We start from the raw sequence: 202,825 nt of genomic DNA, 5'->3' as shown, positions 1-202,825 counted from the left end.
TTTAAATTAAGTTTTTTATTTATTTATTTATTATTTTCTTTGTTTTCTTTTCTGTTAAGTCTTTGTTTTTGTTTTGTTTTGTTTTTGTTTTTGTTTTGTTAAGTTAGTTTATTTATTTATTTACGTGGTATGGTTAGTTAGTTTATTTCTGAGTGTTAAAACACATTTTTATTTCAAACGCTGCATTAAAAACAAAAACAAAAAAATAAAAAACAAAAACAAAAACAAAAACAAAACAAAAAAAACAAAAAAACTTCTTCTTCTTCTTCTTCTTCTTCATCTTCATCATCATCATGGCTTGCCTCTATTTTCTCTTACTTGCAGAATCTGCAGCAGCTCGACATGGTCCTCATTTTTCCTCTGCAGTGCTTCCACGTGCAGATTGGCACAGTAGAGCCGCTTCTGCAAGTCCGCCACCATAGCCTTCAAGGAAGCTATTTCCTCGCTCATCGCGGCACACTCCCTTGTCCTCGCCAGTAATCGCATGCCCAAATTGGTAGCGGAGACCGCGTGGAGCACAGTTAAATTGTGGGACTCCTCTACCGCTGCCTTATCAGACCTCTGTGCCACATGCAGATGATCTGTTGGAGTGAGCTTGCTGCTAATCATGCCTCCTAGCAGCACTGCTCTGTTCGACAGTGCCTCAGAAAAGTTCGGTATTGCCTCAGCAAAGTTTGAGGCCGTGCCGTGATGATATGAAGAGTTTGGAAAGACAGTGTTTGGAGGAGCCCTTGTCTGGGCATTCGGTGGTGCAAGTGAGAGCTCAAGGTTGAGATCATCAAGGTGAGTGCATGAGGATGCCATTTGTTTTGCTTCTGAATTTTTTGATGTTTTTCCTTGAGTTTGCAGGAAGAAATGCTGGGTATCATCCGCTTGCAGAGGTGTGGTTTAAATAGACATACGCTGATGAGAGAAAGCCAACACCATTTCGGATTTCCCGGGCATGCTCGACCTAATCGCTTCAAGGGGGAGCACCTTTACTTTTACTTTACTTTTCTTTTTTCCATGTTTTCTGGTGTTTTATGTTTTTGCCCGTTACTTTCATTTTCTAGAGCTTTGTGTTTTTGCTTTTTCCTTTCGGCTGTCATCTTTATTTTATTTTAGTTAGGGAACTGTGCTTTCTTTTCCGTTTGTCGTCTTTATTTGATTTAAGTTTGGGAAGTGTGCTTTCTTTTCCGTTTTTTTTTTTTTTTTTTTTCTTCTGCAACTTTACTATTTTATTTTCAAAACAAAATAACGAAAATACAAAAACAACAAAATAAAATAAAAACAACAATAATGCAGTAGGAAATCATTTCTTCTCGGTGCTTGGTGTCTCGACCATTGGAGCTTTGAGTTTGGCCCTCTGGCTGTCCTCTTCCGGGGCTTCACGCACAGCTTCTTGGGGCTCATCACTTGAGCTCCCAAAGATCGCAATCTTAGCTTGAGCGTAACTACTCTCGCGATCTGCTTGTTTGCGTTTACCCGGTCTGTCTAGGTCTTCCAGCTGTTTTCGCATGTCGCGAGAGTACAACTCTACCATCTTTGATAGGTTTCTATTCTCGTCCCGCAATACTTCTAGCTGGTGTCGATTCACCTCCACTATCCTTGACCTCTCCCTTTTCAAGCTTTTTATAGCAGTCTGACACTCCTCAACCATACTTCGCTCTGCCGCCAACTGACCTTTCAGCACCTCTACCTCATGGGACTTCGCAAGTAGGCGATGACCCAAACTTGCGACTGTTGCCGTACTCTGCACGCTCAGTGCCAGGGCATCGCTCACGACCCGGTTGTCATCCCTTGTCCCCAGAACACGTATATCTTTAGGAGTCACCAGATTTCTAGCCACTCCAATGGCAACATCGTTGTCCAGGAGTATTGAGTCAGTTACTGTCACAGGCCCCCGTGCGGAAGCAAAGTAGGGCATCCATACTGGTGCCGCTGCTTGGCCTCGTGTCTGAGTCGGTGGAGCTAGGTTGAGATCCAACGAAAATGGGTAGTTAGAGGCCATTTGATTTCTCACTCTCTTTTCTTCTTTCTTTCTTTTCTCTTTTGTGTGTTTCTGAGTTTGCGTTTTTTTTCACCCTTTCTTATAGACTTAGTCTTTGACAAACCCTAGCCATTACAGCATCTGAGCATTTTCTGAATCTCCAGCATTCCTTGAGTCCCACAACCTTCTCGCCTTCCAACCATACCCAACTCATTTATCACGACGTGTCTTTTCTGAACGAACGCGTTCAGTAAAGTCTTCGCGCCTTTCCATGAGCCCGTAATTTTTGCTTGTGGAGTCTGCGGCGCCTCTATGTGTCGACACGTGTCTCACCCTGTCTGTTGGTCCCTTACACTGAACCGAGACATCATGACCCATGTTAAAATCCCGCTCTTTGTGTTGCTATTCATGGTTCGATAGTTTGTTTTTACAAAACTAAATAATAATAAAAAGCTGGAAATGAAAACAAATTGTGGGTCGGGTTTCACTTTAGTTTGGGTTTCAAAGTGGGTTAAATTCACCGTGGTTTGTGTTTCGAAATTGTGGGCTTTGGGCTTCAAAATTTTTTTGGGTTTCGGAATTGTGTGATTAGGGTTTACTGTTTCATTTTTTTTGTTTGTTTGTTTGTTTGTGTTGTAATTTTTATTTTATAATTATTTTGTTTTTGTTTTCTTTTGTGATTTTGTGATTTTTTATTTATTTGCTTTAATACCTTTCATTTGTTGTTATGACATTGTTTGTGGCTAATTTTTAAACATTGAGGACAATGCTCATTTCTAGGTTTGGGGGTATTGGAGTTTAGCAAGTAAACTTGGTTTTTCTTAAAAAAAAAAATTTTTAAAAATTTAAATTTCTTTCTTGTTTTGAATCTTGTTTTGTTTAGTCACTTTCTGAACACATTTGATGGGATTGTGATAAATGTTGCATGACTTAAATAAAAAATTGAATTTTATTTATTATTTATTTTTTTCCTTGTAAATTTTTATTGTAAAAAATAATAATTAATTAATTAATTAATTTGGCATCGTTCTAGCATGACATGTTCGAAACCTTCTTTGCACTTGCCATTTGTTTCATAATTTTCCAATTAAAGGATTTGCATGATCTAAAGAATTGTATCAAGCATAAATTAGACTTATATAACCATATAATGTGAGCTTTTGAGCCTTGTGCTTCATTTCATGAGTGTTATACACATACTCTTATTTTCTTGTCATCAAAGTTGTTGTTTGATCTCATTATTCATTGATTTGGTTGAACACTTAAAAGTCATTCATTCTTATGCAATTTGACTTCATGACATTTTAAGAAGTGATATTAAGGCCTTCTTTGGATCGTTTGTGCCTTTCAAGCTAACCTTATGCATGCTTAAGCATGATTTTCCATTGTTTACCATTTTGAGCCTACATGTAAACCTTTTCTTTCATTTTACCAATTATATTTCCTCGCCTTAGCCCGAAAAACAAATATTTACCTTTCTAAGGAATTCATGAGCTCTAATTCGGATGTGTTTTTCATGCTAAGTTTGGGAAGGGATATTACATAAAAAAATAAAAAAATAAAATAAAATTCACTCAATTGGTGAAAGAAAAGAAAAGAAAAGAGAAAAATTGTGATTAAGTGGTGGTTGAATGAAATTTCATTTTTGGGTTTCATTTTTGGGCCTTCTAAATAAATTGGTGTTTGTTCAATTCAAGGAAAGGAGTATGAATAATTGTAAATGAAGGTATAAGGAGTTTTGATCGTGTAAAAGAAAAAATCTAATCGTGATGATTCGAAGTCTTGCAAACAATTGTTTTATGCTCTTATATTTTGAGTTCCTTGGACTTTGTTTTATCCATACCTTTCATTTCTTACTCACCTTACACCCTTGGCCCCATTACAACCTATGTTAAAGACCTAAATTGATCTTAAATGTCATGTGGTTGAATTGCATTCATTTTTCTACTTTTAAGTGTTTGGCATCCTTCTTGAGATCATATTAATGCAAGTTCTTCATCTTTCTATTTCGAGTTAAGTCTTTATGGTTTAACTCTAATCTCATGTTTATAACTGAGTGTTGCATTATAGCCCTCTTCCGAGTGATTCATTTGTGAGAGGACAACTTTGGTGAGATTTGAAGTTGAACTTGTGCTTTGTATGATTTTTGAAATTGTGTGAAAACTAAGATTGGGGAATTTGTTGCATTTGGCTATCACACTACCACACTTTGAGCATATTATGTTTTGAACTTTGCCGCTTTGTGAATAATGTTTAAAATTGAGCTTTTATTGTTAAAACTTTTGAGTCATGTGCATGAGTCATTTCTCTTCAGAAAATGTTCGGAAAGATTGTTTTGAGTTCTTTTTATTTTTGTAATTTTTTTTGTTTTGTTTTGTTTTGTTTTTGTTAATGTAATTTTTTTTTTGTTTTTGTTTTTTATTTTGCTTAAGGACTAACAATCTTTTAAGTTTTCTAATTACCTTGTTTTACAGAGTCAGTAAAACGTTTGTGGGTATCGTATCTGTTAAACCCTCAGGAGACACAACTCCTCCTACTAGGGATGCCTAGAGGTTTAAAGGCTTGTTGCATTCGCTCAATGCAATCGAGTTACCTACGAAAGTGGTCTAGTTAACTTCTTGTTTTGTTTTGTGTTGTTTTGCTCGAGGACTAGCAAAATCTAGGTTTGGGGGTATTTGATCGGTTCATAATTGTATATCATTTTGTACCATTCTAGCTTATGATTTGGTTATGTTTTTGAGTTAAACTTGTGCTTTTAATCCTTTTTGTGTTTATCTTTCAGTTCATTGAGCTTTAGGTAATAATGATGGCTTTAGAGAGCATAATTCATGCAATTCAAGCATGTTAGGGCCTAATTTGGATGAATGGATGAAGAGCTTAAAGACAAACTCAATTTTGGCTACAGTCCCCTGCCAGCCCAGTTTCGTAGGTCATATTGCAAGCTTTGTTTCAGCAACCTACATAGCTCGGATGAGGCCACCTTCTTCATGAAAGTTGTTCCAATGGGTGTGTAATATAACATATCCAAAATTCAGCCCCATTGGATAAATATGGAGTCTGTTACCTAGCAAACACAGAGCCATGCTCAGGATGGATTTTATCAGCGCGCAAAATGAGTTAGAAATTTGTTTTGGCCTTAACTTCCTCCTCCGACCTTGGATTGGCCCAAATGATATATGGCTGGAAAGAAGACATTCTGAACTTCAAGTTTGAGTGCTTAAAGTCTTAATTTGCTTAAGGGAAGCCCAATTCGTAAGCCCTTGAAGTTGCTGGTCATGCTGACCTCAGGATGAGCTATTATTTCTGGTTGGAAGCTTGGTCATGGTGACATGAAGATGAGCTAGGGCTGCTGGTGGGATTTATTAGTGAAGTGCATCAACCATTTCAGATTTTATAATGGAAGTGTTGTATGCATTAGTGAAGTGCATCAACCATTTCAGATTTTATAAAACAAGTGTTGTATGCATTAGCCATACTTAATTCAGATTTTCAGCTTCCTTAGGCCTATATATAGTGAGGTTTCCCAAGCTTGTAAACACACCCCAAGGGGGGGAGCTCTCAAACACTTCTCTAGAGCTCCCTTCCCTTCTCTCCCTCAAATTCTCTTAGTTTCTCTTTCTAGTTTTCAATTGTTATAATGAGATCTTTGTGCTGAAATTCTCCTTAAGTTTTTCCAAGTTCTACTTAATTTTCATTGTTATGTAAATTCTTTTCTTTAGTTTCAAGTTTGATTAGTTTCCAAGTTTCAATTATGATTTTTGTTCTTATTCATTATGCTTATAAGTTAATATGCTAGTTTGAATGATTGATCACCATTTAGGCTTGCATGTTAGCTATCTTGGTTTGAATTAAGAGTAGACACCATGCTTTAATTCGAATTGAACTATGAATAGGAAGAGTATGTATGGACATTCGACAACAGGGATTAGATACATGCTTGGTTGTTTAAAATGTTCTTCTATGCTTAATGGGTTCCTAATGCTTAATTTTAGGTTAGACAACAAATGATCAAATTAGGGAATTAGGAACACAAGGTTATGACCAAACACCATGGCTTAATCATACATTAGCTAGAATCAATCCGTTAATCTAATTGAACTTGGGAACTTATCTACTTGAGTTAGTTATTTTCTTTCTTCCTTGTTTTATTTATTTCCTTTCTTTTTCATTTCTGTTTTGTATAGGGAAACTAAATTGGATCATTCAATCACCAATCCCTGTGGAATCGACCTCGCACTTACATACGCTAAACTACCAACGGTTCGTGCACTTGCGAGTATCACAAGTTGAGGATGCAGCTTAATCCATTTTGGTGCAGCTGTATCTACACAACAAGTTTTTGGCGCCGTTGCCGGGGATTGGCAACATAGTTTGGTTCTATTTCTTTTCCCTACTTGTTTTATTTTTATTTTTCATTTTCATGTTTTTCTAGATAATTTCAAGTTTTAAAGTTAATGACGTTAATGGACAAGTTGTGTTTGTAGTCCAACAGAAAAGGACAATTGCCCAACAAGCAAGAGAACTGGGTTTAAGTCCCAGCTTACACAACCCATTGGTGCTTGTTGCTTTGAAGCATGGAATTGGATGTGTGTTGATTTTCCTTTTCATTTTAGTTTTTATTTCCTAATTCTGTTTCAAGTTTTCTGTGTTTGTTTTAGCAATTTATGATAGCTTAATAAAAATGGAGAGAGATGGCAACTTCAAAGATAGGAAGTGTGGAGTAGTGGGAGAAGTCGCGACCTCCAAGTGCATCACGCTCGACCTAATCGCTTCAAGGGGGAGCATTTCAATCCTTTCTCTTCTTTGAATTCTGTTTATTTCCGTAGTTGTTTTTGCCTTTTGGTCCGCGTTGAGTTCTTTGTTTTTCTATGCTGAATCCAACCATATAAAGAACGTAAAATTTGGACTTACGGTTGGAAAGTTATAGCCTAAAAACTGAACATAGGTCGAAGCTGAAAAACATAGAAACGAATCTGTCCAAATGGTGATAAAAGGGTGATAGAAAGTACTGTTTGTTTTTCTTTTTTTCTTCTTTGGTTTCTTGGTTTGTTTCTTTTAGTACAACAATTTATGTTGTTTGTTTGAATTTGTTTACAGTACTTAGTTCATTTTTTATGGTTTGTTGTTTCATTTTATCTTAATTTGTTTTTATTTCTTATCTTAAAAATTTTAAAATTTTTTAAAAAAGATTTTTCATATGAGCTGACTTATGGTAACCCCAGTGAGCACTTCCGTTAATACAGTGTCTAGGAGTTCTTTAGGCGACACCTTCGGTGTCTAAGAAGTTTGGGTTTTAAGCGGGACCATTGTGACCCCTCCAACCTTCCCGGATCCCCTGGCTGTGTTTTCTGAGGCCCTTAACTGGTCATCCGTGAGTTGCTTATATATTCGTGTGTTTTTAAATTAAGTTTTTTATTTATTTATTTATTATTTTCTTTGTTTTCTTTTCTGTTAAGTCTTTGTTTTTGTTTTGTTTTGTTTTTGTTTTTGTTTTGTTAAGTTAGTTTATTTATTTATTTACGTGGTATGGTTAGTTAGTTTATTTCTGAGTGTTAAAACACATTTTTATTTCAAACGCTGCATTAAAAACAAAAACAAAAAAATAAAAAACAAAAACAAAAACAAAAACAAAAACAAAAACAAAACAAAAAAAACAAAAAAACTTCTTCTTCTTCTTCTTCTTCTTCATCTTCATCATCATCATGGCTTGCCTCTATTTTCTCTTACTTGCAGAATCTGCAGCAGCTCGACATGGTCCTCATTTTTCCTCTGCAGTGCTTCCACGTGCAGATTGGCACAGTAGAGCCGCTTCTGCAAGTCCGCCACCATAGCCTTCAAGGAAGCTATTTCCTCGCTCATCGCGGCACACTCCCTTGTCCTCGCCAGTAATCGCATGCCCAAATTGGTAGCGGAGACCGCGTGGAGCACAGTTAAATTGTGGGACTCCTCTACCGCTGCCTTATCAGACCTCTGTGCCACATGCAGATGATCTGTTGGAGTGAGCTTGCTGCTAATCATGCCTCCTAGCAGCACTGCTCTGTTCGACAGTGCCTCAGAAAAGTTCGGTATTGCCTCAGCAAAGTTTGAGGCCGTGCCGTGATGATATGAAGAGTTTGGAAAGACAGTGTTTGGAGGAGCCCTTGTCTGGGCATTCGGTGGTGCAAGTGAGAGCTCAAGGTTGAGATCATCAAGGTGAGTGCATGAGGATGCCATTTGTTTTGCTTCTGAATTTTTTGATGTTTTTCCTTGAGTTTGCAGGAAGAAATGCTGGGTATCATCCGCTTGCAGAGGTGTGGTTTAAATAGACATACGCTGATGAGAGAAAGCCAACACCATTTCGGATTTCCCGGGCATGCTCGACCTAATCGCTTCAAGGGGGAGCACCTTTACTTTTACTTTACTTTTCTTTTTTCCATGTTTTCTGGTGTTTTATGTTTTTGCCCGTTACTTTCATTTTCTAGAGCTTTGTGTTTTTGCTTTTTCCTTTCGGCTGTCATCTTTATTTTATTTTAGTTAGGGAACTGTGCTTTCTTTTCCGTTTGTCGTCTTTATTTGATTTAAGTTTGGGAAGTGTGCTTTCTTTTCCGTTTTTTTTTTTTTTTTTTTTCTTCTGCAACTTTACTATTTTATTTTCAAAACAAAATAACGAAAATACAAAAACAACAAAATAAAATAAAAACAACAATAATGCAGTAGGAAATCATTTCTTCTCGGTGCTTGGTGTCTCGACCATTGGAGCTTTGAGTTTGGCCCTCTGGCTGTCCTCTTCCGGGGCTTCACGCACAGCTTCTTGGGGCTCATCACTTGAGCTCCCAAAGATCGCAATCTTAGCTTGAGCGTAACTACTCTCGCGATCTGCTTGTTTGCGTTTACCCGGTCTGTCTAGGTCTTCCAGCTGTTTTCGCATGTCGCGAGAGTACAACTCTACCATCTTTGATAGGTTTCTATTCTCGTCCCGCAATACTTCTAGCTGGTGTCGATTCACCTCCACTATCCTTGACCTCTCCCTTTTCAAGCTTTTTATAGCAGTCTGACACTCCTCAACCATACTTCGCTCTGCCGCCAACTGACCTTTCAGCACCTCTACCTCATGGGACTTCGCAAGTAGGCGATGACCCAAACTTGCGACTGTTGCCGTACTCTGCACGCTCAGTGCCAGGGCATCGCTCACGACCCGGTTGTCATCCCTTGTCCCCAGAACACGTATATCTTTAGGAGTCACCAGATTTCTAGCCACTCCAATGGCAACATCGTTGTCCAGGAGTATTGAGTCAGTTACTGTCACAGGCCCCCGTGCGGAAGCAAAGTAGGGCATCCATACTGGTGCCGCTGCTTGGCCTCGTGTCTGAGTCGGTGGAGCTAGGTTGAGATCCAACGAAAATGGGTAGTTAGAGGCCATTTGATTTCTCACTCTCTTTTCTTCTTTCTTTCTTTTCTCTTTTGTGTGTTTCTGAGTTTGCGTTTTTTTTCACCCTTTCTTATAGACTTAGTCTTTGACAAACCCTAGCCATTACAGCATCTGAGCATTTTCTGAATCTCCAGCATTCCTTGAGTCCCACAACCTTCTCGCCTTCCAACCATACCCAACTCATTTATCACGACGTGTCTTTTCTGAACGAACGCGTTCAGTAAAGTCTTCGCGCCTTTCCATGAGCCCGTAATTTTTGCTTGTGGAGTCTGCGGCGCCTCTATGTGTCGACACGTGTCTCACCCTGTCTGTTGGTCCCTTACACTGAACCGAGACATCATGACCCATGTTAAAATCCCGCTCTTTGTGTTGCTATTCATGGTTCGATAGTTTGTTTTTACAAAACTAAATAATAATAAAAAGCTGGAAATGAAAACAAATTGTGGGTCGGGTTTCACTTTAGTTTGGGTTTCAAAGTGGGTTAAATTCACCGTGGTTTGTGTTTCGAAATTGTGGGCTTTGGGCTTCAAAATTTTTTTGGGTTTCGGAATTGTGTGATTAGGGTTTACTGTTTCATTTTTTTTGTTTGTTTGTTTGTTTGTGTTGTAATTTTTATTTTATAATTATTTTGTTTTTGTTTTCTTTTGTGATTTTGTGATTTTTTATTTATTTGCTTTAATACCTTTCATTTGTTGTTATGACATTGTTTGTGGCTAATTTTTAAACATTGAGGACAATGCTCATTTCTAGGTTTGGGGGTATTGGAGTTTAGCAAGTAAACTTGGTTTTTCTTAAAAAAAAAAATTTTTAAAAATTTAAATTTCTTTCTTGTTTTGAATCTTGTTTTGTTTAGTCACTTTCTGAACACATTTGATGGGATTGTGATAAATGTTGCATGACTTAAATAAAAAATTGAATTTTATTTATTATTTATTTTTTTCCTTGTAAATTTTTATTGTAAAAAATAATAATTAATTAATTAATTAATTTGGCATCGTTCTAGCATGACATGTTCGAAACCTTCTTTGCACTTGCCATTTGTTTCATAATTTTCCAATTAAAGGATTTGCATGATCTAAAGAATTGTATCAAGCATAAATTAGACTTATATAACCATATAATGTGAGCTTTTGAGCCTTGTGCTTCATTTCATGAGTGTTATACACATACTCTTATTTTCTTGTCATCAAAGTTGTTGTTTGATCTCATTATTCATTGATTTGGTTGAACACTTAAAAGTCATTCATTCTTATGCAATTTGACTTCATGACATTTTAAGAAGTGATATTAAGGCCTTCTTTGGATCGTTTGTGCCTTTCAAGCTAACCTTATGCATGCTTAAGCATGATTTTCCATTGTTTACCATTTTGAGCCTACATGTAAACCTTTTCTTTCATTTTACCAATTATATTTCCTCGCCTTAGCCCGAAAAACAAATATTTACCTTTCTAAGGAATTCATGAGCTCTAATTCGGATGTGTTTTTCATGCTAAGTTTGGGAAGGGATATTACATAAAAAAATAAAAAAATAAAATAAAATTCACTCAATTGGTGAAAGAAAAGAAAAGAAAAGAGAAAAATTGTGATTAAGTGGTGGTTGAATGAAATTTCATTTTTGGGTTTCATTTTTGGGCCTTCTAAATAAATTGGTGTTTGTTCAATTCAAGGAAAGGAGTATGAATAATTGTAAATGAAGGTATAAGGAGTTTTGATCGTGTAAAAGAAAAAATCTAATCGTGATGATTCGAAGTCTTGCAAACAATTGTTTTATGCTCTTATATTTTGAGTTCCTTGGACTTTGTTTTATCCATACCTTTCATTTCTTACTCACCTTACACCCTTGGCCCCATTACAACCTATGTTAAAGACCTAAATTGATCTTAAATGTCATGTGGTTGAATTGCATTCATTTTTCTACTTTTAAGTGTTTGGCATCCTTCTTGAGATCATATTAATGCAAGTTCTTCATCTTTCTATTTCGAGTTAAGTCTTTATGGTTTAACTCTAATCTCATGTTTATAACTGAGTGTTGCATTATAGCCCTCTTCCGAGTGATTCATTTGTGAGAGGACAACTTTGGTGAGATTTGAAGTTGAACTTGTGCTTTGTATGATTTTTGAAATTGTGTGAAAACTAAGATTGGGGAATTTGTTGCATTTGGCTATCACACTACCACACTTTGAGCATATTATGTTTTGAACTTTGCCGCTTTGTGAATAATGTTTAAAATTGAGCTTTTATTGTTAAAACTTTTGAGTCATGTGCATGAGTCATTTCTCTTCAGAAAATGTTCGGAAAGATTGTTTTGAGTTCTTTTTATTTTTGTAATTTTTTTTGTTTTGTTTTGTTTTGTTTTTGTTAATGTAATTTTTTTTTTGTTTTTGTTTTTTATTTTGCTTAAGGACTAACAATCTTTTAAGTTTTCTAATTACCTTGTTTTACAGAGTCAGTAAAACGTTTGTGGGTATCGTATCTGTTAAACCCTCAGGAGACACAACTCCTCCTACTAGGGATGCCTAGAGGTTTAAAGGCTTGTTGCATTCGCTCAATGCAATCGAGTTACCTACGAAAGTGGTCTAGTTAACTTCTTGTTTTGTTTTGTGTTGTTTTGCTCGAGGACTAGCAAAATCTAGGTTTGGGGGTATTTGATCGGTTCATAATTGTATATCATTTTGTACCATTCTAGCTTATGATTTGGTTATGTTTTTGAGTTAAACTTGTGCTTTTAATCCTTTTTGTGTTTATCTTTCAGTTCATTGAGCTTTAGGTAATAATGATGGCTTTAGAGAGCATAATTCATGCAATTCAAGCATGTTAGGGCCTAATTTGGATGAATGGATGAAGAGCTTAAAGACAAACTCAATTTTGGCTACAGTCCCCTGCCAGCCCAGTTTCGTAGGTCATATTGCAAGCTTTGTTTCAGCAACCTACATAGCTCGGATGAGGCCACCTTCTTCATGAAAGTTGTTCCAATGGGTGTGTAATATAACATATCCAAAATTCAGCCCCATTGGATAAATATGGAGTCTGTTACCTAGCAAACACAGAGCCATGCTCAGGATGGATTTTATCAGCGCGCAAAATGAGTTAGAAATTTGTTTTGGCCTTAACTTCCTCCTCCGACCTTGGATTGGCCCAAATGATATATGGCTGGAAAGAAGACATTCTGAACTTCAAGTTTGAGTGCTTAAAGTCTTAATTTGCTTAAGGGAAGCCCAATTCGTAAGCCCTTGAAGTTGCTGGTCATGCTGACCTCAGGATGAGCTATTATTTCTGGTTGGAAGCTTGGTCATGGTGACATGAAGATGAGCTAGGGCTGCTGGTGGGATTTATTAGTGAAGTGCATCAACCATTTCAGATTTTATAATGGAAGTGTTGTATGCATTAGTGAAGTGCATCAACCATTTCAGATTTTATAAAACAAGTGTTGTATGCATTAGCCATACTTAATTCAGATTTTCAGCTTCCTTAGGCCTATATATAGTGAGGTTTCCCAAGCTTGTAAACACACCCCAAGGGGGGGAGCTCTCAAACACTTCTCTAGAGCTCCCTTCCCTTCTCTCCCTCAAATTCTCTTAGTTTCTCTTTCTAGTTTTCAATTGTTATAATGAGATCTTTGTGCTGAAATTCTCCTTAAGTTTTTCCAAGTTCTACTTAATTTTCATTGTTATGTAAATTCTTTTCTTTAGTTTCAAGTTTGATTAGTTTCCAAGTTTCAATTATGATTTTTGTTCTTATTCATTATGCTTATAAGTTAATATGCTAGTTTGAATGATTGATCACCATTTAGGCTTGCATGTTAGCTATCTTGGTTTGAATTAAGAGTAGACACCATGCTTTAATTCGAATTGAACTATGAATAGGAAGAGTATGTATGGACATTCGACAACAGGGATTAGATACATGCTTGGTTGTTTAAAATGTTCTTCTATGCTTAATGGGTTCCTAATGCTTAATTTTAGGTTAGACAACAAATGATCAAATTAGGGAATTAGGAACACAAGGTTATGACCAAACACCATGGCTTAATCATACATTAGCTAGAATCAATCCGTTAATCTAATTGAACTTGGGAACTTATCTACTTGAGTTAGTTATTTTCTTTCTTCCTTGTTTTATTTATTTCCTTTCTTTTTCATTTCTGTTTTGTATAGGGAAACTAAATTGGATCATTCAATCACCAATCCCTGTGGAATCGACCTCGCACTTACATACGCTAAACTACCAACGGTTCGTGCACTTGCGAGTATCACAAGTTGAGGATGCAGCTTAATCCATTTTGGTGCAGCTGTATCTACACAACACTCCCCCCCCTTGGGGTTTGTTTACAAGCTTAGAGAACATCCCTATTTATAGGCCTAAGGGAAGTGAAAATCTGAATTCAATATGGCTAATGCATACAACACTTGTATTATAAAATCTTGAATTGGTTGATGCACTTGTATTAGAAAATCAGAATTGGTTGATGCACTTCACCAATAAATCCCACCAGCAGCCCTAGCTCATCTTCATGTCACCATGACCAAGCTTCCAACCAGAAACAATAGCTCATCCTGAGGTCAGCATGACCAGCAACTTCAAGGGCTTACAAATTGGGCTTCTCTTAAGCAAATGATGACTTTAAGCACTCCAAATTGAAGTTCAGAATGTGTCTGATCCAACCACACAAGTATTGGCCCAATCCAAGCTCGGATGAAGAAGTTAAGGCCAAAACAAATTGCTAACTCGTTTTTGCTCGCTGACAAAATCCATCCTGAGCATGGTTCTGTGTTTGCTAGGTAACAGACTCCATATTTATCCAATGGGGCTGAATTTTGGATATGTTATAGTATACACCCATTGGAACAACTTTCATGAAGAATGTTGCCTCATCCGAGCTATGTAGGTTGCTAAAACAAAGCTTGCAATATGACCTACGAAACTGGACTGGCAGGGGGCTGTAGCCAAAATGAGTTTGTCTTTAAGCTCTTCATCGATTCATCCAAATTAGGCCTTAACATGCTTGAATTGCATGAATTATGCTCTCTTGCTCTTTTTGCCTACAAAACACACAAAGAGAGACAAATAACATAGAAATCTAGGAAACTAAGCAAAAGAAGTAAGTAAATTTGGGCATGTATATGTATGAAATTATGAGCTTAACAGGCATTCAGCTTGCTACGCCAGTACCGCATGAAGTTGAACCCAAGTAAATGCACGTTTGGTGTATCGTCCGGCCGATTCTTGGGATACCTAGTCACGCAATGAGGTATCGAGGCACACCCACGACAAATCAAGGCCATTTTCGAGATGAAGTCACCTTCCACAATGAAGGAAATACAAAGTCTGACGGGCAGAGCAGCGGCCCTCAACCAATTCCTCTCGAGATCTACCGACAAGTGCAGACCATTTTTCAAAGCTTTGAAAAAAGGACAAAGAGACAAGTGGGATGAGGAGTGCGAAGTAGCTTTTCAGAACCTGAAGACTTACCTCACTTCACCTCCCCTGCTCTCAAAACCAATCCCAGGCGAGGACTTGTTCGTATACCTGGCAGTGTCCAACTCGGCCGTTAGCTCAGCTCTCATTCGAGAAGAACTAGGGGCCCAACATCCGGTATTCTACACGTCAAAAACTCTCCTCGATGCAGAGACTCGCTACTCGAAATTGGAAAAGCTTATTTTGGCCCTTGTAGTTTCCGCGAGAAAGTTACGACCCTACTATCAAGCTCACCGAGTCATCGTCATGACTGACTTTCCTTTGAGATCAATACTTCACAGCCCTGACGCTTCCCAGCGACTCATGAAATGGGCTATAGAACTAAGTCAGTATGACCGCCTCTACCGGCCAAAGACTGCAATAAAAGCCCAGGCTCTAGCAGACTTTGTGGCAGAATTCACCTCATCAGCCGAAGAAGAGAAGCTGGTCAACCATAAGAAGGAAAGTTCAAAAACAGATGGCACATCCGCTGAACTTGGCCAACCCACAGACATGTGGCAATTGCCCGTAGACGCGGCGTCGAACCAAAAAGGAGCGGGAGCAGGCGTCGTCATCATCACCCCAGATGGGACCCTATTGGAGCAGGCCATCAGGCTTGGTTCCCCAGCCTCAAACAACGAGGCAGAATACGAGGCATTGCTCGTTGGCCTGCGCTTAGCAAAGGAGCTAGCGATCAAGAAGCTAGCCATCTACTCAGATTCCCAGTTGATCACGAATCAAGCCTCAGGTGAATACATGGCAAAGCACCCAATGATGATCTTGTACCTTGACAAAGTCCAAGATCTATTAAAGGCATTTCCTACCTTCACCATCCAACAGGTGCCTCGGGCAGAGAACGCGCATGCAGATGCCCTGGCAAGCCTAGGAACCGCGCTGGATACCCAATTCAGGCACTCCATCCCGGTCGAGCACCTAGACCGACCAAGCATTGAAGAAATAGAGCCAATCGACCCAATGCAGATTGACGAGGACCCCAGCTGGCAAGGCCCCATCATCGACTACCTGATGAATGGAAATCTACCAACGGAAAAGTCCGAAGCTATAAAAGTCCAGCAGAAAGTCGCGAGATACTACATGCACGGCAACAAGCTCATCCGCAGATCATACTTCGGCCCTCATCTCACCTGCATAAAATACTCTCAAACACTTGAGGTTCTCTGGAAAATTCATAATGGTGAGTGTGACAACCACTCTGTGGGCATATCACTCACCTAGAAGGCTCTAAACATAGGCTACTTTTGGCTTACCATGCGCCACGACTCCATCGAATATGTCAAGAAATGTGATCGCTGCCAGTAATACAAGCCAATTCCTAACCTGCCTGCCGAAGTCTACCATTCGCAAAACAATCCATGACCATTCATGCAATGGGCCATTGACCTAGTGGGTCTCTTGCCACCGGCGCCCGCCAAGAAGGACATGATGATCGTTGCTACCGACTACTTTACTAAATGGATTAAGGCCGAAGCTCTATCCTCTACTAAAGAAGCCGATGTGGAACGATTCATCTGGAGAAACTGTTGCTTCCTAAAAGGACACAAATTAATGTGCAAACAACCAATTAAAAATACCCGCAAGTGCACGAATCTAATGAAGTATAGATTATGTAAGTACGGGGTCGATCCCACGAAGAACTTGTCGGCTTCCTATAAGTTCTAATTTGAGTACGTAAAGAACACTTATTTAACACACCACAAATGCACAAATGCAAATTGGAAACTAAAAATGAGTAAAGAAATGAAACAACACAAGAAACCAAAGAAAAACAGAAACAGCACTTTCTATCACCCTTTTATCACCATTTGGACAGATTCGTTTATCTATTTTTCCAGTTTCGACCTCTGTCCAGTGTTTGACCTATAACTTTCCAACCGTATGTCCAAAATTTACGTTCTTTATACGGTTGGATTCAGCACACAAAACTGAAGAACACACGCGAACCAAAAGTCCAAAACAGTTACGAAAATAAACAGAATTCAGTAAACAAGACACACAACGTATCAAACACACAACTCACACACACATTGGGGGGGAGGGGTTTTGGTTTGGTTCAAGTGACCTATTTCTATTGCATGAAAGTAAATGGACTTTGAATTTAAATGAGAAAGGCAGAGATGAATTATCAAAATGTGAAAGTACCAAGTAACAAACACTAGGGTTTCGGAATCCACCCTAAACAATTCTACCAAAGTTCATGAATACTCAAGTGATGAACTCTAAATGTGTTGATGAAAATGTTCACAATCAAGACCATGGGTCGTGGCTCAAGACGCATTGATTCTCTCTAATATACGTAAAGTGCATGGTTCGTGCTACAATACTTGTGCCCTCCCCATAACCGAACCTAGGTATGGTTCGTACTTCGATTCAATTACAAGGAGAACCCATTAAGTTCAAAGAGAATATGAACATCACAAGAATCCTAATAGCATGGTGTTTACATTAGGTATTCAAGAAACCAATTCACATGGATGATTCTTACTTCATCCATTTATTGCTTAGGATAACATGAAGATACACATAATCCCAACAATCTCAAGAAGCATGCTTTCAAAGATGGCCAACCAAGGAAAAACACACATCAAGGATAGATTAATTTGGTGAATTGGAATTCATCAACAATATCTAGAAATTCATACACTCAAGTATCAAAACAATAAGGTAATCATGTTTAGGGCTTCAACCTAAGCCCTAGCTATGAAGTTTAGTTGCTCATACTTATTCCAAATACAAACTCAAAATAAAATTAGAAAGAGTTTACAGATTTTGAGAAAATGATGAAAGCTTCAAGGTCATCAATGGTGGAAGCTTTCTTCTCCACTTTGCTTGGCTGCACCTTGGCTTTCTCCTAGCTCCAAACTCTCCAAAATCTGCTCTCAATGTGTAGAATGATAGAATGAATTGGCTACCCACGTTCAAAACCTCTCCAACTTCAGATTGCACTTCCCTTTGCTTTGCCCATCAATTTACAGCTCACACTTTGAATATAAAAGTCATTCTTTCCTCCAAAGCCTTCACCCATTGTCCCCTTGCCATGATGAAGCTTTGTCCTTGAAAATATGCTCTTTGCCTCAGAAAATATCTCTTTCACTAAGGTAAATTCTTGTTACCAAGTGTTATGGTAACAAGAAGAATCAAGTGACACATTGGAGGTAAAAGCTGGACTACTTCGGATTTCCAGAGCTGTGGTAACATGCTGGATTGGTTGGATAGGCAATACTTGTCCAATGGAGCTCAAATTTGGATATGTTGTAGTTAACATCCATTGGAACAAGTTTCATGAAGATCTTCACCTCATCCGAGCACCAGAGCATGTTGATCCCAGGCCAAGAAGTTGACCTACGAAAATGAACAAAAACAGAATTTATAACCAATAATGCACTTTTAGCTCATTTTCATTCTAACCAAGGTAAAATCTAAGAAAACACAAAAAGGAAGTAAAAAGCTATAAAATGTCAAGAACTAACTCAAAATAATAGGGGAATAACATGAAAAATCATGTGTAAAAATGAACCGAACAGAAACATCATCTGCCGATTTGGCTGCCTACAACCACCAGTTACCGATAATGGCTCACAATTCATCGACAAGCAGATGACTGAACCCTGCACATTTCTGAAGAAGAGAACCATCTACTGCAAATTCCAGAATGTACCACAACAAAAGACAGTTGCCCATAAGCAGCGTCCTAAGGGAGACGCAGGGCGACGACCAAAGCGTCCTTCAGGAGACGCAGCCCATAAGAGGCGTCCTAAGGGAGATGCAGGGTGCGCCAGGAATTTTCTAAGGGAGGTATCCAGGTTCCTATCCGTTTCCTAAGGGAGGCAGGATAGTCACACAGTTGCCCATAAGGAGCGTCCTTCGGGAGACACAGGGCGACGACCAAAGCGTCCTTCGGGAGACGCAGCCCATAAGAAGCGTCCTAAGGGAGACGCAGGGTGCGCCAGGAATTTCATAAGGGAGGTATCCAGGTTCCTATCCGTTTCCTAAGGGAGGCAGGATAGTCACACAGTTGCCCCTAAGGAGCGTCCTTCGGGAGACGCTGGGCGACGACCAAAGCGTCCTTTGGGAGACGCAGACCATAAGAAGCGTCCTAAGGGAGACGCAGGGCAACGACCAAAACATCCTACGGGATGCGTAGAACACGCCCGGAGTCCCTCAAGGGGGACCCTAGCCCTCGCCAATTTCTTAAGGGAAGAGCATCCTACGGGATACACAGAACACGCCCGGAGTCCCTCAAGGGGGACCCTGGCCCTCGCCTATTTCCTAAGGGAAAACATCCTACAGGATATGCAGAACATACCCGGAGTCCCTCAAGGGGGACCCTGGCACTTACCAAGTTCAACAAAAAGAAGATGGTCAGACAAGACCAATTATTCTAAACAAGAAAGCAGACTACAAGGTGAAAAGAAATAAAGAAGTCTTCATTTACTCTGAGACGCCAGCATGAGATCCTTGATCTACAGCCTCTTCGGCGTCCGCCTGATTAGCCACGTGCTCAGCAACTCCACCTGCTTGGTCCGCGACGTCTGCCACTACCTCATATGCTGCATCCTCCTCTGCTTCACCTGCTCTTCACCTACCGCTTCTTCGGCATCCTACTCTTCAACTCCTTCCATGTTCACAGCATTAACCTGCTCATTTTGCACATGGAGCAAGTCAGAACAGAGTATCTCGATATCTCCATCTCCAATGGCATAGAAGGGATCATTTCCATTTGAACAGTCTAAGTAGCCCAACTTGTACGCATTCATGATAGCTTAGAACCTGGACTTCTCAGCAGACTTATGATATGCGCCAAATCTAGCCAAAAGCTTGTCATGACTAAAGGAGACGTCAGCATTCTTGTGCTCAAGACGGAAGTAGGCATCTTTTCGACAAACCAAGTCAGCAGCAGAAGAGAGGGCAACAACAGACGAGTTTCGGATAGTTTCAGCAACAAAAACTACTCCTTTTTGAAGCATATGAAATGTTGCTTCATTTTGTTTTTCCAAGGAAAGACTCGAGAATGTGCCAAGATCGCTGGCCTGACGGATGTGATCGACCAACTCAGCACAGGAGGCCGAGTTTGATAGGAAGTTCTTCTTGAGCAGATCAGACATGCATGCATCCCATGCAAGGCTAGACTAGTTTGGCTTAGGATCAACCGCCGACGCTGAAGAAGAACCCTTCGCCTAGGCAGATGACTCTCTCATCTTCTTAGCCACCGCCAATCTCACCTCCAAAAGAGTCAATGATACTGAATCAACTCCACGCTTGACTGCCCGTGACTCAACAGCTAGATCATGAGCAGACCTCCCGCTCCGATCTCCATCTTTTGACAGATGCAGATGACTCGAACTTTGAGGAGGAATGTCTGCATCTATTTGACACTCGGCAGAACTAGATTGGGCACGAGCTGCTTCATGAAGCAGATCATGGTTTTCGAGCTTGTCAGCAGGAGGCTCGGGCAGAACACCCTGAACACCGCGCATGCCACCAACCTTCGTGCTATATGCGTCCATGAGATGTTTGGCCCTGGCAGATGATGACGGAGCAGACCCCATTGGAGTCTTCTCAGCATAAGGGAACCTTGGCTTCTTCCTCAATGGAGACACATTCTCTGCCTGCGAATGAGTAGCTTCATTTCTTGAAGACTTGGCAGCAGCCTTTCTCTTTGGGGGAGATTCAGCAGAACACTTCTCCTGCCCAGCTGGCAGATCATCAGAGTCTGGACCATTTAGCTTCCATCTCTCAACATCCTGGGCAGGGGGCAGACCACCGACTTTCTCCCAATACTTGCCCAACTGATGACGCCCGCAACGCATAGGCAGTGGCTGGTCCACATGCGCACCTGCTCCACCACAGCTGCTGCCCACTGCCAACCGTCGCTTGTCACGATGACATCTAGTCGGGCTTCCCCTAGCTGATCCTCGAAGCAAAAAAGCAGAAAAAGAAATACACGTGCTCGACTTACCTTGGGATGCACGGCTACTCCTCTCTTCGACAATCAGTACAAATTCTCCAAGATCTCTCTCAAGCTAGAAAGTAGAGAAGTTAAGTTTGCGATGTGAAGAAGAGTGAAGAGAAGCCCTGTATTTACACATGTTCGGCATCCTAGGTCAAGAAAGAATCGCAAGCCCATTTCTACTGGGAACCGAACTCCAAGTGCAAGTCATATACTTCCTCCACTCAGGAGCCCAAATCCAAGAAGGAAGTCCAGTTACAGCTGGACAGCCCAACAGATGATTTACATCTCCTACATGCCACCACGCACCATGCAGAAGCTGGGGGGCATTTGTGGGAACCGAATTAATTCGTAATCCTAGGTCAAATAATTCCTTCCATTTGGGAATTATTTGACCTAATTGGGAATTATTCAATTTAATTGGGGATTACCCAATTAAATAGAATGTTACCTAATTAGGTTGAGGATTGATTTGATTCCTACGAATATTCTCAATTAATGGAGGAGTTACCTAATTAAATTAGGTATTGATTTGATTGCTACCCTGATTAGGGATTTGATTTAAATCAAATAAATCAAATCCCTAATTAGTCAAATCTCGCCAAATTGGGGAGGAATAATTCCCTTCCATCTACGGAATTATTCCTCTGAAACCCTAGCTCCCGAGACCTCTATAAAAGGATGGCCACACACAAGGGTTGAGGTACGTCTAAACTCCTACTGAAACTCTGCAGAAATTATCTCTCAGAAACCCTAGCCACCTCCTTTCTCTCCCTCTTTTACATAAGGCTCCGGCCGCCCGGTTCATCCCAAAAACACATATAACTCCGTACCCTATTTTAGCTATCGTTTCTCTATAGATCGATTGAACTGACTTAGGCATCGGAGGGCCTTTGGCCAACACCCCCCGGGTGTGGTCCTCTTATTGCTATTCATTTTGCAGGGAGACAAAGAAGCGGAGAAGACGAAGGAATCTTTCAACCGAATATTCCCGTGGGAGGAAATTTGCTCCCACAATATTATTCTTGTATTTTCCCAATGATTCTCTAGTTTATTTTATTCGTTTGATATTGTATTATGTTGATATTAGTCTAACATATTATGTTGTTCGTAAGTTCAAATCAATGATCAAACATATCATTGTTCAAATCTAAATAGAGCGGTCATATATTTGAATTGAAACCAGATGTATTTGACTAGACATACTTGTCACAAGTGTTCTGTTACACAACACCTTCATTTGAATCCTAGTAGCTAATACCATGGAAGCTTAACAATTTATGCGTATTCATTTGGTCAATTCAGATTGCGATTTGATGACACAATGCCGTGCATAATTCTTGGAAAATGATGCCCACATAGGAATATTCAGATGCGAAAGCATATCTTAAGGATCCTTTTTAAGCAAATAAATAAATCCCTGGGGCCTAAGCAAAACAACAAATTAACAATCCATGGGGTCATGAACACAAATAAAATATGCAGTCCTTGATTTCTAGTGCAGCCGTTTGCTTCATTGCATTAAAGAAACCGCCTGTTTGCTGCTTCTGCTGGCTTACTTGTTAAGCACAAGTGAAGCAAACGTGTAAGTTTTCAATTCCATTTAATCTTATATCTAATGCATGGAGAGTTAAAGTTGTTTGAAATTCTTCCCTGTACAAAGAAACTTGTTTTGGGGCACTGCATGCCTGCCTTTCTTCATTAGAGCACCAAAATTCCTAATTTTACGAAAAGAAAATTTGTGTGAGGAGGGAAGTTAACATCAAAAATCCCATATTTAGATGTCTTTGAAATCAATTAACTGAAAGTGACAGACTTGGTTGGCATGCAAAAACTACATTTTAAGGGAAACTCTGTCTTGGTTTTTCTTTTCATGCTTGCTTCTCAGCAAACCTTTTGGTTCTGACTTAGTCTCATTTCTTGCTAATATTATAGGGGGTCTTACTTTGGCTTCTCAATCTTACTTCTTTTAAATTGAAACCCTTTCAAAAGTGTTTCAGATTTTCCATCAGTGTCTTCTTGGGTTTTGTTTCTGTGAATTCTCATTGTCTTCAATGGCTTCTTCGTCTATGGCCTCACCATTCTGTACATGGCTACTTGCTGCTTGCATATCTTCTCCATATGAGAAAGACCACCCTATGAGGTCCTCTATATTTCAGTCTCCGAAGAGACTGAGTCAGTGGGCGAGAAGAAAGAAGCTCATTTCGAAATGCAGCTCTGGTGGTGGGGAAGATTTTGCTCGCAATTTGAGTTCCTCACTCTCTGTATCTGGCATTCATAACCTGATGAGTTCTTTCCTGGCTTTTGAGCCCTGCTATGATTCTAAAGTGCTGTATGAATCTTTGGCTTTCTTTGGGTCAAAGAGGTCAAGGACTAGAAGGCAAAGGCAAATGAATGGTGCTGTTCACTCTGGTAAATGTTTCATTTCAGAAAGTGATTATTTTGCTCGACTGTTGTAGAATTCGTTCCAGTTCATAACATAGGTTCATAAGCAAATTTTCCTTCTTCTCAATTTCAATTATTCTAGACTTGTGAAGCTGACATTTACATAGTTCAACTTAGTCTTTGTTGACTGTCCAAAAAAAAAAAAATTGTTTGTGTTGTTTGTACAAGTACCCAAATGACTTGATAACTTGTTAGCAAAAAAACCAAATGGCTTGATGCCTAAGACACATGGAAGTTCAGTGTCTTTATGGTCTTAATCTACCAATTTAAAGCTTAACTGTTTTTTCTTTCCCATGGTGTTAGGCATAACTATGGCTGTGCCTGTGCAAAGAGCAGAACAAGGCACAACAAAGAAAAAACCTCTAACGAAACAAAGGAGGGTTGTTGTGACAGGCTTGGGTGTGGTAACCCCTCTTGGACATGATCCAGATGTCTTCTACAATAGTCTTCTTGAAGGTGTCAGTGGCATAAGTGAGATAGGGGCTTTTGACTCTACTCAATTTCCCACGGTAGATTTTCTTTGGCCCAGCCTCATTTTGTTGCATCTAAAGATATGCTGACTCTAGTATCCTTTCAAACAGAAAATTGCTGGAGAAATAAAGTCTTTCTCAACAGATGGATGGGTCTCGCCAAAGCTTTCTAGAAAGGCAGACAAATTTATGCTTTACTTGATCAGTGCAGGGAAAAAAGCATTGGCAGATGGTGGGATTACAGAAGAAGTTATGGACAATTTAGATAAAAGCAGATGCGGGGTCATAATTGGCTCCGCACTGGGAGGAATGAAAGTAAGTTAAGCTTTGCATATAAATTAGCTAGGGGGCAAAATGGCTATAAAATTTCAGTATTGAAATCCTGTTAATAATTCTATAAGCCACTGCTTAGGAGATCTGTTGTGGTTAAAGAGGGCATCATATAACCTATAATTGAATCTCACTTAAGGAACAAATAAGGACAGTGTAAATTTCGTGTCCAGTATCAGTTACTTCAAATTGTTAAAGAACCAAGTTATGTATTTACTTTCTTCTCCCTGTTTATCTACTTATGAAATTTTTTTATCAGGTTTTTAATGATGCAATAGAAGCATTGAGGATTTCGTACAAGAAGATGAACCCCTTCTGTATACCTTTCGCAACAACTAACATGGGTTCAGCTATACTAGCAATGGATTTGGTAAAGTTCAAAGGCAATGTTGGGATTGTAGGATAGGCTCAATGCCATATAGTAATGTTTTTCCAACCTTGTAGCCATTTCTAAGTTTCCAACTTTCAGGGTTGGATGGGCCCTAACTACTCAATATCTACAGCTTGTGCCACCAGCAACTTTTGTATACTGAATGCTGCATATCATATTATGAGAGGTGAAACTGTAAGTTAATTTTTACTTGGTCTTAGACAGACATGAGATCGATATAATTTCCACTTTGGATCAACGATATACAATATGTTGTGACCGTGATTAAATTTGCAGGACATGATGCTTTGTGGTGGATCTGAAGCAGCAATTATCCCCATAGGTTCAATTCCTGTCATTCTTACTCCATGTAATTCAAATTACAGTCTCTGCAACATATGAACTAATCAAGTTTCATGGTTGATGAACGTGCAGGCTTGGGAGGTTTTTCGGCATGCAAGGTTCTGTCGCAAAGGAATAGTGAACCAACTAAAGCTTCATGCCCTTGGGATATTGTACTGCTTTTCCTTAAACTAGTTTCATAGTTCACCTTCTTTTTATCTTTCATTCCTTTAATGTTTTAAGTCCTGACTTGAGATGTAATTTTCTGTCCAAAAGAATCGTGATGGTTTTGTTATTGGAGAAGGAGCTGGGGTTTTGCTCTTGGAAGAGCTAGAACATGCTAAGGTTTGCAGTTAATCAATTTCTGTAGTTTTCCCATTGATTGTTGAAGTTTCATACACCCACATATTTTTGGCTCAAACCCTCTTCCCCCCTCTCAACAATATCACAGAGAAGAGGTGCAAATATATATGCTGAGTTTCTAGGTGGAAGCTTCACTTGTGATGCATATCACATGACTGAGCCTCATCCTGATGGTATCTATCAAGTATTCTAACCACAGCTTCTCTTTCAAAGCTTAAAAGAGCTATTGTGTAAATGTCCATGTGATTGTTTGCTTATCAAACATCATTTATTTATGTCTAAAATCAGGAACAGGTGTTGCTCTTTGCATAGAGAAAGCCTTGGATCAATCTGGGGTCTGCAGAGAAGATGTGAATTACATAAACGCATATGCTGCATCGACACCGACAGGTGATCTGAAAGAATATCGAGCTATAATCCGCTGTTTTGGAAAGAATCCAGAGGTAAAGTGAGAGCTTATTATTAGTCACTAAGCTATCAAACTACTCTAGTGGTGCTCAGTTTTGTTTCTAACAATTGCAGCTAAGAGTGAACTCCACAAAATTCATGATTGGTCACCTTCTAGGAGCCTCAGGTGCTGTGGAAGCTGTTGCAACAATCAAGGTAAGTTAGCTTCTGCTTCCTTACTGCATCTTGGTGAAAGAAATTGTTTTTCAAAGAAGTTAGAGCCTTAATTTCTAGTTTTGATTTTATCAGACATCAATCAGAAGACAGAAGAAGTGGTTTGTTTTCTAAATGGATATTAATAGTATTTCACAACTTCACACTATGGCCTAGCTCTTAAGAACAGATATTGGTTTTTTTTTTTGGCTTACAAATAAGAATTACAAGTTGATGTATGGTTTCTTTTCAAATGTAGGCTATACAGACAGGATGCATCCATCCAAACATCAATCTTGAGAATCCAGATGAAAATGTGGTATGCATCTCTACTTGTTTATAATCAAATGTTATCATTTCGGTGTGAAAGACTGTCACCGAAATGACCACCAAAATTCGGGGGGCTTTATTCATTTTTTCTGTCACTCATGAGATGACCCTCGAAACTTGCTTATTATCTAGGTCCCTTATTCTTGAAAGTGTGCTATTTTGTTTCTAACACATCTGAATATGAGCAGGATATGAATGTGCTTGTTGGCCCCAATAAGGAAAAGTTGGACATAAAAGTTGCAATGTCTAACGCACTCGGATTTGGTGGACACAACTCTTCTATCTTATTTGCACCCTACAAATGAAATTAACAAATTTGTATAGATCTCAAACTTGGAAACTCCATCCCATGATTATACATCAAGATATTGATGAGTATAATAGACTAGTTGCATTTCCCAGTTCACCAAACTCCTTGTACTCCCATTTTTATTTATTTATTTATTAATTTTAGAATAATATTCTTGTACTTCCTTTGCTAAAAAGCTTGTTGGTTCTTATCAGAAGATTAAAAAAAATGCGAATGATGTTAAATTTGTATAGACCTCATATTTTAAGAAAATGAATCCATGCAGAAGAGCAAGCTGATAACATGTGTTTGATAGTTTATGCTATGCTCTTTGTGATTTGTTTACTGTTAGTATGACAATTTAGGCAAAATTCAATAACTTGGACCACATTAAACGTTCAACGGAAGTAGAAAAACGTTTCGAGTTGTCACTTAAGCACTTCGAATTTAACTGGACGCACATTTCACATGGCCTATCAGAAGACCAAAGTTCATAAACAGGATAAGGCAAAATCTACAGAGCAGGCTGCATAAAAACAAACAACAACAGGAATGAATGAAATTGAGAATGTATATATATAAATAGCAAAATCTATTCCCTTTAACTAGTAGTATGATAAGATCTGATTCCTCAAGCTGTCCTTGAGGGTCTCTCTTCCATAGGGTGGATATGTACCCATCAGCAGAGGTTCTTACAGATTAATTTTCTCAATCAAACTCGGTGACCAACAAAAGTAACCCCAAAACATCATTAAATCTTTCCTGAGGATAACCCAGCCAATCTGAAGTCATTATACCAGATGGAAGCAGTCCACCGCAACAAACAGATGCCCGTCAAAATCGTCACAGTTTCAGAACAAAGATGAAGTAGCTTTGATCATCGGAGCTTTATTACCCAGAAAAGGAGGAAAACAAGTCCTAGCACAATTGCAACAGGAGCCCACTTTCGGATCAGAGCCTACAATGAAAATGTGTGGGATGAGATGAGAAAGTAAATATCAGCTATATATACTACTCAGAATATAAAAGTTCAATTATGATCAAAATGCTTTGACAGAAACAGCTCAATCTAGAGAGCTCATGGCAGATTGGAAATTTTTCCTAATTGAAACAAATGCGGCTATAAAAGAAAACACCTATTTCATACCCCCAAAAAACAAAAAACAAAAAACCAAGGACCATGGTTCAGGTAGTAGGGAAAAAAAAATAAAAAATGAAAACAATTCAATCATGAGCATACAGCACCATCAGCCACAGTTAATTGAATTTTATAAGCACAGAGGCATGAATAACTAACAGCATTTGAACACGCATTCCACTAAATAAAGAAACGTTATCATGTAAATGCCTCATGCACAGTTGTATTCATGCTGATCATAAGATAATACTACTTGATTTGAACTTGTGACACACAAAATATGTCCAATCCAAGAGTATGGTAATGGAAACAATTGGACACTACATCATTCAGACGAGTATTAAGGACAAGGTGTTTGAAAACGCCATACATCTCTAAGTTAGATAGCATATATAATATTAGTTTAAACTTAGCCTATCGCTACTCATGAGATAAGAGACTAACCTGTCGATTCAAATCTCTTGCCTTATCAGCATATATGCGAGATTCTGATGTTAAACGGCTAGACATTTGACTGACCTCTGCAAAATTGAAATTCAAGAGGAAATTTATGACCTATATACACAAACAAAAACTTTCACGTAGAAGCAAATAGAAACTTACGGTCCAACTTTTCACCAACACCAAGAACTTCCTGAACATTGCGAGTCATTATTTGGTGGACTTCATAGAGCTCATCGTTCAACTTTGCAATATTCCGCTGAGTGCGAGTGTCCTGGTACAATTTCTTTGTTTTCTGTATGAATGTATCTTTTAAACATAGAAAGTAAAAGGAAATCAAACCCAGCAAACAGAGCACCAATATGTACACAATAAGTGCAGAATAATTCCACATAACATCTGGATCACTAATTTCTGGAAATAGACCTACCAAATTTAATGAACGCATAAGGTCTTGCAGCAGTTTCAATTTGGGTCCCATTAACACGCTCAAATTCATTTTTGAGATCTTCAAGGTATTGGAAGGCAAGTTTCTTTGGATAGGCACGGTCACACATTGTCAAGTAACAGACACGTCCTTCTATGATATAGCTAAGAACAAAGGTCAAGGCAATAACATTTGTATGCTCTTCCTCTAATGAGAAGAATCAATAATACAACACTAAGACACAACATCGATAAAACAAATTACTAAATGACTAAACATAAGTGAAAGGAAAAACAAACAAACAAACAAACTGCGTGCACAAAGACACACATGTCTAATTGATATACTAAAAAATCACAAACCTCAAACCAAACTTTGCCAGTGGAATGATGCATGCAATGACATATCCTCTAAGTTCAGAAAACCGAACATTACAGTGCCTCTCATATCTCGTGCACACTAAAGATGATCAACTTAACTTTTTATAACAGCAGCAGCTACATGGTACTAACATAGTATCTGCTACTATTAGATTAAGTCAAAAGACATGCACAAAACCGCACAGACGTATTCATCAACAAAGTTCCATAAACTATCATTTCTTCATATTGCACCTAAACCCTGCACTAGTAAATTGTATCAACTCCTATTAAAAAAACAAAAGTAAATTGTAAAAACTCAGTATATCATGAAGAAGAAATAAAAGATGACAACATGGAGGCATGTTAGGGGAGAGAAGTCAGAAGGATACTGGAAAACATAAGGTCCGGTTTCGACTGACATCCTTGAAGGCTCATTTTGCCCTCTTGACAAGTTCTTGAATAGGGCCTTGACTTGTTGTTTGTAGAATTCCGAGTCTTGTATATCACGGCCATCATCCAGTCCCTCTGCTAGTGGAAGACCATCAGTAACACGAGCGATCATTGTCAGCTTCACCATCTTCACTTCACAACTTCCCAGCAATGCGAAAATGACTGCGATATGTTAATCGTCAAATCACAGATCCAGGAGACGTTGGACAAACCAAACTACTCAGAAATGCAATGATAATATCCCCAAATTGCCAGATAGCCGTACAATTTCTATCCATCTGCATATGAAAAGATCTAATCCCGCAAAAAATAACTACTTTACGGTTGATCTAATCCATATCTAACATAGTTAATTCCCAAAACATACCCAATTTTGCTTTTTTATGATTAATTGGGGTTTGCATACAAAAATCATAAAAACCAACTTCTCAAATTCCAGTTGATCGATCACAAGGCATCAAAGATCAGACTCAACCCTTCAACCATCTAAAACCATTCGTCCCTAAAAAAACCCCAATACACCAATTTTACACAAGTTCTCTTAAATCATCACAAATGCCGAAAATTCCAAAAAAATTTCGATAAATCTGAGAAATTAGACGAGAAATCTGAACAATTGAACATTTGTACAGCACAGAACACGTACCTGCTTATAGCATTGACCTGAGGAACGGTGAGGACGATGGTGCAATCTGAGGCAGAAGAATTCGAAGCTGTGAAGAAGGGCTGGGAGAGGACCAAAAGGAGTAAGCCAGGGTTGGTCTTTGAGTTTAATCTGCGATCTCCTGCGTTATAGGTGTTGTACGTGAAGAGCAAAGCTCGAAATTTCCAAGGTACAACATCTGAATGCAGTCAGGCTCGTGAACGACAACGCGTCGGGCCGCCCATTTAAACAACGCTGTCGGTCAATAGTTCACTTCACGACGAACCGTTGAGTGCTTACAAAATAAATGGGCCGACCGTTTCATCCTATTCGACCCATAAATGAAGGACCGCAATTAACAGGCCTGACTCGCTGACCCAATTAATTTACAATAAACAAATAGTTAATTAAATAAAAAAGAAATGCATAATCAATAAAAACAAATAATTAAAGTATCAAGAATAGTTCTATGTTCTTCTTTACTAGGCTTTATAACTTTCTTAGGAATGAGTGTAGCGCGGTGTTTTTTTAAAGTGTCAATAATAGTTGTGTTGTTTTTTTTATTTATTAATTATTATATTTGAAATTAAATATTTTAGTATTTTCTAATATTTAATTCAAGGACTCATCTTGGCTTAAGCTTCTAGTATAGATGGTCGAGATTAACAATATGCAAAATTGTTTTTGTAATTGTCTTGTAAAAATATAGTAAAAAAAACTATAATATCATCCACTTCAATCGAAAAGAAAATTTATACAAATTTAATGAGTTTTTTATATAGGTGATATTAGGGGAATTCGAACAGCTTCTCACTGAAGAGACAACTACTTCTAATTACTTGAGCTATAAATTCTTTGTTAGAAATTCAATGACTTTTTCATATTGAAATTAGAAACTTTTGTGTGATATATAAATCATTGTATTTTTCACAAATATTTAAAATTTTAAATAATAAAAAAGAACAAAAAGGTATACTCCACCGAAGGTGAAAAGCCCAAAACAACGGTCGATATTTAATGGAGCTGGCAGCAAAAAAGTCTCACCTTTCCAATATTCCCTCCCTCCAAAAAAAAAAAGCCACAAATTCCAATATTCCATCGTCTTCTTCATAGATCAATAAACTTCCTTTTCATTTCCTCACTTCACTTCTCAGGCGTTTCCTTTCGTTTCTTCCAAAACCAATCGTAATTTTCCCGCCAAGTATATCAGCAAAGAGCCAGCTAGGTCTGAATAGACTCCATGGACAACCGTGGTCAAGCTCGAGGAAGCCCTCGAGGCGGAGGGTTCTCCGCTAATCGTGGTCAAGCTCGAGGAAGCCCTCGAGGCGGAGGATTCTCCACGAATTTTGGTCAAGCTCGAGGAAACCCTCGAGGCGGAGGGTTCTCCGCGAATCGTGGTCAAGCTAGAGGAAACCCCGGAGGTGGCCGACATTCTCCACGCACCGGCGGCCACCCTCCCCTTCGCAACGGCCCTGTAACTTTATCACCACCCCTTTTCTATATTTTCTTATATATTTACAATACCTGTTTTTTTGGTCTTCTTTCCATCTTTTCTTTTATATGGGAATTCTTTTACTCTGTCATTAAAGGCAAGTGAAAGACTCTTCTCTTACCTGCATCATATGCTTTGTAAACAGTGCATTCAATTTTTGGTTTTAGGGTTTTTGAAATAATATGGAATGTAACGCGTGCGCTGGTTGAAAAGTTTGGAACGTTTTGTTTATTTGCGCTTTGAAATGGTGTGGGTTTTGGGTTTTCTTTAGAATGTGTTGTAGAAATTGGGTGTGAGTAAGAGAAATTTCAAGCCTCTTATGGTCCATGACTTACAAGTGGATATTCGTGCTTCTCTATATAATCAATTGTGCTAATCAAATTTGGTGTCATTCTTGTTTTTTTTTATTTATTAAACGTATTAAATGACTCTTTGCAGCATGCATGGAAAAGTGATGAGAAGAAAGTTTCATGTTCATCGTTTACATTAATTATATTATTTTTATTATTTTATTGCATGTCTTAATTAATCTTGAACATGATTGTGGAGTTCAGTTGATTGACTGGTTTTTATTCACACTGATCACATAAACGGCAGGCCGGAGCTGGAACTCGTGGACCTTTTCCTAATGATTGTCCTGGTAGCAAGGAGTTATGGTCTAACAGTGAAATGGAAAGTCCCCAGAAAATGTCACCGAGTAGCTTCTCATATTATTCTGAGCATAAGTCTGCCTTCAGTAATTCACATCGGCAGGAATGGCATCTGTCTGGAAGAAAAGACACACTTCCCCATGTTAAGAGTTTGAAAGAGGGACATGAATCCACTGAGTCCACGAGCGTCAGACCAAAAGATTTAAAGTACTCAGTTGTTCCAGATTCAAACCATGAAGGAGATTTTCCTTTGGGGGTAGAGAGAATGCATTTGGGAGTAGATATTTCATTCCGCCTTTCTCTGAATCATTCTCGGAATTTACATTTTGGGGTAGAGAGAATGCATATAGGAGAAACCCTGAGCGATATGACAGGGTATGGTGAAACTTCTCTTGCCTCCAAATCTGAAGCCAGCAGTGGGGCTTTGCCTATTAACAGTTCTGTAAATACAACCGGCCATTGGAACCCAGAGCTTTCTGAACACTCGGCTTTTGATTTATGCCCAACTAAAGCTGGGAGTTGTGTTACCCTAAAGGCTTCTCTGCTAGTACAGAATAGAGAAAGGCGGAATGAAATCAAGCGCTCCATGGAAAAGCAAAATGGAAGTGTATTACAGTCTGGAATGGTTCTTTTAAAGGGTTATCTTTCCCTCAGTGACCAGGTGCTGCTTTGTGCTCTTTTACTAACTCTATTTGCTGTGATAACTGATTAGTTTTCATTGTTAATCATTCCCCCCTGATAACTACATTGACCTTGAACTCTCATTAGTAAAGTAATAAAGCTTTTTGGAGGAGCTTTCTTTCCCTCTGGATTTATCAGTACAACATAACTGTTACTTTCACTGTCTGAATAGCATGTGAAAACTGTAGAGTAAGTTGATTAATTGCTAGATTTTCTGTGTTTTATGTCTTCTAGATCAATATAGTGAAGCTATGCCGAGACTTGGGTTTGGGTCCTGGAGGTTTCTACCAACCTGGTTACCGTGATGGAGCGAAGTTGAATTTGAAGATGATGTGCCTTGGTAAGAATTGGGACCCTGAGACGAGTAGCTATGGAGATCACCGACCTTTTGATGGTGCTAAACCACCCAGTATTCCTGTTGAATTCTTTCAGTCGGTTAAAAGTGCAATCGAAGAATCCCATTCCCTTATAAGAAAAGATTCAAAAGCTAGCAATTCCGAAAGCATACTTCCATGGATGTCCCCAGACATTTGTCTAGGGAATTTTTACTCATCATCTGGGCGACTTGGTCTTCATCAGGTTTGTCATGAAAGAGCCTTAGCCAAATTATCTGAGTGGTTGAATGCTAAACAGTTATTTTTCTCAGCTATCTTTTCTTTTTTTTTTCTTCCGAAGTTAATATAATGAATGTTCCCCCCTCCCTCCTTCCCGCTTGATAGAACTTTATTAAGCATCACATCTCTGACTGTCAGCCTTTATTAAGCATGCCACTTCTATGCTGTATGATAGTAATGGCTTCCAACTTCCTTGGCTTCACAGTATTCTTCTACGCCTCCCTATATTTAATACTTTGAACTGCCTATATTTAATACTTTGAACTGCATTTCATTGATCAACAGCTGCAGCACCACTTCCAAATCCTCCATAAGCAAAATACAACTATTCTTAAACCTGTCACTCACGTACGGATTCTTTAGAAGACTCTAGAAAACTTTCCCATATAACCAAATTTGTCCCATATTATTTTGCGAGTCTTAAAAAACTTAATCACTTCTAGATTGTCTGCACCTCATTTTCCTGAATTTAAGCATGAGTGTTTTAACTTCGTGATAACATCTTATGACCATGCTTCCTACAGGATTGTGATGAAAGTGAACAAAGTCTCCAAAAAGGTTTACCAGTTGTCTCCTTTTCTATTGGAGATACTGCAGAATTCTTGTATGGCGATCAAAGGGACGTTGAGAGGGCAAATAAGGTTTTACTGGAATCTGGAGATGTTTTGATATTTGGTGGAAAATCAAGACATGTCTTTCATGGTGTAGCGTCTATACAGCCAAATACTGCTCCTAAGCCCCTACTGGAAAAAACAAATATCCGGCCTGGCCGTCTGAATCTTACTTTTAGACAGTATTGAAAACCCTGTGTTTGTGTATATGTCGTAGTCTTCTCAAGTTATGAGTAAACATGAAGTAACATGCTTGCTTCATAATGTAATGACAGTTTATGTTGATATCATGGAAAATGGTTTGTGTTGCAATTCAGCACTTTCATTTTGGAACTAGTTCAGTTTATTCAGACGGGGGGCGTAAGGGAAACTTTTTGGGAAACTGGGTGTGATGAATTAAAAAAAGGTGTAAATAGAGGCTCCCTTACCTATATTGTAACTAATTGGTTGCAGTAGTTTAGTTGGTATTCTTTGACCCCCAAAAAATAAAAAGAAGTTTAGTTGGTATTCAAACCACTCTAAATAAAAGCTCTGAAATTCAAGTCTCTGTTTTTCAATGAATGAAAGAAATATAAAAAGTAAAAATAAAAAACTATTTTTTCAGTCTTAGGGTTTTTCACTAGCCTTGCAGATATGGGCTTAGCCAAGTTGGCTAAAGCGGTGTGCTTCTTACTTTGCACCTGAGTTCGCATCCTCATAGTTTAGATTATTTTAATGTAGATTATTGCTTGTATGAAAATAAAAATAAAAATAAAAATAAGGGTTTTTCACTAGCCTTAATTATTGTCCATGGATTGTGCCTGGGCATGGTGGGTGGTCTGCCATAGCCCAGGGTCTACTTTAAGTTGGCACTTCGGTTGTACTAGATCCCATTTGTTTTTGGCAGCCAAACTTCACCGGTTACTCAAGCAAACTTGTGTTGGTCCAACTTTGGTTCAACATTCCTCTCTGGCTTCGCTTAAAGAACAATAAAATAAATGCTTATTTTAGAAGCAAAAGCCACAAGAGCAACAACCCTACCACCAACAAACTCTTTCTTACGTATAAAAATCCTTTATAAATCACTCACATGTGTATCCCATTATCACCATGCTTCTTATTCAGATTTTATTAACCGTGTTTTTATTCTTATAGCATGTGCTCTAATTCTTATAGCAACAAAAGTGCTCAAACAATCTTCTTCTCCATTCAGCCACCAGTATGCAGAGGTGGAGGATAGGGAGAATGATCCATGCTGGAGAAGCAGGGCACATGCTAGATACATCAGCTTCAATGTTCTGAGAATTTTGCATGTGCTCTAGCTCTCCAGCTTGGACTCTCTCCCTTTCAGGCACAAGATTGAGGGCAATGATAAAGGTCAGTTTCTTTGTAGCTCATATTGGTAACTCATTTAACCGAAGGTAATGTCGATCGAACTGATTCTACTTCTGCAATGCTGCTTCCCTAAGATCATCTAAGTGCTACACAGTCTTGCCACTTTTCATCGAACCAGATGATCATTCACTGATTGAGTACAAAATCTCATCAGTTTATTTTGATGCAGACCTTCAATTGCCTTATTATTTTTATACACAATCAACATCCATAAATAATTTCATCATCCACAAGTTAAATAACAATGCTTGGCTCAAATCACCTTAGTTGGAAATCAACACCACCTTAAATTAAATGTAATAAGTTATTCATATATACCAGAGGCCAATCAAAATTCTAAAATCACCCTTTTGACTGAATCAACCACGGTCAGATCTGTTTTCTAGAGCTGAAGCAGCAGACTCCACATGAACAAGTAAACAAGCATATACTTTTTGTTTTAACCTGTCAACATTCTCCACCAATTCAATGTTTTCCGAGCTTATATTGTTCTTCAGTTTATCCAACCACTCATTTGCTTTCTTAAGCTGTGATAATGTCACAGCAATATGATTGTCTGGCTCATTGCGTCGCCCGGCACTGTCCTTACCTTTCTTCTCTTGGGGTTTCAGATGAAAGCCAGTATCCAATGCTTCCTCCAAGAATTTCAAAAACCAAGATCTGGTTTCATTGATGAGAATTTCTTTCAGCTCTGCTATCTCTTTTGCACTATCTCCTTTAGCCCATTCTAGTTTTTCTGCTCCACTTAACTCAGCAGGGGCCTTTACAGACTTCAATGTACTTTTACCATGAATTAGACCTGTCCTTTTGCTTAACTTTTCAACATCTGGAGGCATTAATTGTTTTGTAGTTAAAGGAATTGAATTATCCTTCAATGGAGCTGCAATGTTTGGTTGGTCAATGAGCTGGTGGAGTATGAAAAACTTGTTGAGAGGAAGGTGGGGATTGTCCGGTGAGGCAGATGAACATAGATCGGCAAACATGCTGAAAGAAAAGATTTAAGAAATAAGTTTCACAGACTAACAATTTTAATGTGATTATAGATGTAAGATATTGACATGGATTCTTTTAATAGATATTATAGTTACCTGAGACATTTGACAAGACTTGCAGCTGTAGATGCTTCTTTTTGAGCTTCTGCTGCTACCAGAGAAGCTAAATTTCTCCTCCTGAGCATTCCCTTGTAAAATTTTAATGAAAAGGCCATTTAGTTTTTCTATTCAAGATATTGTTGCCTAGCTAACATCAATCTAATTCAATGAAAAGGCCATTTAGTTTTTATTGTTGCCTTCAATTGAATGCATGCTCAATTGGTCATGATCTGAGTATAAACTCAACAAAGTACTGATATCTGTTCAGAATTTAGCATTATCAAAATAATACAGTTGTTCAACAAAAATGCCAAACCTTTTTCTATATTGGCTGTTTGGACTGATGAAACAGTAGCCATAACTTCAGTTTCGGACATGTTAAACTGAAAAGGAAAGAAATGTGAAGGAAACAAGGAAAGGTACCTTTCCAAGCTTCAAGAAGTTAGCCGGCAGAGAAGCCCACAAAACAGCCTCTGGTGACTGACTTTTATCTTTTCGGCTTGACAAACAATTAGAGTTCATGTTTTCCTGTTTGCTTGAAGTTCGTTTTGTAGAAGTGCTTCTATAAGACACAGCAGTCTCCTTGGTGTTAGATACGACTGCGTCCGGCTTTGATGAAAGTGCACCAGGTCGATTGCGGGAAGGAGTTATTGAGCGTGCCTGTAACACTAGAACAAATGATCATGTTACAAAAATGGTCTTTGATTAGATAAAAGGGAACCATTTACTTATTTGTTTGTTTCAAATAAAAGGATTATATTCTCAGTTGCATCATTTGGTGTAGGGATCCAGGAAAAGGTTCTAAAGATCCAAGAAAAATTTGTGTACTGCACAATAACTTTGTTCCAATTTGTTGAATCTTGTTCTTGTTGTATGTTATGTGTTGCCTAACACTCCTATATGTGTAACACTGCCTGAATGCTTTAGGACTTGAAACAGAGAAAAAGCACCAATCTCATTTGCTTTTATTCTGTCATCACTATGGCATCTAATTTAAACAGATAATCCTACCTGTCTTAGAAATGGAAATTATGTTTAGCGCGAATCGTACCTGACCATTATGCTCTTGCTGCTTGCCTTTAAACATGGAAACCTTCTTAGCACCACTCTCATTGTCATGGTTCTTCCCACCACCATTAGAATCTGGCCCGCTAGCTTTTGAATTTGATGTCAAAACGCCTTGCATATACCTAGATGCAACAGCTGCCTTTTCCTCTTTAATAACAAACGTTTGTCTTGAGTTTTCATCTTTTGGGTCGATGGACTCCCTCAATTTCAAACTATTGCTGCCTTCCTGATCAGCTTGAACTGGACTCTCTGATGGCTCTAACATTTGCATCAAATCCTTCGGGTTCCCCACGAAAGGGTGTCGTCCTGGAACTGGTCTGACCCCAATAAGTATAGGAACTGGTGTTCCCGCCTCCATTCTATCAACATAGAAAAACTGGCCAAGCTGCAACTTGTTATTCAATATAATCTCATTGTCTTCCTTGGACAGTGAGACATAAGTGGAATGAGAAGAATCCGACACTTTTATGAAGAAGCCTTGGTTAGGCCACAGCTCCGAGCCACTTAAGGCGGGCACAATGCTGATCACTTGAAGCAGGACCGATCGATATTCTCCACGAACCTTTACATTGGAGTTAATGCTCTGAAGGAGCTTTAGTAGAACTCCTGGTGTAAGGGAGGCCATTGCTTTTTCTTCTTGTTTTGGTAAATCCAAATTTGAGAAAGTCTACCTGGCTGATGATGCACTGGAATTCATTTCATGGTACTATTCACTTCAGATACCATTTTGCTAAGCAAAAACCATATCCCATATGCAACAAGAATCAAAGACGGGCAACCTATAATAAAGTCCTGCAATTCTTCTTTTTTATTGGTTTTTGGCAACACAATGTCTTAACAAGAAAAGGCATTGAAAAGACACAAACTAATGAGCACTACCCATAAAAATTCAAACAAAAAGAATCAAGAAAACAAAAATTCTGAGGTAAATTTCATTGAAGAAAACTAAGCTAGCATCAGTCACAATATTATGAAATTCTTGCTTTTCTGAAGAAATTGTGTAAGCTGTATAAGCTGTATGCATCAAAATGATGGAAATTATGCAATAACATGAATGACTAGACATGCTAAGATTAGAGAGATGGTAAATACCTGGTGATATATGGAGCACAAAGACCCAAGAAGGTTGAACTAGAAAGATAGAACAAAGTGGGAAGGAATCTTGCAGAGAGATGAGGCATAGAATACAACTTGAGAACCAAACAGTGTTTGATAAGTGGCGGCATTTGGCTTGACCAAAAGAACATCTTTAAGCCTTAGCTTTGCATGAAAGGCACGTAACCATCAGCTTCTCTTGGCTTCAAAGCCAAGTGACAATGCATACATGTGAGAATTTTATGGCCATTTTTTGTGATGTGCAATGATTATAAAAGGGGCTACCCACCATTAATTGAGATTATTGTGATTGATCAACCTTTTTTCTTATAATTTGCTTGTTCATTAGGTCGTGGGTCTCTTTGTGGATACTTAAGGACCTTTCCAATGTTTTGATCAGAAATTGTACTTCAATCGAGCAGCCTCTAAAAGAAATTGACCAGAATTTGTACATGTGAATCATATTAAACGCAATACTCATTAGGCATACCTACTTCGGGGAAACATAAGTGGAATATCACATTCAACTTATCATTTGGTTCTACTTCGCTAGTATAGATTCTAGGAGTAAATCCCATACTTAAGTATTTGTGAAAATCAAAGGTTCAAGGCTAAGAAAAGAGAGTTACTGTGGGAGCAAATTTCCTCCCAGGGGAATATTCGGTTGACAGATTCCTTCGTCTTCTCCGCCTCTCTTTCTCCCTGCAAAATGAAAGAAATAAGAGGACCACACCCGGGGGTGTTGGCCAAAGGCCCTCCGATGCCTAAGTCAGTTCAATTGATTTATAGAGAAACGATAGCTAAAATAGGGTACGGAAATATGTATGTGTGGTGAAAATCGGGTGGCCGGAGCCTTATGTAAAAGGGAGAGAGAGAGTGGCGGCTAGGGTTTGTGAGAAATGATTTCTGCAGAGATTTGATAGTAATTTTAGACATACCTCAACCCTTGTGTGTGGCCATCCTTTTATAGAGGTCTCGGGATCCGTAGATGGAAGGAAATTATTCCTCCCCAATTTGGCGAGATTTGACTAATTAGGGATCCCAGGGTATCCCCCGCGCGACTGCGGAGACTAAATCCCTTGAGGTACGGTCAGGCGCAAAGTGGGGACCTCTCCCAACAGAGTCTGCTCTATTCGCAAGTGCCTGGGATCGAACCCAGGACCTCTTGTTTAAAGAATCCAAGCCCCTTCCACTTGGACCAACTCATGTTGGTTAGGTAACATTCTATTTAATTCGGTAATCCCCAATTAAATTGAATAATTCCCAATTATGTCAAATTATCCCCAAATGGAAGGAATTATTTGACCTAGAGTTATGAATTAATTCGGTTCCCACAGTTACCCTTATTGTGTAACTCAAAATACATCTCATTCGGCAAGAGACTTGTAGCTCAAGTGATTAAGAGCATTCACTCTTGCACTCAAGGTAATGTGATTGATTCCCCCCTCTTGTATAAAAATAATAATTTTGGCCAAAAAAAATATATACCTTTGTCATTTGGTTTACCAACTAGCCCAAACAAGCAAAGAATAAAATGCTTTGCAAAGTCAAAACTCACCATTTCGATGTATGTTGGTACATCAATTCCAATCTCTAATATCACAAAATAATGGAAGTGGACCAAACGATATTAAAATGGACTCTTCTCTATAACTACAAGCAACTGCTAATTGATTTCCCCATCGGAAAATCAAAGGGCAAGCCAACAATTTTCTTTACATACAATTTGAATCTAAGATCTAGCAACTTTATTTATATGATTAAAATGCATTGGCTTCAGTTTCTGCACGCACCAAGCTAGCATACACACCGTTAAGATGAGAAGCCATAAGTGCATCATGGCTCCCATATTCTGTGATGGCACCATTGCTCATAACTGCTATCATATCAGCCTCTCTGATCGTCGAAAGCCGGTGAGCCACTATGATGGTTGTAGCCCTTTTGGAAATCTTCCTAAGTGCATCTTGTATGTGTCTCTCTGATTCCAAATCCAATGCACTACTTGCTTCATCTAGCAGCAATACCTTTGATCTCTTCAGTATAGCCCTTGCTATCGCAATCCTTTGTTTCTGGCCCCCTGATAGCTGGGCTCCACTCTCACCAACCTATATATGATAGGAAAAATATTAGAAAAAGAAACAACAACAAAAAATGGTCAAATGAAGATGAACAACTTGGGTGATACATATGCATCATAGAACAATACCTGAGTTTCATAGCCTTGAGGGAGGCTACTGATGAAATTGTGAATATAAGCTTCCCTTGCAGCATCTTCAATTTCAGCCCATGAAGCATTTGGGTTACCAAAAGCAATGTTCTCTCTCATAGTGCCAGAAAACAATGTAGGCTCTTGACCCACTAGAGCCATCTGCTTTCTCAACCACTTCACGTTAATATCTCTCAAATCCACTCCTCCCATCATCACCTTCCCTTGAATTGGATCATAAAACCTTTGTATTAACCATATAACTGTTGATTTTCCTGACCCACTTCCACCCACCAATGCCACAGTGCTACCACCTTTGATCTTCAAGCAAAAGTCACTCAACACAGTCACATCTGGCCTAGATGGGTATGCAAATGTGACCATTTTGAACTGAATATCCAATAGTTTCGACCGGTCGAGTTTCTTATCTTTGTCTCTGGTGCTACTGCCAATTAATGGCCTACGTGAAATGATATCAAAAACTGCTGGAATTGCAGTTGCAGCCATGGATGTGTCTGGTGCAAGACCCGCTAATTGTCCAACAGAAAATGAACTCAAAACAAGAATGAGAAAAATTTTGTATACCTCACCAAAGTTTGCTTTGCCTTCTTTGATAAGGTAAGCACCAAACAACAGAGTTAAGGTGTATGCTCCATACATAACACCTTGAGAGAACCCCAGTGCTAGTCCCATGATTTGTGACCTTCTCACTGATTTGCTCTTTGGACCTGATAAAGCTTTTTCAAAGGACTTAACCAACTGCTCTTGAGCAGAAAATGTTATGACTGTCCTTATGTTTGAAACTGCACCAGAGGCGATATTGCTAGCTTTGGCATAAGCTTCATTGTCAAGTTTCGGTCCTAAATTTATAATCAAGCTTAAGTAACTTGCACCAAGAGTCAAAGGAGTGAGAGCAGCAGCCAAAATAGTTAGCCTCCACTCAAGGTAAACACATAGACCAAGTCCCACCATACCTGAACTCAAACCCATTAACATGACTGACAATCGATCAATGTGGACTGATCGAAAACTGACAGAATCAATTGAGAGCCGTGAGACCAGTACTGCTTTGGAGTTTTCTTCAGAATCAAACCAACCAGGTTCTTGTTTTAGTATGGAACGAAATAGGAGATTTCTCACTCTCATTGTGAGTTTTGTTCCAGCCCAGCCACACAAGCCTTGCTGTCCTGTCATAAAGACTATGTTCCCAAGGCCAAGTCCAACAAGTACTAAACAAAGGGGTTCAATGTTTCTTTTAATCTTTGATGGGTCTTTACCAAAATATATATCAAGGGCTACGCCGAGAATAAAAGGGAAAATAGACAAAATTGCACCTGCATGCATACCCAAGATTAATCCAAATACAAGCATTGGAAGCTCTGGTCTCAGTAACAACCATATATCTGAAAGTCGAACTTTTCTTGGTTTTGGTTTTTGGACCTCTATCTCCTCTATTTGGGTTTTCCCTTGGGTAGCGTTTGATCTTGACGCATAATGAATTGATTTATCAGGCACCAAAAGCTGAGTGCCTTCTTGAGTTTCATTTTGCTTTGACAAAGGTTTTGTTACTCCATCAGCGGCAAGCTCAACAAGGCTATAGTAGGCCCCAGCTTTTTCCATGAGCTGGCGGTGATTGCCAATCTCAGCGACAGAGCCAGAGTCAAGAACAACAATGGTATGAGAATTTCTTACTGTTGATAGCCTGTGAGCAATTACAATCGCCGTTCGGCCCGAGGAGATCTTGTCAATAGCCTGTTGGACTACAGACTCAGATTCAGGGTCTAAGGCACTGGTAGGTTCATCCAAGAGAAGGATTCTAGGGTCTTTGATCATAGCTCGAGCCAATGCGATTCTTTGTTTCTGACCTCCTGAAAGAAGTGCTCCTCTGTCTCCAACCTGCCAAATGACATTTGAAATGAATGAGCATTAGACCATGAGTACATAATCATTAATGTAAACATTTACATGTGTGTGTGCACGTGTGTAAACGTTCTCCTGCCAGACAAGCCGGTACATGTTTTTCCCTGTGTCAGTCTGGATCACTAATTAGGTGAATTCTTGTTTGAATGTATGGTCCAAATTCACAGTTTGGGAACATAGCATGCTAGATATCTCGCAAAAGAACATTGCCATGCATATTCTAAACACTATTCCCGTCAGTATACTAAGGATCTCCCCATCAAGAGAACAGTAAGAATGCTTTTGTAACTGAACCTGAGTTTCGTAGCCTTGTGGAAGGCCAGAGATGAAGCTGTGAGCATTGGCAGCAATGCAGGCAGAAATTGCTTCCTTCTTGGTGGCATTCTCCTTTCCCATCAATACATTTTCTAATATGCTTGTGGCAAAGAGCACTGGCTCCTGGCCAACCATACCTATCTGATCTCTTAGCCACTTGACCTGCAGCGTCCTTAAATCATGACCATCTAATGTAATTATACCTGCAAAACAAACATTTGAAAACAAAATTAGAGCAGGAATTAAAGTTATTCCAACTTATCATAAATTGCTTTTTTATGTTGTTAAACCATAAGCTTATGATACCTTGGTTAGGGTCATAGAACCTCTCTATAAGAGCAAAAATGGTGGACTTTCCACCTCCGCTAGCACCAACAAGTGCTAGTGTCCTTGAAGATGGAATAACCAGATTAAGAGAATGAAGAATTGGAGCATTAAGACGAGACGGGTATGAGAAAGAAATGCCTTTAAATTCAATCCTTCCTCGAGCCTTTGGCAGGGTCCTGCCTACTGAGCTGTAGGGATCTATCTCTGGAACTCTATCTATAATTTCAAAAACTCGGCCTGCTGCTACAGTGCCTTGTGAAAACTGAGCAAAGTATGACAGGGACAATGCCAAGCCCCTATGAAAATTTAGTCACATGTAAAATGCGTCAAGAAAATAGAAAAGGTCATGTACAATTAGTTTTATATATCTCTTTGCACAAAAATTTCTGATATTTCTTAACCACCACAAAGACAAGCTTATTACCTTCCCCCAACATTGACACCAAAGAAACAAGCAATGGCATCGCCTCCCTTTATCTCTCCCCTTGCAATCAAAACACCACCATACCAGAAAGCCAATGCCCACGTTGAATAAGTAACCAGATAGATAACTCCCACGCCTGCACCCTTAGCAAAGCCAATCCTTGCTCCAAAGGGCACCAAATCGGCCAATAAATTAGCGTATCTTTCAGCCAAATTATCCTCCATAACAAAGGAAAATACGGTTCTGATTGAAGTGATAGCTTGCTCAGCTACACTACCGGCCTTCCTGTAAGAAACCTTTGAAAAATGCACCAGAAAATAATAAAAAAGATGCTAATGTGTTGATGAAAATTAAGGTCAAGTTTATAATATGCTTGGTTATGTCATTCTCTATTTGCTTTTACCTCTTCTTTTGTAGTTAGGCCAACATAAACAGCCTTATATGCAATACCACAGAACATCATCAGTGGTACGACTGAGAAGACTACTAGAGATATTTTCCATGACCTTATAAATCCAACTGCGTATCCACATATGAAAGTGCATATGTGGTGAATGAAATGTGCCATCTGCAGTTATATAGAAAGTTCAAAATGTATCAATGCTAGCTGATTCTCAATATACAAGAACAGAACAATAATGACTATTTGTTACGTAATCGTAAAATTTTATTCAAGGCAAATTTATAAAAGAAAATAGTAGACCTTCTCTCCCATAACTTCTTGAATTTGAGCAACATCACTGGAAATTCCGTGCATAATATCACCGGCAGCGACTTCTGTATCGAAAAAGCTAATGTCTTGCCGTAGAACTGCTCTTAGATATTCTCTTCTCATTCTTTGAGCAGATCTCTCTCCCACCATTCTCCAGCAAGTGATCTCTGCAATTTAGTGATTAAAAAAATACTGTTGGTATGTATTCATATGGGCTTTGACAAAATTCCATATGTTACAAACATTTAGACACAAAGGAAAAACAAAAGAATTCAAAAGGAATGTTCATCATGATGTATGCCCATCTTACCCATGTATGCTCCAACTACCACCATTGCAGCTAGTCCAGCCATGTACAGGCATATCTGAAATTAAATTCAAAAGAAAATCAGCTTCCCTTATTAATCCAAAACCAAATATAACCTATAGTAAATATTCAAAAACAATGGTAAGAAAAAATTTACCAACAGTGAAGAAAATGTCTTAATCTAAACATAGAAAATAAAACATATGAGCATGATCTATCTTTTCTTGTGTAAAAATATCTGTACATAACATACCGTCTCTACATCCTTCATCATCGGAGTCTTGTCAGCGAATGTTGATTCTTTTGCAATCTTGTTCACAAACTGTCCAAAAAGAAGAGAGTACCAAGGAAGAGACCCTCCATTGATGAGAGCACCCACACAGCCCAAAAAAACAAGAACCAAATCCCATTTTGTTGAATACTTGAACAAGCTAAGCAACCCGACTTGCTTTGGTGGCACTGCATCCTCCTCATCCTCACCCTCCTCATCAAAAACAGAACCTTGATCACTGTCACCGTACCGGTCATCCCCATCGTTACGACTATTAGTAACCGTTGATTGCCATGCATGATCATCATAACCATGCTGATGATGATCATGCCCTGCATGTGACAACCCATGACCATAGCCACCATGTCCTATAATTTTTGATGTGCCATAAAAATGACCACCTGGGTCATGACCCAAATTATGTGACAACCCATGACCCAAAACTTCAGATTTATCATCATCATCATAATGACCAAGCACATCTCTTTTAGCCAAAGGACCACTATAATTCCCACTTCCCAGCTCCTTAATCTTCTCCAATTTTGGGGACTTTTTATAATTAGCATTGTAATTACTCTTCCCAAAAACCAAAGAACTCTCTCTGTTATTATAGTTATTATAGTTATTGCCATCTCTAGGAGGAGCAACATAGCTTTGAAGCTCAAGCCTGCCGTCACGGGTGGAATCGTAATTTGGGTTATTTTGGCTAGAGCTTCTGAACCCAGAGGTTCTTGAGAGGTAGTAGTAATTGGCTGAGCGGCGAACTATTTGGGCCTCCGTGGTGGTGCTGGTGGCGGCCCATGGGCTCAGAGCTGAGCCCAAGCTTCGAGTGTCACTCCACCCAGTGGGCTCAAACTGCCACGAAATCTCGCCCTGCCACGACACGTCGTTGTCCGCCCCAAACGGCGTCGTTGGGCGGGACCTCCGGCTGTTGGGTGTTCGGTTTTGGGTTGACCGGGAGTAGGAGCTGACGGGCGTGGGGTGACGTGGGTGGCTATGGCTGGAGGAGGACCGTTCAAATTCAAAGGAGGAGTCTATGCCAGCCATGATTGTGGGAGTGTTTGGTTGGAGGGAAAATTATGTGGGAAAGTGAGGGGGAAAGGAAGGAAAATGAAAAGAAGAGTTTTCTCCCAACTCTGTGGGTATGCCAGTTGGAGGAAATTTGTAAGTGGTGAGTAGGAGGGAGGCTTTAGCTATTTGTGCAAGGATGGTGGTTGTTGTCCAAATGTGTCTTGTTGGTTTTTATTAAGCAGTCAAAGACTTCGTTGAATCCGTCCGTTTTTAGTGAAATCAATATGCCATTTTTCATCTTATATGGACCAATATTTAAATTCTTGTAAAGATAGATCAGTGTTTTCCATTGTTTTCTATTTTGAAGGTTTAAAAATTTACAGCACATGTTAATGGTTTATTTATTAAAAATTTACTGCGCACGTTAATAGTTTATCTAGAGTTTAGTGACACACAGTTTTCTTTTGATTATTTTATTATAACTCCGAGTTCAACTCTTATGAACGAGGAAGTATTTTGATCAAATGTTAATTAACACATTGGCATAAATGAAATGTCATGTAGAAATCCTCTAATCTACTCTTCTTTTGTTGAGGAAAACATCATAGCTAGGTTGGAATGAACTACTCTCAGTAACATGAAATCAAAGTACAAAAATGCAAGTGCTGCCTTATCAAATTTTTTTGGAAGATTCACTATTATATCAAATATAGGAGCCCAAATTATGAAAAAATTCTATATGAAATAGACTTTAGAAACACACCCAAAACTCATTTACAATATAACAAAAAGACTTTTAACTTATTTTAAATTACAAAACTGCCATTGATTTCTTAAAACAAACTCAACCCCAAAACATCATAAAAAAACCCAAAACACTCAATAGGGCATCAAAGTAATTTAATAATCAAATTAAATTCAATAGAGTCAGCTATCATTTTTAAGGTTTGTTTATAGAAATTAAATTGTGTAAGATTTATTTATAATTTTAGTGCTAAGAATAGGTATATGACTAAATATCTCAATTTTTTTTTCCAGTTGATTTTCTTTTCTTTCTTTTAACCAATCATTTTGGATTTGATATTTGTCTTTTACATATATAACAAATTGTACGATTATAACTGGACAAGCACTTCGTTAGTATCTAGCTAAGAAAACATCATCTATTATGTCATGGAGCCTCATTTCGTACTTGATAACATCATGCAGGCCAAATCCGGCTGATATATTGAGGAGGTTGTTAAGCGACTAAAAATAGGGGGATTTATTTATTTATTGACTTTTAAAAATTAAAAATAGGAAAACCCTAATGACATGTATTGTCTGTTGTAATCTGACTGACGTTCTTGGTCGGTTGCTTTGTTGATGTTTTCTCAACTGCAAACAAAGCTACAAACCGAACAGTCTTTCTTTGGTTCCCTCTTTCATATGTCATCAATCACAACTTGTAACAAAGTTTCTCCTCCAACTGTCATTAGCTCATGATTTACAAATTGTTATTTCCATTGTTGGTCGGTTTCTGTATGAATCCCATCACTACCAGCTGAATAAAGTTTGACCGAGTAATTGGGTCCAGTTCGGTGAAAAAGAACCTTGACTTGCAAACTAGTGATCTCAAGTTCAATTCGAAACTTGGCACATTGGCAGTGTATGTAAGAAAATCTCTATTTTGACCGAGCAAACAAATGAACACATCATAATACATAATCCTACACACACAAAATTATTAAATAGAGAGGATTCGGACTTGGGGTCTCGGACTTAACAGCTAGAGCCACAATCTCCCACTAAATAATCTAAACCTTTGAACTACAAAAAAAATTTATAAACATAACTTGAGCAGCAATATCATCCAATATTTAGTTTCTTTTAGCAGATAATAATTGCATATAAGTTGCTAGCTTTCAAATCTGAGTTCATCCCATAATTAAAGTTCAAAGTTTATTTCAAAATTTTAAAGTTCAATGCGTTTGGATGAGGGAAATAAACTTGGGATTTTCTCATAATTAAAGTTCAAAGTTTATTTCAAAATTTTAAAGTTCAATGCGTTTGGATGAGGGAAATAAACTTGGGATTTTGACAAAAGTCGGAATTTCTAAATTGACATGAACTAATTCCCGTGTTTGGATAAAAAAACATAGAAATTTAGAAATTCCGCGTGGGAAAAAACATGGAATTTGGAGATCATAAATCCCAACTTTAAATTCCATCTAAAAGTCGTCAATTCTAAAATCCCAAGAGAAATTGAGTTTTTAAAAAGATAACTTTACAAATAAAGGTTAAATTCTGTGTTTTAAATCCGTCACCCAAACAAGAAACTTTACAAATTCTAGAACATTAATTTCCGTCATTTATGAAATCCTTTGTATTTTTAAATTTCCTCATCCAAACACACTGTAAGAGAAAACAGAAATGCCTTTAAAAAGGTAATTCAAATATCTATATTAGGCAGAATATGCTAGCTGGAGACGAGTAGAGTCTCCCTACAAAGGTAAAATGACAGTGGGGAGACGGCAACAACACAAAAATGGTCGTGTCTTACAAGCTATTATTCCGCATAATCACAACACTCTTCTTAAACACTGTCAACAATGGTGATTGTAACAAAGTTGAGATATACATCACCCAAAGGCCAACCACATGAACAAGAAAAAGAATGCCTCTGGAACTACCAAAATCACTATTACATTACGCCAATAACTGATCGACTCATTGTTACATAGAACATACACCATATTTCAACACTACTACGTATATAGCTAACTAAATGACAAAGCCTCGTGAATCCGACGTATACATAATCCCATCATAGATCTTATATAGATGGCTGCGTCGTGCCTACTCAATTGTTCGTATCTTATAAGGAAAATGCTAGAGGCACCAACTCTCTAATTGAGCGTGGGACCCGTTGTATTGGCGGGCTCCACCTCTATTAGAGAGTTGGTGCCCAAAGTTGGTGCCTCTAGCACCACCCATCTTATAATACGATCATTCTTTAAACCTACCTTGAAGAGATGATCCAAGCACTGCTATGTGGTATTCTCTAAGTGGTGATTATCTCAGCTTTGACTCACTCCCCTTACTTCGGACTGTAAGAAAGATTCTAAGCAAATTCCATAAACAGACATAAGCATTTCCTTCTTGCCATCCTAAAAGACTGTCACATGGCCAAAGAAAACTTGATAACCCATTCTGACTGGTGAACGAAGCTGTCCAGGATAAAATGGAATGTTTTTTTAGCTCTTCACGGCTTCAAGTTCATCAGCCAAAAAGTTGCTACCACACCAGAAATTTTGTTTCCTAGTGTTAAAGTATCAACCCCAGCTCAGCCCATTTTGAGGAGCAATCTCTACAATGTTCTAGAAGCACCAGAAGTGTAAACAACAAGGTGATAATACCACTAGAAATATATAGAATTTATAATATATATCAATCTAGGAGAAAACAAAAGTAATAGCTGAGGTATAAAAGCCCAAGTCAGTGGAGTGGCTAAGCAAGTTGGCAGATTGAAGCTTGGAGAATTATCTAGAGAACAAACAATATGTGGCTAGGAGAAGAAGTCCCAAGTCGGTGGAACTTGGCAAAGTCGGCTAGAAACAACTATAAATAGGCATGAAGCCATGCATTGTATAATCAACCAATCAAGAAGTGAAGAGTCTCAAGAAGCGAAGAGTGTCAATAAGCTATAGAGTTAAGTATTCCTTGTGAGAAGTGTGAGTAAAGTGAGAAAGAGTGCTTGTAAGAGTTTGTCCTTCCTTTGAGAGTTGTCTTGTTGTAATATTTTGTGAGTCTAATACAAGTAAATTGTTTACTTGTTTTCAACCAAGAAAAGTAAAAGAAATTACAAAACAAGAAAACGTTAATAGAGAATCACCTTTCAATGAGCTTCCTGACAAATGATCCTCCCTCAGTTTAAAGTTCATTGGAGGTGCTGGGATAGAGCTTCATTGTGGGAACCGAATTAAATCACCCTAGGTCAAATAATTCCTTCCATTTGGGGATTATTTGACCTAATTGGGAGTTACTCAATTTAATTGGGAGTTACCCAATTAAATTGGCAATTACCTAATTAAAATGGGGATTGATTTGATTCCTACCCTAATTAGGGATTTGATTTAAATCAGATAAATCAAATCCCTAATTAATCAAATCTCACCTAATCGGGGAGGAATAATTCCTTTCCATCTACAGAATTATTCCTCTGAAACCCTAGCCTCCGAGGCTCCTATAAATACCTAGCTACACACAAAGGTTAAGGTACGTCTAAATTCCTACTGAAACTCTGCAGAAATTATCCTTCACAAACCCTAGCCACCATCTTCTTTCTCTCTCTCTCACACAAAGCTCCGGCCTCCACACACGGCTCCGGCCACCCGGTTTACCTTGAAACACCCATCCTAACTTAGGCATCGGAGGGCCTTTGGCCAACACCCCCCGGGTGTGGTCCTTTTACACCGATCTGTTTTGCAGGGAGAGAGAGGTGCGGAGAAGACGAAGGAATCTTTAGGCGAATATTCCCGTGGGAGGAAATTTGCTCCCACAAATTGGTGCTTTCATTGAGAGCGCGAAATTATACTCAAAGTGTGCTCCAAATTCATTTTCCACAACTTTTTCCAATCAACCATGGTCGATACAAGACGTTAGAAGAGTAACACCACCACGACGGGCCCGTCTCATGGTTTCGTGGTGGAAGCCTCTCTGCAACCTCACGGAATCGTGGCTGCCAACGCCTTGCGTCCGCCTCCAAGTGCTTCGCAGCCACCTCCAACTGCCGGAATTGCAGAACAGCCGCCGCAGACAGCTGCTGGAATTGCAGAACAGCCACCACGTGGTCCTGTGACCTGCACAGCCTTGCAGCTGCAAGCGCCAGCGGCCGGAGCTGCCCTGCAGCGCCCTCCTACTGTCGGAACACAGCAGCAGCCACACCGCTCAACTGCCGGACTTGCCGCACAGCCCTACGGCTACTTTGACGCCTCCCCTGTCTTGGAACAGATCCATCCTCTCCCTCCTCTGCCACCACACTTGACGTATGCACCTGTGTACTCGTCTAATGGAGCCCTAGCCCACGTGCCATTGGGCCCAATGCACACCTCTGGTCAGGTGGACCTTAACTCACGGGTTGATCAACTTACACAAAGAGTCGACGATCAGAACAACCTGATTGGCCAGCTACTCAGGCAAATCAACTTGAACCAAGGCCCTAACCTTGGATCCCGTGACGAGGAGAGGAGGACGCACGAGCATGTCAGCGAGCAGTTCGAGAGGTCCCAAGCCGGTCAGGCAAACGGGCAGGGGAGAGAACGAGATCGTGCTGATGAGACGCAGACATTTGCAAGTCGTACTCTGAGCCGGTCGACGATCCGTTCGAGGTTAGGTCCAAGGACCAATGTACGCGAAAGGCTGGGCCCATAGTCCAATGTCCATGCCCGCTTGGGCCCACAGTCCAATGTCCACGCCCGCTTAGGCCCACAAGGAAGTAACCAATCCAGGCTGGGCTCACAAGGAGCTCGAGTTCGTGAACGATCGCGTGACGAGCGCAACAATCGACGCTCACCAGCCCGCTCGAGGACCAACACACGGCAACAAGCCGTAGAGGACTCCTCACAAGCTCAATCTCCTAATCTGCCCCACGGGCAGAACAACCAAGAGGATCGACCCTTGGGAACCGAGGAGGAAGTTAACCAGCGGCGCTCGAGACACCGAAGACATCGACTCGAACCACCAGCCCTGCGGGAAGAAGATGTTGAGAAGTTGGTGAATGACCGACTCCAAAGTCTCCAACTTAAAGGAAGCACGGATGAGGCCCTGCACAAGGAAATTGATCGAGTCGACTGCTCACCCTTTACCGAGGAAGTGGAACGAGCTCCACCGCCAAAGCGGTTCACAACGCCATCCATCACTCCGTTCAAGGGAGACTCCGACCCTGAGGGCCATTTGAGGCACTTTAAGAGTGCCATGATCCTGTACAAGGCAGACGACGCCCTGATGTGCAAAGTGTTCGCGATGACTTTGCGAGGAGCAGCTCAAGACTGGTTCCACACTCTACCGTCCGCGTCAATAGGCAACTTCAAGGAGTTCGCCCACATCTTCACGAAAGAGTACACCTCCTACAAGACGGTCAGAAAGCATGCAGACCACTTGTTCAACCTGCACAAGAAACCAAATGAGTCTCTTCGAGACTACCTCAGATGGTTCAAAGCTGAGAAGGCGAACATCATAGGATGCAATGACCAAGTTGCATCCTCAGCTTTCAAGAAGGGCTTGCCAACCGAACATGAGCTGTATCGTGAGCTGGCCATAACTCCAAGCCAAACCTTGGCAGAGGTCTTCGCGACGGCAGAGCGCTACGCACTTTGGGATGATGATCGTATTGCTACGAAGAAAGCCAGCAAGCAGGCTGATCACCCGCCCAAGCAGGCGAGCCAAAAGAGTAACAAGTTTGAGAACAAAGCCCGAGACAAGCGCAGATCGCGGCCCCAAGAGGGAGGCTCGGAAACAGGAACCTTCACTGAGTTCACTATCCCAATCCACCAGATCCTGGCACAAGTGAAGGACAAGTCGTGGGTGAGGAGACCGCCGCCCCTGAGGGGAGACCCGTCTAAGAGGGATGCCAGTAAGTACTGCGCATTCCATGGGGAGCATGGTCATTACACAAACAACTGCAACGCCTGGAAAAGGCACCTTTAGGAGCTGGTCAGAGACGGCTATTGCACAGAATTCGTTGCAAAGAAGGCCATCCAGCAGATCTAGGATCGTGATGCGGCTGCCAAGGAACCTCCCCAAAAGGTCATACGGATCAACACCATTTTAGCTGACTCCCAGGAGTCCGGGCTGACCACCAAGGAGCGCAAGAGGAAGATCGCACAGGCGACTTATGTCTCCCAAGTCACAACGGGCGTACCAGTCATTGCAGATACACCCATCATCGGCTTTCAGAAGAAGGACTTGATCGGGCTTGATCTGTCGCACAATGACGCCCTAGTAATCTGCATCCAAATTGAACAAGCTGTGATCGAGCGAGTTCACGTGGACAAGGGCAGCGCAGCCAATATCCTGCAACTATCTGTTATCCAACAGATGGGATTGGAGCCCAAGATCAGCAAACTTGCCAGATCACTCACCGGCTTCAATGGGGCCACGTCAATCACTGTTGGGACAATTGACCTAGACGTCCGCTCACCCCCAGTGGTCTGCTCGCAAACCTTCATGGTCATCGACGAGGTCTCTCCCTACAACGGGATTTTGGGCCGACCATGGATCAACAAGATCGAAGCCATCACATCTGCTCTACACCAGAAGATCCGCTTCCCCATCCCTGGAGGCGGTATCGGGCAGATCAACAGTGACCAAGCCATGGCAAGGAGATGCACAGCACAAGGGCTCAAGAAGAGCAAACATCTGCAGTTCACACCAGTAATGCAAGCTACTGACGAGGCAGGAAACACTCCCAGCAGACAAGCAAGCCCGAGCGGGAAGGGAGTTGCTACCTCAAAATAGCAATTAAGGAGCCAGGATCAAGGCGAGGGAATCCGCCCGGAAGACTCCCCTGAAAAGGGTTGGAAGCCTGAGGATGACGTTGAGTTAGTACCCCCTGATCCTGGCCCGCCAGACAAAGAAGCGCAGATCGGCTCGCGCCAAAATCCAGACAAGACGGATCGAGACAAGGGAATCCGCCCGGAAGGCTCCCTTGAACAAGGTTGGAAGCCTGAGGAAGACGTTGAGTTAGTACCCCTCGATCCTGACCAGCCAGACAAAAAAGCGCGGATCGGCTCGCGCCTAAGCCTAGACGAGAAGGTGGAGTTGACCACCTTCCTCCAAAAGAACAAAGACATGTTCGCATGGTCGCCATCTGACATGCCTGGCATCGACCCGAACATCATCTGCCACCGACTCCATGTCAACCCTGTCAGCAAACCCGTGGTGCAGAAGAGACGCAATTTCGTTCCCGAGCGAGTTGCGATCATCGAAGCCGAGATCGATAACCTTTTAGCTGCCGGCTTCATTGAAGAGGTCTCCTACTCAGAATGGCTGGCCAACGTTGTACTGGTGGCAAAGCAGGAAAAGGGCAAATGGAGAGTTTGTGTCGACTACACCGACCTCAACAAAGCTTGCCCAAAAGACAACTTCCCATTGCCAAGAATTGATCAGCTCGTGGATTCAACTTCCGGCAATCAGCTGCTCAGCTTCATGGACGCCTACTCCGGCTATAATCAAATCCTAATGTACGAAGATGACAAGGCGAAGACCTCTTTCATCATAGAAAGAGGGACCTACTGCTACAAGGTCATGCCTTTTGGGCTGAAGAACGCCGGAGCAACCTACCAAAGGCTCGTGAATAAAATTTTCAAGGAGCAAATCGGCAAGACCATGGAAGTCTACGTGGATGACATGCTGGTCAAAGCCCCTAAGCGAGCAGACCACATCAAGAACCTCACTGAGGCGTTCAGCCTGCTCCGCCAGTATCGCATGAAGTTGAATCCAAGTAAGTGCACGTTCGGTGTATCGTCCGGTTGATTCCTAGGATACCTAGTAACTCAACGAGGTATCGAGGCGCACCCACGCCAAATCAAGGCCATTCTCGAGATGAAGTCACCTTCAACAGTAAAGGAAATACAAAGTCTGACGGGCAGAGCAGCGGCCCTCAACCGATTCCTCTCGAGATCCACCGACAAGTGCAGACCATTCTTCAAGGCTTTAAAGAAGGGGCAAAGAGATAAATGGGACGAGGAGTGCGAAGAAGCTTTCCAGAATTTGAAGACTTACCTCACTTCACCTCCCCTGCTCTCGAAGCCAGTTCCTGGTGAAGACTTGTTCGTGTACCTGGCGGTGTCCAACTCAGCCGTCAGCTCAGCTCTCATCCGAGAAGAACTGGGGGCCCAACATCCGGTATTCTACACGTCAAAAGCCCTTCTCGATGCTGAGACTCGCTACCCAAAATTGGAGAAGCTCATTTTGGCCCTTGTAGTTTCCGCGAGAAAGCTGCGACCCTACTACCAAGCTCATCGAGTCATCGTCATGACCGACTTTCCTTTGAGGTCAATCCTGCACAGCCCTGACGCGTCTCAACGACTCATGAAGTGGGCTATAGAGATAAGCCAATACGACCTCCTCTACCGGCCGAAGACTGCAATAAAAGCCCAAGCTTTGGCAGACTTTGTCGCAGAATTCACGCCATCGGCTGAAGAAGAGAAGCTGGACAGCAAAAAGAAGGAAAGTTCGAGAGCAGACAAGACCTCCGATGAACCTGACCAACCCAGAGACATGTGGCAGTTGCGCGTAGATGGAGCGTCGAACCAAAAAGGAGCTGGGGCAGGTGTCGTCATCATCACTCCGGATGGAACCCTGTTGGAGCAAGTTATCACGCTTGGCTTCCCAGCCTCAAACAACGAGGCAGAATACGAGGCATTGCTCGCTGGCTTGCGCTTGGCAAAGGAGCTGTCAATCAAGAAGCTGGCCATTTACTCAGATTCCCAGCTGATCATAAATCAAGCCTCAGGAGAATACATGGCGAAGCACCCAAGGATGATCTTGTACCTTGACAAAGTCCAAGAGCTGTTGAAGGCTTTTCCTACCTTCACCATCCAACAAGTGCCTCGAGCAGAGAACGCGCACGCAGACGCACTGGCGAGCTTAGGATTAGCGCTTGATACCCAGTTCAGGCGCTCTATCCCGGTCGAGCACCTTGACCAGCCAAGCATAGAAGAGGCAGAACAGCCAAACTTGATGCAGATCGACGAGGATCCTAGCTGGCAAGACCCCATCATTGACTACCTGGTTAACGAAAACTTACCTAAGGATAAGTCCGAGGCTCGGAAAATCAAACAGAAGGCTGCGAGGTACTACATGAAAGGTGACATGCTTGTTCGCAGATCATACTCCGGCCCTCACCTTACTTGCATCAAGTACCCGCAGACGCTCGAGGTTCTTTGCAAAATACACGACGGCGAATGTGGAAATCACGCTGGGGGCAGATCGCTTGCCCAGAAAGCTCTCAGCATAGGCTACTTCTGGCCTACCATGCGCCAAGACTCCACAGAGTATGCTCAAAGATGTGATCGGTGCCAACGATATAAGCCGATCCCTGGCTTGCCAGCTGAGGAATACCATCCGCAGAACAGTCCATGGCCTTTCATGCAATGGGCCATCAACTTGGTGGGACCTATGCCGACATCACCTGCCAACAAGGAGATGATGATCGTTGCCACGGATTACTTCACCAAGTGGATCGAGGCCGAGGCTTTATCCTCTACCAAGGAAGCTAATGTCGAACGGTTTATTTGGAAGAACATCATCTACCAATTCGGATGCCCGCAGTCAATAGTCACCGACAATGGTACTCAGTTCATGGGCAGACAGATCACCACAGTCCTTGCGAAGTATGGCATCAAGCAGCACCTGTCAACTCCCAGATACCCCCAAAGAAATGGCCAAGTAGAGGCATCCAACAAGATCGTGTTTGACTGCCTGAAGAAAAGACTCGAAGGCGCATAAGGAAAATGGGTCGACGAGCTGCTAGGAGTTCTATGGGCTTATCACACAACCAAAAGGAGGTCAACCGGCGAGACACCATTTTCCCTAGCCTAGGGGACAGAAGCAATCATCCCCCCACACATCACAGTCCCTTCCATGAGCATTGAGGTGGGCAGTCTTGACCAAAACTGCAAGCAGATGAAAGTCAACCTTGATTTGCTCAAAGAAGAACGAGAATTGGCCATTGTTCGAGTTGCAACTTACCAACAGTAGCTCACATCTTACTACAACAAGAAGGCCATTGTTCGAGCTTCCCAATAGCAGTTGGCATCTTACTACAACAAGAAGGCCATTGTTCGAGTTGCAGCTGACCAGCTCGACTCCAAGCAGGCGACGAGCCTCCATTACCTCCACTGAAGGCAAGCTACTTCTCGAGTACAAACTTCATGGAGCCTTTTTTAAGCGCTATGTCCCCGACATACGCCCACAGGCGACAAGCCTTACCTCCACTGAAGGCAAGCTACTTCTCGAGTACAAACTTCATGGAGACCTTTTTTAGCGCTATGTCCCCGACATACGCTAGCAGGCGACAAGCCTCACCTCCACTGAAGGCAAGCTACTTCTCGAGTACAAACTTCATGGAGTCCTTTTTTAGCGCTATGTCCCCGACATACGCTAGCAGGCGACAAGCCTCACCTCCACTGAAGGCAAGCTACTTCTCGAGTACAAACTTCATGGAGACCTTTTTTAGCGCTATGTCCCCGACATACGCTAGCAGGCGACAAGCCTCACCTCCATTGAAGGCAAGCTACTTCTCGAGTATAAACTTCATGGAGACCTTTTTTAGCGCTATGTCCCCGACATACACTAGCAGGCGACAAGCCTCACCTCCACTGAAGGCAAGCTACTTCTCGAGTACAAACTTCATGGAGCCCCTTTTTCAAGTGCTATGTCCCCGACGTACGCCCACAGGCGACAAGCCTTACCTCCACTGAAGGCAAGCTACTTCTCGAGTACAAACTTCATGGAGCCTTTTTCAAGCGCTATGTCCCCGACATGCGCACACAGGCTACAAGCCTTACCTCCATTGCAGACAAGCTGCTCCTCGAAGCACGAACTCAATGGAGCATTTTTGGAGTATTATGTCCCCGACATATGCTCGCAGGCGACAAGCTCCACCTCCATTGCAGACAAGCTGCTCCTCGAAGCACGAACTCAATGGAGCATTTTTTGAGTGTTATGTCCCCGACATATGCTCGCAGGCGACAAGCCTCACCTCCATTGCAGACAAGCTGCTCCTCGAAGCACGAACTCAATGGAGCATTTTTTGAGTGTTATGTCCCCGACATACGCTCGCAGGCGACAAGCCCCACCTCCATTGCAGACAAGCTGCTCCTCGAAGCACGAACTCAATGGAACCTCCATTGCAGACAAGCTGCTCCTCGAAGCACGAACTTAATGGAGCATTTTTTGAGTATTATGTCCCCGACATATGCTCGCAGGCGACAAGCCCCACCTCCATTGCAGACAAGCTGCTCCTCGAAGCACGAACTCAATGGAGCACTTTTCGAGTGTTATGTCACCAACATACACTCGCAGGCGACAAGCCCCACCTCCATTGCAGACAAGCTGCTCCTCGAAGCACAAACTCAATGGAGCCTTTTTCAAGCGCTATGTCCCCGACATGCACACACAGGCTACAAGCCTTACCTCCATTGTAGGCAAGCTACTTCTCGAGTACAAATTCAATGGAGTCTCTTTCAAGCGCTATGCCTCCGGACATACACTTACGAGATACAATGAGAATTGAAGTTTGAAAGACAACTGAAAATTCTATTACAAAGCTGCCAACCAGTCAAGTTCAACAAGAAATGAACCTGATTCTACTCAACCGGCATCATCTGCTCAACAGCCCCAGCTGCCTCCTCCTCCGCATCTGCCCTAATCTCATCAGCCGGGCCACCTTTGGCTTCGTCTTCCTACATTGCAACTTCATCAGCTACCTGCTCTTCAACTGCTTCTACATCCACAGCATTGAGCTGCTCACTTTGAGCAGGGGGCAAGTCAAGATAGAGCTGCTCACCATCTTCATGTTCGAGAGGGCAACAAGGAGGAGCACCGTTCCTGCAGTCCAAGTATCCCAGCTTGTATGCATTAGCAGCAATTTTCATGCTTGGATGCCTCCGTGGCTTCAACATGAGTGTCAAACTTGACCAGCAGAGCTCTCACCGACTCCTGGATCGGTAGTTTGCGCAACTGATGGACTTTTTGCTCGAGCAGACGACTTTTTATCTCTCTTGGCTACAACTTGCAACATTGAGTCAGCTCCGCGCTTGACTGTTCGTGGCTTTGCAGACGAGTCGTGACTGCTGAACAGAGGCACAGTCTTCTCAGTTTGATCCCCGGATCAGTGCAGGCAACCCAAACCTTGCTTCTATGCAGCCTCTTTATAAGGCAGATCACTGGTTTTGGGCAGTTCAACCGGAGACTTGAGCAGAATATCCCGAACCTCCTGTATGCTATTGACAGGCTTACTATTCACGCTAACGAGGCGCTTGATCCTAGCAAACGAGGCAGGAGCAACTCCCATAAGGACATTCTCAGCAGACGAGACCCTCCTTGAGGAAGACTTGCTCGTGGCAGAAGAAGGTCTCGGCTGCTTTGGCTGTGGAGACATATTCCTTGATCGTGAGACTGCGACTTCATCGTGGGCAGATCTACAGCTAGACTGCCCAAGCCAAAGTCCAATTGGCAAGTCAAATACCTCCTCAACTCAGGAGCCCAAATCCAAGAAGGAAGCCCAGTTACAGCTGGACAGCCCAACAGATAATTCACATCTCCTACATGCCACCACGTGCCATGCAGAAGCTGGGGGGCATTTGTGGGAACCGAATTAAATCACCCTAGGTCAAATAATTCCTTCCATTTGGGGATTATTTGACCTAATTGGGAGTTACTCAATTTAATTGGGAGTTACCCAATTAAATTGGCAATTACCTAATTAAAATGGGGATTGATTTGATTCCTACCCTAATTAGGGATTTGATTTAAATCAGATAAATCAAATCCCTAATTAATCAAATCTCACCTAATCGGGGAGGAATAATTCCTTTCCATCTACAGAATTATTCCTCTGAAACCCTAGCCTCCGAGGCTCCTATAAATACCTAGCTACACACAAGGGTTAAGGTACGTCTAAATTCCTTCTGAAACTCTGCAGAAATTATCCTTCACAAACCCTAGCCACCATCTTCTTTCTCTCTCTCACACACAAAGCTCCGGCCTCCACACACGGCTCCGGCCACCCGGTTTTCCTTGAAACACCCATCCTAACTTAGGCATCGGAGGGCCTTTGGCCAACACCCCCTGGGTGTGGTCCTTTTACACCGATCTGTTTTGCAGGGAGAGAGAGGTGCGGAGAAGACGAAGGAATCTTTAGGCGAATATTCCCGTGGGAGGAAATTTGCTCCCACATTCATAATGCCTGAACTGCATAGGGTAGTCAATTTGAAAATTCAGCTTTACTTTTTTTTTTTTCCAATAGGATAAAAAGAAAACAATTCACCAAGTTCATAGCATATGTGCATATTTAATTGAAAAATATATATATCAAACAGGATAATTTGTTGAAGTATTGTGCTAAGATTTGCAAACTACCTGCTGTTTCGACAAGAATGCATAAGGTCAACATTTTGATGAAGGTAACTCATATGATTCTAAGGTAATTTAAATCCACACATTTTAAAACTGAAAGATAGATGGTTATTGGAAAACACAGTGGGCTTTCTGTTTAGCCAGTACAATCCAAAGAATGTGGTGTGTGTGTGTGTGTATGATATATATGCCAGCAGTATAGGAAGATATGAAATGGACGCATGGAAACTGTAGCTGGGAATGCAAAGTAGAGTTGGATTTCTAGAACCTAGAGCTCTTCAAGATTCATTAGGAAACCATGGCAGCTTTCGGCCACTTTGATTTTTTCACTCTAAGAATAAAACGGTTAGGACTCAAATATTTCCCCACATACAACAAACTCTAAGTCAAAGGAGTTACATGAAGAAAACCTTCAATTGGCAATATGCAGGCCTTATATAAGTAAGCACCAAACAACAGAGTTAAGGTGTATGCTCCATACATAACACCTTGAGAGAACCCCAGTGCTAGTCCCATGAGTTGTGACCTTCTCACCGATTTGCTCGTTGGACCTGATAAAGCTTTTTCAAAGGACTTAACCAACTGCTCTTGAGCAGAAAATGTTGTGACTGTCCTTGTGTTTGAAACTGCACCAGAGGCGATATTGCTAGCTTTGGCATAAGCTTCGTTGTCAAGTTTTGATCCTAAATTTATGATCAAGCTAAAGTAACTTGCACCAAGAGTCAAAGGAGTGAGAGCAGCAGCCAAAATAGTTAGCCTACACTCAAGGTAAAAACATAGACCAAGTCCCACCATACCTGAACTCAAACCCATTAACAAGACTGATAATTGATCAATGTGGACCGATCGAAAACTAACAGAATCAATTGAGAGCCGTGAGACCAGGACTGCTCTGGAGTTTTCTTCAGAATCAAACCAACCAGGTTCTTGTTTTAGCATGAAACGAAATAACAGATTTCTCACTCTCATTGTGATTTTTGTTCCAGCCAGCCACACAAGCCTTGCTGTCCTGTCATAAAGACTATGTTCCCAAAGCCAAGTCCAACAAGTACTAAACAAAGGGGTTCAACTTTTCTTTTAATCTTTGATGGGTCTACCAAAATATATTTCAAGGGCTACGCCGAGAATAAAAGGGAAAATAGACAAAATTGCACCTGCATGCATAACAAAGATTAATCCAAATAAAAGCATTGGAAGCTCTGGTCTCAGTAACAACCATATATCTGAAGGTAGAACTTTTCTTGGTTTTGGTTTTTGGACCTCTTTCTCCTCTATTTGGGTTTTCCCTTGGGTAGATTTTGATCTGGATTCATCATGAATTGATTTATCAGGCACCAAAAGCTGAGTGCCTTTTTTAGTTTCATTTTGTTTTGACAAAGGTTTTGTTACTCCATCAGCAGCAACCTCAACAAGGCTATAGTAGGCCCCAGATTTTTCCATGAGCTGGAGGTGATTGCCAATCTCAACAACAGAGCCAGAGTCAAGAACAACAATGGTATGAGAATTTCTTACTGTTGATAGCCTGTGAGCAATTACAATCGCTGTTCGGCCTGAGGAGATCTTGTCAATAGCCTGTTGGACTACAGACTCAGATTCAGGGTCTAAGGCAATGGTACGTTCATCCAAGAGAAGGATTCTGGGTTCTTTGATCATAGCTCGAGCCAATGCGATTCTTTGTTTCTGACCTCCTGAAAGAAGTGCTCCTCTGTCTCCAACCTGCAAAATGACATTGGAAATGAATAAGCATTAGACCGTGAGTACATAACCATTGATATAAACATTTACATGTGTGTAATTGAATGCACGTGTATAAACATTCTCCTGCCAGACAAACCCGGTACATGTTTTTCTCTCTGTCAGTCTGGATGATTGATTAGGTGAATTCTTGTTTGAATGTATGGTCCAAATTCACAGTTTGAAAACATAACATGCTAGATATCTCACAATAGAACGTTGCCATGCATATTCTAAACAATATTCCCGTCAGTATACTAAGGATCTCCCCATCAAGAGAACAGTGAGAATGTTTTTGTAACTGAACCTGAGTTTCATAGCCTTGTGGAAGGCCAGACATGAAGCTGTGAGCATTGGCAGCAATGCAGGCAGAAATTGCTTCCTTCTTGGTGGCATTCTCCTTTCCCATCAATACATTTTCTAATATGCTTGTGGCAAAGAGCACTGGCTCCTGGCCAACCATACCTATCTGATCTCTTAGCCACTTGACCTGCAGTGTCCTTAAATCATGACCATCTAATTTAATTATACCTGCAAAACAAACATTTGAAAACAAAATTAGAGCAGGAACTAAAGTTATTCCAACTTATCATAAATTGCTTTTTTATATTGTTAAACCATAAGCTTATGATACCTTGGTTAGGGTCATAGAACCTCTCTATAAGAGCAAAAATGGTGGACTTTCCACCTCCGCAAGAACCAACAAGTGCTAGTGTCTTTCAAGATGGAATAACCAGATTAAGAGAATGAAGAATTGGAGCATTAAGACGAGACGGGTATGAGAAAGAAATGCCTTTAAATTCAATCCTTCCTCGAGCCTTTGGCAGGTCCTGCCAACTGAGCTGTAGGGATCTATATCTGGAACTCTATCTGTAATTTCAAAAACCCGGCCTGCTGCTACCATGCCTTGTGAAAACTGAGCAAAGTATGACAGGGACAATGCCAAGCCCCTATGAAAATTTAGTCACATGTAAAATGTGTCAAGAAAATAGAAAAGGTCATGTACTATTAGTTTATATCTCTTTGCACAAAAGTTTCTGAAATTTGTTAACCACCACAAAGACCGCTTATTACCTTCCCCCAACATTGACACCAAAGAAACAAGAAATGGCAGCAACTCCAGTTATCTCTCCCCTTGCAACCAAAATGTTGGAAAAATGGCTCACATTAAGTATGCAAGTGAAGGAGGAAGCGACCGGTCGCTGGGTATTTGCGACCGGTCGTTTGAAGCAGATTCGAAGTCTGGAGGAGAAGCTGGAAGTCGCGAAAAGCGCTGTTTTCTTCCACGCGTTTTTCAAGAGGCCTTCACATGTATTGGTTCCCTACCTAATCCCTCGGGACTCTAAGGTGTGTTATGGGTTCTAGGAGGTCTAGCAAGGTGCTGGAAAAGCTGGAGCACCATTGAATGAGGATAGTTGACTTGTTTCAAAGAGTACCTACCCTATAGCTCTAGATAGGGTGGCTGAAGTTGCAGCTATCAATGCCTAGCCTTTGGTCTGCCCAAGTTGTGGTCCATGTTAGGTAACCAAGGGCAGAACGTGGGAGGAAAGAAGGAGTCTCTTCTGAAGTCCAAAGGCTTGTGTATTAAAGGGAAGAGGAAGCAAGACAGCAATTGTGTGGTTAATCTCAAAGTTGTCAAGTAGCTGGGAGCTATTGTGTTCAAAGGGAGGTTATCTCACCAAGGGAGGAAGAGAGAGAGGGCAATCAGTTCAAGAGAGAGCTGAGTTGAGTCTTGAGTAGTCTAGACACCAAAGGGGGGAAACACCAAGAGTTGTGAGAGTGTTCACAAGTGTATCAAAGTGTTGAGCAAGGGGTGAGAGAGAAAAGAGAGCTTGGGAGAGAATAGAGTTCTAAGGGGGTTTCTTTGTAAACCAAAGTTGTAACTTATTCTTTCATTAGTGAATTTCTCAAGGGGATCACCAAGAGGATGTAGGCAATTGCTGAACCTCTAAAATACTTGTGTCACTTTGTGCTTGGTTTGTTTCTCAAGTGTGTGTGTGTGTGATTCATCCATCCTTGTGTGTGTCACAAAGTCCATCAACAACAAGATCATTAGGGGAGTGAGTGAAAGTGTTTGTCCATTTTCACAACACAAAACACCACCATACCAGAAAGCCAATGCCCATGTTGAGTAAGTAACCAGATGGATAACTCCCACTCCTGCACCCTTAGCAAAGCCAATCCTTGCTCCGAAAGGCACCAAATCGGCCAATAGATCAGCGTATCTTTCAGCCAAATTATCCTCAGCAACAAAGGAAAATACTGTTCTGATTGAACTGATAGCTTGCTCAGCTACACTACCGGCCTTCCTATAAGAAACCTTTGAATAATGCACCAGAAAAGAATAAAAAAGATGATAATGTGTTGATAAAAATTAAGGTTGAGTTTGTAATATGCTTGGTTATGCCATTATCTATTGCTTTTACCTCTTCTTTTGTAGTTAGGCCAACATAAACAGCCTTGTAAACAAGACCACAGAACATCATCAGTGGTATGACTGAGAAGACGACTAGAGATATTTTCCATGACCTTAGAAATCCAACTGTGTATCCTCATAAGAAAATGCATATATGGTGAATGAAATGTGCTATCTGCAGTTATATAGAAAGTTCAAAATGTATCAATGGTAGCTGATTGTCAATACAAGAACAGAACAATAATGACTAATTTCTACGCAATCGTAAAAATTATTCAAGGCAAATTGATAAAAGCAAATAGTAGACCTTCTCTCCCATAACTTCTTGGATTTGAGCAACATCACTGGAAATTGCATAATATCACCGGCAGCAACTTATGTATCGAAAAAGCTAATGTCTTGCCATAGAACTGCTCTTAGATATTCTCTTCTCATTCTTTGAGCAGATTCTCTCTCCCACCATTCTCCAGCAAGTGATCTCTGCAATTTAGTGATAAAAAATACTGTTGGTATATATTCATATGGGCTTTGACAAAATTCCATATGTTACAAACACTTCAACACAATGGAAAAACAAAAGAATTGAAAAGGAAACAAAGGGGAAAAAGGTTCATGATGTATGCTCCAACTACCACTATTGCAGCTAGTCCAGTCATGTACATGAATATCTGAAATTAAATTCAAAAGAAATCAGCTTTCAGTATTAATCCAAAACCAAATATAACCTACAAAGTATTCAAAAACAGTGGTAAGAAATAAGTTACCAACAGTAAGGAAAATGCCTTAATGATCTTAACATAAAAAATAAAACATGTATACGAGTATGATCTATCTTTTCTTGTGTAAAATATCTGTACATACACGTCTCTACATCCTTCATCATCAGAGTCTTGTCAGCATATGTTGATTGATTCTATAGCAATCTTGTTCACAAACTCTCCAAAAAGATAAAGAGTACCAAGGAAGAGACCCTCCATTGATGAGAGCACCCACACAACCCATCTGAATGAAAATGTATCCAGATATTAAGAGCAAATTCCCTGGTCTTACTTCTACTATTTGGTTCAAGCAGAGATTTACTGAGGCAATGGTATTTGTGCTCAAACAAAAAAGGATGTAAATACCAAAGGGGTATAGATAATCAGATTCAAAACTATCCACAAAAGTCATCTGTACCTAGAAATTGAAGAGCAGATGCAGGTAGATTCATTATCACATGATCTACATGCTTCCAAGTCTTAACATCGGAGATCTCAGGGCCTCTCATTCTCTTAGTCTTGCTTCCTTTTCTCCTATCAGCTACAAAAGCACTAGTGCCATCAACACCTTCATTCTCTGCAAAGGGAAATGCAAGGGAAATAACTTAGCAATCCCAACCAAAATATATATCAATCAAAATGACATTGTACATGCAATTATTGTTGGAGAGGAAGGGAAATCAGGTATGCATCTAACACCAACAATAAGGATACTTAAACCTTATAAATAAACCAGGAAGCAGTAATGATTACATCAACTTCAGTGAACCAAACACATATTTGTGGTGACAATGATACCTGATTGACAACTATCTGAAGGTCTTTTAACTGGAGGTACTGATGAATCAGCATTCCTGCTGGAAGCTTGTAAAGCGTCCAGATTACTAATAACAGTATCTGGTACTTCTTTCACCCCAACTGTGAGAAACTGAAGATTAAGAAAGTTGCAAGTAACAGTTCACGCAAACTGAAAGATCGCAATATTTTCACATGTATATTACCAGGTAGCCCAATTTCAGATTTTGGTTCCTGATTGCCCTGAATGTCACATTGCTCGCCATTTTTCAGCATGGAGACATCAGAATCTGATTTTTCATCGCTGTTGGGCACTGCCATCAATTGAGAAATAAATTTTCTTGCATCAATATTGTACGCACGAACACGATTATCAACCTTGTTAGTTTCTGCATTGATCTTCAGATAACGGATGCTATCCTGATTTAAGTCATTTGCATACACTATGCATCCCTTCTGTGCTGCAGGGATAGCAAAAGGGCCAATACCAGCAAACATGTCACATATGATTTCCCCAGCTTGAAACTGAGAAACTAACCTTATATGTTCATGCTCCAATCTTGAATTCCAATAGACCAAGCTGTAATCAAGCTTGAAAGTCGCTCCATATTGTTTCACTTCTGTAACCATATCATCTTCCCCTGCTAAAACTTCAAACTTTGGCAAACGGAACTCATTTTCAATCGTTCCGACTTTATTAACAATTATCTTGATTCTTGGATACTTTTTCTGATAATAAAAAAAGGCCAAACAAGACATATATGTAGAAACATGGTACATTTTCTTATGATTGAGAAATTGCATATATAAAGAGAATGCAAGTGCCAACACTAAGCTTACAATGACAAAAATTTCCATAACAATAACCTTGTCAAAACAAGAAGGCCTTGCAAGAACAACGTAAAAGAGTAAAAGTCCAACTGTGAGAAACAAAACATTTTAACAGTATATATGTGGGAACACACTCCATGCAGATTGTGAGTTAAAAATGAAGCTAGGTCAATATTGAGGCCAGAAGCGAGTGAAACATACATCATAGATAACTTTTGCAATGACATCCTTGTAAGGAAGTAATTCGTCATGAATATTCAGATAGGCAACATGACCTGCATGAGCATGAAGCAATGTTAGTCCAGCAATCCTTGTATACTAAACTGATAATAAACACTAAACAAAGAGTTATCAAGTTTTGCACAGTAACTTGGGATTGTAAAACTATGTAGAAAATGTGCGCAAGATGTTGGTGAACTCTGAGTATGAAGACAAACACATAATGAGGAAAAAAAATAGAATCATGAAGAGAGTACTTAACTATAGTTTCAAAAGATGAAGGAACTTCCACTCCAGTTAGGCACTTAATATTACAATTGATATATCAGGCACGTTCTGCTTAGTTTTCTAAACTTGATAACTAATTGATTTGCTACAGTCAACAACACAAGACTAAAGAATACGGAGAGAGAGAGAGAGAGAGAGAGAGAGAGAGAGAGAGAGAGGAGGGTAATAACATACAGTTTGGTGATGTGGCAGGTAGTATTTTTGCCATAAGTACAGTCACAAGTGATGGCTGGATTATTCTCTGGCTTTTCAAACTCGCTTCCATTGATAGCAAATCCAATGCATTGCTCTCCTTCACTGATAGGTAGGGCTTGCATGTCCCATTGCTTGAATATTGAGATCAACGCCGTCACTGCATTCTCAATTCAATCATTGCGTACACATCACATAACGTATTTATGCTATACCTGAAAGATGGCTAGTACCTTCAGATGGATCGGTGTAGCATTTTGAGCCATGGACACATGAAACCAGAAGCAGCTGAGAAGGCATAGACTGCAAAAGAAGCCAAAGGACGCTGAAACAGGCCATTGTTGTTTCAGACTTTCAGTCAATCGCAGTGTTCGAAAAATCGGCCTAGGCAGGCGGCTAGGTGGCTGGGCGGTCGCTAGGCGGGCTCGAGGCGGCTAGGCGGTTGCTAGGAAGGCGCGAGGTTGCTAGGCGGTTGCTAGGCGAGCGCGAGGCGGCTAGGCGGTTGCTAGGAGGGCGCGAGGCGGCTAGGCGGTTGCTAGGAGGGCGCTAGGCGGCTAGGCGGTAGCTAGGCGGGCGCCTGGGCAGGTTGGGTCTTTTTTAGTTGCCGAACCCGGAGGACGAAGCAGCCGAAACCAAAGAAAACAAATCGAAGCTTGAGTTGATAGAGAAGCGAAATGGCTTGACTGCGAGTGCAAGTTTCGTACTCTGCGAGTGCAAGCTTCGTGTTCGTCTAGAATGTCTTTATAGAGTATAGCCGCGCGGCTATACTTTTAAAATATTCGAAAAGAAACAAGGCCTTATTGGATATTTTGGACGAAAAAATGTGAAATTGTCAAGGATAATTATCCTTCTTTTATTTGACACAAGTTTTCAACTATTAGTAGAGTACAATGAATGGCTAAAATTAAACAAACTAATTTTTTATATATTTATTTAATATAATGATATATTGTAATTAATTTTTTTTAATTGACTTTCCCATTCCATTTTCTCTCTCTATATTAATATTTGGCTAATTTTTTTATATACCCCTGAAAATGTATTTGAGTCTCACTTTGCCCCTGAATAAGAACGGATCCATGTACAAGCTAGGTTGAGCTCTAGTACGGTGTAAAATGTTTAAAATACTAAACTTAGTACAAACTTTATAAGCTAATCCTACTCCAAAAAATATTAGCCCATAATCTCTTTGTACCCTGGGCTGTGATTGCTTTTTGTTTAATATTAGCTCACCTCTTTTGACTAAAAAACACATTTATTACTGCTTTTGGAACAAATAACATGGTAGTAATAATAAATTATTATCAAAACAAACATGGGAAATATTTAATGTCTCCCAACATGAAAATTTAATAATTTCTTCGTTAAAAAAGTCTCGATGAAGTAAGGGGTTTATGCAAGATTGAAGTAGTTCCATATTCGTTGACACCTGGATACTCATATTGGGGTGCAGGTCGATTTGATGCTTTTTTGGTATCTTTTTCTTTCATTAATCTCTTTCTTTTGCATAACCTCATACACACACACACACACCCCTACTCTTGCATTGCACTCTTGCATTGCATACAGAGTTTCTAACTGATAAGGTCTTGTATTTGTTCAATGATTTTCAAATTTCTTACTGATTGTTATGATTTCAGACCATATATTGAAGCACATTCTACCTCCTGGATACTCAGAGTTCGCCAACGTCTTGCACATTTTCTACATAGTTTTACAATCCCAAGTTACTGTGCAAAACTTGATAACTCTTTGTTTAGTGTTTATTATCAGTTTAGTATACAAGGATTGCTGGACTAACATTGCTTCATGCTCATGCAGGTCATGTTGCCTATCTGAATATTCATGACGAATTACTTCCTTACAAGGATGTCATTGCAAAAGTTATCTATGATGTATGTTTCACTCGCTTCTGGCCTCAATATTGACCTAGCTTCATTTTTAACTCACAATCTGCATGGAGTGTGTTCCCACATATATACTGTTAAAATGTTTTGTTTCTCACAGTTGGACTTTTACTCTTTTACTTTGTTCTTGCAAGGCCTTCTTGTTTTGATGACAAGGGTCGTCGGTAATCGGTTTTATGCGGGGTTTATCAAGCAAATATCTGCAAATAAAATACCATCAAAATTATATAAACTTTTAGCATCCAATACATTGCATTGGCAGCCTATGTTGAATGGATACGGGTACGGGGACATAGAAACGCAACAGGATGACAAGGGAACTATGAAAAAACTAAGACACGGCAATTTAAAAAATAATTAATTTATTAAGTTTATATAAATTATTATTAAATTAACACATTATATTGGCCCATAGGAGAAACTTTTTAAATAATTTACCCATCAACCATTATCATGAAACCAGGCCTTAGCCCATTAAGTTGCTATTTGTTTTCAATTACAATACAAAATGATACCAAACGTGTTAGACCACCTCATTCCTTAACCATGTGGTTGGGGGTTCGATCCCCGCCCATGGGAATGGAGCGCATTTCGTGGCCAGCTGTTTACCTCCTTTGGAGAGCTCCCACGGCGAAAGGGATTAGTCACTACTGTCGGCGGTGGACACCCTTGGATCTCATCCAAAAAAAAAGACTTAAAAACCAAACGCGCGTTTCACCTAGACCTAGTGGGCTTTACCCACGTGACAATGGCATCATTCTTCCTTCTTCTGTTTTATGGGTCAGAACACGACGTCGTTCAATTTGTTTTGAGAAGACTAAAGGAAGTCAGATATCCTCTTCTTCTTCCTCGCGCTAACACAGCGCCTCTGTAACGAGGTAGCCGCCTACCGTCTGCAAATCAAGCAAGTAAGGCCTACCGTTTTAAAGAAAAAGAAGCAGCAACACACGCGTTGATTCCTACACACAAAGCCTCCTCTGCAACTCAGAAATTTTTTCAAGAATTTCCGAGTCATGTCTTGACCATAGTTTGACGCATGTTCGGGGAGTGTCTTGAACGTGTCCAATTCGTTGGTCGTCTTCAACGCGAGTCTGTGCTGCCGATACTCCGACCTTATTGGCAGTGTCCGTACAACATACTTGGCAGCTACACAGAGTATTCGAGTGGCGACCTTGCGAGGGATCCGAAGTGCCCACAGTTTCAAATGCACATCAAATTCACTTTCATCCAAGGTCTAAAATATCGGTGATATCGGAAATATCGGTAGTCCAAAAACATGGAAATTTCGATGGAAATATCGGGATATTATCGATATCAATAAAAATTGAATAAAAACTACGGAATTTGTAATAAAAACTTGGAAATTTTTATTGAAACTTTGCAGGATGTTTATTTAGTCTATTATCTATTAGTTTATCACAAAAAATTGGAAGGAAATGCATTGCATGATGGATTTAACTTATTTAAGTTGATTATATAGCGAGCTGGCAAACACTGTGAGTGTAGAAAATATGTAGTAATTAATGAAAGAATATTAAACACACCATAATCATTTATATATAATGAATTACTAAAATATTTTACACTTTATACATTACATGGTAAGATACATGAGTGTTGAAATTATCGCCTCTGATATTATCGCCAATGTTTTGAAAGGCGATGCGTTGATACGAGGCGTTTTAGTCACGTTATACAAGGCGTAAGCCTTGAAGCAGTGAGGCGTATGCATTTTAAACATTAATCTATTTATTAAAAAAAATTATAAATAATACAATATAATTAAATTCTACAACTAATTCTTATTTAACTATAACAATTTATATATATATAGGTCTATGTGTAGAAATTATTATTGTACGATATATAAAGGTCCATTTGTTGATATATTAACAAAAAAGGTAATTCTTATTGAATACACAACGGCCTGCTCCAACTAAAGGCAAGAAATTGAAGTAGAATCTCCCATTGATATATAGAATAGACAACGTGTATTAACTTAATATATTAATTAATTAGAAAAAACGCAATAAAAAAAACTGAACCTGCGTTTCAACTTTCATTTAAGTAACCTCAGTTTTAAGAAGGGCTGAAAGTGAAACGACGTCGTTTCAAACAACCCTAAAAAATATAGATTATTATAAATAAACCCAACCCTAGACATGTATTTATAAAAAAATCCACACACTATTTAAACATAGAAACACACCCAAAATCAACCCCAAAATCAACAATTGTATATTTTTTGGGTGTGTTTATAAATGGATTTTGAGTGTGTGTATTGATGGGTTTTGGGTGTGTTTATAAAGTGTTTTGGGTGTTGGGTTTTTTTATAATTTCAGCCCCCATTTTGGGTGTTTTAGTGAAACTCCCTAAAAAATATTCACACGAACTCTTCTTCTTCCTCGCAGACTCTTCTTCTTCCTCGCGCCGCTTGGAGAATACACAAGGTTTAGGGTTGAAACGCCTTGTCTGCCTGGCCACGCCTTGCAGCGCCTTGTCATGCCTTCCCACGCCTCACCGCGCTAAACGTGAAACTTGCGAAACAGCCAACCGCATCAGGCGATTTCTTGCCGCCTCGCTCCGACGCGCGTGAAGGTATGTCCTTGAAAACACTGATTATATCTCGATATATTGACGATAATAGCGTGGATTGGTGCGAAAATATCGCCCCCTCAAAAAAACGATATTATCGGCGAAATATCGCCGATAATATCGATTTTTCAGTCAACGCTTTCATCCAACATTTTCCTTTTTCTTTTTTTGTAATAAAAGCCCATTCAATTTTGATAGGGCCCAAAAGTGAATTAGATGGGCCGCTCACTTTCAAATTGGGCCCATTTAGTTTGAGTAGCAGCCCGTAAATCTCTTCGCGGCAACGACACCGTACTAGACGAGTTTTCCACCCGCCATTTGAACTGCTTAAACCCTAATCCCTCTCTCAGCCTACCGCAGTAGCCGATGGTCTAAGAAGCTCCGGCTTCCACTTTCCTTTTTTCTTTAGATACTAATTAGAGATTGTCTCTCGACGCTCACCGCCAAGAACAGTGACTCCACAGCCGTCTCTCTGCCCTAGCTTTTCAGGTACGCCCTTTCTCTGCTTCACATTTCCACTTACTAATGTATGTATTTCTTTTATCTCATTAGATTTCATTCAAACCTGTTGCGAGATTTCCAAAATTAGAAGAGTCCCTTTCTGTTGCTTAGATGATGCAGGAGCATCTATTAGGTTTTCAGATGTTAGTCTATAGAGTTTCTGTTGGGATTTTGCCCTATAACTCAATTATCTTCGTTCAAACTTCAATTCTATTGCTTTATCCTTCTATTCTCTGATTTTAGTGGCTGTATTGTTGCTGAGTGAACTAATCACTTGTATAAAATAGCAGATTAGATAATATGGATGACAGTCTGTACGACGAGTTCGGGAACTATATAGGGCCTGAAATTGAGTCTGACCAAGAAAGTGATAGAGAGGATGATGATGATGGAGAGCTTCCAGATAGGCAAGACGATGGGGCTGCATCTGATGGTGACGATGCAGCAGCGGCTTCCAATGGGTGGCTAGCTGCTACCTCCAATGATGTTGATATGGATAATCAGGTTGTTCTTGCTGAGGACAAAAAGTATTATCCTACCGCGGAAGAGGTTTATGGGGAAGATGTTGAGACTTTGGTCATGGACGAAGATGCTCAACCCCTAGAACAGCCCATTATCAAGCCTGTTAGGAATGTCAAGTTTGAGGTTGGCGTCAAGGATTCTTCCACCTACGTGTCTAACCAATTCCTTTTGGGTCTCATGTCAAACCCTTCTCTTGTTCGGAATGTTGCTCTTGTGGGGCACTTGCAGCATGGAAAGACAATATTCATGGATATGTTGGTGGAGCAGACCCACCATATGTCCACTTTCGATGCAAATAGTGATAAGCACATGAGGTACACGGATACAAGGATTGATGAGCAAGAGAGAAGGATATCTATTAAAGCAGTTCCTATGTCCCTTGTACTTGAGGATAGCAAGTCTAAATCGTACCTGTGCAACATCATGGATACACCTGGTCATGTCAATTTCTCTGATGAAATGACTGCTGCCCTCAGGCTTGCTGATGGTGCTGTCTTAATTGTGGATGCTGCTGAAGGAATGATGGTAAGCAACTCATCTGTAGTTTTCTATAGATTATGCGGACGAGAGTCCTTGATTATGGTATAGTTTTCTATTTTTTCAATTGAAGCTCTGTCATGAACATGATATAGCTGTCACATGTCACTGCCTCATTTGTGGAAGAACATCTGAACAGGTAGGATATACTGCTTATTTAAAAAAGTTTATGATTTTGATGAACAGGTAAATACCGAGAGGGCTATACGCCATGCAATCCAAGATCGCCTACCAATTGTGGTTGTAATCAACAAGGTATAATTTTTCCATATTCTAGAGCTGCTTTAGTTCTCAATTTTATTTCCATTTGGTCAGAATATGAAGTTGCGCACTTCCATTAACTGTACTGGTATTCTTACAAACATTAATTTTCATGTGAAAGGTTGACAGGTTGATAACAGAACTTAAATTGCCCCCAAGGGATGCTTACTTCAAGCTAAGGCATACTTTGGAAGTCATTAATAACCACATAACTGCTGCCTCTTCAACTGCTGGCAATGTGCAAATTATTGATCCTTTGGCAGGAAATGTTTGCTTTGCAAGTGCTACCGCAGGATGGTCATTCACGTTGCAATCATTTGCAAAGCTATATATTAAACTTCATGGTGTCAACCTTGATGCAGATAAGCTTGCTTCTCGTCTCTGGGGAGATATGTACTATCATAGGGGTGACAGGACTTTCAAGAGAAAACCCCCTGTTGATGGAGGAGAAAGATCATTTGTCGAGTTTGTGCTTGAACCCCTGTATAAAATTTATAGCCAGGTAATTGGAGAACATAAAAAGAGTGTGGAGGCAACTCTTGCAGAATTTGGTGTCACCCTTAGCAATGCAGCTTATAAATTGAATGTTAGACCTCTGCTGAGGTTGGCTTGTAGCTCAGTTTTCGGATCTGCCTCAGGCTTCACTGATATGCTGGTTCAGCATATTCCTTCCCCTAAAGATGCCGCAACTAGGAAAGTTGACCACATATATACTGGACCAAAAGACTCTTTGATTTACAAGGCCATGAAAAATTGTGAACCTGATGGTCCTTTAATGGTCAATGTAACCAAATTGTATCCCAAGTCCGACTGTAGTGTGTTTGATGCATTTGGTAGAGTTTATAGTGGCAAGATTCAGACAGGGCAGACTGTACGCGTATTGGGAGAAGGCTATTCACCAGAGGATGAGGAAGACATGACAGTCAAAGAGGTGACAAAATTATGGCTTTATCAAGCTCGAGATAGGATACCCATAGCTGAGGCTCCTCCTGGTACTTGGGTTCTTATTGAAGGTGTAGATGCTTCTATTATGAAAACTGCCACCCTCTGTAATGAGTATTATGATGAGGATGCTTACATATTCCGTCCTCTTCAGTTCAATACGCTGCCAGTTGTGAAGACGGCAACTGAGCCTCTAAATCCAAGTGAGTTGCCAAAAATGGTGGAGGGTCTTAGAAAGATCAGCAAGAGTTACCCACTTGCAATCACAAAAGTTGAGGAGTCTGGGGAGCACACAATCTTAGGTACAGGAGAACTGTATTTGGATTCAATAATGAAGGACCTTAGAGAGCTCTATTCTGAAGTAGAAGTTAAGGTATTTGTTGCTCACACTTCTCATATTTTCTTCACTTTTATTATGTACCTTTTCCACCTCTTAAAGATGTCAAAATTTTATTTTCTTCTTTTGTTAATGGATGTTCTTTTGTTTTGTATGTTTCACTTACAATGTAGGTTGCGGATCCTGTTGTTTCATTTTGTGAAACAGTGGTGGAGTCCTCATCAATGAAATGTTTTGCTGAAACACCCAACAAGAAGAATAAAATAACTATGGTAAGAAGCAACTTCATTTCCAGAACTTTAATGAGATACTTTTTCAAATTATGATCACCTAAAAGCCGTTGTCCATATGTAGATTGCAGAGCCGTTGGAGAGAGGACTTGCGGAGGACATTGAGAATGGTGTTGTAAGCATTGATTGGTCTCGGAAGGATATAGGCAATTTCTTCCAGACTAGATATGAGTGGGATGTTCTCGCTGCACGGTCCATATGGGCATTTGGCCCTGATAAGCAGGTAATTCACCTGTTAAGCAACGTGTAACATTATTATGTTTACAAAGTTTTTATGTCCTTTGTACCTTTTTAATCCTAACATAAACTTTATGTATCTTCTATACAAACTTTCCTTTATTCATTACCCTTTCTCCTTCCTTTCCTTGAATTCTAGTTATACATTCCATGCCTTGCATGCTTTTGTTTGACACAAGGGTATATGTGCAGGGACCTAACATTCTATTAGACGATACACTTTCAACTGAAGTTGACAAAAGCTTGCTGAATGCTGTGAAGGATTCAATTGTTCAAGGGTATTTGAAATGAATTCTTGTTCTTTTGCCCCATGTTATTGTTTCAGTTTATTGCTTACCATAATGTTATGGGGGACAGGTTTCAGTGGGGTGCTCGAGAAGGACCCCTTTGTGATGAACCCATCAGAAATGTGAAGTTCAAAATAGTGGATGCAAGGATTGCACAAGAGCCATTGCATCGTGGATCTGGTCAGATCATTCCCACATCTCGTCGTGTGGCCTATTCATCATTCTTAATGGCAACCCCACGGCTTATGGAGCCAGTATATTATGTGGAGGTAAATTCTTCCTTTTTGATTTATATCACAATGAGATTGATTTTCAAGGAAGGTTATATTCAGGTACTTATTTCTTTTGATGTAAATGAGGACCAACATGGTGGTTAAGGTGACAAGTGTGGACATTAAAGCTGAACAAGCTGCTCACTTTTAGTTGCTATAACCAGTTTAGAATCCCCCATCCTATTACACATTTTATCCTTTTGGAAGTCAAAATGTAATCTTTCAAAGTAAAAAAGTTAATGTGTAAATTTGCTGTTATGCTCTCTTATTTATTTATATTTTTGTGTTACCAAACATAGGTGAAACGAAACAAATTATTTCTCAAAGCTACAAAAATGATCTATTTATTTGATTTTCCTTTTAAATAGAGATCTTGATGAACTTAGATTGCTTAATATGAATATCCTGTCACTTCAATGAGGGGAGCTTTACTTTGATTTTCTGATTGATTTTTTATGCTGTTGTTTCAGATACAAACACCAATCGACTGTATTTCTGCTATCTACACTGTTCTATCTCGCAGGCGTGGACATGTTACGGCTGATGTTCCTCAACCTGGGACCCCTGCTTATATTGTTAAGGTTTGTTGGCTCAGCTTTGTTTATGTAGAGTTCCAATTTCATTCTGTTGGTTCTTCGTTTTGTCATGAGGGAGGAGACTCTTGCTGACAAGTGTTTCAATTGGATAAATTCAGGCATTTTTACCAGTTATCGAATCTTTCGGGTTTGAAACAGACTTGAGGTACCACACCCAAGGACAGGCTTTTTGCCTATCAGTCTTTGATCACTGGGCTATAGTTCCAGGGGATCCTCTTGACAAGAGTATCGTTCTGCGACCCCTGGAACCTGCCCCAATTCAACACCTAGCCCGTGAGTTCATGGTGAAAACCAGACGCAGGAAGGTAAAAGCATTCTGTCATCTCTCTCTCTCTCTCTCTCTCTCTCTCTCTCTCTCTCTCTCTCTCTCTCTCTCTCTCTCTCTCTTTTGGTATCTTTCTGGCAAAGTTCGAGGAATGCTAAAATTTTCCCATAGTTGTACTGTTGCTATTGGAAATTCACGAAATGCAGAAGAAAGCCATATCTAGGCATAAATTTGCTGATTTTCTTTATTTTGTTGCAAATGGCAGGGAATGAGTGAGGATGTGAGCATCAACAAATTTTTCGACGAGGCCATGATGGTGGAACTGGCTCAGCAAGCAGCGGATCTTCATCAGCAAATGATATGATGGCGGCGGCTTCATAGCATCCAAAGTTTAGGGAGGAGATTGTAGGCAAATTTAGTATGTGATGAAAACTGGTAGAAGTATTGTGATGTTGAGCTTAGAATTGGAATCCACGTGACAAAAACGAAATGGAAATGGGTGGATGCTAGAGTAAATTTTTTCTATTGTAACTTTCAGGTGTCCTATGACTGTGACTTGTATCCAAATAATTTTTGGTATCCTTCTTATAATTCCGTACAAAAACCAAAAAACCAGTAACATTACAGTGAGATTGTTCTTCAAAAAACCAGTAACATTACAGTGAGATTGTTCTTCTCTGTAATCCAAGAGGTTTTGATCACGCTGCTTGCTAATAATTTTTTTCACTTTAGAATTCAATTGAGAAATGTTTGGTTAATTTCAATGTGCCATGTTGACATCACAGATGGATGCTCCCGCTTGATCTTGCATTTCTTTCTGCCAATTCGATTGGAATGTACTTTGCAGGGCATGTCGGTGATCGGATTGATTTGAGGTTGTTTCTTGTGTTTGGGATGATGTCTAGTGGCATATTAACTATATTCTTTGTTTGATGTTGGTTTGATGTTCAATTGTTGGGGTACTTTATGGCTGTTCAAGTTCTTTGTGGGTTGGTTAGTCAATTGGGTTGGCCTTGTGTGGTAGCAGTGGTGGGAAACTGGTTTGAGAAAGAAAAGAGGGGGTTGATCATGGGGATCTGGAGTTCACATACCTCAGTTGGAAACATTATTGGTTCAGTTGTGGCGTCTGGGGTTATGGAATTTGGATGGGGCTGGGGTTTTGGTCATTTTGGTCGGCATTTTAGTGTTTTTGTTTCTCCCCGTGAATCCAGAAGACTTAGGATTTGAGTCTCGGGTAAAGGAGATTCAGATAATTGTGGAAGTTAATGGCATAGAGAATTTGGAGGGAAAAGTGGAATCAGAGGAAGCAGGTCTTCTTGGAACAGAGAATGTAGATGTCGATACCAGCGCAGATACTTTGGCTGCAATTGGCTTTTTGGAGGCATGGAGGTTACCGGGTGTGGCACCATTTGCTTTCTGCCTATTCTTTTCAAAGCTGGTGTCTTACACTTTCTTGTACTGGTTGCCCTTTTACATAAGGCACACAGGTACTTCCTCCAGTTAGATTTTTGTATGTGATTTTGAAATTGAATTGTTGTGATCGTCTTATGATATCCCAATATGGTTGAACTGCTTCTTTGGATTCCATGCATAATTTTTTTTGTTCAAATACACACCATCATGGATTGTCATTAAAATGGCTATCCTTGTCACAATTCACAAACAATCTGGAGCATTCAAAATCAGAAACTAATGGTTGAGATTTTCTCAATGCATATATATATATATATATATATATATATATGTATATATATTTTATTTTGTCTTTCTTTTCATACCAGAAAAGTAGATTTCATTCAGAGAAGGGGTATTGGTGGACTCATTTGTGTATGTTTGTATCTCATTGTTTTGTAGCTCATTCATTCCAGAAGCGAAATTAGCTGTTCCAGTGTTTGAAATTCAAGTTGCATGCTGCAGAGGTAGCCCATGAAGAAACAAATGTTTGATGCTTTTGAGCAGCCAAATAAAAAGCATTTGTTGCGTCGCTATTCAAAAACTAGTACGCTGATCAGAAAACTCCACAAAGGTCAACAATTCCGATCATCAAGGGCAAAGGAACGCACGCTCAGTTTTAGAGCGAAGTGAAGCTTAAACCTTTGACTTTGGATAACAATTATAAGTATTACAAGACATGGAAGGAGTTCTGACAAACAAATGCAAGTACACTACACATCTACATATACCTTGAAAAACAAAGGTACAATAACAGAACAGCCCCTTCACAAAGTCAGACCTGCCTGGCTACCTCAGTTATACAACACATTCCATTCCTCGAATAAGATTTTAACTCCATTGTCTGCCAAAAGGGTACAAGTAGTTGGTGATGATACAAATGTCTTCTTTATCGTTCCATCTTCTCTGGAACTGATTGGAGCACCAGATATAGAAGGATGAATATATATACACAAGCCGAACTCCCATCCATTTTCTAAGTAGTATTGTTACCGGTTCGAACCTTTGCCCATCAGGGGAACATCAACTAATAAACAAGTAATTCTATCCTTCTAAGAAGAATTTGAGATTCCGAAGTCCCTCAGCAGAATTGCTTCGTCTGACTCGACCTCTCTACCACCACATGCGGAGGTGGCTCCAAGTGGAAACTCACCATAACTAGTGTCAAATTATCGCTTGCTCCACGCTTTATTGCCTCCTCTATTATTTCCTGGCAGCACAATTTCACGTCATTGTGCTCTTGGAGTCTCCTTCGAGCAAAAGCAACAGCATTTTGGCTGGTGAAAGCATCCCATAATCCATCACTACCAATTATCAAAAACTCATCATCCTTGGTCAGTGTCATCAATTTAAGTTCTGGTTCAGAGCACTCAAGGGTCCTCCCCTTTCACCCACATCCTTCATTCCTTCTAGATGCCAATCACCTAATGCACGGGTGCCACCTAACTGCCCATTTAGATAACCATCATCAATATATCCACCCAAGGATTCAATCTGCATTCTTTCTTTTGTGCAGCAGGGCCTATGATCTTTTGACATTTCTACAGCCGCTCCACATCGTGACAATACAGCCCGGCAATCTCCGGCATTTGCCACAAGCAAAGACCTGTCCAAAAGGATAATTATAAGCTGAACCAGACTAGTTGTCACAGAAAAGGTCTGACAAAAACAAACTAAGCAGTCTCAAGAACAGGGCATGAGAATAGCCAAAGGTGCATAGATGTAAGATAATTAAATCAAATGGGGAGATATAGGGTGTGGTTATTCTGAGCCATTATGATCAATTCAGTCTTCAATCTCACTAATCCCGAGTTGCGACCAAGATTTGGTCACACAACATCAGTTTTCTTTACCATTTTTATTTCTTGTTTTGCTCATGCAACAGACAATTCATTCTTCAGCATGACACCCGCATGAATTGGTTGATCAGTTTTTCTCTTATTCTCTAATCTGATGGCCAAGACTTGCAGTAATGATTACTCAAGACCTTACTGTTGTAAGTCAACACCTTATTACAGATAACAACGAACCTACACCCTTACCTCCCACATATCATTGCAGTGAGTGCAGTTGTTCCAGAAGCAAGGGAAGACTCAAGAGAGCACGTTTTTGCAAATGCAGCATCGGTCTCCATAAATGACTTTGTTATCACCTTTTCAAGTTCTAATGGAAAGTCAGCATCCTCAACAACTACTCTTGGCAAATTGTAACGAACAAATTGTGCTGCATCCTTTCCTCCTTGGCCATCAAATACCTGTTTTTTTTTTTTTTTTTTTAAATTGCCATTTACATCATCAAAATCTGGTAAAATAAAAAATGTCTGAATTGTTATGCATGAGATTTCATTAAACTGTTACAAGTACCCTTAAAGTTCCAAAAAAAATTATTTTAGTATTTAGAAATTGTCCAAAAAACTTTTCTTCATATTCTCGTTCTCATTGTAACCATGGTTTACAATGAAAACCTTGAGAAGTATTGGGATGGTTTTTGAATTGTTATACAATGGAAGAAGGTGAAAAAACTTACACCATAGAAGGAGATAGCTTGCTCACTGAGTACATTATAACCAAGCTTTTTAGCCAAGTCACAAACGCATATATGAGTATCCTCCATATGGGTTCGGCCCCCAATATGAGACCACTCTCCTGACCGAAGGGAAGGGAAAAGTTCAGCAGGCTCTGTTTTCTGTCTACAACTACTGTATCCTCACATATGCTTTCGAGCTAAAAAAAACCAACAACATGATGGAACTTGAATCAGAATATGACGCATTTCAAGTAAACAGGTCAAGGACTCAAGCAAGTAAATTATGAATTTTTTTTCCAAGTATAATATCAACATTCAACACTCTCCTTGGAAAAAAATGTTCTCCAGCCAGAAAATGAAACACAAATCAATCACAAAAGTTACATTGCATCAAAACATCAGCATCATCGGGTTTCGCAAAAAATTGTGAGATATGAAAAACTGTACAATGTTTGTGAAATATCAAAATCAGTCAACACATAAAGTGTAACATAAAATGTAATTCAAGACAAAGAACTCTAGGAGCAGAAAATAAAAGAAGAGATCCACTACAACACAATCCAATCAAAACAAACCCTTGAAAAACAAGAACGTTAGTCATCACCATCCGGCTGTACATAATTTTTGTAAATTGAAAGTAAAACAAAGAATTGCAGCTTAGCTTACTAAATAGGAAAAACAATTTCCAAAACAACTGTGTCCCAAAATGAACTAAAAATTAGCAGAGCATTTGAACTAGTATAAGTAAAATTAATTGAACAGTGCAGAGATACAAAAATGAAATTGTATTCACGAGACGAAATGATTGAGAAAAACATAAAGAGCAAAAACTGGACCACGACAACTACACACGCATAAGCCAATTAAAGAACAATCATCAAAGAAAAAATTCAAGGAAAAAAGAAAAAACATATCACAAAGAAAGACCGGCAAAAGAAAGTTTCCGTCAATATCATCAATCACAATAAGAAAACAAAGACCCAGAAGTCAATTTAAACCGAACGATCCTAAAAAGCTACGAATTTGAGAGAACCCCAATAAAGCTAAGCAGTCAAAGAAGAAGAATTTTTACTTGAAATGAGTTTAACATGGTTTTCTAAATACTGGAGCTCATCAAAGGAGTTTCCTTGTCCAAATTCTCCGTCTGGTTGTGCAAGATTTCACGTTGCAAAGGCCACTGCTTGTTACTGTTGTTGGTATTGATGTTATTATTCTCCATGTTCCCCATTTCTTGACCAAGCTTTTCTGCGTCTATCAAGCACATGCTTATGATGAAAATGACAATGGTGGTGCTCTCTTTAGTGCTCAGTTTCTTAGCGAGTTGCTGAGGGAATCTGAAAGTAGTAGAAGAAGCAGAGAAAATGAAATATAAATTTGTGGTGAGAAGATTCTGAAAATATTTGAGTGGAATGAGGGCCTCTGTTTATTGTAGTAGTATTCTCACAGAGAGAGAGAGAGAGAGAGAGAGAGAGAATTCCAGATTTTTCTGTGAAACCGTGGCTGAAAATCAGTTTGTTCGTTGGGTTCTTTGATATTATTCTATCTTTTCCTCAATTTCAATATTGAAATGCAGACCATAAATAAAATTCCAAGTGTTTTCATTTGCTGTATTTCAATATTCAGATAAAATTGTATTAACGAATATTAGAAATGTGGCCTTGCTTCAATAAAAAAAAAAAATCACTAATAAACCAATTTTAGCACGACATAATATACAAAAGTCCTTATAGAGTATATTTGGAGTGAAAAACTCAAAATTAGCCACTAGTTATTTTTTAATCGGTAAAAAGTGGCTAGTTTTGATTTTTTTTCTCCCCAACTCCAAATGGCTTTATAAGAAATTTTGTATAACATGTCATACTAAAATGAATTTTTATATAATATGTCATGCTAAAATGAGTTTTTAAATAAATATTAGTAAGAAATCGACTAATTATATGATAAAATCTATGGAAGAAGTTGTACTACTACTCCTACTCCTACTACTACCCCGCACGCCACACCACACCACAATCTTCAAAACCATAATTTGTTTTGTTTTGTTTAATGGGCAATAATTGCTCCAAAAAGTTTGAAAGTGAATTAAAAGGGCATATTCAATGGGAAAATTATGATTGTACGATTATAATTGGGCACGCACTTAGTTAGTATCTAGGTAAGAAAACATATATCATCTATTATGTCATGGAGCCTCATTTAGTGCTTGAAAACATCATGCAGGCCAAAAACCGCAAACAAAGCTACATACCAAACAATCTTTCTTTGGTTCCCTCTTTCACATGTCATCAATCTCCACTTGTAACAAGGTTTCTCCTCCAACTGTCATTAGCTCATGATTTACAAATTGTTATTTCCATAGTTCGTCACTTTCTGAATGAAGCCCCTCACTACCAGTTGAACCTCTGTTTTGATCGGTTAACGGGCTCTAGTGCAGTGAAAAAGAACCTTGACTTGTAAACTAATAGTCTCAAGTTCAATTCGAACCTTGGCACATTTACAGTGTGTGTAAGAACATCTTTGTTTTGACCTAGCAAACAAATGAACACATCATAATACATAATCCTACACACACAAAATTATTAAATGGAGAGGATTCGGACTTGGGATCTCAGACTTAACAACTAGAACCACAATCTCCCACAAATTAATCTAAATTTAGAACTTCAAAAAAAATTATAAACATAACTTGAGCAGCAGTATCATCCAATATTTGGTTTCTTTTAGCAGATAATAATTGAAAATAAGTTGCCAGTCAAATGGGTCTAGCTTTCGAAACTGAGTTCATCCCATAATTAAAGTTTAAAGTTTATTTCAAAATTTTAAAGTTTAACTAAGAGAGAACAGAAATGCCTTTAAAAAGGTAATTCAAATAGCTATAATAGACAGAATATGCTAGCTGTAGACGAGTAGAGTCTCCCTACAAAGGTAAAATGACAGTGGAGCAATAGGGAGACGGCAACAACACAAAAATGGTCATGTCTTACAAGCTATTATTCCGCATAATCACAACACTCTTCTTAAAACTGTCAACAATGGTGATTGTAACAAAGTTGAGATATACATCACCCAAAGGCCAACCACATGAACAAGAAAAAGAATGCCTCTGGAACTACCAAAATCACAATTACATTACGCCAATAACTGATCGACTCATTGTTCCATAGAATATACACCATATTTCAACACAACTACGTATATAGCTAACTAAATGACAAAGCCTCGTGAATCCGACATATACATAATCCCATCATAGATCTTATATAGATGGCTGCGTCGTGCCTACTCAATTGTTCGTATCTTATAATATGATCATTCTTTAAACCTACCTTGAAGATGATCCAAGCACTTGCTATGTGGTATTCTCTAAGTGGTTATTATCTCAGCTTTGACTCACTCCCCTTGCTTCGGAATGATGAGAGTGAGAAGAATGACCGCGGAGCTGCAACACAGAACCATGAGCATATCACTGTCAGAAAGATTCTAAGCAAATTCCATAAACAGACATAAGCATTTCCTTCTTGCCATCCTAAAAGACTCTGGCACATGGCTAAAGAAAACTTGATAACCCATTCCGACTGGTGAACTGAAGCTGTCCAGGAAAAAATGGAATGTTTTTTTAGCTATTCACAGCTTCAAATTCATCAGCCAAAAAGTTGCTACTACAACACCAGAAATTTTGTTTCCTAGGTTGAAGCAACAAAGTACAGTGTACTATGGGGGTTATCCACGGATTTGCCTCCAATAGAGTAACTTCACCCTTGCCTTTCAACCAAGATAGAAAAGTAAAAGAAATTACAAAACAAGAAAACATTAATAGAGAATCACCTTTCAATGAGCTTCCTGACAAATGATCCTCCCTCAGTTTAAAGTTCATTGGAGGTGCTGGGATGGAGCTTCGTAATGCTTCAACTGCATAGAGTAGTCACTTTGAAAATTCAGCTTTACATTTTTTTTCCCATAAGATAAATGCAAGAAAGAAATTTCTTTAAAAAGAAATCAATTCCCCAAGTTCATAGCATATATGCATAGGAAGTTCAAATATAATTGAAAAAATATATCAAACAGGATAATTTGTTGAAGTATTTGCAAACTACCTGCTGTTTCGACAAGAATGCATAGGGTCAACATTTTGATGAAGGTAACTATATGATTCTAAGGTAATTTAAATCCACACATTTTTAAAACTGAAAGATGATTATTGGAAAACTCAGTGGGCTTTCTGTTTAGCCAGTACAATCCAAAGAATGTGGTGCGTGTGAAATGGACGCATGGGAACTGTAGCTGCGAATGCAAATTAGAGAGTTGGGTTTCTAGTCCCTAGAGCTCTTCAAGGTTCATTAGGAAACCTTGGCAGCTTTCGGCCACTTTGATTTTTTCACTCTAAGAAAACAGTTGGGACTCAAATATTTCCCCACATACAACAAGCTCTAAGTCACAGGAGTTACACGAAGAAAACCTTCAATTGGCAATATACAGGTTATATAAGAGAATATAATTGGCAAATTAGGACATCTGTAAGTTACCCTGTTCATTGAACTCGCTTTCATTGAAGCTGTCATCAGGGCCCTGCGTGAATCCCATTCTTGACTTCCTCAAATCTTCTGACAATCGGTTTGCAGGATCTCGCCCATCTTCTGTATCATCATCTCCTTCAGAAGTCGTAGCAGAGATCCAGTCACCCGTATTATCTATCCCACGACTTTTTCTTCCAAACTTTAACAACCGTTTAAATCCTTTTGTCATATCCTTGCGTGACTGATTTTGAGCAGAATTGGTAGCAAGAATAGGCTTCTGAGCACTTCCCCATTTCTTTCTCATTCGAGCGGCATCAACATCTATTTGGGTAAGACCATGAGAATTCCATGAAACAGGGCTCCCAATTGGAGAGTCTACAGAGGCATCAACATCTGAGGTCTCATGTGGGTAAGAAAAGGGATGATGCATGTGCAAGTTCCATGACATGGGGCTTTCCCCTGGCGAGTCTGGTAGAGACCCCAAAGCATGATATGTTGAAGGCACAGCAGCCGGCAATTCAGCAACTGAAGCAGGGTCCACTTGAGAAAGAGATCTTACAGAATCAACATTATCAGACCCAGAGTTACCAGACTTTTCAGATTCCTGGCTCAGTCTTGGTTTCCCATTATCCATATCAACCTCATCTTCAACTGCCATATTCCCAAGCTCTTCCTCTTCTTCTTCTTCCTTCGCCATATCAACTGAATCTTCTGCCTCAAAGGTCATCTCATCAAATTCTTCATTTGTTAAAGTCTCAGATGCCATGGACCCTTTCAACTTGGAAACACTAACTCCAGAACCAGTACCTATGCCATTACCTTTCCTAAGAAATGACTTCGACTCCACATATTTTGGAAATTTGTCATAATGCTCAGTTTGCTCTTTATCGAATGGCACCAAGACAACGCCATCCGAGTTCAGAGGAGGCAAGTTGTTGAATTCTACAGGATTAGCAGAACTTTTCCTCGAGGACTGAGAACGCCGTGGCTTCTCTTCCTTGGCCATTATCTCTTCACTAATGCTCTTGCTGCGGGAATAGCTTTTGACCTGTGAACGAGCGGGTATTTTGCTAACAGCTGTTTTGCTAACTCCAGAAGAGGGTTTTGTGTTTTCTTTCCTGAAATCAGAAAAGTTGGGAACTGACTGTGCAAGAGGATTTTCTAACTCTGGTCTTCGCCGCCCTGAACTAAGGTTGGAAAATTTGGACGATGACCGTGGAGCTGGTGCAGCTGGGGTCCAGGGGGTGGGCGAAGACAAATTTCTATTGGGAAAAAGCTTTTTATTTTGAATGCTTCTAGAAGCACCATCTCCTAAAGATGCCTCGATAGAAAATCTATCTTCTCCATACAATTTCTGGCCCGGAAAATCAGAGAGGTCCTCATCCTTCTCCCAATCAATGGAATCTATTGGCTGTAGTCAAAACAGAAAATTATCATCCTAAGATACAAATATCAATCAGCAACGAAAATATCTTGAAAGATTTAGGCAGAAAAAAGAAATATCAAATCAAATTTTTCCAGTCATCAATTTTACTGCTAATATCATGATAATTTAAATAGAATCAATACCTGCTCCCTCTTCATACCAGATCTAAAATTAAAGGATCTCAGCTTGTCTTCACGTCGTTGAGCACTAGATACTGAATCCTGTCTGTCTGCTGACCCTGACAACTTGGCCTTTAACTCTGCCTTACTTTGCTCAAGGCTATCTTCCATGGCCTTCAACTTGGCTTCCTTTTCTTCTCTTTTAGAACCCCATTCTTCTCTCAGTTTAGCATCTCTTTTCTGCATGTACCTCTCATAGAACTTTCCTTTAGAATCAAGGGAGAAACCAGGCTCAGAGAAATTCTGCCTCAGAGTATCACCATAATCCTGGAGGCCTGCCATCTTCAATGGGGGAGTAGTATTGAACTTGACCATATCACTAGAACTACCCATTGGTTCCATCACTGTGTTACTGCTACAAAATTGTGCAGGAGCAATCTCCTCTGCTGCAGGTTTTCTGTATTGAGAACTTACTGCCTGTTCCTTCTTCTTCACATCCACGGGCTTGCTTCTGCGAGCAGAACTAGACTGCTCCCCTGGAATCCGAAGCTTGTGTTCTGCAAAAAGCTTTTCAAGCTCATTTGCCTTCATTTTAAGCTCATCATTTAGCTCCTGATTTCCCTTGGTCTGTCTTACTCTCTGAACTTGCTCGACTGGCGTTGTTGGCATTGTAGGCAAGCTCTCTTGATTAATTGAAACCTTGTCACCTGTAAAATCCAACTTGCTACTTTCGTAAACACTATTGGTTTCTTCTCTCCTACCCTGTGACTTCTTAATCTGTTCGCGACTGGCAGAAACCGGTTTCTGGAATTTCATTTTTTGAGCTCCAGAGTCTTCCACTTTAATGTGTTGCTTATCAGATGATGACAGGTCAACATTACCCAACTGCTCCCCAAGATCTCCAGAAAAAGATCTCCAGTGATGCTGGGGTGCCCGTTGATCAACCTCAACCCCTTTGATCTGTGCTGAAGAGGCTTCTTCAAGTTTGCGTCCAACACCACCCTCAAACTGCCCAGAGAAAGATCGGAAATGACCCTGGTAACCCTTAGAACGTAACTGAGTCGTTGACTGCTCTCTCAGTCTAGAATCCTCAACCCTATTCCCAAATCCACCACCAGATATAGCACCTCCAACCTGGTTTTTCACTCCAACAACCTCAGCACGACCTGAAAATCCTTTAGAGTGTGTCTCAGAACCCAATTGATCCTTAAACCCTCTGCTTCTCTCTTCGCCACCAGAAGAAATCTTCAGCTTCTCCACAGAAACCCCTTGATCACTCAACCCAACCTGCTCTGTTCTTTCACTAGAGGACCTGGATTGGGTTTGAGAACCCACTTGCTCCTTCTTCACCTTTGACCCCGCCTCCTCCTTGCCTACAAAAACCCCGACACCTGTCTGCCCCTCGGTTTGATCTTTCAGCTCAACATCGCCAATTCTACCAGAAGCACTCCTTCCTTCAACCTTACAAGAATCTGTCGGGTCAATCGACCCCTTCCGGTCGTTATCCTCGGCCACAACAGAAACTATATTAGTCCCCGCCTTCGAATGAGAAATTGTATGAGAAACAGAGGAAACAGAGGATGGTGTGCACAAGGAGCTCTCCGTCTCTTTCTTCTCTGCACTCAAATCGATGCTCATGTCACTGGCACCGCTCCATCTTCGCAGCACAGCAGGCGCAGATGAGACGTCAGAGGAGAGCCTCCGGAGCTCCACGGGTTTAGCAACAACAACGGGTTTGCCGCCACTGGAACTACTCGAACTCTCCTTCTGCTTATTCTCAAAGAGGCTGATGCGGTCCTGCACGCTGAGCCGCCTCGCGGGTTGACTCACAGCCAAAGGCGTCGACTCGGTCTGGGGCTCGTCGTCCTTCCCCACCCGGGCCTTGTCTTCGTCTCTGTCTTTCTCAGTTACGTTCTTACGTTGTTGCGGAGGGAAGTTGGCGTTGAGGGACGTGGGTTGTTGACACGTGGAGTGTCTTGATGGGTCTTTTAGTTCCTCTTGTTTGTTTTGGGGTTTGCTGTGGGGATTAACGTGGGGCCCAGATGTGTCTTCGGTGGGGTCATCAATTGACATGTCAGACTCACACGAGGATCGGACAGCTCTGTCGTCTACACTTGGCTTCCATGGGTTGATCACGTCGGATCTTCTTTGGCACAATGAGGTAAATTTGGTGCAAGCTTCGCTGAGATTTTGAAAAATAAATAATAAATTACGAAATTGTATTTGGGTACAGATATAAAATTTACAAAAACTAAATTTAAAATGTTTTTTTAGGTGAGAAGTACAGAGCAGTTGAGATTTGGAGAAATGGAAAAGAGCCTTGCAACTGCTGCACCTGCCTAATTGCGACAGGCTGCTTTACTATTTTCCTACGTTCTACCAACTTTTTTTCACCTAAGTCTGGGCCAATTGGCAACTATTATAATTCATGGCTTTATAGTGGGCCCTATATGGCCCACTTAATGTGCTTCTTAAAAAAGTCAGACCAAACATACAAGAAACCCACGTCTTAGAAAGATTATTATATTCTCCTAAACTGAAAGATCAAGTTGGCAAACTAGCATTCAGAGGTGACCCAACTTCGAAAAAAGAATAAAAAAATAAATTTGTTTCTGCTATGAAAATCCTTGTCAAACCATGAAAAATATATGCTATTTTATGGCCCAGATGGGAATGCAGACAAGCAACATGGAGTCTCATTCCGGCCAAAGAAAAGCATGGAGTCACATTGTGATTGGGTAGTCTCCCATCTGAAATTTCACACCTTAGTCACTTAAAATGTCAGATGGCATGCTTCAATCAGGCCACCCTGTTAAACCTTTTGATTGAAGAGTTGCACATTTTCAAGGTACAGGACAGTATGATAGCATTTCACTTTCCAATTTTATAGGATGTCCCTGAAGGGGCATGATAACATATCACCTTCACAAGAATGCATCAGCTTATATAATTGGGGAACCTGGATTCAACTATCGGCACTGACAATAGTTAAGCCTAACTAGTAATGGCAAAGTAAAGCCTCAGAAACCCCACACATTGGCAATGTGGAAGAATTATCATCTACCATGAAGGAAATTCTGTTCAACCTGTTATTTGATTTTCCATTCCTTCGGTCAGTGATTCTGGAGAGAATTGGCCCAAATTAAGTTTCGAGACATTTTCCTCCACATTTATATCTGTTTTGCGTTTGCCACCAATTCAACCAGACAGACTCATCACTAGTACCAAGATGCAGCAACAGTTCACCAGAAAAGGCAAGGTTTGATGATGCACACATGCAGACATGGAGGTAAGAGCATATGCAAGTGAGAGCATGCATACACACACAGGGGAAGAGATATGGGAGGGGCATAGGCTATTAAATACGACTTTTTTTTCTTTTCTTTTGGAGTGGGTGGGGTTGAGATAAGATTAAATAAAACTTGAAGAAGCAACAATCAGAGAGGGGATTTCCCAGAATCTTACTTCAAGCGATGAGCACCAAATTTATCTGCAAAGAGTTGTAGTTCAGAGACTGTATCAGGGTTGAAACCAGCAGCAGATGCACGAGCACAAGCTGTGGTTAAATCCTGCCTAACTGCAACAAGTCGTACATCAATAGCCCTCAAAAGCTCCTTCCTGTATGAATTGCATTAAGAGATTAAAAATTAGACCAATTTCCAGAGGGGAAAGGGAGTGGGATGCTTTAAAATAGAATATACATCATAGCATGATTATGTACTGCCATCCTGAATAGTGACAGCAGAGTTATGGCCAACTGTTTCCATTAACATGTGTAGTCAACTCCAACCATTATTGTTAACTTCCAATTTCATCCTAGTAGTGGATTTCAATAGAGATATCATGGCTAAATTTCTTTTCAGTTTGGACTTTTGCAAACCACCATTCAATATTCTTGTCCAGCATAGAGAGCACTACATTCCTAAACATCTCAAACCACAATAACTTCATATGAAAGAGGTTCTGTAACCTTATCTCCTGGTAATGGTCAAGTTGTAGTCACTACAAAGAGACCATCATCTTAAGTAACCTCAAACAGAAAAACCTTCCCCACTGCTGACTTCATGGATCCAACATGAAGAAAAGTGCAAAATGAGGGGAACCTAATGAGTTCAAATATGCTCCTATTGCTGCAATTTAACTATAATTTTTTCCATAACTTGAAAATCTGACCACATTTATGAACAAAAAATTCACGGCAATCTAAGGCAATATTAAGTAAATTATAAAAAAACCAAAATTTAACAGAGCATTACTTTGTTGCATCTGCTGCTGCTGTGATACCTGTTCCATCCCCACCTGAGCAAATTGTTCAAAAACTAGGTCAGCATTGTAATAAAACTCATGCTTCGATCAATATCCAGATTTGACTGGATATGTCAATATTAAATACTTTACAGTCAAAAGTACAATAGCACAGGCAAAGAGTTTATGGCATTCAGGGTAAGTAAAACCAAGACAAGCAAACGGTTTTAATTAACTCTGAACCTAGTTCGTAAATAACAAATTCAAAGGCCACCATATTTGGTTTTCTTTTTCCAGTAAAAGTCAAATATTCATCGTTCATGACAGACCTAGGATTTGGGATATATGACTCAGCTTCATAGTCAAACAATATCAAGATAAGTGCACAACCCATATCCCCCAGAAAATTGTAATAGCATATTATAGGCCATGCTATACAAGAACACCCCAAAGAGTTCTGACGAGGATAACAATAAAAATAAAATAAAAAGCAAGTTACTACATCTACATTCAAGCTACCATCAAAGGGTTGAGGCAGAAAAACATAAGACATGAAAACCTGAAGAAGAAAAAAAATTGAAATATCAAACCTAAAGAATTTTTTTCCGTTTCTGTTCAGTATTGCATTTAAGTACAAATCACTGCAGCTGCATTCCTTGAAATGAAGACCAGAGAATTCCATGGTGTGTGGTTACATAATGGAAAAAGTGCTCATGAGCATTTTCTTATGTGGGTGTGGGTGTGCATTTTCATTTCTTTTTCCTATGTGATGTGTAAAGATTGTGGAAGACAGTCTTCAAGGATATGGAGCTTGATCTTGAAACTTTAGAAGGGCATGATATTCAAGTGCTTGTGGCTTTCCCTTTACACATTCACTAATCTATAGAGTCTATTCAATCTGACATAGCAATAGAAATACCAGAAAAAATAAGTACTAAATATGGATGACCTAGATCAGAATTACTTTGAAAATTACGCACAAATGAGATTAAAAACAGTAGCAAATTTTAACATCTACTTCAGACATTGGGCAGGCACTCCCAATAATGTATGACATTACTTAGCATTTTATATACAAACACAATCCACGAACATCTATATTCATACAAGAAACTTAGCCTGACAATGAAGAAACTAAGACAAAAAAAAATGGTGACCCACTTCTACACCATCAATCCTAAATCCTCTCCGATCTCAACCACTCATACAGAATCTACATTCACAATCAGTTATAACAAAGAAAGATCAATATAGACATAAATCCTCTCAGATAAAATTTATGTTTATATTAGACAAGATTCTGGCCATTACGTCTTGTTGCATCCAAACCAATTCAAGGTGCGAGATTACAATCAACTATCAAAAGTGAAGTTAGAAGTGATGAACATACCCAATGCACCAGCATGTTGACCTCCCATTCCCTGGTATAAAACAGTTCCAAAATTCAATCAAAACAGAAAATGTGTTTGCAGTTACCATTACAGTTGTTGAACTGATCAAATGGCTAACCTGAGAATATATTCTCCGTGCTGCCTCCAACTGCGACATCTCTGCATCAAATGTATTGACCAGTTCCAGTACTTCAGGTGTGCTAACAAACCGCACAAACCTGTAATCAATATTGGCTACTGAAGTCAAATAAACCTGAAATATTACAACATAAAAGGCCAGCAGGCTCAAAATAACTAAATTTATCTTCATTGGAAACCTAACCTTTCAAGTGTTCCTTTTGTGAACCATGTATCAGCATATTTACGTTTCTCAACATCAAGTTTAATTGACCGCACTGCAAGTGCAACCTGCTCCTCCGCAACTTTTAAATGGGTCACAAATGGCTTGACTGAACCAGATGCAAGCTTCTCAGTGTTCCCATTACTAGAAACAAACAATTCACATCTGCGAGAGTAAAGAAAAACAAGATATGAACAATGATAATTGTAAGTGGAAACATTAAAAGAACATGGAAATGTAAAGACTCATGACACTCACCGTGAGTGCTTTGGTGATAATTGGAATACTGCATAATCAAGAGGTGTGTCAGATTTCATTTTCTCCTTCACTCTAGCTCCTTTATCCCAAATGACCTCTTCATATAACAGATGTAACTTTTAAGCCCCAAATGCCAAAGATCCTCACAATTTTGATTGGTTCATTATCAATGCATAATCTGAACCAAAAGAAGAAAAGAAAACCCTAAACTGATTATACCAGTTCTTCCAAGTGACACAATATTGTGTAAACTCATACAGCAACGAAAATTTGAAATTATTAAGGACTGGATGAAACTGTCTATAATCGAATGAAATATGAGAATCCCACAGTTAACTAATCCACATTCTAAATCAGAACGGTTTATTTGAAATAAGCATGTGTACAAAGAAAGAAACACAAGCCCAGTTGCTAAAACCTACTACTTTTAGACCAAATACTTACCACTAATACACCAACAGATCTCAAATCAAAAACTCCTGTGAAAAGCAAAATGCACCTGAAGTCTAGCTCTTGTACAAAAATAGAAACCAACACTTCAAATATGGAATTCAAATATTGCTCAGATCTGGGTTTGCAAAATCCAAATTCAAATGCAAAACCAAACAAAACCCAGATAGGCAAATGCCCAATTTACCCACAAAAACAAATTCAAATGCGAAACCACAACTGACGCAACCGGCATACATAAACTGAAATAGGAACATTTATAAGCACTCAAACAGCTAAAAATTGCATGCAATAAATGCAAAAAACCAAACCAATCGCACCCAAAATTTAAGGCAAATGTGAAACCGATCGTCAATATGAGAAGCTTACCTGAGCTCAACCTCTCGGAGATCTTCGATTGCTTCAATCGGATCCTCTGATTTGCTCAAGCTGGTGGCAGCATTTCACTGTTTTTTTCTTTCTATATATATTGTGCCCTCCTCCTTCTGGCTCTTTAAGAGTAGCTTTTCTTTTTTCCAAATTTTCCAAATGGTTTTTTTGTTTTCAAATTAATATTGGGCTTTTCTTCTCTTTCTCCTTTAGGCTTTAGGCTTTAGGCTTTAAGAAAACCCTAATAACAGCAATGAGAATTTGGTTTTTGCTTTACTCATTCCTCAAATGCACCTTTTCTTTGCCCCTCTTTTTCCCCCAAGTGCTTTGCTTTGTGTTGCTTTCTCTCTCTACACTCTCTCTGTTTAAAAATACACAGTAGAGAGAGAAAGAGGAAGAGAGAGAGTGTGTGTGTGTGTGTGTGTGTGTGTCTGTGCTTTGAACTTCAGACAAAATTTTGGTTTGTAATTTGTAAAAAAAAAAATCTTAACTAGGATTGGAGGACAGAGACTCTTTGGTGGTGCTGATGTGTATTTACACAAATGGTCTTGACTGTAGTTGACTCCAAATTACCATGTTGCCATTCTTTAATATTTTTTTTTGCCTTTTAATCAGTTATTAATTAATCCAACTTCATTTTTTGTAAAAATAAATCTGAGCTTTTAATCCAATCAAGAGTCCTCCACAAAAATTGTACCCAATGGTTTCAAATTTGAACCCATCTAGATAAAAATTGAAGATAAGAACTATTTATCTTTTCCAATTATGTCCTTATCTTCTTCCTTTTTTCCAACAATTTTTTTTTTATTTTTTGAAAGTATTTTTTATAGTAAATTTTCTGGTTTTCCAATTACCTGGGTTAACTTTATTTTTTAATTGTTTAATTTATTCTTCGTGCTTGCAAATAATGATTTTTAAATAAACTATTTATGTCCATTTGCGTGCACGTTTTGTTCTTTTGTGAAATGCCTTTGTTTAATTTAGCAAAAACAACGGTCATGACTTGTTTGATAGTTCCCATTAACTTGTATTATTATCATATGAAACAAACTTCAAATAACAAAACCTCTAACGAGTTTTCCAGCAAGAAAGTTTCATATTTAAATTGATAACGAAAGTTACCAGGTCTCCAAATATAGAACTTGTTGAAGAATATAAAATCCCGCATTAGAAACTTAACTAAATAAACTGCAACGTATAATAAGTGGTTTCACTTTTAATAATATTGAGGCCTTTTATGATAAAATCTCACATTTACTGAGCTTTGTAGGTGGTTAATTTAGGGACAATATCGGTGTTGTTAGTAGTGGCCGCAAGCCTGATTCTCTGAAATTTAACCATACATATGCAATAGTAGCTAATGGGATCTAGTCTAGTTGAAAAGGGTATTGACTTGCAGAATTTGAGTCTCAAGTTCAAACTCTTATGACATCATGGTAGTGTGTATGAAAAACCTCTCTCTCCCTGTCAAGTTAACAATCAAGAGGGATGGGGACTAATTGTGTCCCTTATAATTTATCTAAACTTTGTTTTCATAGTTAAATTGGGATTTTTTTTAAATATATATAACAAATATTTGGGAATGAGAGAATTAAATAAAATATCTTGAATGCATGATGTAATTGAGCACACTCTAGTCAAATAACATTGCTTTCTCTATTTACTTAATCTTAGTCAAAAAGAAAAAAAAAAGATATATATAAAGCAAATTGTTGTAGACCTCTTTGAACTAAGTGCCCGTTTGGCATTGCTTATTTGGGGTGATAAGTGATTTTAAAAAAAATTTGGGAAGTCCAGCCCGTTTGGTAAACTGTGAGAAAATCAATTATTGTTAAAAATTGCTGTGAGAGAAAGCTATAAGGGAAAGCAGCTAATGAGGTGCTTTCATTTTCTGATTATACAGTAATCAGTTTTGAAGAGGCGCTGGGTTTAATGATTATGACACAATCATTTTCTGATTATGAGGAAATCAATACCAACAACACTTTTAAACAAAAAGTTTACCAAACGCCAAACTGCTTTCCCTCACAGCTAATTTCTCTCACAGCAAATCTGACAGCGATTATTTTCACAGCACAGCAATGTCAAACTGGACCTAAGACTCCAATCGAACTTAACTCCTTGAACTAAAAAATTAGCCAATTTAACACTTGAATTAATTAAAAATAGCTAATTGCACACCTGCTACTAGATTTTAGATGATTTCATTTATTTCTCCGTTAATTCTATGGATATATTTATATTTTCGAATAAAATAAAATTTAAATACATAAAATCAAAAGAAAAATAATAAAAATAGAAAAAAGCTTTATAAAATTTATAATTTTAAAAAATATCCACATAGCGGGCAGATGCAGACAATGATTATAAAAACAGTCATGCCCAAGATTGCCTTGTTGCAGTGGAACTACTCAAAAGAAAATGAAGGAAGGGTTGGAGATGGTGGCGGATCCAAGGGGTCACAGTGTAAAAGTTCCAAAAAATTTCTACAAAGAAAATAATACTAAAAAGATAGAAAGATAGTACTTCCATTCATAATTCATAACAAAACCAATAATACAAGTTACAATTGTCCACGACAAGTTTTCATATTTTGAAAATGTTGCATTATAGTTTCGTTATCATTAATTTTTATCCAAATTATCATATAAATATGAAAATGTCAATAACCCACAATCAATATTCAATATACCAAATTATCATATCAATCAATATTCAATACCAAATTATCATATCAAATATCAATCAATATTCAATATACTCAATCAATCCACATTATCAATAAAGCATAAACTCAATCAATCTACATTATCAATTTATCATATCCATAAATTTCATTCCATAAAAAAATTATCAATATCAACAATATATATTATCACTATAAAATTATAAATATAAATTTTGCTTGCTTGAAGTTGTAGTTGAAAAAAAGGGCGGCAGACGACGGCACAGGGTGGTGGTGGTCGACACCGGCGAAGAGTTGTGATGGAGGTTGTTGGAGGTTTGGAGGTTGGGAGGTTAGGGTTTGAGAGGGTGGGGAAGATATGTGAAATTGGGAATGAAAAGGGTTTGGACTTGCTGTGTAGAGTCGGGTAAGTGCTGATGTTTTTTGTTTTTTGTTTTTTTAAAAAATTTAAAACCTAGCCCAAAATGACGTCATTTTGAGGCCAAGTCAATGAAAAAAAATTTGACCGAGCCTTGGACCAAACGACGTCGTTTGGCAAGGCTCGTTTTAGAAAAAAAAAAAAAAAAAAAAAAAAAAAAAGATGCACAGCTGCGCGCCAGAGCAAGCAAATGGGCTGGGACTTTCGTTGAGCACTTGGTGTGCACACAAAAGGTCGTTTACCAGCTCTTGAAGGGGTTGTTCATGGAGTCCACAACCAATTTTACAGCTCTCCAAGGGGTCGTGCGACCCCTCTTGTCCCAACATGTGTCCGCCCCTGGTTGGAGTTATTACTAGGTAACAAAGTTTGTGTGTTGTTGAAAGTTGGAGAAAGAAGAGAGAGAGACACACACACACACAAACATGCGAATTTTCTGATAATCTATCTTAATTCCAAGAAATATGAATTCTTGGGAAGGGGGAGAAGAGATGGCTTATATTTATTTTTACTTTAAAGCTATCAAAAGTCATATCTACTCTTTAAAATGTAGCATGTGCTCCTCACATGATTTAATTTGACCAAAAATATTATGGTAGGATCATTTCACACTATAATAAAGAGTTGATGGACTATTTGGACAAAGAATTTAATTAAGGAATGAAAATGCAACTCATGGTTAAATTTAAAGAAAACCCATGATACTAGAGAAACCAAATTGTACAGCAATATTCATTTTGATTGACAAAGAAAACAAAAATCAATAGTGATCGTGACATTGTCAAATGATGTTACTAATCTATACAATGTTACAATACGATATAATAGTAAAAAATAAATACACACTTTAAAATAAATAAAAAGTAGCTAGCATGCCGAAAAATCAAATGATTTTAAAGAAGCTTTGGTATCTGGTATCTGAGTATAAAACCAGTAAAATTGTTGTACCGGAAAATGAACCCCACTCTCGAACTATTCTGAATACTCTCCTTTCTCTCTCACCTCAGGAAACCTCTCACCTACTACCATCTGCAATTTCCTTTGCTTCTGCCGGGGATTCCACATAGCATAAACTCTCTCTCTCTCTCTCTCTCTCTCTCTCTCTCTCTCTCAAGATTCACCCTTTGGCATTGAAAGAACAGTCATCTGATAACCAATCTACAGCCAGCGATGACAATATTTAATTTTTCACGGCAACAATATTTCATAAGCAGCCATGAAAATGCATGAAGATTTTACACTTGATGAACAAAAGCAACAATATTCAAATTCGATTGGTACAAGTGCACCATTTCAATAGACTAGATTCATTTACCATTGCCAACAATAATCCAACCTCTACATTCTAAACAAGCATTTACTGATGACTAGTGTCTTCTACATCATTTCACAAACTGACCAACTAGATGACAAGACAAGAACAACAGATCATACACTCAAATTCTACCATTTTGGAATACTAATTTGCCAACATGGGTTGGGTTTTTTTTTGCCCCTTTCCTAGTTGCTACAATCACTGTTATTATTGTTGCTATGATGGTTACCAGCATTCCCATTCCCACTCCTCCTCCCACCTCCATGCTTGAGCTGAGAAATCTCCACTTGGGTCTTCATGAAGAACTGCATTCTCTGCAACTCCAGCTCCTTGGCAAACTTCATCCTCTGCTTCTCCATCTCCACCACCTGCTGCAACTTTGCTGTCTCTGCATGCTCATAAGCCTCCCCAAATTTCATTATCGCCCGAGTCAATTCCCTCACTGAACTTCCCCACCCTCCTCCTCCTTTCTCTCTACTCACCCCTCCATCTTTTGTTCCAACCCCTCCCTTTCCCACGCCACCAGCATTGTTCACATTTGCCTCTGGCGGCACCGTCCTCCTCCGCCTCTTCCGCTCAAAAACCTCGTTATCAACCGAAAAAGGCGATAGCTCCCCGGACTCATCCGAGTCCCAATCCACCAAACTCCTTGGTCTAATCTTTACCTCCCGTTTCGGGTCCCGTTGCCCGAAATACTGACCAGGGCGAACCCCGACCGGCATTCCCATCGGCACTTTCTGGTTGTGCGCCAAAAACCCGCCACTGCCACCAGAGCCAGGACCCACCTTAGCAGCAGAGGAGGGCCCAATCAAATGATCCAGCCTCTCAAAAAAAGGCCATTTACTGGGTCCTCCGCCCGCTGCCATCTTCGATTTCTCAAGCTTATACTTCTTCTTGACAGTATCGATCCTATTCTTACACTGAATATCAGTCTTGGGTGTCTTACCATAGTCCTCTCTGCTGCTGACGACGTCCGCCACTTCCTTCCAGTGCTTCTGCTTCAAATTCCCTCTGCTCAGCTCCAAGTACCTCTCCCCCCACGCCTCGATCAGCACCGCTGTCGCTCCTTCGCTCCAGCAGTCCTCTCTTCCTCCGCCGCTGCTCCGCCCCTGCTGCCCCTGCGACGGCAGAGCCAGCGTCAAGCCCTTGCTCTGGGGCTGCGACGCCGGCGCTGGAATCTGAGCCGACGGCACCGCCACCGTCACCGTTATCCGACCGTTCTGCCTCGGCGACTCCGGCGATCCGCTTCGCCCCGACGCCGGTGATTGGATCTCGTCATCCTCCTCCATCGGTTCGATTTGCTATGGTGCGCGCCGATCTCAAAACAGAGAAAGGCGGAGATCGGTCCGGTCTGGATCTGAAATTCGGTGGTGAAGTACGCACCAGGCGTACAATAGCGCCGATCTGAGAACTGGGACTGCCTCGGAGGGATAGAGAGCTAGGGATTGTGGTGGGTGCTATCGTGCGCCGGAGGCCGTAGGATAGGAGATATCGGCGATGTGAATATTTAGGTTTTTGGGGGTTGGGGTATAGCTTTAAGTGTGGGAAGACGAGAGAGAGAGACGGGGTTGGGGTTGTTTTGGGTTGACCGGCTTTTCGCGTTTACGGAAAACGTTAATTTTGCGTTGTGGTGTTTTTTTTTGTTGGGTTGCGTTTTCTCGGTTGACGGAAAAAACTGAGGGAGAGAGAGAGAGATTGGGACTTGACGGCGTCCGTCGAGGGGCACAGAAGGTTGGGACACGTGGCGAGGGATGAGGGACCCGGTGATCGAGGTGGCGTGACGTGATTGGTGGAAGGAAGGAGTCCCCGTCACCGGCGTCTTGGGACAGCCGGCTTGGTAGGTAACGTAGGGGACTTGCTGGCTCTGTATATATCTGAGTTCGGGTGAATTGACGTAAAACCCCATGGTGTTTCGCTGCAATTACCGCTTTGGGCAGTGCACCAACCTTACCTCTTTCTCGCTGGCGTCCCCCGAATTCTGGTGCTTCATCTCTAAATCATTCCTTTCTGGGTAATTTGCCAATACAACTTTATGCACTTTTAGGATTATTTTTTTAATAATTTTAGTTATTGGAAAATAAAATAAAATTAAACTCTTAATTTCGCAGGCACGAGGGTAAGAAAGTAATTTGGTTGAGTGGGTTTAAAACGTCGAGCAAGTGAAACTGTAATTTATTATTAACTGAAGGCAACGAAAGGGTAATTGTCTCCACGGCAGCCAATGTCGTTGGAGTTGGACTTGTCTTGTCGACGGTCTACGTGTCCACAAACCAAACATTCGGCGCTACAACGTTATCGACGGTAACGGCCAGTTGTCGGTGAGCACGGTCACGCCACGAAAACGGAACGGGCTCACGCATAGGTCATAGGTGGAGGTGGTTGGAAACTTGGACGGCGTCAGACTGTCACGGGTTGCACGGTCAAGGCCCGACTATGATTGGCCACTTTCTGACGTGGAAGCCAATGAGCCGGTTATCTAATCTCTCACAGGTCACAGCTTTATAATTCCCGGAAGACTTTGAAATTGGGGCATAGTATATTGAGGAGGGGGACGGGGGACCATGCATGATTTTAGGTTGCGGCCAAAGTTTTATGTTTGTACAATTTTGCTCGGAATGACCATTTGAACATGCTAGATGCCACCACCCTTTGAGCTACATTTTCCTTGAATAATTTAATTGGATAGAATCTTTAGCCAAATTATACATACGGTCATTTTTGAGTTCCACGATACCATGATAAGTATGGACGGTTGAAAGTCACTTACGCGTAGGGTACAATTAACTATGAGTCAGGGATCCAATCCCCAAGTCCTTTGATACGAAGATAATTATGTCTTTTATATACTATTACAGGGTAACCATGCGCCATTCCAAAAATGTCATTAGTGATTCTAATTATGAAAATTAATATGATAATCATATTCAACAAAGTGATGGTGGGGGCAAATGAATTAATCAACCAAATTCTTGGCGCAACCAATTTCATCAAGTCGCTGCTTCTTTGTCTTAAGCCAAAAACTGCCAAGGAAGACATGCTACAAGATTGGCAAAGCTCCATTTGGTTCCTCAGTCAAGATGGGGTAATCTCTCCAATCAGGAGAACTCTATGTGGCCTTGGCATACCTATCAACAGCAAAGTTTCGTGTTGCACTGGGCAGTTCAAGGCATATTCCATCAAGTTCAGGTTTTGCAGTCATTTGACAACCCAGTCGAGACCTGTAAAAAAAAAATTCATCTTACACAATTCAAAATTTATATTTCAACTGGTTTGACAGAATTTTCCCTGCAGACTAATTCCAATATACAAGGGACTTACGTCTCTGTGAGCCCAAAAGCGAGGTCCAGCATGTCATTTTCCTCATCAGTTGGATCTTCGAGTTTATTATAGTACTCCATATCCTGACCATGAGTTCTAGGAGTTAGCTTTGATGAAAATTTTAGTTGGAGGAACCGAAGTCTAAAATTTTCAAGGCAACTTTCACCGGATACTAACTAAACAGAAAACAGTTCAATTTGCATCAGTTTCCTTGTATCCAGTGATTGTTGCCTTGCTATCATGTTTCTTCATCTGTAGGCAGGTTTCAAAGTACATACTCTCACAATCACATGACATGTTGAACAAGCGCAGGATCCTTCACACGCTCCTAGATCACATTTAAACAAACTAGTTAAGGGGTACACTATAAAGTTCTTGCACATTCAATTCCATTTTTAATAACCATTTTATAATTCTTATAAACCAATCTTGAAGGGGAAGTTCAGGCATCAATACCACCAAGACAAAATTGCAAAGAGTTATTAGTGTCTATAATCTATCTAGAGCCCCGAAAAGTATTTGATGAAAGTTAGAGTCATACTTAAGAGGAAATAGAAAAAGGGAAAGGAAGGAGGTACAGAACATCAACTGGCATGCCAAAGTGCTACCTTCAAGTTCTATGTCATGTTCATGAGCAGCTTCCAGCATGGACATGCCAATGGGAACCTTAATATGCGTCTCCATTTCATCCTTGTCAACAAATGTCACGGAAATTCTGTTGAGTTAAACAGGAGAAAAAAGAAGTCAGCAAAAAAGATATAAGTGGTTCCAATAATGTAGATATCGGTGCAGCAGAACACTGAAGATGAGACCCCATCTTCAATAAAATAAGCCATTTAAGGGAATTCTTTCCAAACTGTTCACTGGTGACTGAAACAATGTGTAAATCTTTGGTTCTATAACTCCAACACAGTTCCTGTTATACGAAAAAGCAACTTACTCGTCAACTTCTTTATCCCCTGCCTCATGAGCAGTTGTTGTAGAGAAAGTTTGATGCTTCTTAAAACAAAGAGATATAGGGAGAATTTAGAGCCAGAAACAAAAACCAGACAAAGGTCCATTGACGACAAGTCATCAAGAAGCTTACCAGAGAATGGAAAAAATAATTGTAAAATTTAGGTAAGTTTCCTGTCTTTGGTGCAGACGTCAATGTACCTGGAAAAAAGCATGTCAAACAGTTCTGAATTATATTTTATACCAACTTAAATTACTGCTTAAAATCACTAAAAATAGTAAAAGTAGAAGGGTGCCCAAAATAAGACCCAAAATAAAGGACTTCCAAGATGAAACTCCAAGATAAGTCTCAGACTCACGATGCCCATTTGGATTACACTTCTACTACATTGAAACCTTCAGAGAAGAAAACATCTGCGAAGAACCTACGGCTACAATCTAAGAAAAGGGACTACAACCTATTAAAACAATTTAGGGCAAGGTACAGCCAAGAAGATCTCTCAATTTAGATTGATAAAATCATCAAAATAAGCTAAACTATTATCGTGTAAAAAACTTGAAACGTTGAACAACCCAACATTCCTGCCAATGATCCTACTATATGTTTTCACCAAACATCACTCTCCTTTCACACATATCTAGCTACATACAAAACTTTTCAAGCACTACTCTGGATCCATGCCAAACAAGCTCATTCCTTGAGCAGCAGAACCATAGCATTTACCACACAAATATCAGTCCCACCAATTTTGTGCATTATTGTACATTAATCAAAGTTCGGCTATTTGGTAACTGAGAACAGTTCAATAAAACTACCAGTGTAGCTGCTATTAGCATGATATTAAGCTGAGCAACGAGCATAGAACAAGTTAATGTTAAATGTGAGATAAACCAAAAACAATTCTCCACAAGACTGAAACCTTTTGTGAGATGCTTGACCATCTGAGTTCCGAACCGCGATACTCTAGAAACAAACATGGTCCACAGGAACCACTGAGAAACACCTGGGAAACATGAACAAATGAAGTATTACAAAATAAACCAAAAAGAATGAAAATGTATTTGACACGGATATGTAGAGTGTATTATGTATGCAATCCTTATCCTTAAAGCAAAAAACTATAATTTATGAGATCGAAAAGGAAAATGAAGCTTAGTTCGTATGAATTCGGAGGAAATTCGATATCAAGATTGATAATGATCAACTTCAGCGGCATTAACGCAAACACATGGTTGGCGCCCAAAACAGAGACACAATAGGAAACCATGATATACGTAAATCTTAAAAAGTCTCAATTCAATATTAGCCATAAGCTGCAGGAAGCACCAAAACTCAAAACTTACTTATTTGTTATAAAGAAAGAGACAGGAGCACGGACGACGGACGGACCTCTATGATCTGTTTCAGGCAGAAGTCAAGCGTCTGTGTGCTAAATTTGAAGTCACCAGTGTAGATGCGAAGGTATCGAACCCAAGACCCCTCGCGCGATTAGATGGCCTTTTAAATTTAGGTCTTTGAATATTAAAGTATCAAACTTTTCTTCTTCTAATAATAAGAATTCTATATCAAAGTGATCATTTCTAATTTTTTTTTTTTTTTTTTTTTTGCGGTAACTTTCTCTAACTATTTGTGAGACATTTGAAGCGCACAAGTGAATATACGTCAAATGTGATGGTCGTGCTTCTCCAAGTAGGGTTGGGTGCGGTCAAGTTTGGTTCGGTTTAGAGAAGATTGAGAGAGTCATCAAGTAAATTGGTTTGACTCGATTACGCTATTAGTTTCAAACCTAAACCGAACCAATCTGAACTGTGATACCACATTTATTTAGTGTACAATTTGAGATCTTAATCAAACCAAACCGAACCACACACACTACCTACATCAAATACTTTTCCTCTCCCTTTGGACTAAAGAAAAAGATAACCCAATTTGACATGTATCCAACCATAATCTTGTGCAAGCCCAAAACTCCCAATTGGTCCGAGTCCAAAACATAATTGAGAGTCTAGATTGAAAGTCTATTTCTCAACCCCAAAACTTAACTAGCATATATGGATGGACAAAGAAATGCTTGGACTTTCCCATTAAGGCAGATTGAATGATCTCAACTGCAAGTTTATAACAAAGTACACAGCTTCCAGTGAGGGGGTAAGCCCTGCAAATACTAGACTTTTAGTCTGCCCATATGTTTGTCTTTGACGAAGGGCTCTCTCTCTCCCAAGTCTACTTATCGCCAGCTTTACAAGCACAAGAGACTACATAGTATAATCCGCCGAAGACATGGCTCATTACCATTTGATTTTATTGTTCTCATCGACCAACCCTAGGCCTTCTTTTTTTATGCATTCTCTTCATTATAAATGAAACAAACCCTTTAAGCCCTGCAATCCTAGGGCATTACAAGAACAAGTTGTCATTGTTGTTAAATTTACATATTTCTAATTCTTTCCAATCTTTGGCCATGGCTTCTTTTGCTTCAGTTTCCCCAATCACTGTTGCCACTCTACCTTGCACCAAGGGCAGAAGCATAACCTGCCAAGCTAATGGCTTATCTAGCATTGTAAGAGTGCCCATAGTTATTGCAATTTTTTTTTCGAATTTTGATGCATGCATAGGTGGTTTTTTTTTCACTAATTCACATGCTTGATTGTTTCATATTTGCAGGGAGGTCCAATGGTTAAGGGACTAAGACTTGTGCCCAAGATCAAGATCACTAGGGCAGCAGAAAGATCATTTCCAATCCCTAGTTGCTTCAAGACTGCAATCTCATGTTCTATTGTGAGTGGATATCTTATTTCACTTTAGATTATGTTTGGGAGTATTTTGTACAAACCGTTTTTACTTAAGTAACGCTTTTATTATCGGTATAACAAGCTCGATCAAATGTTACTAGAAGCGTTTTTAGTAACTTGTTAGCAATTTTTTATATATGCTGATTTCATTACCTTGTGCAGGCTCACCCAGAGACTCTGCTAACTGTCCAAAGCACAATTGCCAAGCAACTCTCCATTGATGAAAGCACTGTGACTCCCGAAACTAAGTTTGTCGATTTGGGGGCTGATTCTTTGGACACAGTATGCTACTCTTCATACTTTTTACTTTAGTTTAACAAGAAAAAAAAATACATTTGTTCAATAATTATCTGATCAATGGAAAAAAAAAATTGAAACAGGTTGAAATCTTGATGGCTTTGGAGGAGAAGTTCGGAGTGTCCGTTGGAGAAGCGGGGGCAGAGAACATCTCAACCGTTCAAGATGCTGCTGATCTGATTGAGAAAGTGAAATCAGCTTCAACTTAAGTCGATCTGAAGGAAATTAATTCCTTGCTGTTTTCCAGTCAAGTTTTGTTTTCTAATTTTTCCCTTTAGATTATAATGTCACAACTCGAACAAGATCATGACCTATAATTTTCGTTTGGAATATGGAATGGATTATGACAAATAAATTTATCAAACTTTTACCTTAGACTTTTTCTTAGAGACTCGGACAGCAACACTCTTGAATGCTTCAAGATGTCATAATTCTTCATCAATTGCATAATTGTGTGTGGTGCATATAAGTCAAAGTATCCTTTTGTGCATGAGGGTTTTTTTGGTGGAGGATATTTTCTATTGAAAGGGGCAAAAACATACTAACAGACACTACACCGATGCTAGGACTCGAACTCAAGACCTTTCCTTGGGGAATAACTGCTCCAAACCACTATACTAGTGAGTCTTTGCACATGAGGGTTAAAATGTAAAAAGGAATTGATATCTAAAGTCAGAATCAAACAGAGACCAAAAACTAGTTTAAATGTAAAAGGTTGATATGTAAACTCATCAGGAGTTTCATTGAAGTGGAAGGATTCAACACACAAAACCATATATATACAAATATACAAAAGAAAACTTGAAGATCACATGGAAACATCAAATAGGCAAAATAGCTATCCTACTTTAGTTCCTCCCTCATAATCTCCAAGGAGCATTGGGTTCTTCTCTTGTTCCCCGACAGAACCACCTTATTTATGTAGTACTTAGATTGCATCTCTATTTACTATATGGATATATTAATATGCATCAAGTTCTCACAAAGGTTCTCTATGTACAATGGTGTGGAGTCGCCGGCGGATACTTCAGAAAAATCTTCATCACTTCCTCTCTCAACGATCCAAAGCAGCAATTACCATCCTACAATACAAACATACCTAATTAATTGAATAAGAATTAATAAAAGAGATTAAAGTAATTAGTACTTGCTAAACATTTTTCTCCACGATTGCATCGATCATCTAATCTACGAAAGAACCTACATGTTATAATGCGGATTTTGTCAAAGTGTCTACATGTTATGTTATTAGACTCAATCTACCCTCTCAACGACAACGATTGATAGTTTGATAATATAACATACTAAATTATAGTAACTAGCTAGACCCTACATTAATTAGTATACTAAATATCTTAAGCATCCAAGATGGACGGTCTCTCAATCTAGTTTTTATTTGGGGGTTGACTTGTTCAGTTCTTAATCTAGTGAGACATGATCTAAACCAAATGAAGATTTATATATATTTTCTCAAGTTTAATCCTATTATCATTTTTAAACACACTAAACAGCAAACAACCAATCGTAACCAGTCGGACTTCTAGGTTCGGCGCGTTCCAAAGCATCAGCTGACGACTTCCTCCTTGTTAATTTCTTGAAGTTCATTGCACCTGGGGTTCCCGCTGCACATAAAAAACCAGAAGAACACATGAATAAATAAATAAAGGAAATTAGAAATATTATAATTTTAAAAAAATATAGCATCTAAGATTCACAGACAAGAAATCTTTGCATAAAGCTTCTTCCTTCCCAGTATATAACCCAGTGAGAGTGAGGTAGGTATGACGAGAGATGTGTTGTATACACCCGTTGCATGCAATAATTCTTTCATAATAACCTTTTACTTAGAGTAAAACTTGCAAGAAACATAAAATCCATTATATGCAACAATGTTTTTTTAATAGCCAAAAAGTAACACTTTCAAGAAAAATACAAAGGTAGGAGGACATTTTCTTGTTCTTAAAAAAAAATTCTTTTATCCATAGCGAACTTGATGGGTTGTCACGTTATTTTATTTGCGATTTTTATTTACAGTCTGATAATATAAAAATAAATTTTAACTTACGACTGCTCGGAGTGCCTGGTGTAGTTGGGGACTCCGAGGGGGAGCCGGAATTCGGTGATAGGTTTCCAAAAGTGGAAGAAGTGGTCCTAAGAATTGTAATGCTCCGAGTGATGGGCACCTCGTCGCAGACCATAGTCGGCGAAGCCGGGCTAGACAAGGAGTCGTACTTGCGGAGCTTGCCGAGGCCGGTTTCAGGTGCCGGGCCGGCGAGTGTTTCATCCCAAAGCTTGTGAAGAAAACCCATATTGACTTTATATTCTAATTATATTAACTAATTTAAATTCTCTCTGTAACAACCGATGAAGCTGGCTGTGTAATATGGGACAATGTTGCAAGCTATACGACTGTTACAAAGAGATGGGGAAAACGAAGCAAATGAGAGAGAAGATGTGAAAATTAATGCGTAGAAAGAAGGTCCTTTCTATGAACACAAGAGGTTTCAGGGTTCTTATAAGAAAACAAAGGCTTTCTTGGCTTTGAGAGAGAGAGAGAGAGAGGATTGAGGTGGTGATGGCTAAGCTAAATTCAGTAAAAAGAGCGAGCGGCTAAAATGGCTTGATTACTTTGGAGCCATACACTTTGCTGCTTCTCCTTTTTAGTAATTTAAGTAACTATATATCGTTGGGGCGAAAGAGACTATACGTGCAAGAAACTTCCATTAATAATGAACGATGCCATAGTCACCTCTCATATTTTTCTTCATTCTGTAATTACGCACTCTTAAGAAATTATCTTTAGAAAATTAGGGATAACTCCAAAATCGAAAACATAAGTTGGGTGAAATCCGCACATTTGTTGTTGTTGATATACAATACTAGTCCTTTGACTTTTCTACCACATATGATTACATTCCTTTTTCAGATTTTTTGATGTTTACGTATTTTTTTTCAGCTTTTAATTAATTTGTTGTGCTAATTATGCTCCTAAAACATAAGGTAAAAAATTAATTTTTGCCATAATAATAAAAATACAAAAGGTAAATACACCAGACACATCCTACAAATCACTCAAAACTATACCTATGTTCCAGGTATATTAAGCTAAAACCGTAAACATGCCTCTTGTTCAAGTACACCTTCCCAAAACCGTACCTATCTAAACATGCCTATTTAAACCATATATTACACATGCTTCTAATCCTGATGATTGACCATAACACAACTATTAAAAGTGTAATGCTCAAACATAGACTATTCGGCCTCCCACTATGCTCGTATTTTTTTAGTACAAGTGATTGGTGGAGATGTTAAATTTACACACAAATATGCATGAGATTTCGTACATCTGCCCTCATGGGTGGAGATGAAAGAGCTTAACCAACTAAGCTACCCCATTGGCTCCCACTAGTCTCGTTTTAACAAAGTAAAACTAGAGATGCACCCTTCCATAAGATGAAGGGGCATCATAGATGTACAGGATGAAAAATCTTTATATATAACCATAAGAAAACACTAATTTTCTATGGTAGAAGATGTATACTCTGTTCGAGTTCTTTCTTTTATTATGATAATCTAATAACACGAAGATAGTACTAACATTATTTATTTAAATTAATGGATGAATTGGGACAAATATGTTCACATCCTTGAACAATATTGAAATTGCAAGTCATTTTAAATTAGAACAAGTGAACATCTTAATCTCAAAATGAGAAATTGCCAAACAAAGTATATGAGAATTTTCATATATGTATTTTTCTCCAATATGGAAGTATTTATATAGAAGTACAAAGATGTGTTAATCCTAAAAGAGATAAAATAGGAAATAAATCTCAATTATAATAGAACTAAATAAACAAGTAAGTAACCAAAATCCTAACTTACCAGCAGTCCCCCTCAAGTTGGCACAAAGATGTTTCGCATGCACAACTTGTCAAGTGAGTCATAGAACATCATACGTGAGACTTCCTTGATCAAAATATCTACAAGCTGGGTTTCATAATTAACAAAAGAAAAACCAATAATCTCACTTTCCAAATTTTCTTTAATTAAGTGTCGTTAGAGCCTTCAATGGTGACGGGAGAAGGGACGTCATTAGCACTAGTGATATAGGGATGGCTAGGCAGAATTCAAACCAACAACAAACAAGGTATTTTTGTCAACCACGAGTTAAAAAACAAATAAAGAAAAATAAAGATCACAACGGAAATACAAGAGCAAACCATAAAAAATAGGGTCAAGACAAAGCAATTGCAAGACAAAGTAAAGGCAAAGGAGAATTCTTCTGTATCAACTTAAGATATTCTAAAAATGGATTTATGTGTACAACTAGAGCCACAAATGCAAAATCAGTCTATACATTTGGAACTTGCCTAACATTTCATACATAAACAACTTTCATACAAATTGACATGAGAGATTACAGAAACCACTTTCATACACATTAACCACTTTGATTCTCCAAAAGGTTCCACCAATGCCCACACAAAAAATCACCTAAGTCTCCTAAATTTCAGACCCTAGAATTCAAGTGCTAATTTCACATTCTTGGACTATCCAATCTCTCTCCATTCCAGTACTAGCATTCTCAACAACACAATCAAAAAAATCCACGAACCCAGTAGACTTGCTCATAGAAATCTATGTGCTTTCAAGGCAACTCTAACCTCTATTTTCAATTTTATGTTTTCCTCTTCCTCCTTGCGTAATCATTTCAACGGCCTAGGTATCACAATCTTTGACCTTTTGCATACTTGTGGATCATACCATTCAAAGAATGTGCAACCTCTTCTTACCCCATAATTGGCGCAACCCCAAAATCTTCTCCTGGGGTTGTCGTTAGTCCACGACGTTGTCAAAGGACATTGATTGCCGCAACGACAAATGGGCGGGCCCACTTTGAATCTTCGATTTGCAGACATCTTTGACATCATTGTCTTCGCTCTCTGCAATTTGGAACCTACGGCACGACTTATGTCAATTTGGGGCTTAAGGCCTGAGGATTTCAAATTTGGGAATTAAGATTTACGGTTGGTTTTGGAATAATCTAAGGCCACGTGTAATGGTTTGGGTGTGAAAAACCTCAAAACAAGAGACTGCAGTGGGATGCTAAAAATGCCTTTTAAAAATTGTCTGCATAGGTAGATAACGGATGTCCTAACAATTTTGCTAACGGAATGGGTAAATTGTAAGTTTTCCGTGACGTTGAGTATGTACTTGTAAATTGTAGGTTTTCCTTAACGGATTCCTCGTGGCTTATGGAAGCCTTGTAAGGTATAATTATAAGTAGCCTTCACCAATAGGGAGAATTAAATTCACGCACTGTTCAGAAGAATCAGACCTACCCATTACCTCGCTAATTCGAACCTATGTATCGCACATTGATAAGGGAAGAAGAAGATAATATGTTGAAAGTCAACGGTCAAAGTCAGAGTAAACTCATTTGACCAAAACGGTTGATCAAGTTAAACACTACAGACTATGGTTAGGACTTTAATTCACAAATCATAATTAGATTGTTAATTATGAAGTGAGTTTGACGGTTGGACTCAGGTTTTAAACACATTTTGGGTCAAATGACAAAATAGCCCAAGGACTCATTGAGCCTAGAATGAAGTGTTGTGTGACAACACAAGTTAAAAAAGCCCAAGAGAAGCCCAAAAAAACCCCTTGGCCGTCCATAATGGTGGAGATGTTTTCCTCACATGTGTTTTTGACTATGAAAGAGAAATGTTAGGCCATTTCCCATTAGGGTTTGAGCATCCTAAGCTTGAATTCAAACCCAATTAATCAACCGGTTCTAATACCATGTCAACCAAAGTATATGAGAATTTTCATATATGTATTCTTTTTCATTGTGGAGATATTTATAAATAAGTACAAAGATGTGTTAATATTAAAAGAGATAAAACTAATAAATCTAAATTATAATAGAACTAAACAAATGGGTAAGTAACTAAGAAAGACTCACTAACATAAATATAGTATAAAAAATCCCAAATGAATGGGAGAGGAGCTCATGGAGTGAGCCAAATATGGGGAAGCCAAGCCAGATATAGTAGAAGGCTTGGAGATCATAATAATATAAGAAAGGAAGCAGGAGGGAGAGTGACTGGGTCAAGTGGGTCGACAAGTGTCCCACCACATTTAAAGATAGTTTTACACGTCACTGGATAAGCTTGAAGTCAATCTAGATCCACCAAACACTCGATGGTGAGGTAGGAGTTGTGGACCCCTATCCAATGCCACGTGACAAGGATGGTGCATCGCCTTCCCTCAATCCATTTTCACTGTTTCATAGTTCAGAAGAGCTCTTGTTTGTATTGCTCTTCACTTTTTATTATAATATATAATATAGCATTATTGACCCCGTCCATGGGTTCAATAATTGTGTTTATTGTTTCTTCTTGTTAGATCGTAGAACTTGGGATAATTGGACTCTCATATTAAATTTTATAATTATAAATATATTTTGAACCACAAAAACTTTAAAGATATATAATTTCTTTTTGGATGGAATGACGATTGTTTTAAGATTTATCTTGCTTAAGCGTTAATTGGTTAGTAATTTATTTTAAAGTTTTAGAAAATTTTAACGCGTGTATGAGTGATTGTTGTGAAAGAGAGCAATTCAATCTTTTTAGAAGTGTTACGTGTTTTTTCCCATTATGAATCAATAGACTGAATTGATAAAAGAATGTTCTTTTATGGGAGAGCATAGAACAAAACCCTAAATATCAAAAAGGTCACAACACTAATAATGCATGCGCCTCCTAATCTTCGACCAACATACTCTTAGGACAGTGTCAGTGCTCCAACTTCAAATCCACTACCAAAAAAATAGTTGGAATAGCATTCCTTTGTGCCCTCATATAATAACAGGAAAATTTACTCATAATTTTTTATTTGAATGAGGGAAAATAATTCAGAATTTAGCTAAAAGTCATAAATTTCCGAGAAGAAATTGACAATTCCCTTGTTTGGCAACTTAAGGGTGGAATTTATTAAATGACGCTTGAAAAAATTAATCGATGATTTTCAATTCCTTCATCCAATTATCCGATTCTCTATCTCTCTCATCACGTGATTAAATTAATCGATAAAATAACCTCTAAATTGATCTATTTCTTTGGTCATGATCAATTGATCGATTACAGACCAATTCAATGATGCGGCAACAAATTAATATTGCTTGAAAATATCAATCTCATGATAGTCCGTTTATAGGTCTAAAGTCAATTGTTTAATCACCCAAAATTAGGTTGCCATAAGCTAATCAAAACGTATTGTTCCTTTCTTCTGGGAGAGAAAAATGGATTGGTTGAGATTCCACCATTAAGTATCATGTTAGTGTCAAAATGGCCCCAGTGACTTCGATCCCTCTGATTTTTGTTAGCCCCCACACAAAGACTAACTAAAGTAACCACAAAGACTTGAAGACAACATACAGCCTATGGCTTTGTAGTTCAAATTAGATGATTGTTTCCAATAATTCAGTTTGGTTGGTTTAGGTAGTGCTATGACAATGAAAGAAAATATCATCAATGTTTCTAAAATTGGAGGACCAAAACAATCACATATCAACTTTTAATATTTGTGATACGTTATTAACAAAATATCATAAGATGTAAAATGGAGAGTCGGAATGGTTAATTTATAATCCAAATGTGACTATTAGGAGTAAAAGCCAATAGTAGTGTGACATGTATGCTTATGTTTTTCTTTTTGTGTTTTTGATGAATTATTTTTGCATATGTGTCAAACTATGATTCGAATGAAGATGGAGTATCTTCTTACAAACAAGGAGGCAAGCAATATCATAATTCTAATCACAAAGCACAAAAGATCAAAATTTCGTAAAATAATGTATTTAGCAGCAAGCGACCTGCTCCTCAACAACGACATCCAAATTCCAATCAAAACTTGGAGACTTGGGCTAAACTAGTAACGAGGCCCGTGACACAATGAACCAAATTAAGGCTGACAAAGAAAGAAAAACTACTCTCTGAGCCGAAAGATGACATGATAACGGAATAGTTGATGCCAACAACTCGAACTGATATGTTGAATTTTCCAAAACCAACTAACCCGCCAATAGTCTCCCAACCTCAGTACTATAGTTTCAAGGTTATATAAAGTTATATTTTAACTGATATTGCAGTAGCTGCTTAAGAAATAATAGGTATTTCATGGAGTTTGGGGGGCCACGGCAATAGTAGGCCTGTATGTGGCTCTGCCCGATGGAAAAAGTTTAATAAAATCACTAAATAAGAAACAAAGTTTGTTAAATAAAAAACGAAATTCCAATCAACACTAGGTTACAGAGTTTGTTAAATAGGATGAAACGATGTGGTTACATAGTTTGTTAAATAGGACGAAATTCCAAAAACATATGTGGTTACGAAGTTTGTTAAATAGGATGAAAAGATGAAAACAAGTAATAACACTAGGTTAATGGTCAAGGTTTAGTTTGCACGATCAAGGTTGTTTTTACCATAAGTTAGGACAGCCTTTATAATTTGGATAATTTTTAATTTTTTTAATTTTTTTAAATCTGAGTGTTAGAAATTCTTCCCAATATAGAATCAGTCAAAAGTACAAAAAATTGCGGGCCTTGATGAATGTTTAAGAGTTGGAATGAGACTCAACCGACTTTACTCACGTTCGATTTGAAACGGATGGGCTTGGGATCAGAAGATCCAAGTCCAACCCAAAGTTTTTTCTTTGGAATGAATATTTTCTTCCTTTTTTTTTTTTTTTCCCGGAAAACTTCACATTTTAAATTTGGAAAACTTGAAACTTTTGGATTTTTTTTAGAGTCCACAACGACCATGATTGGAAATTAATTCATCATATTTCTCAATTTTGAATATGCCCAATGATTTTAAATGTGAAAATGGACTGAATATTGAAAAGCTTAAACAAACTATAATATACTAGTGCTATTCATGCAACAACTCGTCTATATTTCTTTTTGAGAGGTAGGCGATAATTGTATTTATAAACTAGACACAAAAATTATCAATCACAAGGACAAATACAAATGCCCATAAAGGGGTAATACAAATATGAAAGAATAGTAGAGTGCTGCTAAACGAACCCTAAAATTAACTAAGTACACCCTACTATCAAAGTATTTTTTGGATTACTAATTTACCCTAATATAAAATGACTAAAAAGGATATATTGAATTGTGAAACATGACACCACATATTTTTAGGGTGTACTTAGATCATAGGGTGTACTCAGTTAATTTTAGGGTTCGTTTAGCAGCACTTTTTAAAAACCATCTAAAACATGACACCACATATTTTTCCCTACACTTCTCTTCTTCTCCATCTTAGTATTTGGACAGCCGAACTCTTTTATCTCTCAAAACCAAGCCTAGCAGAGCCTCTTCTCCTTTCAATCACTCTTCTTCTCCAAACTTATAATTTTTTCATTTTTCTCATCTTTCAATTCAGAAAATTCCCTAAAATATTTGAAGCTCCTTGTAAAAACTTGTTTTCTCCAATTTCCCTCCTCAAAAGTAGCCACATCAATCATATTGGGGCTTATATCAGCAAGCAAGGCAATCAGTTTGTTTTTTTTTGGGTGGTCATGAATCAAAGATTTCATTGAAAAAAAGACGGAGACTACAGATAGCCTAACCTTGTCAACCCCTGACTAAGAAGACAATCAGAGTTGTTTTTTGGTTTTAGATATTGGATTCATTAAATAAATAAAAAATTATGAGAACGTTTTTGTATCATTAGTTAGATTTAGGATATATAAAAAAGAACAATATTGTCCAGATTGTACAGTTAAAATTTTTGAGAATCAAAGCATTGAGAAAAAGGGATCATAGGGAGATCGATGAATGTTGTTGGTTTTTTTTTTTTGGCAAGATAGAGTGTATTAGGGTGTACTATGGGTATTTTTGATAGTTAAATAGAGTGTACTTAGTTAATTTTACATTTTAATTTAAATATTATGGTGCACTTAGATCATAGGGTGTACTCAGTTAATTTTAGGGTTCATTTAGCAGCACTCGAATAGTAACCACATAGGGTTAATCCAAATACATGCCATAAAAGGCCAAAGAAATTTCGGCATTAAAGCCGCATGTCTGAACAAATCAAACGTGAATCATAATGCCCAAATCTACAAATACAACTATAACTTTTAACTTTCACAAGTACAAAATAAAAGTAGAGACTAGAAAACAATCAAACACCCAACTCAGAAGGAGTTGATGCAATTATTACAAAATAAGAAAACTGCAAACAAATAACCAAAAACTAACAGAGCCACTACGAATAAGAACACATTGCAATCAAAAACCGCTACAACAGACATCATTGCCACCTTAGAGACAGATAAGAACACCACTGAGAATACGGCCAGTCACCTTACAACTAAAACACCAACCATAACCACTCCACAATTAAAGAGAGGGAGAGAGGAGGAAGAGTGACCTCCTCCCCCCTCCTCAAAACATAGCAAAAGAGGTTTGAGAGAAAGAAAGGAGGCTAGGATTTAGAGATAACTACCCGATTTTAGATGTGATGCTTTTCTACTCGTATATATTTCTTTGATCATTACTTCTCATTCATTTCACCATAAAGTTAGTCATTTTGTGTGGTTCAAAATCGAAACCCCAATATATTTCAAAATTCATAATTTTAAGATCCATTCCCGTCCTCGTCCAGATTTTATCAAAAATTTGTTTTTGGAAATTTTCAAATGTTGGATTCAATTTGAATGTGCCAAAATTGGATATTTCGTACTGGATTCAGAATCTTCATATCCAACTTGCACCCTGGATTACAAAAGGTCAACAATTATAGTCTTGATATTTTCCACATTGGCCATCAAGGATCCAACTTTGACCATAATACTTTCCAAACACAACTATACAATAATATCATAATTTAAATACAAAATGTAGCAACTATCAATGACTGTATAAGCACATCCACTAGACGGACAATCAGAAAGAAAAGTGCAAGTTGATTCATAAATTAAAAAAAAACCTCTATCCTGGACCACCTCGTAATTCAGACCAAAAAAAAAAAAATCTCTCCAAAAGTGCAATAACATTCATAAAATAAAGAAAAATGCAAGTTGTGTGTAGCTTCTAGAGCGAGCACAAGCTGGCTTTTGCTAATGGAGATTATGGCAGGCAAAACAAGTAATAATATAATTAGATTTTCTAAATCAGGATGATCAAGGTGATCTACCAGGCCTAATCAAGATCTTGATCTTATGCTATGTCAACTTAATGTCACCACTAACCACCCACAATATAGTAGTAAAGAGCATGACTTGGTGTTCCTATACATCATTTTTCACATCCCTTTTGATTTTTTTTTGGCTTTCTCCACTTTCAACACGCTTTGCCCAACTTGTGTTTTAAACACTTGCTTAGTGATGAAAATGTCGAAAAAGACAGGCGACCATCTGTTTTGGATGGACGGATTGAAATTTTGGCAACTTGCATGGGGCTTTTGGGTCCCTACAACAAAAAAGGTTTATAGTCTAGAATTGGATGGGCAAAAATTTGCTGGAATTAGTGGGTCCAAATTGCATTGCCTTCGCCATCACAAAACATAAAGCAGACGAATGAGGCTTTTCCTAGGCGTAGGGTTTTAGGATCACACACATGTGGGGCCTTCACCCACGTGCTGTGGGGTCTTCACCGTCAACATACTAAAACTTGGCCCATAAAAAGTAACAAAACTACAATTCTGCCATTGAAGGATTAGCCTCCTTTGTTTGGTAGGCATATATGCAGCCTCATGGTCGGTTGGTGGAGGATATTTGAAAACCTAAATCTTTAGATAGGCCAACCATTCAACAAATTCAATGCAATCACTTAAATTGCTTGTTACTCAAACAAGATTTGAATGCTTGCTGTGAACAAATACTTTTATCGATAAAGCAACACATCCCATATATATTTCAAGGTATTTTCTTTATTATTGTTCCTTGGCAAGCAAGTCATTGTAAATAATGAAATCCCATCAACTAACATGAAGAAGTAATGACATGAGATTCGGAGAATGAGTGAATTACAATTCAAGACTTTGAGACAATGCCATTGCCATTGAATATCATGTCATGGAAGGAATGCCACAATGAGGCTCAACCCCCTGCTAAACCTAAGGTGATCTAAAATTTTGCCAACTAAGTCCCCAACAGTTCATGACTAACTGAATCAATAACATTATCTAGCTGATATACCAGAATAATCATTTGAGGAAACATCATGCCCAGATGTAACCTTTTGTTTCCTGCCATGCCTTCGTTTACCGATGGCTTCTCCTTGAATCCTTTCTCTTGCTGCTGTCCCCTTCCCGATGTCTTGCCGGCTTTCCACCTGTCTTCATAGCATCAATCCCAAACAAACCAACAATATGAGGCTTGTACATGATAAGAACTAGCGCTAAAAGAGAGGAGGAAAGAAGCAAAGAAGCGGCAATAGCAGCATACTTATAATGCAAAGAGACAAACACACACTTACCATATGTGTTTTCATACCTTAATGATTTTGTTCATAGTCCAATTGTTTGCCTCAATTGTAATTTAGTTAAAAAGACACTGCCTTAAAAAGTTGACAAAGGACACACAAAACATTAAGACACTTATGGCACATTGTTGTCAATAAGGTAGCGTCTATAAGGATCAAACTTGGCACAAACTCTGTTGAGTTATTGGATTCCTTTGGTAACTAACTTTAATGATAAATAGATTCATCAACTGTCTAAGACTTCAAAGCAAGCCCATACCCAAGACTAAATTCCGGTGCCTTGTACATTATAAGCAGCACAGAATATTGAATGCGAGCCTCCCATTGCAATGCCTTCACTAAAAGAGCCACATAATAGTTCCACATTGCAATGGGGTCATGACTTATTTAAATAATAGGTTTATGGTATAGGAGGTTTGTAGACTTATTGGTATAAGAGTCTCACATTGCCCTGTCTTCGGTCTCATGGAAAAATCAAACACTCATCTCATATGCATCATATTAAAAACACAAAAAGCTAAAAGCATTGAGAAGCATAAAGAGGAGGGAACTGACCCCGAAACAAAAACTCTGAAAATGAGTGTCGAAGCCAGAAAAATCTTCCAAGGTTGCCTTCTCATAATTCATTTCAGAGGAATTACGCTTGTTATTGGAACCAGAACTTTCACAATACGATACATATGAAGAAGCAGAACAGGAAGTAGAACAGGAAGTAGCAGGCTGAGGGCCAGAGCCAAAACTCCCAAGATCCCCTTGAAACATTTCATCAAAGAGATTTTGTAGTTCTTCAAAGCTCTCCTTCCCATTTTCCTGTGAATTACGCAATCTCCAGATTTCAGTAGTACTCGGAAACACTATCATCATGATTATTCCAAATGCAACCAGAGAGACTTATGATTACAATTAAAATGCTCAGCTCAGAAATTTCATTAAAACCCAGTAAAAAAGATGAAAGATGAAAGATGAAAGATGAAAGAAGGAAACATGCAATATCATCAAAGTAAGCTCTTAAACATACTGCATGGCTGAATATGACTAGTGCACACAAATTCAAAATAGTTAGACCCCATAACCAATCCACAACAGTCAGCATTCTTCTCTATGTCCTACTATTTTTGTCAGAGTTACTAGCCCACTAAGCCTCGCCACAAATGTACGTGGACCTCACGGTGAGTCTCACACCAATCAACAGCTCACAGTTGTTCACGTGCACATGGCGACTGACACTTACAAATATGCGCTAAACACCCAATGCAAGTTTGTGCATTTGCACACAGAACAAATCGTCTCATAACCATCTATTTACCAATCAATAGTCTCATCTCATCCCTTCCCTTAATCTTGGTCTCCTCTTCTTTGTAGTTAAACAAATTAAATTGCATCATGGTCTAGGTGGGCCCACAGAGATTATCTTAGGTTTGTTAGCTAAACCATCCTATGGTCACCCCGGACTTCCTAATATTTGAATACAAGCGATCATATCACCATAAAAACATCAAGTCATTGGGCCTATCTATTTAGATAGAACTATTCACCCTTAAGTGGCCCATCAACTGTCGGTTCTAATTCTAAAATAACTCCATTATGACTCTTCTCAAGTGGCGTAGCAAAAGTAAAGGCCTTAATAAAAAAAGCATAAGTAAACCAACAACGTAGGTTTTCCCAAAAAGCCGAACGCAATTCCATCCCATTTTTTCTTGGCTTGCTTGCTTCAACATGTTTAAAACATGTATACGAAAAAGAGGTGCAAATACTTAAATTAAAAACGAAGAAAGGTGAGTGAATTTGAAGCATACATTAGGCTTCGTTTGGCTCATCATCATTGCCATCTCGTCCAAAAACTCACCCATTCCCTGCACCGACAACATGTTTCCAATAATCATTAGAAACCAGTGGGACTGGTTTAACTGAAAAGCTAGAGGTAAAAGAGAAGCAATAAATTCTACACACAGAGGACCTCTAACACAAAGAAAGCTTACATTATTTTCGTCATCATCCTCACTGTCATAGGCTCCTACATCGTACAGAAACCTCTTATTCGCGTCAGATAGAACTGTTTACCAAAACAGAGCACATGCGCCTCGTGACCAATTTACTCAAAATACTAATAAAATAATAATCAACATGCGATTGAGAGGGTGGAATTACCAGAATAGGCTTGTTGAATGTCTTGGAATTTCTTCTTGGCTTCTTCCACAAACTTAGAATTCCCGGGGGCTGAACAACGATCTGGATGCCATCTCTATAGCAACAAACAAAGACATAAAATTAACTGCAACGTACAATAAAATAAAGGAAAAAAAAAACACACAATTCCCTGGATTTCCCTTCAATCCCAGCAATCTCAATGCTTTTTCAATCTCTCTAACCTGTTTGATCATTCACTGAAAAACCATTCCCGGGATTTAAATGCTTCAACTTCAATTTCTTTTGGGAAACCCATTTCCCATAAGTTTCATTGAAGGACCCAGTGATGCTTAGAACCAGTAGTGAACAACAAACAATAGAAGAAAGGTCAATTTTTTCAATGATTTGTCAAAAACCCAGAAGTTAAATGAAGGAAAAGACTAGTTCTTTAGCTCTGGATTTCAATTTTAAGAAGACCCATTTGAATGAATTGTAAAAAAACAAAAGGTTCAATTTAGCAGAAATGGTTAAAAACTCTAACCAGTGCAAGTTTCTTATAGGCTTTTCTGAGCTCCGAGCCTGTGCATTCCTTTTTCAACCCCAGAACTGCGTAGAAGTCGTCACCGCCTTTCTCTTCCCCATTAGCCATTCTTCTTCAACTCCTCGAAATCAAACCCAAACCCAACAACGCTCTTAATTTCTGTTTTTTGGTTCTTGTCGACAAATTATAGGACCCGAAAAGCTAAAACAGAACACGAACACACAAACAGACACAAAGGAGAAGAAGAAGAAGAAGTCGTATGTTACAACACTTGGCCTACATCTTTTTGGATTGGAACACGGAACCTTAGCATGATTTTAGGCTTGGGAAAGGAGAAGACGGAAGGAAAAAAGAAATATCAGCAGCCTCCCGTAACCATACACAATAGGTGCAAGAACACTCCAGAAACCAGCCCCATTTAAATAGGTTATTTGTGATTTTTATTCTAATCAATTAAAAGACGATCTTTTATTTAGAAGTCCTGATGGACGGCTGAGATTGCATGGCCGGGTAGATATTTATGCAGATTGTGAATCCAGAAGGTTCTGTTTTTCACTGTTTTTCAAAGCCTTTTTTGACGTCAACGAAACCTATTGTGAGATGAAACTGAGACTGGGTCCCACACCACAACCACGATTGCTGTCACAACTTGGTACTCAATTGGCCTGAAAAACGGTAGACGGCCCACTGCTTGGAATTGGGTTCTGTTTCTGGCAAATTTACTCATGTGCCATTTTGGTTTGGGGAGAGAGAATCCACTTAGCCCAATTATATGAAAATCTTTTGCAAGAAAAATGAAAAATTATTGCATGGCTATCACTACGTAACATGTAGTGTTTATGAACATCCAAAAAAAGGAAAAACAAAGAAAGTCAGCTTTTTTCATTAGTTAGACTCTACCCTCGGTATGCTGAAGTAATTGAAATTACATAGAATTCTAAATGACGGAATTTAAATTTCATCATTTCAATTTTTGGCAATTGAAGATTTTAATGTTTGATTTATGTATGTTGAATTTTGTAAATGGTACTATGAAAATTGTGAAATTAATGCCTATTTTGATGGAAATTAAACTCGGGAATTTTATGCCCCAATTTCCCCCTTTTTTTCCTCACATCATTTAATAAATTCCAAGCTTAAGTTGCGTCAATTTCTCCTTTTAAATTCTTGATTTTTAGCTAAATTTTGAATTATTTTCCCTCATCCAAACAGAGAGTTATTGTAATGATCATAGAAAAGTGTTTAGTTCATCAAGTAGTTTTTAGTTTAATTTAGTGGTATTTCTCTTCTCAATATTCTAAGAAATTCTAAGGTTGAATCCCTCATCCTACGTTTATTAAAACAAATTTCAAGTCTATTTGGCTATTAGATCATCTCCAACCCAAAGTGGCCCGAAATTAAATAAAGAAATTTGAAGAAATACGATTATACGATTCAGATAATCAGATAGTCACTCACTTTTGACAGTAATACGATTTGAGAAAATGATCTAAAATTGGGCCAACGAGAGGCTACTTCCGTCTCTGTTACTTACTGCAGCATGATCAGTTTTATGGGTAAGCTCAGATTAACAAATATTAAAACATTTGCACAGATACAAGAAGACCACACCAAATTAACAACAATCATGCTCTCTTTTTTAGGTCAATGGATTATAAGGATGAATGTTCTTAAGCACCAACTTTCTTGAAAGATGCTTCTTTTTATGGTTGTATTGATCACATAATGCATTTTAAAGCTCTCCCCCCAACCACCACAAAAATTTGATGGTGTGATAGTAAGTTGTCATTGTGGTGTTGGGCTAAAACAAGAGAGAGATGCCTGCCTACATTCATACCCCACAAAAAGAACCAAATCTATTCGGCATTGGGCTAAGACAGGACACAGAATCTGCCTTGCGCTATACTAAAAGCCCACACCTTCCCCAGAGAGAATTCGGCACAAATTCCAGAATTTGAAGGCATTTGTTTGGTCAAGCACTCTAGCTCATAAGTCAGCGCGGTTCCCTACAATTACAACGAAAGTTTTGTTTACACCCAAATTAAACAGCCAATGAGAGCAAGACACGTGGAGGAAACTGGGCTTGGTCAGAGGTACCCTCGGCACCCTACCTACCGATCTCTCCATTAGGGCAACGCCCTCTCCTGGGACACGTGGCGCGCTCCCAAGCGACGCCCACAGTCCCACATCGAAATAATCAACAAAATGCACACCTCCCAAGAGCTATAAAAGGAGGCCAACTATCCCAAAATAGAGGTAATCAGAACTTACGGCACACAAGCCTATTGATCTGTCAGTTGAACTTTCTATTCCCGAACTTACTTAAGCATCGGAGAGCCTTCGGCCGGTACCACACCGGTGCCTTAGGTCTTACCGTGCGCTTGCTTTTATTGCAGATCGCACAGCCTACCGAAGCATCAAGTCTACCGAAGACACAAATTTACTAAGTTGACCCTCTAAGTCAAAGAACCACTTTTTGGCGTCAACAAGTTTGATTTTTGAACTCCTAAAAATGCGGAAAATTCTTCAATAAATAATTTATGTTAAGAATTAGTTACATATTTTTAATCTCAAATCGTTAGATTGTATGTATGTTGCATATTAAATCTATTGGAGAATATCCCCCTTCAATCCATTCAGGTTTTCGGCCTCATATGTGCTCCAAAAAAATAAGAAGAAAAAAAGAAAACAATGTAATTCCAACTAAAATATTTTTGCTTACAGGAAGATTTCAATCTGAATCTCTACCCATAGGTAGTAATTTCTTTTTGCTAGTAATTGATGAAAATTAAGATTACGCCATAGATTTCTCCCCATGATTCATGAAAATATGATTGTATCACCAAAAAAAGAGATCACTCCTAATTGAACTCTAATCAGTTAGTTGGAGCCCATTGTCAGCAAGTCCTAGCCCCAAAGCATCCCCCAAATTCATTGTTCTTCTCATAGTTCTCCTTCCAATGCCTCCTCCATTACCCTTCCTCATCATTGCAGCAAACTCTCCATAATCTATCTGCCCATCATTGTCCTGATCAATTTCTTTGATCATGTCGTCAAGATGAAGCTCACCTAATCCAAACTCCCTGCAGGCTTGCCTGAGCTCATCAATGGTTATGAACCCACTACCATCTTTGTCAAAAAAGGAGAAGGCTGATAACAAATTCTCTTCCCTCTCCAACTTGTTCAAGTGCACTGTGGCTGCAAGAAACTCACCATAGTCAATTGTTCCACTGTTGTCAATGTCAGCAGCCTCCATAAGATCCTTAATCTCCGACTCCATAAGCTCAGATCCCACTTTCCTTAAGCCCTCTTTGAGTTCATCAAATGTGATGCTTCCACTGTCATCTGCATCAATCATCTTGAACAGCTCTTTCAACCCACCAATTTCTTCCTCAGACAGTCTCTCAGCTATGACCCTTAAAGCCATCTTCTTGAGCTTGTTCATGGCTGAGAACTGCTTCAGCCTAGAAAGCACTGCAGAATCAAGAGGCTTATCTGGAGCCATGGTGTCATCTATGATCCATGGATGGCAAAGAACCTCATGGGCAGTTACCCTTTTCTTTGGGTTTCTTTCAAGCATTTTCCTAAGCAGATCCTTAGCACTTTCTGAAATCCCAGGCCATGGTTCAGATTCAAAATCCAATCTTGCTTGCAAAATCTGCCTAAAAATCCCAATCTCAGTTTCAGCCCAAAATGGAGGGACCCCACTTAACAAAATGTACAAAATCACTCCAGCACTCCACACATCTGATTCTGGTCCATAATGCTTTCTCAGCACCTCAGGGGCAACATAATAAGGACTACCAACAACATCAGAAAAGGTCTCACCTGGCTTGTAGAAAACAGAGAGGCCAAAGTCTGTGGCTTTAAGAGCAGCATCTTCCTCCTCACTATCAAACAAGAAATTCTCAGGCTTTAGATCTCTATGCATAACCCCAAGTGAATGGCAAGCTTCCACAACCCCAACAATGGTCTTCAAGAGCCTTGCAGCCTCTCTCTCACTGTACTGACCCTTCTTCACAATCCTATCAAAAAGCTCTCCTCCTTTGCACAGCTCCATCACCAAGTGCACAGAGACTGAGTCCTCATAGGTGCCTCTGATCCTCACCACATGGGGGTGCTCAGAGAGGTGGTGCATCATCTGAATCTCCCTCCACACATCCTCATAGTCCTCTATGCAAAGAAGCTTGCGCTTTGGGATGGATTTGCAGGCATATTGGTGGCCTGTGGAGTTTTCAGTGCAGAGGTAGGTGGTGCCAAACTGACCCTGGCCAAGTACCCTGCCCAAAGTGTAGAGGTCAGTGAGGTTTTGGGTCTTGTAGGGCAGGACCCATGTGGGCTTTGATGATGGTGGTGTGGCTGAGCTTGGTTTGTTGTTCATTGGAAGAGATCAAGATCTCCTTTGATGAAATGGATGATGACCCAAGAAGAAGACTCAAGAGCTCTATTATCTTCACAAATTTCTGTACTTTTCTCTTTTCTGTGTTCAGACTTCTCGGAGACAAAACTGCAGAGTCATGTGTGGTATCTGAGGCTGGTCTTTGGGCTAGTCTTCCCAATAACCTACTTTTCTATTGACTATACTATTTGGAAATTGCCAGCCATTGTACTCATATTAGATCAGCAGCAGTGCCTGCCCAATAACCCAATTACCATGTGTTGTTTCAAACACAAACATAATCTCATTATTTTTCACTTTTATTGTGTCACTAGCTGTACTTCTTTTACTAAGGAATATAATTGGTTATTTATTTTATAGGTGAATTGAATTCAGTTTTTTTTGGGGGGGGGGGGGGGGGGGGGGGCATGTTGAAAATCCAGTTTATTTGGTCTAAATGAATCTCATTAAAAATTTGACAAAATAGTATTGCCATCTTCTAGAAAGCAACTTCATTTGTTGATCTTTCATCATGTAATTTGCTATGATATTTCCTTGGGTACTAGAAATTGACATTCAGCAGCAATGTACTCAAAATAATTAAAAAAAAACTATTCCAACAACATGATCAAATTGAGTTGGATTTGGCTCTAGAACAATATTTTGTTGTGGAAGTTATGTTCAGCCCTAATGAGATATATAATATAGTTCCTTGGGGCTCTCAAGATCAATGTGGTTGGACAATGAATTATGGCCACAATATGCAGATATTCTTACAAAGCACATGTGGTCCCCATACTGATCTTTGGGAAATTAATAATTTAGAATTTCGTGGTCAGTTCATGTATCCCAGATGCATGAGGGATACATGAAATTAGTGGAATCAGAAAGCATGTGTAATGTAATGAATTGAGAAAAACCAAAATAACTCATTAAATTATAAATACATCTAATAATGCGTGAATTACAGGAAAAATATCACTATTTTGCGATGTCTCGTGAAAGTGTTTGAGAATAGCAAAATAGTGTTGTTTCCGTTTGATAAAAATCTTTTTCAAATTATAGACCTTAATGTAACCCACTGAAATTAAATAACAGAAGAAAAAGTAATAGAATCAAAGGTATAGTTGATGGAAAATATAAGCAAAAGAAAGATTTTGCTCCATTATGTATTTTATATATTATATTTCTTTGTATAAGAAATATCTTGTTTCCACTGACTGCATTATGTTTTCAACCGTTCAAAATAAATACATTAATAACCCCAAAAAAGAAAATAAAGAAAGGCTTGTAATGCATTTTCCATATGTGAATTATGACCGCTTTAATTTTCTTTACAAAATCAAGCGTATTTTGGAAGGTAGGCCATGCATTTTGAGGATGTTAATTTTGACAGGTCTTCTTGCTTTTCTTTGTCATTCACACCAAAAGCAGCTTTTCTCATAGATACCCAAACTAATAGCTGAGAATCCAAATTAATGAATAGATGCCTTCATTGGGAAGAAAAGCAAAATAGATTAGGCCCAGAACAGAGAAAAGGATTAAACTGCTTTGCCTTATGCAGAAATTTTGGCTTGAATGGATGATTGATTATGTGGATCCAGCTATGGCAGGGGTCCCATGGCACTCAGTTAACTAGATTTTCTAACTTCATGAGGCAGTAAAGGATGGGAAATTAGGTGCAGTGAAACCAAAAACCATTACAATTTGCAACTTGCAATCATAAAGAGGACAATCTGATGAAAAAGCCTCTTTCAGTATTTTTTGGTTCCAACTATTTTTTCCCCCTCAAGCTCTTGGAGGAGTGCCGGAAACAGCCATTCCGGTGGAATGGAAATGGAACAAATTTTAGCGATCCTATTTTAGGAACTTTTTTTTTTTTTCCTTTTGCTCAAATTCTTCACTGCAAAATGTTCTCAGTATCATATACAAGACCTTCCAGATAATGGAGGCCAACTATTATTGCAAAAGCTCATATTTGCAATCAATGTAACCCACAGACGGAGCAAAATTATCAATTGTATTAGCAGGAAAGCAGCAGGAGCATTCATTTTCTGTGAATTGTCAAGCCTTCCAATGCTTTTTACCACCATAAAACAAAACTTGAATACAACTGAATTTCATTCTCCAAAATATTTTACAGGGTTCACTGTGTTCTTAAAGCCTTGATCCAATCAATTTCAAGCTTGAAATCACCCGGTCCAACTCTAGCACCTGGGAGACCACCTTCTGCATTGACTGATAGAGACATACCAACAACGCGAGAAGGATTCATTTCCATTTCTGCATCTATAACATTTCCTCTCCATGTTGGTAGATACCGGGCAAGAGGAATCTGAAAGACCATACAAAATTAGCAGAAAGGAAATTGATTTGTATACATCAATTATTTAAAGTTATGACTGCACCAACAAATGCAATAGTTCAGTGTTTTCAGAGCGTCCTGGTGCTATCATATCAGATGTTGACCCAAGATAGGATAAAAGAAAAAGATGACGCATTCAGTTATGAGCTCCAGAAAAATGACGTCACAGACTCAAACCATCATGAGGGTTATCAGTTGGCATACCCAAAGAAATTCCATTAAATTAAATTTCATGTTTCTTGGGATCTCAAACACAACCCAAGAAACATGAAATTCTTGCCTCCCTATGAGAGCCAGGTTCATCATATCATGTTTCTAAGCAACAAAGGTTGAGGTAAGTATAACTTGCCTTTGCAATGTACCAGTTGTCTTTGGGTACAAAAACAAAAGCTTGCCACGAATTATCTTCTTCTTGCCCAGGTGAATTTACCCAATTTTCTGTATAGATCTGCATATGCAAGAACCTCATCAATTAGAACATGACAAACAGCAAGAACCTCATCAATTAGAACATGACAAACAAAGAAGTATGGATGTACAAGCCTTACATTCCAACTCCTCTCACATATTGATCAAAGACAAAAATACTCACCGTAGATATGTAGCATCTTCCATCTCCTCTAACTTTCAGTGCTATGGTATCATATGGGTCCAAATCAATGAAGCCGTCAAACTGCAGAAGAAACAAATAAATATCGAAATGATGCCAACTAAACCCTGTCTTTGGTGGGCTAACAATATTTAAGTGGGTACTTATATGCTGTAACTAAATCATTCCATCATTTTGTGTTGATTTTGAAGCATAAATCTAAAATTTGCATTGTGGTCATAACAAACATGAGTAACAATAATGTCCATTTGGTGTCCGAAAATTGGAAAACAGATCTTCTCTCATCTTCAGGAATATAGAATCAATAACTTGTGTTTTTCATGAACAAGAAAAACTGGAGTAACACACATTCACACATGAAATTGAAATCAACAAACAACAAGAATAACAATTACTGTGAATGAGCTAATAACTTAAAACCAATAAGGCGGCAATCTTAAGACGATACAGAATAGTAATAAAATATTCAAATATCATTAAGAAAACTTTTCTGTCTTCATTTCTGACATTTCAACTACATCCCTAAAATGTTGGAACACTGTTCACCGCTTACCTTTTTGGAACGCATTCCACAAAAGCCACTCCTGTTTATCTTCAATTTTGAACCCTCAATGAAATCCAACGAAAGGTTACCCGAGAAAATTCCTAAAAATTTATAGTGAGAATGGTTTCAGAATGTAAGTGTGTAATAAATAAACTATTGGTAACAGTAAAGAACTAATGAGAGCAGGTGAGCTAGTAGTATAATGTGGATTCACAAACTTTGCAATTTCGTAAGTTAGAATAGTGATTAATCTTATCTGAATCTTACATTCAAAGTACAGACAGTATCCTACAACTTTCACACCAAGGCATTAACCTGCCTTATCACCTAAGCAGTAGTTCTCCATTTCACTTTATTTAGTATCAGAACATGAAAATGTAACTTTTATTACAAGCAAGCATATATTTGAAATAAAATTTTCTAATTGCAGTTTCTTTCCCTTCATTTCTTGGAAGACCCTGATTAACCTTTTATCCATGAAAGTTGTGTTTAGAGCAAAGATAAATTAAACCAGTAACTATAGAATCTATTTGACATGTTTCCATTTAAAGGTCAGTGTTGTCCATTACCATTGGGTCCATTTCCAGTATCTGGGATCTCTAAAGATGCCGAGGACAACCCTGCAAAAGAAATAGGTGTTGAAAGGTATATTACAATCATAGCAATTTACTGCACATCTAAAATGAAAGTGAGGAAAAAAAAAATAGTGAAACAAATTCAGAAAAGAAAGTTCAAATTCCCATCAACTGATACAGAGCAATGTTGCATGCACGGAAAAACTCCATTGTAGATTAAAACTGCACTCACATGAACTAATAAACTAGAGAATAACTCCTAACTTCTTTTAGTTTTTTCTGATGTATTCACAAAAGGAGACATCAAAATTATGTACTTCCATACCTCCATATTCAGAATCAGAATATAGATGCCACTTCTTGAGCTCATCCTTCGAATTGAAATTGAAAATATATCTCTCAGTTGGAGGCACCAAGTCTTCAACATTCCATGTAAGTGCTAAAATTGACATTCGATATAAAAGAAACCAGGATAATGTTAATACAACAAAATTGTTTCAATATTGATAACTTTGTGTATCACAAGTTGCATAACTTCATCTATTAATGTGGAAAAAGCGAAACATCTGTGCTTACTTACTGATACGAAATCAAGAAGTAGACTTCAAAATCCTATAAAACTGGAAGAACACAAATAAAAAAATGTTTGACCATCATAAACTTTTGGTGCTAAAGTGTTAATGTACCATAAGGCATTAACCATGATCTTGAATATATTCGGACATAGTAAGTGAATTCTTATATATTCTTCAAAATTCTAGAAATATATGAAAGTATCACAACTAATCAAACAAATTTGACTCTGCTGGACAAAATAAAAGTAAAAATAGGGACAAGTCATATAGAATGTAAGGCAGTTACACACATTTTATATGCATGAGATTCTCTACTGTGTCATGGAAAAAGATGGAAAACAAAGGAACAGATGGCAATAGTACCTTTCTTGGTTGCATTTAAGGAAGCTTGCAACAGTCCTCGAAACCTGGACATTTCTCTTTTCTCAGGGTTCCTACATTAACAAAAAAAAGCCAAATGCTTTAGACATTTTAGCATGTACCAAAATAGAAACTGTCTCTAATGGGAGAGGAAACACTCTTCACCAGTGTGTTTGAAGCAGTGTTTTCAAAGGAATGATTCGCGCGCGTCGGAGCGAGGCGGCAGCAAATCGCCTCAAGGCGTCGTTTGTTTCGCGAGTTGCACGTTTAGCGCTGGGAAGGCGTGAGGAGGCGTTTCAAGGCGCAGCGAGGCGGAGCAAGGCGCAGCGAGGCGGAGCAAGGCGGCAGCAAATCTGGACACTCAGAACTGGAAGAAATTTTGGGAGTCTGCAAATTGGCTGCCTCTCTGCGAGGAAGACGACTCGCGTGGTTTTTTTTTTAGGTCAATTGTAATGAAACGACGTCGTTTCGATTGAAGTGTTAAAAAAAAAACTTAAAGTGAAACGACGTCGTTTCACTTGGAGTGTTTTGAAAAAAAGAAAACACGCAAGTTTCTGTTTTTTTTTTTACTTCCCTTAATTTGTAATAAACTTAAAGCAAGAAAATTAATATCTTCTTGCCTTTTCTATCTCCAGCCGACTGTAGCTTTTCTACTTAACTTTTTTTTTTCCCCCCCTAAATTAATATATTAACACACACACATATATATATATATAGTACAACCCTAATTTCTACTCTTACTAGATAATCTCCATCAATTTCAAGAATTCTCTTCATTTTTCGACTGCAAGTAAGTCATTTATTTTTCTCTCTAATTCTTCGCAACTGTAATTTGAAGTTCCGTATTATTTTTTTTCAATTTTTAAAAAATATATTAGTTATCTTATTCGTTTATATGATATAGTAAAAATTTGACGTATATGCATCATACTTGTATCTTAGAAATATTAATTGTTTTATAGCTATGAATCGAAAAGATCCTGCGTGGAAGTATGCAAAAGAAATAGAGGGGGAAAAATACTTGAGATGCACATTTAGTACTTATATTTAATTATATTTAAAAGATTGTTATGGTTCAATAAGAATTAGTTGTACAATTTAATTGTATTGTATTATTCATAAATTTTTCTTACTAAAATAAATTAATGTTCAAAAGGCTTACGCCTCAATGCTTCAAGGCTTACGCCTCATGTAGCACTACTAAAAACGCCTCGCCTATACGCCTCGCCTTTGAAAACATTGGTTTGAAGTTTCATTGCAGATTAAATATCCCTTTGTTTTCCAACATAAAAAGTGTGTTTGGATGAAGTACTTTGAGGTACGAAACAACTTCAAAATGATGGGATTTGTAAAGTGATTTGTTTGGCTAAAATGATGGGATGGCATGGCCTTAACACTTGAGTATAGTCCAAATCCAAAACCCATTAGTAACAATAATTTCCCAAAGGAGCCTAAAACTTGCACTACCACACATAAGACGAAGCCCTTCATTTCATCTAAGAAATGCTTGCTTAGTAACATTAAGTAGTCAAATAATATGGGTAGAATATTTTCAGATGTATTTCATTCTCCGAAAGGAGGTATTTATAATACAAGTTACAAACCCTAGTAGGGTTTAATTAGGAAATAAGTGGAATCCTAATTACATAATATCTACACAAAAGGAAAAATAAGTAAAACCCAAATAGAATAGGATATGCTCTACTCGCCAACACTCCCCCTCAAGTTGGAGCAAAGACGTCACGCATGCCCAACTTGTCAAGCGAGTTGAGAAAGATACTTGTAGAAACAGCTTTCGTAAGAACATTAGCTAACTGATACTCTGAACGGATGAAAGGGAAGGACACAATCTCTGCATCCAACTTTTCCTTAATGAAATTTCGATCAACCTCCACATGCTTTGTACGGTCATGTTGTACAGGATTATGAGCAATTGCAATCGCAGCCGTATTGTCACAATATAACTCCATGGGTTTATTAGGCCCAAAACCAAGGTCTTTCAACAATCTTCTCAACCATAGTAACTCAGATACACCATGGGCCATTCCCCGATACTCGGCCTCAGCACTAGATCTAGACACCACCTTTTGTTTCTTGCTCCTCCACGTAACAAGATTGCCACCCACAAACATAAAATACCCAGATGTCGAACGCCTATCGGTGGCTGAACCTGCCCAATCAGCATCTGTATACCCTTCTACATTTGTATGGCCATACTTGGAGAAAATTAACCCCTTGCCAGGAGTTACTTTCAGATACCTTAAAATACGAGTCACAGCCCCCATATGATCTACACTAGGAGAGTGCATAAACTGACTCACTATATTTACAGCATACGCAATATCTGGACGAGTATGAGCCAAATAAATCAACTTCCCCACAAGTCGTTGATAACGTTCTTTATCAGTTGGAACTTGATCGGGATACAACCCCAACTTGTGATTCTGTTCACTAGGAGTATCAATGGGTTTACAATCCAACATTCCAGTTTCTGCAAGCAAATCCAAAACATACTTTCTTTGGGACAAAAACATACCATGCTTAGATCTGGCAACTTCAATCCCAAGAAAGTATTTCAAGTCACCTAATGATTTCATCTCAAATTCAGATGCAAGATATTTCTGAAGACTCTGTATTTCCACCTGATCATCTCCAGTTACAATCATATCATCAACATAAATTATTAAAGCTGTCAATTTACCTATGCGATGTTTCAGAAACAAAGTATGATCCGAGTTACTTTGTACATACCCAGACTTCCTCATAGCTGCAGCAAACCTCCCGAACCAAGCTCTTGGAGACTGCTTTAGTCCATATAATGATTTCCGTAACTTACACACCATACCCTCCTTAGAGGTTACAAGGATACCCGGCGGAGGATCCATGTATATTTCTTCTTTGAGGTCACCATGGAGGAATGCATTCTTGACATCAAATTGTAATAGCGGCCAATCATGATTAGCAGCTAAGGACAAGAGTACGCGTACAGTGTTGAGCTTGGCTACTGGAGCGAAAGTCTCCGTGTAATCCACTCCATAAGTCTGAGTATACCATTTTGCTACCAATCTTGCCTTGTAACGGTCAATAGAACCATCAGCCTTATGCTTCAAAGTAAACACTCATCTGCACCCAACTGCCTTTTTCCCTTTTGGCAAAGGAACTAACTCCCAAGTAACATTCTTGTTCAAGGCTTCCATCTCAATATGCATTGCATCTACCCAGTTTTGATCAGATAGAGCATCCTGCAACTTAGTTGGCACACATACACTAGATAATTGACACAAATATGATGCATATGACTTAGATAAACGATGAGTTGACATATAATGGTTAATGGGATATTTGGACTTGGCATGTATATGTTCGGTTCATTTTTACACATGATTTTTCATGTTATTCACCCACTATTTTGAGTTAGTTCTTGACATTTTATAGCTTTTTACTTCATTTTTGTGTTTTGTTAGATTTTACCTTGGTTGGAATGAAAATGAGCTAAAAGTGCATTATTGGTTATAAACTTTGTTTTTGTTCATTTTCGTAGGTCAACTTCTTGGCCTGGGATCAACATGCTCTGGTGCTCGGATGAGGTCATGATCTTCATGAGACTTGTTCCAATGGATGTTAACTACAACATATCCAAATTTGAGCTCAATTGGACAAGTATTGCCTATCCAACCAATCCAGCATGTTACCACAGCTCTGGAAATCCGGAATTGGCCAGCTTTTACCCCCATTGTGTCATCTTGATTATTCTTGTTACCATAACACTTGGTAACAAGAATTTACCTTAGTAGATGAGATATTTTCTGAAGCATTTGGCATCTTTGTGAGGACAAGGCTTCATCATTTGCAAGGGGACAAGAAGACAATGGGTAAAGACTTTGCATTAGAATACTAAAAGTAAAGCTGGAAAGGAGGAGAGAGGGAAGCAAAAGGAAGTGCAATCTGATATTGGAGAGGCTCTTGAATGTGGGAAAGGAGGTCATTACCATTCCACAATTGAGGAGCAGATTGGAGAGCTAAAAGCTAAGGAAGGAGAAGGAGGTGCAGCCGCAGGAAGAAGGGGGAAGACTTCCACCATTGAAGACTTCAAGCTTTCATCATTTCCAAATCTGTAAACTCTTTCTAGTTATATTTCGAATTTGTGTTTGAAATGATTATGAGGAACTAAACTCCATAGCTAGGGCTTAGGTTGAAGCCCTAAACATGATTACCTTATTGTTTTGATGCTTGAGTGTATGAATTTCTAGATATTGTTGATGAATTCCAATTCACCAAATTAATCTATCCTTGATGTATGTTCTTCTTTGATTGATCACCTTTGAAAGCATGCTTCTTGAGATTGTTGGGATTATGTGTATCTTCATGTTATCCTAAGCAATAAATGGATGAAGTAAGAATCATCCATGTGAATTGGTTTCTTGAATACCTAATGTAAACACCATGCTATTAGGATTCTTGTGATGTTCATATTCTCTTTGAACTTAATGGGTTCTCCTTGTAATTGAATTGAAGTACGAACCATACCTAGGTTCGGTTATGGGGAGGGCACAAGTATTGTAGCATGAACCATGCACTTTACGTATATTAGAGAGAATCAATGCGTCTTGAGCCACGACCCATGGTCTTGATTGCGAACATCTTCATCAACACGTTTAGAGTTCATCACTTGAGTATTCATGAACTTGGGTAGAATTGTTTAGGGTGGATTCTTAAACCCTAGTGTTTGTTACATTTTAATTCCACTCTTTGATAATTCATCTCTGCCTTTCTTATTCAATTTTAAAGTCCATTTACTTTCATGCAATAGAAATAGATCACTTCAAACAAATCAAACCCCCCCCCCCCAATGTGTGTGTGAGTTGTGTGTTCGACACATTATGTGTCTTTGTTACTGAATTTTATTTGTTTCTGTAATTGTTTTGGACTTTTGGTCCGAGTTGTGTTCTTGCATTTTCTGTGCTGAATCCAACCGTATAAAAAACGTGAATTTTGGACCAACGGTTGAAAAGTTATAGGCAAAACACTGGACAGAGGTCGAAACTGAAAAGCAGAGAATTTCGACTCTGTGAAAAACGACCGGTCGCTTTCACCTAACGACCGGTCGCTTATCACGTCCAAATTTGAGTTTCGACTCTGCCAAAAACGACCGGTCGTCACTGTTCATGCGACCGGTCGTCACTGTTCATTTTTCACTGTTCACGATACTATTCACAGGTGATAAATGGTGATAGAAAATGCTGTTTGTGTTTTTCTTTAGTTTTCTTGTGTTGTTTCATTTCTTTTACACTTCTTTGCTCATTTCTAGTTTCCCTCTTTCATTTGTGCATTTGTGGTGTGTTAATTAAGTGTTCTCTTTGTACTCGAATTAGAACTTATAGGAAACCGACAAGTTTTTCGTGGGATCGACCCCGTACTTACATAATCTATACTTCGATAGATTCGTGCACTTGCGGGTATTTTTAATTGGTTGTTTGCACATTAATTTGTGTCCTTTTAGGAATGCAACAGTATATCAGGAGAATATTGTATTTTAGGTTTCCCACGGGTAGTGCGTGGGGGCAATGAATAAGTAGGCACATCACTAGAAAGTACCTCATTATCACGAGTTGATTGGGGCAGTGGCAGGGCAGAGGGGGGTCTTGTATCAATTTCATCTGTACGAGAGTCGCTAGTATCACTGTTATGTCCTTCTGAGAGAGGCTCGAAAAATTCCAAAATATCACCTGGGGACCGGTCGTGACATTCCTGGCGACCGGTCGCTTCACTCGTATCGTCATTGTCGTCGCTCGTCGAGGCAAGAGACCGGTCATTTTCAGGCAGATTCGTTAGCGACCGGTCGTTCACTTCTATGCGACCGGTCGTATCTAGGCAGATTCGTTCACGACTGGTCGCTTCTTCCATGCGACCGGTCGCTTCCTGTTCTTCAAAAAATCCTTCTTCATGTTCTTCAGAAATTCCTTCTTCAGGTCCAACATCTTCCATATTTTTCACTCCAAAACTCTTCAATTCACTCTCCCTCTCCCCCTGAATTGGAGAGGAGGGAGATACATAATAAGGCACTTCTTCATGGAAAGTCACATCCAAAGTAACATGCACCTTCTGGGTAGGTGGATGATAACACTTATAACCCTTCTGAGTAGAAGAATAACCAATAAAGACACATCGCAGAGCACAAGGATCAAGTTTACTCCGTTGATGAGAGTAGACATGAACATAAGCAACACATCCAAAAACTTTAGGGGGCAACTTGGAAACGGAAACAGGGGAAATATGGTCACCAAACACATCATGCGGAGTCTTGAAATCAAGAACCCGGCTAGGAGTACGATTAATCAAATAGGTAGCAGACAGAACAGCATGCCCCCAAAGGTGATGGGGAACAGACATATCCAACATGAGTGAGCGGGCAACTTCAAGCAAGTGTCGGTTCTTTCTTTCAGACACACCATTTTGTTGAGGAGTAAAAGGGGTTGTCGTTTGGTGAATAATCCCTTGAGTACGGAAGAAAGACGCTAAAGTATTATTCACATATTCACCTCCGTTGTTTGTCCGAAATACTTTGACCTGAGCATGAAACTGAGTAGACACCATAGTACAAAACTCTGGAAGGATGGAAACAACATCATGTTTGTTTTTCAGTAAGAAAACCCAAGTAAGTCGGGTACAATCATCAATAAATGTGACGAACCAACGAAATCCGTTCGAAGTAACGCGAGCCGGACCCCACACATCAGAATGCACTAAATCAAAAGGCTTTGCAGCTTTACTGTCACTTAAAGGAAATACAGTGCGATGGCTCTTGGCCAAAATACATGTCTCACACTTAAAACTGGACTCATCACAGGAGCGGAATAAAGATGGAAACAGACGCTTAAGGTAGCCAAATGACGGGTGTCCCAAGCGACGATGCCATAACCAAATTTGTTGTTTGTCTTTGACACTACAACTTTGAACAGTATTAACGACACGATCACGAACTGGTGCAGAAGGCAACGTCAAATAATATAACCCCCCCTATCCGTTTACCATGCCCAATCATCTCGTGAGTCCTAAGATCCTGAAAAGAGCAATGGGTAGGATAGAAAGTAGCAGAAGCATTAAGTGTATCAAGTAAGCGACCAACAGATAACAAGTTACAATGGATATTGGGAACTAATAACGCATGAGACAAGGACAGAGTTGGGGTGAGAGAAATGGTGCCCTCGCCAATAATTGGAGATGGCAAGCCATTAGCACTAGTTATGTATGGGTTACGGGTGTTACTAGACAACTCATCAAAAAATTTAGCATCATAAGTCATATGATCAGAAGCACCAGTGTCAATTATCCAAGTATTAGAGCCAGTACCTGGAATAGAGTCAGAAACACGCAAATTCGCAGAAGTAGCAGCAGCACCAACAATGGAATTATCACCCATGATTGTAGCAGAAACCCAACAAATCACGCAGAGTATACAACAGAACACAGCACAGACACAAATCCGGCAGATGTACGAAGACAGTAGAGGCACGAACACAGTAGAGGCAGATGCACGAAGACAGTAGAGGCACGAACACAGTAAAGGCAGATGCACACAGCGGAACACGGCAAAAGCACAGGAAATAGAGGCACGAACACGACAGAGCACACAGCGGAACACGACAAAGGCGCAGGCACAAGAACCCTAAAGAAATTAGGGCGCACAGTATGGGCACAACACACACAGGTCACCAGAAAGTCGGCTCTGATGCCAAGTCAAATAATATGGGTAGAATATTTTCAGATGTATTTCATTCTCCAAAAGGTGGTATTTATAATACAGGTTACAAACCCTAGTAGGGTTTAATTAGGAAATAAGTGGAATCCTAATTACATAATATCTACACAAAAGGAAAAATAAATAAAACCCAAATAGAATAGGATATGCTCTACTCGCCAACATAAGTAGCTGCATAATTCTACTGAAGTCTAGTGTCTTATTGATTTCAACTTCAACATCAAAATCTTGATCTATGCAGCTCAACATAACAAAGTTTTACTTAAATTCCCCTATTATGAGCTAAAATATTTTCAACCAATGCCAATATAACAAAAGATTAACGACGGCCCATTTACATAGTTTACCCAATAAATAAACCCAATGAATCTTCAACCTCATCCTACAGTTTCTGGGTTGGCTGCCTGAGAAAAACCCATTCAGCATAAACCCAGAAGCATGAACAACAAAAACAAACAGATAAAAAAAAACCCATTTATGTTAAATTTGTATGGAATTAGAATTTGTGGTTTGAAGTGGTTGGGGATAGAGACCTTACCAAGCTAGTTGGACTGCATCATCGAATTGAGTCACCGTTCGTTCTCAGTCTCACCGAGTTGAATCCCCAGTTGGCGTGGAGCCGTTCTAACTTGTAATCCTTCAAAGAGTTTTAAATAATGGCTACGGTGTCGTTTTGGGTGTGAGCTTTGAGGTGTGTTCCTCTGCGACCGTCCGGATCTATATTGCGCTTCTAATTTGTTCACACATTTTCGAGAGCATTTTTGCTCACCACTTTAACTCTACCTTCTAGAAAGTTAACATATGTCCATATAGATAAGCATAGTTAATTTTTGCTTTTAAATCTTTTAAAATAAATAAATAAACTCTTTCCTCTCTCCCCACCCCCCCTTCTCCGACCGACTCCCTCCATCTATCAAGGCTCAAATTTTAAACCCATCTCTGCCGGCACATCATCCCTCTGGTACTCCACCGCCGATCTTGTGCATCAATCAATTTACTTAAATAAAAAAAAAACATAAGGCTTTCTGTGGGAGCAAATTTCCTCCCACGAGAATATTTGCTTAAAGATTCCTTCGTCTTCTTCGTACCTCTCTCTCCCTGCAAAACAGATCGAAGTAAAATGACCACACCCGGGGGGTGTTGGCCAAAGGCCCTCCGATGCCTAAGTTAGGATGGGTGTTTCAAGGAAAACCGGGTGGCCGGAGCCGTGTGTGGAGGCCGGAGCCTTGTGTGAGAGAGAGAGAAAGAAGATGGTGGCTAGGGTTTGTGAAGGATAATTTCTGCAGAGTTTCAGTAGGAATTTAGACGTACCTTAACCCTTGTGTGTAGCTAGGTATTTATAGGAGCCTCGGAGGCTAGGGTTTCAAAGGAATAATTCCGTAGATGGAAAGGAATTATTCCTCCCCGATTAGGTGAGATTTGATTAATTAGGGATTTGATTTATTTGATTTAAATCAAATCCCTAATTGGGATAGGAATCAAATCAATCCCAATTTTAATTAGGTAACTCCCAATTTAATTAGGTAACCCCCAATTAAATTGAGTAACTCCCAATTAGGTCAAATAATCCCCAAATGGAAGGAATTATTTGACCTAGGGTGATTTAAAGTTCCCACACTTTCAATTGCTCCAAGCATTCTTGATAAAGTACCCATTTGGGTTATTCCTCCGTTGAAGGTGAGACTCAGCACCATTAATGGGCATTGCAGAGTCTATGCTTTTATCGATCACAAAAAACCCACGAAGTAAATCCAAGAAATTCAACATGGGATTAGCCATAGTGAAGACCCAAAACCAACATGCAAATCTACCAGTTTCTGGGTTATGCTTCTCGCTCCTAGGAGCATTCTACTCAGTAAATCTACCAGTTGGTTTTTCTTGACAGAAAATTTAACTAATCAGGAATACTAATACCCATCAACCTTTCCGGAAGATTACAAACTCGCCGAACCAAATTTCCCTAAAATCAAGATCTCTTGGACGCTGGTGCTTCTGTCAGATTCTGCTAGGTTTGAGATCTGGTGGCTGTTAATGAGAGGAGGCCTATAAAATTTTTGAAGCTTTTGAAAAAAGTTATTGGAATTCAACTTGGGAATTTCGTTTCTGTAAGCTATGCAACTCTTCTTCCTCGTAAATCAGTCTTCGGGTCCTTTTTGCGCTTCAAGGCAAATAGGGGCGCTAGTAGCGGAGCCAGGAATCTTACCACACGGGGTCTTAGTGTAAAAATGGGAAAAAATATTGAAAATGAAATCATAGTAATTTCATTCATAATTCATAATGGAAACAACATTACAAGCTATAATTGTCCACGACGAGGTTTCATATTTTGAAAACGTAGCATTATAGCTTTATTTTCAATACAAGCAAAAATATCTCTCTCAATATAAACAATCAAGCTATCACTCAACCATTGATCTCCCATTTTGTTTCGAAGTGGACCCTTAACAATATTCATGACAGAAAATGCCCTCTCCACTGAAGCAGTTGCAACCGGTAAAACTAAAGACAATGTAATGAGCAAATACACATAATTGAATACTTGATGCATCCTTGTCTCCACCATTTTTTTTGCAAGATCACCAACCCCTTCCAATTGAGTGAAATCACTACTGGAACGCACATAATGAATATAAATCTCAAGTTGATCTTCAAGTGCCAAACAATCCTCATCCGAAAAGTCTTGAGGATAAAATTGAGCAAGATGAAGTAACTTTGGTTTATCAAAAGCTACAAATGAATTTTTCGGACTCAAACATGCCAAACAAATAAGAAACTCGGTATTTACCTCATTAAAGAGATCTTCTAACTCCATAATTTGCTCATCAATGACATAAATGAAGAGCTCCACACAATAATGATGATGATTTGTCTTTATTGGAGCATTACGCCTTGACCTCCCTAGAAGTATAAATGCCTCTTCCATGTTAGGAACATCAATATGATGTTTGTCACAAAAAGAAGATGCTTCATTAACCAATGCATCGAACCCATTATTCCTCATCCAATATAGCTTTCCCTTGCATGATTTCACTAAAGCCATTGCATTCACAATTTCTTGATCTTTCCTTTGAAATGCTTGTGACACATCATTTGTGAGCCCCAATATGACTTTCATCAAGAAAAGGTGAAACACAAACTCAAAAGTGCGTATATCTCTCATTAACTTATTTGCTTCACCCGCACTATCATTGAGATTATCATCAATAACCATTTGAAGCACATGAACCACTGATGAAAACATAGATATGATGCTAATCAAGGTACCATAGTGTGAGTTCCATCGTGTGTCACTGGCACATTTGAGACTTGTTTCTTGATTTAAGCCTCGCCCCGTTATAAGACAATCATTTTCAAATGCTATCACAAGCTCTTCTTGGAGTTGCCCTCTAAGTAAATCACGCTGCTTACAAGATGCTCCAACATGATTAACCACACTATTAGCCGTTGCAGAAAAAGAGGCAATGTCTATATTTTTCTTTGCCACGGCAACAAGAGCTAGTTGAAGTTGATGAGCAAAGCAATGAACATAATATGCACAAGGTTGTTCTCTCAATATTTTTGTTTTAAGGCCATTCAACTCACCTCTCATATTGCTAGCACCATCATAACCTTGTCCCCGTAGCTTGGAAAGGCTCAAACCGTTGTGAGAAAAGAATGTGTCAATAGCATCCTTTAGTGAACTTGAAGTAGTGTCGGTAACATGTTGGATGCCCACAAATCTTTCAACTACATGCCCCTTGTCATCCACATAACGCAACACCATAGCCATTTGCTCTTTCACCGACACATCATGTGCTTCATCCACCAATATTGAAAAGAATCTATCTTTTATACCATCCATAGAATCAAGTGTTTCAAGGGCACATGCACTCACAAGATCTTTTTGAATGCAAGGAGCTAGTAATTTGAGATTCCTTGGAGCATTTTCCATCACAACTTCTCTAACTTTATCATCATTATCTGCAAGGAATTGCAATAGCTCCAAGTAATTTCCCCTATTGCTTGAAGTGACACTTTCATCATGACCACGAAAAGCAAGACTTTGTCGCAATAAAAAGTTAGTGCACTTGATTGATGCAATCAAGCATGTACGATAAGCCTTACGAGCTTGGTCGGAGTGTTTGCTCACTGCCGTCTCAATATGTGTATTTTGATTCATCAAATTTGTAGCAGCTTCTCTAGCTTTATTATGAACACTCCCAACCAGTCCAACATGCATCTTAAATCTTTCTCTCCCTTTCTTCCCATTCTTAAATCCATTTCCAGTGAAAGCTTCATTACCCACTTGTTCAAAATTGGTTTTAAAGAGATAGCAATAGAGACAAAATGCCGCATCTTTAGATATACTATACTCCAACCAATCAAACTCATCAAACCATTGGGGAATGAAGCATCGATTTATTCCTGACATATTAGTTATTGGAAAATTATGACCTCTAGGCTGACAAGGTCCTTTTTGTAGATATGATCTTCAGACCTCATCTCTCATATTAGCATCATAATCTATCATTCGAGTTCTTAATCCAGGGTCCGCTTGAAGATTACCCAAAACACCATCTAACTGACTTTCTCTTGAACTTGGAGTTCTTGAACTACCAACATTATTTGAACTATCAACATTAGCCAAACTACCCGAACCCAATGATGACTTTCTCTTAAAAAACCGTTCCATAATAATTCTACATATACAAAATAATCAAAATAAATACTCACACTATAAACAAACCATCAACATAATCAAAATAATTATGAATTGGATTTCAATTAAATTAAATATATTCTACATATACAAAATAATGAAAATAAAAACTCACAATATAAACAAAATATCAATATAATCAAAATAAATATGAATTGGATTTCAATTAAATTAAATATATTCTACATTACAAAATAATGAAAATAAAAACTCACAATATAATCAAACCACCAATATAATCAAAATAACTATGAATTGGGTTTCAATTAAATTAAATATATTATACATTGCAACATAGGGTTTAGAACTTACTTGAATTGTGAAATTTCACAATAAGCTTGAGCAAAAACAAAGAGAGTAGCTGGCGGCACGACCACACGGCGACGACGAAGGAAGCACAGATGCAACCCATTGGCGGCAGCAAGGGAGGAGATGGAGTTGAGGGTTTGAGGGAGGGGGGATTGAGTTGGGAACTTAGGGTTGGAGCCTTGGAGGAGAAAACAAAACAAATTGGGGGTTTGTTTAAGGAGGAATCGGGTCTGTTTTGGAGAGAAGGATGCTGGCCCTCTTTTTTTTTCTTTTTTTTATTTTATAATTTCAGTCCTGGCCCAAAACGACGTAGTTTTGGCCAGGTCATTTAAAAAAATTCCTTGGGCCAAAACGACGTCATTTTGCCAAGGTTGTTTAAAAAAAAAAACAGAGTCGCGCGCATCTTCTTCTTCCTTCTTCTTCAGCTTGCAGACCCTTCTTCTTTCAGTCATTTCGTCGACCACTTGGTGTGCAGCTCCAATAGGTCGCACTAGCAGCTCCAAGGGACCTCTAGGCTTATTTTGATGGCGTCCAAGAGGTCGCGCGACCCCATTGACCCCACTGTGGCTCCACCTCTGAGGGGCGCGATAGAGGGTGAACAAGGTGGGGGAGGGAATGGTGGCTGGGTTGTTACAGGGGAATGGCTGGGTTACTACATGGGGGGACTGGTGAGCACCTCCAGCGCAGCTGTTTTACCCGGGCAGGAGGGGGCCTAGGCCCAGCTTTTGGCTCTAGGGCACAATGGCAAGACCAGGCAGTTGATGGGATCCACAAGCCTGGGCAGGCCCAAAGGCAAATCTTGCATGGGCTCTTGCTTGGGTTTGCTGACGTCAATAACTAATTTTTTTTATAAAAAAAATAATAATAAAAAAACCAAAATTTTCAGAATATATATATATATAAATACCTAGTCCTATTTTTCACTTCTCATGCCAAAATTAATGGTTCAAGTATAAAAAATAGGGTTATTCGCAGCAATGGTCCCTCAACTATACCCTAAGTTACACTTTGGTCACTCAATTCAATTATTAGTTGCAGAGGTCACTCAATTATGTGTTTTGTTGCATCGTTAGTCCTACCGTCAAGTCTGTTACTTTTTCTATTTAAAATGATGACGTGGCAAGCATCTCTTAGATTATTGATGGACAAATGTGACTTTTCAATTAAGATTATTTGTAGCAATGATTCCTCAATTATACTCGGAGTTACATTTTGGTCACTCAATTAGGTGTTGTGTTGCACCATTAGTCCATACCGTTAGAGAGACTTGACGGTAGGACTAACGGTGCAACAAAACACCTAATTGAGTGACCTCTACAACTAATAATTGAATTGAGTGACCAAACTGTAAATATGGGTATAGTTGAGGGACCATTGCTGCGAATAACCCATAAAAAATATAAAATAAATTAAAATGAATAGTAATTGCCCTTGTTCTCCTTGCCATTTGGGGAGGAATAAAAAAAGGTAAGGTTGACACTATTTACATGAATAGTGTCAAATCTTGCCTTGCCTTTGCCTTGCCCTTGCCTTTTGAGGTGGAGGTGCTTAGGGTTTTTGGAGGTGGGTCAGGAAGGAGGGAGAGAGAAGGAGAGACTTTTTAATTTAATTTAATTATTATTTTACTTTATTATTTGGTTTTGAAAAGATTTAAAAGTAAATGTTAACTATGGTCATCTCTTGGACATGTGTCAATTTTTTAGAAGGATGGTGAATGTACACTTTGGGTTAAAGTGGTGATAAAAAATACTCCCCACATTTTCATGGACTTAACCCCAATTTAACACTATCAATGTTAAATAAACTGAAAATTAGAAATTAAAAACTAAAAATTGGCATGTTTATAACCATTTCAAATTTAGTTTTTAGTTTTCATTTTTTTGTGCTCTTATAGAAAATAATGAGAGTGAGGAAGAGATTGAGAAAGAGGATGAGAGGGATGATGGGAGGGAGGAGCAACAAAAGTGAAAAACAATTTCAAATAGATTTCAGTTTTCAATTTTTGTTTTCACTTTTGTTACTCCTCCCTTCCATTTGTCCCCTCTCATCTCTTTCTCAATCTCATTGTTTTTAATTTTTGTTTTCACTTTTGTTACTCCCCTCCCATTGTTCCTCTCAATCTCATATTTACTCTCACTCTTACTTCCATTCTCCTTATTTTCCATCTATACTTTAGCAAAAAAAATGAATACTAAAAATTCAAATTAAAATAGTTATCAAACGGTACCTTAGATAGAAAAAAACAGAAACAAGAGCTTATGTTAAGTGGCTCTTGGAGTGAGGTGGTTGTCGTGGGTGACCCTTTTTAAAAGATCGATTTTTGGGAGCAGAGTAATGAAAGAATCACTTGCCCAATTACAATGTAATTTCCTCCAAGAAGTGTCGCCCGAAGAGAGAGGGGGGCTGGGGGAGGAGAGAGAGCGAGAATGGATGTGGTTGGGTGGGGCATGTTGGCTGGAGATGGGGGACCGAGCTGCCGAGAGAGAAAATTGAATTTTTTAAGTTATATTTTTTTAATTTTAAGTTTTAAGTTTTATTTTTATTTTTTTCATTCATATTTTATGTAGCCTAATTAAAAAGACAATCCTACCCTAGACTGTTAAGTTGAGTTAACTCCTGTTAAATTTAGGGGGTGTGATTCTAATAAATGAAACATGTGGGGGTATGACTATAAGTATACTAAACCTCAGGGGGTTTAAGTTAAATTATTTCTTTTTTAAAATTTCCTTAAGCATAAAATATAGGGTTAAATACTTTTGTGGTCACTGGGGTTTACATGAAAATTTAATTTTGTCACTGAGAAAAATATTTAGCCAAATTGGTCAATGTGTTTCACAAAGTTTACAATTTATAGACATTCTGTTATATTTCGTTAAGTACATTTTTTATTTCATTTTTTAGGAAGTGCCTTCTGTCTTCTTCCTCTAACTCAATGAGTTAGGGTATATTGTGCTATTAGGAATTGACAAACTAGGAAAAATTGGGTTGAAATCGAAATTGTGAGGCCACATGCACCAGAGGCTTAAGTCGACAGATTTACTCAAAGCCATGCTGAAGGACTGGTAATCATCCCCTTCAAAACTAAGGGTGAGACAAAACCCTTGCAAAAGCAAGGAAGAGACATACCTAACACTTTGTCCCAAAAAAAAAAAAAAAAAAACAGACCCAACACAAAATTGGGAGGGAAAGCTCTCCACCACATAATGAGGGGGAAATAGAGGCCTGATTTATTAGCCAAATGAGTGGGCAATTCTAGGGGAAAACCCCTGGAACCAAAGAGAGTTGCAGAGCTACTGTGTGTTTTAGAAGGAAAGAGAAGAAGAGTCGAGAAAAAAGAGGGCACACCAATTTGGAGGACACTTACCCTCCGTTTGGATGAGGAAAAATAACTCGGAATTTAGCTAAAAGTCGGGAATTTAATAGGGGTGTATTCAATTTAGATTTTAAAAGATTTTAAAGAAGTTTAAAAGTTTAGGTGTATTCAATCACGATTTTATAGAAGTCTATTCAATTTAGACTTTTTAAATTCCATTCAAATTTAGATGTATTCAATCACGATTTTAAAAGACTTCATTAAAGTTTGGGTGTATTAAAAAACTTATTGATTTTAAAGGAATACAAAAAGTGGTGGATTTCGTTTGATATTAGACTAATTTTAGGCCATAACAAATCTTTGTTTCTCCCCAAAGATTTTGATAGATATATTATTTTTATTCTCAAGATATGATTTCACCACTTCTACTACCACCATCTTATCATGACTATCACCATCGCCGCCGCCGCCACCACCACCATGAGAGTCATTGTCGTCGCCACCACCACCACAGCCATTGCCGCCACCCCCAACACCATCACCCACATCGTCACCACCACCACCGCCAGCATCATCACCGTCATCACCCTTACCCCCATCTCCACCACCATTACCACCCCCACTATCAGCCCCACCATCACCACCACAACCACTGCCAATATCAACATCATCACTACCACCACCACCACCACCACCTCCTCCACCCCCTCACTCCCACCACCACCACCATTACCACCCACACCTCCTCCATCACTACCTCCCCCACACACCATCATCACCACCATCGCCATCACCACCACCGCCATTGTTATAAACTCCATTAAAATCAATAATAAAATTCTAACAAACTCAGTTAAAATCCATACACGAATTCAGTCAAAATCTATGTGGAGTTTGTAGAATTCAATCAAACTCAATTAAATTCAATTAAATTCCATCAACTTTATAACTCTTTTAAAATCATTTAAAATCTAAATTGAATACACCCTCCTAAGGAGAGAAATTGAGAAATAGAATTTTCTTTCAATTATTATAGCTTTAACCATAAACAAAATTCTAACATACAAATTACGGTGAGTATATTCGATGTCTCTCTTTGGCAATATATTTTCATTTTATGTAAGAATTAATGACCAAAAATTCTAAAATACATACGAGTACATATTCAGTACCTCTTGCAATAACTATTCGCATAACCAACACATTAGAGATGACTATGAGATCAATGAAATATATACTCGTTCATAACAATCAACAATCACATTTATTGGCCTGACAAAATGAAAAGATAGAGAAATTATACATATCCATTTTTTTAATCAGAAAAGTAAGGATTTAAGAAAAACAAACAACAACTAAGCATCCCAAACCCTTCAATAATTTCTCCTCATATTGAGTTTAACATGCATATATAACGAGGTCATAGAACATTATACATTTATTTATGGAATTGTTATTAGCACTTCAAAATAGTCATCTTACACTTATCTCTTTTCTTTATCTTCGTTCACCAATGAAGAGCGCAATGGGACTATTTTGAAGTGCCGGCTCTCTTTATGCATATATATATATATATATATATATATATATAGGTAGATAATCAAGGTAGATAAAATGACATATATCATAGATAATCAAGGTAGATAAAATGACATATATAGTAGTACTAGTTTATTATACATCACCAATAACCCTTGCTTAATCCAAAACGACTCTCCTAATTAATCACCCATAACCAAAAGCGATGAATAGTAATTAGAAGGAGCACTTCCCCTAATCATCTGATTGGTTCGAACCTCCACATTGTGTTTCAACTTGTACAAGGCTGCCCTGTACTCTTCTAACTCCTCCAAACTACTCATCATCCCAATCGGGATCGGCCTCTCCCACCACCCATAACCACAACCTCCTTCTCGTCCCTCATAATCACTATTATAATTATTATTAATAACAAAATTAATATTATTATTATTCTCCTCACCCTTGAATGATATCTTCTCTGCCTCGAGGTGCCTCGTAGCTTCCACATAGTTCTCAACTTGTTTATTACTACTTCGCATTGTCTTACCATGCAGCAAAGCACGATGATCTGGTTGACCTGCTGCAGCCAATAAGGAGGCAGTGTGGTGGCCAAGGTAGCGGTCGATGACCGTGTCATAGTTGGGTGTGCCGAAGCAAAACACCTTGCCGTTGCTCGACACGACCATCGTCGCTATCTCTGCACCGCTCAAAACGCTGAGCTCGGCGGCTTTGTTGAAGATACCCTTTTTGCGCTTGGAGAAGGTCACGTGACGCTTGTTCTTCTCTTCAATTCTCTTGATTTCAATTCTTCTCCGACCTTTGCTTCCCTTTTTTCCATCACTAGTATTATTATTGTCTGCGATCTCACTCTTGGGAATCTTAGTCTTAGCCATGGCAGTGCTAGGCTCGTTATATTAAAGGAAAACCCTAGAGATCGAGAAGGAAAATATGCAAAACCCTAGAGATCGAAAAGGAAGGTATGGAAAACCCTAAAATATTGTCAACCAATATAGGTAAAGCTCTAAGTTTTGGCTTATGAAGAAGGTAAGTGGTTTATACAACGGCAAGAACCAGTGACTTGGTTGTGAAGGATATGATTAAGGTGTGATTTTGGGTAGTTAATTTCTAAAGCTTAGGCTAAAAATATGGATATGGAGATTGTACAATCTTTTATCATAAATATATGTACTATCCTGTCTTCAATTTAAGCAAAGTACTTAATCTCACCCAAAAATTACGTACTTACCTTTTTCATGTTGATTAAATCCTTTTCCACAAAATTAATTAAGCAATTGTGGGTTTATGATTTGTCGATTCAAGTTTCTAGCCCGTTAAGCCCAAATCCTTTGCACAATAATCCTCTATAGAAGGGGAAGCCTGTTACACCCAAGTATCCCAATTTAAATGGGCGGAGGAAATTTGTTTGCACTCAATTTTTGTTTCCGATTACCTTTATTTATTTGGACACTAAAAAATAATTACTAATCTTTCAAGAATGCATCCTTTTATTACCAATTAAAAATATTTCTCTTTGGACACCAAGTTTTATTTTTTCACTTTACGACGGTAATATTTCAAGTGGTGGTGGTAGTTTTCATTTAAAAATATGAGTTTTTTTTAAAATTTTGGTTGTTTTGGATTTTTTTTTTAGCTTGTCATGAGATCATAATTGATTTTCGTGATGTAAGTTTTGTAGTAGTTTGCATTAATTAGCTTTAATTTGTTTCTTTCCAATGCTTTATTTTTTATATATTTATTTTAGGACCTTTGTTTTTATAGAGGGGTGATAATTTACCAAACTCACACACATTACACGGATGCTAGGACTCGAACTCAGCATCTTGCTTGGAGAAGCAATTGCTCCAAACCATACACTAGTGGGTACCTTGCTTTTTTTAATTTTTTAATTTTAATATTTTTTTTTTTTGGATACGGTATATACTTAACTAAAATATATTGAATAAGAGTAGTCTAGCCAATCTGAATTATAAATTAGAAATGCTTTCAATTTTCCTTCATTTCAAACTCTCTTCTGTGTCTGGTGTTCCAGATTCTTTTGGTAAGTACGGTACGTTATTATTAGTTGCACACATCGTCACTCCAGAAAAATTCATCTGCAAAGCCTTCAAATTGTCTCATGTGAGTGGCTGGCTCCAATACTCGTCAACTTACGATTTGTCCCAAAGCAATCTTTCCTTCAGTACAAATAAGCTTCCTTCTTGTACATAATGAATGCCAACAAATTAAAGGAAACAGACTGAATCATTTTATATTCATTAACCTTGGAAGATTATAATAGTCAGCTTTCCAAATTTCTAGATTGAGGGTCGGCAAGGTTGAATTAATTTAGTGATATCTCATTTACGCATTCACGGGTTGCACATAAATCCGAGATGGCAAAGACATAAAATATGCTAATCCGGCAGATTCAAGGTGAATTTACATGACAATTACAGACTAAAATAATAGTTAGCTGGAAAAAGAAATTATTAAAGCTATTTTCAACTTTGTAGCCACGGCATGTTGCTTGCCTCCTCATAAGACAATGCACCTCAATAGTAACAAGAACGTACATTTCAACATTTGCAATTTAATTAAGATGTTAATGTCACAATCATCAAGTTAATTTAGGACCGCGAAAAAATATCATTAATCAACGTCTAACGGGGACATAAATAGTACTAGGGTAGCATAGCAAGGACGGAGAGTACGCATGGCAGCCTTAAATTTGTACCGCTAGGGAGTTCCGTTATATATTTGGAATTAATTGAATCACTAATCCACAACTAGATAAAGAGACTACTTTCTTATTTGCTAATGGGGGTGAGAAGCAGCAAGCTGAGCCAGTTCATCGGCGCTCGAGGAGCTAAAAGACTGAAATTCCCTCCTCCGGTGGCACCAAGAGGTTATGTGCCTGTTTGTGTCGGTGTGGATGGTGATACTAGGCGTTTCATGGTGCATACCAAGTTGCTTGGCCATGCAGAGTTTTTGGAGCTGCTTTACAGATCAGCTGAGGAATATGGTTTTTGCAATGATGGGGTTTTGAGGATCCCATATGAGGCCAAGGATTTTGAGGAGTATTGGATGATCAAGAGGTCCAAACCCAAGATCTACAAGGTTGAGCCAGTTTAATTAGTCATGGGTTTTTTCAGTTCATTTCATGGTTAGATGTAATTATCTAGGAAAAAAAAAAGTTTTAATAGATTAGTTTTTTATGTTCATTTGCCAATCTTAGCTTGGGGATCAATTTGTTGGTGTCAATTTGCACTGTTCTTCTGGCTTGTGAAATGAAAATTATTAATTGGCTGCATTTCTTTTTGCCTAATTTTTAGAAAGTAATTATAGCTGTAAGGTTGGAGGCCTGTTCTTTATAGTCAGAATATTTCTGAATGAGCTGGAGTGTTCTGTATCTAGATGGTCTGCAGACTCTGCCCAATAATCTGCAGGCTCTGCACGATATATAATCTTGCAGACTCTGTCGAATAATCTTCAGCGTAAAAGGAGTAGAAAGAAATTTAATGGTGCTTGTTCTTTGAGCCAATGGTTTAGTGAGTGACAGCCAACGGGATATCATCAGCAGCAAAAGAAAAACACTTCATAGGCCCCCTTCACCTCCTTCCAACTTTCTGCTTATGCTGTTCATCATAGTTGGATTTTGGTACAGTAGGATCTAGTTGTGCTCCATCTGGTTATCTCTCAGCATCTCGGAGAAACTTTTACATATCATCGGTGTATACAACATTTCTCTCACAATAATTAATCATGCAATTCACAAGTGAACTAATAACTGGTCACGTGATTAGTATATAAGCTAAGAAAGATATATAATAAGTATATAAGCTAAGAAAGATATATAATTAGAAGAAACGTGTTGCATACACACACAAATTCTCCCAATATCATCACATTTTGACAATTTGATTTGATTTGATTTGATTTCGGGATTTGATTATGGATTAGCTCTAACTAAATCTTCATACAATACAAGCAAGTGGTGGATGGTGAGGATAAGGGAGAACCCGAGTGTCACTCTAGAACTGTATAAAACTGAAGTTGGGGTGTGAATTGGATCATTCATGTTGACTACAATTTTATGACAACATAAGCAAAATACATGAAATGAAGCACAAAAACGTATAAGAAAACAGTTGATGTATACGTGAGCAATGTTCTCTACATAAGCATCAATTTGATGTCGCATTCTGACCTTGTCACAACTTGTCCTGATTGTTGCCAGTCATGGGTCCGGCATCTCTTTTGCCCATTCTGCTGTGGGCCAAAACAGTCCTTCCTTCTATATTATGCCTTCTATCTATATATTAATATCTTTGGCTAACTAAATTTGGTCTTTCACTTTTGTTCTTATATTCCGACATGTTCACAAGCATGTATTATCCCATGGGAAAGTTTCAATTCCCATTACTTTTCTTTCTGAAAAAATCAAATTAAATAACTTGTCTATAGCTTGATTTGAAGAAATTTTGTCCTAATCTTTGTATCCTGTGGGCGAGGCCCATGGTAAAGCACACAGTTCAGTTTGTAGGCCTACGCCAACATGCATTGGCCATTTGTGCTTTGAGCCATTGATGCGATTATTATTCTCCGTATCTTAGCAATTAAGTGCATATATCTAGTGATGTCAAATCATTTGTTGTGCGGAAACACTCCAAGATCTTGTCATTGATAGATTATATGATGGCACATACACAAACTCTTTGAGAATAAAACACACACATCACAAAGAGAGAAACAAATACACAAAGACACAAACATTTATAGAGGTTCGACCTCCTGCCTATATCCTCTTCGTGATCCACCCAAGAAATTCACTAATACGTAAGAACAACTTTAATTATAACTTGAACCCTCTTAGCTCTCAAAAGATCCCTAGCTCTCTTTTCTCCCACCTTTTGCTCAAACCCTTTGATGCCCTTGAAAAACACCCTAGAATTCCCCCATAAATTCTCGTGTCTCGCTCTCTTGAAAATTCACTCTTGAATTTTCCTCTCTTTAAATTATCCTAGCCCTAAAAGTCCTATTTATAATGCATAGGATTTGGGCTACAACTTAATTAGGAATATGAAACTAAAACCCTGTTAAAATAGGCTAAAAAACTCCAAAATAATAGGAAAACCAAATCAAACACGCCAAAATATCGAAATCATGCGCGGCATTGTTCACGAACCCAAGCTCTGCCAAGAAACACACCCAAGCTCTCGGCCAAGAAACGGCCAAAGTGACCGGTTGCTTGAACACAACTTCTCATTCTTTGCGAATTCTCCTCCTTCCTTGTTGTTCCATCTTTGCAGCCCTTTGTTTATTCCTCATCCAGCATCTATGGTGAGCCAAAACATAACAAAATTTTTACTTCGTAGTACATCCTTAGGCATGCGACATTAGGGTAAAGAGGGAAAATACGAAAGTTTTGGTAAACCGCATTTTTTTGGTTGACTTTGGTTTTCCTATTGTTTCTTGAAGCATAAGGTAACTTTTCCTATTATAACTTGGAGGGGTTTATAACCTGTGGAATCGGCACATATAACAATTTGGAAAGTCAAAGAAGTCCTTTAAATATAGAGTGCTATGCGACGAGAATGTAATTGTGGTGGTATCTTCAATCGCAATGACATTCTTGTTGTAGCTAAGACTTTCTTCTTCTTCAAAAAGTCATTGAAGAATTGACAATTTAGAGAATTTGTCGCTATATGGACAACGTCAACTAATCTCGGATCCATATGGGTGGCATGTTAACAACTACATGCAAAATTATTTTGGGGATTTATAATTTGATGACTATACTCTTCACAATACACTTACTCTGAACATAGAGATGATGAAAACGTACAGTGAAAAGTTTGAACCCTTTGAGTTTTTGGTGTATCTTTGGTATAGATATGTTTGGTGATGCCATTAGCGCGAGGGCTTAAGCTATTATTTCCCGTGGCGACATAACTCATTCTGATGATCTGTGTTTGTTTTTTCTTAATCTATTTCTTCTTTATTATCTTTTGAGAATATTTGATTGGTCCTTTGGCAGCACGCAAGAGATGGAAAAGCTATGCCTCCTAAAAGATTGCAAATTGCACAATTGCAATTAACAAGACAGGATTAAGAATATAATATAATAAAATGGACTCATGCGCGTATGTTACAGAAGCATCTCTAACTTATATTATATAATTCCTAATCATTTGCAGCACATAAACAATGTATTTCTTCTGCTCTAAGTGAACTATTAAATTTAATGGCCAATTGTACTTTAAATTTGCCCCACCTTATACAGTTAATTCTCACTTTTTAATGTCCATAAACTTCGGTAAAACTTTTTGGTTGAGAGGGGATTTTTCCTATTAAGAGGGGCAATATCATACTAAATTCACACACAATATACAGATATTATGACTCGAACTCAAAACCTTTCCCGAGTGCAATTGCTTGGCAATTGCTCCAAACAACTGCACTGGTGGGTCCTTTGTTAGTAAAATTTTAGTATAAAAGTAAATAAAGACTACAAAAAGAAGAAAACGGTGTGCCTTTAATTTTTTATTTTTTATGGCATAGTCAAGACATAGCAAAGGCAAAATCTAGGGGAGATTCAGATTGTAGTAGTAGGACCAAAATTAGAGGGGACCAATGCAAGACGTCCTTGTACTGTGGGCTGGATTTTTCCTAGCTACTTTCACATCAGCAATAATACCCAATTACCATGCTTTTTTTCTCTTATTTGACAAGAACTTGATGTCTGCAGACAGCTAACATAGATTTTTTTTTTTCCTTTTTGGGGCAAGAATTGAGCATACATTCATGCTTGTTTCCAGCTTGTAGTCAAATCCCTCAAAATCCTAAAGACCCTAACATTATCATTAGTTTTTTTCAATCCCTCAAATCAAAGTTGATGCATTGGGGCACATAACAGATAAAAAAAATATGTGAAAGGTGGAAAATAATCAAAGACTAAAATTAAAATAAATAATAAAACAGAATAAAATTGTAGTCCCAACCAATTTGATTAATGATAAACAATTGGTATATAAAATGACAATTCATAACATAATTAACCAAGTTCTTTAACATGGGTTAATTAAATTAAACCTCACCGTCCAAATGGACACATACATTCACAAATAGCAGCCCACACACACAGACACACACACAAAAAAACTAAAACTAAATATTAATTCCCTAATTATAGTCTTAATTTACAAATTAACTAATTAACTCAATTCATTTCTTGTCAAAACACACAGAACTCAGCAAGTGTAGAACTCAACAAGCTCGTCCATGGAGCCCAACTGAGTCTCGGAGTTTTCCAGCATCCACAGCAAGTGCTCAAACAGCACCACCTCACAGGCCACCACCACCTCACCTGATGACGTGTCCACCAGCTCTTGGATGATGGGGTGATCAACGATGTCTGAGTTGATCAAGTATCTCCTCCTGGACTTGCCCACGTACACAGCATGAAGCTCCTTGGAGACCTTGCTGTCATGATCTGATTCGCTTGTTGCGGCAGCTATGGAGCTTGTGGTGCGGGTGAGCTTGGTGAATGAAGGCCATCTCTTTATGACTGACTTGAGCTTTGTTAGCTTCCCCACTTTTGCCATCTCTCTCAAGCTCAAGGGGTTTGCTGGGTTTTTGATACCAAAGTGTTTGATGAGGGTCTGAGAGAAAAGTGTGAGGAAAGTGTGAGGGAAGGTTCTTATATAAAATTGTGGAGGAGAGAGAGAGAGAGAGAGAGAGAGAGAGAGAGAGAGAGAGAGAGAGAGAGACGCTAGAGACACTTGCATGCATGGCCCACTGTTTAATACCAGCTAAGAATGAAATATATTTGGGTGCAAAACCAGTTGCTGGCAATTTGGCGGGCCTTACACTTAGCTTTGGCAGATGATCTTTTCTTTGCTTATTAGCTTTTCTATTTCCTTTTTCTTATTATTTCTATTGTGGGGGATATATACATAAATATCCTTTGCCAACCCATCATTAATTTTAAAATAGTAGCAGTCTGGAAGCTCATCAAGACTGGAGAATGCTTGCTACATGTCTTTTTTATATGGGACCATGGTAGGTGCATGATTTAATTTGATTAGTTAAGACTTTTATGTGTATTTAACTTGCAAGCTATCCAGCTTAAGACAAAAAAGAAACAATTTTCATTCACATCATTCATGTTTTCTAGAAATATAATCAAACAATCTTAGTTAACAACTAATTCATATTTAAATCTCAAAGTTCTCAACAACTTTAGTACCAATCGTATTCATACATACTACGCTATGTTCATACATATACGAAAATGTTCTAGACAAGTCAACATGTTATCTTATTAGACTGTGCAATATGAAGAATTTATGTAGTCACTCATCGATTAGATTTTCATTTATATAGTCGATATTAGCGAGCAGAAAACGTATAAATAATGGCATGCAAGACAATATTAGACATACCATATGATATGTTCATTTACTTGGAACCAAGTATGCAAAAGTAATTATGCAATATAGACATATATAATGAGTATTTTGATTAAACTTTAAGTATGCGAGGGTACTCATGTAACTAATAGATGGTAGGTTAACGTTGTTGGTTGTTGTTGTTCATGGTACTTATCAACAGCAACAAAATTAAGCTGTTTGTTGGTAAGCTGCCTACTATTTTCCAACCGTGAGTTTTTGTGTTTGGAAAAAGCAAGGGAAAAAACAAGAAGATAAGCATCTTTTTTCCTGACCACTTGTACCAACTCTTGTCTTCACATATATTCTTTCTTGTATGCGTTTCCAGCTTTTTCTGCGCCCAACAAACCTCCGCAAGATGTCATCCATGCATGGAATTATGAACTGTAAAGAAGTCTCTCATCGTCACTCTGTGCTTGCACCCTCAATTGCTTCAACAATTCAACTTGTACCAACCTCCTTTCAAACCCACCAATATAAAATTAATTAAATTAAGAATAAGTATTAATAAATTGCTAGCATCGATCGTTCATGTGCTACATCCTGATGATTAATTGTTACAAAATTTAGAATGAATTTCATACTCACTCGACGATATCAATCGTTCGTACAGATTGTCGGTATTTTTCACCATAGCTCAAAATCAAATGGTGCTTATTTAGAAGATTAATAGGATAGAATTTCTCTTAGCTTTAGTGATTCATAGCTAGGTTGACATTTACAACAATTGATCAATGGAAGGGTACACTAATTGAGTTAGTACGAGGGGAGAAAAAGAAGAGAAACATAATAAAGTTTCATTGGGTACACTGATTGTTTGTTTGTGGACCGTCCAATTAATATCTATGGTGGTAAGAGAGCCATAACTAGGGACAAGGCGTTGTGTTCTTCTTCTCTTTTATAATAATACGGCTGGGTTAGATGGAGCTAATCCAGTTGTGTACCAACTTTGCTTGTCCCTCTCTTTGCTTTTTAGTTGGTAAATATTGAACTAGAAGCTCAATATTATAATACTAATTTAATTAAATTAATAACTTTATTACTTGTATAAGATAATTGAGTCTCTAAATTAATGCATGTGCTTAAGGAAAATCATATAAAGATTTTGAGGGGGTTTGTTTCATGTGCTGTTTGAGAAGTGCTTAATTAGCAGACACAATATGAGACTAAATTTTACATTATCTTGCATGATTATCAATTTGTACCAAGAAATCCAAGACTTCTCCTTCCATGATTATCAATTTGTGCAATTAAGTGGTTAATTAGCTGGATAATATTCACTCTTCATTTCTTTACCTACCAAATTACCAAGTTTGAGAAAAACAAAGCAAGTTGCAAATAGCAATGGAGAGGGATTGTTGAAGAATATAACTTTCATATTGGAAACTAAGCTAAATGAAATACATTATATAATGAATCACATCACTCCTAATAAGACTGATGTCTTTTGTGATTGGACTTAAAATCTCTTAGTAAACCAAAAATATCTATGAGTTTAGTGCTACTAGATTTAGTCTGAGTTGGCTGCAAGTTGTAATTTGAGTCGGCCACACTTCAAATAGCAAAAATGTAGATAGTATTTGATTGTATGTGGCTCCCCCATTGAATGGGTGGACATGAGAAGAGATTCAAGTTTGGAATCTCTTTAAATATTATAGAGAAAAATCGCTAGACCAACAGTTTGTCCGTAATTTTCTTTTGAAAGAACCAAAATTACTATGAACAAAAAAACTTTGACTAATAAAATTGCTTTTATTATAACTACAATGTGTTCTTTAGGAGTTTAATTCACATAGTAAAAGCTTAGCCTGAGAACTTCATTAAGAATGCAATCAAAATATGTATCTTTCAATGCCAACGGGGTCTAGCCAGTGAAAAAGAATCTTGATTTTGCAAATTAATGATCTCAAGTTCGAACTCTCATGACACCTTGATAGTGTTGTGCGTGAGAAACCCCATCCCCCTTGTAGTTTAGAATTGTTTTTTCTTTTCTATGATAAAAAAAAAGCTCTCTTTGCCAACGGGGGACTAGTCTAGTGGAAAAACACATTGACTTATGGACCAGTGGTCTAACGTTTAAACCCCCCAACATCTTCATAGTGTGTGTGAGAAACCCCTGCCTCTTGTAGTTTAAACTATCGCATGTATTTAAAAAAAATACTAATAACACTCTTTTATATGACTAGGACTAAGCTTTTATGAGCAAGAAAAGGTAATAACCTATTCAATTTTAAGATCATTAAATTTAGTTGCTGGCCCAATTTCGGGTCGACCGACCAAGCAACTCAGTTTGATCATTAGAGGGTTGGGTTGGCCTAATAATGAGCGGGTCTTGGGTTCAAAAAATCATAAACAGCTTTGTAAGGGTTGTGTTATGGGTTGGAACCAAAACTTAAAAGTGGGCTTAATTTTGAGTTAACCAGACCAAACCGTGCAACTCGATCACAAAAGGGTTTGGTTGGCCTAACAATGAGCGAGTCTTGGGTCCAATAAAGCATAAAACACAATATATCGGGTTGAGTTATGAGTTGGGATCAAAACAGACCCAACCCAACCCAACCCATACCCACCCCTAATTAAATTATTTCTCAATCAATCTTGAAAAGTAACTTTTAGGAGTGCAAGTTGGATTGGAAATCCTATTCCGACTGATTCCATGAGAAAAATTTCCGATTTTGGCAAGTCTAAATCAATTCCGACATTCGAAAGTTCTGAAATTCAAAAATTCTGATAAAAACTAAATTGGAATTGGAATGTATCTAGAGATTCCGAAAATTTCAAAATTCTAAAATATATTGGAGTTTCAAGCTTAGACTACACACAATAACTAATTTCATGTTGAACTAAATATAATTTGATGACCAAGTAGACATAGACAAGTTATTTCATAAAGGATAACAAAATCTAAGTACTAGCAAATAATAGTTTCCAAGCTTACGGTATGAGTTTTCAATTTTTAGTCAACTTTAACCCTTCAAATAGTTGCGCATCTTTAGAATTTTGAACTAATTTCCGAAATTTTCCAAAAAAATGAAATAAGTAAGTTCCAAAATTTTCCAAAAATTCTGAGTTTTCCAAATTGGAATGGATATTGAAATTCAGAATTTTTTGCAATTTCATTCCTAATTTTTTTTTTTATTGAAATTGGAATCCCCTAATTCTGATCTGATTCGTTCGAAAGTTAGCCCTAGTCGCCTTACTGTATTTTTTTTCTTCCCTTTTCAGTATTATGTCGTTATTTCTTTTGGGGTCTCGTGTGTTTGTGTTGCCTCTTGTCTGTTCTGGGCCTTGTCGAAGCCTGTTTCTTCTTTCAAATTTAAATTTAAAAAATAAAAAATAAAAAAAAAAAAAGAAGAAAAGAAGCGATATACCACACCTACAAAAGAGATATTACTTTTGGCTCGAGGTTGTGAGTCTATCCTGACGTTGGTGGTGCGAGTAGCCAATCTCCTCCTAAACTTTCGTTCTAAAAAAAGAAAAAGAAAAAAAAGAGAGATATTACTCGGCACGTCACAGGTTCAAAGAAACAGAAATTAACTGAACATAAACAAAAATTAAGTTAAAAGTGAAAGAAGAAATTTAGTTTAAAAGAAACAGAAATAACCGAGCAAACCTTGTATTTTTGTGGATGATAATTGAGGCATGTCACTTACGCCTCATCTGCGTCACATTTCATTTCCAAACAAAAGCTGTACAAAACCTAAATTCTTCAAATCCTCATCAAGGACATGAAGTTTCGTTGTGGTTAATTCTCTTCGGCCTTCACTCCTCGTTTTAACTCTCTACACGTACAAATGGACACCGATATGATTAGAACCATTGTCGGCATTATTGGTCAGTAAATCTGATGTTGGCTTTTCTTTCTTCTCTTTCTTTTCTCCATTTTCATTTTTTCTAGTTACTAATATTTTCTTGTTACTTCCTGCACAGGCAGTGTCATCTCTTTTGGCTTATTTGTCTCTCTCTCTCTCTCTCTTAATTACAAAAATGTAGGTTGACAAGCATAATAAAGTTTGATCGGGTACACCGATTGTTTGTTTGTGGTAGACAAAGAGAGCCATAACTAGGGACAAGGCAAGAGGTTCCAATATTGTAACCACTCGTTGTGTCCCAATGTTGTTCGTCTCTTTTATAATAATACGGCTGGGTTAGATGGAGCTAATCCAGTTGTGTACCAACTTTACTTTGTCCCCCTCTTTTCTTTTTGGTTGCTAATGCAGAGTTCAAACACGTCACACTAATTACAAAGATTTTAAAATCTTGTGAGTCTCTAAAAAGATTTAAGGCATGTGCTTAAGGAAATAATATAAAGATATTGAAGGGTCTACTTTATCATGTGTCACAAAATGATAAGTTATTAAGTACTATGAAAAAAAGGGTCTAATTTTTTCTGCTGGTGGGATTCGGCTTAAAATGTCTTATAGTAAACCAAATATCAATGAGTTTAGTTCTGCCGGCTAGATTTAGTCTGAGTGGGCGGCAAGTTTTAATTTGAGTCGGTCACGCTTCAAATAGCAAAGATGTAGATAGCATTGGATTGTATAAATGTGGCTCCCCCATTGAATGGATGGACATGAGAAAGAGATTCAAATTTGGAATCTCTTTAAATATTATTGAGAAAAATTGCTAGACAATTTGTTCGTATTTTTCTTTTGTAAGTACAAAAAACTTCGACTAATAAAATTGCTTTTATTATAAGTACAATGTGTTCTTTATGAGTTTCACATAGTAAAAAAGCTTAGCTTGAGAACTTCATTAAGAATGCAATCAAAATATGTATTTTTCAATGGTAACATGATATAGTCAGTGTAAAAAGGTATTGACTTGCAGACTAATGGTCTCAAGTTCGAACTCTTATGGCACCTTGTATGACCCCCTTGTAGTTTAGAATTATTTTTTTTTCTAGCCCTCTTTGCCAACGGGGTCTAGCCCAATGGAAAAGGGCATTGACTTACAGACCAGTAGTCTCAGGTTTAACCCCCATAACACCTTGGTAGTGTGTGATAAACCCCCTGCCTCTTATAGTTTAAACTACCGCTTGTATTAAAGAAAAATAATAACCCTCTTTTATATGATTAGGAATAGCTTTAATTAGCAAGAAAATGTAATAACCTATTCATCATTAAATTTAGAGGCGGTCACAATTTTGGGTCAACTTGACTAAACCGCCTAACCCAATTATTAGAGGGTTGGGTTGAGTTGCTCTAATAATGAATGCGTCTTAGGTTCAAAAAATCATAAATCACTTTGTTTGGGTTGGGTTATGGATTTAATTTTATGTTAACCCGATCGAACAAGCCAACTCGATCACAAAAGGATTGAGTTGGCCTAATAATGAGTGAATCTTGGGTCTAAAAAATAATAAACCACTATATATTGGGTTAAATTACAAATTGGGACCAAAACCGACCCAAGCCAACCCAAATTAAATTATCTCTCAATCTCAATCAATCTTGAAAAGTCACTTTACTGTTTTTTTCCCCTTTTTGGTATTATGTTGTTATTTCTTTTGGGGCCTCGTTTGTTTGTGTTGCCTTTCCTCTGTTATGGGTTTGTCGAGATCTGTTTCTCCTTTCAAATCCAATAAATACATAAAATAAAAATAAAAATAAAAGAGATATTACTTTCGGCTCGAGGTTGTGAGTCTGTCCTGGCACTGGTAGTTCAAGTAGCTAATCTCCCCCTAAACTTTTGTTTAAAAAAAAAAAAAAAAAAAGATATTACTCGGCATGTCACAGGTTCAAAGAAACAGAAATTAACTGAACATAAACAAAAATGAAGTTAAAAGTGATAGAAGAAGTTTAGTTTAAAAGAAACAGAAATAAGCATTTCTGTGGATGACAATTGAGGCATGTCACTTACACCTCATCTGCGTCACATCTCATTTCCAAACAAAAGCTGTACAAAAAAACTGCTTTAAATAAACCTAAATTCTTCAAATCCTCATCAAGACATCAAGTTTCGTTGTGGCTAATTCTCTTTGGCCTTCACTCCTCGTTTTAACTGTCTACACGTACAAATGGATACCGATATGATTAGAACCATTGTCGGCATTATTGGTCAGTAAATTTGATGTTTGCTTTTATTTCTTCTCTTTCTTTTGTCCATTTTCATTTTTTCTAGAGCTAGCATCAGTTTTCTTGTTACTTCCAGCACAGGCAATGTCATCTCTTTTGGCTTATTTGTCTCCCCAATATAATCTCTCTCTCTCTCTCTCTCTCTTAATCACAAAAATCTAATCGTGTTACATGATGGCCATCACGGATGGAAATATTGCAGCCCAACATTTGTGAAGATAATCAAACAAAAATCAGTTGCTGAGTTCAAGCCGGATCCCTACATAGTAACATTGCTCAATTGTGCTTTGTGGTCATTCTATGGTCTACCCATAGTCCATCCTGACAACCTTCTTGTTGTTACGATTAATGGCACTGGACTTGTCATTGAATTTATTTACATTGCCATCTTTTTCGTATTCTCTCCCGGAAAAAAGCACATAAATAATTTTCAATAAATTCACTAAATTATGTGTTCTTAGACATATTAGTATCTTATAACATTTTGGTTTTTTTTTCTTCAGCGAAACATCATCATTGCTGTTCTAGTTGAAGTTGTCTTCTTTGCCGTTGTGGTTTTCATTTCTCTACACTTTTTCCATCACACTAAAGGCCGGTCTATGATAATTGGGATCTTGTGTATTGTCCTCAATATCATTATGTATAATTCAACTTTGACAGTCATGGTATGTATAATTTCTATATATTCTAACCTACCTATTCATAAAAAAGTTAATCATACCTTCAACCTAACTGACCATCGCGTAGCTCAGGCGGGGACCTTAGGGTTTTGCCTATGGCTTCGCTTCTTTCCATGTTGTGTTGAGGGGGATATGGATCAAATGACATCATACATGCTGCATTTTGAATGTCTTGGTTTAAATATGTAAGAAATAGACTTACATGATTTTTGGGTGGCAGAAAATGGTCATCAAGACAAAGAGCGTTAGGTACATGCCATTTTTCCTCTCACTCGCAAATTTGATATAAGAGAAATAATAAAACAAAATGTCAAAAACCTTGCGCAACAAAATATTTTGTCTCCCAAATTATTAAACTAGTTTATTTTAATTAAAAAAATTTTAAAAACAAAAATTAAAAAAAATTGAATATTTCGTCGCGCAAAGATTTGCGCTACATTAGGATTCGTCGCGCAAAGTATATCATAGCGCAAAGTAGTTAGTATTCGTTGCTCAAAGGGGTTAGTATTCGTCGCGCAAAGTAGTTAGAATTCATCGCGCAAAGTGATTAAGATTCGTCGCGTAAAGTAGCTTTGAGCGACGTTAGTATTCGTCGCTCAAAGTGACTTTGCGCGACAAATAATATTTTTCGTCGCGCAAACCCTTTCTTCACGATCTTTGCGCGACAGAACTTGCGTGACCAAAATTTTGTCACGAAATTGTACTTTGCACAACAAATTTATTTCGTCGCGCAAAGTGTTTTTTGTAGTAGTGAATTGTCTGGACCATCTATGCACTCCTTAAATTTGATCGCATTCTCTAAAAAAAACTAATCAAAACCTTTTTTCTTTTTCATTTATTTTTAACTAATTAACTCTTTTCTTTCAATGACAATTTGATAGCTTCCAAATGGTTTGGGAGCAGTTTCCGGTGTGGTGCAAATCATCCTGTATGCTACCTACTACAAGACCACAAATTGGGATGAGGATGGATGATGAAAAATCAAAATCTCAAGTTCAAATCTCTGATGTCTAGTCAAAGTGGACATTTTGTATGTACATCTTTTGAGACATAAGAGATTGACCTCTTTTGAGACACTTTGTCCAAGAATGAAGAAAATAAATGTTTTATGAAGGGCCCAAGTTATTATAATACCTTATTTGTCTATTCATATTAATTAAGAAAAATACTGTTTTCCAATCATTATATAGAAAATGACAATTAACGGATGAGAGATAGCATCCGGGTTAAGTGATTCAAAGTGAAAATTACTACGAAGGGTCATTTTTTTTATTTTTATTTTTTTTGGGTGAAAAATTAGCCCCTTTTGCATAGAGAAATACTAATACAAACCTTCTTAACTGAATACATCTTAACACATATCTTGATAAATAACGCCATGCGAAAAGCGTTAGAGCATGCATAATGAGCTCCCTAAGGCCCCGTTTGGGATTTCTTTTTTTTTTCCAAAAACCTGCTTCACTTTAAAGTTAAGCAGTTTAAGGTGTTTGGTAAAAAGAAAATATCCCGATTATTTTAAAAGCAATGGCCTTTTGACAGCAGCTTTTAAAAGCATGCTCTGAGTTGCTTTTCAAAGCTACTTTCAAAAAAAGCAGAGATGAACATTTAATGAATTTTTTAAATTCCCAAAATACCATCATTCATTTTACAAATGACATCACCTCCACTTCCACATCCAACTCCACCACTTGCACCACCACATTCACTACCTCCACAACCACCGCCACCACCACCACCACCACAACCACAACCACCACCTCCTCCACCTCCTCCACCACCTCCTCCTTCACCTCCACCTCCACCACCACCACCTCCTCCAAAACCTCCAAATCCACCACCACCTTCACAACCAATATCACCACCACCACCACCACCACATCCTCCTCCTCCTCATCCTCCGCCACCACCACCTCATCCACCACCACCACCACCTCCTCCAAAACCTCCAAATCCACCACCACCTCCACAACCGCCATCCCCACCACCACATCCTCCTCCAAAACCTCCAAATCCACCACAACCTCCACAACCAATATCACCACCACCACCAACACATCCTCCTCCTCCTCATCCTCTGCCACCACCACCTCAAACACCACCACCACCACCTCCTCCAAAACCTCCAAATCCACCACCACCTCCACAACCGCCATCCCCACCACCACCAACTCCACCTTCATCACCACCACCACCTCCACTCCATCACTACAACTACCACCACATGATTAGTACATAACACTTTTAACATCATGTCTATTTTAGTCATTATTCACAGTTACAATAATTTTATATTAAAATTTACCAAACGTTTTTTACACTGCTTTTTGTACTAACAGCACTTTAAAAATATTGTTTACCAAACATGGAGTTGCTTTACTTTACAGCTAATTATTTTCAAAGCACAGCAGAAGCAACTTTTTTTAAAAGTGAGAGCAATCCCAAACTGGGCCTAAATCACCTCCTAACTTCAACCATGCTCCCTATCCACCTCCTAAAATAAGGAGACCTCTAGGAGCTCCTAAATATAAGGAGAGAGAAAAGACTTCTAGTGGCTTTCTATAATTTAATTATGCTTTATTTAATGAGTATTTCAAACCTTTAATTAATACTAATTATTTTTTATATTAATTTTTAAAAGAGATTGACCAATTAAAAAAGAGTTATAGCATTTATGACTCCCTAAACTAGAGAGCATGATTGGAGTTTAAATTTTATTGAGAGCTCTTAAAATAACTTTGATATGTTTTTAACTAAAATTTAACTAAAAAATAGAGAGCATGATTATGAATGCTCTTACGTTTTAAGTTTTTGAAAAGAAAAAAATTAATCATTTTTGTGTAGTGGTTTTTCAAAACCAAAGTCCAAGAATATCACCTTAATCATCTTGATAAATATAGCACCGACCCCAACTTTAGTCATATACTTGTTATTCGACATGATCAATTAAAAAAATTGCGAAATGAGATTACACAAATATATATAAAAGAAAATTTTAAAGTTTTTTTTTTAAATTTTGGTTTTAGTTTTATTTACAAAGTGTAAAAATAATTCAAGTCTAGCTGTAGAATTTTTAAAAAAGAACGAAACGTGTCAAAATTTGAATGGCATACACGGCTGAGGTGGACTCAATCCTTTATCCAGTGGGAAGTACAGTCGCGCGGCTGTAAAATATATTAATATTTAAAGCATATAGCCGAGCGGCTATACTCCTGAAATATATGTTCGAATATGTTACGTATAGCCGCTCGGCTATACTATTTAAATATAATATTTTTAAAGTATAGCGGCTATACTCCTAATATATATTCGAATATTTTAAACGTATAGCCGCGCGGCTATACTCTTTAAATATAATATTTTAAACGTATAGCCGCCCGGCTATACTCGTGACCATCATTCAGCCACGTGGTGGCTCCTGGCCCATGTCACGTAGAAACCAATACGACTGTGTGAGAGTTCCCCGACTACAGAAATCTAGACGTGTAAGGTCAGGATCTTCCAATATCCGCGATCTATTCGTGCAAAGCAAACCGCGCCATTCTTCTAGACCTTTCGGTGATCTTCCCTCTATTTTTCGCGAGCTTTCCTCTCCATGCCTTTTTATACCCATAATTTTCTTGCCAACCAAACAATCAGTTGCTAAAATCTCTCCTTAGATCAAACGCTTTCCCGCGCGAATCTAAGATCTCTTTCATGTAAGAGTCTTTGCCGTCTCATTCCTGGAAGATTCTCATTCTTAGCTTCCGTTTTCTTTTACTGGAATGAATTATACGCATTTTCCTTCTCTTCCTCTACTAGTTTCCCGAGAAACAAACAGCTCAAAATGTCCTTAAATGCTTATAAACTCAGTGTTCAAGCTCTGATCTTTAATGGGTCAGCGCAAGTTTCAAACTTACCCATTTTTAATTGCTTAGTTGCTAATGGGTTGCTCTTGTGGTTTACAGAGTGTGTGTCTTGTGGTTTCTGGGTCTTTGGAAAAATGAGCAGAGTAGCCGATTCGAGTGCCTTCAATGGGGACTTTGCAACAGCAGTGAACCAACTACTCAATTTCCCTGAAACCATTGACAAGTTCATGTTCCCTTCTCGGGCCCACGAAACCAACAACGAGAACAAAGGAGCGGCTAGCATTCCAGTGGACATTTTGGACTCTCCCAAGGAGTATATATTTTTCTTGGACTTGCCTGGCTTGTCCAAATCTGATATTCAGGTAATTTCCCACTTTCCCACTTGTCCAAATCTGACCTATTTTCTACTTCCTCTCCTGAAATTCTCAGTCTTTCGGAGAACGAATTTTGTGAGTGGTTGGTTTTTTATTTTTTTATACAAATTTTTTATGGTTTATGTTGATGAATTATGTGAGTGGTAACAAATTTGTGGTTGCAATGCAGGTAACAGTTGAAGATGAAAACACTCTGGTGATCCGAAGCAATGGGAAGAGGAAACGTGAAGATGGGGAGGAGGAAGGCTGCAAGTATCTGAGGCTTGAGAGGAGAGCACCCCAGAAGCTGTCGAGGAAGTTTAGGTTGCCCGAAAATGCGAATGTAGGAGCCATATCTGCCAAATGCGAAAATGGGGTTCTCACTGTGGTGGTTGAGAAGCTTCCTCCACCTCCCAAGCCCAAAACAGTTGAAGTTTCTATCTCTTGAAGCAGACTTACATTGGCCTGTTTGTGGTTTGCTGTCATACTAGGGTTTTGGGCTTTAGGTTTTAGGTTCCTCGTTGCGTTACTTCGAAGATTTCTCTGTTTTGAATGACTTCTGCCCTTCAGAGAATGCTGGTTTGTATTATTATATACAACTAAAAGTTGATTGCTCAGAGTCCAAAAGCAGCAAGTATTATGCATGTCTAGGTTTTGCCTATTAGTTTGGAATGTTTGAATCGTTAACAATACGGCCCGTTTAGTTCTCAAAAAAGATTTGATGGGAAATCATTTCTTATATGGGAAATAATTTCTCATATATTTTTCTCAAGGAATGAAAAATGGAAGATTTATTTCCCATGTTTGATAATCCTGAAAAGTAACAAGGAAATGCCACTTTATTTCCTCTTACATGTTCAACTTGTATAGGAATGTAAAACAAAGTTTGTTTAATTTTTTAATTATATCCATATAAAATCAAATCAGAAAAGAATACATTTAGTGCTATATTGTAATTCTAAATAGTTAATAGGGACAAAATAATCATAAAAAGTGTGCACTAATGTTTTTTCATTTTCCCAAACTTTCTCACGGAGGAAAACAAAACCAAAGTGGGTAGAAGTGCTTCATTTTCACCCTTACTTTCTCATGCGCCGTGCAACTATTTCCCATGCCTTGACTTACCAAACGTAAGAAATTGATTTCCCATCCTTAAGCCTCATTTCCGCCATGCAACTATTTCTCATGCCTTGACTTACTAAACATAAGAAATTGATTTCCCATCCCTAAGCCTCCTTTCTCATGAAACAAACAGGGCCTAGCATACAATAATATGGAGGTGCTTTTCATGGAAATGCCTACGGCTGAAAAAAAAGTTAATGGTACAACTATATATCGTAAACAAATTTGGGATGTTTTTCTGGCTAAAAGTTATAATATATGAGAGGCTCAAGGCAAAAATTGAGGTTTTCCTGGCTTTAAATAAACGCCAACGAAGGATTTAGTCGGATGATTTTCTCTTCTTTCGAGACTTGGGTTTCTTCCTTCTAGATTCCTTTTCAGCAGGAACATCATTTAGCAAATGCTCATATTCTTCAAGACTTGCAAAGGGGGATGCTGCAGACTTCCCGCGCTTCCGTTTGCTTTTCCTTTGATCATTCTCCTCCTCTTCATCGCCGTCCATGCCGTCGTCTGCATCTCCTATATCAATATCAATAGCATCATCATCACTTGGATCATCGTCTGCATTGGCATCAAAATCTTCTCCAAAATCTTCTCCGTCCCCACTATCCGATGGCAGGTCCAGCTCGGTATCACTGACATTGGCAACCAAATCTTCATCATCTTCATTGGCAACTTGGTCAAGATCATTGTAATCGTAGTCACCATCTGCTTCAGTAGAAAGGCCAGCAGAATCCAGCATATTGTCAATCTCTTCATTATCACTGTCATCACCATCGCCACCATCTACGTCAAACAAATCTGCAGCAGCTTCATCATCTTCTGTTGCTTTCTTCTTCTTTTTCTTCTTTGGTTTTTTTGAAGAATTCATCTTATTCATATAGAACTTGTGGAAGACAAGATCTTCCGGAGCTACATCTTCCTCGGCCAATGAGAGAATCTCTGGTCCAATTAACTGGTTCGTCATGTCAAGCTGGAACAAGAAAACTCAGTCAGTATTGCAGATTAACGGGATTGATATTTGGACAGTGCCCATAACTATGGCACTCCAATCATTCAAGAGTATGTGAAAAGACAACAACATCTTCACTTAAGTGAAGGCACAAGGCAAAAGGATAATAAGTCCATGGAAGTTCAGAAAACAAGCTGACCTTTTTCGCAGGTTCAATTTGTGAACCACCATGCCATGTGCTTTGCTTTGGTTTCTTCTCCATAAACTTGTCCAGAAAAGCAGCAAGTGATAGGTCATTCAGAGGGTTTCCATTGTAGACAATATTGGCCCCAGAGAGTAGCGTCTTTGCCATGGTAGAAACTGAAGGGTGCACATGTGAAGAAAGTACTGTCAGCTCCCACCAGCTCACACGATCCGCATTGCTGTTCACTCGTAAAGATTGGAATTAGAAAGTTAAAAGAAAATATAAGCAAAAATAAAGGGTGCAAAGCATAAGAAATTCCGCAGAAGATTGTTACAGAAGAAAACTTGTTTGACCTTTATTTATCCTTCATTATCCTTTACTTACAAAATATTACGTACTGCACAAGTCTTTATTGACTTAATTCATTTTTTATTGACTTAATTCATTTTTCTGGTAGCCAGAAGAAATATGGATTCTAGCATTTATACAATGTAGAGAAGCTAAGAAAAGACAACTGACCAATAAGAGGGCTCTCTGCGCCGTGGATCATAGCCTCCAGGCAGCCAAGACCTCTCAGACGGTACTTGTGGTGGTTGCCCATTAAGAGTAGGAGGCGGTTTGGAGTTCGTTAAATCATTTCCCACAAGAAACTCTTCTGCTTCATCAGAACCTTCATCTTCAGAATAAGAGGCAGGAGAGTCATTATCATCTTCTGAAGAATCATGATCAGAATTGGCAGCGTCACTGCTGTGAGCAAGCTCAACATCAAGTTCTTGTTTCTCTGAGACAGGGGTGGGTTTATCATTAGTTTCTTCCTGAACATCTTCAAAATGCTCAAGCTCATCATCAACTGACTCATTCTGGAGCACCATGTTCCTGTTTGGGGATGGTGAAAAAAGTGTTTATTTGACAATGTTGAATAAAATCTACAGGCAGATCTCCAAATTAGCACCAGGCTTACCATAAGGGGGGTCTTGCTTTAAGAACTTCTGAGAGGAGGAAGAGGCATCCACATGCATATTGAGGCGGCTGCTGAAGGGCAACCTGTTCAAATCAGTAAATAGTTAGAACATCCACATAAGTGGAGCACAAGGATCGTCAATGCACGTTTTCCTCAAAGAAGCTTACTTAAGATTCAAAAATCCCTCCAAATGAAGTAGCACAACAGACGCAAATTCCAATTTGTGGGGTTTTGTTAACAAGATATTCAACAGAAAAGAAATATGTGTAGATATCTAGAAGGAACTGCGCTCTTATGTGGCAAACACGTAAGAATATAGTTAAGCACATACCTGCAGTACACGCTTTGCAAAAGCAGCTGCACGCTTCAGGTTCACATCATTTTTCATTGCTCTCAGAAGAAGTCCAATAAACATTTCTGCCTGAAAAACAAGCCATATAAAGACAGGAAGATATATAATTGAATGAAAGGATAAAAATTGTCGCATCCGAAACTTCAACGTCAACAAACAAGGATCAAAGAGCTTATCTAACTAACTTCTTATTGATGCATTGTTTCACTTTATCTGTTTGAATAATCATATAAAGTGGAAGAAGAGGAATCTGTGTCCTAAGGACACAGGTATAAAACCACCCAGCTCTTACTGAATCCAATATACACCACAAGGAGGATAATTGTTAGAACCACAAAGAAACAATGAAAGAGACTAATCAACTGTGTGCCTCTTGGTGGCTATAATTCCGTTTTGTAGCCTTCAGGTATTAAGTGAAAAAATTGAAATCATACAGCAAACTGTAATTTGTTACCATTAAAAACAAAAATTTGGCCTTGCACCCATGAAGAGTACAGGGAACTTTTTGATGTAAGAAGTTTCACAAAAACCATAATGAAGTTTGATTAACAAATAACTCTAAATAACGAGTGTAAATAAATCCAGCTCCACTTGCCTTAGAAGTATTCATAGCAGCTGGAAGTAGAAGTTTTGAATATAAGGCTCTGTAAAACCTATCACTGACGATTTGATTCTTCGATGAGATCTTATCGAGGAGCATCAATGCTTGAACTCCTACGTTAAAATTCTTAGAATGAACCTGCATGAACGGGCACATTAAATTCCACAGGATATAGCTAATCTTCCAAGTAATGAATAGCAAAGCTTTGAGCTTACCAGTTGGAAAAGCATTGGTGTTTGGACCTCGACAATGTCATCAGCCTCATTACTTGAGACAAAGGGAAATGCTCTATTGACTCCCTGTGAAGATGACAAAGGAAGGGATGTAGAAGTAGTCAGTAAGTTCTTTGAAAAAGCAAAATCTTTTTCTAAGCGCAAAATTCATGCTAGTTTCTTTTTCTCTCTTTTTTTATTCTATGTGTAATTAAAACCTCGTAAAGACACCAAGAGGAGCATCTGAGATGGCATAGCTACATTGTTATGCAAGCTAAGAAGTAATTGTCCTAACCATCAGTAGAGCTGATAGAAGGCGTGAATCCAATTCAACATGAGAATCTGATGAACTCTCCACTTTGCTATCCTCAAGAGAACTGAGTGGTTTCTTAACCCCTGCTTTTCCACTTTTATCCATCTTTTCACCACCACCAGCCTCAGTAATCAGTACCTGAAATATTACTTTGTGAATATTCATTTTCTACTTCCATAATTTAGGCCATTGTGATAAATTGATGATACACTTCAAACATTAGCTGCATTACAAATCCTACATTAATAAGTGCTTGTCTCCTCATCAGCAACATCCAAAAAAATCATCAAATTAAAATGCAATGATTTAGTGTATTAGGGACTGCAATCATAACTATTATTGATGATAAATACATTGAAAAGCAAAAACAGTTCATTATTACCTTGAAAAGTGCAAAATAAACATCTATTAAACGTTTTGCCACCTTCGGCCCATCTCCTTTATGAGTTAGACGCATTTGGCTCAAAAAGTTAACCTGCATACATAAAAGTTTATTTAACAAGATTTGCAAGTTGTACCAAATCAAAATGAATGTAGGCAGTATATGGACATTTTGAGTTCAAATCCATGGCTCATCAAGTACTTAAAATTTAATAGAAAAACGAAAAAGCATTTAATTGTAAGTAAATGAAAACCCAAAAAAAAATCCAGACTAATTAGTCCAGTACATGTATAGGGGCAATTTCAGACAGCATGGCCCTATACACGTATTGGATCAATTGCCCCTACACATGCATTTTTATATGCAAATATGCTAAGAGGTAACGTATTAGTGTCTCATCTAGAAATAGATGTTTAAATTTCCATCTTTTATGAGATTTATCTCCTTAAAAGATAATTTTAACAAAGTTTGTGGTCCAAGCGAATTTAAAGCACCTCATGATCATCACTATATGTAGTGCCACTATTCCAAGTGTTTTTCCCACCTCTTTTATTTATTTAATTTTACAAAACAATATTCTAAACTACTTTAATCTATCGGGAGGGGAATACGACCTCGAGTGCAACAGGCTGGGCACACTACCCTGCCAATTGGCCTAATCCACATTTGCCCCCATTTTCATTTGATTTTATCATTGCAAGTTTTTCTTCTTTTAGGTACTCTCTTTTCTTACCCTTTGAGTATGACTTGAACCCCAATGCACCACTCCTCAAAATGTCTAATTACTAAGCCAAGACAGCATTAGCCTTTGCATTACGTGGTTTAAAGATCCACCATCATAAATACTAAAACTTAATATTTCAGTATAATTTATGGCAGAAAAATCAACCAAAAATAAAATAAATAAATAAAATTAACTATGAAAGCTGAAAATAGAAATACTGTACACGACTAGTCTACATTAGACGCTAACAATTAAATTATTAGTAGTATTCATGATGAGACATACAGCATGATATTTTGCTTGTGGGCTCAAACGCGGCCGAAAGAGGAAAGAGTCCACCTCGTCAATCACCACTGCCTGTTCAGAGGAGCTCTTAGTATAAGATAGGATGCAAGGGCAACAAAATGATTACTAATATGCACAAATTACAAAAAGGAAAAAAAAAACACATGTGCCATGAACTATTCTACTGTCACTATCATCGAGATTCTATTGTCACTATCATCGAGGTAAAGACAGATGATGTACATATCAGATAGAAACACAATTTAAAAGACATGCTCCTGCGTTCCATGAGTAAAAAGTTAAAACGCCCTCTATAATAGAACTGTTTGAGATACTTCTTTCAACAAACAAAAGAAATAAATAAACTATTTGAGATGTGCATAAGCATAATGTTCAAACACAGAGAACATATTCAAAAAGCAGCTCACATTTTTGAGAAATAAAAAAATCACCAACGTAATCAGTTAAGACCATATGGTGGATAGGATAAGTACGGATAAAATTATAAAGAAAAACGAAAGGTTGTTACTTCCGTGTCCTGTTCCACTGCAAGAGTTAAAAGTATAAAAAATAAAACTTAAACCGAGTGGCAAAATGAGCTAAACTAAAAATTCTCTACTCTCATATTTGTACAAAGTACCCTACTACCCAAAATCCCCTGAAACCTCATCGGTTGGAAGTTGGAACAAATGAGCAAAAGCAGCTGACTGAACTCATGAGCCAGAACATATAAATAAAACAAATTAGATTCAGCTAAGCTAGATAGTCGTACCTTCATGTTTGGATGATCAGACAAAAGGTTTGATAAGTGAAAATCAGCATCAGATGCCCCCTTATTTTTAGGGTCTCCCAGCTATATGTAACCAAAAGAAAAAAGTTGGCAATGAAGCAAGTTGACAGTTGTGAGGGCAAAAAAAAAGGTATTTTTAATATATGTAGGTTGGTGAGGCCGAAATCCAGTGTAAACTTACTTTGTTAACTATTGCAGACAGTAATCTTCGCTCTTGCTCCGATTTATTCTTTAGCAACACATATATAGTCTGAAAGCAGTTATTCAAATAGGAAATATGGATCAAAACTCTCATGTCAGCATATTATAGATGTTACGAACAACTTCAATTAGATCACCACTAAAAAGGAATAATGTTTGCATACAGATCTTTACTAAATTTCATCCTTTTGTTGATAAGCATATCATGTGACCTTCGATTTTCATTTTTAGGTAACTTCAATTATGTAACCTTTTTATATATATATATATATATATATATATATATATATATATTAAGCAATTGTGAGACCTTCGAAAATCATGAGTTGCAACATGGATCTCCAGACTTAATGCCTGTTTTCATAAGAAATAACATTCAACGGGAATGGGGAATAGGGAATAAAATGTGTAAATTTTTACAACAATCAACCAACATAGGAATTGTCACCCCAGCCTTAAACTTACATATAAGAAATCAATATATGAAACAATAACATGATTAGAAATACAAACAGATGCATATTTAGTACAAACATGCTTTCCAAGTTTCACTTTGACCAGTGCTTTAAAGAATATACATGAATTGTGTTAAAGAAAACTTTCTGACTGGAGAAAATAAATGTTGAACTTCAAAACTTCAAGAACAATAAAAAATAACAGTCACTGAAAAATGGACAATTACACTGGCAGCAAAGTAACAGAAAGAAAAGTAAAAAAACAGAGAGAACCCCAACCTTCAATGCCTTGTTTTTCAGTTCAGGTAACATATCTCTTGATGCTTCCTCGAGAGCAAAAACAAAGCGTTCATACCTGAGATGACAATATTCGTATTCATGTTAGGAATAGGAGCAAATTTCCTTGAATGAATTAAAAATATTCCACCAAATACGACATTAGTTTTTTGGCCACCTAGGCCATTAGAAGTTAAACAATACACGCAATAACATTTTGGGCAAAATGGAAGAAAGAACAAAAACCAATACCTTTGTTTCAAGCACTCCTCCCAATACCATAGAAGTAGAAGAGAATAACCATCTTTTGTCTCAGGAACAGTATTTAATGGCCGTTGTAATAGGCTCTTAAGCTTACGATCAGGTAATAAACTGGCAAAAAGCAGTATATATGCAGATCAGAGCAAAGTAAGGTGTATGAACACATAATTATGCAAAGTTCAACTATTTTTGTGTCAAAGTTCTGATACAAAGTTAAGTGGACAAACATATACCATCAATTGTTACCAATCACAAGGAAAATGGCTTCTTACTAGAATTTACATAATATCAATTTTCTCTTCAATTATTTTTTACCTTTTCCCTTTTGTTAAACCATATAAGAATATTAATTTTCTACAGGAATGCCAGACCATGCAACATAAAACACGCCAAACTAGGGGACCTTCAACTTCACTTACTGCATGGAGCAAAGAAGGATGATAAAAAGTATAGCACGAAATATGATCATTTCTATAATGAGGCACTGGACTTCAGTTCAATTGTTGAAGAATGGTCATAGATGGATAATAGTGTAGGATGGGCTTGTTTGGTAGTACAAACTTTTCTCTGCGGTTTGGGTTAGAGTTTCACCAGCTCTGGAGTTTGTCAGTGGATTGTACTGTCTTCTGTACTACCTCCACTTACTGTGGTATTGGAGCTTCATTGCACTTCTTTCTGGTGAATAAAAGTAGTTCTCGGGCAGACCTCACACACGCAGACACACATACTAATCATGATGCGCACACACACAAACACATAAACACATAGTAATGATGATACACACCCACATACACACAGAGGAAGGGAAGAGGAGAGGGAGAGAGAGAATGAGAGAGAGAACCTTGTAAGAAACAATTCTCTCAATGCTTCAAAACCTGCGAACGCATATCGCTTTCCCACTTTTGATGTCACCATTCCTACAACAAACAACAAGTTCCAAATAAAGTAAACTCAAAGATTCATCAAAATAAGGCCAATCAAGGTTCGTATAGAAAGAAAGAATCCACACGCAGCTTTCCACAGAACTAAAGCACTTCATGTTGATAATTTGATATTATTCAACTGAGATTCTAGAGTGATTGTAGTAATTAGCCCCCGACCAAATGTAATATAGGCTTAAATGCTGAGTGAACCTAGATGATACATTCAGCAATAAAGTATCATGTAGAGTGAGGCAAAAAGCAGAGACTGCAAAGTCCAGATAGATTTAAAAAAAAAAAAAAAAAAAAAGGCAAAACCACATGGAATACACTGTCTACAATTCTAAGAATCAGAAATCACCACACACACACACACACACACATATTACAATGTGAGCATCCAACCCAAATCTAATTGGTAATTTGGGGAAAGGCCTAAAATCTTTTAAACCCCAAGGAAAAGTGATATGGGATACTCTCAACAAAACACACCTAGAGAAAAATGAAGCACAACGAACCACCTTTGCTTACATGTGACTAATTAAAAACTGCAATATTACCTATAAGTGCATCAAGAGACCTCATATTGGCAATGGGATTGTCCCCAACCAAGACGGAGAACGCCGATATCTTATCGGATGCAGTCCCGGACCTCTGTGTGGTAAGCAACAGCTTAATATCCCCACTCTTCCCTTTCGACGACTCATAGTCAGCTACGTATTGCGCCATTAACCTTTCTCCAAGCTCTCTCTTCTTCGCCACCACACTCTTCCACTCCTCCGCATTCCTCACCTCCGCTTTCTTCCCATTCGCAAGGACTTTCTTTCCCAATTCCTCAGCTTCCTCATACCACACTCCCAAGTTGCTAGCTGCCATCAATGGCAGCTTCGGAAGGTTCTTGAACTTCTCAAAGTTCTTTGCTTTCTCCTTGTTGGTGTTGTCTTCCAGTGAAGAAAGAGTGAGTTTCGGCTTCGAAGAATCGGGTTTTTCTTTGGATTTGAAATTCTGGTTTTTCGTGGGGTTTTGGTTTGGTGCTGGTTTTGGCTTCTTTTGGGGTTTTTTGGGACCAGGTTTACGAAAATCAACATCGTTGAAGCCTGAAGAAGACGATGGTGGGAGAGAAGTTGCGAGGCCGAGGGAGGAAGCGAAAGAAGCTATGTCAGACTTGAGGTGCTCTATGTCGTCTGAGTTGTTTGCAGGTTTCTTAGATTTTGAATCCGCCATTGCTAGCTACGGAATGAAACTGTACCAGAAAAACAGACGAAGGCTTGGAGTTGGAGATAGTAGGGTTTAACGAAACGGGTTTGGATTTGGATCGAGGTCTGCTGGGCTTAAGTCTGGATTTTTCTATGAGGCCTAGGGTTGAAATTAATGGCAAGCCTTTAGGCCCCGTTTGGTTCATGGGAAAGGAGACTTGGGAATGGGAATTCAATTCATTTCCCATGTTTGGTAAGTCCGGCATGGGAAATGGATGTCTTGCACATGGGAAAGTAGGAGGGAAAGTGATGCCCTCCTCTTAACTTGGGTTTTGGTTTCCCTCCTCATGGGAAAGTTTGGGAAAATGAGCCAACATTTAATGCACAATTTTCATGACTTTTTTGTCCCTATGAACAATTTATAATTACAACGTATCATTAAATGCATTCTTTTTTTTTTTTGATTTAATATGGATATAATTGGAAAATTATACAAACTTTGTTTTCCATTCCTACTCAAAACAAACATGGGAAAAGAAACAAAGTGAAATCTCCCGGTTACTTTCCCAACATTACCAAACGTGGGAAATGAATCTTTCATTCCCATTCCTTGGGAAATGACATGGGAATTGATTTCCCCTCAAATCCATTCCGTGAACCAAACGGGGCCTTAACACGATGGATCTTAAGTTTGGGTCATTCTGTAACGGACGCCCATAACTTCTTCCCTTTTTTTTTTTGTCATAGAAAAATATCATCGAAGTCTATCCTTGAAAAATCATTAAGTTTGGGTCTTCTTTGAGGAATATGATTGTAACCTTGTTTTGTTTAATGACATTTAGGTTCTAAAAAACAGAGAAAAGGAGGTCAGGTGTTGGTGTGAGTGGTTCGGCACTTTCATTCCTTAAGAGAGGTCAGGGGTTCGATTTCTGCTCTCGTATGGAGTCACCACTTTGGCCAGCACTTTACTCCTTACGGCCCGATCCGGTGTGAGCGGGGATTAGTCTGGGTTGTGGTTAAGGCTTAAAGATGCCACCCATAATTGGGGCCCATCCAAGACCACCTCGTGGTTCAGACCAAAAAACAGAGAAAGGGACTCCAATCATTAAAATAAGAAGGTAATGAATTTGTAGTTAAAGTGATTATGAGCAGTTATCTCTCAATTCGAGATCATGTGTCCTTGCACCCAACTTAACAAGTCAAAGTTCATTCTAGCCCCGTAATTATGTGTGGGGTGGTCCGTCCTAGGATTTACATAATGTTTGAATAGAACCGGGACATATGGGTAGGTTTGGAGTAAGGTATTGAAATTCAAAATTAATCCCAAAAATGTCTATACTTGAAATAGTCCGGTTCAAATTTGACCCGAACCCAAAATTTTGTGGCCAATCCATTTCAATTTTACCCAAACCCGAAATTTTATGGCCAAGCCAAGTGTCGAACCCTACTCTAAAAACGGGTGGATTTATTGGTTTTTCGAAGAAAAAAAAGAACCGAAAAAACCAAAAATAAAAACAAAGAGAAAGAGAAGCAAAGGTTTGCAAGGGTTTTATTCCCACCCAGCCTCCCATATATAAAGGAAACAAACTCGCCGTCTTACACCTCACAGCCTTGTTTTCACTCTAGCACACAAAACCTCCAGGAGGGATTCTAGGGTTTTCAGAGGCTCATCTCTCTGTGTTGAAGTCTTAACCATGGCGACCAACGCTGCTGCACCTCCGCGTCAGCTCTCTCAGAAAGAGACTGACATCCAGATGATGTTGGCCGCTGAGGTCCATTTGGGCACCAAAAATTGTGACTTTCAGATGGAAAGATACGTCTTTAAGCGCCGCAATGATGGTATATATATCTCGCTTTCGTCAGATTTAGTCATTTTCTTAGTCTTTGTTTATGCTTTTGTTTTTGTATGGATGCTGAGAAACTGCATTTGATATACGTATGAAAGATCAGATTTTTTTATGTATTTTTTATTATAGCTGTTTGTTTGTATGGTGTTTGAAATGATGGGTACTATTAAATTTGAGCTGAATTGGCCGAGAACATCTTTTTGCATATTGGGCTTGTTGGGTAACTTTTGCTTTTGCCAGATCTGTATGGGTCGTTTAGCTTTAGTATTAGTTGACAGTTCTGGTATATTTTATTTCTCTAATGTTCCTTTGGATTAAATGTTCTTTTTTGCCTATTTAAACAGCTTCATTGGGTTGAACTTAATTGATTTTAGAAGATGAAATGTTTGTCTGCCGTTTGGGGACTGTTTCTTAGATGAACTTGTTATACAATACCAATACTTTGAGTTTTGTATTTTTGATTGCACAGAGTTGTTGTCGAGCTAGATGAACATTAAACTCTACAATTTCGGTTGCGTGGTGATGAGTGGTTGTGATGCGCATTGATTAGGCATGAAATTGTGCTATCTGCGTAGTTCCCCCTATTGTCTTTCTTACCCCTGTTGATTTAATTGGAAGTGATCTTTTGTTATTGAATTAGAAGTTGGTGCTTAATTACTAAATTTTGTCTTTCTCAGGAATTTACATTATAAATCTTGGCAAAACCTGGGACAAACTTCAGCTGGCGGCCAGGGTGATTGTTGCTATTGAGAATCCCAAGGATATAATTGTACAATCAGCAAGGCCCTATGGGCAGAGGGCTGTCCTTAAGTTTGCTCAGCACACTGGTGCTAATGCAATTGCCGGGAGGCACACTCCTGGTACCTTTACCAACCAGATGCAGACTTCTTTCAATGAGCCCCGTCTTCTCATTCTGACTGATCCAAGAACTGATCACCAGGTGATGATCGTCTTTCATTTCTAGCAATGGAGTTTTATGCTATGTTAATTTTGTGGTTCTTGCAACTGTAAAAATTATGTTACTACCCAGGCCCCTGTGAATTTAGAAATCTTAATTTATTTGTGATGCTGTATTTGTTATTTTTCAATCTTATTCTGCTCCTTTGTCTCATTGTGTTCTAATAATCTTTATTTACTTGCAGCCAATCAAGGAAGCAGCTCTTGGAAACATACCCACCATTGCTTTCTGTGATACTGATTCTCCTATGCGTTATGTTGATATTGGCATCCCAGCCAATAACAAGGGAAAGCACAGCATAGGATGTCTGTTTTGGCTCCTAGCAAGGATGGTTTTGGAGATGCGAGGTTCCCTCCGTCCAGGGCATAAGTGGGATGTCATGGTATATTTTGCTTTAATTTTGAAATTCTATGCCTGCACTTCTGTGCCTTATTTTTAAGCAACTAGAGGGCTCGTTTAAGAATAGTTTTTAAACCTTCTTAGTTTCACCCAAATTTCTATTGGCAGGTTGATCTGTTCTTCTATAGAGAGCCTGAGGAGGCCAAGGAAAAGGAGGAGGAAGAAGCTGTTGCAGACTCAGGTTATGGAATGGGTGGATATACTGCACCCGTTATTGATCTTGGTGGTGATCAATGGCCTACCCAAGCTTCTGATGCTACTTGGCTAGCAGATGCCCCTGCGGCTGCCCCAGCTCCTGGTGTTGGCTGGAATGCAGAACCAGGTTTCACTTGTCCACCTTTTTTAATTTTGTAAATTTTTGCTCTATGTAAATCAGTCATTCTCTGTGGTTAGCTCATTTCCTCCTGGATTCTGCAGGGTGTTAGAAAATATTTAATGCTTGAAAGCAGGAATTCCTGTGAACTTTAATATTTTTCGCTATGAAGTATGCACATGTTTTTTCCCCTCTACCTAATTTGACAATTATTCTTTTTCCCTGTTTCTTTTATGTTTGATTTCAGCACCTTTAACGGGAGATGTGTGGGAGGCGGCTCCTATTCCACCAACACAGGCTCCTGCCCCCTCAGTTGAAGGGGCTCCTACTGCCACTGGCTGGGAATGAGCAAATTTTGGAAGAGCGTTTATCACAATGTCGTTGAATTTGTAACGGGGCTAGGTTTTCTTTTATTCTTCTTTGGGTTAACTTTATGACTCCATTTTCAAAAATGGAATTGTTTTTGAAACTATTAAGTTCTAGATTTGAGTTTTTCTTGGATATCTTGATAAGATGTTATCCTTGTATGAATTAAATATGCTTCTTTTTAATTATTTGTCTTAATCTTTGAAAAATAATAGTTTCTGAATCTATTACGATTCCCCCTTATTTCGGACTACTCAGAATGAAGTCGTTTATAAGGTTAAGGAAATATTTTTGCTCACCACTTTAACCTAAGGTGTATTCTCACTATTATTCTCAACACTTGACATGAGTTCATAAGCATAACCTTAGTTAACTTCTGTTTTGTATTTAGGCTTAATTGCTACAATGCGCCTTGAAATCTTGGTCAATTCTCACTTTACCTCTTTAAAGTTAAAGTGACTCATTTTGCCCTCTTGATCAAGGTTTGACGTTCCACAGTGCCCTCGTTTGGGGGGTGGGTTTGTGGGTTCTGGGTTCATTGTGGGGTGGGTCTGTGATGGGGGGAGGGGGGGGAGCTCGAATGGGAAAGGGAGGGGAAGAGAGAGAGAGAGAGAGAGAGACAGACAGAGACAGAGAATGAGCTTGAGAAATTGCTTTGGCAAGAAAAAAAAATGGTGGGATTTTGTTGCAGGTCAAGGGAGAATGAGCTTGAGAAATTGCTTTGGCAAGAAAAAAAAATGGTGGGATTTTGTTGCAGGTCAAGGGAGGATGGGTTGGAGAAGAAGACGCAGGGGGTGGGGTGGGTGGGTCCATAGGATTTTTTTTTCTTTTTTTTCTTTAATATTTTTTTTAAAATATTTTTTTTAATGATTTGATGGATCATTGGATGAAATGTTAATGATTTAGACGGCAGGGGGAACATTGATAGTAAAATTTAATTCGAGCCTTTAATTCGCTAAAAAAAAAGGTCATGGGGTAAATTGATAATTAGGTACAAGTTCAAGGGGCATTTCGGCATTATACCCTTAATGTAATTAGTTTTTAATTACATAAAAAATATCAATTGTGTTTCTATATTTGCCCTTGATAGAAGCTAAACTTAAACCACCCAACAACCCCACCCACCCAGCCACGCAGGCAAATTCCTTCCTCCCCGACGCCAGAAACACTTTTTCTCGCATTACTTGAAAATACTTTTGATAAATATAAATATTAAGAACTGAAATTATGATAAATAATATGATAAATTTATACTTTTTTATATTAAAAAATTAAAAATAAAATCGGATAATGTGTCCTATTTTATTGTTTTAACTTCTCTCGTAGGAGTATTTTATTGTATTAACTTTTCTATCTTTTAATGTACAAAAAATTCAAAGCATGTTGGTAATACTTATATTATACTGATGGCAAAACAACTTCAACAAAATTCAATTCAGTTTATATTTAATCCAAATATTATAGTTTTGATAAACCAAGAAGTAAAATAAAATTGTTACCAAAAAAAAAAAAAAGAAGTAAAATAAATTTCTTCACCTGATTTAATGTATTTCATTTTATATTATTCACACTCATTAATGTAAATAATGAATGAGTAAATAATAATATGTTATTACTAATTTCATTTTAAAATGTAGATTTATAGAACAAGCCTTGCATCTGTGAGACCAAATTCGCTAATTTCATTGGCGAGGATTTCATCCTACCTTTGGAGATGCTCTTATTCAAAAGAATTGCAATTCCTGGGTTAAAAGTCTTTTTGCTTTGAGACGGTTATAGCGCCTTGCAAAAATATAAATAAATAAAATTCGAGTTTGGCTTTGTTTGTTTGGTTTTTTAATCTTCAAGCTTTGCTCAAAATTTTTATTTTGGGTCATAAAATCACAGTAACTCAAAGAAAAATCTCTATACATATCAAACTATGATTGGTAGGAAAGTATGAAGGCAAGTATTTTCCTATAGTTTATGAGAGGCAGCTTCGATATTGTCCAAATAGGCACTAGGTTATTTTATTTTGTATTTTTCCATCTATCTTGCTTTGTGAGAGCAATTTAAAGCTATGTTAACGCAATTACCACATCACATGCCCTTGCTCCTTTTAATGTGAGTCGTGTTGAGATAACCATCACTTGGTTGTGTAAATGCCTTCCAGCATTGCAAGTTATGAAATTACCAGCAAAACAATGACACAATCTTCTTGTATGTCAATTAGCAAACCAATGCCTCAAGCCACTGTGCAGGGTTTGGTTGGTTGCCCGAATGGTTTTCCGATCCAATCAGGGTTTCACTTGGATCACCTCTCTCTATTACTTTTCTTGAGGACAGTAGGTTTACTCACAAATGCTGCCAAGTTCCATGCCCAAAAGCATTGTACTTCTCAAGGTGAACACAATTTTTGGTGCATTACCACCTGACCGGCACAAATGCATACACAACAAATAGATGAAAAGAAAATGAAATGAAACAAAACCTGAACCTGCATTGAGCGTGAAGGGAGCAAATTTGTTGTTATCTAAATAATATCTACAGGTAATTAATTTTAGAGAAATTAGAACCTACAAGAAGCGGTTGAGTTGACAACAACTGTAAGAGTTGCTTATTGCTTCTTATCTTTACTTCCCTATCATGACAATGGACCTTATGACAAGATAAACTGTAAATTCTCAATGACCCAAGAATTAATTTCGCCTTGAAGAATATATTTCTCAGCACATCCCAGTTACTATGCTCTTTTGGTTGATATCTTACCATTTATTTCCTGTACAGGAACCCAAATCCTTCGGACGGGTTGAGTCAAAGTTATGATGCAAAACCTTCTAGTTAGCTTCAAAGAAACAGCAACTCCCCGTTATCTACCCAGTTCATGAAGCTTTTTGAATACTCGAGTATGACGTTATCATCACTGAGCTCAGATTCACATAGCCCTTTGCCCTAATAAATCAGAAAAAAAAGGCCTTCAGAATTTGTTTTTATGCTAAAAAATGCAGGAAAATAAAGATGACAAATTTTAATGGTTCCACAGATCTAACAGAATATGGCAAGTCTAGAAATCAATCTTAGGCAGACATCAGTTGTACAAAATTCGAAAGCAACTAAAATACTTTAAAATAGCATGATTTACTTGTTTCATAAATTCAGTAGCCATAGTTTCTATGAAATTAGACCATCCCTTTTCAGACTGTCCTATACCCCTCCAATTTTTAAGATGTACCATAGCCTGCAGTCGTCTGCTGTAATGTCATTACCATACTTCTTTTCTTTTCCTTTTGGGATAGTTAGTGAGTGATGTCAATGGATATATACCAAGGTATTTTGATCTATCATTCAAAAGGTTCCAACTACTTTCCTCTATTTTTATTCTGCAAAACATAGTCAAGTGGTCCAGAACAAAGAATGCTATGGCAGAGTTCTCCTTATCTAAGTGCAGTAGAATGGTATAACCAACTTATTTTTTGTCTGTTCAGCAGGAAAGTTGCTAATCTTCTCTAAATAAACACAAGTACTAAAACAGTTTCATGTAATTCCAGCAAGAAGATAAAAAAATAACTCACCTTTTTTGTGGATCCAGATTCACTTACAGATGTACTCATTTCAACCTTTGGTCCATTCACAAGATTCTCCGACGAAACGCTGGCAAAAGACCTACAGACAAGAACCAATTATCAGTTGTCTGAACTAGAAAGTTCACACGCAATGTTGCCAAGTCTAATCTGCATGCTTATTTTCGCGAGGGTAAGAATAAGTACCTTCCAGATGTTTCTTCTTCACACGAATTTCCAGATGAAGAAAACCAGTCCGAATTCAGAAAATTTGAGAAGTTACAATCATAATCATGCTCATCATAAAAAATATTATCACTTTGGAGGCATTGGTCTTCTTGCATTCCACTAAAAAGCTGCTTGCAAGGCATTGGGGAAGTGAACCTACAAAAGAACATTATTAGACTGGAAGTCGGGTTGACATACAAACCTTTTAGACCAACTTCAACTATCCTTAACTTTGGAAAGGAAAAAGTAATTGTTGTAGGCGTACACCAATAAAGATAGACCAACCATTTAATTTCTTGGCTTCGAAACTTAAAAATGTTGCAACATATTCTCTTGGTAACAAGTATATGAACTACAATTCAAGCATACCTGCAATAGGATATCTCACTTTCACAAGTTGGGATTGCTGGTGCAGACTCTGAAATCCCCTTGCTACCTCCTTGTGCAATTTCAGACAAAGGCTGATTGTGTCCTACATCTGTACTTGCTATAGGTGAATCACTTTCGGAAAGCATATGGCCATCAGATAGTGACCTTTTGATAAATGACCTACATATATAGAAAGTGGTCTTTCAAGTCATATGTAGAGCAAGTCATAGGTTATTTATTCGTTTTAGTAACATCAGACAGACAGGAGACAGGAACTGTAATATTGATCTATTGACCTTTTTCATAAGAAGTAACAATAGATTTACTTCTCATCCTCATAAGAAGACAACTATTTTTAACCCTAAATATCATCCAACCAGATATCAGAGATCTGGGATTACCAATTCTATGTTCACTAAATGATTAAAGAACTTTTATAAGTTGTTAAACCAATAAGAGTTGTACGTATAGAATTTCAACAAGAAAATTATTGTGCCTTTTTAGTTGCCTCCTGCAGCAGCAATATAAACCTAAAGAGATATGAGTCACTCCAGTACAGAGACCAATGTTTCCAATTATAAAACGTATCCAGTGATAAATTTGAGGACTAAGTTTTCCTGTATCCAGAGATTATCCCATATTGACAGAAAACTGGAACTTAAAAGAACACTGGATATGTGGATATGTGTGCATGAATATGTTAACTATTTTCAATGTTGGTCTCCCTTTGAATTTCAATTACAAAGAACAAACAGACAGATAGCATTTCATACCTAACATTGTCATTACGCCTCCCCACATTGTAATGCTGGTCTGAATCCAATTCCCACAGTGCTGGTTTACCCTGTAGTGGTTGATAGTGCCCTAGGAATCTGCACAATTATGAAGAGAAATAGTGCATTCATTAGATTACATTATTCCCATGGAAATACAGAGTATATCAAGGTACAATTTCCAGGGTCCTTGAGTTTTCTTTGGGACAAAACAAAGGCAACTATTAACCTGTTAATCACCAAAAAAAAGGGCTTATTTGACTTACACATTAATAGCATCTTGTTTCTCAGCATCCATGTAGGCATTACTGTAAAACCGTTGTAGAGTTCTAAAGAACTCCTGCGACTGAGTTGCTGCCTTCCATTGGCCTCTAGTCTCAGAGAATATCTGTTTCAAACAATTTATTTATATCAGATACCCGGAAGTCGAGATCTGAAATCATGCAATTTAAGTACTCTTCTGCAGGAGATGTTTAGAAGGGTTACCTTATTGTGAGCTGCGGAACCACCGTATTGTAGTGCAAGTGTGTCACCCATTGCCTCATAAACTCTCATCAAATCTTCAGCCAGAGGGTTATCTAGATCAATATCTGGGGATTCTGTAATTCCTAAAGCATGCAGCTGATGTCCAAGACCAACTAGCCCATAAGCATATTGCGCAACGTTTGTGCGATCTAAACAGTCGATACAATTGGTCCTCAGGACTCCTTTTTGAAACATTGGGGATCTAACGTCGTAATTTCTGCTTGCATCATCACTACCATTGCTAATTTCTGTTTCTAGGCTATCATCATCCTCATCTTTTCTGGAACAGCTATGTTGCAAGCACTTACCACTATCATCATTTTTCCTGCATCGCATCAAAGTTGTAGGCATTGTAAATAGCTTGCAAGTACTTTAAACATACATAGTTTGAAACACCTACGAGTACATATGGTTATATGTACCTACTTTAAAACTACTGAAAAACAAATCATATAACATAGGAATACCAAGCCAAAAGGCGGTCTCTTGACAAGAATAACTTACTCAAAGAAGGAACCCTTCAATAATCCTTCAGGCCCTAAATTAGGAGTTACTTGACAATAGAAGATTCCAGTCAAACCCAATGCAAACGTAGCCACTCTTCCTAGATCTGTCAACACATTGGTAGCTTTGCTGCAAAAGATACAGGTTCTATTCATCTCAACCATACTTTTAAGTCATAGACATTCTTTTTATCTATAATACAAAGGGAAAAGCTAGTACCCTCTGGCATGTTTGTGCAGATCCCAATGGAGAAACCTTAGACGACTCTCATCTGTTAAACTCTTATTGATATATGTGATAGCATTTGCAAACTCCGCACGGAGAATTGTTTCTCGAGGCTTCTTCTCACATTTCTAACAATAGCAATTATTATTGCAAGAAGCAAATAAGGGAAGACAGTTGAAGGACAAGAATAGCAAAAAGCAAAGCATGGATGCCCATTCAAGTAAACAAGTCCTACCTTAATCAGATTCAAAATAATTATTGGATCTCCATATCTCTGGACAAGATTTTCAAAATGAAGTCTTGTCGCCTCGTAATTATGATCCTTCCTCGATACTTGCAAAAGATAGAATGTCAGTGAAACATGTGAGAAATAACCACTGAGAATAAGACAAAGTGGGTGTTCTGAAGTCATACATATTATGTCAGGTTTGATATTTAGACGAGAGGTTTCCTGGGACCAGAAAAGGGGAATTGAGCCTCGGTTCTGCACAACAGAACTTATTTGCACTGGGGATCCTTCAGAAGCATCTTCAATAACAATCTGTTCTGTCTCAACATCATTAGCTACTCTACCTTTCTCATTTACACCTCGCTTTAAATATCTGCACATGTGGGAACTCAGGTGTATGAGACATATCTAAAGAATATAGCATTAACAATTAACTAATACAGGAAAGAGCATTAGCAGTATACAAACCTGGTGCCAGCAAAGTGGCGAGAACGTCTGGCAATGAGGGTCAACTTGAAATCCCTGCCAGAAACAGAAAGATTGACCTGGATATTGAAGCATGAAACCATCAGTATCATATCAAACTTTTCAAGTTTACCATAAAAGTACAAAACAATGTGCACAAAACTTCCTTAGGAAAAACTATCAAGGATGAAATCCTGCATTAATCACTACACTGTCAAAGTCATGGGACATGGGTACAACTAATCACAGACCACACTGTCAATTTATTCTGGAAATTCTGTAAACATTAAGAAATAGAAAGCGCTCCCAAGAACCGGACTTACGAAAACATTAACAAGCTAATACCTAAAGTTACCAATTACAAAATGTAACATCACCAAGATTTTCAGACTTTGAAAATGGGTAAAATAGTGACACACATACAAGGAAAAAAATAGCAAACTGAAGGAAATTCAAGTGCAAAAGAAGTTCTGTCATGCTCCGGTAATAAATCACTCAGTTTCTAGTTATAAGCAGTGCCACTGAAGCAATTAGCGTTCTTACCTGTTTAAAGAATCCATACACCAAGGCAACTGTCCAGAGAGTATTCTTCAGACTATTTCGGATTCCGCGAGTCAAGTATTCATTCCAAACAAACATTTTTTCATAAAGGATTGGTCCTGTCTTATTATCACATAAGTTCTTTTGCAGACTAGACATGACGTGGTATGAATAGCTGAAAAAGAAGTCCTTTGTGAGATCCACTGTGCTTAGGAGCTTCTTGTATCTATGTCAACAAGAAAAGGAAAAAGAGGAGTAATGTACATCAATAAATAACTTTATAATTTAAACAAGTGGAAAAAAAAATACTGATGAAACAACTTTATGAAGTACAAATATTAACCAGAAATGGGAAAAAAAGGAGAAAAGGGAAGAAATTGATTTCCCCAGTGAAACCCTGATGATACCTTGTCTCATTCAATATTTATATTTACATCACAACGGCAATGAAGTTTGCCCCTGCACATGAACTGGCAAGGCAAGTGGCAATAGCCCCTAAAAAGCTTAACAAAGAAGGATCTAACAAAGAACATTTCACATTTATCAAATCAAAATAGTCCAGATTCATTATTTGCCTTATCTTAGAAATGACAAACTAAGGTACAAGAAGAACAAGAGCCAAGTCTGGATTGAGAAGGCCCACATCATTAATTTCACACTGAGGGGTGCATTAACTATTAACAATATAGTACACAGATATCTCCACAATGAAGAACTTTCTACTACTAGACTATTTTCCCGACACAAATTAATTGAAACATAAATAACATAACACCATGGCACAATTCTTATCGAACTACAAACTGGCAAGGTAAAATTCTGAATACTACTCTCTTAGAATGCTTTAGAAGTACCAAGTACATATTACATTTACATACAAAATGGACAAAAGACCTGTTCTCATTCTTAGAATTAGCCAATTTTGATCGCACAGCAGGATTTGGAACTGGGATCATCTCGCTCTTGGAAATTGCATAGATTGTATGGCCACAAATCGCTCCAATTTTCCTTCTTTTTGTAATAATTAGCATGTAATAAGGTCCCAGAAATTTCACAAACCCTAAAATCAAAAGAAAACATCTTAAGATTTTAAAGTAAGAATGCAAAAGATGGGCAAAAGTATAAAACCATGCAAAGAATTCGTACCAACAATTCCATAACAAATGGTGATAAATTTAAGTCCACCCATTGATTTGTTTCCTTCATGTATCCGTTTTAGAAGGTCGTAGCACTCATCATCCGAATATGTTGCAGGATCTTCAAGAATGGTTAACTCAGATGGATCCAATCTGTCAATCTTTAACACCCTCCAAAAGGTTCTGCTTTTGTCTCTTCCTATCATATAAAAATTCTGTTGCATACAAAACTCGCATTAATAATAGATGAGCTCAACATTGGCACAACAATGAGGTGAAAGAAAGAAACAAGCCAATGGATTCACACTTTTTTTTTCTATGTTCCTAAAAGGAGAGCAATAAAACAGACAGATTTCAACAACCGAAGGCATTAATGTCCAATTTCTATCTGAACGAGTTAAAAAGAGATTAGATTTCCAAATTAAATAGGAATAGAAAGAGATTGTAAGGCCAGTATTCAAGCTTTATTGCCCTGAATTTTAATAACAAATCAAATTAGATGGACAGCAGGTCAAGATTTGCAAAGGCTCCCGATTCAGTGTAAGAACTAGCAGATTCAATGGCAAAGCCTATCCGGAAATCTGCATCAATGAAATTTAACATATATACATATATGAACTCAAACTAACTAAAAATCATAAACCCAAATCATAAAGTTGACTAAAATCAGTGTAGAATCAGAACCAAAACTTAAAAACTGTTCAAATCTCAAATATTTGTGCCAAAACTGAATTGGAATGAGTTCAACACCATCCTCCTCCAAGTCAAATCCAGCTTTACAGAACTAACATTAGCAATCTAGCAGGATGCGTATTATGCTGATCCAGTCAATGCAAAAAACCAAAAAAATTGCAAAAAAGAAAAGATCAAAATCAATAGCGACTAGCAGTCATGCATAAACAATTCAAACACACACACACAAACAAGAAACCAAATAGGATATGCATTCCAAAAATCAAAACAGATCAAAGCTTGAAACAAGCACACACACACACACAATTTCCAAGTCTATACTGAAAACACGCATATGTATGAACATGTACAGTACCGAGCGTGTCTCGTAGAGCTTGAACTTCTGCAAGAAGCAAGAATTGGGTTGTTCTGGGTCGACCCGATTAGGGAGCTCTGTCTCGGAGTTCATGATTTCGGACGAACCCGAGCCTCAAAAAGCCCGGGCAAAAGCTTATATTCAAAACCTGTAAAAGCACTCTAAAACCAACTCTGCAAAATATTTTTGAGAACCTCAAACTTTATATATACAAGAGATACAGAGACAGACACATATATGTATATGCGTTACACAATGAGAGGCAGAGAGAGCCTGTGAATATATATATGTTTCAGAATTCAGAGTACAAGTTTGAAAGAAAGAAAGAACAAAAGGGAAACTATTACAAACGAAAAGCTAAGAAGCTGGAAGAAGCTCTTTTCTCTGACTTTGTGTTTTGCTCATTAAGCAAAGCAGACAGAGAAAGGCTTTCAGATCCTCAGGGATGCAGAGAAAGGCAAAGGCAGCTTCCGCTTCTGTATCCACAAAAAAACAATAATATAAATAATAATATTGCCAATAATAATACCTCCGTCTTTTTTTTTCTTTTTTTTTTAAATAAAGAAAATCTGGGTTTTCTTGCTGGGTCGGATTTATAGTTTTTCTTTTTTTTTTTTTGGTTGAAAAATTAGTGACCCACTGAGTCAACTCAAGACTTACCAAATATTTATTTATTTATTTATTTTGCAAATATTATATGTTCATTATTGTCAAATAAAAAAAAGGGAAAGTAAAAGGTTTTATTTTATTTCCAGTGTTTGAGGAATTTTGTCTTTTTGGCATATGATGCTTATTTTATTTTTACTTGGGTGGGGATGGGGAGACGTATCTCCAATAATTATTCACTTTTAAATGGAAAAAGAATATTAAATTAGGAAAAGGAAATACCAAGATGATATCATAGAAGTGAGAATATGCTTAATATGCTTTCCTCTACTCAACCGGTCTCCTTTTTATTGTGAATTACAGAATTAGATATGTACTTGTATTAAAATACTTATTCAACTCGTCTCCTTTTTATTGTGAATTACAGAATTAGATATGTACTTGTATTGAAATACTTATTCAACTCATCGTAAATCTCAAATACATATATTTAATGTTTATTAAATACAAAATATAAAATTTGTGGGAGTCATGAGATTAAGTTGGAAGCCACTCTAATAATAAATTCATATAAAAAATAACCAATATATATTTTAAATACGGCCGGTTCAGTCGGGAATTAAAATAGCATCCCTGTCGCGCTCCTAACTTCATACTCAAAAAAGTATGTATTATGTAAAATTGGCAATAAAAACTCAAATGCTTGCATTTTGCGTAGATGAGAGTACAAATTTACGGCTGAGTTCTGGTCTTGTATTTGGTGATCTGCCGACAAATGGGGGAATTGGCTTTTATTCAGATTTTTGAAAATTGAATAATTACCATTTCAAGAGATTTGTGAAACCACATTCACTCATCCTAAGAAGCAATGTGGGGCCAGGCAATAAATACACTCCTCCTAACAAAAACAAAAAACACTTCTTCCACACTACACGTATGTTTATGTTTTTTCTTGTTCTAACCCGAAGAGAAAGATTGTGACATGTTATCTTTTTTCATGTTGCCTTATTGCAATGTTATCTCCAAAAAAACAAAACAAAACAAAACTCTCCTATTGTAGAGAATGTGATTTCCTTCCAATATGATCTCAGATTTGCTGACTTGTCAAATCGATTCTCTTTTTACTGGGGACCATAATGCACATAATTTAACCGAACCCCTTCTCTTTTGAAATCATCTGTCAAAGAAAAATTATTTAGTCATTTGATTAATAATGTGATAATTTAGTATTTAACCTGAGTTGTGATTAACACGAATCTTCACCCTATATATGTAATTTTTAATAATCTTTAAAAGGTGACCTAAAAGATAGGTGATTCTAGTTAATAAAAATTGCAAAAGGAGAAAGTAGAAAGGAGAAGGTAATTAGCATTCCTTAATCATGTTAAATTGATGGGTTGTGGTGTTATATGCTTCACCCTTGATAACACATGAAAACTAATTGCCATGTTTTCATCATAACGTGGACAACAAATCTTCCCAAAACCCACTTGTTGCTTTAAAGAAATAAATGTTTGACTCAACACAAAATTCATAATAATTGTAATTTATATATATGTTATGCATAAACAACTACTTTCAATTGACCAATTTTCCGAGAGTATTTTTACTCACCACTTTAACCCAATGTATACCCTCACCACATTTCTTAATACTTGATATGTGTCAATTGATATAACCATGATTCCATAAATACAAGATCCCATTCACCGCCCTTTGGCACAAGTGCCTATCATGTAGCAAGAGGTGCGGCAAGTCAAGTTTGTGCATCCTCCTCCTCCTCCGCATGAAGTGGTCAACATCATGTTTGGTCATCTATCTAGAATGCCAAGGTGCTAGGCAAGGTGCGCCACTTTTGGTGGAGAGTTTGCTCAAATATCCTCCATATATACAAAAGACAATCTTCTTAAGAAGCATGTGCAGGTGGACAACGACTGTGTTTTCTCCAACTCCGATATGGAATCATCGCTCCATGTGCTTAGAGACACTAACGGACCCATGAATTTTTTAGCGGATGTGCAATTTTGAAAGGCTAAAAACTTTTTGTGGATTGAACATCTAAGGCTTTTTACCTAGATTGACCTTAGGTCCCTTCATGCATTCATATCATACATGAAAAATTGTTTTATGTCAAAATATTGACTAAGTATGAAAAAATGGTTTTTCTGAATAATCATTATCCCAAGATAATTTTTGGCGGCTTTTATTCCTTACACATCAAATAAGAAAATTTGATTTTATGGGATTTTATTAATGAAGTATATATTGTCTTAATGAGCCATCATTTTTAACCTAAATCATATTTTGCACTAAAACCGATTTTTCATATTTTGATTTGGTGGGAATTTGATTTTCTAGTATTTTTATTTGAATCCAGATAGGGGGTACTTCCTTATTTACATTGTAAACTTAAGTAAATAGAGTAATATAAAAATAAATGAAATTAAAAGGACAAAGACATTTACTTGCTGAAAATGGAAATAAGGTAATTTTTACACCTGGAGTGCACCACCACCAGCTGAGCAAAGGGGCAATTTAAAGCACTTACAATGGTTTTTCCCTTGAAAGGAGGTGCACTGCACCTTAATAGATCTGCTACTGCTTAGATATTGTCCGTTTGCACAGAGTGTGTGGTTCATTCAATTTTGGCAGGCAACGGCGGCCACCGAACAACTAGCACGAAGGAATGGGTTCATGCATGCTCGGAATCTCTCGCAACCCATGTTTTTGAAATCTTTCTTATGACTTGTTGAGCTATATGGGAAGTTGGTATTGGAGAGCTGCGGTAAGACTTCAAGACTTTAAGAAAGCTGCTGAGCAGAAATACCACAGCAAAGGACAAAGTAACTTAGTGCATAGATGGACCAAACCTACTATTGGCTGTCTAAAGATGAATGTTGACGGCCCTGGCAGCCCGGGAGTAGTGAGGGCGGCAAAGGCATTGTTGTTCGCAATGAAGATGGCCGCTTTGTGGTGGGTAAAGCAACACAGGTTCAAAATGTTTTTTCAACGGGGGATGGAGTGACATTGGCGGAGGAAAAGGGTTTGCGTAATATTGCTTTTGAGAGTGATGCTCTCGAGATTGTTTCAGCTATTCGAAGTACATCCATGGATAGATCTTTACTCGGGCATGTTGTGGAGGTTGGTGCATATCAATGGAGATGGTTTTACCCACATCCGTCGCGCTGCCACAACGTGCTTTGCTCTTCATATTGGGACCTCACTAACTTGGTTTGAGGAGCCTCCAGATTTTATTTCAGATGTATTATTTGAGGATTGTAACTTGTAGTTTTTACGGGTATGTTTCTAAGGGACGGGGGGTTTCATTCCTCATCATTAATAAAACAACAATTACCTTTGTGTCAACAAAACAAAAAAAAAATCCCCGATTTAGCAACCATAAGTACATATATGTACTCAAACTTGCAATACAGATCCATCACATAACGATAGAAACGACAACTCCGTATAAAAAGCCAAAACTAAATAAAAATAAAATAACCTAAAGATAAGACAAACCACAACAAACTATGAAATAGTTCCTGAAAATTATTATACTTAAACAAACTAAAAATAGGACACCCCCCCACTTCCCATCAATGATTTCATATATACTATATATGAAAGGCAAATGCAAAAGTAATTAACAGTGGGGTCAGTGGCGGATCCAGGAATTTCCTCTTCGGGGGTCAACGTTTAAAATCTCACAATTTTTTTTTAGACAAATCTTTTGTTTTTCATTCTTCTCTGTCTTTTTTTTTTCTTTCTATCTCACATTAATTTATCATTAAACACATTTAATATAAATATAAAATTAACTCAAATACTCAAAATTGCCTCAATTCATTTTTAAAAACCCAATAAACAACAAATAATATTATCATAAAAAAGTTAAAATTGAAAGCTTCATCATCTTACAAAGTTTATGTGTATATCAATCTCACAAAAACAAATAAGTACACAACTTAATTAAAATAAACACAAATAAATCCAAGTTACAACTTAGTAAAAAAAAAAGATACATTCTCAGTTTCAATGGTCCATATTTCTCTTTTGTAATATTTCTACATGCTGATTGGAACTTGGAACAGGAGAGCCACTTCTGCAAGTCTGCCACTTCAGCTTTCAAGGAAGCCATCTCCTCAGTTAGCGCTGCACACTCACGCGTCCTCGCTTTTTCAGCACCATCATTTTCCTCCCACTTGCGTTGCGTTTCTCAACCCAACTGAAAGAGAAGACCAAAACAAAAACAAAAAAAGAAAAAGAAGAACAGAACATAAAGTGAATAAGGAGGAGGAAAAAAAATAGAACATAACTGAAATCTCAACCCAACTGAAAGAGAAGACCAAAAAAACAAAAAAACAAAAAAAAAAAAAAAAAAAAAGAAGAACAGAACAGAAAGTGAATAAGGAGGAAAAAAAATAGAACTCAACTGAAAGAGAAGACCAAAAAAAAAAAAAAAAAAAAAAAGAAAAAGAAGAACATAACAGAAAGTGAATAAGGAGGAGGAAAAAAAATAGAACAGAACTAAAATCTAAACCCAACTGAAAACTCTTATAATAACCCAACTGAAAACTTCTCAAAAATTTCAACCCTTGAAATCTATATTTGATATTTCACGATCTAACTTCTTTCGATGATGGATAGGATACGGCCAGTTGAAAGCTCAATCAATTTCAATGAACTAACCTGTTTTGAAAACTCTGATGAGAGAGAGAGGAGGGAGATGAGGTTTTTTTAATTATTATTTTGTAAGTAAATTTGGTTATTTCCCTTCAATGAAGCTAATGAATTACTTTTGTATGAAAGGGGGGGAATTATCGGGGGGAAAGCAGCAGCAAGCTGCGTTTTCTTTTTTTTTCTTTTTTCAAAAAACCTGTGAAGAAACGACGTCGTTTTGATGTTGAGCGACCCAAAAAAAAACTTAATTAGAACGACGTCGTTTTGACGTCCAGCGAACAAAAAAAAAAGGAAGGCGCGCGCTGCGCGCTGGGCACAAGGCAGCTGCACTGCCCTTCTTCTCCAGCTGCACACAAGTTGCCTCTTTGGGGCATTTCGTCGAACACCTTGCAAGGGTCAAGATTGGCTGCTCTAATGGAGGATTTCAGAGATTGCAGGGGTCAATTGACTACCCTTGCTCCTCTGTGGATCCGCCCCTGAGTGGGGTGGTCAGTCTCATTGTTGTTGCATGCAATTGTCACGTCAGCATCAAGTTAAATCATTTCATCGTTAAATCATCCAGAAATACCCTTGAAATATTCTAGGATGCATGAATTTTGCAAGAATATATAGTAGACAAAAAAGAAAAAGAAAAAGAAATTGGCCCTTTTTTTTTTTTGGTGTGTGTGCTGGACAACACTTTAAATAAATCTGTATGGATCTGACTTACTTCATCATTCATTTAGTCTTTTTTTTTTCTTTTGATTACATCAATACACGCATCACACTAAATTATAGTGTACTAAAAAGTTTATTTAAGTATACAAAAAGTAATCATGCAAAAAATAATAACATAAAGTTTTTCTTTTCATTAAATAAATACAATTACACCCTCATGAAGCAACTATTCCTTTCAATGTTGAGCTAGATATATAGAAGGTCGAATGGAAGACCCATGAGGAAAACTCATATGTTTTAGGGAAATGCTTCCAAATCAATAACACCATTAGTGTAGCAGTGTTATTTTGATAGAATTGTTGTAATAAATAGTCTCATTATATCGATATCATCTCGATAAATATTCGTATTTTTCGTAATTTTTCCCTATATTTTATGACTCAACTTGGTGAAAGCATTTGATGTTTCATTTTGCTTTTCGATTACATTCTTGAGCTCAACGTGTTGCATGTACAAAATTAAATATTATATATCTCCAATAATTTTCTAGGTCTCCATACTTTACGAGTACGATCAACAGCCTATATAGACCAAGAAAATTTAAAAATTTAAAAAAATTAAAAATTAAAATAATATGGATGTAAATGTTGAACAAATCATGGTTTTGCTTTATGCACATAGATTTCCATTAATATGATTGATAGATGTAAAATTCAACCTACCAAACATAAGAAATGAGTTAATTGCGTTGAGGTGGGCAACCCTAATCAACACGTTTAGCTGTATCCTCCATGACCACTTCAATTTATTTCTCATTACACAGTTTTAAATAATAATAAATCAATAAAATACATTTATTTTCCACCATCCTTATCTTCTTCATTGTCACTTGCCTATAACACAAAGGAAGAAAAAAAGAGAGTCAATCAAGGTCGTGTGATGATCGGACGGCTGTAACGAAACCAAACTCGGTGAGATCTAGTGGGAATTACTTTTCAACGTGTCCTGATCTATACCGAGTGGATGACGTGGCGTTACATGGAGCTTTCATACCCGCCACGTGAATATTATTTGGCATTGACAGCGACACCACGTGTCTCGCGTGGAGTTAGTCAAAGCAATCATTTACAAAGCGGCGGATCCAAGAGGGCATTTGTCAAACACTCCTTTCGTACTCTCTTTTCCCATCTTCAGCAAATGTAAATATGCAAACATTTTGAACATGTTGTTTACATGGTGATTTATTCAATTTCCACCAATATAATTATTATGCATTTACCATAATGTCCTCCATCCATCATTTGGGGTTTTCTCACGTCAATCAAATTTTTTTTTTCATGGTGGAACAAAAATAAATAAATATTACCACATTGGGATATGAATTTTAGGACTGTTTTGATGCAGGTAGAATTAAGTTTTTATTTATTTATTTATAGAAGAAGCGATATTTTATTTATAAAAAAAAAACCGATTACATACAGTCTTCGTCATGTATGATATTTTAATGAGTGTCCTTTACACTTCATCTAAAGAAAGGGCAACACAAGTTAGAGCTCGTTTTGGAGTGCTTTTGGAAGGGCTAAAAGTGCTTTCTGACAACCGAAAGCGCTTCTGATGGCGTTTGACAGAAAAATTTAGAAGTGCTTATGGGCCATAGAAGCGCTTTCTGGAGAAGTACTTCGATTTTTTATGAAATTTTCAACAACTTTATAATAAAAACGCTTTTATTAGAAGCGTTTATGAGCAGAAGTGATTTCTAAAAAAGCAGTCACAAAAGTCTATGAGCAATCATATTGGTCTCGCGAAAAGCAAAATGCAAAGTACAACTCCCATTGCTAAGGGGCATCATTTTTTAATGACAGAGAAAACTGGATGAATTTTTATGTCCTTTTCATCCTACATGAAGGGATTGTGACATGTACTTTTGAAAACATGATGGGGTAAGATTTATAATTGATGTAAAGGACACTCATTTACAATTTTGCTTTGAAGATTTCCTTTCTAATTTATATAATTAGGGTTTGCTAATTTTTTTTTAAGGAGATGAATAAATCAATCAAATATTTCCCTAGAGTTATATTTTAGCAGCACCCTTTACAATAAGAAAGAAAATTTACATGCCAAAAGCAAAATTGAAAAATATACGATGAAAACGCCAAAAAGAAGAAAATTTTATTTGAGTAAACTACTCGAGTTATTTTTGAGTAAGACCATAATACGATCACGTAATGTACATACTTTATTTATATTATAACACGTATTTTATTTATTAATATATGTATGTATCATAAAGTATAAACTCGTGATCTACTCATATTATTAATAAGTCTGGTATTAGTCTTCAAATTACACCGCAATTAATATTCTAGTTTCTTGTTTAGGCAGGGAGTTGTTTTCTTGGTGAGCTTATTGCAGATGTGGTGGACCTGTGTCTGTCTCACACAGGAAAAAGACCTCCAGATAGAGATTAGACACAGAGAGAGAGAGAGAGAGAGAGAGCAATAATTGAGAGAGTGAGTAGTGAGAAATCAAAAGGTAGTGAGTTTGCGTAAATTGCAAGAGAAGCCTTTTTCAATGATTCTAATCAATCCGAGATGTGGGTTGGTTTGGGTTGATCACTTTGGATTCTCCTCCCTCCTCCACCTATTCGTTTTAGCATCTAACTTTTTATGCACAGCAACATCATTGAAAACATGACTGTATTTTGCAAAAGTGAAGTGTGTGTCTCGACTCTCTAAATTCCCAATCTCTGGGTCTTTATCTTTTCCAATTTGTGGCACTACTTTTCTGCTATCTACATCTTCTCCAGTCTTTTTTTTATATGCATGCAGACAAAATTACTCTTTCATGTAGGATGTGTTTATGGTTCAAAGCCTTTATGGTTGTGGACGGCAATTAATCACCGCCATATTCCCTTAGTTGCTCAACTAAGGGGAATCTAGGAATAGGGATTAAATAATTGACGGGTTGGGTATTTGATTACAAATTTTAACGTGAAATTATAATTTTTTTTTTCTCATGTGTTTGAGTTCGTTTGAAAGTGATTCTGGGAGGACTAGAATCAATTATAGGTATAAGTATCTCCCACGTGATTCTCCTTTCAATAATTTTAAGTAAGGTGATTCTCCACAAAATCACTTGAAACCACCTAAAATGATTATATGGAGAAGTAATTTTTCATAAAAGTGAGTATTGGCCTATCTAGAACACTCCCAAACGAGCCCTAGTAAATGCATGAGAAATCAGAAATTGAAATAATTCCAATACCAATTCTTAATAAGTAAACATGCTAATACACAAAATAGTTTTTACAATCTAAAATCATTTTAACAGTTTTTAGGTTATATTTTTTCATATGGCCACTCATTGTTAAAGACAACAAAAGAAGTCAGTTAATAGTGAGAATGATTGTAACAAAATAAATAGATTAATAGTCACATTTAGGAATCATTTATTGAGCTTCGACTTTACAGACACATCCAAAGCCTTTGGATTTAATTAAAAAAACAAAAGCTGGAGCTGCCATTATTTGTTAATTGACTTGAGATTGATGGCATGCGGTAGTTAAAATTTGTCAAATGTGTCAAAATATTAGGTACACTTGATGAAAGACAAGCAAATAATTATTCACATGTATGAGCATTCAATGACAATCAATTATGTTTTATGCTCTCTGACTTTTCCAAAATCTAAATCCTTTGAAGCTAAGATCAACACAGATCAACCCTAATTAAGACTTGATAAGAGATTTATAATGAGTTTTGGCGTTTAATAACATGAAAGGGATAGTAAACAATTTTATGGTGGAAAGGTGGAGATGTCTAAATCCAAGCACTTAATTTATTAGGTATGGATGAGAAGGGGTTCCAATTCCACATCCCCTTTCTGTTTGAAAAGAAGAAAGAGGAGAAGTTTATAAACAAGTTCAATACAGTTTTACTTTTTAGAATCAGTTTTAACACTATTACACTTATAGCTCAAGTGACTGCATTTGAGTCATAAGTTCGATTCCTCCCCCATATCGCTCGTATCATTAGAAAAAAGCAACACCAATATTACATGGCAGAAAACAAAGGCATTTACATTGGGCTAAATCAAAACTGGCTAAGTTTGGCCCACTCAACTTTAACCCATCAATAAAGCTTGCATTGCTATTCACTCCCAAAAATTTGATCACTACTAACAACCCAGATTATGTTTTCATGTTCCTTTGGGAACACATGAGACCACATGCTAAGACAAAGGGGACAAATTAATGATGTTATGAATGATGTTTTGTTAGTTGAATGTAATAAAAACCTGCATATTAAAATCTGATATAATTGTTGGAACTGTGGACCTGGCATACGGGAGACAGTGGGCCCACATATTTGTTTATAACTTTATATATCTTACGAGGAGGGTTCAGTGTTGAAGCACACACATACATATGTAGAGGCACATGTTGTCTTCTTCACTCGTTCTGTAACCATATCTAGTACTGCCTTTGGGGTTAGAGCCGTCCCTGAGCATGGCCTCCCATCAAGGGTTCTTAATATATATATATAAGTTGTTAGGATCATAGAAAAGCCTATTAATAAATTGGGATCTCAATTATTTTTTCTTGTTAAGAAGTACAAAGTTTTTGAACAAGTGAAAGTCTAAATACTCTAAATTAATCTACTTTACGGGGTGGATAACTCGAACTTAGGTGCAAGGGGTGACATAACTGCCATGACCAATTGGCTTAACCCACGTTTGCAGGAAGCAACATTTTTGTTTTTAATGAAGCAACGATATTTAAGCATGAAAAAAATAAAAGACTGTTCTTTTACGTGGAGACTATGCTGCTTCTTCCTTTTATTTCACCCTTCCCTTTTTTTATTTCTTCCTTCATGCATGTAGTTTGGCCTGTCTGTGGGTGGAAGGATTTCTTCTAAATAGTTATGTTGTCAGACTGTTAATCTCGACAGTTTATAACATCAGTACAATGGTATATAGGCATACCTCTGCAAGTTTCTTGTGCTCGTTGTCGTTCGACATCACAAACAGAGTCCGAGGATGACAACTCCAAAGCAAACCCTCCACAAGAAACATATGAATTGAGTAACAAGACCTCACCTCCACTATAAGCCTTTCAACTCCAACTAGGACCGAAGACATTGTTCTAGATTTGCTAAAATCCTTCAGATTAACGTTGAAATATAAGACCAAAAAAACAAAAGGGTTTGTTTCTTCCCTCTTTTCTTGAGGGTTTGTTTCCCGGTCTTTTGGGGCTGGTTTTTGGCTGATCTTGCTAGGTTTGCTACTTGTGTGGTAGATCTAGTGTCGATCTCTCTATTTTGGAGGTGGAGCTGCTGATTTTGGTGGATCTACTTTTATTGTGCTTGGGGATCAAGGGGGATTAGGAGATGCTGTGATATTCTTTGGAATATCCTGGTGGAAGTTGAGCGGTAATGCCCTCCACTCCTGGGGTATTTCCTATCCCATGAAGTTTGAGAGTTTGTTCTCTGTCTTGATTTCTCTTAAGCACTGGTTGCTGTAGAAATAGGATCCTCATCATCTGTAACTCCTTGTTAGCTGGGTTTAAAGTTGTATATTTGTTTTCTAACTATCTTGTAATACTTGAGCTTAGTTGGTGTTGTTGTTACAATCTGTATTGCAAGAACCTCCTTCCAGGGCAGTGTTCTTATTGATGTAATCTGGGTTTGTGCCCTATTTCTTCAATTGATTTGCTACTGTTTCGCCAAAAAAAAAAAAAAAAAAAAAAAACAATGTATGAATTATTATTATTATTAAACATGATTACAGAGAGAGAATTTGCATAAGTCTTTTATTACCTTCCCTGACTGAGATGAAGCAACCGGGCTTTGTGGTAAAATATTTGTCATGTCTAATTCTGATGTAGAACAGAT

General features: G+C 38.2%; 24 protein-coding genes, 1 long non-coding RNA gene and 3 pseudogenes across 38 annotated transcripts; 9 read left to right on the top strand and 19 right to left on the bottom strand.

The window, feature by feature from the left end:
* Nucleotides 1-15,098: 15,098 nt before the first annotated feature.
* Nucleotides 15,099-16,067, top strand: LOC148295449 (uncharacterized). Its single transcript, XM_088250170.1, has one exon. It carries the CDS (start codon nucleotides 15,099-15,101, stop codon nucleotides 16,065-16,067), a length of 969 nt encoding a protein of 322 aa, XP_088106296.1.
* Nucleotides 16,068-22,244: 6,177 nt separating this feature from the next.
* On the top strand, nucleotides 22,245-26,518 carry LOC110764819 (3-oxoacyl-[acyl-carrier-protein] synthase II, chloroplastic-like). 3 transcript variants are annotated; one of them, XM_088249889.1, is made up of 14 exons: nucleotides 22,245-22,384; nucleotides 22,735-23,211; nucleotides 23,548-23,753; nucleotides 23,826-24,029; nucleotides 24,304-24,414; nucleotides 24,514-24,609; nucleotides 24,712-24,757; nucleotides 24,850-24,929; nucleotides 25,033-25,101; nucleotides 25,208-25,292; nucleotides 25,408-25,562; nucleotides 25,642-25,722; nucleotides 25,979-26,038; nucleotides 26,238-26,518. In XM_088249889.1, the coding sequence occupies exons 2-14, from the start codon at nucleotides 22,854-22,856 to the stop codon at nucleotides 26,352-26,354; spliced, it is 1,668 nt and encodes a 555-aa protein (XP_088106015.1). In that variant the 5' UTR covers nucleotides 22,245-22,384; nucleotides 22,735-22,853; the 3' UTR covers nucleotides 26,355-26,518. The 3 variants fall into 3 exon arrangements, with proteins under 3 accessions (XP_088106015.1, XP_088106016.1, XP_021823546.1); XM_088249890.1 differs by having other exon boundaries at nucleotides 22,260-22,384; nucleotides 22,792-23,211; XM_021967854.2 differs by lacking the exon at nucleotides 22,245-22,384 and having other exon boundaries at nucleotides 22,534-23,211.
* Nucleotides 26,519-26,891: 373 nt separating this feature from the next.
* On the bottom strand, nucleotides 26,892-30,007 carry SEC22 (Synaptobrevin family protein). Its single transcript, XM_021967836.2, has 6 exons — nucleotides 29,803-30,007; nucleotides 29,096-29,318; nucleotides 28,348-28,508; nucleotides 28,080-28,226; nucleotides 27,921-27,997; nucleotides 26,892-27,296 (listed from the first exon to the last, which is right to left on the bottom strand). The coding sequence occupies exons 2-6, from the start codon at nucleotides 29,281-29,283 to the stop codon at nucleotides 27,216-27,218; spliced, it is 654 nt and encodes a 217-aa protein (XP_021823528.1). The 5' UTR covers nucleotides 29,284-29,318; nucleotides 29,803-30,007; the 3' UTR covers nucleotides 26,892-27,215.
* An 822-nt stretch (nucleotides 30,008-30,829) lies between these two features.
* Nucleotides 30,830-34,159, top strand: LOC110764815 (2-oxoglutarate-dependent dioxygenase family protein). Its single transcript, XM_088251258.1, has 4 exons — nucleotides 30,830-31,273; nucleotides 31,889-32,602; nucleotides 32,857-33,201; nucleotides 33,761-34,159. Exons 1-4 carry the CDS (start codon nucleotides 31,040-31,042, stop codon nucleotides 34,034-34,036), a joined length of 1,569 nt encoding a protein of 522 aa, XP_088107384.1. The 5' UTR covers nucleotides 30,830-31,039; the 3' UTR covers nucleotides 34,037-34,159.
* Nucleotides 34,160-35,215: 1,056 nt separating this feature from the next.
* On the bottom strand, nucleotides 35,216-38,681 carry LOC110764813 (protein CORTICAL MICROTUBULE DISORDERING 1). The gene is made up of 5 exons (XM_021967842.2): nucleotides 38,473-38,681; nucleotides 37,364-38,213; nucleotides 36,736-36,972; nucleotides 36,310-36,401; nucleotides 35,216-36,205 (listed from the first exon to the last, which is right to left on the bottom strand). Exons 2-5 carry the CDS (start codon nucleotides 38,003-38,005, stop codon nucleotides 35,581-35,583), a joined length of 1,596 nt encoding a protein of 531 aa, XP_021823534.1. The 5' UTR covers nucleotides 38,006-38,213; nucleotides 38,473-38,681; the 3' UTR covers nucleotides 35,216-35,580.
* Nucleotides 38,682-40,001: 1,320 nt separating this feature from the next.
* Nucleotides 40,002-46,146, bottom strand: LOC110764817 (ABC transporter B family member 19-like). The gene is made up of 9 exons (XM_021967852.2): nucleotides 44,940-46,146; nucleotides 44,690-44,744; nucleotides 44,371-44,546; nucleotides 44,071-44,235; nucleotides 43,668-43,963; nucleotides 43,223-43,539; nucleotides 42,896-43,119; nucleotides 40,682-42,577; nucleotides 40,002-40,580 (listed from the first exon to the last, which is right to left on the bottom strand). The coding sequence occupies exons 1-9, from the start codon at nucleotides 46,002-46,004 to the stop codon at nucleotides 40,236-40,238; spliced, it is 4,539 nt and encodes a 1,512-aa protein (XP_021823544.2). The 5' UTR covers nucleotides 46,005-46,146; the 3' UTR covers nucleotides 40,002-40,235.
* Nucleotides 46,147-60,450: 14,304 nt separating this feature from the next.
* Nucleotides 60,451-65,244, bottom strand: LOC110764793 (ABC transporter B family member 19-like; annotated as a pseudogene).
* Nucleotides 65,245-65,395: 151 nt separating this feature from the next.
* Nucleotides 65,396-67,664, bottom strand: LOC110764794 (tRNA (guanine(37)-N(1))-methyltransferase 2-like). Its single transcript, XM_021967818.2, has 7 exons — nucleotides 67,559-67,664; nucleotides 67,348-67,485; nucleotides 67,109-67,136; nucleotides 66,828-66,903; nucleotides 66,002-66,524; nucleotides 65,799-65,918; nucleotides 65,396-65,577 (listed from the first exon to the last, which is right to left on the bottom strand). Exons 1-7 carry the CDS (start codon nucleotides 67,662-67,664, stop codon nucleotides 65,396-65,398), a joined length of 1,173 nt encoding a protein of 390 aa, XP_021823510.1.
* A 4,463-nt stretch (nucleotides 67,665-72,127) lies between these two features.
* On the top strand, nucleotides 72,128-77,575 carry LOC110764805 (110 kDa U5 small nuclear ribonucleoprotein component CLO). Of its 2 annotated transcripts, none has more exons than XM_021967832.2 (11): nucleotides 72,128-72,316; nucleotides 72,619-73,375; nucleotides 73,574-73,642; nucleotides 73,770-74,963; nucleotides 75,101-75,199; nucleotides 75,282-75,440; nucleotides 75,647-75,732; nucleotides 75,812-76,010; nucleotides 76,484-76,594; nucleotides 76,708-76,914; nucleotides 77,140-77,575. In XM_021967832.2, exons 2-11 carry the CDS (start codon nucleotides 72,629-72,631, stop codon nucleotides 77,236-77,238), a joined length of 2,970 nt encoding a protein of 989 aa, XP_021823524.1. In that variant the 5' UTR covers nucleotides 72,128-72,316; nucleotides 72,619-72,628; the 3' UTR covers nucleotides 77,239-77,575. The 2 variants fall into 2 exon arrangements, with proteins under 2 accessions (XP_021823524.1, XP_088106504.1); XM_088250378.1 differs by having other exon boundaries at nucleotides 72,616-73,375.
* A 1,381-nt stretch (nucleotides 77,576-78,956) lies between these two features.
* LOC110764803 (putative protein phosphatase 2C 27) lies at nucleotides 78,957-82,415 on the bottom strand (annotated as a pseudogene). Its single transcript, XR_015834498.1, has 4 exons — nucleotides 81,925-82,415; nucleotides 80,853-81,049; nucleotides 80,369-80,580; nucleotides 78,957-79,932 (listed from the first exon to the last, which is right to left on the bottom strand). The product of XR_015834498.1 is annotated as a putative protein phosphatase 2C 27 (transcript).
* A 1,397-nt stretch (nucleotides 82,416-83,812) lies between these two features.
* On the bottom strand, nucleotides 83,813-94,405 carry LOC110764816 (GPI-anchored adhesin-like protein). 2 transcript variants are annotated; one of them, XM_021967850.2, is made up of 11 exons: nucleotides 93,965-94,405; nucleotides 93,146-93,323; nucleotides 92,870-93,052; nucleotides 92,666-92,765; nucleotides 92,547-92,577; nucleotides 91,168-91,210; nucleotides 90,377-90,529; nucleotides 86,936-89,093; nucleotides 85,376-86,777; nucleotides 84,678-84,761; nucleotides 83,813-84,291 (listed from the first exon to the last, which is right to left on the bottom strand). In XM_021967850.2, exons 2-11 carry the CDS (start codon nucleotides 93,202-93,204, stop codon nucleotides 84,227-84,229), a joined length of 4,278 nt encoding a protein of 1,425 aa, XP_021823542.2. In that variant the 5' UTR covers nucleotides 93,205-93,323; nucleotides 93,965-94,405; the 3' UTR covers nucleotides 83,813-84,226. The 2 variants fall into 2 exon arrangements, with proteins under 2 accessions (XP_021823542.2, XP_021823543.2); XM_021967851.2 differs by having other exon boundaries at nucleotides 93,146-93,242.
* Nucleotides 94,406-98,310: 3,905 nt separating this feature from the next.
* Nucleotides 98,311-100,339, bottom strand: ASIL2 (sequence-specific DNA binding transcription factor). Its single transcript, XM_021967837.2, has one exon. It carries the CDS (start codon nucleotides 99,667-99,669, stop codon nucleotides 98,566-98,568), a length of 1,104 nt encoding a protein of 367 aa, XP_021823529.1. The 5' UTR covers nucleotides 99,670-100,339; the 3' UTR covers nucleotides 98,311-98,565.
* Nucleotides 100,340-101,106: 767 nt separating this feature from the next.
* LOC110764810 (uncharacterized) lies at nucleotides 101,107-104,441 on the bottom strand. 3 transcript variants are annotated; one of them, XM_021967840.2, is made up of 8 exons: nucleotides 103,997-104,441; nucleotides 103,573-103,656; nucleotides 102,786-102,853; nucleotides 102,639-102,694; nucleotides 102,307-102,413; nucleotides 101,977-102,026; nucleotides 101,699-101,781; nucleotides 101,107-101,598 (listed from the first exon to the last, which is right to left on the bottom strand). In XM_021967840.2, the coding sequence occupies exons 2-8, from the start codon at nucleotides 103,628-103,630 to the stop codon at nucleotides 101,487-101,489; spliced, it is 534 nt and encodes a 177-aa protein (XP_021823532.1). In that variant the 5' UTR covers nucleotides 103,631-103,656; nucleotides 103,997-104,441; the 3' UTR covers nucleotides 101,107-101,486. The 3 variants fall into 3 exon arrangements, with proteins under 3 accessions (XP_021823532.1, XP_021823531.1, XP_021823530.1); XM_021967839.2 differs by having other exon boundaries at nucleotides 102,639-102,697; nucleotides 104,043-104,441; XM_021967838.2 differs by having other exon boundaries at nucleotides 101,110-101,598; nucleotides 102,639-102,697; nucleotides 103,997-104,438.
* A 588-nt stretch (nucleotides 104,442-105,029) lies between these two features.
* On the top strand, nucleotides 105,030-106,263 carry LOC110764795 (acyl carrier protein 1, chloroplastic-like). Its single transcript, XM_021967819.2, has 4 exons — nucleotides 105,030-105,213; nucleotides 105,318-105,431; nucleotides 105,608-105,727; nucleotides 105,826-106,263. The coding sequence occupies exons 1-4, from the start codon at nucleotides 105,115-105,117 to the stop codon at nucleotides 105,949-105,951; spliced, it is 459 nt and encodes a 152-aa protein (XP_021823511.1). The 5' UTR covers nucleotides 105,030-105,114; the 3' UTR covers nucleotides 105,952-106,263.
* A 194-nt stretch (nucleotides 106,264-106,457) lies between these two features.
* On the bottom strand, nucleotides 106,458-108,348 carry LOC110764800 (Dormancy/auxin associated family protein). Of its 3 annotated transcripts, none has more exons than XM_088249850.1 (3): nucleotides 107,808-108,348; nucleotides 107,272-107,364; nucleotides 106,458-106,824 (listed from the first exon to the last, which is right to left on the bottom strand). In XM_088249850.1, the coding sequence occupies exons 1-3, from the start codon at nucleotides 108,049-108,051 to the stop codon at nucleotides 106,817-106,819; spliced, it is 345 nt and encodes a 114-aa protein (XP_088105976.1). In that variant the 5' UTR covers nucleotides 108,052-108,348; the 3' UTR covers nucleotides 106,458-106,816. The 3 variants fall into 3 exon arrangements, with proteins under 3 accessions (XP_088105976.1, XP_021823517.1, XP_021823518.1); XM_021967825.2 differs by having other exon boundaries at nucleotides 107,262-107,364; nucleotides 107,808-108,347; XM_021967826.2 differs by having other exon boundaries at nucleotides 107,281-107,364; nucleotides 107,808-108,336.
* Nucleotides 108,349-117,730: 9,382 nt separating this feature from the next.
* LOC110764798 (uncharacterized) lies at nucleotides 117,731-121,348 on the bottom strand. 3 transcript variants are annotated; one of them, XM_021967824.2, is made up of 7 exons: nucleotides 120,925-121,348; nucleotides 120,626-120,732; nucleotides 120,405-120,498; nucleotides 120,236-120,309; nucleotides 120,053-120,109; nucleotides 118,812-119,066; nucleotides 117,731-118,106 (listed from the first exon to the last, which is right to left on the bottom strand). In XM_021967824.2, exons 2-7 carry the CDS (start codon nucleotides 120,635-120,637, stop codon nucleotides 117,954-117,956), a joined length of 645 nt encoding a protein of 214 aa, XP_021823516.1. In that variant the 5' UTR covers nucleotides 120,638-120,732; nucleotides 120,925-121,348; the 3' UTR covers nucleotides 117,731-117,953. The 3 variants fall into 3 exon arrangements, with proteins under 3 accessions (XP_021823516.1, XP_021823515.1, XP_021823514.1); XM_021967823.2 differs by lacking the exon at nucleotides 120,626-120,732 and having other exon boundaries at nucleotides 117,731-118,110; nucleotides 120,925-121,347; XM_021967822.2 differs by lacking the exon at nucleotides 120,626-120,732 and having other exon boundaries at nucleotides 120,925-121,346.
* A 2,246-nt stretch (nucleotides 121,349-123,594) lies between these two features.
* On the bottom strand, nucleotides 123,595-125,570 carry LOC110764797 (calcium-dependent protein kinase SK5). Its single transcript, XM_021967821.2, has one exon. The coding sequence runs from the start codon at nucleotides 125,303-125,305 to the stop codon at nucleotides 123,797-123,799; it is 1,509 nt and encodes a 502-aa protein (XP_021823513.1). The 5' UTR covers nucleotides 125,306-125,570; the 3' UTR covers nucleotides 123,595-123,796.
* Nucleotides 125,571-127,305: 1,735 nt separating this feature from the next.
* On the bottom strand, nucleotides 127,306-130,760 carry LOC110764801 (putative complex I intermediate-associated protein 30). Of its 3 annotated transcripts, none has more exons than XM_021967828.2 (8): nucleotides 130,497-130,760; nucleotides 130,335-130,405; nucleotides 129,722-129,835; nucleotides 129,391-129,441; nucleotides 128,831-128,922; nucleotides 128,260-128,340; nucleotides 128,017-128,115; nucleotides 127,306-127,637 (listed from the first exon to the last, which is right to left on the bottom strand). In XM_021967828.2, exons 2-8 carry the CDS (start codon nucleotides 130,384-130,386, stop codon nucleotides 127,449-127,451), a joined length of 678 nt encoding a protein of 225 aa, XP_021823520.1. In that variant the 5' UTR covers nucleotides 130,387-130,405; nucleotides 130,497-130,760; the 3' UTR covers nucleotides 127,306-127,448. The 3 variants fall into 3 exon arrangements, with proteins under 3 accessions (XP_021823520.1, XP_088106009.1, XP_021823519.1); XM_088249883.1 differs by having other exon boundaries at nucleotides 130,335-130,407; nucleotides 130,532-130,760; XM_021967827.2 differs by lacking the exon at nucleotides 130,497-130,760 and having other exon boundaries at nucleotides 130,335-130,490.
* Nucleotides 130,761-140,386: 9,626 nt separating this feature from the next.
* Nucleotides 140,387-142,264, bottom strand: LOC148295448 (uncharacterized). The gene has a single exon (XM_088250021.1). It carries the CDS (start codon nucleotides 142,247-142,249, stop codon nucleotides 140,387-140,389), a length of 1,863 nt encoding a protein of 620 aa, XP_088106147.1. The 5' UTR covers nucleotides 142,250-142,264.
* Nucleotides 142,265-148,132: 5,868 nt separating this feature from the next.
* LOC148295447 (agamous-like MADS-box protein AGL62) lies at nucleotides 148,133-148,825 on the bottom strand. The gene has a single exon (XM_088249974.1). It carries the CDS (start codon nucleotides 148,823-148,825, stop codon nucleotides 148,133-148,135), a length of 693 nt encoding a protein of 230 aa, XP_088106100.1.
* Nucleotides 148,826-150,633: 1,808 nt separating this feature from the next.
* Nucleotides 150,634-151,668, top strand: LOC110764796 (auxin-responsive protein SAUR41-like). The gene has a single exon (XM_088251171.1). The coding sequence runs from the start codon at nucleotides 150,750-150,752 to the stop codon at nucleotides 151,062-151,064; it is 315 nt and encodes a 104-aa protein (XP_088107297.1). The 5' UTR covers nucleotides 150,634-150,749; the 3' UTR covers nucleotides 151,065-151,668.
* Nucleotides 151,669-154,920: 3,252 nt separating this feature from the next.
* On the bottom strand, nucleotides 154,921-155,619 carry LOC110764802 (SAUR-like auxin-responsive protein family). Its single transcript, XM_021967830.2, has one exon. It carries the CDS (start codon nucleotides 155,534-155,536, stop codon nucleotides 155,183-155,185), a length of 354 nt encoding a protein of 117 aa, XP_021823522.1. The 5' UTR covers nucleotides 155,537-155,619; the 3' UTR covers nucleotides 154,921-155,182.
* Nucleotides 155,620-162,401: 6,782 nt separating this feature from the next.
* Nucleotides 162,402-164,153, top strand: LOC110764791 (bidirectional sugar transporter SWEET5-like; annotated as a pseudogene).
* Nucleotides 164,154-166,673: 2,520 nt separating this feature from the next.
* On the top strand, nucleotides 166,674-167,981 carry LOC110764812 (HSP20-like chaperones superfamily protein). The gene is made up of 3 exons (XM_021967841.2): nucleotides 166,674-166,834; nucleotides 167,084-167,346; nucleotides 167,528-167,981. Exons 2-3 carry the CDS (start codon nucleotides 167,119-167,121, stop codon nucleotides 167,783-167,785), a joined length of 486 nt encoding a protein of 161 aa, XP_021823533.1. The 5' UTR covers nucleotides 166,674-166,834; nucleotides 167,084-167,118; the 3' UTR covers nucleotides 167,786-167,981.
* A 337-nt stretch (nucleotides 167,982-168,318) lies between these two features.
* Nucleotides 168,319-177,631, bottom strand: EDA25 (CCAAT-binding factor). Its single transcript, XM_088250407.1, has 16 exons — nucleotides 176,889-177,631; nucleotides 176,250-176,325; nucleotides 175,400-175,519; nucleotides 175,151-175,226; nucleotides 174,397-174,465; nucleotides 174,198-174,278; nucleotides 173,426-173,497; nucleotides 172,417-172,509; nucleotides 172,017-172,172; nucleotides 171,725-171,808; nucleotides 171,500-171,647; nucleotides 170,888-170,973; nucleotides 170,557-170,639; nucleotides 170,115-170,471; nucleotides 169,611-169,833; nucleotides 168,319-169,432 (listed from the first exon to the last, which is right to left on the bottom strand). Exons 1-16 carry the CDS (start codon nucleotides 177,550-177,552, stop codon nucleotides 168,779-168,781), a joined length of 3,042 nt encoding a protein of 1,013 aa, XP_088106533.1. The 5' UTR covers nucleotides 177,553-177,631; the 3' UTR covers nucleotides 168,319-168,778.
* Nucleotides 177,632-179,081: 1,450 nt separating this feature from the next.
* LOC110764807 (small ribosomal subunit protein uS2y) lies at nucleotides 179,082-181,592 on the top strand. The gene is made up of 5 exons (XM_021967834.2): nucleotides 179,082-179,363; nucleotides 180,049-180,311; nucleotides 180,514-180,711; nucleotides 180,837-181,050; nucleotides 181,289-181,592. The coding sequence occupies exons 1-5, from the start codon at nucleotides 179,219-179,221 to the stop codon at nucleotides 181,387-181,389; spliced, it is 921 nt and encodes a 306-aa protein (XP_021823526.1). The 5' UTR covers nucleotides 179,082-179,218; the 3' UTR covers nucleotides 181,390-181,592.
* A 2,274-nt stretch (nucleotides 181,593-183,866) lies between these two features.
* LOC110764804 (phosphoinositide phosphatase SAC2) lies at nucleotides 183,867-191,483 on the bottom strand. The gene is made up of 16 exons (XM_088250345.1): nucleotides 190,989-191,483; nucleotides 189,951-190,155; nucleotides 189,699-189,864; nucleotides 188,808-189,030; nucleotides 188,268-188,344; nucleotides 187,985-188,172; nucleotides 187,806-187,903; nucleotides 187,565-187,698; nucleotides 187,346-187,474; nucleotides 186,803-187,166; nucleotides 186,583-186,704; nucleotides 186,317-186,415; nucleotides 185,544-185,723; nucleotides 185,154-185,330; nucleotides 184,959-185,049; nucleotides 183,867-184,338 (listed from the first exon to the last, which is right to left on the bottom strand). The coding sequence occupies exons 1-16, from the start codon at nucleotides 191,079-191,081 to the stop codon at nucleotides 184,234-184,236; spliced, it is 2,451 nt and encodes an 816-aa protein (XP_088106471.1). The 5' UTR covers nucleotides 191,082-191,483; the 3' UTR covers nucleotides 183,867-184,233.
* Nucleotides 191,484-195,572: 4,089 nt separating this feature from the next.
* On the bottom strand, nucleotides 195,573-196,751 carry LOC148295446 (uncharacterized). The gene is made up of 2 exons (XR_015834747.1): nucleotides 196,284-196,751; nucleotides 195,573-195,819 (listed from the first exon to the last, which is right to left on the bottom strand). It is a non-coding gene; the product is annotated as an uncharacterized LOC148295446 (long non-coding RNA).
* Nucleotides 196,752-202,825: the final 6,074 nt, after the last annotated feature.

This window comes from Prunus avium, chromosome 3 (genome assembly GCF_965620075.1).
Source record: "Prunus avium chromosome 3, drPruAviu1.hap1.1, whole genome shotgun sequence".
NCBI classification, from domain to species: domain Eukaryota; kingdom Viridiplantae; phylum Streptophyta; class Magnoliopsida; order Rosales; family Rosaceae; genus Prunus; species Prunus avium.
Note: the sequence above shows the minus strand (reverse complement) of the source record. Positions and strands in the feature narration are given on the sequence as shown.

Excerpts from the sequence above, each read along its gene's own strand:
- LOC110764802 (XM_021967830.2), bottom strand. The coding sequence starts at position 155,536 with ATGGCAAAAGTGGGGAAGCTAACAAAGCTCAAGTCAGTCATAAAGAGA.
- LOC148295449 (XM_088250170.1), top strand. The coding sequence starts at position 15,099 with ATGACTGACTTTCCTTTGAGATCAATACTTCACAGCCCTGACGCTTCC.
- LOC110764813 (XM_021967842.2), bottom strand. The coding sequence starts at position 38,005 with ATGGCCTCCCTTACACCAGGAGTTCTACTAAAGCTCCTTCAGAGCATT. Across the intron at positions 36,973-37,363 it reads AGCAAGAGCATAATGGTCAG|GCACGCTCAATAACTCCTTC; the intron begins GTACGATTCGCG and ends CTAGTGTTACAG. Across the intron at positions 36,206-36,309 it reads AGTCTTGTCAAATGTCTCAG|CATGTTTGCCGATCTATGTT; the intron begins GTAACTATAATA and ends CTTTTCTTTCAG.
- LOC110764804 (XM_088250345.1), bottom strand. The coding sequence starts at position 191,081 with ATGAACTCCGAGACAGAGCTCCCTAATCGGGTCGACCCAGAACAACCC. Across the intron at positions 190,156-190,988 it reads AGCTCTACGAGACACGCTCG|AATTTTTATATGATAGGAAG; the intron begins GTACTGTACATG and ends TGTATGCAACAG. Across the intron at positions 189,865-189,950 it reads CATTTGTTATGGAATTGTTG|GGTTTGTGAAATTTCTGGGA; the intron begins GTACGAATTCTT and ends TTTTGATTTTAG.
- LOC148295447 (XM_088249974.1), bottom strand. The coding sequence starts at position 148,825 with ATGGCTAAGACTAAGATTCCCAAGAGTGAGATCGCAGACAATAATAAT.
- LOC110764812 (XM_021967841.2), top strand. The coding sequence starts at position 167,119 with ATGAGCAGAGTAGCCGATTCGAGTGCCTTCAATGGGGACTTTGCAACA. Across the intron at positions 167,347-167,527 it reads TGTCCAAATCTGATATTCAG|GTAACAGTTGAAGATGAAAA; the intron begins GTAATTTCCCAC and ends GTTGCAATGCAG.
- LOC110764816 (XM_021967850.2), bottom strand. The coding sequence starts at position 93,204 with ATGAAATCTGACACACCTCTTGATTATGCAGTATTCCAATTATCACCA. Across the intron at positions 93,053-93,145 it reads TTATCACCAAAGCACTCACG|ATGTGAATTGTTTGTTTCTA; the intron begins GTGAGTGTCATG and ends TTACTCTCGCAG. Across the intron at positions 92,766-92,869 it reads ACAAAAGGAACACTTGAAAG|GTTTGTGCGGTTTGTTAGCA; the intron begins GTTAGGTTTCCA and ends TATTGATTACAG.
- LOC110764797 (XM_021967821.2), bottom strand. The coding sequence starts at position 125,305 with ATGAACAACAAACCAAGCTCAGCCACACCACCATCATCAAAGCCCACA.
- LOC110764796 (XM_088251171.1), top strand. The coding sequence starts at position 150,750 with ATGGGGGTGAGAAGCAGCAAGCTGAGCCAGTTCATCGGCGCTCGAGGA.
- LOC110764807 (XM_021967834.2), top strand. The coding sequence starts at position 179,219 with ATGGCGACCAACGCTGCTGCACCTCCGCGTCAGCTCTCTCAGAAAGAG. Across the intron at positions 180,312-180,513 it reads ATCCAAGAACTGATCACCAG|CCAATCAAGGAAGCAGCTCT; the intron begins GTGATGATCGTC and ends ATTTACTTGCAG. Across the intron at positions 181,051-181,288 it reads TGGCTGGAATGCAGAACCAG|CACCTTTAACGGGAGATGTG; the intron begins GTTTCACTTGTC and ends GTTTGATTTCAG.
- LOC110764794 (XM_021967818.2), bottom strand. The coding sequence starts at position 67,664 with ATGGCCTGTTTCAGCGTCCTTTGGCTTCTTTTGCAGTCTATGCCTTCT. Across the intron at positions 66,904-67,108 it reads CCTTCATCTTTTGAAACTAT|AGGTCATGTTGCCTATCTGA; the intron begins AGTTAAGTACTC and ends TCATGCTCATGC. Across the intron at positions 65,919-66,001 it reads ATCTGAAATTGGGCTACCTG|TTGGGGTGAAAGAAGTACCA; the intron begins GTAATATACATG and ends AGTTTCTCACAG.
- LOC110764817 (XM_021967852.2), bottom strand. The coding sequence starts at position 46,004 with ATGGCTGGCATAGACTCCTCCTTTGAATTTGAACGGTCCTCCTCCAGC. Across the intron at positions 43,540-43,667 it reads GGTGTCAATGTTGGGGGAAG|GGGCTTGGCATTGTCCCTGT; the intron begins GTAATAAGCTTG and ends AAATTTTCATAG. Across the intron at positions 40,581-40,681 it reads CTCAAGGCTATGAAACTCAG|GTTGGTGAGAGTGGAGCCCA; the intron begins GTATTGTTCTAT and ends TATCATATATAG.
- LOC110764819 (XM_088249889.1), top strand. The coding sequence starts at position 22,854 with ATGGCTTCTTCGTCTATGGCCTCACCATTCTGTACATGGCTACTTGCT. Across the intron at positions 24,415-24,513 it reads CTATACTAGCAATGGATTTG|GGTTGGATGGGCCCTAACTA; the intron begins GTAAAGTTCAAA and ends TCCAACTTTCAG. Across the intron at positions 25,723-25,978 it reads AAGCTGTTGCAACAATCAAG|GCTATACAGACAGGATGCAT; the intron begins GTAAGTTAGCTT and ends TTTCAAATGTAG.
- LOC110764815 (XM_088251258.1), top strand. The coding sequence starts at position 31,040 with ATGGACAACCGTGGTCAAGCTCGAGGAAGCCCTCGAGGCGGAGGGTTC. Across the intron at positions 31,274-31,888 it reads CTCCCCTTCGCAACGGCCCT|GCCGGAGCTGGAACTCGTGG; the intron begins GTAACTTTATCA and ends CATAAACGGCAG. Across the intron at positions 33,202-33,760 it reads GGCGACTTGGTCTTCATCAG|GATTGTGATGAAAGTGAACA; the intron begins GTTTGTCATGAA and ends TGCTTCCTACAG.
- LOC110764810 (XM_021967839.2), bottom strand. The coding sequence starts at position 103,630 with ATGTTTGTTTCTAGAGTATCGCGGTTCGGAACTCAGATGGTCAAGCAT. Across the intron at positions 102,698-102,785 it reads ATTATTTTTTCCATTCTCTG|AAGCATCAAACTTTCTCTAC; the intron begins GTAAGCTTCTTG and ends CTTTGTTTTAAG. Across the intron at positions 101,782-101,976 it reads CATGTCATGTGATTGTGAGA|GATATGGAGTACTATAATAA; the intron begins GTATGTACTTTG and ends ACTCATGGTCAG.
- LOC148295448 (XM_088250021.1), bottom strand. The coding sequence starts at position 142,249 with ATGAATCAAAATACACATATTGAGACGGCAGTGAGCAAACACTCCGAC.
- LOC110764795 (XM_021967819.2), top strand. The coding sequence starts at position 105,115 with ATGGCTTCTTTTGCTTCAGTTTCCCCAATCACTGTTGCCACTCTACCT. Across the intron at positions 105,214-105,317 it reads CTAATGGCTTATCTAGCATT|GGAGGTCCAATGGTTAAGGG; the intron begins GTAAGAGTGCCC and ends TCATATTTGCAG. Across the intron at positions 105,728-105,825 it reads GGGCTGATTCTTTGGACACA|GTTGAAATCTTGATGGCTTT; the intron begins GTATGCTACTCT and ends AAATTGAAACAG.
- SEC22 (XM_021967836.2), bottom strand. The coding sequence starts at position 29,283 with ATGGTGAAGCTGACAATGATCGCTCGTGTTACTGATGGTCTTCCACTA. Across the intron at positions 28,509-29,095 it reads ACCGGACCTTATGTTTTCCA|CTATATCATAGAAGGACGTG; the intron begins GTATCCTTCTGA and ends CTTTGTTCTTAG. Across the intron at positions 27,297-27,920 it reads CAAGAGATTTGAATCGACAG|GCTCTGATCCGAAAGTGGGC; the intron begins GTTAGTCTCTTA and ends TTTTCATTGTAG.
- LOC110764800 (XM_021967825.2), bottom strand. The coding sequence starts at position 108,051 with ATGGGTTTTCTTCACAAGCTTTGGGATGAAACACTCGCCGGCCCGGCA. Across the intron at positions 107,365-107,807 it reads ACCAGGCACTCCGAGCAGTC|CGGGAACCCCAGGTGCAATG; the intron begins GTAAGTTAAAAT and ends TTTTATGTGCAG. Across the intron at positions 106,825-107,261 it reads AGTCCGACTGGTTACGATTG|GATGGTAATTGCTGCTTTGG; the intron begins GTTGTTTGCTGT and ends TTTGTATTGTAG.
- LOC110764805 (XM_021967832.2), top strand. The coding sequence starts at position 72,629 with ATGGATGACAGTCTGTACGACGAGTTCGGGAACTATATAGGGCCTGAA. Across the intron at positions 75,200-75,281 it reads AGAAGAATAAAATAACTATG|ATTGCAGAGCCGTTGGAGAG; the intron begins GTAAGAAGCAAC and ends GTCCATATGTAG. Across the intron at positions 76,595-76,707 it reads CCCCTGCTTATATTGTTAAG|GCATTTTTACCAGTTATCGA; the intron begins GTTTGTTGGCTC and ends GGATAAATTCAG.
- EDA25 (XM_088250407.1), bottom strand. The coding sequence starts at position 177,552 with ATGGCGGATTCAAAATCTAAGAAACCTGCAAACAACTCAGACGACATA. Across the intron at positions 173,498-174,197 it reads CTGATCATCCAAACATGAAG|GCAGTGGTGATTGACGAGGT; the intron begins GTACGACTATCT and ends TCCTCTGAACAG. Across the intron at positions 170,640-170,887 it reads TTGCAAAGCGTGTACTGCAG|GTTGCCCTTCAGCAGCCGCC; the intron begins GTATGTGCTTAA and ends TGATTTGAACAG.
- LOC110764798 (XM_021967822.2), bottom strand. The coding sequence starts at position 121,032 with ATGGCTAATGGGGAAGAGAAAGGCGGTGACGACTTCTACGCAGTTCTG. Across the intron at positions 120,310-120,404 it reads CATTCAACAAGCCTATTCTG|TTCTATCTGACGCGAATAAG; the intron begins GTAATTCCACCC and ends TTTGGTAAACAG. Across the intron at positions 118,107-118,811 it reads TTCAGAGTTTTTGTTTCGGG|GTGGAAAGCCGGCAAGACAT; the intron begins GTCAGTTCCCTC and ends CTATGAAGACAG.
- ASIL2 (XM_021967837.2), bottom strand. The coding sequence starts at position 99,669 with ATGGAGGAGGATGACGAGATCCAATCACCGGCGTCGGGGCGAAGCGGA.
- LOC110764801 (XM_021967828.2), bottom strand. The coding sequence starts at position 130,386 with ATGTCCAGGTTTCGAGGACTGTTGCAAGCTTCCTTAAATGCAACCAAG. Across the intron at positions 128,341-128,830 it reads GTGGAATGCGTTCCAAAAAG|TTTGACGGCTTCATTGATTT; the intron begins GTAAGCGGTGAA and ends TTTCTTCTGCAG. Across the intron at positions 128,116-128,259 it reads GAAGATGCTACATATCTACG|ATCTATACAGAAAATTGGGT; the intron begins GTGAGTATTTTT and ends TTGCATATGCAG.